Source organism: Chamaea fasciata, unplaced genomic scaffold (genome assembly GCF_029207755.1).
Source record: "Chamaea fasciata isolate MVZ Bird 193981 ecotype frontalis unplaced genomic scaffold, bChaFas1.0.hap1 SCAF_2, whole genome shotgun sequence".
Classification (NCBI taxonomy): Eukaryota; Metazoa; Chordata; class Aves; order Passeriformes; family Sylviidae; genus Chamaea; species Chamaea fasciata.
Window position 1 is genome coordinate 17969260 of NW_027094087.1, and position 288358 is coordinate 18257617.

Consider the following 288358-nt stretch of genomic DNA (forward strand, 5'->3'; position numbering starts at 1 on the left):
TGAATTAATAGCACGGTGCATGTCAAAGGCAAGGAGGGAAAAGATGCTAAAACAAAACAAACAGCACAAGAGAAAAGCCCTGTGCTGAAAGGTACCAGTCACTACTTGTTTATTTACCCACCACAGAAAACAGCCCATTTACCATGTGCACTTGGTGAGGGACAGGTTCATGCCTTGAGCTTGCTTTTAATCCAGATTACAGCCTTGGGCTGGGAAACCTGGACAAAACAACCTCAGTGCATAGCTGGAACTGCCAGGCCAAGGGCTGGGGAACAGCAAAGAAAAAGTGCTGGGAACTCGCAAGGCTTTGTTGAGAAGAGCAGAGACTGGCAAAAGGGAGGAGGAGGAGGAGGGAGAGGCTCCAGCAGTATTTTCTCTGTGCTGAACGGGTTGTGGGGGGGGGGTCACAGCAGTAGCTGTACTTGGTACAGTTCACCTAACTATGGGCAAGGCCTTTCCTTGTCTTCATGCTGCTCCAACACCTTTAATTTCCCTGGCACTGTTCCAGCAAGACTCACCTTTAGCAGGTGAGAGAAACCTCTGTCCTACTCTGATACTTAACCCCTGTTGTGTGCCATCACCAGTTCAGTTCAGGCTGGTTTCAGCCTTCCTGAAGAGAAGAAGTGAGACCAGGTTTTTTACTGAGTTGCTTCTTAGTATAAATACCTTCATTTGCAAAGTGTCCCCCTCCTCCCAGGGAGTGACAATGCAAGTGAGGCAGGGCTCATTGCAAAGCTTGTGCTTCACTTGAATCCCATGGAACTGGAGAGATGTTAAACCCACAGGACAAGAGGGGAATGTCCGTACTGCAAGCTCTGAAAGCATTGCCCTAGGATGGTCATACCAGTTTGAAGACCTGTGAACCTTTTGCTGGAAGAGTTTCTAAAGGAAACTACTTTCTGGATTTATAGGTAACTTTGCCAGCCCTGTCAGTCTGTGGCTGTTTTATTTTTCAGTAAAGCAAATGTACATGCATTTGCTGTCTTTAGCATAACATCCCTCAACATGGTGATCTCACAGGTCCGAGAAGAAACCCAGAGAAAGTAGCTTTGCCAAGGGAAAGACTTTTAAAGCCATACATATAGGTGACAGTCATCTCACTGGACTCCAGGCATCCCTAGGTGCCAAAGTTCCTTTAGTGCCAAAGAGGAACTGATGACATTTGAAAGTCCTTGAGGTCTGCATCATCTGATATCTGCATGTCTGAAGAGAACATCAACGCTCCGAGACCACCTCTTACTGTCTGAATTCCTGAGGGTGTCCTGGTGACCCCAAAGGAAGCAAAGCCCAATTTTGCCAGCAAAGGACAAAAGATGAGAGGAGGGCTGAGTGTTGTCATTGCAGAGGCACAAGGGGCATGGAGGGTAGCAAGGAGCTGAGCTCCACGTCCTTCACCTTAGTCATAGCTCTGCACACTTGCCACAACAGGGTCTTAAAGTATAATAATGGCCTGCCTGATGCTGTAGAAAGCAGCTTTTTGCTACAGCACTAAGGACCTCTCCTTTATTGTACTGGATTATGCTTCCCTTGTCTGATTACACCCAAAGTGGCCTTCTTTTAACTCTGGTGCATGATCAGATCACCCAAAATAAATGAAAACAATGGAAGGGGTGGGGAAGACATATGCTTTGAAGGTACTGCCACTGGGTCATGTGGGTGGTTCAAGGCCAGTGCTCATTCCAAGCTTCTCAGTCCAAGAGAACACCTGGCAAAAAGAGACATCCCTCTTCCTGGTTCTGCAGAGTTAATCATTAGTAGATTTCTCTCCATTCTAGCCTAAAACAGCTAGAGGGGAGGGAGTGCTTTCCCCACGTCCCTTGGGTGCCCATGCACACAATCATGAGCCTCCAAAGGGTGGCTGGTGGGTGGATCAGGTGGATCAGGTTCCTGGTTTAGATTTTGTCCCAACACTTCTTACCCTCAGCCAGAGCAGCTCAGCCAGGCTGGCTGGATTCTGTGAGGTGCAGCCTCTGAAAAGCCAGTTCAAGCAGCACAGACTCCCTCAAGACAGCACAAATGCAAGGTTTCATTTGGGCTTGATTTAAAACAGGCCAGCCTCCGTTAGCACCACAGGAGTGAACTGAAACTGCTCAGAAAGACATAGCCTGTGCCAATAGAAGAAAAAGATTATTTGTGCTTTGGTGTAAAGGCAAATAAAAATTAAGAAAAAAACCCCCATAACTGCTTTTGATGCAAGATATTTGACAGCTATGACAAGAAATGTAGGTAAAAAAATGTAGAATCATCTCTAGTCCCTTCCTGTGGTATAGTCCCTGACATGTTCTGATTTTGGGACCAGTTAGTGCTGTTGAGTCTGAAGTGAATGGAGGAGACAGAGAAAGTCACAAGTCACATGGAGGAAAAGGAGAAAAAACGGATGTGCCAATGGAGGCTTCAGGCCACAGCTGGGTTTTTGGAGCTGTGACTTTGTTTCTAGGCATCCAGGGGAGCCCAGGATAAAAATGACCCTAGTCCAGGAAAACATGGCCTTGGAGGTAGGACTGGAACTAAAAGGTTAATTTAAAAAAAAAAAAATCTGTGGCAGGGCATGACAACACAAGGAATGAAAGGTGCAAGAGTCACTTCCCCAGACCTGCAGCAGAGCAGACAAAAATCTGACTCTGCGCAGGGATGGAGAGACAGACACGGCACTTTTAAAGCTCCTTTTGCTGTTGCTCATTAATGTTTTAACAAATCAGAAAGAGCAACCAAGGAAAAATTTTCCACCACAGTGGTTCCTTCACATCCTGTCTGCACAGGGATCTGCTGCCATGAGCAGTGCTGAGAGCACACAGCAAGGGACCAAAGTAGAAGGTTGGATGGACTGAACTCCTCAAACAAGAGATCAGCAGAAGGGCCTCCCACCCGTGCCCACCTCTGGGGACACAGGGCTCAGGTCTGCACTGGCAGAACTCTCCATCTCTCCTTTTGGCAGTACCACGCTGCAACCCCACGGCTTCATCTCAGTCTGCAGGAGGCCAGAGACATCTGTAAGAATGGTAATCAGACTGCCAGGATGGATGTTGCTGTTCTGGCAGCAAGACTGCAGGAAAAACCTCTTGTCAAGAACGGACAGACATGACTACAGGTGGGGAAGTGTGTGAGAAAAGATACAGTGACAGTCTGAAATGAAGTTTCATGGAAATGGAAAAAAAACCCCCAAACCCTTGTGATTCCTGGGGTGGGCAAGGTGTGCTTTTGGCTGGAAGAAGACTGGGGACTTGAGGACCCATGCATGAGGCCAGATAGGATTCTGGGTCATGAGAGATCATGAGGACAGTGGTTTGTGGCTCCTTTTCTTGGGTACAGCCTGCAGTTCACAAAAACGCTGTTGCTTCATGGGAAGCTCTGAAAATCTGCATGTGTATGTCCTGTGCCAAAAAGGCTGACAGCCATCCTGTGAGGAGGAGGATGGTCAGCATTCCACTTAATTGACCAGTCCATGCATTTGGGAGAGCAGAGCCCACCTTGCCTCCAGAGGCTGTTTGTCTTGAATGCTCTTCAAACTGGTGGGAATTGTCTTAATGCAGAGGACTGTATCTAGTAAATAAAGCTAGAAGAGAGCATTTGGGGGAAAATGTCATGATTATTCATAAAGACCCATTAAAAACTGTCTTCAGTGGTTTAATTCTCCCTTAGTGAGTGTGGTTGTTGGATCCATGCTTTGTTTGGATTCAGATGGTATCTGCATCAGAGTGAATCACTGAACAGAAGCCCTGAGCTTTTGAAATACTGCCATTTCTTTAGGGAGGCAGAAAAATAGAGCCAAAATTTAAATTCAAATTATTAAAATAAGCAGTTTAAAAACACCTGCTTGAAAGTTCTTATTTGTTTTAACTTACTAAAGCAAAAAATGCTGAGTAACAAATCAGTCCCTGATCCGTCCCACACCCCACCCTTGCACATAGGCACTACCAAGCTGGTGCTAGACTGGAGAAGTGATCCAGATAAACCTTTTTAATTTTTAAATGGGACATGTGAGTGCTTTTTTTTTTTCCTCCTCCTATCACGTTTCCTAGATAGGCTGTGCATCACGCTGTGTCATTTTTCCTAAACAGCAAACCACAGTTCTTTTACAGCTGGCTTGTAGCAGGGGGAGTATTTTGTCTGAGTCACCAGAGCCATCTGGTCTAGGCAAATATTTTAGTGAATGATCTTTCTTTCCTACTTAGACTGCTTTTATTCTTCTGTTTATGTGAAGACAAAGGCAGGGTGGTCTCTCACTGACTCGCTTACCCTCCTTTCACAAGCTGGCATTAAACCATGGCCTCACCCAATTTCAACGCCACCAAACATTACAATGTCTGTGGGCAGATTTTCAGGCTGTGTTTGAACTATGAATTAAAGTTCTAAAATAAATGTATTTTGCTTCCTGGGCATTTGCAAACAATTCTCTTCAGTTCCCTGCAGATTGCTCACGGTATAAGTACATCATGTGGGATGGGGGTTCCTCAAAACATTGACCTGTGTGTGCTTCCTGCAGCACTTGGGTATCACTCTAGGTTTACAACTAGTGTTTCCTTGAAACAGCAAGTTCCTTCCCTCAGTTCAAGGGGGTTTAGGTGGCTTCAGCTTTATCTCCTTCCCTTGGCTCTCACATTTTTGACGTTTGCTGGTGCTGGTTCGTGGTGGTTTTAGACACTGGGTCTTCACCACCAGCCCTGCCATTCTCACACAACAAATACTTGATGTGATACAAGTATTTGATCTGATGAAAACCTTCCATGGAGGCAGCATAAGAAAACCATTGAGCAGTTAGAAATAGCATTTCTTCTGAACAGCAATAGATTGGCTGCTGGAAAAGCAGCTGTTCCAGAGACTGCTGCATTTATGGAACTAGGAGTACTGGAGTGTGCTAATGCTGTGTGGATGCAGCAGGAAAAGAGAGCACAAACTTGCAGCTGAAGACCCCCTCAGTGCCATGGTCCCTGTGGAGACACCACTGCTGCTGGTTTTGCTCAGCCCTTGTGACCTGAGCACACAGACCCAGCCAGGGGCCTCCCTGCTTGCACACCAGCCACCAGATCCCAGCACAGGGAGATGGGAGGGCCCTAGGAAGGGGCCAGAGAAAACACTGCTTTTATTTTCACGGGCTGGTGTCTGCCCTTGGTTCTATCACTGCTCAAAGCCAGCTCTGCACACAGGGCTTTGGCTTCTCCTTTCTGCAGCACAGCCTGCACTTAAGAACTGAGATGTGTCCATGTGTGCACCTGCTGAGGGGTGGGAAGGCTGGGCTTGTGCTGGTGCTCCTTTGCACCCATGGATGACCGACACTGCTCCGGTGGCCCGTGGCCCTCCTAGACAGGCCCTGAGCCCAGGCTGGCTCTCCCTATGGTCCCTCTCCCTCCCCCTCAGCCAGCAAGGCAAAGCAGCGTGACAAGGTCAGACATGGGTGATTTTCAATTGACTCATTAGCAAGTAATTTCCTGCAATGGACTAAAACAAGACAGCTGAGTCACTGCATCTGTATAGAGGTTTCAGGGGTTTTATGCACCACTGGGTGTAGTCTGTCTGTCCATCCTCATGCACATGCAGGGAAGGTCCTCGGCAGATGCAAGGCTGGAAGATGCCCAGAGGATCCTGTAAGTCCTCCTTGGAGCTGGCTTGTGTTTGGTGCATGTCCAGCCCGGAGCTGCCAGCTCATTACATGCCAGAAAAAAATTAATGCACATGCACCACCATCCCCCTGCCAGGAGGATCCAGCATGAGCCAAAACACTACTGAGTGCATCAGTTTTGCAGCAAATCTGGCACAATTTGGTGGTTGCAAGGGATCCCTTGGGTTTGTATGGAATTTTCCCCCTCTTACTGGGTGTTTTGTACCAGGTCCACTGTGTTTGCCTGTGATATAACCTGAATAACATCTGGTGTGGACATCAGGATGGAGGTTGTTGTGGCTTAGCTTGCAACAGTGCCCAGTCAGTGTACACTGTGGATCCAGGCAGTTCTGACACCACCATGGGAGTGTACTCTCACAAGCATGTACTGTACTACATGAAAAGCATCACTGGCTTGCCTGGGTCTGCAGGAGACTGATAACCTATGGGCACACAGTTTGAGAACCACTGATTTTCCTAAATAAGTAAAATTTAAGAGAAAGGTTTGGATTGGTCTGCATTATTTTTCATGATTCTGCACTGATTTTAGTCTTTCTGGAAGTTGCTCAATAGCATTTCCCTCTCCCAGCAACACCAGGGTGCCTCCAGGAGTGTCACACCTGATGTTTGATGCTGCCCTCAGAAGCATGACCCCTAAATCTTGACTGCAGTGTCAAAAAGTGATGAAACTACAGCTGATCCTCAGAGCTTGGGTTCTTTATTCTACACCTACACTTCAAGTGTTTCGCTCGGGGGAAGCTCCACTTGCACTACCACTTCCTCCATAGGGCTGCTGTAAATATTTGCATTGCTACCAAGTGCTGTAGCTGAATTCTGCTCATACCAGGCAGCCAAAGCCTTTTCATATCCAGGCAGTGGTTCAGCCTCGATCATCTCATTGGCTGAAACAAGTCTGGGGAATAGGCATGAGGGTGAAGTAAATTGGTTTACATGGATATGAGTAGTGCCAGTTTAACAAGTCTTGGGAGCTGGAGCAACATTGGTGAGAAATATCCAGCATCTCCCCACGCTTATGGCAATTTAAACTGACTCTCATAAAAGTTTGATGGGAAGGGTGTGTCATTGGCCCCCTCCCTCCGAGTAATGGAAGGTGGTTTACCTTTGGTGGCTAGTTATAAAAAGGAAAAATATAAGAAGAAGCTGCCTCAAAATCAAATATATTTTGGGGAACGCTTTGCTTGGGAAAGGGAAGCATTTGGAGGCACTCCTAAAGCCAAACATTTAGGGGGGTGAGAGCCTTCTGCAGGGGCAGAGCCAGGAGCTGGGTTAAACCTCTGCAGTAAGATACATCTCCAGGCAGGCAAAGCATGGAAAGGGTAAAATAATAAAAAATTAGCAATAATTAGTTAATTGGGATTATGCCTTCAGTAACACAGTTACTGAATTAATAGAACCTGTTGGGTTTTATTTTGTTAGACCATAAATATACTCCAGGTAGCAGATGTGGTTCCTCAGCCTGTGTTAATTGAATTAAACTTGCACAGCCCAGAAAAGCAGGAGAGCTTTCCAGAAAAGTACTCACAGAGCCCTTTTTGACCTGACCTGGGAGAAAATTGTGGGGCCAAGAGCATGAGCCAGGGAGCAGGGAAAAGCAAGCAGCATTGTCCCTCATTCTAAGTGGCTCAGTCAGGAGATTAGTCCTGCTCTACAAGATCCCAAACCTTGCCAGTGCTCACACCGACACCTGGAAAATAGGGATGAGGCTTGGAGCAGGGGCTGGCAGGAGTGGGGGGAGGCAGCACCCTGCAGGGGTGGGGAATTCACACCCATTGCAACTCTGCAGTCCCAGCCTTTGAAGGCATAAACCTTCCATCAGGATTACTGAACTCCCACGAGGGATTTTTTTCCCCCTTTCCCCTTCCCTATTGCGTTTTTTCCCCTCAGGCAGACACCTCCACTGTGCTGCAGGGGATCTTCCCCTCCCTCCAAGTTTAATCTTCTTCATCACTGGTGTTTTCCCAGAGCTGCTGTACCCAGCCCAGGTGCTTTTGGAAGAAGAAAGCAAAGCACATTGGAAATGAGTGGCAGCCCAGGCTGGGAGCCCTGGGGGGCATCGGGGCAGCTGCTGGCTTCAGCCTTTGCATCCCTGTGCTCTGCATGTTTCCCTAAGGAAAACACTGAGATTTTTGAAACATTTCAGAGGGATTAGCAGGTCCAACTCCTATTAAAATCAGCAGGAACTAGACATGTAGCCAGCTGGGGGAAGAAGAAAAGGAAAAGGACATTAAACACCCAGCTAAAGCTGTAGTGGTGAATCAACCATACTCCAGCCCCCAAAGGATGAATCAAGTATATCACTAATCCACACTTTTCAGACAACTAAAATTTGCCTTAAAAGTCCATGAGTTATGAATACACTGGGGTTTTTTCAGTAACATGCAAAGCAAGGGAATCATTCTATTACACATAAATACATAGGAATATTTTCTGTTGGCCTTTAAAGGCCCTACTTATTAGAAGATCTTTTCTGACTGTAATTTACTTATACCAATGATCTGGAGATTAAGAAAGCAGGGCCCAGGCCAGGCCAGTTTCTCATGGGGTGAAACTCCACTGAGTACAAGTGCATTTAGGGTAGGGCAGCGAAAGCATCCCTCCCAGGAAGAACAGGAATAAGAAATGCCTGGTAGAATTAAATCCCTCTGAGTGCTGCCTGGCATGCTGCCTTCTGCCATGTGGCTGGGGCTTTTCCATCTATCCTGCCGTCTCCTTTATGGTGCCTGTTGAAAAGACCCCACAGCTAATGAAGGACCCGCAGCTCCCTGTTGGACAATGAGAGGTACAGGCCATAAATCCAGGGCTCCCAACAGAGGGCTGGATTTCTGTCACTCTGCTTTCACACAGGGATGCTCCACACCCCTGGCAAAGTGATTCAGGGGCTCTGGGCTGAAGGCAGCTCTGCCTTCCCATGCAAATCACAGATCTCTGGGTGGATGGTGGAGATGCAGTGTGGGCCAAAACTGCCCTCTGAGCAATAGGGACACCAGGAGAGGTGGCAGGAGAGATGAGTATCAGCATGCTGTTGCCACCCTGTCATGCCACCATGACTTCCTTACATGTCCTGGGAGGTGGGCACAGTTAAATCTCATTAACTAAAAGCAGTATAAGCACAGTAAGACACTGCAGAGCTCCCCATCCCTCCTGCTGTGTGCAACTGCTGGAAGTCCTGGGAGAAAAACCTTTCTCCCAGGCTTCTTCTAGATTTCCCTTCCAAGGGAAGGCTAGCACTGAGGATACGTGCATTTGGTTTTCTCTCCCCAACTCTATCTGAATAAAAAAGAGTTGCTGAAAGTTTGCAGGCAAATTTCCTCTCACATGGTATTTTAAATCTCATGGTGTGCCATCAGAACAGGCTATGTATCAACCATTTATAGCCTAGAAAGTTCAAGAAAGTACAGTGAATGAGACATATTAGTGACAAAACCCCTTCTAGTTAGCTAGGGAGAAATTAGGACCAGAAAAGGTGGAGCACTTTGGTTTAAGATTCTACAGCTATGAGCACCACTGACACTGAGGGTTTATCTCTGTGCTGTGCAGTATCAGGCTTCTAATTAATTTAATTGTCCTTATGATGAGTAATTAAGTGCCAGCCCAAGTGCCAGTCTTCAAATCTATCTAAATGAAAAAGTAGCTGATGATATACAGTAAGGGGGAGGAGGAGGATGATGATTCCTGCCCCAAATGGCTCATGGTCCCCAGCTTTATTTATTTTATTATATTTTTTAAATGACACAGATTTGACGTTTCTCTTCAGTGCAAGCATTTCAAGAGCAACCACCCTGGAGGATGTGGCTGCTCCAAGAGGGCCTGGCTGGTCAGGAATGAGCCCCTGCCTCAAAGGGTCTTGTCCAACCCAGTCCCTGTGTGCAGATGGAAACCCACGAGCTGTGAGGATGCTCAGAGTTGAGCCCCAGGACCTGCAGGCTGAAACAGAGCCCACTTTTTGCCCTAAACCAGTTGGTTTAATTGAAGGACCCTTTAATAACCCTGCCAGTCACGTCACTGAGACTGCCGAGCTGATAACCAATGCTATTTCCTGAATCCACTGGGTTGGGCAGCCTGGGGACCATCCCCTGACTCACTCTGCTTTCACCCAAACCAAGAAACTCCTCACCACCATCTGGCAGACTGCAATCAGCTTGAAAGCATTTCTTAGTTCTCTGGCGTGCAAGACCTTGGCTTTGGCAAGCTGTTCACCAAATGGTGCAACAAATGACAGAAAAGCTCCAGTCTGGGGCAGAAGATGTGGGGTTTACCAAATCCCAGCTCTCGAGGAGCTTAGAGCACTCCCAAGCCTTCCCTCCACAGACCTGGGAGCACCTGCTACCCAGGGCTTCCTCTGAGGACACCAGCACAGCACAGACACAAGGTTAATTTCGTTTGTGCAAACAGTCCCTGGGATTACCAGCTGGACTAATGTGGAGAGGAAGGCATTTACCTCCCCAACAGCCCTTCTTTTAGCACATCTCATTTGTGCAGACAAAAAAGCCTCCGAGGATCCAATCTGCCCTATGGGGAAAAAAACACCCAAACCCACCCAAACTGTCAATCATAAATATGCCATAATAAGCAATTTTTAAAAGGAAAAAATATACAATATAGACACATGCATATAAAATATGCTTCATAATTGAGATTTCTCCAGTGCTCATTAGTTGCTGAATATAGATGTAGTGGGCTGCTGTACCCACTCAGAGCCACCAGCTTTGCTGCTGCCTAATTCACCAACTGACTTCTCCAGGTGGGATGTGCAAATAAGGCAAATTCCTGGCACAGGCATCTGAGGACACAAGAAGATTATTTGACGGGGTCAGGGTCCAAGGGAGAAGTCCTGCTACTCAGAAATGGGGGTGATCTTTTTCCTCCATCATGGAGCAAGCACAGCAAGATGAAGCCAGGCATTTCCTGGATACAAGTCTCTGGTTCATCTTCTCTGTTGATGCAAAAAAAAACCAAAACCCACAACACACACACACACACAAAAATCCCCTAGATACTTATATTAACACAAAAAGAAAAAGCACGTTTTTTTTTTCCCAGCAGGAGAGGTGGTAAGGGTTTGGTAAGGGACCAAACTGGAGCTTTGTACTTTTCAAGGGGTCATGTGCAGCAGCCTGTGCCTGTCCCCTCTCTCCAAGAAACCAAGGGACCAGAGGTCAGAACTGAAACAAACAAACAAAAAAAATCTGTTTTGACTTACAAATGAGAGGTTTCTACTGTTTTTTGGGAAGCTTTTCTGTACAGGCCGTGCCATCATTTCGACTTTCGCGTCAGGGTAGAATGGGGCAAAACAAACACCAGAAAATGATGCTGACTGATAAAGGCTGAGATTTTTAGCAGCTTCATTTCCTCAGATGCCAAAGCTGTTTGTTTCTAAGTGGGAGGTGGGTTTGCTCTGCTCCCCCCTGTTCCCTGAGGCACTGCACATGAGCAACCATATCCCAGCTCCTGGAGAAGAGCTGACTTTGTCGGGTGAGTGGTCTGATCACAGCCCCCCTGCTGCGCTAGGGCTGTTGAGGGGAGGGCAAAGCACGGGGCAGTGCTCTGTGTCCCTTTGGGAGGTGACAGGTGGCCCCTGAGCAGCCACAGCTGAGGAAGGGAATGCAGCAGAGAAGGATGTGCTCCGCCTGAAGACACAGCCAAGGGTGCACCCCCACCAGTTGCATCTGGCAGTGAAATTTTTGAGCCACCAGAAAAAAAATCTGCCGGATGTCAGGAGGGAGGAACTGCCATGCAGGACGTGACCCCCCATTCAAAGTAAAGGAAACCAAAGCAATGCAGCCCCAAACAAGCAGCCCAGGTCCGTCTGGGCCATTTGACACGTGTGTAAGTGCTGCCTGGAGCAGTGTTTCAGCACAGGCTGCCTGGCTGTGTGGCTGCTGGGGATGGAGGGTGCATTGCCTTGTGTGTAGGAAAGCACAGAGCGCCCCTGGTGTTCCAGGACCTGAGCCTGGCGTGAGCACGGAGCTCTGCCGATGCCCATTCCTCTGGCTGGAAACCCAGCAGCACGAGGCTCGAGAGAGTGCCAGAAGCTGCCAGTGCCAGTACTTGCCACTGCCGTCGCTGTCCATGCCAGAGAAGTAAAAGGGTGGTTATGGGTTTAGAAGATATGCAGCGACTCTGGGTCCACATGGTCTCCTTAGGGACAGCCAAGGAAGCAAGGGTCTGTCCGCTCTTGGCTGCAGCTCCCTCCTTTGGAGCAGGAGGTGCCAGGTTGTTGTCCTGGTGCCCACCTGGCTCTTCCAGCAGGAGAGGTGCCAGCTGTGGCTGCAGAGCCACCTCCTGCCCCGCAGCAGCTCCCCGCAGTGCACGAGTAAGGAGCACACCACTTGGCTTCAAAACATACAATATACTTTATTGCCTGCTAGATAATCAAAGTGAGGAGTAAACACCATAGCTGGAAAAAGCAGAAAAGGACCAGGAGAAGGAAAAGAATATCCAGTCACCAAACAAGTTATCAGGCAATAAACCATACACAATATAAATAATCTTTTCCCCAAACAACTAAATCTTTATTTTGCTAATGGCCATTATATGGTTAATTATCAGTAGTAAAATCTCTGGATTTTCTTTTCTACACAGCATTAGTAGTAAGAAATATATAAGGGACTCTGCAGAAAGCAATACAAAGGAGTTATATACACAGGCACCTTCTGTGGAGCAAGAACAGAACCTCATCTAATAAGGAAGGGCTATCTACAAACCAGAAGACCATGGTAATACAATATTAGCTCAGACTTAGTTTAGCTGCAGCCTTTCCACAAGGTAGGCTAGCCAACTTATGTATACATATATATTTTTATATAGATATATATAGAGATTTATTATTTTAAAAATAATGTGAACTACCTGTAGTTCCTAGACTAATTTTAAAGAGGCAGTGTACCTTTCTGAAGCTTCATTTCAGGAAGTATATTAAAAATGGTATATAAAAGACTAGCAGACCCAAGCTCACATATCGAGTCCTGATATCTTCCCTCCAACTTCTTTTTCTAATGCTATAGCTGCCACCTGCATTGACAGCAATGCCTTTAGTCATCTGGATTGCTATTTATGTTGCTGTAATTGCTACCACTAAGTTTACTGGATTATAGTGTTAGTAATTGTCGATTATAAATAGCAATAATGCTGCAGTACACTGTCAAAGCCTGCCGCGTTATGAAGATCTAGTCTGTATGTGCATGCAGAATTTTGTTGTTTAATCTAAAAGAACATTTCTCAGTCAAAGTGCTTCCCCTGTCAACCCCACCACATGGCAAGGGCTCCTCTCTCACCCCACACCAAACTCTCAGCAGCCCTTCACACAGCACCCATTCATCCCACTTTGTTTTCAGGACATAACCCTTTCCTCTCACACAGCCAGTGTCCTTAAGGCTACTAAATACGACTTATTAAAATTAAAACTGACTATTTGAGGAAATGCTTTTAACACATTTTTGTCTAATCTTCAACTGGGTCATCTGAGCCTCGTGCTCCCCACAGCAGGCAGGGAGCAGGGCGCTGCCTGCTGCTGCTGCTCAAGAGCCAAGCCCAAGCTGCCAGCAGAGGAGGAGGAAGGAAGAGAGAGACACTTGCATGGAGCACCGTAAAGGCCCAGCCAGGCCCAGGGTGCCTTTTGTGCCATCCTTTTCCAGTCTGCTCCCTGTTTGTGTCTTGGGGTCCACTCACGAAGGCAAAGTGGGAGCAGGCACATGCAGACAGGCAGCACCCCTTCCAATGGATTTCCTCCTAAAAACAGGGATAGAGGGATGAGGCCCCTCTTGTAAGTGGTATCACTTTGCTCTCAGCCCAACCCTCGCTGCTTAGACAAGATGCCACATCACTTTTGCTCATGACACAGATGGCACTTAACACACTCCCTGCCTGAGGGTTTCTAGAAGCCTCTTCCCAGATCAGTGATCACACCCTGATAGGCAGTTGCTCTGCCTCAGGTACCACACCAATGTTGAGGGGATCCCCCACAGCCTGCCGCCTTCCCTGACCACCTGCCAAACCGGGATCCAGCCCACGGGACTCAGCATGGTCCCACCTGCACAAGGGGCCACTCTGCTGCCCTGGAGCCCCCAGCCAGGCACACACCACAGGCAGAAACAACCTCCAGTGCAAGCTCCAACATGTGACCAAAAGCACACAGCACACGCTCAACAGAAGCCATCTTTGATACAGCACAAGACGTGCATCAAGAAAAGTGTGGCAATAAAGAAACAGTTTCCCCTAATAGTTCTGACATTTTGATAGGGGAGCTTAAAAATAGGTATTTGAAAGAAGGATGCCCTGATGGAACAGGATGTATTTGCAGTAGGTAGGGAAGGAAGGATGATCTGCAGCCAAGAGCATACCTACCACGAGCGCTCAGCCTGGCAAACACATCCTTGCTGAATTGCGCCCTCTGCATCTTTGATTACAAAACAGTAAAGATAGAAAGTTCCTGACTGGTATTTCAAGTGAACTCAGAAGCAATCTTAGCTATCCAAGCAGCAGGCATCCTTCTTTGTCTCATCCAGGTACCTACTGGGAACAGGCAAGAAAGTACCACAAGAAGAGGGGTGCACACAAAAGCTGGAAGCTGAGCTTTACGGTGCATGATGTAAATTCTTCTGCCTATATCAGGAAAGCCAATGTGTAGGGAAACTGCTTAAAATTCAGTCACTTCAGTCCCTGCATCACCACAGAGCATCATGTCACCTTATTTATGCCCTTAAACTTTGCTTTGCCATTGACATAGACTGTGCAAGCACAACAGAAGAGAAATGCCCTTCTGTTTTGCATTTTGCTAAGAATTTTGTGCATGCCAGGGTAAGAGGATCAGAGTTATTTTTCAGTTCTGTTTGTAATTCCTCTCCAGCTCTACAGGACTCAAAGTACATGCTGATACTCAAATGCAGGGAAAATGCAGGAAGCACCTTGCTATGCTGGGAGGTAGGGGGGAGAAAAAAGGGCAAATTTTAAGTGAGAAGCAATTACACTGTAAAATCAGCTGAATATTCATCTGTACTGGCTGCTCTTGTGTTTTTTGGACTACTGAGTAACATGGTGTAATCTGGAAGTCATACTCGGGTTGATCTGCTGTAAAGTGCAACTTTTTTATCACTTTTATCTCCACTGTTGCTTGTTTTCGCTTATTCCAGGTAGGGTTCCCAGGGGCAAGCTGCACTGAGAAAATCAGGGGGAGCACAAAGGATTAAGAGTCTATGAGAGCAGGAGAAAACTGTGAAACATGGAGGAAAACACTTTTCTTTCCCCAGGCATTACTAAAGACTACATTGATGATGAAAGCTGAGGACTACTGAACATATACTGGTTAATTTGCAACTTAAGTACAGCCTGATAGGCATGCACCGTATTTCAGTTTGTGTGTGACAACAGGAGCAAAAATTCCTAGCATTAAGCCAGAGTGATTATTGGGCCTGGGGAAAATAATTTCATCCCTCCCACAAGCTTGGTTTCCCCTTTTATAGTGCCAGTTCTTCCAATCACAAAGTTGTTGAGGGAATTGCATTTTCTCAACTGCTCTTTTGCATTCAACTGCTCGGTTGCCCCCTTTTCCTTTTTAAGCCATTAAATATTTCCTCTCTCAATGGCTGAAGAATGCCAGCTTCTGCAGGGGGTTGTGTATGGTGATACTGCCCTTCAAGGTCAGTCTTTGGTCAGTACAGGGATTTCCTCAAAGGCTCATACTGGAACTGAACAGACCTGGGTGCCCCATCCATTCAAGCTCCTTGCCATATCCATATGCCCATAACTGGGGCCAGGTGTCACCTGGAGCAAGCCTCTGTATTAAGCCTCTGCTTTGTGTCCTGCCAGTGGTGCCACTTGTTTCAGCTCCTCAACACAGCACGCAGTCCCTGTGCTGTGTTGCTGTGACTGCTGGGTGTCAGTGCCCAGCTGTGCCACCACAAGGAGCAGCTCAGCGGGGCCTTGGGGCACCACGGCACACAAAGGGCGCTGAACGCCTCTGGCAGCAGGGCCACCTCTGCCACTGCCTGCGGAGTTCCCTGCCAGGGCCCCGTGCAGGGCTGGTGCTTGGAGCCCCAAGCAGTGCAGGGACACAAGAGGCGGCCGGGCACTGCAGCAGGCTGCCGGCGCTGCCTGGGCCACGGGGCTTCGCCGCTGCCTCCCCCACCTGGAGCTCCCTGTGGCCACGCAGGAGAGCAGGGCTCCGGGTCTGGGGCAGGGCCCCGGCACATGCCAGTGTGGCTGCGGTGATCCTTGTCCTGGGCCCGGACCAGTAGAGTGTAACAGATTTGCTGACCCATTTCTTGCAAGCCTGCAACTTCTGGTGAGTGCAGCAAAGCCCTGCCCTGCCCAGGGCACCAGGCACAGCGACCAGGAATCCAGGCTGAGAGCCTCCTGATGAAACACAACAGGCACAAAATGAAGGCAGCTGTCCAGCTTGAGGGACGTGCTCTCTCCTTTGCTTCCCCATTGGATGCCTATTCCCAGTAATGGGTTCTCAGCATGGTCTGCCACCCAGAGACTCCTCTATTAACTGTGGCATTGCCCCAGGTAAACTGGCGCACAGGCAACAGGGGAGTGCACAGCTCTTGTAACACACTGGCCCTGCTCCATTAGTCTCCCAAGTGTTTCAAAATTATTCCACTAAGTCCTAGTTTGGAGCTGGAGAGAGTATTGTAGGCAGAGCCATGGGCCCCTGTCTCAAAGTAGGGACCCAGGGATGTCCTGGTCCCTGCACTGCCAACACCATTGCAAACAGCTTTTCCCAAGTCTTCCACGGAGAGGCTGCATCAGACCCCAGGCAGGGACGGTGCTGCAAACACAGGTGATGGATGCCTTGCCAGCAGCATCCCACCAGAGGACAGTTAGGAAAAAGCCTGTTTCCAAGACAGGAGGCAGGGGAGAGAGGACTGCTGTAGGCCAAGGGCAGGCTGTGGTCCCTGCTGGCCTCCTGCTGTGGCTGGCACAAGCATTGCCTAATGAAATGGATGACGTTCTCCTTTGGTTTCCTCCTCGAAATATGGCTTTACTGATGGCCTTGTAGTATCTGAAAAGGGTACTAAGGAAAAAGGCTGGCAAGCTGGGTTAGTTTGGGGCTGGGGAGTTTTTGGTTTGGCTTTCTGTTTTTTCACTGTCTGAACTCTGTAAAAAAATAAATTGAAGGCAACTACTGGATAGAAAACACAGCATGAGGAGAAAGGTCTCTTTGAACCTTTCTGATATGGCTATTAACCATCAACCTGACACACCATTCGAAGAAAGAGGTTTTCAAAGGCATGGAGGAGTCCTGTGGTGACAAAGTTGGGCTGGCACTCCTTGAAAATCTTGTCTCAGATTCTATCTGACCATTATTTCTTAGGTTGCATTCATAAAAACATATAAAATGCTCCTCTATCTAATGTCATTTGAGGACACTGTCTTTTTCTCCTATACCCTAGAATTTTGTATTTAGGCACTGGGGGAATAAACCACCCTCAAAAAGACAGTCAAACACTGGAAAAAATACAGCATGGGAAATAGTTGATTCTCCACCATTAGAGGTTTTTAAGGACAAGTTCAACACCCACTCGTCCACCTGTCAGATCTGTGCTAAGTATAGTTTAACCTGCCTTGGAAATTGTCTAGCTGATGTCTCCAAGTCCCTTTTGGCCCTGTGACTCTGCACCAAGTAAATACTGCCAAGATCTCATTCTGCCACAATCCAGGATGTGCTGTTTGGTTTTCTGCTTTAGCTTGCTGTTTGTCCAGGAATACACACAAGCACTTCAGACATCCTATTAAAGAGTCAGCTTACACTTTTCCACACATACCACCAAAACCATGTCTACTTCTATAGTCACCCTGAAGAGAGAGAAAAATGGGGAGCAGCAAACCAAGAAGAACATACAGAAATGTCTACCCTGACATTCAAAAGCTGTCACAGAAAGCTTTTCTTCAGCCTTTTTCCATCTTGAAAAATGCTGACTGATGTGCTGACAAGTTGATAATGAACAAGAAAACCCCACACTGACAAGAATCACTGCCTCTTTCAAATATTCTTCACTGGTTCTTGCCCATGGTTTTTAAAATCTGCTACAAGTAGCCCAACAAATTATGTGGTTCACATGAAACATGACTCTGTCTTGAAAAAAAAAAAAGAAAAAAAAGTCAAGCTAGGAGCCTGGGCCATTTCGAAGCAGGCACTCACAAACATCAAGATGAAAAACCTTTAGGAAATACCAACACTACTGTGATGATGATGTGTGACGCTGCATTTCATGTAACACGATTGCCCAAAGCTGACCTCTCACCCCCAGCTCCTCTCAGCTGGCTTATGGTGCACAATTAATGCAACAACATAACAGCAGCCAACCTGCAAGGAATGACTGAGAAAACAGCAGCAGCTGCACTGGTCAGCCACGCTTACCTATGGATGGCAGTGGGAATCCATCTGTTCACCATTTCTGCAATTACTGTAAGTAATGACAATTACTTTGTAAGCAATTACTTTAGCAACTTAGAAACACAAGGAGAAAATGCAGAATTTGATTTATGGAGGTGCAGGTCTTTCCTTACAGGCTTGTCTGCACCCTGAGTTAATCCTCCCACCCCTATTTATAAATTTCACATGGGTGAAAAAAGACCATTTTGGGACAGATTTAATTGTGAAAGTCTGTGGCATCCTTCCCCAGTTCATGTTTCTTGATGAAAACAATGCTCAGTAACAAGAGATAAAAAATGTCTTTACATCAGCAATTACGCCATGTGCACAGAGCCTTGAGACAACCACCATCATCACAACAGTATTTCAAGGAGATGGATGAAGTTTACAACAGCAAGTATCTGTTGCTTCCACCGCCAGTCTCTGACTGTAACAACTCAAACCCACAGGGAACTGCTCTCCCCACACAATCTCTGTCATGCAAAGTGCCTAGAACAGCTTTCAAACACAAGCAAGTGAAAGACACAGAAACAAAAAGCAACATTTTACGGACTGACAAGACATGCAGGGCAAGAGCCCTTGGCTGTGTGAATCCTGCAGGTGCAACTCGAACTGCAGTTGTCTGCAGCACCTGTCAGCTGGCATCCCTCTCCCATCCCTTTGGATGCTGTGGGGCTGCTGCACATCTTCCCAATGGTCAGTGTCCCTTCTCTGGAGGGAATGCCATAATGCTGCATGTCTGATCCCACAGTGTGCCCCCATGTGTGCCTGCTGCCTTAGGCAAGGCTAAGTATGAGTATGAACAAAGTAACTGGAAAAGCCAATATTATATTTATTTGAAGATTTCTTCAGTAATTATGGAGGAAAAAGTGTAGCTGTCTGGGGATTGTCTATTCCTCCTTTATTAAAAGAAATTTAGAAATGTGTTGAGTTTTATTTTACAAGTTAAGGCTTAGCATGAGTTTGTGCGAATGTTATAGGTCTAATATACAGTATTGAAAGGGATTTGGTTTGGCTAAAAAAAAAAAGAAGTGGATTTAAGCCATGCACTAAAAAATGAACCAGGCCAAATTCCCATAAACTGCAAATTTATTCTCACAATAAACTGTTAGGAGGAGGAAATACTTTATCAGGTTTCAAAAACCTGCTGAGTGCCTGGCTCTGGCACTGGTGGGCTTTGCTACAGAGAGCTTGGGCTCAAGAAAGGCCTGGGGAGCCCAGCTTTGCTGCTCTATCCACCTCCCAGCAGGATCCCACCCCCTGTGCCTATCTTTTTTCAGAAGGTGTGTTTCACACACAGACAGAGCTCAGGAAAACTATTGTTAAAATACTAATTAAAAAAACACGGTTGGTTTTTCAGAGTTATGCAGTAGCTTGGGAAGGTGTGGAATACTGTCCATCCTACTGAAAATCTGTCCTATGTTTTGCTACTGATGTCTAGCAAGTGCTCAGTCTCTCAGAAAAAAAAAAAGAGAGGAGAGGAAGGCAAGATGACTGAAAAGCAAGGTGAAAGATTTGCAAGTGAAGCTTGATCTTCCCAACTTCCTGCAGCATAAAGAAACCCATCCAAGGAAGAGATCTGCCTCTGTCAAATATAAAGTATTTTCAGTGGGACAAAAAACCCAACCAGTTCTTTTTAAACAGCTTTTATACTGTTTATGTCCCTTGTATCTTGATGGAAACAGATTTCCAGTGGCTGAGATTTGTAGGATGGTGGTTTAATCCTGAATACAAATGCACATTCCTGGCATGTCACCACATCCTCCAACAAGCACGGTCAGGTGTGACAGGCCAGTGCTGCTAAGGGACTCTGGAGTCATCTACGTCTGAGGCAACATAGAGCATCTCAAAAATTCCATATGCCATCTTCTATTTATCTTAACACTGTTGAAATAGCTGTATTTGTGGTTTTATTTATCAAGAGTACTAAAAAATTGCTCATCTTCCAAAGCACATTGAGTATTTTCTGAGTGGTCTAAAAGCCCAGAAATTTCTTAAAAGAATACATTTTTATCTCATCATTAAAGATGCTTTTAAATCCCTGCTTGCAACCCTTGGTCTTTAACTAGAGAACCACTGTGTCAAGTGGAACAGGAAATACCTATTGTTTTTGTCTAGGTTCTTTAAACTAGTTGTAGATTAACAGAATCCATGAATATGAAGCTAGTGCTTTTATACTAACTCTTGCGTATTACGGTGTTTTCAAGGTTCTCACCCATGAAATGTATCATGAGTAAAATCCTCATAAATTAGTTATCTCAAAAATGCAACCCTTCATCCCTAAGAGATTTCCTTGCTGGCATGGACTTCTGCATGAGAAGTAAGTAGTTACCTTCACTTTGAAAGATCCCAGAACTCAATTAACTATGTCCTAAATGTGGTGCACTACAGTTACTAGCAAAGATGTTTGGAAAACATTATGTACCAAGATTAATCAGTCACACAGCAAATGCTTCCCTCCATTACTTTCCAGTGTAAAACTATGCTTTGTGCCAGCCAAGCATGGTATATTTTCTTAAGACAGCAATAAGATTTTTTTTCATTACTGATTCAAATAATAATGAGCACTTGATATTATTTATGATGTACTTGCAGAGAAGCACTCATTAGCAACACTTACACCACGTGCCAAATACATCTGTCATCTGGGAGTGAACGGGATGGTTTAGAACTGCAGCTCACACATTACTTCTAAAAGTTACTGCTACAGTCACTGAAGCAAAACACAGCATCCATTCCAAGCCGCAGACTTGAACTGCAATTTCTGCTTTTTGTTTTCAGACTGCTTGGCAAACCTTGCTCTTGAAATTGGAACCTCTTGAAGACAATGAATTGTCCATCTGCTGTGATGGTAATTTCCCTGCCACCTTACTTCCGTTAGAAAACACTGCTCTTCAAAACAAAAGCAAACACAGCCTTGTTGCCACAACCTGTCAATCTCTGTACCGCCTACCGAAACCTGGAAGCTCATGAAGGTCCAACTTCACCATCGAGTTCCCAGCTGGGTTTGTTTCACTTTGTTTTACAAAAATCTATCTAAGCAGCTGCAGGCAAGCACAGATCCCACACAAAGCCATCGAGGCATTGATAAACTTTTTGCCATCCTGAAGTGGAGAGGCCTGTAGCGAAAGAACCTCCCCCCTGCCAGAGCCCGGCTTTGTGACAAACACCACAGCAGGGAGTCCCAAACCAGATGAATCATCTCAGAATGTAACAGGGAATAGTCTGTCTGTCAAGAGAGAGATGTGCAATGAATTTGCTTCAAATGACATCACTGACCAATGGCAATGGCACGCTGCAGGCTGCCAGAATCAGTGACATTGGTTTTGCAAGACTGAAAACCCATGAACTTCAAAGCCATTATTATTGGACGCAGAAACTAAAACGAAGTATCCTTAAACTATTGACAGATTGGGACTATCTGATTTCCAGATTCTCCTTAACTCCTAAAAACAGTAGAGCGTCTTAACAACCCAGTGGTGCTGACCAGGTATTAAGGGAACCCACCCTTGGAAGGAAGGGAATTGATGCTCAGGTTGGTCTGACTGAAGTCTGATAGTCTGCTCTACCTGGGAAGCTTTTGGTGGGCTGTGGAACTTGTACTCCAAAGATGTATTTCAAAAACTTCTTTTGGATTGGAAGGACATGTCCCAGGACCTCACGTTTTCTCTTTCCCACCCTTTTTGTTTTCTCAAATTGGATGTCGTTTGATGGCAACACTTGCCTTCTCTCAGTGTGCTGCAATGCTAAGCCTGTCATTCTGACCCAACTGGCTTGGTTTTTGAGTCTCTTTCAATTAGTTCCTCTTGTTTCACAGGCTGACAAATAAGCTAAAGTGCTGCTCTATATGGAATAAATGTTTTATATTTTGTACTTCATATAGGCTGGATTTTCAACTGGAATTTCAGCTGGGCTTGCAGCAGTGACACTGGGCCAGTGCACTTCCGCTGAACAGCTAATGATTCTCCAATCAGAAAACAGCCAATAAAGCCTTGATGAAATTTCAAGTATATTTTAAATACAACTGTATTAGAGCTCAATTTTACTGTTGCTGTGCCAAGAACAGTCCACAAAAAAGAATTTGACACTGGATAGAAGGTAGATGTTGAATCTTATAGGTTTTATTTCAGAAAACAAAACAAAACAGAACTTTGCAGCAGAGATAGGAACGCATCTCGTATTTTGTTACAAAGTGCTAGTGTCCTACTGGAGAATCGACAGCCCCATGAGCTTGTGTATAGCATGGCTACTGTAGGCCCAGGTACACTGTGTGTCTCACTCCATGTTGTCACATTGTAGGAAAAAATAGTCTCTCTGAAAACAGGGTTAGCTGTACATTAAGAAAGTCCAGGATGAACAATGAAAGGGACCCAACAAATGGTATCAGGGGGAGAACAGCAGTGTCTAGCAAAGCGTAGTGCTTGAATCGGATGACACTTTTCCACCCTGTTTTTTTTTTCAGAAGTATTAGTGGAAATTTACCTTACCTGACAGTTATAGAGTCAGTGTAATGCCATGCAGTTGCAAAAAGCAACCTGAGTGAGCGCTGGGTAACAAACCAGATCTAGATGCACTGAGAATTAGCTGAATTCAGCAGGTCTTTAGTTGGAAGAACCAAATGAGAGCAGAGAAGAAAAGATGGGACTTCAAAGACTGAAGATGACTTTTTAAAGGTAATTTAGTAATAGAAAAAAGTGAATAGTGACTTCAAGGTCCCTGACTGGGCATCTGCTACTGACAGAACATGTATTTCTTAAAATTTCTTCCACTTCTTTTGCTTACTGGATCAGAACTTTCCTTCCCCTTCCCTATGACCTTTACGGCTGAAGCTTTTCCATTCCTGGTGTTTCTTTGCAGAGATACTGACGCATACCCCGTAAAGGCAGTGCAAGATTGCATACATTTCTTCTTTCCTGAGTAAATAGCACATAGATAAAAAAAGCCACAAACCTAAAGGTTTCCCTTCTGCTGCTTTTGACTCAGAGACAGGAGATCTGCTCCCATGTGAACAGCCAGCATCTACTGGCTTCATGAAGTATGTTCTGGGTCTTCTGTGGTCAAAAATACACTGCAATCAAGGAGGTTTCAGGCATCTAAGGACCGAAAAAGAGAAGATCCCCAACAGTCTAATTTTCAAGCCCGAAAAGGGTAAAATATATGGGCAGAGCAGATTCCTGATTTAAACAAGTTTCCAAAGTAGTGGGAACCTACTACCTTTTAAAGCTTACGTACTGATGTCACTTGCTACTTATTTCTAACAGAGGAACCATTTCTGATTAAGTTCTCTTATGTCCAAAGACTGGAATCATAGCAAGGGCTTCTTCTGTGGGACAACTCTTTTATCTTTGTTGACTAACAACAAGCTTCCCGATTGTGCAAAGAAGACAAAATCCACAAACACAAAGTAGATACCTAGAAAACTCAGAAGAAAAAGCAAACTTTTCTTCCAGAGCCTGACTGCATCGAGTCCTGGCTCTCTCTGTCCCACAGTCTCCAACCTCATGCAATGTAAGTCCACAGAATTCTGGGGCACCTGAATGGATCTGTGGATCTTCTAAACAATGTCAACAGTGCTGAGCCAGGCTCAGAAGTTTTAAAAAATAAAAATGGAAGCTCCCAATACAGACACAAGTAAGGAAGAACAATTGGGCAGAAGTTCTTTGCGAAGTAAATCACATCTTCAACAGTCACTGTGTAGAAGCTGAGTGGATGATCTGACAGAAAACTACAGCTTGCAGTTCTGAGGGTCCATCTCTGGGTTTTGGCATCTTCCATTTTCAGGTGAAAATGAGCTTGTTTAAATATAAACAACCCAACAAGTCCATACTGTAGCTAAAAACAAATTCTGCAAACACTGCTAACTCAGCCATATGTTAAAGTAAACAATCATTTGATGGTAAAGCAGGTGAAGTATCAAAGAAGCTCCATTTGAATAGTATTTATTAGTTTTAAATGGGAAACTGTTTACAGGCACACACTAGATAACCAAAATAGAATGAACATAAAGAAATCTATTTGAAGGTCCTTATCAAATATTTCAAATACTTTATTAAATATTTTATTCCATTTCATTATCACAGTTTAATGTACTTTAGCATGTCATACACATGACTTAACATGTGCACTTAAAAGAATCAAATTAGAGGGTTTTGAACAAAGTATGACATTCTATAAATGTGCTTACTGACTTAACTACACACGACTAAGAAGGCAGTAGCTCTGTTATACCATTGAAGGAGATGAACTACTGTAAGGCATGTTTCCACCCAACTTTGGAGAGAATAAAACCATATACTAGATCAAAATTCAGTGGAAATACATGTGAGAATAGAAGTTGAAGGATTGGGCTCCAAGGAGAAAGATCATAGCTAATCAGTTGTGTTGAAACTGTCAACAGATACTGGTTATTAAAAGCAAGCACTGCTGAGAAAGAAGGTTTTTGTAGCATACAGGTCAGCAGGATCTGTGTTTTTTTCAGGTGTGATTTTTGAAACTCACACCTTATGGTGTGTAATGCGAAGAAAAGATACCAAAATCTAGCAAGGAAGTTGGAAAACTATAATCTGAGAAACTTCAAGCTGTTTTATGAGCGAACACGGGGACACTTTAGCACAGAGTCCATGCTGGAAGTCACTGCACGCCGAGGTGTGTATGTGTACATACACACTCGTGCAGACACACGCACGTAACATGCCTCTCCTGCTTTTGTCACCCTCAAAGACCCAGCCACTGATTGGAGTATAGCAGTACTGAGGGGCAAACAAGGTTTCAGCTGTGGAGCTGAAAAGAGCAGACTAGACCATTACATTCGGGAGCCCAGTCAGTTTTCCTGAACAGGTGTGGTTTTCCCAGTGGAGAACAGCGTGGTCTGCTGGTATACGCTAACAGCCAAGACCCAGAAACTACAATCTAATTCTTTGGAAGAACTCCACAAATGTTGAGCTACTTGCAGTCATTTTTAAAGTTCCACCTCAATGAAGGCCCTAGGTCATGATGATGTGCTTCCCCCAGGAACACCACGCAAGCCCAAGCTTAAATCAAGAGCATAGTGGTCCGTGATCGGGGCTCCCACACTGTCACAGTGCTAACAACAATGCTGCCCCTTAAGGAAGGAGAGTTTCCAGCCTAAGCTTGGGTGTGTTGCTGAGTGGAGATCTCATGTCAAGTCTTCCTAGATTTCTGCCATCAGAGAATTAGTAGGGGGACATAAAATAGACATCCATCTCATAAGCTTCTTCAAAGCTGTCAGTTCAGTACAGCATACTGAGTATATAAATTACTATGGTAGTACTTCGGTGAGAGAATAAACCTCACTGTGCCTTTTTCTGGGGGAATTCAGGGGAGGAGGCAAGTAACCCTTTCACAGCCTAAACATATACTTGTTCATGGCACTCAGTGTCCTGAAGTGCCTCAGCATCCTGGCAGCTGTAAGTTGACAGTTCAAAAATATGTACAAGGTAAGGAGAATGCCACGAGTATTGCAAGACATGGCAAAGGAGCTCTTCAAAGAAGCACAGCAAACAGCATCTAATGGATAATGTAGGGTAAACAACACACAACTTGCAGAGTTATGTTTCCTTGCAAAATCAGGACTGCGAATGTAAACTCCAGAAGGAAGTTTCAAGAGCAGCATGTGGCTTACTCAACACCCCTGGAAACATCAGAAGTCCAGAACCCCACGAGCACTGCATCTTCTGCTGTTACAGAAACTGATCTCACTGAACCGAGCAGAGCTAGTAAGCCCACATCCTGCAACCCATGTGACTGTGGCAGAGGTTAAACAAAAATGCTCCAGCAACAGAGTTTGGCTATCACGGTATATTCAGCCTTTACGGTGTCTGCACTATATAAATGCTGCTCTTGGAAAATAAACACACAGCAATATACAAATGGTATCAAATGGCCAAAAAGATTACATGATCAAGCCTGAAAGCAAATGGAAGTTAACAAAAGTAGTCTTTTAGGAGAGGTAGCCATACTAGGCTCAGCATTCAAAAAAAAAAGGGAGTGCACTCAAAAGGGTCAACATACATTATAGTGTCTTGTAGACCCATCATGTTTCTGGTTTCCTACATCTTTTTTTTTGCAGAATGTACACACCCAGGCACACACACATGCACACACACACACACCCACCCACCCACCCCTATATATACACATCTAAATTCCTTTCTAATTCCCCTTTGTTGCTGTAATGTTGCCACACTGAGAATAAAGGACAGCTTTCTTAGCTTGCTGTCCCATGTCTATAACTTGCTTTCAGTTGGTTCATAATCTGTACAGTAGCTGAACAGGCAGTGGAAATTAAAACTACTTCAATTAATATCCTGTTGCAAAAGACAGCATCCAAACTATAAGGCATTCCCTAGTACTGATGTGACTTACAACTCTCTACTTGCTACAAACTGCAGAATGCTCTTCAGCCTTGTGCTACAAAGGCAGCTTTCATCCAAATAATAAAGACCAAAGCTGGAATTTAAACACCACAAATCCACACACTCCTACCAGTTCCTTGTTCTTGTGCCCCTTTCCAACAACGCTTATCACTTTAATTTCAAAAGTCACGCACCAGTGCTATAAAATAGAAACCCAAACTACCAAGAAGTCTCTTGCTCCTGACTTTGGGATACTGTATTAGTATAAAAGAGCATTCAGTCATCTTAAATAAATATATTCTTTTCTGAAATCACAGCACATTCAAGGGGTAGTTACTGCCAAAAGCAGAGCTTTAAGTAATCTCCATAGATGTTTTCAGAATCATTTAGTCAGAAAAGACCTGTGAGATATGGAGTTTTGATTGATTTGGTCTAATACCTGGAAAACAGCCTACTGTGGGGATAAGAATCTGCATCTCAAATGTTCTGCAGAACGTATTTCCCATATTTGTATACAGTACTAGAACAATTAAGAAGACATTACAGTAAATTTCTCCCAGCTGCTTAGATCTGTAGCTTCAGCTACAGCTACAACAGCTTCAGCTTCAGCTACAACAATGCATTTGTATGCCTCAGAACTATGAAATATCGAAGATGACTAAATAAATAAAAGCCAAGGAAAACTGGGACAGTACTGCATTTTACACTTGAGACAAGATTCCCCCCTCCCATGGGTAAGTCACAGAGGACAACTACAGTAAATGCTTGTCTTTTTTTCAAAGAAAGATTTATACACAGGTTCAGATCCAGAAAATAATGTGAAATGCATAAATATTGATAGCTTTAGCTAAGTTAAAATGGGTTCAGTAAAGTATGATACAACATATTCAGAATAAACAAAGCAGAAAAGCATCATATTTTGGTTTGCTTGAGATATACATAAGGTGCAACAATTTCTTCTATAGAGGCATTTGTGGACAACGTGTTAACAGGTAACAGTGTTTGCTGGTATACTGAAGTACACACAATAGCAGTAAGATTTTCCAAAATGAAAGCAGCTGAAATTAATAAAAATTAAAACAAAACAAACAAGGAAAAAACCCAACCCCAATACAGTAAGATATTGGTCTGAAGTTTTTGTTGTGCTAACAGACTTTGTTACCTGAAAATACTGATACCCCTTCTAGTAGATTCAGGGAAAATACTAGCTACTTAAATCAAGACATCACTCAGAGAACCAACAAAGGCAAATGCCTAGTGAACTATAAAGCTTTGCAGGATTTCTGCTACTCTCAGTGCCTAATCGCTTAAAAATTAAGCATATCTACAAAAAGGTTTATAAGTATCTGAAAACAGTCATATCCAGTAAACTGACCCAACCCTACCCCCTCTCTAAGGGAAAGTCAAGGAAAAGCAGATCAAGTAAGATATTAATTCATATAGAAAAAAGTAATTTTCTGTTTCTTTTAAAAAAGGTACCATTAATATACAGAAATATCTCCAGGAACAATATTGAAATTTAAATTGAGGAAGGATGGGGTGCTTTGACAAAAATATATCTACTCTAAAGGTTTCTAGAGAAACAAGTTAGTACCATTGTCAACGTGAACGGCCTGCACTGTAACATATTTGGATTTCAGCTAATTATAAAGTGGTCCAAAACTCCAACAGCCACCCTGCTGTGACCCACAAGTTTTAAGTCTTTTAAGTTTCTCCTGTCTTGTTAAAATAACTTATAAAAATTTAATAAAATCTTATTTAAAATACCACCATAGGCTGCAATGGCATTCTAGGGACTCTTAGACATTTATTCACCTGAATTTTTAGAAAAGCCTTTTCACTGACTCATTGGTTTGTAAATTTTGTTGTTCTTCTGTTGTTCCCTTCTTTCAACATATGCACCTTCGATGGTGCTGTTTCAGTGACACTTACCCAGCTACCTGCCTTTTGTCAGACCATTAATCCTTTCTTAAAACTCTTGTGGTACATTGTATATTGTTGGCTGACACTGAACCAGAAACTTCCACTTAACTACAACAATGAAAGGCTAAACCTAGCAAGCATTAATAGTTACTGTCCATATGGCTATTACATCAAATTAGTTACAAAATAACCCCAAAACACATTATCAATTCAGTCAAGTATAAATAAGAATGCCTGATAGAATGATGTAAACTCGCATCATTTAAAAACTTAATTCAAAGAACTTCAAACTCAATCTAATACTATCAAAAGTTCAGCCGGTATGACGAAGACTAATAGAAAATTATTGCTGGAGTCCAATTTGGTAAATTGTTGTGCTACAATGCAAAAAGTAGGGAAACATCTTGTGCTATAGAAGAAGTACCCTGTTGAATTTGTAGCTTTAGATCAATTAGTAGTGATCATTTTGCATCTATTGGTAGGAATCAATGCTTGGCTATACAATAGTGTAAGTCAGAATAGTGAAGGTAACAGGACAAGTGATACACTTGGCCTGCTTTTGGGATGTATTTATGAGAGCAAAACACAAAAATTCAACACAAGCAGAGACAGAAACTGGCAGATGGATCGGTTTGGTAGTCTGAATTCAGTCAAACACTACTCTTCCGTTGTAGTTGAACTTTATACAGCTTTCCACTTCACCAACACAAACTGTAATTGGCCCTTCATGCAAACTCTGAAGCTGATTTGGACTGTGCATAGTAACTACAACAATGCCAGTGTCTGTAAAATGTAAAAGGTATGTGTATTGGTGTACACTATATCGAAAAGTCATGGTTTTAAGTTTTTCAGAACTGTGAAATAATACTAAGGTCACTTTTGAAAACCGCATTTGCAGTACTTTTTGTTTACAGGAAAGTTTCACCAAGTTGCTCAGATATCTATGCAAAAATAAAGGAACCCTCCAAGGCATGAAAGACAAGTTCAATTATCTGCAGTATTTTCATTTCCATACATCACTCTTTTTTCTAATGCACATCATCCTGGTTATTCAAAGCTAAATTAATAAGAAACAAACCCAAACGTAGCCTGTCAGAACTTCTCCCAGTAAACTCTACCACTCCGGTGGCAAATATAAAAGTGCAGAACATCTGGACCACGTGGCTGCCCAAACACCGCTAACAATGGTACATCTGTCCAGGCTGCCTTGAGTTCTCTGGAACAGGTTTTAAATTCATTCTACAATATAAACGTAGGCATAACCTATTAATATAAACCATCTTAGAACTTAAATCTTCATGTACAAAAATGACTAAGAATATCTAATAGTAACTAGTGCAGTGCGTCAGTGTTTTTGTTGGTTTTTTTTTTCTTTTTTTTTCTTTTTCATTTAGAATAACTAGGTACTATATGAAAGTAGTTGTCGTACTCTCTGGTTGGTAAAAGAGATGCTGTGTGAGCTAACAGTAAAGGCAGCCTTTTTCACACCAACCACCTGTTTACTGTTTAAAAGCCTTCAATAGAAAGCAAGCTCTGGGATCATTCCACTCCATTTCAGTTCATTAATAGACAACATCACCCTCCTACATACTGGGTTCCAATTTGAGGACCTGGCCCAAGTTGCTAACGTCTGGCTTCCAGTGAATTCTGGGCCACTCAGAGCAATAAGCACTTTATTGCAGTCTCTAGTTCCATCATATGGACTGACTAGCTTCCCTTGGTAAAGACAAGGCTAGGATATTAGGTAAAGCACAATGTTTTACAATAAAGTGGAGCTTCACTGGTCAGCGCAGGAAATAAGCACTGGAGCCTGAGACATTTCATTTGGCTGTCCATCATGTGGGAGAGGTGTGGCCCTCTGACTTCTGCAAAAGAAGAAAAGAAAATCCACCCATCAATACTTGGAGCATGGGAGGTGCTGTTACCAGACCAGAAAGGCCAAGAAGCAGCAGCTGTATGATTTAGCACCCGACACAGCAGCACTGTAACTCCTCACTGCTGCAGGTGCTCACATACTCTGGTCACATGTGCTTTCAGAGGTGTTCCTGCAACAGTAACACAATATCCTGAGGACAACCTACATCACCACCAAAGGCAGGAAAAAACAAGATGTGATGGTATTTGACTACACAAAACAAAATCCACAGCATAACAGTAAGTTAAGAGAGTGCAAGTGCTGTGACTCATTTTGCAAGGGAGTTGCTGCAGCCCTCTGAAGCAGTGCATACAGCACGTGTGGCAAAAGAAGGTAAATGGACAGAGGCACAGATCATGTTAGTGTGAGTCAGCAGACAGCTTTTAAGCAATATGGAAATACACTCATCAGCAGAGTTGCACTGGGATCCCTTCACATTACATGACTACATCAGCCTAGCACATCTCTTTCACTACTACAGCAGTGCTAATTTACAAATGATCCCTTGGCACAGGGTATCATGAAAATAAACTGCACCAGAATTATGGGGTAATCAACTTCAGTCATGGTACCAAATGGACTTGGGAGAACTCCTTTGTAGCCTGCCTTTTAAAATACACACACCAAGCATGTCACTGCCTGTTATTTACTCTCATAGGTGAGGTTCTATTTTTGTTACAATATTTGTCATTGGTAGCAAGAAAATCTGGGGCCAGCTTCTTCTTTACACCAGGGCCACTTTACCTCACTCTGGCCCAGCTAAGACTCCCTGCAGAAACCCCCAGCAGAGGGGGTTCACACATGTGCTTCCCACAACTGGAGTGCAATGAAGTGGCCTTGGCACAAAACGCAGGTCAGACTCAGAGTACTAACCAGGGCATGCACAAGGTAAATAAAGCTAAGCAGAAGACTTCAATTGAAAACCACGCTGCCAGAAGGATTCCATGTCCCAAGGCTCTGTGAAACTACTTAATAAATTAAATTCAGACACTGAAGAGACGCATCAAGCAAACCTCCAATTCTTTTCTTCACATTTCTGGCTATCTGCAAATCAAGTAAGTTACAAAGGGTAACAACAGTTGACAGAGTAGAAAACAGAGAAGCATCTAGCCCATAAGATTTAGGTTTCTGTTTTGACTTCCATTTGCCAAATCTGTGAGAGACATGGCTAATTTTCTACTGGAAGAGTCCCCCCTCAGGGAGGGAACTGTCATTTCACCCCCCTCAGGGTAACTACAAACTGGCATTTCCAACAGTAATGGGATATTTGCCCATTTGGTGTTTTCAGACCTTATGAAAGGTGCTGCATTGCTCCAGCCAACTAATGACATGATAAAAGATGGGATTCAAAGAGAAAGACCCAAGCACAAAGCTCTGCAAAACATTAGCTCACTTCAACCAAGACAAGAGGAGGACAAGAACTCTTAAGAGGCGCAAGAAAGAAAAACCACAGCAGAGCAAATCCTGTTGCTTTTGTGCATTTCTGGTCAGTGTTAATGGCAGTACACGAAACCACAATGGTGTGAATAAGAGCAGAGCTTAGCACAGCACTTCCACAAGTCCCCTTTTGTGGCTCACGACAGACAGGCCGACTGCAGTGTGAAAGAACTTCTCACCAAAAACAGTGCTGCTTAATCAAGACAGCAGCTTCTGCAGAGAGGAACCAGCAGATCTGTTTCTTGTAGGGTTCCTGAGCTTCTAAAAAGCCTTTGAGCATTTGATGTGGAGTCTGGACACAAAGGACTGGGTTCATCAGTGGGGGTCATGAGTGGAACAGTTAATTGAGGCTGTGAATGGTTTCATGAACCGCTGCCTTGAGGAGTTGCTCAGGCAGCCAGCAATCTGCCAAATGGCATCTGTAGAAACTGTGATGGTTTCCAAACGGCCCAATGCTTCCTCAATGAGTTTCCACTGCAGGAGAGGATGGGGTTTCATACCCAGTAAGTCCCAGGAAAGAACAACACCGGATAATCAAGAGTCAAGGAGGACCAGCTGTCTTTGGTTTATTCCCATCACAGGTCTGACGATGCTGTCTCATAAGCCCTAAGTAACCTGCACATTCTCCACCTTATCCGTATGGACGAGAGGACCGACCCAAACTACCCTGGCTTTCCACCACCCAGAGTTGTTCTGCCCCATGCTATTTTGCAGATGCTTTGCCTTCTACACAGCAAAGCACAAGAGTAAGAATAACAAGTTAGCTTTCCTCAGCCATGTTTAGCATAAAAATTCATCTCAAATGTATGAAATTCTCTCCACCATCTTAGGTTTTAGGCCACTAGAAAATGCAAATCAGCATGCAGTAGCTATTTAAATCTGCTATTATCTGACAAATAGCACATGATAATTCTCAATCATTAGGATCTCAAGGAGCATATGAACCTGTTTACATACAAAAACTGGTAGGTAAGCTTACTGGGAAGGATCATTTCACTAACTCCTAAAGAGATTACATTGTTGTTTAGGTGAAGACTTAACACTACTAAGCAAGTGGGGGAAAGCAGACATTCATAGAAAGCTGTGGAAGAGGAAACGCAGGCCAAATTAAACAGTCTGCTATTCGCATACTTTCTGAGCAAGCTGTCAGCCGCATACGATTTACTTAAGACAACAAGAAGAAAAGAAAACCATACCTGTGTACATTTTCCATGGCTGCCACTTCTGCCAGAGCAGCTAAGCTAAAAAATGCAGACACTGCTGGCATATCTGACGTAATACTATGATTTTCTTCTGTCTCTGTATTTCTGGAGCATTCACTGTTGCAATCTGTTTCTGCACTGGATGATTTTTGAAGAGTACTTTGTGGCAGCTCTTTTGGCTTCTCCTCTGCAAAGAAAGTAAAGTGTGCAGATGTAGTCCATATATTCACTGCAGCCTATGCATATGTGACTAGCCTGGTGTTAACAGAACCTTTATCTTTAGGACTTTGATTCTGCCAGTGTCATCTGATTCATGCCGTAACCTCTTCCGACTCAAGCTACTGGGTCAGAAGCACAATACTACGGTTTATGAAGCAGTTCACTGATTTTGCGTTCAACTGAATTTGACCTTTTAGGTCAGACAAGAGAGTTTGTGTGTATGTTTCAGATACAGCAGTCCTGAAAGACTGTCTTACTGGAGAACTCCAACAAGGACTCTGGCATTAACTGTCATATTATGAAATTCAGTTTTACAACCTATAACCAGATGCAGTGTAATTTCTTTGCTGGACTGGAAACAAATTAGGAAAGGTAACAATTTTCCATTTCTCTCTGTATCACTTAACAGTTCTGAGAGTGAAATACCGAAGGAGAAAAGAAAATTTGGTCATTCAAACCGAAGAAGTTGGCTATTATGGACTCAGTGATTTCCCAGTTGGTTGATACCTGTATTTTAAATAATGACCATTCTAAGCAAGTATGAAAACAAGCCAATTTAAAAACACTCCCCTGATAGGTTGCTTGTACCCTCAAACATTCTCCAACCATTCAGTTTAAATAAAATTTTAACTCCAATTTCCTTACCCAGTGTCCCTGCTGCTGGTGACACTCGCCCGTCTGCTGTTCGGACAAGATGTGTGATCTTAGTTTTCCTTGCTTTCCTTTTCTGGCTGCCAACTAAAGGCTCATGCATCATTGCTGGCTCTGGAGTGTTTAGAGTAGATATAGAAATTTTATTCTTCCAGGCAGACTCACTGGAATTTCTGTCTTCTAATAGTATGGCTAGAAGAAAATAAAAATGCAACTTTAGATGTAAAATAATTCAGCCACTAGCTATGCTCATTTACCATTTTGCATCTATCTGCATAAGTGAGAATGTTCCTCACAGGCACTCAAGAGCATAACCCGTGGCAAGATACAATCTAAATGCCACAGATGTTTGCAGGAAAGTAACAGAATCGACCTTAAAGACATACTGAAGGTTCAAGTTCTTAATATTTGCAAAGAAAACTCTGAGATCGGCAGTGGCACTTGAGTGGGAGCAGGGTATCGCTCTGTACAAAACATTCTGTAACAGAAGATGTCAGCAAGTGGCTAAGAGACAAAATATATTTAAGGAACAACAAGGGTCCTCACGTAAGCTTAGCCTAGCTCACAGACGAACTGACAAGCAGAATTCAGCAATTCCTGACTATCCAGTCTTACCTCTTTAGTCACTCTACATCAATTCCTCTAAGAAAGGGAAATACTACCTTTTACAAAACAACAAACCTTAAAAAACACCCCAAAGCCCACAAATAAAAAGCAGAGAGCTGGATCACAGCCAAAGACAAGCGTGCTAAAAAAAGGAAGTAAGCATGGGATAGAATACCATGATAGAAATACTGCCCACATAAAGTCAGAGAATGAGAAAGGAACAGTTTAAATCTTTCTCAGCAGCTCCAGTGTTGGTGTTCTGAAGTAGCCTTTTAACCCGAACTGGAACATGATCCCAAATTTTTACTTGACTGAAGAGTTTACTTTTATCTTGCTCACAAAGAAATTGATGAGACAGCAATCACAAAACGTATTTAAGCTTCCAAAGTCTGAGCTCAGTGCCTAGTCAATTGTTTGCAATTTGCATTGATTCGATAAGCCCTTCTGCTGATCCCATGGGGTATCACTAGTCCATAAAGGCAATCTGTGGCATCCTTTTCCCTCCTGTGATAAAAGTGTTATGAAGCCTGCCCCATCTGTGATCACTGTCAGCTAGGGGTAGAAAGAGGTTACAGGTAGCAAATGGAATGCCTAAGTAATTTTTTAGATGCCTGTCTAACCTGTTTTGAAATTGGGAACACTTATGATACCTGCACCAAGTTCTTGAGGTAATTTTTCCTAGTATACTGCCATCCTGAGTGATTACCTTTTTCCTAAGGCCTGCACCTCATCTCCCCGGCTGCATTTTCAACTCATTATTTTCTTTACTACCTCTCAGGTTATACCCCATATCTTCGCAACAGTCCTTGATATCATCTTCCACGGCTGTTACTGTGTCTACAGTTATCTTACTCTTCCCTCCAGTTTCTTTTCATCTTTCTCCCCATTTTAAAAACTTGTTTAAGACACATTTGTCACTTTTTGGGTGATTTGACCAGCAAAAATGACACACACAGAACTGAAGCCAGAGTGCAAACAACTGCTCTTTCAGAAGGGCCAAGAACTGAACAACTCCAATAGTTCTCCTGCACTGAGACTGGTGGGGTCACACAGGAGCATCCAGCCCCACAAACTGTGCATAACAGCCAAACAGTCTACATGGCCTTTGCCTTCTTTCACATTAGTGTATATTCCTGTTTATTGTAAGTTTTGTAGATTTAACAATCTTTCTATTCAAAGATATAGCTAATAAAGTCTTTATCTTTTTCTGGCTTCTTTAACTGTTCATTGAGTGAGCATGTGGACTAAATTAAGAGAATAGTGGAAGACATAAGGAGTATATGATGTTGGCATGTTTGACTAAGAAACAGCAGAAGGTGGCTATAAAAACTCATATGCAGTAAGTATATTCCCTCTCCATGTTTTTATATTGTTTTACATTCCCTCTCCAATGTTTATTTTAATCCCTGAAATGAGACTTGAAAGTCGTCTACTCTCCTTTTCTCCTCTAGCTCTAAAAGAAACTCTTTATCACTTCAACGTAACATTGCTGCCATACAGTCTTGAAGAAGGAAGGATTGAAGGTGAACAATAAATATTTTGTGTGTGTGTGGGTGCAGGGTCAATGTTGAAGGGAAGAGCATCTTTACTCTAGTAGTCTTAGTGGACAGTGGGTTTAGAATTCATTTCACTGACTTTACAGAGTATTATTCAAGTAGACATAAAACTTGGAAATCACACAAAGGCTTCACTCACAAAACCCTTTGCACACACTTGTAGAGGAGAAAGGAGACCATGTTTCAACAAATCTGTATCTAAACGATATGCTCCTGCATCTCCTTCAAGAGGAACAGCATCCCATTGCTTCAAGTGACAAAGGTATATCTGTACAGATGCTCCAAATCAGGACCTGGTTTTGTTCTGCAGGAAGGATGGGACAAGCCAGGCTTAATTCCCTGTAGTTTTTCAGGGGAATATTCTCCAGACACGAAATGAGGTTCTGCAGTTGCTGTGCAGTCCTGCCAACAGGCAATTGCATGCTCAGCTCTCCATGACAGTGGCATGGGCAGAACTACTGGGTTATTTCTGCAAGCAGAGTTGAGAACATGGCATGAAGGTGCGGGCTTTTAGGCACGCCTACCCCTCAGTGGCAGAAGTAACTCTGAGAGAGACATATCCAGAGGTCTATGCCAGATGGTTTCCTCAGCTAGGTTTGTTAAAGGTTTGCATGTACAGTTTATCCTATTCTGCAGGCCTGCAGAGTACACGTAGTCTTATTTTCCCCCTCTTTGTGAATAAGAAAAATGAAGTCAATTGAACTGATTCAGCACACCACAGCTTTTCAGACCAAACCCCAACAAAACGCAGACTTAAAAAAATTTCCTTAGTGATGCCTGTTATGAGAGAGAGCTGCAGAAGTTTAACCAAACTTAGTGGAGAACAAATGCTCTGTGGGTCTAAGCATGCTAGTATCAAGGAAGAAAGGTGGGCTGTAATGATTTAATTGTCTTTATGAAGTTAAACAGTGAAAATCTAGCCACACAGAACATAGCTTCAAGCCACCACCATCTATGGAACCACTTTCACCAAGGAAGTGATGCCAAACAGACTGACCTGGCAGAAATTCCAGCTCTTCTGACAACAGGACACTGCGACAATACTGTTTTGTGGCCAGGCAGCACACGGAGATGCAGCAAGGGCTGTGGACTAACACGGAGAGACACGAAGCAGCAGATGGTCAAACCAGGTGTAGGAGACAGCTGCCTGGGCGGGAAGCTCTGCTGCGGGAGCCTGTGCTGATCCAGCCCTCCTCCAGACAGAATGGTTGCCAAAGGCACAGAGCTACTGGCTCCCTCTGGGCTGCAAGCCCCATAAAACAGGGCTCTGATGTGTGTGGGAGAGCTGCTGTAGGAGTGGGTGCAGGGACAGGGCTGCTTCACGGCTGAGCTGGTGCTGAGACCAGTGCGTTCATCCTCTCTTCCGTCCTTCCTGTGCCCAGGCCAGCATTACAGCTGGCTGCTACACAGACCATGCAAGAGCCTCAGCACAGCTCACTAAGAGTACCTGCAAAGAGGCAATTCCTGTGACTTGTTATTTTATGTACTGCTTTCCATTAGAAAGCCTTGTTGGTGTGGCAGAAAAATTAAACTCCCAGATGAGTGTTAAGTTCCCCAAACAGGCATGGGTCCTGCTGTGCCTTCCTAAGGAAGAGATCTATCTCTTGACATATTCAATTGCATTACTATGTGCTCTCTGTAGCATTTCACTGGTGTTTAACTGGGCTGTACCCTGCTCTATGAGCAGCTGCAAACTCTTAATATGGTGACGTGCACTGGTCCTTCCATGTACCATGTGGTCAAAATTCACTCATATTTCCATACCAGAGACACAAGGAAACACAGTACAATCACAATAAATCTGCCTTTACTGCACTTACTTTCCTTCACTCCTAACACAGACGCACATAGGCACACACACTTTTCAAGATGAAAAAACAAGAAGCCAGCATGACCTCTGCTGACAGCAATCCTTCCAAGTATCTCCTCTGCAGCTACACACTCAAGCTCTTTCTTTCTGCAAAATTAACTTCATAAAAAGCAAAACCGCACATTATGTAGACTTGCGACTCACCACAAGTATAGACTAACCACAAAAAGGAGTAAAATTTTTCATTTATTTTTTGATTCACAAAATGCTCAAATAAGTATTATCTGAATTGAAATGGAGATTCTGGGATTCTCATCTTGAATGCTGCAGAATATGGGACAGCTCAGCTACATGGTTTAGGGCCTGTTGCCTAGGAACTCCTGGATGGAGGATGAAGATCTGTAGACAGCACAGGAGGGAGAGGCTGTCCAGCACCTCCTGAGGCCATGCCCACACTGCATTTTGTTGATCAACACTGTGCTTTCAGTCACTACAGGATACACTTCAGAGTAGGCAAGACTCCAGATTTTCTCCCCTCTGTAGATCAGGGGAAAATGCAGTTTCTCATCAATATACAGACATCCACTGCCTTTCCTCTGATGTGGACTGTGTAAGGTTCCTAAGTTCCTTGTGTCTTTGCTTTAGTCTTGGGAGAAACTTGGCAAGTTGGCTCTGCCCCAGCAAATGCACAGACACATCTTTAATGTTTAGACACTATGACATTATTCACATGCTTAACTTCCAAGGACATGCCTCTGTGCTGTGCTGGAATGAGGCCAGGGCACTCAACACTTGCCAGGGTTGAATCTTTGATCATAGTGCACACTTCACTTCGTATCAAAACACGCTGACTTCTTTTAAACAAATGCAGGGGTTGACATTTTGTTTACCCAGATTTTTATCTGCAGATTTTAAGGTAGTTATGTTTTTTACTCTTTACTTAATCATCTATTAAACACTTTCTGTTTCTTTTCACCCAGGAGAATTTAAACACCCATTGCTCTTAATAATTTGTCTACACAGTCTATTAATAATTCAGGAACAATATCTGAATGATGCCAAATAAAAACTATGCTAATGCATGATGCCTTTTTTACACCAACATGGAAGCAAGATAGTTACTTCTCATAAGCAACTCCCACAATATATTTGTTGTACAAATACAACAAGACAGAGCAAGTAATTTCAAATTATTTGCACCATGGAATGCAGAAGAGCAAGCAGAGTCTATGTGGGAAAATAGTGCAGGTGCAACACAGATGACAGAAAACACAGCACCAGGAAAGGAGAGGAAATTACATCTCACCTCTTAGGAAAAGATATTAACCATAAAGGTAGCTGGGGAAACTGGAGATGGGAACAACAATTTTATTATCTTAGAGATGAACATGGGTGGGGAAGAAACCAGACAAAATTAACAGAGTTAAGTAAGCAGAACCAGAGAGGCTTTTCTACACTACAAGAACAATGCAGGAGAGAACACTACTGTGGAACAGCTAAAGAACAACCTGGGCATGACTTGAATAGTGTGGGCAACATGATGACAAAAAAAATGGGCCCAGTGAAACAGGCTAAGCTATAATCCTGTACATACTGTTCACTTGAAAATGCCCCTCAGAGTTTTGCATTTGTAGTGCGCAGGATTATGATATCGTAACAAGAAGAAGATTTTAGAGAGCTAACAGCAGGATAGCGGGCAGACAAGCTCCAGAACAAAACTTAAACTGCAGAAGGTATTTTCAAAATGAAGCAAGCAGAAAACTGGTTTAAGATTTCTACAGAGGAAGGGTTGGAGGTTGGTACTTCTGAGATCTGGTGTAGAAACAAGCACATACATCCTGACCAGGCTCTTACACCATGGCCAGGCTCTTACCTTGACCAGCTGCAGCCTGCAAAGTTCCGGACAGCAAGAAATCACAGGAATAGGAAATAGGGACATGCACAAATGCTCTGGCAAAATGATATGGTCACTGATACAGAAGGATGCAGATAAGAGCAACCTAAGGACTACAGAGCTGTGAGCTGTAGAAGATAAAACATTTTCAGGGCCAACTGCAGAATTGCCCTTGCTTTGTCAGGTCTGCTGCATGGCATCTGGAACAGGAAACTGTAATTAAAGGGAGATGCCAAGTAAAAACAGAACGGCGTAATACTGGAGAAGGTAATATCAACTGGAGCCAGGAGGCAATGGAATCATAGCAGACAGGGAAAATAAGGAACCAAAATGATTAAAGACTACAGAGCTGAGGTGTCTTTGTCTAGAAGCATTTCCCCGAGACTGAACTGAGAAAGAAGGCAGCTGAAAACCTTAATTAAGCAATGCACCAGTACCTGTGTCCGGAACATTAAGCTTCTTTCTGTGCTTAAATTTGCTGACAATTTTGTGGAATAGGTTCTTTTTCTGAGACTGGAATGAACCTACAGACAACATTAATAATACATACTTTTAATTAGAAGCTTGAAAAAGAGTACAACAGTCACAGTATGCATGTACTGTACAACCTCCCCTTCCTGTAATACAAGTCGCCATTTGACGGGGAAGCACAAAACCCGACCTGCCGCCCGAAGGGACTCTGGGGGCTTTCAGCAAGCTGTAGTTCAACCCACCACCTCCCAATGTTTAAGTGCATACAATGCATTTTGGGGAATGAAGCGCTTAGGAAAGGATAGCCATACAATAAAACGGGGGGGGTCTTGCTTGTTTAAAGACATGCTCTCTTTTGCACATATACTGGGCTTGGCTGGCAGGGAGTAAACTGAACAGTGCTAGAAACACACCACTGCTGAGCAGTGTTTACAGAGCATCAAGATCTTTCTCTCACTCTGGCATCCCAGCAAGTAGGCTGAGGGTGTTCAAGAGCTTGGGAGGAGACAGTTGGAACAACTGGCCAAGAGGCCTTTCACACCACACTACGCACAAAACTGTGGAGAATGTTTTTTTTAAAGTTGTCCATTGCCTCAGGTACTGGCTGGGCATCAGTTTGTTAGTGGTGAGTGCTGCCTTTTACATTACTTGTTTCCTCCGTCCAGCTTGTGAAACTGTCTTCTTCTTGACCCAGGAAGTATTTTTCCTTGGTTTTGCCCTTCCTATTCTCTTCCACATCCCACTGTGCGAGTGAGCAATGGGGTGGGATCCTACTTACCAGCCAGGGCCAACCCACCACAGGATGCAAGAGCTATCACTGCCTTTCTGGTGACCAGAAATGAGATATACTAAGTGCAAAAGTAAAAGCTCCAGAGAAGGAAGGTGAGGTTATGTCCACCTCATGGTATCACTCTTACTTTGCCAGCAGTCTTTACTAGGAGCAGTCAGAAGACATCTTGTGTGACACTGGACCACAAAATATATCACTATCAGAGGTCACCAAGAAGTTAGCCTTTGCCGCATTAGGAGAGCAGTCAGTGACATAACAGCAACATAGGCGTAAGAGATGCATAATCTCCACAATGCAAAACCATTTTTAGGGAGTTTACAGAAACTCAACTTCAAAATCTTATTTCCAATGACACAGTGAACAATTAAGTCTTCAGGTTAGTTCAGAACAGACCAGCCCAAACAAATCATATGCTGTGCATGTGACAAGGTGATTTATAGCCTAACAAGTGGGTGTCCTTCCCATCTCTAGCTCACCTGGAACAGGATTCTACTCACCACAAATACTAGCCTCTTCCACTCATCCTTAAAAGGAACCAGACACACACATTGGCTACTGGGACATAACTGCAACCATACAGGAATGTGCTATCAGGGTAAATTTACATTATACACCTGCAAATTGCCATCTCAGACTCCATATGCAAGGAAAGAGAGAGTAAAGTGTGTAGCACATGGAAGAAGTATTTAGTCTTATTAAGTGAAACCATTCACAGACACTAGGCTGTCTGATCAATACTGAAAATTACTGAGAGAAAGCTAAAATCCAGCCAGAAACCTTAACATCTTGCACATGTTGGCTTTTTGGCTCACTGCTACTTCTTTTTTTAATATGGAAGAAATCAAAACTTTGGAGAAAACTTAATAAACTTCCAAAAATCCAGAAGTCAAACAGCAAATCAAATAAGGTCCAAGCAAGAGATCATCTCAGGCAACATCAGCTTAAAACAGCTTCAGTAGAACCTGTATAGGAAATACCAGAAAGTACAACAGAAGAGACCACATTCACTCAAACTTATTGAACTTACTGAAATGATGTTCTTCAATTTTTACAACAGCTTCCTGAGTATCACAGAGGACTAGTCTTGTGTCAGTGCAACAAAAATGTAAAGGAATGAAAAAGCTTAGAGAGATTCAGCCAAAGCCTAAGAGAAAGAATTAAGCTTTTCTTGATACCAAGCTCAAATACTCCATCTACATCAACAGAAACAAGTCTTTCCACAAAGTTCCACAAGACAGAGGTACATAACTACATGATTCTTGTGATATTTTTATTATTGCTTTTTAGTTAGCTGATTAGTGATTTTTGCAGGTGCCTGGAAGAAGCAACATGTTACATATCACTGTATGTACGTATCACATGTACATATCCCATGTCTCTATTTCTACAGCTCAACTTGCACCATACAAACCCTTTCAATTACTATCACAGACAGCCAGTGTCAGCAAATCTAAGCAGAATAACTGAGATGAAAAACTCAGAAAAAGATGACAAGCATTGCACAGAGGGGGAAACCTGTGTCTTTCATCTCTTTTTTCCCCATCAAAGGCACCTTTGTCATCAGCCTGTATCTGCAAAATGTCACTTTAGTACATGGAAAATCTAAGGACTTTAGCAGGTCTGAAAGAAAAGCTGCCTTTCAGTAAGGAAACCTCCTATTTCCTTCCCTTTTAGCTGTTACTCCTGTGAGACAGTGCCCAGTGACACTTAGAACGCCTTTGGACATAAATGCATTGAAAGAGAAGACCGGCTAATAGCTAAATAAGTCAACAGTTCATACTTGGACCTGGCAATGTACATTCTAACTCCACAAGAAACTTCATCAACACTTTGCCTTAACAGTGTAGGCACAGTCACCATGCAAGAGTTGACAGGATGCCGGCCTGGGTTACACACCTGTTTCATGGAGACAACAGGCAAGTATTCCAAGACTTTGAACAAATGCCACTTGTGAACATTCAATCCAGAGAAAATCCATGACTGAAAAAACTAACCTAAAAGTCTTGCTGTTAGGCAATGGACCCCAGATGTCATTTCCTATAGAAAGAACCTTTTAAGGTTAGTTTACTTGACACTGTTATACAGCCATCTACTCATCTTGCTCCATTAGAAGTATTTTACACGGCTATTCCTCTCCCTAGTACTTTGGCAATTGCCACAGGATTTAATCCTTGGCTTGTCCGTTGTGCTCATTGAGGGCAGTAGAGATTCCTCCTGGGAATACTTGCTACTGCCAGTGGCAGCTGCTCATGGAAGCAGCAGGCAAGAAAATGAACTGCATTTCCTCCAAATTTCTGGGTGTAGGCCTCGTTTGCTCTCAAAAAGTTCCCTGTTTTTACTAAAGGATCTGATCAAACAGAGGACATTTCAACAAGATCCTAACAAAATCAAGACAAACAGTCTGTGCTTTTCTGCATCTCTCAGAGGAAGGCGCTGTATTTTTAGGTCATGATCCTTGGAATGTTACAGCATGAAATCTCCAAGCATCTGAATGCTTTGAACTGAGCCAAAAAAACCCCAGAGCTAAGACCAAGAGGAATGCCACAAAGCAGCATCCATTTTAAGCTGATGCCTCCTTTCTAGTCAGAGAGGCCAGAGACAAAAAAAAAAAAAAAAAATCAAAAAAAAAAAAAAAAAAATCAACAATCTCTTCCCCCATATTAAAGCACACTCTGCATTCCCCTCTGCCTTCCTAAAATGAAAGCTTTAGTGCAGTGCTTGGTGTATAAGTGAGCATTTCTTCACAGTACAAAGCAGAAATAATGACTTTGCCTGTTGCTCACTTTTGCATACAAGCAGATTAGTGACTCACTGCAGACAGCTGACTTCTGCGTGGTGGGATGTTTTGGCACATATGCCATTGGAAAGAAGAAAAAAAAAGGAAACCGTCACAGCTCCAGTAAATGTCGGAGCAGGCCATCTGCACAGATTCAGTACAGCTCTATTCTTCAGCCATTTTGCGACATTATTATTGTATATACACATTTCTACTTCAAAATCCTTGATGTGGATTTTGACAAAGCTTTATGGCTTGTTCAGTCTTGCTCCCACTAAAGAAAGACCCTCCAAATCATTTCAGTGGGAGCAGAATTTAGACAATTTGGAAACTCTGGGGAAAAAAATGCCTCTCATTTAAAAATAGTTCAAATTTTCTTTCATACATGTGGATGTGAAAGAGCTTTCATGTTACAGGGTTCTTCAGGTGTTTTTATGTGAAAGAATTGGCTGAAGTGTGGACTGGACATGACAAGCGCAACAGAAGTAGTCAGTGGGCACTGCCCTACTGGTTTTCCACTTCAGAGCAGGAAAACATCCTGAAAAACCTGGCCGTGTGGTTAGGTAGCAGATCAAGCCTGTTGTAGGCATAGGCTAAAGACATTTGACAGAAAATCAATCCAGCACCATTTACTCCAAAATAAAACTTATTAAAGCATACAGTTACAGTTGGTGATGGGGTGCAGAGAAACTCCCCAAACCGAACAAACAAAAACATTTCTCCATTTTTATTCGCCCAACATCCCGGGGAAGGCTTAGAGTAAAGCACTTCAACATATTTTCTAAATTTTAAATGTTTAGTAGACACTGTAGACTTCAAAAATGAAGTAGTTAGTTAATCTGTCCTGAGTGAAAATGAGTAGATAGTTTATGATCCTGCACACACTCATTCAAAAAAAGCATCATTTCAAGGAGTGTTTAAGTAAACATATCCCTACTGATTTTTATCTGCTTTCGGAAACAGCCAGAGGCCCCAAACACTTGTACACACTATTTGTGCTGGAAAAGTCTTCTAATTACCTGACAGAGACCAGGGAAAAGCCCTACAGCAGAAACAACTCCACGTAACCCAGTAATGCAGAGCAGTGCAAAGTTAAGGTCTCCCACATCCCAACACAGTCATACCGATAAGACTGTATTGACCCTTCATGGTTCATGCTCATTGCATAAAAATAGGATGCTACTTTTGTTTAATTCTAATGGTGTAAAAAAGCAGGACAATTCAGAAAACCCATAACCACACCAAACCAAGCTCTATTATTTTGCATGATATGCCAGTTTAATTTCCTGCAGTACTTGCAGTAGCCTAGCACACAGACCTGTTTGTGCTATGCTTTTGGAGACTAGAGCTCTCTAAGAGTCTTTACATTCATCACACTTCATCAGACAAGAGCACAATGAGGCTCAAAAGCCTGTCAGTACATCACAAATTAAATTGAGGATTCAGTTTAATAAATGTTTGACTCAACTGGAACAAACCTTACCAAGCTTAGTAAGCTCACTTGTATGCACTTTAGGTCAGATTATTTCAAAACCCAACTCACATCCTAGTTTTACACATCCTAAGAAAATAAAACACATTTAAAATTGACTTACTGCCATGAAATATTTACTTTTAAGCAATCCTTCTTTTCCAGAAGAAAAATGGTTTGTTGGAAAGTTTTTCAACTACCTCCTGAGACCTGACTGAACCTTGCTCTTCAGGGAGTTGGAATGACTGCCACTAAACTGTCAGCTTGCCCAGCTGAAGTGTGTGAATTGAACATTTACTGGAATTAGAAGCAGGTATCACTAGCTCTGTCTGGATTTAGTTTGGGGCTGTGGTTAGATGTTCGCTAAAGACAGAGCAGTATTACTGCCCTGGGGCTGCTTGTTGCAACCCCACAGCTCAGTTGGTGGAAAAATTCACGTGACTGTTTACCATCTGCTCAGTGCAAAGTCAGCTGGCTTAATTTAAAGAGCCCTTATTGTCAGCCAGAGGCAAACACTCCATGACTGGCAGGACTGTGCCAGAGCTACTCAGATCAGGCTTGTAACCAGCCTGCAGTTATGTTTTTGACCTCCCCTTGAGACCAGGCCGAATACATTACAAACCTCTTTAAGTGATGCTAACAAAACTCTCCTGTATGAGCCTACCTAAAAGCAGAACGCAGTCTTGGGCTACCTGGCTTGAGGCAGAATTCTAGCCCACCATTCCCAAACACATGGCCTGCAGAAGTTTTAAACATAGAGACACTTGAACAGGTAAATACTGGTGTGAGAAATCCAATGAGCTGCTACTACAACTTCAATTGCTAGATCACTGTAGTTAAGGATTTTCTTCCCAACAGATGTTGCTTAATTACCAGTGTGTTATCATACTGTAAAGCAATTCATTCACGCTTGTTTAAGAAGTTCTGTCAAATACACACCATAAAACAAAATTAAAGGCATCTGAAGTCAGAACTAGCTTGGTATTAGCACAAGTCTAATTTTGCAAAGTGGCTATTCCACATCTAATTACAAAAATCAATACCAAAATTGGCAAGCACTAGAAAAGACCAGCTGCTCAATCCTGCACACTGTAATGTGATTATTTGTGAAGCATTCAAAAGGCATGGATCTAATCCAGGGTCACCTGGCTAAAACAGCCGTATTAGATCTTAAAACCTGTCAGTCAGTGGAACTAACATTGTTGCAGAAAAGGAAACCAACCATTGCAAACTGTGCCTGATGAGGATCCTTTTGAGCATCCTTTTGTCTTGAGGAATTACTGGTATATAATTCCTTCATTTCGTGATGCTTCTATACTGTATATATGCATCAGTATTTCTACCACAGTATATAAGTAGTTTTACCATACCACATTGTCACTTCCCTACCACCTCTGTGTCACACATTGTCTGTATAAAAAAATAGCCAAGGGTGTAATGAATGTCTCCCTCCACGAGCCACAGCAATGGAGCTGGGTATGAAAATGGTTTTCATGACCTCTAACTTTTTTTTAATCCCACCAGGACATTTTTGCTCAAACTTTATGATGGAATCATGATCTTGACAGAAGAAAAATACCAGATGTTTCATTCAGACATTTTTGGTATCTCATGTTTTAATTTACAGACCCTAAAACTAAGCTTAGGAAAATGTCAAAATGGAACCTTTGATCATATGCCCTTTCTTCCCCATTTTCTCCCAGGAAAACTTGCCAAATTCACTTACCTCACAAATATTCATGTTTCTGAAAAACTTTCTTGCTATGAGAAATACAATTCATGTACAAACTCTACCCAATTCTACTTATCATGGAAATCAGGAACCAAGAGTGAAAACAATCAGCCTGAAAACTAAACCAGATGAGAACCAACTAACTTCAGTGCTTCAGGGAACTTCAGGAAATTTCTTCTTTGACTTCAGATTTTTCACAGGTAACAATACAGTAAGAATGTATAAATTCCTGAGCTTGTCACAGCACTGCTGTTATTTAAGAACGTTCCATACTTGGCAATTTACCTTTGTTGGATTTTGGTAGTTCACATGAGCCGCTTCCAATCTTTCGCTTTTTCCTCGAAACAGCTGAATTTTTCCTGTCAAAGGTAATAGGACTGTATTGAGGGAGGCTGTTGAATTTCTTTGCAAATTCTTCTTCCAATTTTGCTAAGCTAAATGGGAAACAAAACCATTCAAATTAAATGTAACTCTTTCTGGAGAAAAAAAAAATATACTGTTTAAGAGCTTGTGTGTGTATATACACACCCTTCTACACAGAGTGAGGGGAAAAACAGGTAAATGCACACACTGTAAACACCAAACCAGTATATATTAATCCAACTTAAGAATGAGAATGTACATTTCTGCTTCAGCATTTCGTAACAGTGCAAATTGATTATCTTAATAGCATAGGTTAAAATTAGAAAAAAAAAAATCAATGCCATACTGGTGACATTTAGCTCTGTTTGCTGCACAGATTCACAGAAGAGATTTATCTGTTCTGTGAGGGGCATGAACAAAGACAGCAAAACCAATAAAATAACTTCTCATAAAAGTTCTTACACCAGAATGGAAACAGCATTTCAAACCAGAAGAACAATGTCAAACTAATCAATCTACTGTGGATATTGTGAAACATGAAGCTTTGGGGCGGGAATTAGTTTTCTATTTGTTCTGGGTGATTAGATCTTCTCCCCTCACATTTTATTTGCTGTGAGATGAAAAATACAACTAGCTTATGCTTTCATGAAACCCAACATGCCTCATACTGCAGCCCAACCTGAATGATTGTCAGCAGATTAACTACAACTCAAGGAATACACAGTCAAGGTATGATTGTTCCAAACAGCAGAAGAAAACAAAGCACCCAAAAGAGGATGGCACAGTATTTCCAGCTGTAATGACTACATTGGCTTGCATAAGCACTCTGTTCCTGCAAATTTTCGCAGCCAGGCAGAAGTAGAAATCGTGTTTTAGTAAAAGGCAGTGCACATAGTTAGGCAAGTTATAAATAGCACTGTCAATGACAGGGGAACAATGACGTTTTCCACTTGTTTTTAATTCTCCTTGCTGTGAAAAACCTCAACTTGACAGAAGCTGGCATGACTGCTGGAAGGATGGCCCTCATACACTTGGAAGTATCACAAGAAACATGGTACTTCTCTCTGCTTTCTGAAGCAGCACTTCAAACAAATTGCGTTCTGAAAGCTTTGGTACACAGAAAGATATCTCATTTTTTTTCTCTGCAATTATTACTTCTCCCAGTAAGCAATTTTCAATCTTAAAATACAGCCTTGGCTCTTTGCAGACCAGGTGCATGATGGGGGTTTGTTTGATTGCGTACACATTTTATTTTGGTTTTAAATCACAAAGGTATCTGACATCAGTAGCGCTTGGTACTGCTACCTTTTTCTCTTCCACACGGATGTTCCCTGACAACCACAAAAGCATCAGATTTTCTGCTCTGACAGCTGTCATGCAATGCCATCATCTGACTCAGCTCCTCTCCCACTGTCTGTTCCCACCCGCCTCAGCTCCTGCTCCGAGGGCATGTGAGGGGCTGGAGCTCTAATTGGGGAGGCCAAACCCCATCTGAGCAGATGAGCTGCCATCCTGGCTAGTAATTTGTAACTTGTGAGACGTGCAGGCAATGCGGAGTGCTGCTAGCTCTATGTCAGCGATTAATTATTTAAAGAAATAAAAATCATCCACACTGTCACACATTTTAAGAGCCTCAGAAGCCTGGTTAGACACGTGTAGCTGAGCTGGGTTGTTCATGCTGCAAGGCGTGGTCCTGCCAGGAGATACATGCAGGTAGATACATGCCACCCAGACCATCAGAGAAATGCGGGAAGCTACTGATGGGTAAGGGAAGAGAACACAGGGAAAATGATGTAATTCTGAAGAGGTGAGGACCCTTCCATCAACACATCTACAAAGTGAGGTTGAAATGTGATGCTGAAGGGAGCAGAGTGAGTTAAGCGGAGCAGGTAGAGGTAAAACCAGCTCTTCAAGTAGCCAGAAGGTCAGGTAATGCAATGAAAAGGGATACAGGACACCTTCTCCAGCATTTATGCTTCACAAATTCTTAATTCTGCCTTTACTGAGTTCACTAAATAAAACTCATTAATGATGCAACTGAATAAAGATGAGAGATTGGAAAATATGTATTTCTTCATACAGCCAGATAATGAGGGTAGAACAGCATTGAATGAATGATTTAGACAATTTTGCTAGCTACTTTCAATAAATAATTTACAACTACTTTTTTTATGCTACAAGATGTGATCAGTTCTCTCACCATTATGTGTGAAAAGTTTTCAATCTGTCAACTTAAAATTAAAAATATTTCCAAAACTTATAAAAGCTATAAAAATACAAAGCGTTCCATTTTTTCTTGGCTAATTTTTGTTGACTATTCCAATAAACAAGACTTGGGGATTCCCACTGATTAATAACTTTGCGGAAATTGAGCTGCAACTAGATGTCACATAGACTAGATTGTAAAAAGGGTACTGTAAACCTGCAAAACCAAAAATACCATAATTTTAGGCATGAAATATGGAAAAACTCCCCTTTTAAAATTCATTTTCCCATCTGCAAGAATTTGCAAGTATGAATGGCTACCCAGATTGAACTACTGTGCCTGCAGCTAAATAAATCTGTAATACTCTGTCAAAAATCATTATTTGTATACTAGGAAAGTAATTCTGTGCAGCCTTGCTAAATTTTAATCCATCTATACTCATTAAATGTTTTTAAGATATATTTAATTTCATCGTGGTGGACATAAGCAGTTTAAGTATCTTTTCTCTACAATAGAAAAATGACATATTTATCATAATTATTTGCCAATATAAGAATATTGTTTACTATTCCTCTGTAAGCAATCTCTCCAAGTGGGCAAAGAGATCTATTTTTTCTAGTCTAATCTGGTTTATGATGATTGAACACCTACACAGAACTTTAAATAGTGCTTGCAAAGTACTCTGAAAATGTAAGTAATCCTCTTCACCACTTTTTGAGCAGGTAAATACCGTGTGGTTTGTTTAGAACTGAGCAAATAACCTAATTCAAATTCACTTACAGTCGTGTAAACGAGGGAAGATCTCAAAGGAATTACTTTTCTACATAAACGACAGGTATTTAGAGCATGACTCAGTCCAACTGGGTTTTTTATTATAGGAATTGTGATTATTTGGGTGTTCAATGCAGTTCACTTAGCTGCAGTGTGGAGGACTCAATCTTAAATTATCAGGCTGATCTAACTAAAACATTAAACAGTGTTAAGCCACAACTTACCCAAAAACAAACTCTTCCTTTGGCTTAGTCTTTTTCAGTTTTTTGTTCCCACTTGTCCCACTTGGGGAAAAGGCCCAGATTTCTTCATTCCAGCATCCTTCATGATCTGAGGAGTTACCTTTTCCTGAGCTTCTTTTTCCTGTGATGAAGGCAGAAAATTGTTTCCCATCTTTAGAAAAATGTTCCAAAACAAAGTGGACTCAGAAGAAACTTGTGCACCCAGCCAGTCCTGAAACTTATGAAGCCTGACCTTTTTGAAGGCAGTTACAAAACATTTTTCATTTTAAACTGGATTAATGATGATATTGACAACTATTCTGCATCCCCTGTCCCTGTCTTTTCCTGGACTACCTCCAAAATAAGGATCCCTTAAGGTATAAAGAAGAAAGAGATGAAGAGACATACAGTAATAAGATTCCCTAAATTACAAACATATCTTTTTCTTTTCTGACTGTTCTAATTACACATATAAATCTACCAGTTGGAAAAATACATTTCCAGACATCTCACTGAAAGCTTCCAAAAATTATCTCAAATCTGTCCTTCCACAAGATAAAGGGTTCTCACTTAATGCCTACAGCAAAACTAACAACCAAAGCAAAACCAGAACACATCTGCTTCTCGCAGGATCGAGAACTATGTTCACAACCACAAGAGTTGTTTATATAGAAACAAGGTAATTGTTCAGGGTTACCTACATCACAAGTCCTGCACATATCTATCAGCAGGCTAACAAATTAAACAACAAAGCCTTCACTCAAGAGGTTAAAACTCAGATCACAAAAGACAAAAACAGAGTGGTTAGGAATTTGTGAGGTAAGCAGGAACACAGATCACAAGATTTCAAAAGAACCTGCCCTGGAACATGAAGTCCAGCCACTCCACCTGTCCCTAGCATCTCAGGTGACCAGATACAACATTCCCACAGCACACTGCTCAAACTCCAGCTTAAACATGGACTTTTGATTTTCCTCCCACTCCAGGCAGGCTTTTGCACTTCATGCTGTAAACAAAACACTCAAAGCCACCCACCTCTGTCCACATTAGCGCGCAGAGATGTGAGCATGCCCTCTGACACCAGAGTTTTATAAAGAGCACCTTTGCAAGATCTCTCAGATTTCCTGGAGCCACAGGTTTCTATCTTTTTAACACAGTCACTGTCCTCAGTTTTGACCTGTTCTGGTAAGCTTTGGGGTACCACCTCCTCTGTTGGGGTCAGTGGTTCCACTTTAATGTTATCAGAAGCCTCACATGGTACTTCCTTGCTGGGTTCAATACTAAGGAAATCAGGAGGCTTTGATTCTTTGGTGGTCTCCACTGGTTTCTCCTTTGATGTTTTCTTCTCTTTTGATTTCACTTTTTTCTTTGGTGATTTTGTATCCAACATGCTTCCCTTCACATTTGAGACAGGGCGGGTTTTTTTGCGGGGAGTGTCCACAAGTCTCTCAGCACCCCAGTCCCCCTTGGCCACGGCTTCAATTGTGTACATTACGCTTTCAATGTCCGACTCAGAGGACTGTCTCTTTTTACAAGATTTCTTGGGGGTGGATTTTTCGTTTGTGTGTCGGTCCAACTTATTTTTTTTCTTTTTCTTCTTTATCTTTTCTGGCTTTAGCCCAAGGATAGTCATGTCGCTCATGAAAAGCTCTGGAGAACGGCACACGTGATCCTTTGTGTTATCCTTTCTCTCAAAAGGACTGTTTTCCATTGTGAGACTAGTAAAATCTCTGCATTTTGCAGTTTCTGATTCCTCAGCTTTTGTTTCATCTGAGTTTTGCATTTTCTCTATCTCTGATTGTTCTACTTTTCCTTTACTGGGGTCTTTTAATGTTGTTTTCTCCAGTCCTACTTCCATGTCCTCTGAAACTTCCCCTTCCTCATCTTCCAGTGCTTCCACTTTTGTTTTCCCAGGTTCTTTCACTTTTACTCCTTCCGAAGCAAGGCACATCTAAAGTAAGTTTAAAAACAGTCCCATGAAACAAAGATCAACTGTTATCATTACTTACTTGTACTAACAAGAGCATTAAACAGGGAATGTCTCAGGCATTTTAGTTTAGGAAAGTAAACTGTGCTACAGGACAGTACTGAAAAACAGGCTGAAGTCCTGCTGAAACTGATGCAATGGGATGAAGGCTAAGTGCTAGAAAAAGGCTGGTGGGTTCTATTGCACTAATAGAAAAAGACCCCAACTAATCTCAGTGGTGTTTCCTTTAAGGCTCTTTATATAATCTGGAAAACCACGTTGTCAGAATATCCGAAATGCAACAGAACAGAGTTATCTCTGACCACTGCCACAGACACTCTACTTGAAATCTCTCATCCGCATCCCTTTAGCTTTCAATTGTACCTAATACAATTCCTTTCTCCATTTTCCAAATGGCTTTGAAAGAGGGAGGGAAAAAACCGTTTACTACTGAATCTCCCTAACTGAAATTATTTTCTTTTACTTGGATGTAAGAAACAATTTGGAAGGTAGCACAAAACCCTTCCAAATCTTTCTTCTCATGTCACAGACTTATTTTGCAAAGAACTGCAAAGCAGCAGTGGTTGCCATGGTTATCTCCTCCTGGAGATAACATTAATGGAAACCAAAAATCCTCATACTATCTGAGGAACATCGAGATTCAAAAAAAGAGCTGTCAGAAGGTCCTCAAATTGCCATGTTTCTGCAGCAATGACTTGGAAGATCCTCTCTGTTTTGGATCACCTGTAAGCTATGCGGACACTTCTACAGAAGGCAGTCCTTCACAGCACCAACCAACTGCCCTTGGGAAGACATGTTTTGTTCTTACTGTCCCCTCTCAAAGCCCCCAAGCTGAATTCCCAGTGCAGTTTTGTTTTTAGAACAAATGCTCCAGTCACCTGGAACAAAACCAGATGGAAGAGGCTTGCTTTGAACCAGACATCAGAAGGTTCCCACAGCTCAGCCCACAGGCCATGTGGTCAGTATGGAAGTACCTCCCCCAGACACCTGGGTCCTCTTTAGGTCCATTTTAGATTTCTCAAATTGGCAAGGCTTCTTTTCCTTGCAAACTAAAAAAGTCTCTCATACCAATTTATGTAATAACATAACACCAACGATTGGGATGTTTTTGCAGCAGGTTTCCAAAATTCTTGCTGCACAAGGTAGAAACTACTGATCTGGTTCAGGACAAACTGGCCAGAGTACTGTAAAGCACCAGAGCTTGGGCAACACGCAGTATCTATTGGGAAGCAGGTTAGACCAGGCAAAGGAGAACTCCACAACTATGCTGACGTGGGTTCTTGGTACAAAGGTACTTCTGACTTTTTTACTACAATGCAATGTTAAGAACAGCCTGTGACTTTCAAAAGCCTAAGATCAATCTTTAATATGGAGCTCAATGGACTAAGAGTATTTTGTTAATTCAACATAGATCCCTAGCCAATGGATTATTTCCATTTATACATTTGCTTCTTCTGCAGTAGCCAGTAGTACAGAGCTATAGATGTGGCTACAAAAAAACTGACTTCTCTCTTGTCTGAATAAACTTGTAATTAAACAATCTTCAAGACCGGGAAAGCTTAAAAAAAGCGTTTAGAAACAAAATAAAGGCAAAATTTCAATAAAGTGCCATTGGTTTCAACTGCTCCCAGAAGGAAGATCTGCTAAGAGTATCATAGCAGAACTTCTATGGAAGTTATTGACCTGTTAGTTCACCTGAAAAACTTAACAGGCATGAAAAGCAAAAATAAATGAAAGCAGCCCATGACCATTAACATGAATTTGTAACAGCAATGCCTGAATTTGATAACACAGTCATCCAGTCCTCTCTCTCAACTATTCGTGCCCCTCAACCAAACCCTAAAACCTCAAGGCCTAAACCATGAAACTGAGTCAAGTTCAAATTGCAAAGTCCCTTCGCCACCAGGAACTGGTGGTACTTCTCAGCTGCACCAGACTCCTAGAAACTGGTGGTACTTCTCAGCTGCACTGACACTTAGAAACCTCTAAGTTGATGGCTAATCTGGGGAAATCTTGACTTGTGGCATCTGAGCCATGGTAATTTATGGTTCGATAAGCAGTGGTGCAATTATAACTGTATCACTGTTCTGCCTTGCAGACTTAGGCAATCAATAGCTTTAACTTCTCCACCCCAGAGCACCTGGGGCAATTAGTCACCAGTGTTTTAGTATTACCTCTGCCAGCTGAAATAACGCTGATGTTCCACACTGTTTCGTTAAATCAGAAGGCCCTGAACGGGATGTACTTGAAGAAATCTGTGGAGAGAAAAACCAACACCAATAAAACATCCTTTTATCACTACAAATTCTTTTATGTTTTCACAGATTTGAATGGATTGTTTCCCCCCCTTCCCAAAATTCATTCAGAGTATACAGTGAAATAGAAGTGCAGACCTGTGCATGCTGGTATGAACAAAAGCCCACTCCAACACTGCTCTGGTGGATAATGCCACTGTACTCTATAAACGTTACTTGCAGATTTGGGGTTTTTCTTGTTAGGACTCCCTTTGAGGAACAGGATGAACTGAAACACAAGCTCTCTCACACAGGAACCGACTCCAGCAGTTAAGCAACAATCTACACCAGCATGCAACCCAGCTGGTGATGTTTTTAAACGCTTGGCAGGACACTGGATTCCAAAATTTTTATCATTTCATTTCATTATCATAGGTTAAGGAGGCTATTCATTTCAGGCTATGGTATTGCCTTTTGTTGTCCTAAAGGACTCATGTAAAAGAGATACTCTGAACCCAAAGTTGTGTAGGAGCCCTCAAGCTGGTAATCTTTAGTACTTCTCAGAGTAAAAGGAGGCTGTCATGCAAGCATGTAGCTGATTATCATCCAGAATCTTTTCCCTGTATCAGGCCATGATCCTCTTCAGTACTTTAGAGTGTTTTGTATCAGTTTTGAGCTAGGTGCAAAGAAATTATCTTTTTCTAAACAAATTTTAAGTATCAGTATCAGAATTGGCCACTAGTCTGAAGAAAATGTTAAATTTTTAAGGACATATCCCATCATCTCTGACCAGGCTTGGGGCTTTCTTATACTGCCTTCTTTAGGCTGCATAAGAAAGTGGAATTTTAAGGGACTGGGGAACTAAAGTACTTACACCCTTTTGGCTCTCCCTATCCCCACAAACTCAGTTTCCATTGCTCTCAACCAACATGGGCCTACGAAGTCGATCACAGAATTTGGCCTGCCACTGCCAGAAAAGAAATAAAAAACAACACTGCCTCGACATCTCCTGGAAGGCGCCGCTCTTCACAGCACCTCCCAAGGTCTGACCATTAGAGCTAAAGCCTCCACAGGTTGCTGACAGCCAAGTGCTGTTAGTGCTGTGCAGTGGCCTCCTTGCCTTGGTGGGGTGATGCTCCACTCCACTCCACTGCCCCCCTTCACTCCCGTGTCTCTGCACTGAAGGCTGAAAACATAGCAAGGGGCTCAGCAGAGCTGAACAGCAACAGCTTCCCAGGCTTTAGAATGCAGAGTGGCTGCTCCAACCATTCACAAAAACTTAGAAACCCCTAATAATCCTTATATAGAAAAGAATTTAACCCCTTTCTGCATTTTATCTTAATTGCCATCTGTGAAATATTGTGAGATATCAAAAAGGAAGGGATAGGGAAGAGGGGGCAAAAAAAATGAAGATAAAATTGTTTAATCCACATAGCAGAGGGATGAAGGAGGAGCAGAGCAGTGTGGTATGCTGAAGAAGACAGGCTCCCACACACAAGGCACTTGCCATGCCAGCAGCACGGAAACAGTAGTCCAGTCGCCTCCAGTGCACAGCAAGTGCAGTTTAGATTAAGAGCAGCATAGCACAGCTGACTGCCAAATCCACTTGCAAACATAAGACACCCCCGAGGTGATTATGAACATGGATTATTTGGGATGCTCTAAACCAGGTCCTGAACTGCTATCTGAAAACTTAAGCTGAATCTCTCACATATCATTTATCCAAATACGATCCAATACTAGAGATCTCCAAAACTGGGGAAAAAAACAAAAGAAGAAAAAAATCAATAGCGCTGATGTCCTACAAAAGAGCTAGAGACATGGAAGATGTGCCTCGCACATCTGCTGTGTTTTTTCCTGTTTGAATCAGAGCTTTTAAAGTCTATCCTGTGTATTAAATTCGGCTTGCAGGAATCCATCTGAGCAATCACAGAGATCACGGAAACCTGTCCAACATACAATGCTGCCAGACTTCACTTTTTCTGCCACCTGCAGTACAAACTGTGTACTCCTGTGGACAAGCATCTGTCCTTCTACTAAATTAGGGCTTCACAAGCTTCACAGTCACATCACAGCTTCTAATGCTGACTTCTAAAAACCAGGCTGCACTCAGCAATAAGCCTTACTCCAGAACAGCACTACTCAGCCTCCTGCCGTCCTGTTAGAGGCCATGTTAAAAACTCCTGGTGCACCTGAGTAAATACCACCAGTCCTTCTGCTGTCCAAGAGCTGCAACAGCCAAATACCCTTATGGATCACTGATCAAAGTTAGGTGTAATCACCCTTGCACAGGCATTGCTGGCAATATAGCACAAACTCTACTACTGCCAGAGACTGCCTGTACAGTAAGGCAAATTTTCTTCCACTCACATAAGTTCCTATAAAGCAATAGTCTTGCAAGACTATCCACAGAACAAGACATGAAATACTTTCATTTCAATGCTTCCAACCTCTGCCTTTTTCCTGAGAGGAACCGACCTCACCAGCCAGAATACAGGGCTGGCTGCAACTAGACAGGATCCAGAGAACCATTTTCCTTACCGAAAAAGATGTGAACTTGAAATAAAAAACTAAAACACCACCAAAACAAAACAAAAACCAACTAAAAAGTGTACAAGTAATGTGCTAGCATACCTCCTTCTTTGTCTAGAATACAGCATGTATCTTCATCTTTCAATCATCACAAAGAATGGCACTTGCACATCAAACCTCAGAGATTCTTGAGTGAATCATCCATATCAAAGAGGAAGTCTCTTCAAGGTTATATTTAAGACTTATGGAGAATTTCTGGGACTTTGAGGAAACCTGACTCTACATTTTTGATTACTGCTGACAGCTGCCAATTTCAGAATTTAATACACTGCATCAACTTCCAACTCTTCATACAGATTCCTGGTGACCTCAAAGTCTACTTTTCCTATTCTCGGTCATCAATTAAGCAATGCACCTTCCAGTCATTATAACTAAAGCTTTATTTTTTTAATCCTGGTATCCAGCTCCTCATTAAGAAGCATACTATTATCTCCTGTCTTTGCTGTTCTCCTTAACATTGTTTTTATTACAGTTATAAACCTAATTTTCCTAAAAAGAAGTGTACCTTTCTGTGCTGTCTCTAGGAAAATACACACATTCACAAGTGTTTAAAAAACTAGGTCCCTGGGACCATAGCCACTGCCTGCTTCTCTTGATATGTAATTATTCACTAATCTATGTTTCTGGAAATACCAAATTTGATACTAGAGCAAACCTTAAACAATTCATACTTTTTTTTTGTGGAAAAGTTACACACATCTTCCCCTTCTGACACTACTGGGTATAATAACTTTACCTCTGCCAACTGGAAGAGTGCCGACTTCCCACAGTGCTTTACTGGCTCAGGACTTGGCAACTGGGAAGTATTTGATGAGATCTAGGTTACAAATGAACAGAGGAGAAAATATTTCAGTGGCATACAGGAAAGACAGGAAGGGAGAAAAAGAATGGAAAATAAGAGATTAGTTAAATTGGTTACTTTTAGTTCTTTCTGGTAAAAGGCCCTACTTCAGACAGGCAATCCCACCCAAGAAACACTTAACAGATATGTAGAAAACAGGAGAACACAAGCAAATCCAGCATTCCTTCCTTAGATTACACTCATGGATACTCTATATTTGTACTGTCCACAGCTAATATTCTGTCATGCTATGTGTTTTACGTCTGTTTTATGTGACCAAGTGAACAAATCATACCTCTTGCTTTAAAATATGCACTATTAGTTGTTAAGGTTAAATAAAATTCTCCCAGAAAGTCTGGGCAGTATTTCCCATTATTTAGACATAGAAGAGGACCATCTGTCCTCACAGGCAGTTCCTGTCTCACTTTCTTTAGTTATGAAAAAGGAAATAAGACCTATGCCTGGAGATCAAATCTAGCCTTCCAAAGAGCTGTTGCCGTGCCAGCAACTGTGATGAGTAAATAACTACCATTACCACTTTAGGAAATTGCTTTTACATCCCAATTTTTACAAACCCGCTTTTCAGTGCAGTATTATTAATTCAGAAATGCAAGAATTATTTCTGATATGTGACCTTTTTCAGCATAGCATTCCACGGCAATATTTGACCTGGAAGCCTTTGAAAACCTTGGGACAAAATCACCAGTATTTCTGTGGTATCTCCCTCACCACAAAAATCACACTTAGGACCATAATTAGGCAGGTAGTGACAGGACAAGGGCAATGGTTTTAAGCTGAAAGAGGGCAGGTTTATGGCAGGTGTTATGAAGAATTTTTAGCTCAGAGGGTGGTGAGGCACTAGAACAGGTGGCACAGAGAGGTTGGTGTTCAGGGCCAGGGTGGATGGGGCTTTTGAGGAGGGTGTCCCTGCATGCCGCAGGGGGCTTGGAATGAGATGAGCCTTAAGGTCTCTTCCAATTCAAACCACTCTACGGTTCTAAGATCTTCCAGATGCAAAAATTATCATGTTTGCCCTTCTCCTTGTAATTAATTCTTTCTTTTGAACTAGGTTATTTGAAGAATTTATCTTTCAATTACCTGTCAAAGGATTTATTATTACACTCCCCACCACATCCTCCTCCACCAAAATCCAGGACATCCATTTCACTTACAGCTGTTTAAAATACAGTGAATAATACTCAAACGTGCACTGATAGTAATTTTTAATATTAAACTGAAATATTTTAACATCCTAGTTTTGCTTTGAGACACTTCAGTAAACCTGCTCAGGACCCCACTTGACTAACTGATCTTGTACACTGCACTTTGCAGGAAGATGGTTTCAACTTTTAATCTTTCTACTATAACAAATGCTCATCTCAATGATTTTTTTTCAGCATGATATGAATGGCAGAAAAAGGATAGAACAACACCCACACACACTGAATTATAACTTGAGAACATACAGGCATATCTTGCCTCCTGATGCAGAAAGTGAGGAAAGAGTAAAGAAATTTTGACAAGACAACAGGTGATCCTAACAAAATGTGAGATCTTTATAGTACTAAAAGAGAGGAAGCAGACACTTCATACCAGAAAAAAAATATTTCTAGAGTTAAGAAAACAAACAGCAAGTGACACAAGCGTGTAACTCGTTCTGATGAAGTCACTGGCCAAACATCGGAAGGAGAAGCATGGCTGATCAATCGCTTCTCAGTCAGATTACAGATCCCATTCCTTGTCATATGAACATCTTCCAGCCTTAATTAGAATAATCAGAACCTCCAGTACTACAACCACAACAGTCCTTTACTTATGTAGAGGTTTAACTGGAGGATCATAAGGATCAAGTTACTATCTTTTATTACAATACAGGTGGGATTTTAGCTACTATATTACATTCCAGTTTGCAAAAGAAGCATGGTACTACTTTTTCCTCCTAGAATAGGCATTTCATTTCAACACAAACATTTAATGATTTCAGTATGTGGGTAAATAGCAAACACATTTGTCTTTACCTGGGAAGATTACAGCTTTACATACGGCAAAGCTAGAAGAGAAAACACTCACTAGCTTTTACACTCCCAATTTCAAGGCATTTTGGATTCAAACATCCTATTCTGCACAGAAATAAACAGAGAGCAAACCTTCTCAAAGTGAGTACGTGAGAATGCAGCAGGGACAAAAATCATCCTCAGGCATGCTTCTTTTCTTAAATGATAGTAACATGCTGGACTAGGAAAAAAAATCCACCTTGTTGCATGCTGCATGTTGACTGTTTTGGGTTTTTTTTAAATTAAATCACCTAGAGAAAAAAATTTAGCAAAGCTGCTGAAAGCAAAGAGTTTGGTGGTTGTGGATTCGTTTTATTTTTAAGATAGTTGAACTAGCAGTTCTTTTGCTTCCATACTCCAGAAGACTTTTCTTTAATAATGAATAAGAGTTTAGGGAAGTAAATCCAAAAGGTACTCATCTTTCCTCTCAAGGAAGTAATCACCACCATCTGTTCACATTTGCCAAACACAGATGCAGTAAGACCAAGAAAGCAAGGGGTCCCATCTGTTCTTCTTCCCTCTCATGGCATGGAAGGGGACAGCGACCAGCCCCTGTGAGCAGACAGCCTGCAAACAGCCACTGCCCTTAGGAACATGGCCCACTGCTCAGAAATCACAGACTTTCCATAAAGGCTCAAATAAGAAGGACAAAAGTAGGGCAAACTACTTGTAAAGTCACAGCAGCATAAGAAAGCCAAAAGTGTAACTTGACAACAGTCCAAACCTCAAAAAGTTCTTATAAGGGTGTCACATTGTCTTTGAAGACCTCCAAGGCACTGGCCTGCGCACCCACAGGACCAAACCAAGTCTTGCTCCCAGGATTTTCATCATCTGTTGTGGCAAGTCACTGGGCAGGCCTAATTAGCCATATCCTGAACAGCTTTAATTGACAACTATAGCACTTGGGCTAGACAACCAGATGAAAGACTAACTGAGGCTGTAAAGACAAAAAGAATCCCATGCTACTCTAGACATAACGAGCTGTTTCTGAGTGACAGGGCACTTGTACTCCTGGGGTAAAGGTGTCTGTTTTAAATGACAAACCTACTCAATGGGATCACTGTCTTCACAAAGAGGCACTCTTACTCACCCTGCTGCAAAGGCGGTGAAGAGAAAGGCGACATATGAGGAACACCCAGCCAGAACCAAAACTGAGCTGGGATGGCTGCCAGCAGTCTCCAGGCACATCAGCCCAGAGCACACTTCACATTTCTTCACAGGTCTACTTGGCTACTGGTTAAATAACTACTTTCTCTCCCTCTCTTTTTTCTTTTGTAGCACTGTGCATTGCTGACAGCAGCCCACTGCAAATTGCCTGCCATAATTTAGCTCACTAAATGCAGTAATGCGTTCATATAGACAAGACGCAGTAAGAAGCGGCACAGTAAGGAACAGGACTTTTGCCAAATTTGACAAAGACAGCCTGTGCAAATGAAAGCCCTTATAGCTGAAAGAGCACAAGCAGCTTTAATAGCAGAGGAGAAAGCTTAAAGAGGTTCTGTAACATGCCCACTACTTTCCCCAGGACCAATCTAAATCAAATCATCAGGTTACAAGCTTAGAAAAACGCCATTTCTCTACTGCTATAGATAAAAAATTATGTTCATCACTGTCATTAAGATTTCACAGAAAGAATAACAACAGCTAGCAGGGTGGATTTTTTAATATTTTGGTTTTTTTCCTCCTTTCCAGATTCCTGTCTCCTATTTCCAGTCACAGAACAAAACCAACCCTTCCAGACTGCATACACATTTAAATAATTTTACGAGAAAAAGAGATTTACCCTGACTCTAAAACTGTCCTCAGCAAATCCTAATTAACTTTCTAAGCACCTCTTCTACCTAACATTTGATGATTCATATGTGCACTCCAGTGTGCCAAAGGAGCTCACTCAGCATAGTGGAATGCAACTCAACGCACTGTCACATCCGTATGACAATTTTCAGGTTTGTCATTTTGTTTGTTCAATTAGTAGAGGAAATGAATTTAGGTTCTGTGAAATTCTGAGAGTATGGCTAAGCCAGGTTTTATGGGACAATTTAAGAATGTTGTACTAAGTGCAACACATGTTCTGTTCAACTTTGCAGATATCCAGAATGACTGAGATTCTTTCCATTAAGTTAGCAGATTCACTTGCAGTATTACTCCAGTATTTTGCAATCAAATTAATAAGAAATGTTCTCCAGTTTGTACCTTTTAACTTGGTTTAAAAGTCTGGCTTCAACACATAGTTTCACCCTGCTCAATTCTACTAATTTTGTCCAAAGAGCTCTGCAAATTGACTTCTAACTTTCAAAAATGTGGTACATATAAAAACACCTTCATGATTCAAGCTATTAACTCTATTGTATCTTTTACAGGGGTGTTTGTAGCCAGATATTTTCTGGCACCTGAATCAGTAAATTGATTTATCTTCCTTGGCCTGCTAAGAAAAACACCAAGGCCCATTCTAACCAAGCTAAAAACACATAGTAGACAATTAGCTCAATATTTCACAGAAGGAAGTGTGTGGTATGTAGACAAACCTCTGTAAACACACAGAATGGTTAACAGAGTATCTTTTAATCCCTCTAGGCTCCTCCGAAATAGCACCAGCTCCAATCCCAGCCTTTTCAGACACACACAAAATGCACCTGTGTCTTGACTGATTCTGCAAGCAGTATCAGACTCCCCCAAATGGGCAAGAGGAGTATATGTGTGGAAAGTCAATTCACAGAGGCACATTTAACACATGGGAGAAGAAATTCCTAAAAGCAGCATTTCACAAACTCCAAATCTTCAATATGTGGAGAAAGGCAGAAAGGCTGCTTATGGGAAACTGATAGGTTTGATAAGTCACCACCTAACAATGCTGTTAAATATACTTGTGGCTGTTGTGATAAGATTCCTTTGACCTGCAAGGATTCTTCAAATGATTCCCGCCTCTAGGGCAGTCACCATTCCGCCCTGCTGCAGCCTCTTCCCACAGGCACTGCAGGGTCATTTCAGAATGTCTTTTAATTGCTGTTTTCCTAGATGTAAATTAAAAGGCCATTTGGGTAAGTAAGTCTGCATCAATCCTTTGGTATGGGAGGTCAGGTAATGTTCACAAGCCCAGTATCTCTCAGCTGGCAGAACCGGCCAACATCTCATCCTATCACTTGATTATTCACTCCATGTTTTTCTCAACACAATGCTGTCATGAAGATACACATCTCCTGATGGGAACCCGTCATAAGACAGGGTGTTTAGCCATTCAGTGACAACTCTTACTGGTTCCTTGCTTCTTCCCATCCTCCCCACCACGTTCAGCCATTTTACGTCAGCAAACTGAAACCTCCCCCACCACATTCAGCCACTATACCTCAGCAAACTGAAACAATGCAGACTCCTCTGTTTGTTTTACTGCCCCCAGGACTCCAGGCTGTGACGTGTTGGAAGAGATCTGTCAGGAAAACAATTGTACTTGTATTACCAAACTCTTCAGTTTCAGTATCACACTTCAACATGCTAAATTTATAATCTGTCATAAACAGACTCCTGCTACTCCAGAGAATGCAAACGAGTCCCAACACACCCTTAGAACAGTATCTGCTTTCCAGGAAACACATAAACAGGTGATCTGTGAAACGGTAATCTTGAATTATTTTTCAGAAGAAAAATTTTTCTTTTCCTAGGATCAACAAAACAGGCTTTTTACAAAGGGCTTTTATTTGCCTGCTGATATGTCAAAGAAGGGTTAGCAACAAATATTTAACACTATTGTATTTCACAGTTCAGTGGAAGGCCTGAAATTGCAGAACGGTGGTGATGACAGAGCACAAATTGCTACCTAGCACAGAAGGTAAGCGTGGACAGGAACACTATGTGTGCAAGTATTTCGAGATACCGGATCTATCCAACACACTAAGGTAACTGCATTTCATACTGTTTAACTTGTGTCCATTAGTTTTGTTGCAAATGACACCTCTGATTAATGTCAGACTTCACTACAAGTACCAGTTGTTTTGCCACTGACACACATACCTACCATGCACCGTGTTAGGTGCACCCCTTCTATAGGCTGTTTAACATCCTTGAAAAGTAAGACCAGCTAATTTGCATTTCTAATTACTGATCATCAGTAAGCTACTTCTAAACCACATGTTTTAGCAGTGCAGGTGAGCTTGCTTCCTGGCATCCACTGAAATTTTTCTTGGGTAAGGAAAAGCCAGAGGTCAGAAGCCTTTAGCACGGGCATATCTGGCAGCACGCAATTCCTGCCTACTATCACAGGGGTCTGGCACTTCCCTCCTTCAGCACTGTAAAATGAACTGAAACAATTAGGTGAGCTGGTATTTTTCTTACTCTTTAAAAGATTCAGCAGTGAAATTCAATATAAGACATTGCTCTAGTGACAGTACAAGCACCTCAGAAGTATGGGAAGATGGATGTTGAATCATTACCACAGAAGTATCATAAGTGATACTGGAATTAACCAATCCTAAGAAGCCTCTAAGTATTGCTTTTCATTGCTGGCACAATAGACATTTCCTCTTCCAAGCAAGAAAAGCCAGCAGGCTGTTTAAGAGCCTAATTACAGGTTATCTACTTCACTCTGGCCATTACCTTTAATCAGAAATAAAGGATCTGTGCTTCAATTTAATTCTAACATATTTGAAACACTTGAATTTTAAGTTGAAACTCAAGGGCTTGTGAACTGATGTTAAAATATCCCACTGAAAAAAAAAAAAGTCCCTTTTCCTGTGTGCTAAGATGGCAATGTGTCTGCTCCAGAAGTGATAATGTTTTAGGGAAGAGTATGAAGGTGCAAAGGCAATGAATATTAAAGACACACAAGTCAGATTAACAGTGAATACAGGTCATAAAAAGCCCCCACGACAAAAAATTTCTTTCCATATGCACTTACTTAAAAACTACCCAGCATCCTGTAAAATCAGTATCTATACAACTAAATATTTTTGTGTCATGTATTATGACTATTTCAAAAGCTGGAACAATACCAAGAAACAAGGGATGCTTGCAGAGGGCCAGAGTTCCTTGCGATCTCATTTTTGTCATATTATTTACATCAATTAAACCCCTTAAGATTTGGAGAAAACTATTTTCTTTCTTCAAAGGAAAGAACAACAATACATAGACCACAGTTGCACTTCTAGCAGTATCTGGAGTATGTTGACAAAAAATATTGTACATTGCACAATTAAAGCACACTTGCATAGAGCTGTTTGGTGCTTCTACAGGAGAATTTTTGAAATTTAAGAACTACAATTATTTTTTGATGGAGCCGATGACTAAAGCAGCCACAACAGATGAGAAACATAATGTAACACCCAAATACATGTTAAAACCTTAGTTAATAAGGCTCTAGTTTAAAACTAAGTGCAGGAATGACGTATCTTCAAATTACAGCTTAAGCCACAGCTCCATTATTGCACTTGTATTTCCAACATGGTCCTAAACACTCTCTCTTGCACTTCAAGTCTGACCAATCTGATAAATGATTCAACAGCATAAACCTAAAAATGAGGGAACAAATAACAGCATCAATTTTGGTTAAAGACATTTGATTTCCTTTCACCTGGACATCAGATGCTTCTTAAAAGGAAGCACCTAGAAAAAAAACCCTTTTTAAAGAAACTCACCTCTGCAAACTGAAACAATGATGACTTGTGACAGGCTTCTGTAGAATTAGATGCATCAGACTGGCAAGTACTGGAGGAAACCTGAAAAAAGGAGTGTGCAGAGTAAGACCTCAAAGGGGCTTCTCTCAAGCTAAAAACAACAAATGAGCAAAATAAATCATTTAAGAGAAGAAGGACCAGCTAATGTTTCACAGTCCTGGAAAGATTAAATCATATTTATGATGAAAACATAGTTTAGTACCCATTTTAATGCATTTGAAAACTGTCTTAGAAAAAAGACCACAAAAATACCAGTCTTTTTTTTTTCCTCCTTTTATGATCCTGAACTTGTCAGAATAGTTTTATGCAATAGAATACTCAATGGATTTTACTGGACTACACACATAACTATCTTGTATTGGTGACACTATCAACACTACTAGATCTGTAATTTGTGCTATAATTCTGAGCAAGATTACTTAGAAGGTTAAAAAAAAATTGAAGACAGTTGATGACAGGAATACTTAGAAAAATGATCACCAATCATAACAGCATGAAAATAAGTAAAAAAGGGTAGCACAAGCTTAAAATTTCTCAAATTATGTATCTAAACATACATTTTAGGGATGCTTTTGAGAAGCAGTGCAAGATAGTCATTATATCTGAAAACAAAATACAAAGAAATGACTGCTCAAAACCAAAAGCCTTATTTGAATTAACACAGATCTTAGCCATGGTATGTATTCTTATTAGCTAGAAATACGTTAATCAAGCATTATTCTGTAAAGGAATTCTATCAAATAGAATACATTCATTAAGTGTCACATTTAAAAAGATTTACATGTGTAACTCCTAGGAGAATGAGATACCGTTAGTGTAAAATAAGGTATGTAACATGGCTTGCAAGGAATAGAAAAAAAAGGGAGGCTACGTAAGATTTTAGAAAAAGTAACAGGATGGATTTTTTTTTTCCCTAACAATATTTGTCCCCTCGAAATTTCAGTTTATTTAAAAGATTCAAAAATAAATGTGGGGCTTTTTCTTATTCATTACTCAAACAACTAAATCAATCATTTTTATTTGTGAAAGCTCGTGAGATTTAGCTACTGACTGCACCTGTTGTTAGTAAGCACAAAGCCTCACAGCACAGGCAGGCCTACAGCACGGGCAGCTTGCCCTGCTGCTCCTGCTGCTGTTTGTCTGAGATCCTGAAGCACTGCAATAGCAACAGCAGCACTGTCTTTCAGGAATCTGCTATCCACGCTCCCCTGGAAACACTAAATCCAAGTGTAGCAACCCACAGGCCAAGGGGAAATATACCAATGTGACAATTTGCTTGCATTACAAACTAACTTGTTTCTTCCCTGCCATAAAACAGAGCAGCAACAGTGACCTATATTTCCACTGTATTTATTAAACACTGACCAGGATGTTTTATCAGTGTACTATGGGAATACAACAACCCAAAGGGCCACGAAGAATGGATTTTTAATTACTATCTTCTGCCTTTTTACTAGGTTGTGCTACTCTTTCCACTGATGTAATGTTCATTACTGACTTTTATCATTATTTCTGTACAGTCTGTTTAAGATGTCTGTGCCTCAGCAGTAGTCTGGACTATACTAGGAAAGCATCTTGCTGCTTTTGAGTGACCCATCTCTGAAGCTCTGAGGCTCTGCTGCAGAGATGTAAATATGTAAGGCTGCTCCTTGCACATCTGAGCACTCATTTGGTTATTTTTGGCCACTGCACTGGTGGGATTCTTGAAAGAATAACCAAAATTTGGACTTGTTTCCCACATTTTCTGCAGTTCAACCAGCTGCCTTATACTGCTTAGCTCTGAGTTTAGAGCCATGGACCCCAGGAGCACAATGCTGGAATGGCAGTGATCTTCCAAGAGGGGCTACCACAGCCCAGCCCCTGTAACACAGGTGCTGCCAGACACTCAGGATGAGCCTTCTTGCTGTCTCGGAGGCCACGTGCTGGGGGCTGGGCACAGCTTGTACAGCTGGTGGTACAAGAACCACTAATGGGAGGTGTGAAAGGTGTGAAGCCCAGTCCTCCACAGATTTGTGTGTAGAGGACAGATTGCTGGTGCTCAGTAACTCAGTAGAGATCTTGTGGTTGAAACCACTATGCTTTTCCAATCAATTCCTGCTACTCTTAAAAAACTTAATGCTGTTGCCTTTACTTGGCAGAGCACTAATTTGAACTTGTTTCTTCTACTCTGCTGCTCCCCAAACATTCTTGACCTGTGGGAAACTTCCTATCTCCAGGACTTCTAACCTTTCCCAGGCTGAACCTGATCAAAGTATTAAAATAATTACCAGAGGGAACAGATGCACAGATAGTGTCATTTTGTACATCTCATTTCCTGCTCTAATAAAATGTCCTCAACATTCCACTTCTCCTGTTTCTTCCTCCCAGCCTTCCTTCAAGTTGCACTGAGAGATTTTTCACTTCTGATTCACACTTTGCACAGACCCTGCATAACATCGAAGATGGCCTTTTGTTTTTAAAAAGAAGGAAACCACAGGCATTCCTTTCCCTGCAGGTTACCCCAACCTGCTCTAAAATGATCACAGAGAACAAGGGTGCTGGAAAACCCCTGGGACAGCCACACTCCGACCGGTGCGAGGCGTCAGCACAGGCAGACAGGCCGGCTTTGGAAGACGCTCCCGATTTCGGGATTTCTGGGCAGTAACCTACAGAGAGTCCACTAGGTGCTGCTGTAAGGCAAGGAAAGGGCCTGACGGATGCGTAAGGAGATAAGCTGGGAGACGAATGGGCGAGCAAGGAGCGCTGCTCACCCGGCTTCAGCCTTGCTGCCAAATAACCTGCAAGTGAGGATGAGGCTTTGCCTGGCAAAACCACAGCAGCTGAAGCAGACTCATCCAGCATCTCTGCCCAGGTGTTCGATAAAATATGCTCATACACCACTGTCTTGTGTAACTGATGAAAGCATCCAAATAAATGCAGGGGGAAACTCACTGCATATCCATGTCCTTTGCTGGCTATCTGTAAGGTCTGTAGCTACTCTTGCCTATCTGCTTAGTAACTCCAGCTGCTGCCTAGAAATCTATCACCTACCAACACTGAATAGAAGAGACACTCTCTAGTCTATTACAAAAATTTGCAAAAATGAGATTATATTGGCAACATACAGAGACGGCAACTGAAGCCTCAAAACAATTTTTTAAGTATCACTGTTGTGCCTCTTCCCAACCTCCTGCTAGCAGGTCACTTGGTTACCTGACATCTGGGCTCCTGGCAAGTTGAAGATTAAATACCTCAGTTGAAAAACCCCTATCCATTCATTTAGCATGCACTTGGCAGAACATCAGCAGGTGTTGAATACTTTTCATTGGATTAGCAGACCTCTAAGTACAATGTCCTTCATCCTTTCTCAAGGGCTGAGCAACGCTGTGCCGGTGCTGCCCTCCCCTCCATTAACAACTAAGATCGCAAGAGTATGTAAGACCTGTGCTAACAAGGCCAGCCAGGCTGAATGATCAGACATATGCACAGCAATCAATATGCATGTTGACAGGTAATCCTGTGTCTGGCAGATCCCCAGTTTAAGAACCATATATGCCTACAAGTATCGTAAGTGTAGACACATGCTTTAATGATCTAGATTACATGTTATAATTTCTGTAAAAATTTAGACTACATGTTATAGTTTTTAGCATTCTTTAAAATATGACACTGTGTCTGCCCTTTTTTAAAAAAAAGAAATGCCAAGATTTTAGAAGTACCGTGTGTATTTATATATTCACGTGCATATAATAAAAACAATACATATATTCTCCATAATAAAGCAACTTCTGAACCTCTTTCACTAATCATACCTCTGGAGTCACCTTAGTACACCATATTCTCTCCCATGTGGATACCGACTCTAATACAACACAACAGACTCCCCTCCTCTGAAGAGCACAGCAGCTTCCCAACTCTACAATGAATTCTTGACCTGATTTCTGAGTCTGTCCTAGCATGTTCTGCTAACCTCTCAGATGCTGGTTTAAATGTGAGACCACAAGCATGGAAACCCAACCACAGATCCCCCTAATGGCATGCAAAGATGACAATCTTACATCTCCTCTGTCTGCATGCCTGAGGGTGGGAAGACAGAAGAGCTGGTCAGTTCCTCAAGTCTAAATAGGCTTAGGATCATTACTGCATTTGAGAAACATATGCCTAAGAAATATTTGTCCTGTATCTATTCACCACTGAAACATAGAAAAATAAGAGAAAAATGGAAGACAGACCAGGGCTGCCACACAAAAGAAACTGAGAAAGTCTCTCAGCACCTGGACACACAGCTGGAGACTTAACTACTGCTAACACGCAATAAGGAGGACTGAACTTTGTTCCTCTGGGTCCCTCTAAGAATAGCAATCACCCCAATTGATCTGGAGGAGATATTTTACAAAGGGGATCCTCAAAACGAATCACAGATGTGCAGTTTCCTGGGAAAGCTGTTCTGTCCCTTAACCACCTGTCAGATAGGGTAAGACAATTAAAATACAGTAACTCATTAGTAAGTATGGGATAAATTATGGCTCATCACGATTCTGATAATCCCCCAACTAGTTTTGTCTGGGCTGTATTTATGACAATTATTTGCCCTATGTTTTTGGGGAAAGCAGATTACAGAGCTTGCTTCTTTGATATAGAGGGCCAGGTTTCAAAAGAAGACTACAGGCCCAGAAGAGTAGAGCGCAGTTTATACAGAAAGTGAGTATTTCATCACAATTCGTATTGCACGCTTCTGTCAGGAAAAATGGGACTTATTGAGGCACAGGGGAAGTGTGTCTTTCGCTCAAAATGAAGAAATTCTGATTGAAAGAACTTCCATGCACTAAAACAGTCACACAACATGCTTTTTGATTAACTCTAAATCTACATGTAGATTTTATTCCTACACTACCATCTGAAATCATACTACTGAGGCTCTTGTAAAATCAAGACACCTCAGCTCTCAAGGTCATAGCAAAGACCTTTTTTAAAGGAATGCAGTATCTGTGACTGCAATATACCTTCCCTCACATTTAACTGTAACAGCACAGTAAAAGCAGCTTCTATGCTCCAAGCTGAGATTACAAGTTTGAGAAGTACAGGACAGTATAATTTTAGCACAAAATAATGTATTTCTTTTCACTTCTCTGTCAACTTGGCTTGAGCGTTTCTTATGTTTCATGCAGCAGCACAGAAGGCCAGTACCCACACAGCACAAAACTTCCATGGCTAAAACTGCTCTGCAAAGCATTGAGGAGTCCTGGCAGGACAGAAGCAATACATCTCAAATGCACTACACATATAGATCAAGTTAATTATTACTTTTCGTCCCAATAAAAACAACAACAACAAAAGAGAGCTCGTTCCTAGAGCTACAAATTTATGACAGTGACTACTTACTATACCCAACAAAGAGGCCACCTTTTGAATAATTTTCAAAGTGGCCTTAAAACCAGATAATATTAAAAATCAGAAAGACCAGAGATCTCTGCACTAATGGAGATATGCCCAAACACTTACTCAGTCTCCTTTGTAAAAACATAAAACACGTTTGTGATGGCAAGTGAACTACAAACTTCTTTTTGGACTTAAAGATTTAGTCAAAAGGAGCAGACTGCAATTACCTGTTAGCACTTGCATGGTTCCAGAATGCATATAAAATGATACTGACTTTGCAGGAAATTATTTATTTATTGATCTGCTAGTGCCAAGGCCACAGTTGTGTGAGGCATTGCACATGCATATAAAATCATGGCCCAGAAAAGCTTGCAAACCACCTGTCTGTTAACACAGTCACTGTATTTCAACCCTTTTATCTCTGGCAATGTCCCTTCATGGGGCAGGCTTGACTGGTGTTCTTAAGTACCAGCAGAGTTAATACCAAACTGTGCTCAACCTCTATATTCACAGCTGGGATACAAGACTCACTTCATTCCCAGCTGAGGTTACCTGAGATGTGTCCTAACTTTCCCTACTGGTCAGATACTCCTCTTACAAGCTCTTTAAACTGAGAGCTCGTGGTAAGGGAGAGAAGAGAGTTCCTTACCTCTTGTGCAGTAAGTGCATGTTCCCCTGCTAGAAGCAGCATACTCAGGCCTCCCATTTGTGTAGGATCTGTTAAAAGAGTAAAATGGAGTCTTAAGTTGATTCATTTGCTTGTTTAAAAAACCTACCACTTGCACCACTAAAGCCTCAGAAGACCACTTGTCACAGACACTCTCAGCAAGCTGCCATAAAAGGCAGTTCAAGAGAATCACAAATAACCATTTCTGTACCCTCTGGGAAGGCTTTCAAAGCTGTTTGAAGGATTTAATTGGATTTGTGTGCTTAACACCCCATTGCATGGATTTACAATTCTACTGCCAAAGGTTTTATGTACTGCAGAGATGAATATCTTTAAAACAGCAACTGTAATGATCTCATACATAAATATACGCAAAGATGCTCTAATAACGCACAGGTTTATAAAGTCGGTGGATGCTCCTAACAAGGGAGTAGTTCCTTCCTTGGCAACTGAACAAATAAAAGGATGAAACAAAACAACATGATCAAGCTCTGAAGCGATTTTTCTATTTTCATTTCTCTTCAATTTAGAGCTGTATTTAGTGGTGAAAAGTGCCAGTCTGACAGCTCTAAAGCATGAAGCCAGAACAGCACAAGCACTGGCCAGGCAAGCCGCCTGCCTACTTGTTGCCCTGCCAATACAATATATAATTGAGGAATGTACAATGGAGATATAAATGTTCTTTCTCCAAGTATTTGATACTGACAGCTTTTCCCCCTCCAGCCTTCCTGCACCTCAGGAGCTCAGAAAATGACAAGAAGTGAAAGCAATAAACTCTGACACTGCATTACTCATGGAGTAGCTTTTCCACCCAGAACAGTGGTTGCTCTTCATCACTATGAAGACTAACTGTCTGATTTTGGGAGAATGCCTTGGGAGCAATGCAGGCACCTGATTTAACAGTGTCACGTAGAGACAGGGAGACAGACAGGGGCCAAATGTCTCATACAACAGCCACAATGTGAGTGGAATTTTTTGATCTTTACAGCTGATGTGGGCAAAACCTGTACCTGTAAACCTCCAAACAATTTAGTGCTACACACGATCATGGTTCAATTCATAGAAATAGTCATTGATGCTGTTTAATTCAATACCACAGACGCTGCCCAAAGTTTTCCTGCAGACAGCATCTCTCACTGACAGTACCAAGGTAAGTTTTTTCAATAGTCTTTCAGAAGGGCATTAAATAGCAACAGAGGAAAACAATGTAAATAAGCCAGGCTCATTCACTACCTCATGGACAGAAGAGTGGCTTATTATTAAATAACATTAAACAGGCATCCTAAATAGCACCTAGCTTCAACCCAATATTCAACTGGAATTAGCTTTTTCCTTCACCATTAAACACAGAGAACACGTGTGGGGGGTGTTTTGGTTTTTCTGAAGAAGCTTGCCTTCTTAACTAAAGAAAGGAAAAAAAAAAAAATCACACTTCTTTGAAGAGACAAGGCACTACCAAAAGTGCAGGATCTAGTAACAAGAAGAGACACAGAAAATGTGAAGGGCCAGTAAGGACCTAAGCACAATTCATAGGGGAAGTGATCCTGTCAGCAACAGCAATTTTGCCATCCAAGCAGCTGATCAGAAACCATTCACTCCGTCAAACCAGAGGACATCAGAGCAATTAGGAAGTGAAAAATGAACACGTATCTTGAAAGATAATGCTTGAGCAGGCAGTTAATTTGGAGGAAGCAGAGACTGGAAGGGATCTCCAGGCTTGCCATAAACTTACTGTGCCCCATATTAAACAGTAAGGCCTTGGCTGGTTGCTTTCTGCTTTCTTTACTCCCTTTGGAAGGCATTTGCAGGATTCAAATCTTTTAAGCACTAAGGGCTTTCTTCCAGATTTTAGCTTAAATATACTCAGGGCCAGGTAGTACATGTTTTTTCTGGTACTTGCATGTCTAAGATTAGTAACTGTTTCCCTAAATAGTATCTCCCTTTTCTGCATTTACAGGACTTGTCCTACTCTTCTTCCACTTGTTTTCCTGGTCTAAACAATTCAAGATCTCTCAATGTCATCAAGCACATCCATCTCCCATCATTTCAGCAATTCCTATAGCTCTCCTCTGCAGTTATCCCAGGCGTAGCTCATCTTCCTTGTATATGGATGACCAGCAGCACAACCACATCAGATGAGGGGGTTCCTGAAAACACTTTGCCTGACAAACTGCAGTATAGCACTTTCTTATGCCTGCATCACTTTGATGACTCCCAGCTGCTCTTTAGTGCTTTATTTTCATTACCTGTTGGTCCTTTTCCCCCTCCACAGTTTTGGCCATCTCAAGAACACCTAGTCTATGACTGTAAAATTCTTGCCGCACTTCTGAATATCTTCATGGTAGTTCTGGTTTTCTGCCTTTCAATTAAGTAGCTTATCATAAGAGAACAAAGGTAGAAGTGTGTTTTAGTATTTTTCTCCCCAAGTAAGCAAATACTTGAACTATTTATTTAAACATAGACATTAAGAGGAAGGAAAAAATGAAAGATGAATTGGAAATAGAAGTTTAATGTGATGCTTAAACAACTTCAACACTTAGGCTGCAGCTGTAGCAGAGGGTTGGTACTTAGATGTCTGCTCACGATAAAAACAGAAATCCTTCCACTAAGGTTTCCAATTACAAAATAACCTAAGGGAAGACAAAATGTACATATCCAAACACTACCATATGCTTATAGTGCCCTGTCAGCACAATAATGTTTCCCTTCTGGCACTAGGAGCTTACTGGTATGAAGAAGAATTTTAAGGGGTATTTTACAGAATTCATTCTTAAATCAACAGTATTGGGAAAATAGCACACACATCTGACTAGCAGAATGGCAGGTGATTCACGACTTTATCAACAGCTTTTAATATTGATGAAACTTAAAACCATCTCACTGTTTGGGAATGACATACTTTGTTAGTACTGGGCTGGTTACAGACTCAGCAGGCTGGCTTGTTCATCATAGCCATCTCAGTCAGAGGAAACAACAAACTGAGGAAGTACAAAGCAGGAAGAAGGCCAGCAGGAACCACCTTGAACCAACTCTTACCTGCGTGCATAATTGAGCTTCTTTCTAAAAACAGAAACTGTGTTTCTACAGGGATATAGCCTACTCTAGAAGTGTCTTTCTTCCAGCCTTTGCCTTACAAAAAAGGCATGGATGGTTTTCTTCTCAAGCAAAAATATGCAAGTACTGGGAATCTCACACATTTGTATGCCAAAGCTTTTGCAAACCGCAGTGTTCTTACCCTACCACCCTACACAGGTGAGCCATATCATGAGAAAAACATGCTCAATTACAGCTTCCAGGATGGATGATCAAGAACACCACTAGCAGGCCTGCATGTCAGAAGCCCAATGCTGGTGCCACACCTCAGCTTCTTGACATAATAGTAAGTCAGCATGACAGACTTAAATGTGGCATGGTTATTCTTGTAAAGCCAAAAAACCAAAAAACAGCCTGTGTAGGACTTTGAAAAACGAAGATCTTACTCTCTACATATTAGATTTTCCAAATTAAAATGTTATAAACAAAGAGCAATGGAAACATGATTAGCAATGACCAACAAATGAAAGATTTCCTGGTATGATTCTAGATTCGTATACACCCTGTCCTGAGGAAGTTACCTGCCTTGAAGACACAAGTGAATCAGCGGCATTTCAAAGGTTTTTGAGGTGATTCAGCTACATTTCAGTTCGTCTGCTAGTATATAGCCTGGCTTTTAAAGAGACCGTACTGGGTAGAAGAGTGAGAGCTGAACTAAACTACCACGTGAAGTCAAGCAGAGAAGAGTACAATAAACATATTTAACATGAACTAGTATATAGTTGACAAAGCAGTAATCCATTTGGCATGGCACACTTGTCATGGATGCTGCTAACACCTCTGTCAGAAGCTGCCTTTATTTTATGAGCTATTCTCATTCCCAAGACATTCCCAGCCTTCACTGACATGAGGACTGGAGCAAGATCCTCATGAAATACTATGCTCATTGTCTCAGCCTGCAGGAAAAAAAAAAAAAAAAAACCATCACAGGTAACACTAAAGGACTTTCTTCAGAAATGAATGCTCTATAGATAAAACAATGGATTAATTTCTAATAAATTCTTAGTTTCTCTGTCCCCTACTCTGACAGGTGTTGATTCAAGACCTCTGTACTCAGAAATTTGACATTAGGACAGCCCAGCAGGAACAGTGGGGGATGGATGAGAGGCAGATGAAAGCTTGTTACTTGTTCTTTGTGATAAGTCAATAAATATTTAAGGGGCATAGAAATGACTGCTCTAAAAGCAAAAGCAGAATGGTCTAGAGGGGCTTGTCATTTTTGGAACTGCTCTTCCATATACCAGAACTATGCAGAATCATATCTTGATATTATTATTATGATATTATTATTTATTTTGATCACATTTCACAGCTTCTTAAGAGCCAGAAGAAATTTCATTACAGGAATTTTCATACCACTATACTAAGGTATACAAGCCTCTTTATCCCTTTTCATTCTTTTACACTTACTCCATAAAACCATTTTCTACTCTCCAGCTGACAATCTCTCGAAGCAGAGAAGTCCTGTCTGCTACACACCTGTCATAAACCAGGTAGGATAGGACAAAGTTTCTAATTTTGTAAACACTGATGCATCTGAAACTTTAAAATGAGAAAAAAACCAAAACAAAAAACAAACAACAAAAAACCACAACAACAACAAACCACCAAAAACCAAAACAAACAAACAAAAACCACCAAAAAAAGGAAAACAAAAGGAAAAAAAGAATTGCAGGGATTTCTTTTTTAACCTTGACTGCTAGGTTCTTAAGCTGCCAGTATTTAACATTAATGTCCCTGTATTTCACGGTCATGATTACAACAGTTCAGCTAATTATGGATATCAGTGAGAGATTATCTGCTTTTCACCAGTTCAGGCACTCCACCTACACTTTTTCACATTTCTTTTTTTTTTTTTTCTTCACATGTTTAGAAGTTTAGAATTTGCTCCTCCAAGATACAATGGACAAAGGAGCACATTTAAGTGAAATTAAATTATGCTTCTCTTGATATAAGTACAAAACTGTTAGTTAGCCCCACTGGTACACAAGAATATTAACATATCCAACTTGAGAAACCCATAAATTACTTTTTCAAATAGTAAATTACTGAAAAGAGTAGAGCATTCTATGGCAGAGAAACAGAACACACACAATCAGCACTTCCCTTTTTTACCAGAGAATGGAAGTCTCTAACAGCAGATAAGCTGGAATCAAAAATCCATCAAATCTGGGCCCTACAGGGGGTATGAGTTAGGATGCCTCAAATCTGGACTTGCCTCTTGAAAATAAATAATGCACTATGGAAAATTTTAGAAAACTGTTACACAGAGGTTTAACTACAGTTTTGGCAACTTCATCTGGGACACTACAGTACCATGTATAGTAAAGAAAACAGATACCCCAATTCAGTTTCAAAACCACATCCCCAGACAAAATGAGGATACTACAGCTGAGTACCATGGATGGAAAACTCACCTGCCATCCCAAAGTTGAGTTGTGGCATTTCTTCACTTTTGGTTACTTTCCTTGGGCTCGGTAAGTCTTTTGCAGAGTCTGATGCAATGGCCCATAGCTTCTTCCTGTTTGTAACACTGGATGCCTGGGTTTTCACAGGTTTGTTGGTTGTGGGGCACCACTTGTACCCTGGGTTTGCTTTCATAAAAGCATCCTTGTACTAGAAAAGAAAACAGAAATTATCAGTCATGACATACTCTACACAGGACAACAGAGCACACTGCATGTAAGAGGATTTAATACAGTAACTAATCCTTAAATATCTTGATTTTTTAACAGTTTAATCACATGCTTAGAGTCCAACCGCCAACACAATTTGCTAAGAAGAAATATTAAGATAAGGAGAGTTATATCTAAAAAAGTGTGTTTTCTCTTTCCTCTCCTGAGGGTCTATTATCCAGAGCAGGGTGAAGTTCTGATCCTGCAAACTGCTCCCCAGTGCTTGTATGCTCATGCTCTGATGCTTGAATTCTTAGCAGGTTTACTTTCTACTTTGAATTAAATAAAAACACACATTTAGCAATAAATGCAGCATGATGCCTTGTACTCATTCCTCTCTAATAGTTCTGGTTTTAGACTATTTAAGTAAATGCTTTCCCAAACCAGGCACCGAAAACAAATTGCAACCAGTATAATGTCATATTCAGTATCTTGTGATACACCATCCCAGTGCTTCTTCCAAAATGTACCATCCTGTATGGCTGCATAAAACAAACTGTGACCATTTAAAACATTCTTTGGCCTTGAGCACTCAGCACACATCCCAGTTGTTTGCCGTGTTTTTGGTATGAGGCAGCAAAACAAAGGATGCCAAACAACATATGGGGGCTGGGGGAAAGGGTCTGGATCCCAGTTTGGGGGATGGGGGAAAGGACCAGGATCTATTTTATTCACAAAACAAAACACCGTTTTCCAAGCATTTCACTGCCCACATTAAACCAAGATTTTTGAATGTTAACAGTAACAGAAAGACTGCATTTCAGTATTTTACATGTGTTGCTATGCAAGGTTGAGAACTGGCAAATCAGAGGAACATGCCACACATTCCAGCTGCAGATGTTTGCCTAACAACTGATAGGGGTGTACAGCACTTGCTGCTGTGGAAGCCTACCCAGCAAGTACCAGTGCTCACTGCGGGGAGAAGGAATCCAACACCCCTTCACGACTGGGTAGCTCTCAGTGGCAGCAAACGACCAAAAGAGTGGCAGGGAAGGTGCAGGAAGTTTGTTCTGTGATTACACGTTCCCACCCACACAGCTGTCATCAGTCCCAGTCATGGTACAGACAAGCACCTATGTCTCATGCACATGCATGCACAGAAACATAGAGAGGAAGAAAAATCCCTTGGGCATCAAGAACAGAAATAGCACTGCAAGCCTCATCCTCTGTTAGAGTCACTACAGCGTTTTCCCAGCTCAACAGTCTGTCTGCCTTGTGGCAGGGTCACCATTGCACATGCACTGCTTTCTTTCATTTCTATCTTCACCTTTGAGCTGGCACTTGCTACCTCCGGACCGTAGCACAGATAAAAACGTTTTAGTTTGCAAGAAACACAGCACTGTGTGAACCCTGCTGTGTGAAGTTCTGTATTTATAGAAATGGCTATAAATAATAAAAATCTGCAGGGATCACTGACCCACATACACACTGTATTTTCTGAATAGGGTGTATGTATTAAATCTGCAAAATAAGGTCTCAGACACTGCTCACCTCACTCTTTTTCCCTTTCCTTCAGTTTGCTTTGGGAGCTCAGTATACCACAAAAATAGCCTGGTGGAGGGAAGGGATAGGAAGGGGAGGGTAAGGGAAGAGGAGGAAAGGAAATACACGATGAAGCAGCTTTGCCTTCCATTGTTAAAGCCACAGCCCACTCACAAATCATGTTTCCAGCCTGCAGAGTAAAAAGCACAGAGTCGCTAGCAATGAGCTACATAAGCTCTTCGTATCAGCAATGCTACTTTGAGTAATTGAATTATTCTATTGAGTAGTTTGACAAGCCGACAGGCTGCCCATCAAATGAGAACTAGAACGCATGTCATTTGTGAGACGAGGCTGCAATAAGCTTTTAATCAGTTTTCAACAAGAGAAACTCAAGTGAGCTGGTCTATTAATGTCTTTTTTTTTTCTCTGCAAAGCCAAGAAGTGAACATTAACTGCAGTTTCTGAAGGGAAGGGAGCAAACTGAGGGAGGACAACTCATTGGAACGGTTCAATTTCAACACATAAGATAAAAAAAGGGAAAATTTTAAAAGTTAAACAATGGCCAAGAAGTACTTTTTGTAAATGCATACAGAGGCCTGATCCAAATCTTAAAAACCCTTTCGGTACTGACTTTTGTGACTACTAGACCAAGGCCTAAACCAGACAGATTTTGCTTACCAGGTCATGAGACCATAACTTAAATGAGCTATACAGTAACTAGAAAAGGTCAAAGATAATAGTGGAGTTTACTGCTTTCCTCCCTTTAGCTAACTATGCAGTAAAGCAACTTAACACAGCCAGATTAAGCAGATGTCTAAGATTGATTTAAAAAACCCCCAAAACACAAGCAAACCAAACCAATCAAAGAAAACCACAAAAAACCCTACCCAAACATAAGTAACTAACCTGGAACGCAAAGACATCACCTTGTTGTTCACAACAAATGGCAGGGACTGCCCAGCAGGGTCATATTCTGAAGTTTCAGGTAAGAAATAGAACAAGATGTGTTTGTGGGATTGGTCTGATGCCTTATTTCTGTTTTGTGAAAGCTTGGAGAATGATGTTACACAGCAGGACTGGTGCCACTTCAGAACTGAGGTTAAAAGTTGCTGAGTCCTCAAGTTGCTTTCATCACCAAATAAAAAAAGATTTGCTTCCTCTAGTTGTGGTAGGAACAGGAGCTCACAAGTGGATTGCAGCTACACCTCAGGCTAGCTGTTAGCACGTGCTTAATTTTAAATGTATCCTATTAAATGTCACATGCATCCTAAAGACCTAACATAAAAAAAATTCCCCAGAAAATACAGCACTCCATTTTTCACTTCTGAAAGATGCAGGGTTCACATTACACATGCTACAGTCCATACGTCAGCCAATGGACTTGCCAAACTCCAGCCAGCAAGCCAGGACATTTGTCCCCTCCTACCCTGAGGCAGCTGCCAAAGCAGTGGCACCACAAGACCAGCAAGCTCTCAGTCTGGCTGACTGGACCCGAGGCACCACTGGCCAAGAACCAGAAGGGAGAAGTGTTCAGCTTGGCCACTGAATGGCAGCAGAATTACGCAATCAGTGAGGTTGGAAAAGACCTCCGAGATCACAGAGTTCAGCCTACAGACCAACACACCTTGCCAACTACACCACAGCACTCAGAGCCATGTCCAGTCTTTCCTTAAACACCTTCAGGGATGGTGACTCCACCACCTTCTGGGGCAGTCCACTCCAATGTCTAATCACATTTATCAGGCTGCTCCCTACAGGAAACAATCCTGACTGCCTGGATCTGGCTGATGCAAAGACATATTTAAAAATGAAGTCTCTTCTAGCAAGGGAATACAGCTTGAACAGTAACAATCTCAGCAGATACTTTCTAAGGCAGCTGAACACTCCCAGGAAGTCCTGTAAGAGATAACGGAAGAATACTATCCTTATTACTGAAGTGAATAAAAATGCTCGTGCATATTTATGAGTGACCAGATTAATCTCCCTCAGTGAAGGAAAATGTTAAAAAAGTATAACAATACTTCTGGTTCCTTTTTGAGTATATATCAACTACTGGGCTTATATCCTAGACAGTGAAACTTTCAAACTTAAACTGATCTAGGAAGTCTGCAGGATAGAAATAGAAAGCATACTCATAAAGGTAACACCAGCAAAAACAGACATCAAGCTCTGTAGGTGCAGCACTAGGTCTAGAGGGCAGTTGTTGCTGCAAGAGGCCATAAACCACAAGATGGAAAATAGAGGGAGTGTGGGGCCAGTTTTTCCAGATAATTAAGGCACCCCAAGGTGCAGTCAGGTACAAAATGGGATTTTCCACAGTGCCTGAATGAACTAGAGACCTGATGAGCCTCTCAGTGGGAGTCAGGAACAGATGTCCAGTCTGGTGGAAACTTCTCATAATTCCAACTGGCAAAAAGTTTGGGTGCCTCACTATCTTCCAAAACGCTAGATCTTGCATACAGCTAGACATATGTAAATAAATATACAAATGCCTTGACTTGCATACTGCTGTGGTAATATCACTGTTAGTAATAAGCAGGTAAGAAACTGAAAGCTTCTTGCATGGCATGTGATCTAACCTAAATGATTTTGGGAGGTACAGCAACAAGTAGTAAAAAACCTATCTTCTCTATTCTAGAGCCCACAGAAGAGCAGAGACTGCAGCCACTGCAGGAGGGACCACTTCTGTAACCCGCACCTGTATCTCTGAAAGAGTGGTTTGGATGCTCAGGGTATACAAGACACATTGTAGGGATAGCAGATATGATACAGGGTTCTCTGAGAGATTTGTGTCCTGCCAGGACAGTGGCTACAGGCTGCGCAGTGAAATACGGAAGTCAAAGGACACTAAAAAGCTACATTTAAGTAACAGAAGATTACTCACTGTATCTTAGATCTCAGTGAGCTAATACAGGTAATCAAACAGAAGAGCATTGGTACAATGGTATTTTTATCTTCTTCCAAAGGCACTCACCTTCTTGATTTTTAAATAGATTCTCTTTAGGAAAAAGGAAAATACCAACAGGTGGGTGTCACTAAAGTTGACATTACCCTCTTTTTGACAGCAGTAAGCCTATCTACAGGCTGCGCAACCTGCTCTAGAGGTGAACCTGCTTGAGCAGTGGGTTGGATAAGATGATCTCCAGAGGCCCCTTCCAATCCCAACCACTCTGTGGTTCTGTGAAAAGCAAGTGTTACAATAAAACAACCGACCCACACACAGAGAATAGGCCTATTGATGAAGAAGGCCCAAAAGTATTCAATAGCACATTATAGCTGCTAATTATTGCTGAATTATTGCTGTAACATACACTGTCTAAAGAATAAAAATTATACGCTATCTCTCTTCTACACATTCTTAGAACTACTTATAATGATGCAAACTACTTAGATTTATTGTTCCGCTTTGACATTGAATATTCAATTTGTTTTTCATGCCAAAAAAAGATGAACACTACAGGAACAATGATTTCTATAACAATTTGATTAACAGTTTCAAATCTGTACTTCATACAGACGTTCTGCAATTATTTTCTTTCTTAATGGACAAGTTTCCTGCAGCAAGACAAAAGGCTAAGAAAAACAGTCACATTAGGTTTGTTTCTTCCAAAATTATTTCTTTATTCTCATCTTTCCTTTCTTGTCATCTGTACTGAATCTTCTAATTGCCCTTTCTCCAGATATTTGGAGAAACATTGCTAATTTGTAAGCGGGAATGCAGAACAAAACTGGAATTGTTGGACAAAGCTGAGACTCAAATGTTTCAATACTGTGCCACAGACGAGCAACTCACAGAGGTCCTACAGACCCTACTTGAAAAAGGACCTGCCATGCTAAACACTTTGTTTTTCCTGTGGACTTTTCTATGATCACATGAGCTACTGAACAGACAGACCCTACATCCGGTAATAGCAGCAGACACCTTCAGATCCCAGGGCAGGCGTGGACAGTAGTTTTCCCAATCATTTCACAGCTCTCTGCACTTCCCACAGTGTGCTAGCATACTCAGGAAAGGAGAGAGATGTTTTTCCTTCTCACTGGTGTTCCTTTATTAAGATTGAATTCAAAGGTTACACACAATCTGTATGCTACAGGTAATCTGTTTTGGGGTCAGGTTATTAGCCTGGCTGTGTCTTTCTCACTCTACTATCAACAACCACAGCCCTCTTGGCAACAGCTTATCAAGAAAGTTGTTTCTTCAAAAAGCTCATTTAAATTCTAAGTTGACATAAAGATACTTTGTGAAATACGGGGATAAATCTCCTTTCCTTGCTCCTGGTTAATGGACTCTGATTAGGCACTGCTCTCTGATTTGGTATTGGACTCACCAAATCTTGCTGTATCAGGAACTGGTTAACGGGGAATGTACTTCAAGAAACACTAGTAATTAAATTCATTAGCATCAAAGATAAAAAGGGACTACATTTCTTGACTGTGCCTTTGGTTTGGTCCACCTATATTACAGTAGCTGGCATCACTGATATCAAATGCACAGCTAAGTATCACTAGTTAGCTGACACAGAACTGTATGTTATTGTTTACAATGGCCACTATCCTTGTTAATGCTTGTTCTGTAGAAGCTATCAGGGAATACAATCACAAAGTTCATATATTTATAGCAACAACTACCGGAACCAGGTTAGTTTGTGTACACAGACCAATTGCTTTCCATGCTGCTCCAAAGGATCAAGTGAATTAATGCAAGAACAGCAGCTGCTCTGGGCACCATAATCCCATGGTGAAGCTGAGGAACAGAGGGAAGAGAAAGATCCCACAGAAAACATATGATACACAGAAAAAAAGAAGACAAATATGTAATGACCTCCCTTTACATCCACCATTCAGACAGAACATACCTCCTTGGCCATGTCAGTGTATTTCTGTTTTTCTTTTGGATCTAGAACAGACCACCAATCTGCCAAGATCTTGGTTGCGCCACGATTATCGAGGCGAGGGTGTTCTTTCCGCACAAGAGAGCGGTGGCGTTTGCAGAACAAGAGAAACGCATTCATTGGCCGGCGAGCTCGCTGCTCTGAGGACTCGTCATCTTCAGTCTCATCAGCATCCTGCTCTAAACCATCAGGGCCAAGGAGCGGCACCTGGCAGAACCGAAAGGGAAGGGGTGTAAGCTCAGTTATCCGTGGTTTGCACAAGGACTGAGACCGTGTCAGCTGCATGGGAGCGAGGGAGAGGAACATGGATCCACACAGCTGTCTCCAAAGGCCATCCATTCCTTCCAGACAGGGCAGCGTTCTACATCAAACCTCCTCACCTGATGGTCCAAGGTTCATTCATGCTCTCTGCAAGACTTAACGCCAACTTCCAAGTGGAACGATTCCTAAGCTGAGGACCATTCTCTAGTCCTAAAGGGGTGGAAGGGATGAGATCCTTCCTACTCTCCTTCTGACAACCTAGAAATCATCTTAGTGGGATGAGGCAGGCAGAGCTACCTTGGACTCTGATTATTCATGTTTGCAACTACAGAGCACACAAGGAGAAACAGGTAACAGTTAGTATGTTGTTAGTCAGTTGTTCCCTCATCCCCTGCTGTTCACTGCTCATCCTGTGAGCAGCAGAGCAGTGCAGCCACCACAAAGCTGCGCAGCAGAGGCAGAGGGCAAATCTCAACAGAATATACTGCCAAAAGGTGCTCTCTCCACTTATAGGCCAGCATATCATTCCTACAAGGGATGAGCCACAGAACTTACTGCATGACACAGAAAACCACCTTCTACCTAACTGTGACGCTGCTATTTTATACCACGTTGTGAAAGGACCTGTAAGGTCAACAGAAAGCACTGTCAGAGAATCAGGCTCTTGCTTATCCTTGTCAAGGTCACCCTATCTTATCAGTATATGGCTCAAGGCAGTCTCCTCAGCACTGACCTTTCTATTCCTGCCTTAGCAGGGCACCAAGGAGATACAGATATCAATGCTATCCACGTGATGGAATCCTCACGTCTGCATAAACAGTTCCCACTTCTTGTTACAGTGAATGAGTCTAACTGGAAAAGTGTGAGGTGCCACCTGGCTCGCATGAAAAAAGAGTAAGGTCAACGTCATTGAACAATACCAAAATACCAAGGGTAAAACTAGAAACAGATTACTTCTGCTGCGCACTCAATAATCTGGAGGATAAATCGAATTTCACATGCAAATATAGCAAAAATTGTAGACAGTTTTCTCCTTCTTCCTCCCTTTTAACCTTTGTAGTTTTTTAATCTTTAAAAAATAAGAATGAAAACTTTGTTTGGCATGCCCTTCAGAGCCACGAGAAGCAGATACCAAGCACAAGCCAACCTCATGTCTAAAATAAGCAATAAAAACAGAGCACATCAAAAACCCACTTTGAGCAATCAAGAATAGGATGTGCAACACATTATTAAAGTAGATAAAACTATTCCAGCTTACAAAAATTTGCCCACTATTTTAAAGGCATGACTAACAATTCACTTTCTTGTGTCACTACCTGTCTTTACAGCCTCACGGGCACCACATCACATCACATCACTTTTTATTGGCTGTGTTTCTTCACAAAAGAGAACAAGACAACACAAAGTAAAAAACACAGCTAGGAAGAATCTGATCCGCCATTAACAATCTTGGGTCAAAGCCCAATTAAATCTACCTTATCAATATCTTCCTCCTCTTCTTCCTCTTCTTCCTCTTCAGAGAAGTCAAGGAGTTTCTTGGCAAGCAGGGGATGCCACTGAAGACACTTCCTTTTTGGTCGCTTCCCAGTTCCTTCACCTTCTGTTGAGTGATCCTTATTCCTACTACTGCCTTTCATTACTGTGACCTGTCATGCAAAAATATTGATAAATTCACAACAAACCCTTAGGCATAAATCACCATCAAACCAGTGACAAATGCATGAGGCACCAATGCAATGCTCTCAGAAATTTCTGGCAAAATATTAGGTAGAGATTTACTCCAATTAACAACATAAGCATGGATGTACTTTATGCAATCTTAACACTTCCACGTAATGCCTAGAGCAACTAGCAATACACAATTTAAGAGCATGCAGAAAAGATGCCCGCTAGTCCAGCTCTCAAATGTGCCCATGTCTGAAGGATGGCAGAGAAGTCCTTCACAAGGCAAGTGAGTGAGAGAGTCCACACCTCTCTTACACCTATATCCACTGCAGCTTTTCATATTTTGCCACTGCAAAATATCAATGTCAGGACATCCCTCTTTCTCACAGTGGAACGTATCACCAGCCACTTATGTGTTAATCATGCACTTTATACTTCAATGTTGATACAGAGCCCCAAGATACTACGAGCTAGGATTTGTCCAGTGCCATTAAAAGGTGCAGTAAGGAAATCTGAGTCTCTAAGAGAAGTGAATTTTAATACACAAATTTGAAGCAAACAACCAGAGATAGTTATGCTGACATTTCCAAAGTACTACACAGGAAACAAAAACCATGTGCTGAGCCAAATGCATGCAGAAGACAAATCATATTTAGCTGTGTGTGTGTCCTTATCTAAAAAATACTTCAGAACTACCTCTCAGTAAAAATACATGCTTAATACATCCAAAGTATCAGTTTAAGGACACACTTAAAGAGATGTGCTACCCAGCTAAGGGACAAATGAATATATATGAAAACAAATAAAACCAGCACATCACATCCAAGTACTGAAGCGCATGGCAAGCAAGTGCTGCTGGCACACAGTCTGGTCCCACATAGCCTTCTGTTAGCATAGTGTAGTATCAGTGGCAATTCTGACAGGAGCATGGCTAGCTTTCCAAGAAAACAACACAAACATCAAAACAAACTGAACTTAAGAGTGGTTAGCCAGCTACATCTTTATAAACCCAATATATTTGATGAAGTCTCACAGGAGTTTCTCACCAGCAGATAAAGCATCTGCACTAAGCTTTGGCCCCATAGGCAAAGCCAGAAGACGCTGAGTTGCTGACTCTCAGGAAAAGTCAAACCTTGTAACTGCAAGGCCACAGTGCATTTTAGGATGCTGCTTTCTGTAAGATACCTGGTGCAAAGATAATGTTTCAGCCTACACTGGCACAAGAGAAAGCTGCCACACTTGCACTTAGACCAGATGCCCGAGCAACTGCGCCACCTCTGGGGCAAAAGCCTCACAAGAACCATCTTGCACAGCTCCAGCCATGCTCCTACATTTAGTGAGCACTATTTCTGGTTTTGGATGATCTCTTCCAGGTGTTTCTAGTTGGTTAACTCACTGGCATTTTGGCAGTGTGCCCTTGTTAGCACCAGAAACACGCATAAGTAGCTGCTTCCCCTGCAGACTTCAACAGTGCAGAAAGCTGAAGGACCTTCAGACACTGCTTGCAGAAGGAACAACTGAAACCCGAAGGAAGAAGGTTCACAAGTTTTAACCTATATTTTAACATTCGATTTTCCTGGATGTATACTGCAGTTTGTTAGATCCTTTCCACTTGTCGGCAGCACCTGCCCCCCTACTAATTAAGGAAACCCTGTAACTTTGTAGTAACTTTGTCCCATCAAGTGACATACTTTACTATCCACATAATGCCACTTCTACCTGGAAAACATTTAAACTTTGATTTCATATCATCTGCTCCTCTGTTCATTTTCTGTAACCAACTCCTGTGGGGAGTTTTATACAGCACATAACCATGCACCATTTCACCTAAATTTTCGTCCATGACTTACAAAGCAGATCCAAATACACAAACCACTTTGGCTAAAAAAACCCATTAAAGTGTAGAAAATTAAGCCACAATCCACCATCACAAAATGTATGTTTGAAATTAGTTTTATCCCACTACGACCTCTGCCATGTACCACACCGCACTGTGTTCTCCATCTGTCTCTCTTCCTAAAGTGCTGAACATCATTTGCTTTCGTTTGGGGTATTTTCAGACAGAAATCAACAAAGCTGAGTTAATGTTCAAGCATGAACTTCAGCTCCTGTGGGCAGCAGAGATTCTTTCAGAAATTGCTAAGTGATACAGATCTGCCTATTACTGCAGTCAATAAAGCATGTGGCCCATTTCTGAGCAGGATAAATACTGCTACAAGTAAAATGGGGAGAGCTACTCCAGCCCTCACCACTCATCTGTGTACATGAGCTAATCATATGGCTCCTGTCTACAGTCAGTCCTAAGTATGATGAGTACTACTAGCAGCCTTGTACCTTGTAAGTGTGAAACTAAATTAACATTTGAGAAGTGCTCCATGATCCTCCTTTACAAAGCTCAGCTGAAGTCTCAGGGCTGTTTCAACAACAGCACTGTCTTTAGAGCTGGCACCTCTCTGCCTGCTGCCCTTTAAAGGATGAGCAATGGAAGATTTCACAGGAATTAGGTGTATCTTACATGTGCTGTCCATCACCCCTGACGCCCTGCCTATGCCCTATGCTGAGTTTGGCAAGGCAGCACAGAGCCAGGCACCAGTCACCTTACAAATCCCAAAGGGGCTCTCGGCACCTTACACCTCTTCACCACAACTGAGCTCACAAATAATCTTTGTTTTCCATGCATGAAGGCTAGGTATTAAACACTCGCCACTAAAATAAAATTAATCAAAGCTCATCACACATCAGTGCTAAAATAAAAATATACACTCAGCTTCAGGAATTCAAGGGATGTTCATTAGGTTGTTTTATGAAATTGTGAAACATTTTACAACACAGAGTAAGTCAGATCCTGGTTGTCATCATACAAGCACCTTTTACCACAGAAAAACACAGCCACTCTTTGCCTCTGCTTCGGAGAGAATCTCTGTAATGGCCAACAACAAAAACCTCCTGCGATTTTGACCCCACTGATGGAAGGACTTGAGGCCACAGACAGACTTCAAACTTTATGTTTACATCATGGCCTGGAAGTCCCTCACTTCTTAAGTATGTCAAGCTATGCACTCTACCCTCTATGACTGCTCTTTTTTCCTCTAAAATAGTGGGCAATTTATAGCATGAACACATAAAATTATTTCCTTCCCCTTAAGGGTGGCTCATATCCTATTTTTACATACTACTGTGTTTCCAAATCCTCTTTCCCCATTTTTATTTATTCGGGTCCCTGGAAGTTTTGACCTACATTTCAGAGACTTTTTTTTGGTGTGCACTTTTTGCTGATGCCTCTCAGTCAAATATAGGATTGACATAATGAAAAATGTTCTGATTCTTTATTACATCACATGTGGCTTTTCCTGTTAAAAATGGATGCCAACATAGTGCGGTAAACTTGTTTTCCTCTGAATTGCTTAATCTTTTATTTTACTATGCCCCGACTTTATAGGCATTTGTGTCTTAATTGCTGATACATTCACATACATAATTATGAGAGAAACCCATTAAAAAACCCAGGCAAATGCAAAATACAGCTAACATGGACATGGACATTTTCCTTCATGTATGATTATGATTAAACAACAGTGAAAGTTTTACTGGCATTATTTACTTCTTGAATGGCAAAACATCAATGGAATCCAGTTACCTGACTCTTAAGATTCTATTTATTTATCTGATTTTTTTTTCCCCTTGACACATCGTCAATAGCACGTTAGGTGCTTGTTTTACATGAGAGACTGGAAGCTGGCAGACAGAAGGAAGAAAAAATACCACCTGTTTCTCTTTCAGGGATCCCCAAGCACTGGCAAGCATCCCTACCAGCATGATTTTAAAGAAAGAGCTGGACTTGGACCCTATAAGAACTGGAGCACACATTTAAGCTTGGCAATTGAAAAGTCTCATATTAAGTCACAGAAGAAGCCATGTGCAGTCTTTGAAAGATTTGGCTTAAAAACAGAGAAGATACACAACACCTGAAGTGCAAAGTTCGCAATAACTGGAATTTACGAACCAGAACACAAAAAAAAAAAAAAAAAAAAAAAAAAAGTAATTTCTTCTACAGGTATCAGTAAAAATATCATGTATCTTTTAAGGCAGATGTAATAGTTTTTAGAAGTTTGCAAGGGTAAAAATTAAAACCAGACAACAAGATTTTACAAGCTACTTCTCAGCTTAAAGATGACAAAAATGAAGTGACAGCCACTAGTGAGAAAGTAGGAATATTTCAACAAGACAAGACAAAGGTAATAGACAGCTTTCCTTAAAATAAGCCACATATGCTTTATAATGTCACTAGAGGATACCTGTCAAGGCTGACATTCATGATCCATTGACAGCAAGATACCTTCAGGGTGACATTCTACATCTACTTTTAGTACATATACAGATCAAAGATTACAGAAATATTACATCAGCACAAAAAATACAAGAATTTTCTTTTGTGTGTGTGTACTGGCTGTCCTTCTGGTCCTAGAAACATTAATCAAAGTATCACAATCTTCTTGGATGTCTTATAAATATGTATAGCTAATAGAGCTTCAGAGGAAAAAAAATTCCCTAAGAAAAGAGGTGGATGGAGGGAAAACGGGAGAAGGCATTTAGCTTTTTACTGCCTATGACTCTATTTCAAATATATAACTGTTTACAATTCTTCATTTTTAAAGTGTTCATTAACAACAAGCATTTGTTTTCATTTGGTAATGTTAAGTTTTGTTTCTCTGCTATCTTCCTCTGTTGTTTATAAAACCTTATATACACAGGTGACCAACTTCAGCAGTACCAATTTTGAGATTATCTCATCCCAGTGTTGATCTGCCACTGAGAATGCTGCTTGTGCTAAATAAGCTACACTCGATAAACTACATGCACAAACACCAAAATCCTTATAAAGGTCTTTAAAAGCAGCCAAGTGCTCTAAGGCACATGTTGTAATACTGGTTAGAAAGAAATGCAAGACCTGCAAAAGCAGAACTCCATAGACATGGATTGTGACTATAGCATACTCCCTGTGGGAAGATTCTCCATAGAATAACATCTGAGCTTCAGCAACTCTTATTTCCATGAGGACAGTGGAAATGAATTTCAGATTTCCTGTCACCTTAAAAAAACCCCCCACATTTCCTGGAGCCCAGCTGGGCCCTTGGTTGACCCAAAGAAGATTTACTGGTACAAAGGAGCAAAGGCAGAGTTTCAAGTGGACTTTCCACACCTTCTGCTCTGTTTTACACTATCTAAGTTCTCCACTACATGATAAAAACAAATGCTAATAAGGAAAGAGAGGACTGAACTATGACACTAATAATTTGTTGCTTTGGGGACTACTGAGTCAGTGACCTGCGCTATTTCAATAAAGAAGCAGGAGACTGGGAAATGAGTTCATGTTCTCGGCAATCTAGTGGAATGAAGAGGTATTCGAATTTTCACATGAAAGCAAAAGGACATTGCTGGCTGTAAAATACACCTACACAAATATAAAAAGAGGGGTTTTTTTAAGTAAGTTTCTTTTAGCTCTGGAATAACTGAACCAGAATATTTCTATAATGTAAGACAAAAACTAGTTGGCACTAATTGCTGACCAGTCAGTGAATATACTCTTTATTGCTTCACAGCAGAAAGCCATTAATGAGCTTTCTAATTTTCAGAGATGTGATGGTTTAATGGGGGACATGCTGAGACTCAATGGGGTCCTGTTTGCCAGTGGAGGTTTGAGAGAGACTGTCACCACATGAAACACTTAGCAACACAGTTACAAGTGTTAGTTAATTTTTAATGACACACTCTTCCATCTTCAGAAATGATTTTAAACTGTTCCTTATTCTCAAACTCAGATATCTGTTGCTTGCTTTCTTTGTTCTCTAATACATAAAATTAAACCCCAAGATCATTGAAAAATGTCAACAATACTTTTTTTAAATTCTGGGGGTTTTTTAAAGTATGCCATTCATACCTGCCATGAGGAAGAAAAGCAACATTTAACACAAGTCAGTAGAGTTTAAACTTCAACTCTACTATCTCTCTTCATTCAGACATGCAAAATAGGAAATATTTTCTTTGGCATTTTTTGATGCAAAGAAATCAACCAAGCTTTGTCTAGTATGAAAACCACTTTATGTTGAACTACTGTACTCACTGTAGCACCTCTTGCCTCTGTGAAGTGGCTCACTGATGCAGATGAAGGGAAAGAATTGATGGAAGAGTTTGCCTTGCAATAAAAAGGTCAGAGGCTGCAAGTCACTAATATCTTTACTCAAACAGAAGCATATCAACAGGAGCCCAGAATCACTCAGGTAAAAGCAGTTCTCTGAAGACTCGGGTCTTAACCAGAACAAGACTTTTTGTTGTCTTGAATTTAAGTTACAGTAGGGCATTTGCTATCGTAGGACACATTTTATACTTCAGCAGCTGCAGAGGCAGAAACACAAAACCCAGAAACCCATTAAGTCACAGGCTACAGCTATATTACTTCACCAAGACCAAGCAAGACTCCAGTGACACACTCTGTTAGCCAAAATTTCTGGGTCATAAAGTGCATAAGGCAAGCATTTTTTAGGGTGACATCCATCTTTCTGGACACCAGGTGCTAACCACCCTGCATGCCAAAAGATCACCAGCAGGTCTGCCTACAACCCTGTGCACCTGCTGGAATAATGCAACCTGGATTATCAGCATAGCAACTTCCTTTGCCTGGAGCTCCTGGAGAGCAGGCAGGGGGGTTCTCTCACTGTACTCGCTGTGCAGTGCTAATGCAAAGGAACCACAAACTGGGGAGCAGGGCAAAGCCTCCTGCACATGTAGGTGAGGTCACTCACCCAGGGGAGGGACACACCGGGACACCTGCACTACCAAACCTGGCTCTGCTCCTAGGTGAAGGAGATGTAACCCACAGAGCCTGGAAATTCCGGTAATCCTTTTGCTCCAAAGCAGCATTTCTTTTTGTTTCTACATTTGCTGCCACAACAGGAGAGAGCACCAAGAAACCTGGGAAGGTGAGCAGAATGCATGCCTGAAATTCAAAACACAGAGGCAGCAGAGCCCAACCTACTTTGCAATGCTTCCTCCCACAGAGGGGAGATAATAACAACAACCGCTTCAAAGCCCTCTACTGACACCACAGTAATTTATCAGCAGAACACTTTTCCTCCAGGAACACAGAACAGACTGTAAAATGCAACCACCTCTCAGACACGAGATGACTGCTTGTCTGCAGCATCACAGACCATAGCAACAGCATAATCCAAAAAACTACTGACTTTCAGCAAGTAAGAGCTGAGAGCACACCATGAAAAATTTGCTTTGTGTTCCTATGTGAGCAGGACCACCTAAGCCTGCATGGGGAGCAGCTCTTTCAGAAAGACAGCTGTCGTTTCTGCACTTCCCATTGTTTCAATGCTGCAAAATTAAAACCTTTGTGATTAGTCAACTGGGTCACCAGGAGTTCTAGCTCTCTAGCTTTTGCAAGTCACTAAATGCATAATCTCAGCATAAAGAATTTTTAGAGCCAGTGAGCTCACAGGTAAGATAGCCACAGGAAAAACTTAATGAATTTCAGTGCATGGACATTCTCATCAGATCATTCCCAGGAGGGCATCTGCGGTTCAGCAACAGCTTCCTCACTGAAGAGCCTATCAGGTAAGAAATCAAAGTCAAATTGGAACTTTATGTGAACAAGAAAGATGGCCTGGAGTTCTGCTCACAGCCTTCAGAGGACAAGACCCTATGAGTGAAAGAAAAAAAAAAAGGAAAGTGCATGCTCTAGACTTGCCACTCCCAAAGCTGTGTTTTTATCTGTGATTAGCAGGCATACAAATTGCTGTAGGGTGCAGTCATGGCAGAAACACAGCCAAGTGCTTTTGTGCAGCGCAGAGCAGCACAAAGAGGAGACGTTCCTGCAGCAGACGTCGCAGGGGGAGCACAGCTGAATGGTAAAATTGTTCAACTCTCCATTTCACCTCTTGTTGATTGTGTTCCAGTGTCTTCTGCAAAACCAGGACAGTGCAGCTGTGTCCATCACTACTGTAACCCATTCTAAGGTTCACCATGTGCGTAACGGAGCTTTCATAATAAAATTCACTCATAATTACCACCAGTGTCAGGGGAACCACATACAGTTGTATGAGCAAATGAGAGAATTATTCCCTTAATACATATTTAATAGGCCATAAAATATCCCTGCACAACCCCGTATTATACTTTGTCTACTTCTGCTCTCTGCAATTCAAGTGCAATAGGCTAAGGCAGTAGTCTAAACATTCCCTCGTACAGCTACTACCCACTACTGCTATGGAAGAAGAATCAAATGAATGGCTACAGAAAGTATTTACTCAGCTTTGTGCATCTTCAATATAAAGCCCATAAATCATGGTAATGCAACTCTTCTGTGTCTCAGAAACAACCACAAAGAGGCGACAGAAGAATTTCAAATAAAAGGGACTTTAGCCATGTTCACTAACAGAAATACTGCAAGACTGACTTGATAATAAATTCTTAAGTTATTAATTAACTTACTGATTATTAAGTAAATACTTAAATAGTTGCTTCAGAATCACATTGTCACAATCACCTTCCATCCTCTTCCCCTACCAAGAGGGGCAAGTGTGTAAAGCCAAAAACGAGAAGTGAACCCTTGTGAGTCTGTTTCCTGTATGAACCCCACCCCACCAAACTCTGAGTTAATTTCCAAGCTACCGACCATATTAAAGCAGCAACACTTTGCCAAAATACATTGTATCTCATATTAGGCATAACCCAAGTAGGTAAACAGAATGCTAAAGAAGAGTAGAATTTTGCTAAAACAAATGGCTACAAATCTCTTCTCCCAAACAACAACAGGAAATGGCCTCAGGTTTAGATTGGATATAAGGAGAAACTTCCCCACCAAAAGGGTTGCCAAGCATTGGAACAGGCTGCTCAGGGATCTGGTTGAGTCACCATCCCAGGAGGTCTTTTAAAAGACATGTAGATGTGGCATTTAGGGACATGGCTTAGTGGTGGACTTCAACGATCTTCAAGGCTTTTTTCTACCTAAACAATTCTGTGATACCATTAAAAGTAAGTGGAAACCAAAATAATCTGCACACATTTATCAGTTATATTTGTATTTATCATCTTGCTAAAGGCAGCATTTTAAGACTCAGGAATGAGCTTTTAATTCAGTCTATATTCCTTAATGCAGTCTCATCACAGAAAGAGATACTAAAGGTAAAGGAATTTTAATTCTGGTTTTGGAAGTATCACTGTCTCTCAGAACTATGCAGATCCACATAAAAAAATTTTGAGTCTATGAGCATTTGCAATGATTTTGAAAGCAGATGTATTTTGAAAGCAATTTTCAAGTGCCATCTAGTGGTTATTTTCTTTTTTATTTCAATTTAGAATTTAAACTTTCCCTTTTCCTTATCTTTAAATTTTTTTAAAGTTTGTTATTTCTACCACTTCCTGTTATTTTATGATGTGACTCTTGACTGTGCAATGGTAAATAGATGCTTGAATTAAGCCTAAGTTTGAGCATTCTGATGAACTGAATTTGGCCCAGAAAACAGCTGATTTCAGAACTAAAGAATTGAAATAAAAAGGGGAAAAAGCCCCAGCCTTATAGATCTTATCCATGGAAACAAGGCACAAATGTCAGTTCATTATATAGTGCTTTTTCAGTACAATTTAATGACTTCTTATCATGAGAAAAGTCTGACTTGTTATAAGTCCGTAAATAACTAGGGTGTCAACTAAACACACAAAAAATCATGGAGAAAAAAGCATGTTCCAAGCATTCCTCACACTGGATAAAGCAAAAAATCCACAGTGGCATATCAAAAGGTTTCTGTTTTACACTCAACCCAACCCGCGGTATTACACAGGCCCAAAACTTTAAATACTCAGCAAAATCTGGCCACTTAACATATTAGCCTCATAATGGGAACAATTACTTTATGTCTTCTGTGTCCCATCTCAAATATCCTCTTATTCTCCAAGAGTAAGGAAATGGGCTCACCAGGTATCCCAAAAAATGGCTAAACACAGTAGTGTGCCCAAGACAGTATCAAACCTGCAGTGTGCACCATGCAGACAACTTGTGTGAAACATGCAGAGCTTATCAAATCCTGAACTTAATATGTATGGCAAGACATGTTACATGCTTCCATTCCACCTGGAAATTGATGGAAGACTGTGTCAGGCAGCCAATCAATCAAGGACAATATCTGGGCTTCTTCACAATGAACCTCTGAGAGCCTAAAAGTAAGATGGTTCTATTTCTGTAATATAATTTTGCAGAGCTACAATAACATATAAATAATTTTGTGCCCACCTATAGCTATAGAAAAAGTATTAGAACTCAGAGTTTGAGACACGGCCAAAGTTAAAACAGACCATTACCAAACATCATCTTTGTTATTCTACTGAAAGACTTGTTAGCTATGGCAGAAACAAATTCTCTAGGGAAAAGAAAATAAAATGCTTAGATCTTATTAATTCTATCTTGAATTCAAAGCGCTTTAATAAAAGCTGGAAACACGGCTATCTTCCTAACTTTTGCAGTTTGGAAAGAGTCTAACAGAGATGAAAAATTGTAGACAAAAGGTCAGAAACAAATTCATGGTCAAACTGGGATTTTAACTCTGATCCCAGTCCCCACTCCCTTCTGCCATCTCTCCCTTCCAGAAAATGAAGAAACGGAAAAGTTCCGCATTCAGCAATCTTTTTGTGCACTTGTTCCATGGGTAATCAGAGAGACACTACACATGCCCAGCAAGGCACACCTTGGATGCAGCTCCAGGTGGGCGTCCCCAGAGCTCAGAGGGTGTGGTGGAAGCAACAGGCAGCTCATCCCCCTGGCAGGCCCACGACACTGCCCCTACACCCCAGAGCCCCTGCTCAGCCCTCGGGGAGGGAGCCAGCTGTGTCATCCCACCATGGCATGGGCAGCAGGGAGCAGCTGGGCAGCCCCACGTGCTGGTGAGACCCGGCACTCCAGTGGACAGACCTGGGAGCAACTCACTCGGGATCTGAGCCCTGCCTCCCACCCCTCGTGCACACAGCCTCTTACACACCTCTGGACCGGCCTGATCTGGGGCTTATCCGACATCCTCTGTGTAATAAACCACCTACAGGTCCTGGAAAACTTACGGGATAGTGCTACTAACCCCTGGGCAATTGGATAATAAGTAACATAAAGATCTGGAGATGCAGGAAATCACAAAGCTGCCCCTGAATACAAGAACGGGGCATACATACACAATGCCCGAAAGAGTAAAAAAAAAAATAAATTACATAACACACAGATAAAAGGAATAAACAATGTTACTTAAAAAGCCCTCAGAAGGTAGAACGCTATCTTAGTCCACATATAACCTTAATAAAGCAGCCTCAGCTATCTAGCACATTAAACTCCCCTTTAAACACTTATTAAAGTAATCAAAACAATTCAAAGTTCCATAGTTCCATTATTCTGTTGCCTAAATTGTTGTACTCGGCTAATTCAGTTAATCCACTAAAAAGGCATGGAAATTTTGGCCTACACTGCTTCAAGTTCTTTCTAGGATGAGAGTATTTTGTGTATTCCCTCAGGTGTGTCCCCTCGAAGAGCCTGTGTGTTAAAATGATACGAGCCAAAGCAGTTCCCCCAGGATGCCACATGACACCAGTAAGTCTACTGCTCTTTCTGCAGGTGAAATGTGAGCTAAAATTCTGCATGCAGATTTACAGTACTTCACTTGATGGAAAAGGTCTAAAGATCAAACCCACACAAGCTTATAAAATTTAAAAAAGTAATTTTACCTTGGTATCACAATTTTAAAAATTGCTTTAATTGAGAGCTACATATATACCAGTACGAGCTAGAAAGCCCTGGATAATGGCAAACAATGTGTACGTGTGTAACTGAGTAGGCCCATATTTCATTGATGGCAATTCACTGTAGCATTACAGCCACATTCTCCTGATGCTCCATGGATATTGCGTATGAACGATTTTAAATTCCTGGAAGAAAACAAGCTACCAAGAAAATGTGTTATTTGCCAGGGAGGTAGCTTGATGCTAGAAGACATTTCAGAGTTTTTCCCTAACAATCTCTCTCTCAAATAAGCTTTGAACTAAACCATCAAAAGTAAGCAGGGCTGTAGACAATGCTCCCATTCTCAAGCCATATGCATGCTCATATGCAAAAATGCATCACCACCTCGAGTTCTGCTGAACATAACAGCCTCTTTTAAGGAGAAAGAGACTTGGCTTATTTTTAATTCATAGAAAGACAATCACCGGATTCAGCAATGTCCACTTCAAAAGATCTAAAGCTAGAAATGTGACATGAGCTGCATATGAAAGATTTAGGAAAAAAAAAAATAGCTTTGCGTTGTTCCTCTTAAAATGCCATAATATAGTTACTAATTTTCATGCACTAGCAAACCATTATTTCAAGAAAAGGGCAATATTAAATACTAAGTTCAGCAGCTGGGGGTCTCTAGTCCTACTCAAGGCAGACCTAGCCTCAAAGCTGAACCACGCTGCTCAGGACCCCACCCAGGGGTAGAGAATCCACCACCTCTTTCACCACTCTCACAATGGAGTGTATTTTTCCTTATGCTCAACCCCAATTTCCCCACTTGAAACTTCTGACAATCAATCACCTCATGCCTGTCCTTTCACTATGCACCTCAAAAAGGAGTCTAGGTCTCTCTTCTTCACTATGATCTACAGATAGTTGAGAGTCAACTGGACCATCCCCTCAGCCTTCTCAGGTGAAACACAACGAGCTCTCACAGCTTTTCCTGGTATGTCATGTGCTCTGACCCAACCCCCTGAGCAGTCATCAACCGTGTTCCCCACAGTCCCTCTGCATGGGTATTCAGTCTCAGGAGCTCAGAGCAGGAAAACGTTCTCTCAACCTGCTGTCTACACTCCTGCTCACACAGCCCAGCCTACAGCTTGCTTTTGTGGTTACAAGGTCTTGACACTGAATTCCAGTCAACTTACTGCCCATTAGGATCACCAAGTCTCCTCTGCAAAGCTGTTTTCTGCCTTCCTTTGTGTTAAACTTCTTGGGTTCCTGGTAGCCCACGTCAACTTTACCAAGTTCCTCTGAATGGCAGCTGCTGTAATCCACTACTTGCACCAATTTGGTGTCACCTTTGATTTGCTGAAGGTCCACTCCAAGCTGTCATTTGTATCACCAATGAAAATATTAAACACTGGCACCAGTATTAGCCCCCCAGGTACACTGCCAATAACCCTCGGCCAGTTCAGTGCTGGCTCAGCCAATTTTTCACACACTGCAGTGTATCCAACAATCCATCTGGGGAGAATTCAGTTTGGCTCCAGGGAAGCTAATGAAGGTGTCAAACAACTTGGTACCATCAAAGTACAAGGTCCTCTGCTCTCCCTTTGCCAACAGCTTTTTCCCTCCATCATGTCTTCACACTCAGGAAGAATCTGCCCATGGTAAATCTATGTTTGGCTGTTTCCTGTCCTCTTCTTGTTCTTCATGTGCCTAGAAATTACTTCCAGGAGGACCAGTGCTGCAGTCCTCTCAGTGACCAAGCAGAGGTCAGTAAGCCTGCTGTTTTACAGATGCTTCTTAGTGCCTTAGAGCACAATTAAACACCTCAAGGTCTGATTTCTTCTGCCAGCATGATCCACAAGAATGATGACCCTGTTTCATTTGACCTGTGGTGACCTGAGATTACAACCAGGCTACCTGTTTGCCAGTAATTCTAAATGCAGAAGAGCTGGAAATACTGGTATCTGGAGAACAAGCAGCACAGCTAATTTGCCTCAACCCTTCCTGCTTCTTTCAAGAAGCTACCCAATACTACAAACAGAAGTTTGCAAACACCTCTGCTCCACTTAAAAATAAATTTAAAAATCCATGAAATCTAAACACGGCAAGGTATTTTAATTGTGTTTGAAAATATAAGTCTAATTTAGTCTAAGCCTTCCTTTAAATTTTTAAAAAGCTTGTCTTTCACCAGGGGGAAGAACAAGAAATTACTGTGATTCTGAGGCAAGCTCTAAAAAAACCTCAGCAAGTAAGAAAGCAAGAGGAAGCAAGCGAGCTTCCTCATCAAATAATGTGTGGCACCTAATGAACAAAATCTAAAATCCAGATGTTTACCATCCTGCGAGGTCTGCAGTGGCAGGTTACTCACAAGTCTGTTGTTCTAGGCTCAAGGGTCTAAACACAAACAAGGCTTCCCTTAAAGTCCAGGTACCTGATGAGCTGGTAAGCAACTGGACAAACAACTGCACATAATTTGCTCACAAAAACTACGAGTGAAGATTCCAAAGGACATCAATAGGCTTGGAGAGGACATTCCAATCTGATTTTTAAAATAACTTGCTCTGTTTGCCACATTTTGCAGTTTGGGAGAAAACTGGTGGAAGGCCTTTGCAATACTCTGGAATAGCCACAGAATACATTAACTTGGCAGCAATCTCTGGGGCGCACAGGTGTTTCACAAGCCTTAAATGGTGATACAAAGAATCTCATTGCAAGACACTCATCAGCGCACTCAAGAATCAAACGCTTGAAATCATCTGAGACAGTTCCTTCGATGAGTAGTCCAGGTTTGCGCTGAAACCTCCACAGGAAGGAGGGACAGATTTTTCCTTTCTTTTTAAGGAGATTTTAACTGGAAGGGCACTTTGGAACACAAAAAGCTCTCAAACACAGCTGTGGATCCTTGCTTATTAAAGGCTGGGCCCTTAATGAAGCCCTCTCAGAATGGGTGGATTTCATGCGTATGTGAACGCAAACACATACCCGTCATTAAGCAGCAACTCAGAAACACTGAGTGGTCCTTTGTCCTCATCTTCTGATGCCTGTTCACAATGCAACACTACTCACAATGCTGGACCCCTTTTGTCATTTAATAAACAGATTTATAAAAAGCACCAAACTCTATTAATAAAAAGTTTTTAAAATATGAGCCAACAAACCACAACTCATTTAGGTTCTCACCACTCTCAAAAAATTATCTCCATGTGTATCCAACATTTTCAAAAGATTGGGAAAACAGATTGGTTTCTTCTGAATACTCTGGGTGTCAACGGCAGGCCTCTGTACACAAGCAAATACTTGTTATGCAGTTTACTATTCCTTGCGCTCCTGGAATGAGTACATTCTACCACCTATGGTCATTATCTACAACCCAGGTTCCTCTGCTGATGTAAACTGCAATGTTGTGCTGAAGGAAAGAAGCAAACTTAACTGTAGATGTATCAGGTTATTTGATCAACCCTACATCCTTCATACTACTATATCAACTCAGAAAAGAGACTCCTTTAGTCCAGTGGGCTCTAAGGACCTATTTTTCCATGATCAATATTAACACTGTCCTGAATTCTTGCTGTTGGGATATCCATGTGTCATGGGTTTTATAAAAAGCATGTTATTCTATTCCATCTGGGTGGAGGAGAATTGCTTATCTTTGCCCAAATGGGTCAATGTCGCTTATCAGATGGTGGAGTGCTACTTATCTCTCTTCACTGTTTCACTACTTCCATGGGAATGTCTTCTGCTAATGGAACAATAAGAGGTCATCAATGACATGACAAATTACACTGTACTATTGTAAGGTGCTCCACACAGGGAGGAGGAGCCAAACCATCTTAACCTAGATAAAAAGGAGCCACGGTGCCACTAGGTATCCAGTTTTTCCACCAGATCCCTGGAGGAAGACCAGACCCATCTCACCATTACTGGACCCTTTTTTTCCAACAGGACCATCACTACTCCAACAAAACCACATCTGCCGCTCCAGGAGGGCTTACTTTGGACTGCTTCCAACACCCCGACCAACAGGGTGTCAGGTTGTATTTCTGACTCTGTCAGGGTTTTTCTAAGATTTCTTGTTTATTTGCTTGCTTATTCTTCTGTACTACAATATCTGTATTTTTGTATCCCTAGTAAAGAACTGCTATACCTATTCCCAAAATCTTTGCCTGACAGCCTTTTAATTGCAAATTTATGATAATTTTGAAAAGGGGGGGAGGGGCTTAAATTTCAAGGGAGACTCCAACCCTTCCTGGCAGACACCTGTCTATCTAAACCAAGACATCATGAAGTTACAAGTTACAGCTCAGAAGGCTTAAAAATTTCCTCCAGATAGGAAAAATTTTCCTCTGGAACACGTAAGGTGGAAGATGAACTCACACGTCTGTGCTTCAACATCTTCTCTGTTTTCATTTCATCAGATTAAATGACTCATCCCAGTCCACGACTAAAGCTGGATTTGTGAAAACTGGCTCTTGGTAACTCTTTCTGATGTTGGCATTAAATATCTCAATTTGCTTTATATCACAGTTAAATTATGACAAGTCAAACATTTAGCTAAAGCTCAGAAAGTGCAAATGAGTTCTCATCATTGTAAACATGCTCAGTACAAGGGCAAAGTCAGCTCACAGGAAGAAGTACACCACTTCCACAGTCAATTATCTTTAATTCACACTTCCAGTGCACAGGCCTACTCCTGCAGGAGAAATCCAGAGCCATAAGACAGCAAAGGCAAATTCCCAAAAAATAAAGGCAAAGTATTCAACATAAAACATTTACACACTGAATATTTTCTTGAAAAGAAGGATGCCTCACGACCACCCATGGCAGCAACTTCCAGTACAACACGACCAGCCAGAGGGATGATTTAAGGGAAAAAAGCAAAAGAAAAAGTATTGTAGGAAAACATTTGACGCAGGCATTCCTAAGAAACACTGAGATCTGGAAAGAGAGCACTAACACATAAAACACAGGTTCCCTCTGCTGCCAAGTCCCATGGTCTGTGATTCAGCTCTTTGAGTGCATACGAAAATGTGTGAGCGAATACGAAAAGTGTGGAAAACATCTGCCTCTTAATTTGGGGTTCTATTGTTGTCAGATACTCTTTTTTAATAATGCCTTGTACACCTCAAAAATACCAAGTAAAACTGTAAACTGAAGAGCTGTAGTCAAAAACAGTGCTGCCACAAGTACAGAATATTGGCCTGTACAGTTTCATCAGATCTCCGTTTGGCAAGAACTTCTGGAAAACCACCAAGAAAGTACCAGAGGCCCATAAAAACTGAAAGGAGAAGTTCTCTTAGTAAAATGGATTATTTAAACTTTGGGTTCTCATTCTGTTTATATTATCACCTATTTAAAACTCACATTTCTTAACCAACAGTCAAAGAAGAAGTGGCTTTATGAAAAAAACTCCAACAGTCTGGCTCCAGCTGGGTGGTGAAAACTGCTCTTGTAGTTCTCCAACAGTGAAAAACCAAAACAATAAGCCTCCAGACAACATAAAAAAGCCACTTCACAAGTAAGCCACACCTCAAACAAGATTGGATAGTTAAGATTACAGGTAGGCTTTATGAGTTTTATCTTCCTATCTTTATAACCACAGAGAAACAAAGATGGAAACACTGTTTTTCTCAGTTCTTTTGATCACTACTGGGAATCTTTGCTGATTGTTTAACACATATAGAACTGAGTCCTTGTGAATGCCTCCAAACTTTTAATGAGCTTTACAAACTGTATTATTATGCGTACGTAGACATTCATAGATGGAAACACAGATAGAGGTTTAGACAAGGTATATCTAAATCTAACTATGTATACATGTCAGGTCATAAACTCAAGGTTTTGCATCCAGGTGCTCTGCTACAGAAGAAGTGGCAGCTGTGCCCACAGACAAGTCAAAATATAGTTTACTGAAATGAAACTATCAATACCAAACTATGCATGTAAAGAGAATAATTGCTGACGAAATCGTTCCCTCTACATTTAAGGAATGAATCTCTTTGAGTAGAAGAGAATTTTCCATTTTTTTCTGTTGATAGGTCCAGCAATGTCATTGAGGTTTATCTTTTTAATAACGATTTGCTGCACAGTTTTCAATTAAAGAATTGATCATGTCCAAGTAATTGTAAATGATACAATGAAGTCACAGATCACAGGATAGTTCCTATTTGCTGTAAATTTGGTTTACTCAAATGTGGCAAATCTGCTTTTAGTTTTTCTTGAAAGCTGATCAGACTTCCTTTTCTGTTTGCATTAGGAACCACAGCAGAAAGATGTAAACTACAGAGTAGGACAGTAACAGACACCTTCCACCTTTCTACTTTCCTGCAGTGAACTCACTTGTTGCAGAAGGAAAACTATTTTCCCATCAACCCCCCCTCAAACTTTCCCTTGCTCAGAACATTCACCCATCACTTGGAACAGAGGGGAGCAGAAGCCAGATACACAGAACACTGACCACCCAGTGCTGATGAATAAAGAATAATGAACGCCCCACAATGCACCCAAACAGTATCTGCCAAGTCTCCTTATTCCTGCCGTGTCCTTATAAATGCAGCTTTCTTAGCAAAAACCCCAGTCAATACAGCAGCTGCCATCTCACCATTCCTTCACACTACCCCATGGCAGGTGAGCGGCTTTGTCACCCAGATCCCTGCCTGCAGCTACCACTGGGCAAAACACACAGTTAGAGACACCAGCAGAGCTGAACAGCATCTTGGGCCCTGCCTTTCCCTGCACGAGGGACGGCAGGGAGACGAGTGTGGGCAAACCTCCAATGTCCAAGAGGGACATCTGCACAGCAGGGCTGACAAGCGCTTCCAGCTACAGCACCAGCCTCGAGGCACTGGGAGTTTGTATGCTGCAGATTCCTTTCCTCACTACATAACTCAGTGCTCTTCCTACGTCACTGAAGTCAGCAGAGATTTCACTTGAAACAGGCTCAGCTGCCTCCAGAGCAATGCCAAGCTTGGGGCCATGCACCGCCCCGTTTGTCCACAAAGCCCACTCTCAGTGCACTGCCAGCCTTCTCTCCAAGGGCTTAAAGCTAGGGCTTCTGCACACCTTCCCTTCTGCAAAACTCACACCTGCAACAGTGGTGAACTGACTCTTTGCAAAGCAGCCTAAAATCATCTGGAGAGAAGAAGCTGCATAATAAATAACAAAACCCTAACCCCAAAACAAAAAAATCCCTAAAAAAGAACTCCTTCCAGGTTTTTTTTAGATGTTTGCTCTGAAATTGATACAAGAGTGTCTATGGAGAGGTGGGATTTGAGAGCAGATACATTGGGCAGCACACCTCGGAGATCATCTTTTTTGTAATAAAAGCTGCCATCAGTTATTGCAATGCAAGTAACAGCACACCAAGTATACTCATATCTGCAAGTAGTCAGGAGGACTCCAGGCATAACTCCAGAGGATGTCTCCTGGAGTCCCAGGATCTTGTTAGGTGATTGTGCCACAGAGCAATGTAGACTTGTATTTAATGTGTTCAGCTTCAGAGACAGCTCCAGAAAGAAGTGCGATGCATGAGAAAATATCTCCTTATTAAAAAGGCTGTGCTTTTAAGAAATTCAGTTTTTTTCCTAGACATTCATTAAAAGACAACAGTATCTTCACAGACAAGATTATAAACAAGCTGAGTGCGGTAATCATCACATACAAAAACCCAGACCCATAAAGCCATCTCTCTGGAGAAGAGAAGCAACCAAACCAAAAATCCCAGGTAATTTCTTTTCCACCTCCCTGTCTTGCCTTGCTAAGGAAGCCCAGAACTCTCTATTATGATGCCAGAGAAACCACATACAAATATATAAGGCTACACCAAGCTTAGACCCAAAGCTAATTTAAATCAGCATGGGTAAGAGGTAGGAATATAGACCATTACTGAACTACTGACACCATTGTATTCTAAGGATTTTTTTAATTCAACCTCAGATAATTTGAGATTGTGCCTTCCCTGCTTCATTGAAAAGCACCCTTCACAATGCAGATAATGACCTATACCAGATAATGACAATACCTATACCAGGTTATGGAAATAAAATCTTATAGGAGAAAGATCCAGAATAAGTGAAAGCAAACTGACAGCTTATATAATGCTTGAACACCTCTCCTGATAAATTAGGAAAAATAAATACATTCAGGTTTGTAATTTCATATTCTGTAAACTCTAATTGAGCATCCTGTATGCATTGTTATCACTTTGAATGGGTGTTTAGTGAAGTAAGATTGACTTCGCTGTTTTTTTAACTGCTATCTGAAAAATTTCTAATGCAGTTCTTATTGGTTTGCACAATAAAAGCATACTGAAATGCAGTGTTTTAAAACTGTCTCACTGGAGAAAGTCTACAGTAAGTAATTTGCCAGAAATCATACTTTCCACTCTGCTGTATTATACATACAGTGAAATTACTGAACTGAAACAGTTAGGATACAGTTTAACACATACAACTTTTTCATTTTGTACCTCTATCAAACTTGTTTATTTTACTGTATACACATATTTACAAGAACCAGGAGAGGGGTATTTTACCCTTGTGGAGAGAGAAAGAGACTCTCCTGAATTATGAATTGCTTTATGACATTAAATCCTAACAAGATGCATCTCAGAAGACCATTTATGCTGGAACCTGCTAGAGCTCAGTGTTAAGATGTACTATATGCAGGCTCTGTATCAGATTAGAAAGCAATTACATCACTCACTGAGTGAGTGGTATTTGACATTTTGCTTTCTCTGTGTCACCTAACTTTTCACAGGCCATTACAGAAATTCACATCAGCAAAGAGAATTTAAAATTTCCTACTTTTTAGGCTATGGAAGCTATATTACATATACAACAACAAGCCCCTATTTACAAAGGAACAGTCAACTAAAATTAACTCAAATGTTTTCAGTTCTTATTTCAGGCAGACTTGTTTACTCTCAGATAGATTAGGCTTGTTCCTCAACACCACAAAGCTCAGAGGATGCCAGAGGAATACAGCTGTACCAAATGTTGGAATTTACATCCATGACATGTGACTGTCAGTGTGTCACAAAACCCAGGGTGATTTCTGATGGAAGAATCCACAAAACTGAAGCCTCATAAGGCAAATCATTTAGAGAGTTCACTACTTTGATTTAGGTTAAACGGATTTATGAGCTTAGAAATAGGACTAAGTTACTGTAATTTGAGTAGCTGAGCTGCATAGCTGACTATACATGTGCACTTTGGCCTACAGCAAAAGCCAGGTCAAGCACATTTTTGCTTTATGAAAGTCAAATGATAGGAGGTTTTCATGGAGAAATTTCAAAGAAAGGGGATTTATGGAGTCAACTCACTTTGCCTCACCACTAGGACAACACTCCCAGCAGAAGCTGCAGATATCCAATCAACAAAACATCCCTATGCAGTGATCTGCTTCAAGACCCATCCCACAGGAGCACCAGACTGGTGTTCACACCATAACACCCACCAGGTGTCCACATTCCAGAGAGCACTGACCATCAAGAATTCTCCATGTGTCAAAACTCACTGTGTCCCACCACGTGCCTGGCCACGTACCTAACAGCCAGTTCCTAATGCACCTCTCATGATGACACAAAGGGGAACACAGAAGCACCTGCTATGTGACTGCAGTAGGCTGCCCACTGCCACAGAAACAGAGAGCTCTCCTACTACAGCTGAAGTCTGAGATACAGGGTTGCAGATCAGCGACACATTACACAACCCATTTGTTCATGACTGAACACAGTGTTAAAAGGCTCAGACACATCATCAGATGGTGGCCAGATACTAGTGATCCAATTCATCCTAACTCAACACAGTTGTTACCCAGAGTCAAAAGCAAACAAGGATTATCTAGAGTTCTGTGTGTGCCCTGCACACCTCAATTTATGCTTAAAGGAGAATGGCACAATACTGGATTGGCTGAGGCTTAATTTAAGACAACATTAAGATATAAGTTACAAGCCTGAGTTGGAGGAAAATGGGGAAGCAGGCATCTTCCTGAACAGAGAGACAATATTAGATGCCATAACTAACCAGCGCACTCTTGAATTTTGTTACCTATTTTAAGTCACAGGTCACAACCTAGGCCACTTTCTCCAGCTGACTACACTGATTCACAGTACCTAGAGGATCTGACCCATGTTATCAATGAACACGAACACCTTGTGCCCCCTGAGCTTTAAAACCATTACCTCTGGCTTGACAGGAGTGAAATTTACCCACCTTCTTTCCCCCATCAGGAATCTTGGATGAATGGCAACTGCTGCTAAAATCCAGTGTTAATTAGAGAGAAGAAGTATTTCAAGATTTTGAGGTATCCATCAATCTCTAGCAAAGACATTATTGCTGGTGAAAACATTATAGTCTGGAAATGCTGCAAGCCAGAGATGCCTGCTCAAGGCTGGAGCCAAGTGCTCAGGAGCCCCCCAGAACCCCAGCAAGGCACCCTCGCCATGGGAAACAGAAGTGCCACGGAGACACAAGTAACTGTGAGTGGAATGGCCACTCCCAAGGCTCATCAGGATGCTCCTCACCTGTTTGCTTAGCATGAGAGCAACGACCAAGCCTGCTAGTGCTTCAAAGTAGATCAAGTCAGAGAAATGCCATCAAACATGTGGGAACTGCAACCAGACCTGCAGATATATCCCTGTAGCTCACAGGAGAGGCTCAGGTTCATTTACTGGCTCACTAAGAGCTACTGATGCATCAAGCATAATCCCCCAGAAAAAAGCCTTTTTCAGGAGAGAGTTGTACAATACCAGAAGTTTCTACTTTTCACATATGGTCTTCTCCAAATACTCAAGCAACAAAATCCTTGACCTAAGCATCTCACAGCTTAAAAAGAGTATCTGACACAGAAACCAACCTCCAACAGGAAAAGGTTCTCAAGGAAGCCAGAGATCTGAGAACTATCCCAACTCAGCACAGTGTATTTTGTGATACTGGGTATAGCTCAGAATTACACAAACCAGAAAATGCAGTTCCCCCCAAACTCTTAGGGGCTTATCCACACAGACTGTCTGAAGATGAAAGAGAGTATAGAAGTGAGGAAAGCAAAATGCTCTTCACACCCCTCCCCCTCAATGGATCCCATATCGTGCCTGGTAACTCCTGAGATACTTCAAATCTAAGAGGGTGAGGGGGGGAAAAGAAAAAAAAAGACAAATAAAAGGAAAGTAACACAGGCATAGCAACACATCTGAGAACATGATCAGTAGTAAAAAAGCTGCTCATATACCTAATTGATAATGAATTTCTAAAGAAAAACCTTGAGTTGCATAGGTTAATTCTCTCATGAAACAGAATTGTTCTTTCAGACAAAGCTTGGCATAAGGCATACTAATTCCTAATATTATCCATTTAAGCAGAAGTTACTTTCACTTGCAGGTTGATATAGCTTGGACATGCTTTACAAAACACAGCTGTGAAAAGAAGTTGAAAAACCACTCATATTTCCCTATGTGCATTCCTGGACTCTTTCAGACTATTCTGAACTCCTGGGCCAGCCTCTTTGCCCTGCCAAACTTCCCCAAGCCAGCCTATGGAGCTGCTCCCAGAGATGCAGGACTCTTGTGGTTGACACTGCCCAAGTCTGCCTGTACATTGGGCATAACAAACCCACAGAATCGAGCCATTCCTTTAGGGGTTGGATTTAATGATCCTTGTGGGTCCCTTCCAGCCCAGAACACTCTGGCCGAAGCGTGACAGAACAATGAAGATACAAAAAGACATTGGAAAGGGCTCAGATTTTACTTCTATAAGCTCAGCACCTGGAGAGGAAATTCTCAAGCCTCCTATTTAATATGCAAGATGAAAAATATGCATAGTAAAAAACTTCATGTATATGTTATCTTTTATATATATACACAAACATAACCTGAACAAACAAGAGACCACAAAATAAGGAAATGTAAGCTTTCTGTGAATTTTTTTATACTGCTACTTTATACTTCACAAGACATATTTTCTTGTTAAATTTTTCAGTCTTCGTATTTGCAACTGCAACCTACATGCTATTAAAAAAAAATAAATCAATACACTGATGTCTCAAATTCTGCAAACAGTAGTAATGAGAAGCATTTTAACTCCGGCATGGATGCACATATACCCTTTTATTATTATGAACCATTTCAAAATCTCACTTGGATTTATTTAACTACATACATTAAGATTGTTCCAAATTAAAAATTCTGCACTGCCAACCTGCTATTTACTAGTAAATCTGGAGAAAGTGTATGTACACAAAATTGCATTAGGAGTAAGTATCCTTTCCCTCAACAGGCACTCCTAGAAGCAGTGATGCAAACCTGACATATCCTGACTCAGCAGACAGGCTCCCTGTCAGCGCACTGTTTAAGGACAGAAAGCGTCCTATTAACTCCCAGTCCTACTCCCGGGCAGAGCCAGCAGAACAACAAGCGGATAAACAGATCGCAGCCTCAGCTCTTGGTTACCAAAGCTGCCCACCAGGTTTTGTCTGCAAGACCAGTTTCTGTGCATGTGACCCATTTCCCTTTCTCCCACACTCAGCCCAAGAGGAGAGCAGAGCTGCCAGACAAGGCAGAATCAGGCCTAAAATTAACTTTATCAGGCACAGTAAAACCGTAGGAAGAACCCAATTAACTCTGCTCCCCCAGCTGAATTGTGCAGGACAAACAATGCGCATTCCTGTCATTCTTCCAGCTTTTGCATTCAGCAGATTTGTCACAGAAACCCTATAACCAGCCTGGAGCCAAACCTGTCTATTTTTTTTTAATGTGATTTTTGCCAGGAACTCCTGAACATTCTCTGCCACCTCCCACCAATGTGCTTCTGTAGTTACTCCACACACCAGCCACCTTCAAGCCACATTTCTAGTTCTGCAGAAGCATTTTGGTGGAATGGACAGACAGGTGACCAAAACCACTGCAGCATTCCCATGTCTGGAGCTATAACCACGGCATTTAATAGCCTAAAGGAACTGTGATTCCAGGTGGTTAGTGCTTGGGAGTACAATATATCTTTCGAGGTCTGCTGTGTTCAGCTCAGTGGGATCCTTATCTTGATCCGATTTTCTTTTAATGCCAAAAATAAATTGGAAATGAATACGCTCTCATAACAGAAAGAAAGAAATAAAATGATAAAATCTTCTCCATTGTTTTGTTTTTAAATAATCTGACAGATTTTAGTATTAAAAAATTAAAGCTCTTTTACAAGAGACTGGAAAACATTACAGTGAGAAGAAAAATGATGACTATTAATTCCTCTTAATCCTACAGAACACTATTAGATACTGAATGATGATGCATGAGGGGAAGAAGGAAAAAAACATTAAAAAAATGTTAAAATCTCTCTGAAAAAAATATTGAAGCAAAAAGCAAACAACATCCAGAACACCAAACCAGAAAACCTCCACCCCAAAAACCATAGCATAGCAAAATACTAAACACAAAAATAGTTATTCTAAATTGCACCTGTTAACTTCTAAAATCAACTAGAGTGGCTACATCTATTTTCACACCGTGTGATTAACCAAACTATAAAAGGTAAACTAAGTAATGGGCACCAGATATTAAAAAGTATCTATGTACACACACTTTCAATTTAGCATTAAGAAATTATATTACCCCTAAACATGCTGCTCCAGTATTGGTAAACGGTTTTGCAGTCTCTTCTTTACTGGTGTACAAAAATAAATAAAATCTCAGAACAGTTTTTCTAACAAATTATCTTTGACTTTTATTGGATTGACTCCCAATAGTAGTCCTAGAGTAGGAAAAAAAAGTGAAAAACTTACACCCTGGGCAGCCTGAGAATCTGGAAAAGCATAGAAATATGTACAAATAAAACGCAGAAAAATATTTTTCTAGTTAGTGCAGACAAGACTTGTTTTTCAGAAGGTCTACATTTACCCACACTGTTGTGTGAATTTTAGAAGACTTTATGCATACCCTCTATCAGGCTTTCCATTAAAGCCATCTATACCGAGAGCAGCAGGATTAACCCATACACAGAAAGATTACAATCAAGGTAAATGACCAGAAAAGAAAACAATCCTTCTCCACACTTATCTGGTGTATTTGTATCCATATACATTTTTGGTGTATCAGCTCTGGCAGAGTCGATGGTCTTACTGAAAAACATCACCTGAGTGAGATTTCTCTTTCAAATTGGAAGGAACACAGGGACTCTCACAGTGAGGCTGCCACCTTCACAACCCCTTCCTTCTCCAGTCCAGTTTTGTTTCAAAAGAGGAAGCATTGAGTTAAATTAAAGATATACTAGGTATGACTGCAAGTCCACAGAGATGTATTTAAAACTAGACTTACAAGAGTTGGTTTAAGGTAAAAACAATCCTAGTTGGTTTTGTTGTTTCATCTCAGGAATACAGCATTAAAACTATGCTATGGTACCATGTTTTATAAGCAGATTACATAAACTTGCTATAAATTTGTGAGACTTTGGAATATTTGATAATTTTGACCAGAGTGTGCCTTCAGTACATTTACATTCCTATCCTTCCTCTTCAGGTTCATGGAAATTATGCAGAAGAGGTAAAAGCTCAACTTTCAAGGCAGCCCTCCCATAAATTTTGGCACAACAAGAAGGAAATGTGCTGGGATGGGAGCATCATCTTACTGTGGATCGGACAGCAGTTTGCTGGCAAGAAGACAAGTAGCCTGTATGCCTACATAGGGCCTCATGGGCCTCCCAAAAGCTTTTCCCATTTAGATTTACGAAAACAGATCTGTTTGGATGCTCGTCAGTGACAATGCTCACTCTTTTGCAAAGACAGCTGTATGAGGAAAATCTTCCTAACACAGGAATCTTTAAGGAAGCATGCCTACCAACAGGCACCACTTTACAGTCTCTTCCAAATTCTGGATCTTAGGTAAGTTTGCTATGTGTGGTGCTGCAGGTCACATTGACTTTTACTGTAAAAACTGAGAGGCCATGGAAGACTGAACACGGCACCGGAGGTGTTGAAAGGGTTCTACTCCATTATCTACCTAGTTAGTAACCCAGGACACATCCTATTCCAGCTTTCTGCAAAACAGGAAACAACACCTATTAACTACCCTGTGAAGAGTCACAGTAATGCAGGACAATAAGGAGCATTAGGCATCAGGTAGGGATTATTATTCCCCAGTGCCAAGTCATATATTTGCTTCCGTACTATAGAGCAGAAATCAGCGTCAAATTCACTGCAGAAGTAGCTGTTTATGATGTAAAAAATTCACTGCTTGGGTACTGTAACAGCGAGCGGCCAGTTACAGACCACTTGAAAACAAATCAAACTTACAAAGGGTGAAAAACATCCCCATTTTTTTTTAGGAAGTGTTGATGTCTTAGGTGCCTACTTGCTTTGTGCAATCACTCGGAGGTGCAAGTACTTATATTAAGATGTGGCAACTGAGAGCATCTGTAAGCGTATGTAAAGTACTTTCTCCCCACCTCATAAAAGGCATTTACAGACACCACAGAGCTGTTTTTTAAACAACTTTATTAACTGGAATGCTGACAGAAAACCAAAGCCACCTGAAACGGCTGAAGCACAGCATTGTTTCCCCCTCCATCACTATCACACACAGACCAATTCAAGCACTACCATCCATCAGCCCTGCATCTATTCCTCAGCGTGAGTTCCAACACCATGAGCATCCCCAGCATTATTAAAGAAAACAGAATAATCATGACTGCCTTGGGAGATTGATGCAGCAGCTGGTCATGACCCTGACAATGACTTCAGTAATTGCTACTTTTTTATTAAGAGCCTCAGAAAAGTTGCTTTTACTCTGAAATCGAGTCAAACTACTTAAGAATGGATGCTGTCTCCTAAAATTTGTCCTTCAGTACCGTGAGCATGTAAGGAGGACTGGAGTACCCATGATGGGTACTTCTTCATGGGCTGGCAAATATGCCAGTGGAGCCCCAGAAGATCCCCATCCTCCTGGAGCAGTACCTGGACAGTAGTCAGATCACCGGGATGGGCAGTCAATAGCCTGGGGGAAGAAAAGTGAATGCCACCCATCACAGCAGTGCATTTACACCCTGCCTGCCTGCTTCCTGTTGTCACCAAGTCGGGAGCGTTAATATTTGGGCTCCATTTCAAATACACAAGTCAGCCCTGAGGTCAACAGAAGGGAGCTTTGGTGGAGATGTTATGCCTACATGTAAATGTCCTCAAGACCAAGACAAGAGCTGTGGCCTTAGAGCTCTCACTTGCTGCAGCACTCCTGCAGACCTCATGAAACTTTGGTGAGATGGGTTGCACACAGAAGTCCCTTGTCATACAAGCTGACTTCTTTTCAGAATGTGACTTTCAGCAAAAGGTGCAAGCCAAAAATAATATGCATTATTAGTAGTAATATTATAAAAAAGATAAAGACCATGGGATGAAGAACAGATTAATTTTGTCTTGATAAAAAATAACTTGGAAAGCAAACTTTTTTCCTGACACAGCCTCTGATTAAGGGCAGAAAGTAATGGAAAACTGGCTATAAAAATCCTGATTTCACAGAGGCTGCTCCAGAGGAGTCAGAGGGGAGCACAGTACACTCTTAAATATCACATCTTGGTGTGCAGCCAGAAGACAGATACATAGAAGCCCAAACATAGCATGCTAGGAGTTGCCTTAAGGCAACTCTAAGAGGGATAAGTTTAAAAGTGGTTCCAAAAATCCATGAGGAGAAACTACCTTTGCTCTATGAGGCCAATCACAGGTAGCAAACCACACAGCGGGGCAAGTTGTTATCACTGCAGTTCAAACAGAAATTGATTAACTTTTCTTTAGAGGTGCTCACTGAAGAATACAAGCCTGCACATAAAGACCAGGCAGGGCTGTGAAGGTGCTGTAGTGATTTTTGTACTGAAGACCAGTATTTCTGTCCTAAAATGAGGTGGTAATACCTAAATCCTTTTCCTAAAACACACTTTGAAGTTACAGTGTGTTCTGAGCACATTGCACAGCAATGTGCTTGGATCATCTCATAATTAACTGTAATTAATATACAATCATTTCCAGATTTAAATGTAGTTAACCATTACCTTGTATTTGTAGACTGTATTTGCTGAACAGCATGATATTTTCCTTCATTCCTCAACGCTGTGTAGTCATAGAGTTAGAGGTCTTATCAGAATGCTCAACTAAAACAGTGTTTGTGGGGGTGGGAAGAAAAGCCACAAATATCTTGTTATTATTTAAACTTTTTAAAATAAAAATGACAATTTTTATTAGAATTTCATCAGGAAAAGAAATAATTGAATGTGGGACTGCTCACTTACTCCAAACCCCAGTTTCAGTCCTTGTGCCTACACCTGAATAGAAGAAAGTGGCATCAAGACAACTCTTCAAGTTTCTACCTGGATTTCCTTACTACGTCCAATCCATGTACGTACATGTCTATTAGACAAAATAAGAGCATACTTCGAGTCTCTAACTTAGCATAGATGTAATTTGGTTGGTTCTTACATAGTAACAGATGTATTGTTACCATATTTTAAAGCATTTGCAATAATATTCAGTTGTGAAAAGATAATAATACAAGACCAATACAATGTAAAGGACACTATTCAGTATTTTTTACCCATTCTAGCAGCAAGATAGTCAACAGCAGAACATCAAAGATAATTGGAAAAAAGTTGTATACACAAAATTATGCATATCCATTGTTGGCTGTTTGGGGGTATTTTTTGGGGGGAGGGGTTGGTTTTGTGGTGCTAATTTTTTTAAACTTTAGGTTAGGTTTTTTTTGAAAAATTGTAGTGAATAGCACCTAACAGGTTTCTGCAATTACATATATGGATGTTGCTCTGTAGTCTATCACAAACTGAAGTGGTACAGATCTCAACCAAATTAAAGCAAGTGCTTGATGCAGAAATATACCACAAGATAAACAGATACAACCCGTCAATCACCTGGATGTAATGGCTATTACAAACAAACAAATATATAGCACTGTATTAGAAGTCTGGTTTGTTGCCTCTTTACAACTGAGAGGGAAAAACCGCAGCACTTCAGAAGTTCAGAGTAAGTTCCAGCCAGTTACCATCAGCATCCCACTTTCACACGGATCTAGCCATCTCAGGCTGTAAAAGTTCTGCCACAGACAGTCCATCTCTTTGGAGACTTGATCTACAATATTCAGCTGGTCTAAAAGGGCTTGTCCAGTGTGAGCTGTTACTTTTATGTCTCTAGCACTACCTCATGGAGAGTTTCTGCCACAACTCAGTTAGGGAACCAAGCCTTATAAAATAAACACAGATTCTTTATCCCCTCCTTAATTCACATGCAAAAAATCATGTGTCCTCTAATCCAGCACAATGCATTGGCACAAGCCATAAAGAGATTGTTTAGTTTCATATTACCTGGAAATACAATGCAGGAAAGGAGACAGACTGAGATTATCACTGACTTCAGAGGATTCCCAATAAACCAGTGAAATTAGCACTGGTTTCATCCTAAAATGAGGTATTAGCACTAACAACTGCAATGTAAGCATTTCACCAGTCTTTTTCCATAGGTTTCTTGTTCTGAGAGCTAGGAAGGGTAAAGATGGCAGGAGTTTGGTCACCATGGCTGGGAAGGATACTTGTGCACTGTCTGGTGCCCTATGCAGTTGGTACAAAATGCACTGGAACAGGCTTTGACGCCAAATCCAATTCTCAGCAGTACAAAAAGCATTCTTCTAAAAGCAGCTTTGGGAGGATGAGGAAATCTAATCCTAGAGGGAACCCTGGTGCCCATGTACAATAGAAATCCCACCCGCAACAAAACAATTTTCTGGATGCACATCAAAGAATATACCCTCTTTAGAGCCAGCACTAAATACACCCAAATCACAACTGTGTCAATATTGGCACTAGGGAACGAAACCTGACTTCTAAAACTGATGCTGGGAAAGACTCCAGGTGGCAGAAACTTCATGAAAGGACTAGTGCAATGTTCCCTGTGCTTCAGATGATGGTAATACAGGTATAAACCTTTGGAAAACACAATGTTAGGGTATGAAGATATCCTGAGGTTTTGCAGGATTAAATTAAAAGTTTCAGGAGCTCTTGTTTGAAGACACATTCAGTTTACAGTTATGTAATTCAATGCATGAATGGGGAAAAAAAAAATAAACCAACTTTCTGCAAATAGTCCTCAACAGGATTTCAAAGTTCCCAGTTAAATCTTGCTTCATAATCAAATGCTTGTATTTGAGGTGAAAATAGGAGTGGGTAGGAAATACCTGAAGCTTTCCTTCTTAACCCTAAATGTAGTAACTTGCTTAAGTAAAATTGCCACATGACCTTGCCTCAAACAAAATTCTCTTCATTCAGAAGTTTCTCAGACTCTGAGTTTGAGTTTATGTTTTCTTATAAACACAATGCAATGCTCATTATCTGTCTGTGCCTGACCATTCTCAGTACTCCCTTCCCGCAGTCCTTCTACAAGACACAATATTATGAAGAATGCCTATTCTGAACACTAACTATGCTAAGGGCTGGGACAAAGAAATATCAAGAGGACTGGCTATTCCACCACCAGATCAGTCAATGAACAGGGCAGGCAGGCAGGCAAGCACACCAGCGGCCTGCAGGGAAACATCAGTGCTTTGCTCAGCCTTTTCCCTTTTCCCTGCTGCCTGACTCAGCTCAGCCACTTCAGAGAGGAAGCTGAACATAAAATATGCCACCATCCCTAGTGCTTCCAACTGCAGCAGCCCAGCTTATTCCTGAAATGCCAGATGCACTCAGAACTGATAACCTGTATGTCCCAGCATGTCACTTGGGGCCCAGGAGAACGAGAAGAGGGACAAGGCAGAGGCTGGGGGAGATACATGAACGCCTCTCCCTTTACAGAACTCTAAATAAAATTAAGCTGCTCATGTCATTTCCACTGCCAGCTTAGCTCAAGCATGGTAAATTTCCAATTCAGCTCATTCACCTCACTTTGATCCATGCTACACATGCTGCCTTCTATTCATATCTACAACATCACTGACAGCAGCAGAAAAACCATACGTCCAACAATAAAACACTCTTCAGAGTGAGAATCTAATGGGAACTACAGGATTATGTATTTTTTATTTAACTTTTTCTTTTATTTTTATTAGCCTGATCTTCACACAGTGCAGCACAGTTTTATTTCTCTTGCAGCACATAAGAGAGCAAAGCAAACCAAATGAGTTTAAATAGACAGCCATTAGCTTTGCTCCTGGCCTTACTCTTGAATCTTCCTTCTTGACCTTTCAATTAAACCACGCAAGACATCTCCTTAGACCTACAGCTTTTAAGTAAACAGATAAAAACATGGACATCTCAGAAAGGGAGTTAAACAGAACACTTAGTGGATCAAAATAATGACACAGCAACAAAACAGATGGAAATTATTATAAGCAAATGCCAAAACCCAGTTTCTTTTTTCAATATTTCTCCTCATCAATTCTATCATAGTTTATTTACAAACGATTCGTCTAAATTACAGGTTATGCAGTTTCCCTTTAGAAAACTGCTGTATCACAGCTTTTAAACAATCTTAAAAACAGGGTCTTGGGGCAGAAAACAAGGTAGGGAGGAAGGGAAGGATGCCTGTGCATATGTGTCAAGGTATGCATATTTGGAAAGCAAGAGACAAGGGATGTTTGCATATATTCATACAAAAAACTGTGTTACATACATATCCTACATGCATGAATAGAAAAAACCTGAAAATCTCATACAACATCTGCGCTTTTATATCATGTCTTTGTGATACATCCAAAAAACTAAACCCCAATATGCCACTGGGTAAACATAACCCTCGAAAGAGACATGGTTTGGGTCAAGAAAATTCTAGTCCTGGTTTACAAAGACTCACTCCAGAATTGCACTTTTGGAAGCTAATTCAGAAGAAGTTTTGGATTTACGTATTTAAGAGAGAAAAGAGAAAACTTTAGCTGAACAAAATTTCCAAACATGACACTCTCACTGTGCATTAAGTTTAAAAACAAGATGAACAGTACACTTAGCACAAACACTGAAGCACTCAGACTTCACAGCTTTAAAGAATAATATAAAACCTCCACAGATCAAGCCATATATTGGGCCAAGTCTTATAGCAATAAGATTCTTGGCTTACAAAAACAGTTATGAATTAAAAAAATAATCAGCCATAGGCACTATTGTTTTATCCAGCACATACTTTGCACCAGGAACGGGTCACATTTAATGGCAACCAGTGATTCATTATTATATTTCAGAAATAAAAACAGACGTGAGGAAATACATGGAGCAACATCAGAACCATCCCATCACCTAAATACCTTGATAAAGGGACTACACACTTAGTACAGACATTGGCAGATACATGTTTATGAAACGAAAGCATTGTTTGCACTCTCTCTAAATGACAGGAAGATTATTTAATCCTAAGCATCATAAGGTGAGTGGATCCTGCACATATGCAATGAAATTCATAGCGAGTCTGTGGAAATTCTGTCTAGGCTTAACTTCAGTAGAGTCTGTTTACATTTTCCCCAGCCTAACAGGATTTGTCTTGCCCGTCTACAAGATGCAAAAAAGACGCAAAGATAAGCATTATGGTGCTGCTGGTTTGGGTGGAGAATTCAGTGACTTTTCTTTACATGAAAGCTTGCCAACGAAGAGCCAGAGCACCTCACAAACCCAGGCTTCACTTGCAGTCTAGTCAACAAGTAGTACAACTTGTAAAATTAGCTTTTTCACATGTTCACTGCCTCAGTGAACCCAGCCTGACCTTATGGAGCTTAGGACCTTTGTTTTGAAAATGCAAACTAATAAACAAACATCCCAAATAAGTGAGCTGTAGTTGTATTGCCATGAACTACTTTAACTCAAGCTAAAAACCACGTTAACATTTTCATCAGTTGGGAGATACATAACCCGTTTATTTCAGTGCAACTCCCTCAGAACACACCAGAACAGCCCCTCCTTCCTGCACCAGCTCTTCAGACTTTTTCAGCTCTGAGTTTACCCACTAGCAGGCTGAAGGAGTCATCTAGTGGCCACAAGCAACTCCTGCAGCCTCACCAGCTTCTGTAGTCCAGTTGCCAGAGCAAAACAAGGTATTTTACCCCTTAAAGCACACAAGCAGTGACAAGAGTCCACTGCAGGTCCAGTATCTGAACCGGGACACAGCCCTTGCAGCCTTGCTCATGATATTCCCTGTTGATATTCCTTCCTTAGCATGCCCTAGATATTAGCTTCCCACTTCCACCCCATGTCAAGGCCAAAATCAAGTTCTCTCCTTAAACATGCTTTGGAGAAGACATGGCTGTGTTATTTCTAACCCTCGTGCAGCTGCCTGCTCCTCTTCAGGAACAGGCAAACCTTTTCTGAGTAACGTTGTTATCCCTGGGAAACACCAGTTGAGGTGACATGGATTAAACTAAGCAACAGCAGGGCAAGCCAGGGGATCCTCCTTGGCCCACATCCCTCCTCTGCCACAAACCTGCGGTGTAGGCATGGACAAAGCACGTGGGTACTTAGGTAAGTTCTCTCAGCCATGGGAGAACCATCTACATAACAACATGCAAAAGAAAGAACCATAATAGATTAAACAGGTATCTGAAGTATGAATTAAAATAATGCTTTGATAAACAGTATCAACATCTATAAAAATCTTACTTAGCTTCATAAATATTTGTAATGTGCTATCAGTTCTCCCTACAACCCCTCCAGCCGGGTATGTTCCAGAAATTTAAGTGTGTAATTTTATATGAAACATCAAATATTCACTCTTCAAATGAATGGCCATTTCAACTATGTAAGAAAGTGAAAAACTTGGTACTGATTTTTCCTATCAACACCTTAGTTTTAAAACAAACTCAGATCCATTTTTTTACTCTCTGTTAATCTGTGTTACCTGTTGAGTGACTGAATTGCAGACACCTAAACACACCTTAGGCAAGATTGTCTTAAGCTTTTTTTTTTTTTGTTCCTGGAAATCACTTTGCTGCCACACTAATGCCAGACTCTGGATGAACATGTTGCTACTCTTCCTTCACAGACTAGTGATTGCTATTTGCATATTTTCTGTTTGAATGTTTGCACTGTTGATCAGAGGTGAATCTAACACAGTGAGCATCAGGTGTTTATCATCACACACACAATTTCCACACCATTTTATAATGTCCCCTTACACCCTGCCATGAAATTTAACATCCTGTAACTTAATCCCAGCAGCTGCATCTTCCCCTCCCCACCCCAAAAAAAGGGAGCCATAGGTTCTCCAAACCGTCCAAGGAAGCCAAAAAACTTCCTTAAATTCATACTTAACCTCCCTGTGATTCAGAGCTTCTCCCTGCCTTAATCACCTCAGTCACAATGGTGTCACCTAGCCTTTTCCATCAATCCTATCCATCAGTCAGGTAAAGTAAGTGAAAAATGCTATAAAATGCAAATCATCATTATGGTACGGTTAAGGAGCTCCAACCTATTTTTCAAGCTGCAGCTGAAGGTGGAAAACAGTGGTACCACAACTATACAAGGACGCAAAAGAAAACAAAAGTGATCCTTGCAAGCCCTAATGTCAGAATTAAACAGAGAAGATTCCTACAAAACAGTGAGGGCATGAGCACCAGCCAAGTGATGTTTATAGCTCTGATCCCAGCAGGCAACAACTCCACCTTGCTTCACATGTATAACAAATAAAGTGTTGGTCAGATCCCCTTTGTGGAGGACCTGCAGAAAAACTGACTCTAAATCACATTTATTTCTCCAAGATGGGGGACACCTTATCCTTTTAGGTCAGTACATCACCAAGAGCTATTTCGTGCTACTCACTGCTCAGTGGTCCAGACACATCTGGAAGTGAGACTACTCAGATCTACTTCTCTAGTTCTTTTATATTTATATTTTATTTATACTGTCAATAAAAATACCATCAGTATTTTGTAGCCTTAACTGGCCAGAATCATATGAAAGATAAGGCTACTCTTAAGACTTTATTTAACATTGACTATATTTGGATTTTTATTTAGACACAAATTTAACTCACTCTAACTTTATTTCTTTATCTATGCATTTAAAAAATAAGATACTCTTTGCTAACAATAGTGAAAGAGTGGGGTCACTACTGGTCTAAAACAGCATGCCAAAAATGTCACTGATGAAATGAGTAGCAGACAATACCAGAGGTCTGCTCATGTCTACTGTGTTAGACCAAATCTTGTTGCCTTATCTCATGTTTCCAGTGAACTGCAAGAGTGAATGGGGATTAGGAATAGCCACCAAAGCCCATTCTGTTCTGTTACTACAGCAAAGATGCGCATACTTTTTCTATTACATACATATTCATACTACACATACACGTGTTTACATGTGTAGGTATCTATACATGCATTTCTGCAGGTACATGCAAGATAAAAGTGAACACCACACAGTAGGCCTGCTTTGCAAAGGAGACGTGGAGGAAACAAAATTAGTGGCAGACTTGAAAACACACGAAATTGAAAAATACCATAGCCACTCTTTAAGCCCCTCCCTCTGTGCATTAAAATGGGAAGCTCCTTCTGAACCTCCTACTACTTCTTAATATGCAGATCAGCCAAAGCATAGTACTTGGTACAAAACACGTATTTTGTTAGTGCTGCAAATACCTAACTTGGCACACTTCCTTTCGATAAACGGTTTAGGATACTTACCAGGCTTCTATCACTCCAAAAGACAGCCATAATATGCTTTTTCTGGAGACCTTACCACAGACTACCTGGGAACTTTGGTTAGCTGGGTAGCTGCCTGCCCCCTTGCTCCCCACCAGGTTTGACAAAGGGAGCATATTATGCTCCTTAATCATCTTCAAGAGATGGCACAATGTTCAAGAATTAATTATTTCTAGGTATAAAAAAAGGAAGCTGACCATCTTAAAACAAACACATTAGTGACTGAAGCCTAAGCATCTCTTCAGCCCCTATTTGCACCTTAATTACTCAGCAGAAATGTGCTAAAGAGTTATCAGTCAATTGAAGACGTCTTTCTCTAAGGACCTGCAGGACAAGCTGAAATACCTCTTAGAACTGCCAAGAGCAAAGGATTTATCTGCTTTTATGTGCATTTGTCAACTCATACTGCAGAAAATTTAGTCACAAGCAACAGTGTAAATTGATGATAATATTTAGAGTATTCACTTCTTATGAAAGCTCACCCAGAAAGCACCTATTTTTCCTCTGCCTAACCACCACTTCAACACATCAGTTTGGATTCCTTGTCTCACTAGATGTCCACAAGAAAGCACATGCCAGTACCTGCAGCAAACATTTCCAGGTGCAGATTCAGAACTCACAAAGCAGGGACTCAAGTCACACATTCAGGGGAAGCCCAGCATCTAAATCATAAAACCTCTACCAGAGTCTTATTCCTGTGATCATTTTGAATAAACCATGAGTACTGCTGCAGATGGGAAGGCCTCATTTATGTTGTTAGAATATACCATTGTTTTTTTTCAAATGGGGCCTGGCTAGCTACCTGCCTTATTGAAGCCTTGAAGGGAGAAGGAAATACTTGAAATCCAGTAACTCTTTACTGCTCCTGACTAGCAAGAACCTCCTTCGTGAGCAAGTTCCACCAAAATTCTGCTTACTGAGATTTTGTCAATGCAAAATAGGCCCACGTGGAATCTGCCTGCATATTTACCCAAAAAACTTCCAGGTGTTTACACACCTGATTGTTACTTCCAAGCTACTCTACACATTAACAAGTTTTGAGAAGCAGCATCAGTTACAAAAAGAAAGTAATTTAGTAAAGTATGGAACATTTACAGACATTACTACAACTTTAAATTTACAACACCCTTATACATTCTCGTAGCTACCTGGGAACAGGAAAGCTCAAATTATTTTCATTTCTACAGACAGTTAAATTTTTTAATTCCCTTGGGAAAAATATTTCACTTGATCATCTGTGTGAAGATATCCCTTTAATCTGAAAGTATTTTAACCTCCTGATAACACAAAAAGCACTTTATTGCACAGTAGTGAACTAACAGATAAAAAGGGGTGGATACATTTTGAGTAGCCTTCCCCTGCAGCAGAGCCTGCCCATCTTCAGCTGAAATGCACAGGTTTTTCTGGCAGCACCTTTTGTGGCTGCTTTTGAAAAAAGAAGGAATCTGTGAAGTATTACAAAAGCCATGCCCTTCCATACTCAAGTTTCACATCTAAAGAATTTCAGATGCTGCCAGGGTTTCAACTCTGGCTAGCTGGCCATCAGGGAAGACTGTCCCAAAGCAGCACACAACCCCATTTCCCTGCAGAGTCCCTCCACTGCTATGAACATGCTTCCCAGAGAGGCTCTCCCAGCATCATCCCACACAGAAGTCCAAGGAGAACGCTCCAAGCTGCTGCTGTTATACCATGTCCATGAAGAGGGTGGACACAGCACTGCTAGAAGCTGCTGCAACAGGGGCAGCACCCCTGTGTCCTCACCAGCAGAAGCTATGTACTTACAGAGCCATGGTCATGGCCCAGTTGCATCCATTCCCGAGGACTTAAGTTCCCTTGTATTGTGCCATAACTTGGCTACCAAAGAAAGCATTATTTTTATGGTTTAGTCCTAGTAAGTACCTTCTCTGTTCACAGCAAAAAGAGAGAATCTTGTTTTTACATGTGAAAGAAAGATAAGTTGCCAATTTTATACTTTTTGTCGTGTTTGTGTTTCTAGATCCCTGTTTCAGTCCTTTTGGCTTTAAAAAACCTGTGCAAGCTTGACAGGGATAATAAAGTAAGGTTTTTTCCCCTCATCCTGAAACTATTACTCCTCTTCTACTCTCCCACAAAATTTTTGGTTTGTATAAAGTTTTCATTAAACAGTGTAATTTTGCAGCTTCAGGTACCCTAAAATATTACACAGAAGTCTGAAGACTCAATATGCCACATTTTTCTATGCTGTTCAGTTTACTTTCATAGGGCATGGGAAGGAACAGACATTTTCAGCTCCGAACTCTACCATCTCAGCAACTTCCAAGCAAAGTAAACATTGATCCTTTTATCCCTTGTTAAAATCCACTAGCATGGATTTCTTCTGTACTTGCATGAAGTCTCACAGAAATTAACAAGGCCCCAAACAAAATGCACGGGTCTACTTTACTTTGGGATGTAACATTCAACTTCCCTAGCCGAAAACACAGCCCCAGTGAATATGAAAGCATGCTGAATACCTTTGTTGGTTTTGCCAGCACCTAACACTGCAAAAGCTCGAAAACTACTAACACAAACTTCCTGTACTCCACAAATCACACTTGAGGAACTAAAATCACCCTCCTATTTAAAAAAACAAAGAAATAAACAAACAAAAGTAGAATATTGGCCAGAGAAACATACTCTTTTTACAGGCCACTTGAAGGGAAGCTGTCATGCTCTTTTTCAGGTAGTCTACCACTAGCATCTTGAAAGTAACTGATGAAATTAACACTTCACAACACCATCGTCAAAAAGGATCAGAGGAGAAAGATAAAAACAACATTACAATTAAAGACATGTTATCTTCAGCATCAGTAACTAGCTGATGCTATCTGCTCTGGAAACTATCCAGATGGCAAAATCATGTTTAAAAGATACATGTAAGTCCCTAGTAGAAGAAATAGACAGTAGTGCTCTATTTCTGGAGATATATCCTCCTCTTGTACTTTACTTAGCCTGCCCTTAAGGCTCTAGCTTGACAAGCAGCAAGCATAGGCCAGCTCTTAAACCAAAATGAGTCGTGTCCCCTGTCCTGCTTTCTACTATGCATTCCTGGATCTCTTCTTCGGGAGCAACAGAGCTGTGCAGTTCTTAAGTCTGATTCACAACACGTTAGCTGATCCACCAAGTAGTGGTCAGTTCTATTTTTAGGCAGAAAGAGTTAAGCTAATAAACCCCATTAATTTTAGCTATGATCATTCCTCCAAGTCCAGTTCATTATACAACAAAACCACTATCATGGCCCCATGAGGTAAGATGAAAGTGTCTGAGGCTGGGACTGTTTCTTTCAGTAATAGTGCTGCCACTGAAATATGGTGATTCACTATTACTTCCATCAAGTATGTCTTATTCCACTTCTTTGTCAGGGAGCTGTAATTCAAATAATGTCTGTATCTTCTATCTACAGTGAAGATACGGTCAACATTACACATGTTGAAGGTGAAAAAAAATGCTCTGGGAGCCATTCCCTTCATTCTTCTCTTCATGCCTACAAATACAGAGGCACTTATTAGTAACCCTTGTGATCTCTCCAATGAGGAAGTATCCAGCTTTCAGAGACCCTCATCCAGCTTCATCCCCCTTCGGTGGATTCCAAAATACATTAACCAATTTCTACAAGCTAAGAGAAAACTAGGTTGCCAAAGTATGACAAAGAAGCAGCAAATGCTTTGACTCTAGCTGTCAGTGAAACGGGAAAATCAGCTATAAGAACCAAATGTAGAGCCACTGGTAGGAAACCTTTATTGATACAGGTTGGATTTTTCGCAGCAGCCTTCTATCAATTATAATTGAAATGTTGAAAATAGGTACAAACTGAATAAAACAGCACAAAGGTCCAATAGTTGTTGCTCTTGATGCTTCACATTATGCTGAGGTACTCAATGCTACAGTTTCTTTACTGGCAGAATGCAAGTAAAAAAGTAGAAACTTTGGCAAATGAGGGTTGCTACTTGGGCCCACATAGGAAACACATTTGCATCTACAGCATAAGCACATTTACCACACATTTCTTGTGAAGGCATTAGCATGTAGAATTATCTTCAGATTCAACACACTGAAGCAAATGGGTTTGTGTTGTCTTTTTAACATACTGATAAAATGCGCACAGCACATGAAATGTCCTTAGCTACTGTTTTATCTCTCAGAGTAATGACGTAACACGGGGTTAATTTCTTGAGCACAAGGCTATACCAAGAAGTAGATTTAGCAGCAATGAATTTAGAGATTGCATAGAGGCAAAACCATGCAGGGTAGTATATTCGGCACAAGAAAACAAATACAAAAGATCCAAGGCCATACAAATGTAAGTTTTATTATTATTTCCTATACAATGCTCTTCCACCAATATTCAAGTGGAGGCCACAGATTGGGCTTCAATGCTTGTTTGTTGTTTTCATTTTGGCCTTACACCTTCACTTACAAAGCTGTTCAACTACAAGCAGTAAGTGTGAACATACACACTTACAATACCGTTACAACTTCTACTTGCCCTGAAACTTGAACAAATACAGAAGCGTAAAATCACAGAATGGTTGAGGTTGGAAGGGACCTTGAAGATCATCTGGCTCCAACCCCTCTGCCACAGGCAGGGACACCTTCAACTAGACCATGTTCCTCAGAGCTCCATTCCATCTGGTCTTGAATACCTCCAGGGACGGGTCAACATCTCAGGGCAACCTGTTCCAGTGCCTCACCACCCTCACAGTGAAGAATTATCTTTCTAATATCTAATCTAAACCTACCCTTCTTAACCTTAAGGCCATGCTCCCTCGTTCTGTCACTACATGCCCTTATAGAATGTCTCTCTCCAGGCTTCTTGAAAGTCCCCTTAAAGTACAAGCCTGCTGGAAAGAAGCAGAGCTAACTTCTACCAAAGGAAAAACAGCAAGTCCACCATAACCAAAAATATTACCAGAAATCAACCCCCAACTTCTAATTTCCTGTACCTCTCATTTTTCACCAAAATGCATCAAACTTTAAAATAGGTGTTTCTCCAGAATGGCTTTCAGCAAAGCTACTGGAAAACTTCACTGTAAGATCTAATAAAAGGTTCCATGTCTTTCATTTTACAGAACAATCAATAAATTTAACTTGTCAAAACAGAAAGCAGCTACTCAAATCACACACTCTTGTCTGGATCAAGAGCACAAGCAATTCCGGTTAGGCCTCAGATGATCCTGATCAAGATCTTTGATTTGTTACTACTGTCCACCGTCACAGCTCAGACCTGTGGCAGTGCCCTGCAGCTGTGGTGGCAGCATCCAGCACCAGGCTGGCCCACCATAGCTGCGCATTTGAGTGGCTTCTCATGAAGAGTCCTCTGCAAAATCACTCAGGGCATCACAGCCAGAGCAAACAAAGTTGTCCCATTAATCTGACTGTTAACAGGCAGTAATAAAAAGACAGCAAAAGCAGAATATGACAATACAAAGTATTTGTGTAACCTGCCACGTAACCTACCACAGATTAGCAATTTCAGAACTTTATTTGAGGGAATACACAGAATGGTGCTCATCTGTCAAAAAAGCTGAAAATTGATTAAGGAACCTGTGATATTTACAGTCTTCACTCTGTAAAGAAAAATAATTTAAAAAATTCAATGCAACAATTTAAGACACCTTTCCGTAGAAGCTGCCCATCTGTTGCAACTGAGATTATTCCAGACACTGTTTTCTCTCAACTAAACTGGCTTCCTCTCTGAAGGACGCTTAGAAACTGTAAAAAGTATTTTTTCTTTTTTGCTTTTCATGTCTATAATTTTATTTCCATGTTATAACATCACATCACTCCCTCAAATACATCACACTGTTCTAGATCCACAGTTACTACTAAAGCACTGTAAAGTGTCTTCTCTTGCACTACTCAATGCATTCAGAAGTTCTGAAACAATGTAAGTGTGTTTTTAAAGTTGTTTAGAGTAAACTTTATCTTTATGGCTGTATTTGTGTCATATCTCTATTTGTACTTTTCAATGACAAAAAAACAGACATTTAGAAACTATAAACTTTCATTGACTACAGATCTTTGCTACAGCAAAATACATCATTTCCTGAGTATACTCCATTACAGTATTAGTAGGAGCAAAACCATCTAATCGGAGACGGTAACAACATAATTGCTCGTTTCTTCTTACTGAGGCCGGCTATGCTGGTTCCTCCTCCAACAGCTGCCCGGACCCACGCGATACAAGCGGCACTCACCTCCTCTGCCTCCCCGCTCCCAGAGCCGGCACACCAGCGTTTTCGGCGCAGCGCCCTGCCATCCTGCCTACAGCCCTGGCGCTCTGCAACACACCACGACCACCGTGATACCGCTGCTCCAGCCCGCCGTTCGCCTGTCACAAACAGAGCCCGCAGCCACACACAGAAATTAACTCCAGACCGATGAAAATAACTCTTTCGGGGGAGGAGTAAGAGCGCTGCTCCGAGGGAAACGAAAAGCAGGAAGCTGATCTCAGCAGCGAGGGGAGCACGGACGGGGCGGAGCAGAGGCACGGAGCGAGGAAAAGTGGAGCAAAGACTCGCTGCTTATAGCTTGGCTTTGGCAGTATGAACAACCAGCAGGGCATTACTGAAATACCAGCGCCGGGGCTGGCACGGACGCCAGCTCCCCCTCGCCCAGGGGCACAGGCCCGCGGCAGCCCCGCGCAGCGCACCCGCCGCGCAGGTACCGGCCCTGCGCCAGCGGCCCCCACACGCCGCCCGCCCGGCTGCCGCCACTGCCCCCGGCCCCGCAGCGGCCCCGGGCGCTCCCCCGCTCGCCCCGGATGCTTTCCTGCTCGCCCCGGCCCGGGGTCACACGTGAGCCGATTTGAAAGGGCACGTCCTGCGGGACGGACTCAACGCTCCTGCCCTGCAACTGCGGGAACTCCTCTGCGTGCTAAAGCAACAGATGATGGCATCTTGTAAGAGACTGAACTGCCGTGTCTAGCGCGTAACTTCCTTCTTCTGATCAAGTTTAAAAGGGGGAGATTCTTTAGGAAAACAGCTTCAAGCACTGAGAGGCTTCTCACGCTGAAATTCAAACTGACTCCAAGCAGGGCTTAACCTCGACAACGGCATCTCCCACCCTGTAAGAACTTCCTCTACCTCCACGGGGCTCCCGTTCCCACGGGAAGGCAGGCCATGGAAGCTCGCTCCCTGCAGCAGCTGGCTCCCCAAGGAAGGCTGGTTCTGCTCCTGCAGCAAGGGACACGCTGCCGTCCTGGCCTCTGCAACGCTCGGGCTGCCTCTGCTGCTTGCCTGTCCCCCACATTCCTCAGCAGCAAGGCTGGTTTGTGTCATTAGCACAGCGTTACAAAACCCCACGGAAAACAGTGATATTCAACGTTCTAAATAAACGTGAGCTTGGAAAACAAAAGCTAAAAATACAAGGGAGGGTGGACTGACTACCATGAGAGCCATCAGCAGTGTTTCAAAGTAATAATTAAAATTCGTAACAGGAAACAGCACGGCAGTGGATCTTCCTAACACTCCCACACCCAGGATCTGATCTATACCTCTCAGCCAAAAGATGACAATCCCTACGCATTTAGGGCTTTTCTAAATGAGTCTGTGGAGGTAAGTAGGAACACTGAATGGTTTTTACCATCGTCTTGCCCTCTTTCAGTTCTCAGTGTTTTGCCCCATTAGCTCTGTATGGCAAGATGCAGAGTGTTTTGGTGTACGGGAGTGCAGGGCCAAAACAAAACAGTAAATCGGTTTAAGTGAAGTTCCTAAACTTTCAAAAATCCCGCCTGATGTCCTCTACCTTATACTGACAGGAAAAGAGAAACAGAGGCAAGCTGGCCAACCAATTTTATTTTTACCACTTCTTTCAAATATTTTCTCTTGTCTGCTCAGTATAGGAACCTGTAGCATGTCTAACTCACATTTGGAAGATTCTGTTCCAGATTACGAAACTCAACAACTTCTCAGAATGCATTTCATGACTCCTTTAAAATACACTGTGGCTTGTTCACTTTTTGACACTGTTTCAAAGTATGTCCTACACTCAGTCTGTAGACAAATCCAGACTGAGCTAGAAACAGAATCACACCTCTCTCCTGGGCTCTCTCCAAAGCCTGTGGCCTTCATTTCCAAGAGTGGACAGACAGGACCCACGCCTTTGTCCCAAGGCTTCCCAGTTCACAGGCTGCCCGTGGTGACTGCAGTTGCACTGAATCCTCAGGCTGTAAGATGAAGGTCACTGATGCAGACATGCATCCCCACCTACAGCTCCTCCGATGGAGCAGTCAGCTCCACTGCCTCACTGCAGCAGGATCTTCAGGTGCTGCAGCAACATCACAATAGCCACAAGGAGACTAAAGCCTAAATCACAGCATGCAGGCTAGGCCAGCCAGCATATGAGCAGCAATACACCACATCCTATCCTCCTTAACATCAATGCCATTTCTGCACTAGTGTCCCTGTAGTTTAGTAGCTTTAACCCTTTTCAATCATAAACTGAGACACTAGTTTCACTCCCACAAGTACTTAATTAATCTTTTTGGGGAAACTATTAGCACTGGAGAGATATACAGCTGCTTCCTTACTAAGGAAACATACAGCCTAAAGCCAGAACTATATCAAAACTGCAAATGTGATTTACACATTAAGCTGAACACATTTAATGAGCATTTAAACCAAGAAACCACAAAACCCGCATGGAATATTTTGCTTTAGTGGTGTGTGGAGCAACAAGGTGAAAATATAGGTAAGTGCTCTCAATAGTAAACAACTTCAGAGAAACAGAAAAGATACTACCAAAACTGTTCTGATACAATTAATGTTACATAAATACCTGAGCTTCTCTTCAAAACGAACACTTGTACCACATTACTCACAGTTCTGGGAGTCCACAACACCTGAGATAAATGAGCTCACAAGCTCACCACCAGTCTCAGGGTTATTCTGTGTATTCTGCAGCTGTTTCCTACCTGCTGTATAGAAGAGATTCTACAGCAATGAGTGTTGTTTTCCCCCTGCTTCTCACTTTGATACTCAGTTTTGAAAGGGCACATTTTAGTCCTCACCAGTACTGGATAGGTATGCATTGCTGCAGTGTACAGTGCACATTACAGCCTCCTTCCTCCCCTCTACTTCTTCACTTCAAGTACACAGGTACACCTTAGAGTGTTTCACTAGATACAGAAGAGCAGTCTCTGGCACTCCTGACAAGACAGACAAGGACAATTTATTTCAGCAACCTCAAAAGCAGCAGAAGCACCCATTTTTTTTTTTTCCTAAAAGAAGTACTTCTAGCAGTAAATAAGTATCATTGACCATTGTTACGAGGTTAAATAACAAATCACTTAAGGCACATCTTTTAACAACTAAGGCCCATCTTCAATCTGTCTTGACTTGGTAACAAAATAAAACTTTCTCACATCTTTTAAAGTAACCTCTATTATTTATTTTGCAAATGACTTTAAACTATTCTGAAAGACCCTCCTCTACCAGCCTACTTCAATCTTACTATTAAAGGCACTTCATCCTTCAGATGACAGGTCATACAAAGAAAAAGCTGGAAAGACAGGCATTGTTTTCAGTACAAAAAGCTCCATTTCTTTAACCCTGCCTTTCTACGCAAGAAGCTTCATTGAGAAACTAGAGTAGCATCTGCTTGTGCTTCAAATAGTTACTCTCTGCTCCTTTGTCTCTCCTAAGTCTCCTTGACTGAGGTTAAGAAAAGAACAAGTACATTTTAAAATCAAAGTTTACCATTTCAGTAGGATTTCACAGCCAGGACTGTTAAAGTCATGTTATGCCACTATTCTTCTCAAAGCAAAACAGTATGTGCTTAACACTACCAAACAGTCACACTTCTGTCATTATCTTTGCTGACTAGTGTTATTACCCTGTCCAGAGGTCTCCAACTGCAGTACAGATACAGCAGTACACAAGCAGTTTTTAACACTGCACTCATTGCTTCCTACAGGTCTGCAAAAGGAACTAAGAAGATTAGTATATTGGTAGGCTTACATTCATTTTTCAGGCATCCATATCATCTACAGGACAATGTTTTAATGTCTTTAAAGTAATCCTGGAAAAGTTGAAAACCAAAGACTTTAAACTGTGTCAGCTTTTTTCTTATAGGGAGATACACATTTTTTTAAAGCTTGAACATGGTCAAAAAGGATCATCCTTCAGCTACCAGACAAAAAACTACCTCAGAAGAAGGCATAAGGAAGGAAGTAGCAAGCACTGCAAGTGTGGGTATGGATACACTTAGAAGTCCAAGCACTCTCAGTCAAGCAGTTACTGCTTTAAAACTATCTTGATGTTTTGTACTGCTTAAACTACGGTTGTTAAAATATATTTCTATGTGACAATTTCTCACCTCTCCTTCTCCACATTAATGGCAGGTGGAGATCAGACACCAAACTGTCTCTATATCTATTTAAAACAAGCCAAGACAGAGGTAGTTTAATCACACATTTACTCACTCTATCAGTTTATCTATCTTGTCCTGAACTGACATGACAGGATGTTCTCCTGGCTTGTTGCTCTGGTACTTTATGAGCATTAAAATTACTTAGTAAGTGACCAGGATGGAGCAGATCTGGTCAAAGATGATAGAAAGGGCAAAAGTAACACTGATTAATCTTGCCTGAGTGAAGGCTTTCTCCTGCTATATAACAAGAAAATAGAGCAGCAACGAAATTAATGAAACAAACATATATCTTGAGAGTAGGCTTAAAACACTCCAAAACTTAACCTGGACGTGACTATCAGTGAAGACATCCAAATAATTCCCCAATCAAATCTGCAATTTCAGTCTACTGTCGTAACCCTGCCTCCTTGTAAAATTCAGACCAGAACAGTGCTCACATATATAGAGTACTGCAGCAATACTAATAAAGTAGCATCTCCACTGAAGCTCCACATTTTATTCCAATTCCATGAAGAAATACAATTTTAATTACTAAATCTAAACAAAGTCACTATTCACCTCAAAATAGATGCAATCTCCCAATCCACTGCAATACCACACAATTAATGTAACACTAAACAGATACATTAATTCATAAAACATTCCAGAAAACATCAACAATCTGTGTATTCAGAAGTAGCAGAATCACTGTTTTTGTGATTCCTGGATCTCAGCACTTCTTAGAAGTTGAATCAAATATCTTCATATATACACATGTACCCAGCAGTGCTTTCTGAGCTATGCAGTACATTAACAGCACATTTACATCACAGAAAGCCACTGCCCTGTTACCTACTGCACAAACCCACACATCTCAAACGTCAGAAAAACTTCAGGTACAAACGTCATACCGAAATAATGCACGAAATACCCAAGCCAAAAATCCTACCAACAAGCAGCATGCTGTCTCCTCTTATCCCTCCCCCGCAGTGTTATCCTGAGAAGGTGAATCCCAGTTCTCCCCTGCATCACGTAGAAGGTCCTCAGATACTACATACAATACGGCAGAATAAAATCCTATCACTGTTGCCCCCTTTTTAGAATTATGAGAACAAGTTACTAGCAAATTTACAGATGCAGAAGTTTACTTCTCACAATGTAAAATCACATATTACTTGTAGCAAAAAACCACCAACCCATTTCCAGTATCAAAGTTTCTTAAAATTAGGGGAGTTTTGTCTAGTTTTTACATTAAGAATAATGACAGCTGTTCTCCATGAGGTTAAAATTCTATCCAAAGTTTTAAAAAGAAACTTCCACAAGTATAATCTTCTCTATTTTCTAGTTCTATCAGAAACAATTTATTAGGACATACAGTTCTGATTTCCAAAACAACCCGGTTTTCTTCCTAGATGTACTGCTGCAATGTTTTCTAAACATATGCTTAGAAGAGGTGCAAAGACTCAAAGAGCAGGTAAAAAGAAAACTATTTCACTCTGCTAATTTGCATCAAGTTTTATAGTTCCTATCCTCCCTCCTAAATGGAAAACTAATTGTGATAAAACATCAGGCCCAATTAGAAACAGCCACTACACACAACTATTTATCTGAATGATTTCCTTTAGACTATGTGTAATTGCTTTTTACAGAATCCTCCAATGTTTGGGCTAATATTGTCATCTTTTCTGCAGGAGAAAAAAAAACCCCCCTCCCTCCAGTTTCACATCTCATTCACTAAGTACTTAATTGAATTCAAACCCTAATATATATATATATATATATATATATATATATATATATACACAAATAAATCTTTCAAATTTAACTTATTTTAATGAAATGCTGAAAAACCATCACAGCAGCCTGAATTCTGCTTTCAGGATACATTTGCAATTTTCCTCGGGTTTCAGTATTAGCTTGCACCTTAGAAAGCCTAAGTTGGGCACCTATTTGCATATTAAGACAGTGATCAAGTGCCATGTGAGACTTGAGCACCTGAACTAGAGCTCAGATTTTTGGAGCTTGATTCCACTGATGTCACTTTTGCCAGAATTGTGAAGTTTAGCTTTGTTTGGGGATATAATCTGTGACCTTTAGATTTCCTTTTACGCTTAAGGCCCAAAAATCTGACAGACCTCTGCCTGGAAAAGCTGGAGAACAAAGTGGGCAAGATTGAGAAAAACAAGGAAGTGACTTAAAGAAATATATTTTGTCTGCATCTGTGGACAGCTGGTGGCTGTGCCAGCCACGGCAGGAGATGAGATCAGTCTCTGTGGCAGCACTGAGTGAGAGGGAGCAGGCATGGAGGAGAGGTCAGGTCCCTGCAGGTGGGCTCCCATCCCATCCCTGGCATATTCAGGTTATATTTTCCTTCATAAACACACTGGCTAGAAAAGCGAGCAGGGCAGCAAAAGCAGCAGGGAAGTAATTTTCATTCAGTTTTACTTAAGAGCAAACCTTGCCTGACCTTTAGCTGTCCTTATGCTGCTTTAACCTACGGCTGTTTTCCCACCTCCACAGCCTACCCTGCCACCCCTGCCCTCTGGCAGAAGGGGCCAGGCACCCACCCTACCCCAGGGTGCCCACAGGGGTACATCAGCACACATCATGGTTTTGGAAACAGCTGGCCTGGCACAGCCATCCCTGGGAAGCAGAGCTGCAAGGAGGATGCCTGGCCCCAGCCAAGGCCACCACAGCTGTGAGCAAGGACAGAGGACTCCTCCCTGGAAACATGAGGAAGGAGGGGTTATGCCAGCATGAAAGCACCATATAAATACAGTTAGCCAACAAGAAAATCCAGTAAAAAAAAAAAAAGTTCAACTATCCCTATGGATTTGTGAGATGTCACCCAATCTTTAGCTGTTCTTTTGTTTTACCAACAACTAATTCCTCTGACTAACTGCAAACAAACTGAACTCAAGCCGCTTGTGCAAAAGCAAAATTTGCAAATTGCAAACTCACTTAAAAAACCAGCATCATTTCATTTCCAGTAGTAAGTGCTGCTTACTGTTTCTTACACCGGAGCAAAATATTGCTATAACATCCCTTGTGATGATGTCTGCTCTTGTCTAAAGACCTGACACCAAAGCCAGATGTGAATCAGTGGCTATTATATGGTCTCCTCTGAAAGTTTCTCTACATTTTAAATGCATACCATCTAAATGAGAAGATTTTCTCATTCAATTAAAAAAAGGTATTATTTTATCATCTGGTCTGGGGTTTTCTTCACAATGTTTGTGTGAGACTCAGGGATAAAAGAAGTTTTTACTTGGCAACACTTGTGTTCTCTTACTGTAAAAGAACACAAAACAGATTACCAAAATTCAAAATTCATATTTTACATCAAAAATGCAACTCTCTCCGCTCCCCCAAAAAACTCCCCCAAACCAATTTTTTTTTCTTTCTACATTCTAGGTTCACTCACCAGAAGTTAATGCAGTATGCAAAGTCATACATACATACAAAGTCATACAGCAGACCTCTTAATCAAGAAAAATCATACAGGTTCCTTGCATTCAAGTCGAAAATACATGTGTGGGACACCACAGAAGAGGGTGGGTCTCTTCCTGCCATTCCAGCATGAATGCAAGGAACACAGATTCCAATCTACATGTCACATAGCTGCCCCTATAAATACAACACTGTAACAGCATTAATATAGGCAAGTACTTTTTTTTTCTCTTTTTTCTAACTGACAGGAAGAAAAGGTTTAAGATAGGCTACCCTTTACCAAAGGATGCTTTATGGATCCCAACTGTGTCCTTGCTTTATGGGCAGAAGAGCCACTATACTTGTCAGGGTACAACACTGACTTGCCAGTAATACAAACTCTACTATTCCAGCACTTGTCCTGCACTCCTTAAGGTAAACACAGGTTAGCAGTAAGAGCTATTTACACAAAAACATCATGCTGTAAAATGCAGTTGCTGCAGAGCTGACCCACTGCTACTTATCCACCACTGCATTTTGAACTGCAACAGGGAGGTACAATGGCCCATAGGAGACCAAAAAACTCCCAGATGCTCCTGTTGAACTCTGGAGAAGGCAACAGTTTCATGCCTGCATCTCTCAACTAGCTGATCACCACTGCTACTCTTTAGGACCCTGCCTGGTACAGCCCAGGAAAAGGCAGGAGAACAAAAGCAACTGTTAGCTTCGGTGCTGAAAAGAGCTGAGCAAGGGTAAGTGTGCTCCTGTAGAAGCAAGGAACTGTTGTAACAAGTAAACACTTGTCATAGTGATTGTTCAACATTTTCTCCAACATTTACATTTGTATCAAAGTGATTTCAGTATTACATTGATATCTTCTGCTTGGGTGAACACGCGGCCTGTGAATTTAACAGCATCACTTCTAAATCAATGCAGTATATATAAACCACAGACACATCAACACCCTCAAAACATATACCTATGTAAATCTTCAGCACAATAATTGTTCTATTAGGTTTTTTTAATGTTACTTTTTTTTTTTTTTTTTTTTTTTTTTACCAGAATGGAGGGAGGGCTGGGGATACTAAATGGGCAGGCAAACACTAGATACTTAACAGAAACACAGGTAACTTGGTCTCAGTGCTGAGACCTTAGTGCTTACTTCTGTATCTCCCATACATTTCCAAGGACTCTAGTTTTCAATGACAGCTTCTGTAAGGATGGGCAGAAAAACAGGGCAAAAATTCTACCCCGAGCACCAAAGGTAGTAAGCTCATCCTCCCCTGCCTCCCCCACTCCTATAAAACCCAAGAACAAGCCTTCTAATAAGCAGATCTTATCCCCATCTAGTTTTCACTTTCAACAACAAAACTTATTATTAAAATAAATACCCAGTTAATTGAATAATCATTTCTCAAGAGAAAGTACTGTTTTCAACATCCAGTGCTCTAAAAGAAATCCACAAACAGGATTTACAACCTCCTAGCACAGGGATAGTTGTTACTGCAGCCTAACCAGATCCTGCCTCTTGAAGGAATGTCCAGGATATGTCCTTGTCTCATCAGCACCGTCAGTGACCGGCCCCAGAGACTCAATAGTTTTGGTAGCTCCTAGACACAGCAACCTAATTTAGACCAACTAATCAAGTACCAGGAACTCTGAGTGCAGCAGCCCAGCCCCACCCTGCCTGATCTAACCTCGCCTTACCCAATGCAAGTTAAACTAGCACACACAGAGCTCCATGCTGTCGCTGCCAAACCCCTTCTCCCCTTCTGATACTTGTTCTGCCTCGCTGAAAGAATCCTTGGGTAACCACAAAACTATGCAGAGACATCGTCTTAAGATTTGAGATGATGCCAGGTTTTATCAATATGTATTTTTAAATGCTACATTTTAGCAAGCTGTTTCCAAAAAGTCGATGATAAAGAATCTCTCCACTTTTTCTTTAAAAGACCCCGCATGCTGCACAGCCAACTCTCTAGACCTCAAAATCTCTAAAATCAGACTTGGGAGGGATGCACAGATTCTTATATTAGTTACTAAACAGGCAATATATATATTTGCCCATTTATCTGGCTAGACTCTTTTTTGAGTTGGGCATTTACCAGAGGCCAGTGATGCCCTGCATTCCCAAGTTGGTCACAGAGAAGAGAAAGCACTCAGCACCTCAGCAGGGAATTTGGTGGATGGGGCAACTCCAATTGTCCCTGAATTAACCACAGTCAGCAAACAGTTGAGGCATTTAAAACACAGTTTGGCAGATAGGGAAGGAAGACCCTGGGGTTTCTGGAAGAAGATAGCTATGTTGAAGGGGCACATACACTGTGCAGTCCCCTTCATCTCCCACCTGTTTCCTCTAGTAATACAGTGATTAATCTGGAGTTAAACAGCAATTGGCAAAGTATTCAATAATCTTTACTAAGCCTCCCAGTTCAGTATAAAAATTTCAAGTACACCACGAAGCAGGTATCTCCCATGATCACTTATTTGCCACTGCTGAGAAACCCCATCCCTCAGCATGCACTGCTCTCTGGAAAGCTACTCCCTTGCCCAAAAGGACACATGTCACCATACGCTCCAGAGCCTTTTTCTCTATTGACTGTGTGGTCAAATTAAAATGAATTGCTTGCATTACTCTTTCTAACCCTGGTATTATCATGATCGCTGACTTTTTGTGCATAAAGAAATGTAAGAATCAAACTTTACTCTGACATAGTGGTCTGAACAGTCAGCAGTAGTAAACTCTCTGCAAGCCACATTAAGGTCCACATTTAACACTGTTGAACACAGACACCACAGTAATACATGACGTCCCATCTAAAAGTCTGAAACTGATTTTTTTCATCGTATTTACATACAGGCATGGAGGATTTTTCTCAGGTATTTCACATCAGTGTAAGCGATCCATTGCTTCTGAGCTGCAATGGATGCAAGGCATCTATCTCACTTGTGTGACTGAAAATTTCAAACAGAAGAAATGACAGATATAGCCTGGCTTGTTTCAATAAACAACAATTACTCAATAATCCACACCTGAGAGTCCTGATCCTACTGGTACATTACTCTGTAAATCATGCACCTTTTCAACTGCATTGAACAAATTTCACCAGTACCCTCATCAAATGCTGAATCCTTGATAATTATGTACTTTCTAATCATTATTTTAAGATGTTTATGTAAGAACTAGAATTTCTTTCAAATTAGAGGCAAATGAAAGGTGTAACCATTGAAAATCACAGAATTTTCACTTTGAAATCATAAGTATCATCTGACTGCAGCCACTTAAATTGTTCATGTCAGCTCTAAACCCAAAGATTTTTCTAAATTTCAAGCATTCCTGCAAATAGGGGTATAGAAATCAATGCTTCTGAAGTTCACGTATTTTGACAGGATCATGGTTTATGCTACTTCTTTGTGGCAGCTGCTGAGAACGCTCATCTTCATCTTGTTCCATCATCCCTGTCACTAGTGAGGTGTAGGTGTTTTACTGGGCAACATGCACTAGTGCAACAGGTCTGTAAGTCAAGAACATTTAAAATCAATTGTGTAGCAAATTCCCTCCATCAATACTATTTCATAGCAGGTGTGGAAGGATTTTCACTTCATTGACCTTATATGGCTATTACAGATATCCCCATAACACAGGCTGAGAAACCTTTTCTAGATCATCATGACAAGCAATTGACACCAAGTGGCATGGAATTTTAAATTTCTTACGGGAGTCGAATTACTTTTACTCCTAGTATCTGTCTACTGATTAAGAAAGCTACCTAATCTGTTTCACCTTAGTCCTACTGAATTGCACTGTCTGTCCACATAAGCAGCACTGTTCACATTCCCAAAGACACCCCGGTTAATATACATATTTGTTCTCTCATTCAAAAAAAATGGACATTAGCTAATTCAAAATAAAATCTCTAAACACAAATCAAGAGATTCACAAGCCTCAAACCAACACTTTGTGGTCCACTGAATCAGAGATAATCACTTCATCTTATTACTGTTTCTTTCAGTGTTACTTCTGCCAACTAAAACCCTCAAGTCCGTGAATTTCTAAGGCAGACTAGAGAGATGTTTTAAAAAATAAGCCTTGGAACTCGAAGTGCAAGGTTAGGCAAGCATGGGGATATAATCACAAGTCTCAAATCATGCTTTTTGAGGAGACACATTTGATTAACCCCCTTGCTCTTTTGCTGTGCTTTACATCCTGATCACAGAATGTTTCGGGAAAGTGCTGACCCATCAGCAGGTACAAAACAAAAGCAAGAAAAGTGGAATAAGAATTCCAGCAACCTAAATATAGATTGGGGCACTGGGAAAAAAAAATCAGCCTTATGTTCTATATACTAGCCAACACTGTCTCATTAGTTAGGATAAGCTGTTTCAATTATTGCCAATAATCCCTCAACTCTGATACTTTTAAGGACATTTTGATTCTTCAGTTTCCAAAGAAAAGTATCTCTGCAGCCCCACTGAAGCGGCAGAGGATTTCTTTGCTTCTGCAGTTGCTCAGCCCTTTGTCCCACCTCATGATCAGCATTCCTACAGTGTCAACGTGAATTTACAAGTTAGAGATGCTCACTTCCAATTTGTTAAACTGTGAACCTCATTCATCACCAAGTTTCTAAATGGATTCATCCCTGTTCTCCATTTACAGTGATAATGCACATTACAAGCAAATTACCACCACCTACTGAAAATAAAGGTCCTGTTTTGTTGACAAAGAATGCTTGAATTTTCTGGAAGTAAGATTCTTGAGGACAGAATCTTGTTCATTTGCCAAAATTATTCAGAAGTCTAAGAAACACGAAGGTGGGATTTTGAAGTTTTGGCCTAACTGCCTTATGATCTGAATGCATGCCACTAGCAAAATGAGTTTATTACCTTTATTTTCCTTCAGATCACATAATGGTCTAGTATATAACAGTTAGCTCCTGCCACCTTGTGGGACTTCATGGGTTTCCCTGAAAGCTTGGATCATCAGTAAACTAGTGAGTTAAAACAAACATTTGGGAGTTACTTCTTCTTGTGATTCATTATGGTGAATGTTGAAATAAGAAAGAAATACTTATGGAGAGGGGTAGCCATTTTGAGTATTTTCTGGTTCATTATCCCTAGCATTGTTTATATAGTTGAACTGCTGGATCTAGTAATCTTATGGAGGGTGTTTTAAATATTTAAATATCTGTCAAGAATCCTAAGTTTTGGAAGCTGATGCATCCAAGTTTAAAATAACATGATGATCAAATACTTGTCACCACTAGCAAATTTCACATATTCCAAACAGACTCCACACAGAAATAATACAAGTTTAGACTGAAAATCCTTGCATTCAGGTGCAATTTTGAAACCAAATAATAACCTCAGTCTCATAAAGAATTACATATATGCTTAACTCTTCAAATGGTGATAACATGTCTAGTTCTCCCAAAAGACCCGATTACATGTTTTTACGTTTTAACAGCAATTTGACTTCCTGTTTTATGTTTCTCCTCTCCTCACCCAGCTCCACCTTTGCCATCCATGGCCAGCTTAATGAATGAGTCAAGTTCTCCAGAGAAGAATAAGACAGTTGGACTAGAAAGACTTTTTCACCATACTAACAAGAAGGTGAAGATGCATGGATCCTCATCCTTGTGTCTCACAAGTTGTCTACTGCCCCTCTAACAGGTAATTTGTCACACCTACTCTGTGGAGATGCAAAAGACAACAGCAGCTGCAATCACTGGGCAGGGGTGAGCTTCTCTTTTTATTTAAGCCAAACCTCTGCTGCTCCAAATACCAAAACTGAGAGAGCACAGAGGATTGCAGATGATGCGACTCCAAGAACCTGATCAACAACCTCAACAAACCTGCTCCTGTCTGTTCTTGAAGTCGAGTGATTTGTTACAGATGCACAAAAATGCAAGACCAGTTAGGGAGCACTTCCTCTCCCCTATCATCCCACAGCTGCTTCAGTGAACTTGGGACATCTATCATGCTGTGTACTGGATGCCAACTGTAGCAAACATAACTCCTCGGAACTTCCTTCTGCTAGGGAAAAAACTGTCAACAGACTTGAAACAGGAACAGTTCTTCCTGATGCCAAAAGCAAATCATCTCAACTAAAGGCCTTTAGTGATTCATAAATGGACACAAGAACAATAATTACAGATCGACAGCCAAAGGAAATACAGCAAGAGTATTTTTTTTTAATCCATAAACAGAATGAACTTTTGCACAAGACTGAAAAAATAATAAAAATGTCAGGCTATGAATCAATTGGCACAGCATACCTAAGGAACATAAATTGTATGTTCTTTAACAAAAAGTTTCAGGATCTCTCTAGCTTCCCTCGTAACTTCAGAAGTGCGGTTGTCTCTGATAGCCATCATATTCCCTCACACACAACCCCTTATCTCTTCTTAAAGATTTTTAAGGTCCTAGCAGCCACACAACTTACAAGGCAAAACTCATAGGTGTTCATGACAACCTCTGACCACACCTCTGCTGCAACACTGAGAATCTCTCGCAGACTGAGGTACGTCAGTGTCCTGACTGTCTGGAAGGCACCAATACACTCCTCTCACAGCTGTCCTTACCCATCCAATATCCACTGCAGGAAATCCAGACAGACAAACTGGTAGGGAGCTCTAGAAGAGTCATCAGTCTGGATGATGAGGGAAACAGAACCACAGGACATATTCTACCTGGCTCCAACACAGCCAGCACCTTGCATGGACAGGAAGAGACACTACTATTCTCTACCTCACTGTGGGTGTTATGAATATGGACACCTCCTTACCCAGAGCTTATTTACTTCATACTTTTCCCTGCTCTGGAGCACCCTAATGTTGTGTCAGTGTCACTGTAGCTGCAGACACATATTTAACAGCCACCTTCAGTCCTCGGCTACAGAGAAAATGAAATAGCATGCTCTAGCGAGAGAATGGATTGGATCCAACACCCACTGTAGGTCTCAATAACACCAAAAAGCATAAGAAGTAAATACTAGAACCTTGTAAGAAATTCCATTTTGATGCAAGTGAATCATGTCCTGCCATATCCTTTTATTTTCATTTTATTTATCTAATAGTCCTATATTCTGCAGTGTTACTAACCCAGCAGAAATATCGCTGAGCTAGTACCTTATTCTTCAGGATGCTTTGAAACCAGTGGAAACAAAGACACTTCTCTTATCCTGACTAGACATGCTCTCCTTGGTAAATGTAACTCAGCTGGACCTGACAATATAGGACTCCCAAGCAGCAGCAGACTGAAAAGTACCTGATGATTTTTCAGTTCTTCCTGAACGTATTGCACATTATTCTGAACACCAGCAGCAAAAACTGACCAGCATTAACTTTGCTTGAAGTCGTGAGCTCTCCAAGGAGACAGAAACATCTGGTCCAGGTCAAGGAAGAGTCATGACATGGCTTGAGTCTGGTTCCCATCTGAAACACTACTGCCTAGCTGTCAGGATAAGATTTGTTTTACATTTTCTCAGAATATTTATTTTTTCTACAATAACATTATTTGACTTTCACAAACTTTTGTTGAGGGAACCTTCCAAGAAGTTACATAAATTAATTACTTTATTCATGTACTTACTGGAGAAGTAAGTATTTAAAAACAAACAAAAACCCACAAAACAAACTAAACACTACAGGGCCACTTGCTCCTTCTCTTTTTTATTTATCTATATTCTTATTGATCTACTTTCACTGTCAACTGTTTAGCCTTACATTTCAAGAAGAAGAGAGGAAAGATCTGAATTCAATTGTCTTATTTCTTGAGAAACACCTCTAAAAATCACCCAGGTTACAGACTGTACAAACTTCTGTACATAGTCCACTTTACAAGCTTTCCAAGAGGAACCTCACTGCTTCATAAAACGGAATACACAATCAGATCCATCTTCACCATTGTTTCATTGATGCCAAGCCACAAGAGCTTACCCAGAACTGTGCACGTGCCCAAGGATCTGTGCCAAAATGGCTCAGAGCAGGATCAGGCCCCTGTAAGATTTGCTGCATGTACGGCTTCAATGCTGCAACTGCAATAGCTCAAGGAGACTGCTATGACAGAGGCATTGCAGGACTGGGTCCTAAAATAATCAAGTATATAAAGATCTTTGTGCTCTCCACAACTGAAGCACAATTCTTAAAAATGAATGGAACAAAAAACTTTTGTATTTGTGAAATAAAAATCAATTATTTGGACAACAAGCAGGACCAGCATTCTTTAGGACAAGCTCCTTAAAATCTATAGGCTGTTTTCCCATTTTTTGTTTTGCTGGGGTTTTTTTTTGTTTTTTTGGGGTTTTTTGGGGGTTTTTTTTAGAATTTGTTCTTCAGTTGTTTTGGGGTTTTTTCTTGCAGACAGAATTACTAGAATAATCCTCCAAGGCCCCTGTTCTAAGGATAAGCCCAACAGAGGAAAAAACTCAGTCCAAAAGATGCAAATTTGTTCACATTTGAAAGAAGGTCAGCAGTTAAAAAACCTGATAATGCTGGCTGGAACTGTAGGGCAAGAATGGGACGTAACTCCCTTGGGATCTATGGATTCACTGTATAGCATACAGATAGCTGGATCTGAAATCAGATGATGAACAAGATATTAAGAGTTCTCTGTAAATCAGATTCTGGTACGTTCAAGACTGTGTACCAACTGAGAAAATAGAAGTTATTTAAAAACCTACGTGCACACAAGTACACAGTTCTGAACAGTACTAACCTAAGAAACGAAAGCACAAGATCCATGAATTCTCAGTCTTACCTGCTTTGAAAGACAGTCACTAGGCTTGCTTATTACTGACCCAATACAAAACTACAAGTTCAAATTTGGCACCTGAATTAGAGAGTACTCCACAGAATCCCACATTGCCACAATGCTGACTTCCTTCCAAGCCACTTGTGCCAATCCTAAGAGCAAGAAGCTCTGGCTGAAGAGCTGAACTAAAAACACTGAAACATGTAGGTAGAGACAAAGCCTGACTTTACTAAGTCCTTCTGAGCAATAAAACATTTTCAGTCATTCTTAGCACCAGCACAAACATGCTTCTATCCCTTTCACACATCTTGTACAACAAACAAAACATGCCTGTGCATCCTTGCAAAAGTCATTTTCAGAGAATTGGGAAGAACAGAGGGCAATGTTCACACAGCACTATATTAAGAAGAGACCTTGGCTTGCAAGAACAAAAGACCAGGCCCAAAAGCTCTGACCTGCAAAGCTATTTTCCTATCAGGCAGCACAGGCTCTTGCAGGTGGAGGAAGAATCCTAAACTGAACTTGGATGAGAACACATTTCTCAAGTCTCTAAGTTCACAAGTACTCAACCAGTAAGCTAGAAACTGACAGGTAACAAACAGTTCACCACCATTTTTTCACCAACCAATATCAGAAAGTAATGTGCACTGGGCAGATATTTTAGCAACAAAGAGGTAGTTGGTGTAGTAAGCTTAACAGTCGTGTAAGAACCTGCAGGAAGTTCAGGAATTCTGTACTTGATTCTGCCACCAGTCATCTGGTCTTACCTGACTATCCCTGAGTCTACTCTGCAATCTGCAAAATGGGAGTGGGTAGCACTGGTTCTGAAATGTTTATAAAATGTAGTTAGTTGATGCCTGCAAAAGCACACAGCAGAAGAGTAAAATGTTACTACACCCTAAAAACATGCTGTTTAACAAAATAATATATAAATGACAATACTATTTGTGTTCTACAGTACACACTCTTAAAAGATTTTGTTATATACCAGTTTAGAAAGTGAATTGTTTTGATTCTCTGGTAGGATGGACCTGAAGTCCACCTCTCCAGAGAAAGAAGTAGAGAAATATATTTTTCTAGATCTTCACAATCAAACAAAACTGAGCCTCAGTGTAAAATTTCCCCCAAGAATTATCACACAACTACAATTAATGCAGCTGTCATTTCACCCTGACAGAGCTAACAAAAAAAACCAACCAACAAATGTGGACAACTCTTCTCAACTTTCTGCCCTGCTACTCACTAACAAGTTTTTCTTTCAGAAACTGCACAACATTTTACACAGGAAGAAGCTATCACCACCCCAAGTTTGTAAATGGTGAAACTGCTTTATCAGGCCTCTGTAGCTGAAAAGGCTGTGGTGGCATACTCTACCTTTATTCAACCACATTGGTAAAACTGGGAAATTCACGCCAATCACCAGTGTCATTATACTGGAAAAGTACAGATGATCCTTCAAGAAACTTCAATGAGATCCATAAATTCTGATCTGTAAGAAAATCTTTATTTCCACTGATGTCTGTAACAAAATTCTCACTGAACTCAGCATGACAGTGATTACACCTAATGGTGTGCAGCTCCTGGGCAACAGTATAGCTCTTTTTTGGATGGGAGATGGGGGAAATCACACATATGGTAAGCTGCCCCCATCACTTTTGGTGTGTGGGAGAAGTACTTGGGGAGGCAACAGAATCTGTTTTGCAGACAGTGCACAACATGTATGATACTTTCCAAAGGACATTCCTCTGCAGTTTACCTTATACAAACTTGGAGTGCTCAGGCTAAGACAGTGCACCTGCTTTTCTACTCCCTCTATGCTTGGCTAGGGCCATCACAAAAGCAGACTGCTTGGCAGAGACACTACTTTGGTTCTGCACTAGCAGAAATGCTTCTGATCCCACAGTTTAAAATTGTTCCAAAAAAGAGACTGGTCCATCATCTAGATATGGACTGCCAGTTGCTTATTTCACTAAGTTCATCCATCTCAGACTTCTCTAACTCTCCAGAGAAAAAAGTGAGTTTTAATTGCAGTGATGGGATACTACCACCATTACACATTGCCACCTCTTCCCCTACCCTCCAATATAAAATAAAAAGGAATGAGGGTGTCTCATTCTTCTGATCAAGTGCTACTGATGTAGTTTCGGTAATGTTTTAAACACGCACTTCTCCTAACTGGTTTTGCCACAATCCCCCAGACTAACACAACCAAATTCTATTCAGCAGCCTCAGTGGAATTGCACAAGCTCACATCAACTCTCCTTTCAGAACAAAGTGAATTTTACACCCAGATTTTTTAGCCTGACCAGTAGCCCATTTCAATGTAACCTAGCAGGAGAATACTGCTAAGCACATATAACAGGTTCCTGTGAGAACACTTTGACAGACAGAACATTGTCAAAGCTACCGAATCTCCTGATAAAATCTTGGTTCCGATACTTATTTTCTGAAAGGAAGGAAAGCCTCAACATTTCACATGTCTAAGCGGGTAAGGGGGGCAGGGAGGAAGAGACAAGTTAGGACAAAAATAATTCAATCCTATGAAAATACAGTAATTATAAAATCAGCCACATTCTAGAATCACAGAATGGTTTGGGTTGAAAGGGACCTTAAAGGTCATCTAATTTGAACTCCCCAGCCATGGGCAGGGACACCTTCAACTGGACCAGGTTGCTCAAGCCCCATCCAGCCTGGCCTTGTACACTTCCAGGGATAGGGCATCCACAACTTCTCTGGGCAGCCTGTGCAGTCATCCCATCACAGTTAAGAGTTTCTTCCTAATATGTAATCTAAACCTACCCTCTTTCAGTTTGAAGCCATTCCCTCTTGTCCTGTCACTACCTGCTCTTGTCAAAAGTCCCTTTCAGTCTCTCTCACAGGCCACATGAGCTACTGGAAAGCTGCTACAAGGTCTTCCTGGAGCCATGTCTTCTCCAAGTTGAAAAATCTCAACTCTCTCTGCCTGTTCTCATAGGAAGGGTGCTGCACTCCCTGATCAACTGCATACCCCTCCTCTGGACTTGCTCTAACATAAATGCCTTTATTATACTGGGGATCCCAGAGCTGGATGCAGTTCTCCAGGTGGAGTGCTACAAGAGCAGCACAGGAGGTGAGAAATAAAGCATTCTGCTGGAACACTTATGTTAAAAAAAAAAAATTGTTGTTTTAGAGCAGTTAAAAACGTGAATTCTTCAGCAATAAACAGCTCCTATCAAAAAAGTTACCTAAATATGTGACTATGCTATTTTCTTACTGATCTCAAACCAAATGTATGTTAAAATGAAAACGACCCTTTCAGGATGAGTGATTCATATTACTTTGGCTTGTTCTCTTAAGAGTAAGAAATACTCAGTAATTTTCCTGTTTCAATTTTTAAGGAAGGTTTTCTTTTTATTTCTTTATAAAAATTGACTATTTTAAACATTTGCAACCTGCAATAACATTATGACCTTTGCTTCAATTTTCCTCTGATTTCTATTCAGCTTTCTAATCTTATCATATTTAGTTCTACTAGACCACAATAACTGCTGAGACTTTGAATACCCTACACATTGAAACAAAAGAATACAGAAAAACAGGGAAAAGACAGGATCATGAAACCTATGTTTGCACCGGGGAGTGAAGGTCATAAAACCACTTCTTGAAGTGTGCAACTCCTTTTTGGGTGGCAGGGGCAGAACTGCATTTGTACACAGTTTGCGTAACTGTACTACCAGGCCTCAGGCACATTCTGCACTTCTGAGCACAACTCTTCTCCTACCTGAGGTCTAACCCTGCATTCCTTAATAGTCACAAATACTGCTACACAGTTCCCCTGCTGCAGAAAAAACACCTGGAGCTGCAGAGTCAATACATGTTATCAAGCTCTTTGACTGCTCAGATGCTATTAATATTTTGGTAGGGTGGGGGTTAGAATTCGTGTGAGCCACAGAGTTGCTATGGCACATATGCCAATTTTTTTCCCTATTTCTTTCCCCTCTAATACATTAGCAATACATGCAGCAGCCAGTAACAACATGGTTTCATGTTTTGCTTTCTCTCACCAGCAGTGCTAGATTCCCTCCTGGATGCTGTAAAGTACCCCCTCAACCATTAAGGTCAGAATCACATACCACACAGTCAAAAGGAAAGTTAGTACAGCAATTTTAAAATAATTACTTTTTTTTTTTTTTATGTTAAGTTTGTATCTGTGTAAACAGAGATCAGTTGATCTCTATGTTTTAGAAGCTACAGAGAGGTCTAGCGCCCACAAAAAAAAAAAAAAAAAAAAAATTAGTATGGCCACAGTGTTAACTAGTGAGCTACTCTGCATTCCTTGATGGCAGGAGATACTGCCCAAGGCATCTGCTATTGCAAACAGGAACCAAAGAGTAGATGAAAAAGTCATCTAAAAAAATATATTCTGCTTAACAGAAACAGATACTGTTACAAATGAACTCCTTCTGAAGGAAGAAATCATATCCACATTTCAGAAGTTATTGTTGCTACATGTATTTTAAGAAAAAAAATACCTAATTGCAATTTGCCTTTAAAGTATTACAAACCAATGTTAAATTCCACTGTAATATTATGTAACTCAATTTATATTAAATTTAAATAAATTGCAAATGTTTGATGTCAAAACTGTAAACAAAGCTCGAACAGTCAACAGGTAAGTCTTCCTTGAAGTACCAAGAACAAGCATTAGGTTTAGAACTAAGTTACCTGAAACTAATGCCTTCCATTGCATCTGCAGAGACTTTGTTCCATAAGTCACTTAATGGCACTTCCTGTAAAGCTGGGAAACTAACTGGGAATTCAAAGAGTAAGATTACTTGTTTTCCTTCTCTTCTGAGAAAACAAGAAGTTTGAGTTCTGTTAGTTCTAAAAGCTTGCATTCAGTTAAGCAGAATCAGTTACCTTACTAGGGGTAATACTTTACTCTTATTTTAAGTGTAAAATCTATTTGCATTTACTTGTGTGTTTGTTCATGAGTGTAATATTATTGAGTAGGACATTTTTAAAGGCCACAATTAAAAAAAGGCATAATTTGCAATGTCCTAAATAAAAACTTTCTTAACAGTTGCAATGTAGATAAATGTACATAGGCCATGAATTCACTTAGAAAGTGCGCAAGTGTAGAGTGCATGCTCTGAAATAACAAAAAAAAAGTAGTGTCTAATTGAGTGTAAAGGCTAAATTTAGCAACATATTTTAATGGTTGTCTACCAATAGAGACTGTTTCTGAAAACACAAAAACGTCAAAGCAAAATGAGATTATAAGCACCAATTTAAACCAAGTGTTTATTGAGCGAAATCCTGATTTAAATCAGTTCATAGGTATAACTGGAATGTCAAGGCAGCAGACACGTGAGCGTACATACAGAGGGGCTCACAAGGGCCAGGAATAGGAGGCATAAAACCCTCCCCGCTTTCAGTGTGCCTGCCCCCACTCTCTCCTTCAGCCCTACTCAATCTCTGCAAAGCCTGTTAGAGCTCCACAAAACACCATCCCCCACTCAAAGATTTTTTTTCCCTTTAGGATCCTTGAATAAGAGAACACATACTGTCCCCACTGTAGATCTGAACTATGCCCTTCTCTCACGTAACCTATTGCATGGGGATGTCTGTGATGACAACCTCACCTCCCATTCCGATTTCCTTCTTTCTGCAAACAGTAACAGTAAACGTCAAATGCAGCCCTGTGGGTCCATCCAGGAAAGCAAGACTGCACACAGAAACCAGATCAGCTGTGGCAGAGAAACCAGCAGAACTGTTCACAGACAAAACACGGTATCTGGTCAGTTTTCTCAGGTGTTTCCCTCCATGCACTCCAGCATCCTCTCACTCCAGCCTCATCAGCACATGGCGCAGCGAAACAGAAAGCTCGACAGGGACACCCTTGAGAGTCCACTTCACTATATAAATAAATAATCCATTTCCTCTAGACATCTCTCTCAGGAGAGCAGGATCTTCCTTTACCGATTAAAAACCAGGAACACGTTGCAGGCACACAGACCCAAAGCTTTGGAGCTCCCACCTGAACAACAGGCCAGCCCTGAGTAGCAGCAAACTAAGTGATTTCAAAACCAGCAACTGAGTATCCAGACCACTTCCACAGCTTCCTGCAAAGGACTCTGAAGGACCAAACCATGGCGAGGGCCCTCACAGTGTGAGATTTTCCCTGGGTGACTTTTAACTATGGACTTCATTTACCTTCTGCTCCTTTGGTACACAGTACTGAGGTGAGACTGATGAGCATAAGCACACACAAGAGATGCATGGAAAATACTTAGCACTCAGAAATTGTTTTACACACACACACACACACACACACACACACACACACACACACACAGAGGCAATTTTCTCATATTGACAGGAATCTCTTAGTAATGAGAAATGGACAAATCCAACCATTACACTTACTAATCTGTCATTTACTTCCCTTATTTAAGGTCTTCCGTACTAAGAAATAGAGTTAAAAACTTCCTTCCTTTCCTCTACTTCTGACACTTGCGCTCTTTATTTAGTCCAACAATTTTAAAAGAATAGCACTGGAGCTTCTGCTTACTCTTTTAGCACTAAAACACATTTTTAATCTACACAACAGAGGAAGTAAATTGTGAATAATTGCCTGCATTAATATATTTGCTACTAGCTTTGTCTTTCTTTAATTTGCACACACCAAATTTCCCCCTATAAACACCTCTGTTTCTCCAAAAGCAGCTGGAAATTAATTATGCTAGTTTTATTTTCTTATTAATTCATATGCTATAGTTCTGTAATCAGTGCAAGATCACGCTGCAATTTTGCATACTTGTTTCAAAACACATTATGAGCACTTGAAGATTGATGTTTAACACAATGTATGAAAGACCATCTCAAACAAATTAGAGGGAATACAAATAAAGAAACTTAAATAAGAAAAAGAACTACACGTATGTTCAAACAGTAGCTAAACCCTGAAACTCACAAGTTTGTGGCATGGAACACTCATTAGAACTGAGCTAGGCAGGAAGTTCACACTACTCAAGACAAAATTTGGATATAAAGAAACCTTTTGCAAGGAGAAAGAACAGCTGAAGACAGACATACCAATGAAGCAGAAGTGAAAATGGTACTTCCTTCCAAATCTATCTCTGACCATCGATTTGCAGTACATCAGAATGCTTTCTTTCCCTAGACAGACAGCCAACTTGTGAAGCAAACATACTTGAACAAAATGGCTTACATGCCAGAAGACTTATGTACCAAATGGCATTCTCACACTACATGCTCTTCCACCCTCTTTTCATTTACAGGAACTCAGCATGTTTCAGCAACGTCTCTATTCCCAGCTCTTCCTGCAAGGCTCACCATCAGGTCAGGGATGGCCCGTAAGCTTGTGAGTACAACAGGTGCCAGTCCCTGGCAGGACTATCTGCACATCAATAACTAAGAATAATAATAAATTTGCAGCTTTCCTGAGGAATTACAGGCCACCAGGACCTTCATCCAGCAAACCTGCAAAGGGGTGCACATTGTTGATGCAGGTCTGGTCCTGGCTTTTTGTTCAGGAATTCACCTGCACAGTTGTAACTGCAGGATTGGTGTCTTCAGCCATGAGGTCAAGGGAAACTGATGTTCCTGCACTTCACCCCGTAAGTCAGCATGATGTTGCTAACTGTAGCTCACTGTAGGCAGGATGTGGCTCAAAGACCACCACGTAGGGAAAGCAAACCCAAACAGGGCCAACCACAAAAATGAAACGAGGTAAGAAATCAAGTCCTCCCTCACTCCTTCCATTCTCACCTACTGTTTTCTTTATCCAGCTTCACTTTCAAATTTCTCATGAAGTCTCTCTTAAATATTGCTTTGGCAACCACAAAACAATGCATTCTCTCACATACACAAAAACAGAGTTATTTGTTCCACAGAAGAACACACGGGCTGTGGAGGGAAGATGTACTATTCTTCTGCAAGAGACATAACCCTAACTATTACTGTGTGACACACTTTTCCCACTGCCATTGCTGGGTACCTCTTGACTGTGCAAGGCATGAGTACAAATGAAAAACAAATACTCAAAACAAAAAGACAGACAACTTCTAGCAAGGTTAAAGTTCAAAAGTCCTCATCTAACCGGCAGAAAAAACATTGGGGCAAGACCTGAAAGGTATTGGTGGAAAGCCATCAAGCACTGAAGCACTGCCTGACACTGGGCAGCACGGTACAGTCACCAACCCTCGACCCAGCTCACCAGTGGTACAGGACCGTGCCTAACACTTCCTGCAACGGGCCGCCTCAGTTCTCACCAACAGAGCCACGGAGCAGGCCTTTCATGAGTGTGCCTAACACTGCCACGGGGACCTCGGGGTTTCAGAAGCACAGGACAAAGCCCCTCTCAGGAATGAGGGGGGCAGAAATCTTCCTGTTTCTACAACTGTGTGAGAGAAGAGTGATCCCACAGCCAGGAACGCGGTTAGGGACATTCCGCAATGTCTCAAAGCAGACCATTTCCTACACACATAATGCCTTTCAGAAAGAAAATGCCATAAACCCCCAAACAAAACACCACACAGCCAGAGGGAAAACACCTTCCCACTTTCCCTCAGAAAGGGAAGGTGTAGACAGGACTTGATAAGCTTCTTGTCAAGAGAGCTTCCACTTGCATTAAGTTCCACAGATCCCATATTGTGCAAGTCCACTGAATTATTTTTATCTTTGCTGAATGAGGCTCTGTGACATTAAGGGTCAATAAAATGCTGCTTCTTACTTTCAGCATTTGCTACATTTTATAAAATCTCTTATATAGAGACACCCACGTGGAAGATTTCTGACAATAAAAATTCCATGCTTCCTAAGCAACTGATTTTCTTAGTGTAGCCTCATAAAATCCTGTTAACTTTCCTTCCCTTCACTAAAAATTGAAATGTTGTTGTACTAGGTTTCTTTGTACTCAGATATGCCTGAAGCTAGTTTATTTTCACATGCTGAATTGTCCATGCTCATAAGGACTTGCTATTACATTATGCATTTGTGTGCTATAAAGGAAAAGCCATGAACACTGGAAAGTGTCAAAACCATGCTTTTCCTCTTTGTTGATCCATTTTTTAGGTAATTAAATTTATAAATATTAGAAATAATAAAATGCTGCTACTGTTGTGAGAATACTACAGATCGGTCTACACCCAGGCAATTAAGTAAAATGTGCTTGACTCCTCAAATACAATTCCAATTTTTACATCAGATTTTTATTTTAAGTAACAAAACACCAGTAAACAGCAAACCTGAAAATCTTACATATGTTTACTGTCTCTAGAAAGAAAAGTTCAGTGAGCAAGTTACCCTATTCATCACAATACTGTGAGAGTGCCAAAGCAGTTGCTTCTGTCAATTCCATGTTTTTAAGAAAATCAGTTGTCATTTTGCATTAGATTATGAATATGAAAAAAATAATTTAATTGTGAAGAAATATTTCACATGAATCACATGTTAAAAACTTCACTATGAGGAATCATTTTCTTCCTTGCATTAACTTTCAAAGTTAGTATTAAATAAATAGGGGTAATAAATACTGCAATAAACAGCAGTTTAAATACCACGTTTATTGGCAACAGCTCTTAAGTAAACTTTCCTACTTTATACTATCTTGTCAAAAAATATAACCAAATTGTAAGTCAGTAACTTCACAAGGTTCTGAAGGTGTTCGGTTTCTTTTAAGCAGCATTATGAATGAGAGTGGAGTATTGGCAGAAGATGTCCAAGTGGCACAGAATTCAGTGAGACTACTCACATCTCAAGGCAGGCCCTTACCAGGAAAGCTTCAGAGCAGTAGCACACACCAAGGGAAAGGACACAAAACTAAGCAGTCAGAAGCAGATTTTATTCCACTCCTTGCTAATGCTAACCTGCTAATAGACTGCAAGCAAGCCTACGCTCCTTCACAGCTTTTCATCCCAGATGCCTACATCATGGAAAAAAAATGATTGTTCTCATCTTGAGGTGTGTGATTACAGTACAGCTTGTGTACTTCACCAGACAGGACAGAAGTACGTAAGTAAGGCAAGGCCTACAACTGCCAATTATTAATAATATCATTGAGAAAATAGTATGTATTTTTCTTCTTTTTCAAGCAATGCAAAACAGCAGCCCATCAAGCCATTCTTAAATTTGGAGTAATCTTTAGGCTGGTTCAGATCTTACCCCTTCTGAAACTATCGAGAAGGGTGACAGCTGCAGGACTCTTTTGTGAAATTCCCATATCCACCAGGACCACACTCACCCCACTACTCTCAGACAGAAACACTGTATCATTACTGATCTTAAAAAAACCCCAACAAAATAATAAAAAGGAAGTAAGTCCTAATAATCTTTTGACATGGAACAGAGCAAAAAAGCTTCTGGCAACAATACCCCAGGAAAGGGAGAAACATGGTAGAAGCAAAAGAAATAAACTTAATACTGTAGAAGTTCGAAGGATGACTTTAACCTATTTCTTCTCCAGAATATTTTGAAATACATATGATTATAAGTTCAATCCAACTTTATAGATCCCTAAGTAATAATGAAAACATCAATTATGAAGTTTACAGTAAGCCACAACTGTATCTACATTGCTTTGAAAAACTTACGAAAACTGACCCAATATGCAGGCACCATATGATTTAATGATGCAGGTTAGTACTGTCACTCCCCATTTAGAAGAGACCAAGGGACACATGGCTATGCTTCTAAAGTAAAGACCTTGGAAGCCACCAGCAGGCCAAAGCTGTGCTGGTGATTCCACTGGTGGCCACAGCAGGCCATTCCCACGGCAGGGCACAGAAGTTTGACTTGGGCCCGAAACTTGGAAAGCAACTTCTGGTTTGGACTACATCACTTGCCACAGCTCACAGAGACAGCCTGCAACACGCTCAAAAATTAAAATGAGAGTTTCAGTTCAGTTCCAATTTTAATTTATAGTACCTTCCTCCATTAAGGAGCCGCCTTCAAATGAAGAGAGGGATCTGAACACTACAAAGCCACATACTTTTGAAAGAGAAGCAGTGTCACCTCCCAGATGTCCAAATTTCACTGCAGGTACATTTACAAATGTCACATCACAGCAGAGCCCTGCACACCACAGGTCTCATCAACATTACCTTTCCCACCACCACATGTGGTGGAAGAGTAACTCATCCCAGCTCACTCAGTCAAGATCTCCTCTCCACACACCACTCTTTCCCCAGCACTGTGCCAAAGGCTGCCCTGCCTAACGCCATGTTCATGAGCTCCAGAGACACTGCGCATCCTCAGCCCACAGACCACGAGCGGCAGCAACCTGGAAGAACTTTAAGCTCTGAATGCGAGCAATCATACCAGTGAATTTAACAAGACCTGTCATCTGCTTCAAGATATTCACATGCTTACAGGATTGCCAGCTACTGAACAACTAATTTACGAACAAAGTATATTAAAAGCATTCCGGATGAACAGGAAAAACATTAGTTATAAAATAATGGCATGATTACCTCTGATATTTTATGTGGAAAACTGACATTTAATATCTTTAATTATTCACACAACATCTATGAAAGAGAAAGGTTTATTTCCTCAAAGGGAAAAATAAACATGGACAAATTCCTCTCACCATCACTCCTACACTCCTTTCCTAAATAAACCTTTTGAAGCCAGTGGAAGTTTTGCAGGCAATGAGCTTACAGCAAACAGCCCCCAAAAAGCTCTAAAGTGTCAAGGGCAAGCCTCTTAAATATTCTGAGTTTACCTCCATACAGAAACCAGCTATGTTTCTGCTAAATTACATGCCTGCTTGACATGGTTTATCAGCTTGCTGTGCCAAGAGGGACAGTAGTGTGAAACAAACTTTTGGGAGCTTGGGCCCATTTCTGAAGCATCCACAAGGCTCCTTGCTAAGCTGCTCATCACCTTTTATCTTGTGACACACCAGCCCAGCCTTGGCACTCTTCAAGCAAAACAGAACTCCTGTGCATCAAGACTGAATGACTAAAATCCATTCATGAACAGTTACTTTAGCGAGAACTGTGTAATAGAAGAAATCTTCCCTTTTACCAAAATAAAATCTCCCTAAAGTTAATTGAGATTTCTAGTCATGGACAAATCTAAGGAAATCTCTATTCTCACCTTAACTAGGCACATTATATTCATTGTCTTTTTTCTGAGTTACAAAGAAATGTATTTCTTCTCTTCCTCTAAAGCTCCTATTACACCTTTTATTAAAAGAGATACCCCACCCTTTTCTTTGCTCAAGCCAGTGCAACATCAGGTGAGACATACATTTTGCACTATGCACAAACCAAGGTCCACTCCTCTCCAAGTGGGGAAGATTATGATCACCACTTCACTGCCAGATCAACATTCTACGCATACAAAAGACTTCATAGCAAAACTAAAACCAGATAATGACTCAAGACCTGAGTCAAGGTCTCTGAGCTATTCTTGTTCAGCATCCTTTACTATTAGTCGAAATAAAGAAAATGTCCTTAGCACTTACAGCACTTGCATGTGACTCTTACCTGAAATCACTGAAAATTAAGTTCAGAAATCAGTATATTTGTATTCATCCCTGGACAACATTTTGAAGCCTATCTGCCAGTTTTGAATTTCCAGATGCATTTTTACTTGGAAAAAATCATTGCACCAATTACCCTTCACAGAACACGATCCTTGCCAGTAATGCTATAAAACCAAAAGCAGTATTCTCCTATGCAACTAGTCTGTCTTAAAAAAAATTCAGTATTTGAATTTGGTGTTTATACTCTGAGACCTGCACATACCAACCACACTGCACACAAAATCTGAAAACCTGAAATTTGTGTGTAAATCTGCAGGAACTGGAGAACAGTAGAATTCTCCTTTCAAACCAACCGCCCACAGCAGTTATCCCAGCCTTAACACCAGCTTTGTGGTCATAATATCACACCAGAACAGTTGCTCCCAACAGCCCCCTTCAAGTCAGCATGTTTGGGACCATCACTTATCCTATGTCTGCTATACGCTGCCTGCAAAAGGTCAAAAGTATGTTAATTAATCATTTGCATTTATAAGTACTAAGCTTACCCCAAATACATATCTTGTTTTGCTTTTAATTATGAGCAGAATAGTACCAAGAAGAAATGCTGCCTTCCCACTTCGGGCCAAACGCAGGTCAGTGACACCATGGGCAATTGTACGAGAAGTGCTCAAAGTGCCACTCATTTTATGTCATCTATAAATGTGACCCCAAAACTTTAGAACCTCTGCTTTAAACTACCACTTCCACTTCAGCTTAAAAGGTGTCAAACCCTTCAAAAGTTACCATAACTTCTCCCAGCATGCAGATTAAAAAAAATCCACTGCTGTGTACCTGAAAGCTTAGGAACACTAGTAAATTAGTCACTAAGATACATATTTCAAATTGATTGGTATCTGCATTCATCAATGCCAAAACAAAAAAAAAAGTAATAAAGAAAGAGCATAGATGGAATTCTAATTAGCTCTCAGTTTAAGTGTTGGAGCTGTACGAACTCCTGTTGCAGCAGCATTACAGTTCTGCTAAACTTCTCACTGATTCTTGACCTCCGGAGTTTTCTAATTACCTACTCAGTTTACATTCTCATACTTTTCTACCACTGAATTTTAAAATGACTTTACACACTCATTAAATTTTCGACCTGTGTGTTGCACTTTGCATATTCTAATGTTAGTTTGGTTTAAAACTTTTGCCCTAAGTCAATCAGCTGATTATCCTGACAAAGTTTAAGGGAAAAAAAAAACACTAGGAAAAAAAAAAAGTGAAAAGAGCTCTGAATATGCACAGCCTTTAATTCCCAGGTTACGTGGAGGCACCTCTACATACAAACTTTGTATTCTAGCAGTAGTTATTACCACCTGGAGAAGACATGTTTTCTGAGGTGCTAAAACCAGAACAAGCATCTTCCTCACAAAAAGTGGCAGCAGGAGGACCTCTATCTCATCAAGAGCCAAGTTCTTTTTTCATGTGTACAGTTTACATACTTACCCAGGAAGGCAAATGGAAATTACAGACAGACGAAGATGAAGCTGTCTCAAAGCCTTTGTCATGTGATAGTGACCTATAAAGTATCAAATAAAGGCACATCATCAGCACACCATGATTTTACAATATTGCAACTCAGCACATCACCAACAAGAGGAGAGAGCCCAAAACTTGAAACTTGCTTCCACCTCACCCCCATCCCAGCTAAGTTGTCATTAAAACAAGATGACAGTCGCAGGAAACCGTAGGGAGCAAACAAAAGATGCATCATGTCTTTAGAGGGCATTAGGAGTGGGCAAATGGAGCAAATCATCTGAGTGTGCATCAGCAGGGTGGGTTATTTTTCCTCTCTCTCTCTGTCACACAGATGCATGTTTATGAGCGCGCACAGACACATCTACATACACACAGGGATGCATCACGTAATTATTTACTTGCACACACAGTAATGCTCGCATGTATTATCAAAATAAAAGACAGAAAGTTGACCACCATCTGCAAGGAGGCATACATAACAATAACCCCCGGGAACTTACACAAGTGAGCGATCAATCCCCGCGCGTGGATAAGCCAAACAACGCAAAAATTAACAACAAGAATAAGCCGTCAGACCGCAGGTACGAGATCCACCCGGGGAAACACACGGACAGACAGAGCAACGGACGAGGGCTGCGAGGCTGGAGCCCAGTTTCAGGTAATGCCCGCTGCCCCCCGGCAGAGCCCAGCCGAGGCGCCCGGAGTGCTGCGGCCGCCCAGCCGCCCCTCCGCCACCGCAGCCCGCGGGGAGCGACCCCCGGGCGCCGCGGGGGGAGCGGCGCTCGCAGCCGCCGCCCGCCCTCCGCCCACCCCCGCCCGTGCAAAGTGTAGGGCCACCGGAATCCGGGCTCCGGGGTGGGGTGGAAAGAAAAGGTATTAAATATGGAGAAAGACCGCCGTGACCCAGGGTTTTCCCGTCTCCCCCCCGCGCCCCCCGCCCCCGGTCACCATCAAGTTTGCATCCTAGTTACAAAATGTCGATCTTGAAGGCTGACAAGACACAGGGAGAGGGGGAGAGAACGAGAGAGAGGGAGAGAGTGAGTGAGAGAGAGAGCCGAGAGAGTCCATCTTGCTTTGAGGGGGGAGGAGAGGAGCAATAATGCAGCGCATAAATCTCACCCTCCCGGGGGAAAAGTCTGCACAACACCTTTGGGGGCGGGCGGGCGCGCAGGGAAGGGGCGGCGGCGCGGGGGGCTCCCCGGCCCTCCCAGCTGCCCTCCCCGGCGGGCTCCGGCGAGGCAGGCTGGCAGCAAACACCTTCCTGCTGCTCCCCTCCTCCTCCCCGCGGGCCCGGGCGATGATCCCGCTGCTGCCGCCGCCGCTGCCACCGGGGAGGAGGTGCCGCCGCCGGGAGAGCTCACATGGAGACCGGCACCCCGTCCCTGCCCCGGCGGCCGAGCCGGGCCCCTCCGTCGCCCCGCCGGGCTGCGGGACTTGGACGTGTCACCAGCAGGACGGGCAATGGTTTCGGCGCCCCAGGCCCGAGTGACCACCGCCGGCCTGGCGGCGCCCCGGCCTCCCCGCACACACTCACCTCCGCAGAAAACTTTTAACCGCGGGCCTCCCCCGGAAAAAGTGGCGAATCCGCCCCGCACACGGTTAAAGCCCCGCGGCCCCCCGGCTCGGCTGGCGGCGAGCGGGGGAGACCCGGGCACGGTCCTTCCCCGCCCCGGCGGGGAGGGAGGGAGGAGGCAGCAGGCAGGGAGGGAGGGGGCGGGCAGCCGCCTGCCGGTGCCTCTCGCCCCGCCGCCGTGCATGTCGCCTCGGCGGCTCTCGCATCGCTTCGTTTTACCTTCCTCATTCAGCGGCGGCAGCGGGCTGCCACCGATATTCCTAACGCAAACCTGCTGCCGTGCGGCGCCCGGGATTAACGCGACTGCCTCCTTCTCCCCTGCCTCCAACCCTTTCCTTCCTCGTCCTCGTCCTCGTCCTCCTCCTCCTCGCAAACCCACACTGGATCGGCTCTCCTCACAGCCATGCAAGTTTCATACATTGCAAATAAACCCGAGAGGAGGAAGAGCGAAGCGCCTGGCGGGGAGCGGGGGGGAGGAGGAGGAGGAGGGCTGCTTTCTGTAATTTACCAGCGACCCGATCTCGCAGCAGCAAATAACAGCCGAGCACCCATCCGGCTCCCGGCGGCCGGGAGAGACCCCCCCGAGGGGGCCGCCCCCTCCCCAAGGCGCCCCTCGCCAAGTTTTCTGTCATCGCGACCACCCAATGTCACAACTTACCTTCAGAAATAGGACTTCGCGCGGCCGAGGCCTGCCGCCACCTCCCCCCGGCCCCCGCCCGCCTTCCTCCCTCCCTTTCTCCCTCTCCACCTTAAACTTATTGACACAACATAATCCCGCATCCACGCGAAACTCCGGCAGGGCCGCCCGCCCACCCCCCCGCTGCCCACCGGGGCCGCCGCCGCCCCGGGTGCATCGCCGATGACTACCGGAAAACGCACAGCCCAACTCTCCGGCCGAGCCCGGCCGCCGCTGTTGTTGTCGGGGTCGGCGCCGGGGTTTTTCCTCCCGCTCCCCGTGCGGGCGCTGGATCGGTCGCTTCCCCCTCTCCGGTTTTATATCTTCCCCCCCCGCCGCCCCTTCTCCCGGCGGCGGCGGCGCGGAGCCCCCCAGGCCGGCGGCAGCCGATACCGATCCGCACTCTCCCCCGCGCCTCGCCACCCCTCGGGATGAAGTTTCGTTTCTGTCTGCCGCGATTTCCCTGTCAAGTCCCCCCGGAGGCACGCACCGAGCGGCGGCCGGTGGCCATCCCTCCTCCTCCTCGCCCTCCTTCCCCTTCCTCTCTCCGCCGCTGCTCTTGCCTCTCTCTGTGGCGGCGAGAGGTGCCTGGTTTCAAACGCAGCCTGGCACTGGCTGGCCTACCCCCGCCGCCTCTCGGGCTCGGCTCGCTGGTGTTTTAAATGCCCTGCGCTGTACCGCGATCCACTTGGCCCCCTCCCCGTCAAACACCCCCGGTCACCCCTGCCCTCCCGGCCGGACGGAGGGCTGGAGGCACCAACCCACCCGTCCTCCGCTGCCCAAACTTTCAAAACGAAGGCAGGGCTGGCAAGAGGGAGGAAAAGTGACTGGGAGCCGCGGCAGCCGCCGCGTCGGGCAGGGGAAGCTCCGCGCCTCCCTCCCGTCCGCCAGCGCCGCAGGAGGGGCGCGGGGGGCTGCCCCGCCGCTGGGGCGCGGACCGTAAAGCGTGGGGCGAGGGCACCCCTCTCCCTATCTCTCCCTCTGTCTCTCGCCCTCCCTGCTTGCCGCTGCCCATCTCCGCCCGCCCGGTGCGGATCGGCGGCCGGGGGCACTCACCTCGGCGGGGTGCGCACCGCGCCGCTGGGCCGGACGCGGCTCGCAGCGCAACCCCTCCGCCTCGGCGCCCGCGGAACGCGGCTCCACACAGAGCCATGCAACCCGGGCAGCGCCACAACACTCCCCGCGATATAAGGCGCCCCGCCATTGGCCGGCGCGCTGAGCGACGGGCCCGCCGGCCACTCAGCGCTGCCGTTACACCCGCGGCCCGCGAGGGAGCCGCCGGCGCACACACTCCCCGCACACACTCACACAAAGATCGCCGCGCTGCCCCTCGCAGGGTTCGCGGAGCCCCCGGCGGTGCCGGAGCGGGGCAGGGAGCGGGGGCCGCCCGGGGCAGCGCGGAGCCGTGCCGGCCACAGTGCCGGCAGTCACTGTCCATTGGCCGCCCGGGCAGCGCCGCGAGAGTAAAACTACGCCTGCAGTGGGCAGCGCCGCGGGGCAGCGGGGTGCGGGCTCGGCCCGGCCCGGCGCACCCCGAGCAGCCCCCCGATAACTTACTCGGCCGAGTTGGGCGAGTTTCATTCAGAGGCCACAGCACGGCGAGCCAGAAGTTGCGGGAGGCAGCAGCGCATCCGCGCAGCCCCTGCTGGGGCAGTAAACACGGGAAGCCACCCCCGCGCCCCGCGGGCGGACGGACCGCGCCGGCGCTGCCCCCGGAGCCGGCCCTGGGGCTTCAGGCAGCGGCGCCGCGCGGGGATGCGGCAGAGCTCCGGGCGGTGCCTCCTGCCGTAGGAATCCTCGCCCAGGCGTGGCGGAGAGGCCCTCACCGGGCCAGCATCGACAGCACGGCCGGCTTCACATCGGCTTCCCATAGAGACCGCTCTGCTGGCAGAACTAGCCGAATATAACGCTGGGGTCCGCGCCACGCTCCGTGTCCTGCCCGGTCGTCTACCCTGCACCTCGCGGGCCGTACCAAACACATGGATGTGAAATTCATTTGAGAATTTCTCTGGCTCACGGGCTAATATGCACAAAGCGACAGTGTGAGGCCAGCAGCTTTTGCATGGCTGCGTGGCGATTGTGCTGACGGGTGTTGGAAATGTAGCCTAACTTTTTTTGGAGAAGCTCCCTTCCACTACAGAAATCAAATGCAGTGTGGAAGCATACTGCGTACGCTGACCCTGTGTGTTCATGTTCGCGAGGGCTTGAATATATGCAACATGAGACCCTCGTGGTTTTTAAGCAGAAGACATGTGGCATTTATTCTTGGAGTTAGGAAGAACTAATTTTTTTGTGTGGCTCTGTCTCTAGGTGGGATGCTGGCTTCCAGTCAGCAATTGTCATATTAAAAAAAAATAAAAATCTTAAGGAATAATAGTTATAATAACAATGGAAATGTACTCATTTTTTTTCCCAATAGGAGAGCAATGTTTGTGTTTCATGATGGCTTGACACATCCAAGGATGTTGCAGAGTTTATTCCATATGTTCTAAGTCCTGAGCTTTTTTTCCAGTATAATATGGTTAATTTCAGCATCTTAGCATGGCTTGTCTACTCTTCTTTTATTCCCCAACCCCTTTTCTCAGTATTGGCAGAATTATGTTAAATAACTGTGAAATAATATTTATGTCTGAATAATACTGTGCAGCAAAGTACAAGCTCATATTAGAAAACTAAATTGTATCCATTTTTCTGAGAAAGCATTTTAAATTAGCCTGCACATTTTTTCTTAAGATGTGACAGAAGTATTGTAAATGCCCCACCCCCTTGTTTGTTGTAAGCACAGGTGGGTTTGTCAGTGCCTGAATAACATAAAAAATAACAGCATAAACATATTCTTGTAATAAATGCATTCTACTTCAGTATTTAGTTTTCATTGCTAAGAAGCCAGAGCTGACCATCTATCCACTGGGGAAGTCAGGTGCACGTCAGGTGTCAGAGGCTGGGACATTGGCAAGTGAAGGCCCACATATTTCATTAGTCACATATGAAAAGGTTGGCCTAATTTTTAGCAGAGCTTCCTCCTATCATTTCCAGATTGTGAAGTGCTTTGCAGTAGTGGGTAAGCAGCATCTTTTCAGTATGCATAAACAGTTGCTGGTAAGAGGCCTAATCCAGACAGTTAAAACTTACATTGTATAGTTTCTTACATGTCAGTGTTAGTGCTATTAGTGCCTTGTTTCCTGGATTCTTTTACCCATATTAAAAACACCACACCATGGAACCTCTCTTACCTCTTCATTGCTAAAATCCTGTCAAAGCAGGTAATTACTGAGCAATATAAGTGATGTTGGCACTTGATAGTATACATGAACGTCATTTTAAAGGTTGTTTCATTTTGTTGTTAACAGATCTCTCTATTACACTTGATACCTTTGCTGGCCATTTCAGAAAAGAGGCCAAGATAAGGACACCTTGCATGTAGTATATTTTCTCACAGCTGTACAAAATGGATATACAGTGCTCCTAAGTAGAACAATTGTGTTTTGTGTCTGCTTCATACAGTTACCAATGGCTTGTGAGTTAGTTGCAAGGCAGGCCACCTATTAGGTCTGTAGAAGCACAAGGATCTTTTCACCCTTTAAGAGAGATGAGTAAGCTGAGGTATGCTGGTATGTTCAGAAAATAGAATGCTTTGCGTTTCCACTGCCTTTGATTTATTCTGTCCATAGTGAAAGAGAGAACTGTATTTTATTGGGTTGTCAATCCAGGACCTTTTGCAAACACTGAGGTCATGAAGGGGAGAGGGAGACGAAAGTAAATATTTCCGGGTTTTCATTTTTCTGTATATGATTTCAAGCAAATTAATCTTTTTATGCCCACTTGGAAATATTTCTGGCTTTCATCGACCACTGTTACCAAGAGTTTTAAAGTGTTAGCAAGTGTCTGTGAGGAATTTTTCAAGGGACAGCAAGACAGCAAGTGCTGAAATTTTTAAAGTTGCTTGCTCATTATTATTTTAGAACTCCACACAAATTGCATTTCTAGATTTTTCTGCAAAAAAATTGTGTTGTAAGATGGGACCTTTCTGTCACTTGTGTGTAACTCGTATTAGTTTTTGAGAGTGATTGCCTGACCCTACGTTGTGGCAGGCTGACGTGGGCTGCTGTGCACAGCCAGCCTGCACTGAAGTCAGTGCAGTTCAGCTCAGATAAAGTGTTTGCTCAGTTGCGTGCGCAGCAGGATTTGGGGCTTCCAAGTTGCATGTCCGTGGCATTTGTGTGAGTAGTTCATCTGGGTTTGCCTGCTTTGCGCTCTGCTGGCAGCAGAGTATCTCCCTCCCAACTGCGTGTCCCCTCCTAATTAATCCATGGCACAACATAAAAGACGTAAGCAGCCATGTGTCTGTGCTCTGTGTCTACTCTGTCGAGGAAAAATATTTCCATTCAGTTTGTTCTTAGTTAATAGTAACAGAAAAAATAGTAGCATTGATATAAATAATAGTAATGGGGGGTTTTTGTGTTTTTTTAACTCCCTTCATTTGGGGCCTGCCACGGAGCTCAGTAGTGTTGGGGAGGGGACTGAGTTGGATCATTAATTACCATCTTCTCTACTCCTCCTGCCCTGGACAGAAGCTACCTGCTGCCTGTGGAACCGACCTGTCCACTGGAGCTCTTCTGGGCTGAGGTAGACACGTGTTCCATGGCCATTGTAAATGTATTCTTATAATAAAAAGGAAGCTTGGACTAGCCAGCTGCAGCCTGAGCCTGCAGGCCCTGGATCCCTTTGAGCTGCTACCATGGCTGACTACAAGTGACGGTTGTCATGTGAGCAGGGAAGGAAGGCCATAAGGCAACTCTGGGAGCATATGCTTTATCTGAGTTAAGCTTTGCACACAGCCTGGGGAGAAGCGTGGGGAAGAAAGGGTGAGGCAGATGCAGCCTTATGGAGCATGTCCCACCTCTGTTGCTTTTTTCCTGTGGCCTGTGCCCACCCAGAGTCCATGGAATAGCGTGGCATCCTCCAGGTTAAAAAACACTGGAGCAGGACAATGCATTAGTGGGCCTGTTTTCCTCCCCAATGCACTTGTATAACATGGTAACATTAATAGCAATTTATGTGCAAGCAGTGAAGGGAGGAGGCATTTTAGCTGAACTAAAGCTGCAGAATATTCACTGCAGAGTAGGAACAGAGCCACAGGATCTGCAGGACAGCCATTCTTCAAGAAGCACACTTCTAGGAAGTTATTGTTCCCACCTCAGCTCCACTTTCAGTTTCTTGAGAACTCAACAGAAGTTTGTAGAAGTCAAAGAAAGGGCCAACTTGTTCTGTTGGTTTCTCTGTAGGAGGGCACAGTTATACTCTGACTATATTTCTTTGTTCCTATTCCTTACTCCTGTACTTTCACAACATTAAAATAATCAGGGTATTTTCTTCATAATTTTGAGATTCTGCTTCTGAGAGTTCTTTTTCTCTACTTGTGCATCTAATCATCTAATTCATACTGTCTCCTATCAACTGGTTTGTTTTTGTTTTTTTCAATACCTCTTTTTACTAGAGGAGCATTAGTAACTGCAATCCTTTAACAGAACCAGACATTAAGAGCATTAGATACTACAAGCAAACTCAGGCCTAAGCTGCTACCACTTTCATTTGACGAGTTAGACACAAGAGTAGGAAGGGGAAGAGACAGGTGAAATGACCTGCCAGGAGTCTCACAGTATGGAGGCAGCAAAGTCAAAAATCAGATTTGGGCTTCTAAATTCCATTACATTGCTCCGTCCATTTCTTTCTCTGCTGCTCTGAGATTTCTCTTTCTTTTTAGTGCCTCCCTTTTCCAGAAAAACATAACTACACCTTGAGGAACTATTTACCATTTTTTCCTGTTTCAGAAGGAATGAGTAATAGGTTAGCCAGAACATCCACATCCATTTGAGTTTATCATCTCTGTAAAAGACTCCATCTGACCCTGCAAGACATTTAGGTATATGTTAAACTAAATATATTAACTAACCATACTAGTGTACTTGAAGTATACAATGTGGAGAGTAGTGAAGCAATTGTCTGCTAATCTCTAAACTCAGTAGATTTTCCTTGTCCATATACAAGTATACTGCAGTACACAAAATATGGAAATCAGGTCAGACCTGCTTGCCTGATGTTGTGTAGCCCTTTGAGTTAGTCTAGTGCAAGCAAATCAGTTTCCATAGCCAATGCCACACGAAAGCAGTGGGTCTGTCATTCACATCCAGTAACTTTGGATTCTTTCACTTACTGACAAAAGTCTCTGTAAAAGCTGGGCCACAGCATAGCAGCTTTCCCTCAATGCCACACTTCCAATTTTTACAATTCTGCTTTAATTTTCATGTAAACTGCAATAATATTTAACTGCTTTGAGCATAAAATGTAATTGGAACTCATGTTTCAGTTTTAGATTGTTCGCCCTTTATTACATTTCAATGCTATCAAGAAGGTTTTTTCTTCCTCTTCCACCCAAGGGTCTCTTGGTCTCTTTTTCCTGTCTCTGTTTCTGGTATTATTAAAGCCTTTTTTTTTTTTTTTTTTTTTTTTTTTTTTTGCTTGTTATTCCTTTTCTATAAATGTTCATGGTGCTTTAAAGAAACTACAGCTCTGTTCTAGTGTCTTTCTTCAACCTCCAGAGTACCACCAGAGACTACAAAGTTACCTCACAAATTTGTATTTACTTCTGTCGAGAAGAATGAAGACAATCAAGGAGCAGAAAGTTCTCAGCCTGGTAGGGCCACTGCTTAGCTGAAGAGGATGTTGTTGAGTCCGTGCTTGACAAGTGGCAAGTGCCTGCAGTGACTCAAGTGAAAGAGCAGCACCCATTAGGTCTGAGCATGCATCCTTGCAGCTTGGTGAGCTTCCCAGATGCAGGTCTCACTGCCCCACTGCTGCGCCTGGAGTTACATTCATTCTGAGACCACAGCACGCTTTTTTGGCCACACAGTGTTGCTACCATTTGTAAAGTAAACAAAGCCAGTGACCATTTGACCCTGAATAACAAGAGCATGCATCAGTCATTGTACTACTCAAAGACAAGGCATTTGACTCTTAACTTGTTATATCTAGGGAAATACAGAGCACTGCAGATGTTGCATTAGGGATCTTGTTCATCTCTGCAAGGGAGAGGTTTCAAAGAGGTGGAGATCAAAATTTTATTCCTTCAGGTGGTGGCTATGTGACACACTGAAGACAGTGTGTAGAAGTCTTGGCTCAGCTCCTGTCAAAGAGAAAAAAGCACTCAGTCTAGTGGAACACAAAAACAGGGAACCACATCTAGCCTTTCCTTTTGGAAGCATTGCTTTTGGAATTAAGATTTTCAGCTTTAAAGAAAGATGTAAGGTGGAGAGCAAAACTGGATGGATCTTGAGGCCTTCTAGGAGAAAAAAAAAAAGAAAAGGAAGGAATAAAAATTCATGTCTTGGATTAGTGACACCTACTATAAATATTCTTGCAGGAGCAAGGCTGTGCACTGCTTCAATGCATCCAGGTGAGAGGCCTCATGAGAGGAAATTAAATCAGAACATTACATTGTTTCTGTCCCACTAGGTTCAAATGGAGAAGAAGGTGAAACTTAAGAAGGGCACTTTATCCTGCTCCTCCCTGTTCCAACATGAGAATCGTTGGCAGGCCAGCCTGTAAGAACTAGCTCTTTTGAAAATATATGGTGTGCCTTCCTGTGTGCTTTCTTCATGGGGCTTTTCCCTGAAGTCAGCAGGTTCTCCTGGCTTTCCCCATTGGCAAGTGCTGCAGCAAGGAAGATCCTTTGCTCTAGAAAGCAGGCAAATCCCACACTGTCTATCTGCCAGCCCTACTTGGTTTAGCCCTCAAACAGCCATGGTGGTTGTGCATTTCCCTTGTTCTGATTGTCTGCAGGTCTAGCTTAAGCACTTGTTCGTGTTGAAATCTCTGTATCACGAGAAGTTGCATCCTTCTCTGGTTGTAACGCTGTGTCTTCTTATAATTTTGTAAAAGGTTAAGTGGTGGAGCTGATCCATTGTTTAGGTTTTAACTCCATCAGCAAAAAATCAGTTTAATAATACCAGGCCATTTCTTTTCAAATTATGAGTTTTCTAAGTTGCTGGTTTGGAGGTATGTATTTATGTCTATAGTGGGAAGGGGAGGTAGAAGTACCTATATTTGCATGCAGATGTTTAAATTTTCAAATGCTTTCAAAATTCAGCATTTTCACATTTCAAATTAAAAAAAAAATCCTTAAAAATGCTCTGACCTGAAACATAGCATTTTTAGTGCATTTTTCCTGACCTTCAATGCCAATTTTCTTCAACAAAAATTATTCCAGGTGAGCACAAGTGATCTGCTGTCTTTTTTGTTTGTCTGTTGTTGCTTTTTTTTTTTTTAACTTCCAGCAGTTTGAAAAATCAGTGGTTTGCATAGCCATGTCTGCAATTTTTTCAAATTGAAAATTTGCCTTATGGAAGGCATGCAGAGATCTATGGTGAGATTTATGGTCTGTGATGAACTGGGTGTTCATAAAGAAACCTTAAATCTGTGACTCTGTTGAAGCCCTACTGAGAAAAACTCAAGTCATGCATGCTCAGCAGTGCTCAGATTAATAATTATTTCCCCTTCATTCTTAAATTTCCAGATGACTGTTGCTTCCACTCCACTTTTTCTGCACATATTAAAACCTTATTTTGAAAAGTACTAGAGCTCCTTACATTCAAACCTAGATCCCAGGCAAAGGGAAGTTTTTATATCTTCTGTTGACTTTGAGGGAACTGTTCATGCATATAAGCTTAAGCTTGTGCATGATCTTGGTTCTTCCAAGAAGATCTGCTCCCAAAAGAAACAAGTGTCTTTGGCTTTGTCTTTCTTGTGAAGTTGGAGCTTTGTGTTGTGACACACTTCTTGCTTCAAAACTTTTCAGTTTGTGAGCAAAATCCTGACAGTGTAAAAAGCAGTGATAGAGCTTGTTCACTGCTGCAGAATCTTCTCCTGCTATCATGAGTTTACAAATACTTAAATCTCTTATTTTGCAATACAGATGGCAACAGCTAGACAGGAGTCTTGGTCTGAGATTTCTCATTCAGCCAGTGCTACATACCAAATTTTTGTTAATGGAAAGAATTGAAGGATTTAGTTTGTGTAACATTTGCTTATATAGCTTTAAGTTTAGGATATTTTTTTAATTTATATTTTTCATTGTGCTGAGTGCACGTATGCAATGCTCTCTTTGCTTTCACTATTTCACAAATAAGCCTGAAATAAGATGCTGAATTGTCCAAAAAGGTGAAGCCTCTCCCTGGCTGCCCCCACTAACTCAAACACAAAGTAGCAATGCTGTGTGAACCCCTTCTAAGAAGGGTGCTGTACTAAACCCTGACAAAGTTATTGGAAAGGATCACATTCATGTCAGTTAATGCAGGGCGGTCCTCGAACTCTGCCCTTTTGCCAGCATTGGTATAATTTAGATTTCAGCATCTTTGTATCCACATGTGCAGGTGAAACAGGCGTGTGTGGATGAGTGGAGCAGAAGCTGTGACCATGCACCCTCTTCTGTTTCCTTTCCTTTTCACACAAGAGTGTTAACTGCTGTGGGAAGTGTTACTTCCTTCAGGAAAAATCCTACTAGTATTTTACATCATACTTGACAGGAACCCCTTAATCTTACAATTTCAAATGAATACATTTCATTAGAAATTTTTCATATTTCTTATGCAACATGTGCCAAACAGAATGTTTATCTTCGTCAAATTGTTTGAATTTGCTATCAAAATAAGTAAATAAAAACATTAAGTGTAAATGACATTTCCCTATGGACATTCTCATAAAAACAAACAAACAAACTTGCAAACAAACCAAAAGCAAATAAAACCCAAGCAGCTGTCTGGCAAGAGGAAAATTGTATGGGTAAAAATATCTACTTGCTTGATTCCACATGCAGCTGTTTTTCAGGGAATGGAAATGCTGCATTGTGGAGGCCTCTAACCTCATACAGGCAGAACCTGATTATGTGAGGCTGGATTGTGGAGCTCTAATATGTGTTGGCAAGCACTTTCTCAGCAGGTACAATGACCTAAGTAAATGCCCACCACACAAAAAAAGTCCTCACAGTTCCACCTGCCTGTTGATATACTTACGGAGTGAATACTGGACTGAACTCTATTGTACACACAAGTTAACAAGTAGAAAGACCTAAATAAAAGGAAATGGGGTAAGCATGCAGGCCTGAATATAGATTATTGCCAGGGGTAAATTCAGTTATACAAAACATCTGGAATGTTTGAGGGTTCATCCCATGCACACAGGGCTGAACAAGACCAAAATACAACGTTTTTTTCTAATTTTGTGCCTTTCAACATAGGAAAGTGCATGATTAAAATCAAATATATCCCTAAGGATTCAAACATTTAATTGGCAAGCCCATTTCCAGAATGTTTTATGTTTCTGAAATGGGGCAAAGACAAAACAAAGACATCATTAAGCTATGGTGTATGCAAACGAAAACGTGGACTGAAACTACTGGACATAAGTTATGATTGGAAAAAAACAAAACCTACTGGGAGCTAGGACAAGAATCACTTCAGCTATTTGCTAGTTTAATAATTTGAGATGCTTTACAATAATAATTCTCGAATGGAGTATTGCCAATCCAGATGAACTGGGAGCAGCAGCCTGAAAGCAGTGCTAGGTGGAAGAGCCTCGTTCCACAGGTGCCTCATTGAGCTGCTTTTAACATCAGTGCCTCTAAATGGTTCAGCATCTGGATACACATACCTGGGAGGCTGTGGTCTTGCATGGCCCTTGCTAGCAGAGTGGCTGGAGAATAAGGCCTCTCCAACGTTCAGGTAGGCCAAGTCTATCTGTAGTCCAATAAGAAAGTATCTTTTAGGAAAATGAGAGCACAAGGGCCACGATATGTCAAAACTCTGTTATTGAAGTAGGTAGTTCTATTCTAGGGGGGTTTTCGTAGCTCCTCTTTTGTTGCCTCTCTATTAACTTGATTTCTGATCATAAGCACTGCCCCCCTAGGGAAAAAGTCTTGCTGACTGTTGATTTGTTGTGTTTTCTGCTGAGTTGTTCCATCATGGTGGGAAAGGCTGGAACACCCCTCTTGCTCCAAGACACATTCAAGTAGGAATATGGGGCACACTCTTTTTCATGTATTTTCACCACCTTCATTTCCCTATATTTTCTTTGCATTGGCTTTTTACCCTGCTCACACTTTGGTGGAGATTGTCCATTGTTGTTCCCACTTTTTTATTTTATTGCTTTTCTTATTTCAGAATCTCTCTTTATGCTGAGCACAGCCTCTGCAGCACTTTTAATCAAGGAAAAATGAGTTTGTTTACATTTATGCTCCTTTATGATTTAGGGCCAGTAAGACATAGAGAATCCTTCCTCAAAAGTAGTTTTTATATAATCAACTGCAATGGTTTAATGAAAAGGCCCAAAAACTTTTTAGGCATTTTTCCCGTTACCATGAATAATGATGCACTTTCTATAAGGGTAGTATTAGATTTTGGCTAGAAAATTGCGTAGTTGCTACCTTCCTTGTTACTATTCATCACCTTCCCAAGAAAAGGCCTAGCTTGTGAAATCTTGTTGCTGTTTTTGTTAGAATACAACCTCTCATTTAAAATATTGCTTTGACCTCTTGTGCTCCAGTTTTATTCAGAGCTTTTACAATGACACTGAAGAAAGTCCAGAGTGTGATTTTGTCAGATTATAATTCCTGGACAGAGCTCTGTAGGGGTAGCCTGCTTTCCTTGTGGCAGTAACCAAATACATATGTTGACAACAGAACAAATTTCTTTTGCAAAACTTTCGTGTGCTTTGAGAAATTTTGTGTATTGCCTGCTAACCAATTTTATGCTGAACAGGCATGTGTGTATGTGTGAAAAAAAGAAGGGAATAGTAACGTACAGTATTCAAAATTTCAATGTAGTAACTGTCCTAGACCACTTTTGTACTCCTTTATGTATGATGTAGTATTTTAGCATAATAATGAGATGAAGGTCAATTTCTTTAGGTGTTCTTTTAGAAGCCCTCATTTTCTCACTATCCATGGATTCAGAGATAATACAACAAGGATGCTAGCACAGACTGTTTCAGCATTTAGCCTTTCATAGCACATGGTGCTTGATAATAGCATCCTGTTGATCTTTGTCCTCTGTATTAGGCTCTGTAAAAATCTGTTAAGAAACAGTTTTAGTGCTGGGGACTGATGAAAGCATAGGATGCTGCTGTGTCTTTGTTTCAACCAGAGATTTTATGGAAGTATTGAAAGATTATTTCTTATCTCTGTCGTAATCTGAAGTTTCATTCCCCAATGCTATCAAACTAACACATTTCTTTAGTATAATACATACATGCCTTTGCAAATATTTTAAAAGCACTCATCCATCATGTGTTGTAACAGAAAACTAACCATCAAGAAGCAGACTTCCTAGCTTATTCTCCAAGGGTGAAATTCAATTATGCAGAGGAACAAAACAAGGTTTATGTACCATCCAAGTCCCTCGTAGTCCTGTTTGTGCTGACTTTTTGCACATGGGTAAACTCTACCACAAAGAAACAATTTTTGGTAGTGTCTCAGTGCCACAGTCAATTAAATTTTGTTTGTAGGACTCATATCAGTATTGTGTGTGTAAGATAGAAGAGATGCCGAGTGGAGTTTTATGCCCAATGGGCCTGGCTGATGCCCAGCTGAAGTCAGGGGAACTTTTGCAACTCCTTCCAAAATCAACAGAATGGCTCCTTCACTCACTCCCTATTTCTTTTGCTAAGTCACAGTTTTCTGATATTTTCAGGCACTCATGCTCTCCAGCTTGGAATCCCCACAAGGTTGGGTTTCATAGCAAAATGCATCCCTCATTCTTTTAAATTTGAGTAGACAGAAGAGAGCAAGGTGAGTAATATTTTTTCCTTGCTAATCTTGTTGGGATGCTGAAGGTTTGCCAAAGATTATTTGAGGTTTCCATGGATAAGGTGTGAGTGAAGGCTGCAGCAGTTTGAAGTGGTGTGAAGCAAAGTTGGTTTTGTAGGTTTTTCTTCTTCATTCAGTGGAAAGTAGTACTATCCTAGTACCACTCCCTCAGCTGTTTGCATTTTAGCAGTGTGTCACCTACTTAAAAAATATTTGATATTATCCTCAGTAAATGACCTCTTGTAATCCAAAACAATCTGTTATTCCAGAAAGGTTCCTGTCTCCTTGTAGAGAGAGTTTACAGCACCTTGCAGACCTGACACAGCCCTTGAAGTAAGCAGAAAGTCTCTCAGTGACCTTAAGGGTTTAGAAAGGGAGCCCTATGGACTGCACAAGACAGGTAACACCATCAAAAGCACCTAATAACTACTGACAGTCAGTAGGTCTTCATCTTCAAATCACTTGGATGACTCTGAAAATATTTATCCCAGGGCTGGCTGTACATTCTCAGCAGTACAGAGCACATAAATGGTACTCAATGAATAATATAAAAATTCTTTTAAGTCCAAAAATATTTCTGTTCAGGAAAATTATAATTTTAAGCTTTTCTATTTTTTTGGTCAATATCTTTGTAAGCATCCCTTTGGCTATAGTATTTTCTTAAAGTGCAAATATGTACTATGTGTCAAAATAAAATATTTATTGAATACATTTACTTTGTGTCTGTTGAGATATGAGAGGATTCTGAAGTGCTTCTTTGTTGCACCTGTTGAGGCCATTTTACAGTCTTTCTTGGCCGGAGACAATGAAAATTTTAAGCTTCACAATTCTGTGAAAAGAAATTGTTGAAGAGGACTTGAATTGAAACTGAACACAAGCATTCAGTGTTGCTGGCACTCCAGGAACAAACACAGAACCACTTAAATCCTCAAGGTGTGGATCGTTGTCTCTACAGACCCAGTTCTCATTTGTGTGTGGGATGATATGAACAGTACTGCAGACTGATGGGTGCAACTTGTCCATGGATGCCGGAGGTGAATTATGGCTTTCCTGATGCCCCCAGAGGAGGCAAAGCACAGGGATTGGTTTTTTTGCTTCTTTTTTTCTTGCAATAACCCAAGGAGAAGAGTGTGAGACAGTGGAGGATGGAGACTCTCAGCATGGCCTGGATCCCTCAGACACTAGAATACTTTTGTAGATGACTGTGACATAACTGAAGTTATGGACCCTGATGACTTCTGAGAACAAAAGGGAATGTACCTTTCCCCAACCTCCATGGAGTCTGCATGGTACCGAAGAAATTGAAGAAAATTCGGGTGTTGGCAGAAGTTCAAAAACCAGCCTTCAGGCCCCACAACTGATCCTTCCTGTCAGAGAAATTTAATCTGAGGCAAGGAGGAAGCTGCTATGCAGACATGGACAGCAGCAGATACTCATACTGGGCTTATCTCATAGAAAGTGATAAGTTGATGGCAGTTCATCAAGAGGCAGGCAAGGCACCCTCCCAGAGCCTCAGTGTCCATGTAGGCACCACCAGTGGGCATTGGAAGCTCAGACCTTGGCTTCATGCGCAGCTCCCCCTTGAGATGCCTGGCACTGCAGCTATTGCCATCTTCTGGCACTACTTCACAAGGTTCCCTCAGTCCTCACTCCATGGCTTTCCCTGAGTACTCATTACAAGAGGCAGCCATGAGGCGTCTTAAGCCTCTTGCAAGAGGTGAAGGACAAACAAAGGCATTGTTATCCATTTCTGTGCTGTAATTCAGATTAAAAATGTAGAACTTTGGGCACGGTTTCTTTTGAGGAGAATCTATGAATGACCAACTGGGCCTGTGTACAGACTCATAATCAAAGGGTCTGTGAATCGGAAGGTTAAGTTGCATTGTAGCTCTCTTTGTGAAGTGATTGGTCCTTTGAATATGTAAGCAATAGATTATAAGGCCTAGAACAAGTAAAATTAGGTGGTGATTCAGTTTAGGCTAGACATCTAGCTCCTACTGCAAGTGGTATAAAGACCTACCAGCTCCCCTTGGACCTGGACCCACTCTGGATTTCTTTTGGTGGTTGCTCAGCTCCCCTTACTGTCTACATTGAGAATCTGATGAGAGTGTTTTTTGTCAGAGTTACATATGTGCCTGAAGTGAGTGGTGTCAGAGTTCCATATAGCTTTCCTGTATGAAGATTTAGAAGAACAAAGAACCTAGAAAATGCTGATTTCCTGCCTACCATATTTAAATTTCCTATCTACCAGATTTAAATTAAGCACACAGGAATGACTGCCTCAAATAATCAAGTTTATACAGTTCAAACACATTCTTCAACCCAAGACCAAATTAAACAACTTATTTTATTTCCTCATCCTGTTACAATCATTGCAACCATCAATACAGTGCCATTCTTTTACTGATACAGTGGGATATTGACTGCCAGAGAATGGGAGTGAAGGTTTATCAAACTAAAGAGTGCAAATAACAACTGGTCCTTCAAATGATAATTCTAATTTCTGAAAAAGCAAAGAAATACCAACCCTTTCTTTTATCTTTTTGTATCATATCCTACAGAAAGAAGTCTTGACATTCTTTGAAATCTGCTCAGAAGCTTCCACATGAGTTGTGCAAAAAGAGCTGCAGCTGACATATAAAAAGTCTTTAAAAACAACTCTGCAACTGTGGCTAGATCCACTGGGATTGAATAAGGCAGTCTTTAATTATAGCCCCCCTGAAAAACTATGGATAGGCAGAATGTTTCCAGAGTTTAGCTAGTCCTTGAGAGCTGTTTGTGAAGACAACCCTTTCATGTGTTGTAAATGGGATTTAGCCAGTTACAGGGATGAGCTTATGCAGTTGCCTGTATGATCAGAACCAAAGTCCCTGAGTGGTTGATTTTGAAAAGATTTGTGTATGTGCACACGTTGCAGGCAGAGACCTAATATTGAAATAAATATACTTCTGTGAGGTGTAACCTCAAGTTAAGCATGTCCACAATCTTTTTCAAGAAGGGTCTGATGCTGTGAATATGTGGAGAAAATCTGTTTAGTACCTCCTCAGTTTACTTCAGTCAGAAACCATGTTAAGAAGTCTGTCTGTATTGCTGTAGAATTATACTGTTAGCCATATAAAAAATAACATTTTCTTGCAAAAAAATTCCTGTTGTTTTAGCAGATTTATTTTCTTTGACAGAAAATGTATTGATCTGATCCTGGGAAAGTGAATGTAGTGCTCAACAGAACAGTTCCTGCCATATAATTTTGATGTTCATAAGGTTGTGTCATATTTCATATGAAAAGACTCTGTCAACTTCCACTGACTGTTGAATCTTAAAATGATTCATCCACACAAATATATTTTTCAGGAAAGCTTCTGCAGCAGAAAACTGATTTCATTGCAAAATAACAATTTAATTAAGCACATGTTTATTTTAGAAGTATGTACATCTCTATATATTTTCTCTTTTTTGATTTTTGTGGCTCCTATGGAAATACAATGTTTGACATAATATGGAAAGGGAAATTCATTGGAAATAATATATTTTGAAGAGTAAACTTGTAAAAGTCTGTATTTCTGTACTGTAAATTTACTGTTTACTTATAACTAAAGAAATAATGAAACTTAATTTGTGAAATTCTTGTGATTGTCAGTATTTCTCATTCTGAATCATTCAAACTTTATATTTCCAATAATCTCAGTCCAAGTTTTATCTTCAGATTTTCATCTCAGTATACCTGAATGTTTTTTCCAGCCATATTTCCCATGTACCAATGTAAAATTTGATTTCTATTCCTGCCTTTTATAATTTCTCTAGCTCTTCATGGGAGGAACCATCCATAATAAACTGGGAGGGGACAGACTGGTTCCACTGGCAAAAACAAATTAAGCTTTTCCAGTTAGTTCCCTGAAGTTAGAGGTTTCAGCCTCAAGACATAATTAGAGGTAAGGATGGCTATGTTGAGGTTGATGTTAAGCCATTGGCTGCAGTGGGGACACATTCACTCCTCAAATGCTTCAGTGGGGACACATTTCCTCATCAATTGTTTAATTTCAATAATGTTTTAAACTATTTATGTGAATAGATGTATACAGACATACACACACAAGCAGTTCCTCTCACTCAGGTTTAGTATGAAAGAATGCATGGTATGCTCAAAGTAAGAGTACATGAAAGTTCTTTGGTTGTTTTCATATTTCTAAATACAGATATAACTTGCAATGATATTTTCACCTTTTTTTTTTTCTTCTCACTCAGATTAAAAAAAAATAACAAACTAAATCTTTTTCGTAAAGAAAAAGGCTTTCCCAGCTTGTCTCTGACTGTGTTGTCAGGACCACTGTCTCACTCATGTGTGATGTTAAATTTTCCCATGAAGCTTTGATAGGAGCTAAACACAGAAACTTTAATTAATTTCTAAGTCCTTCACCAGTCAGTATTTTAGAAACTTACAGCCAAATTTACTATTAAGTGTTACAAAGGTCATTGTTACATGAAGCCACAATTTCTCTAGAATAGATATATTGCTATTTTAAAATCTTCTAGCCTTTAAGCTAAGCTTACAATTTTGTGATCTGCTGCATGTCCACATGTTGTAGTACTCAATTTGAAAGCTGGGCAGACTGGAGGTGAGTGCAATTCAAATGTGTAAATCCAAATGAGACCAATTTGGAAAATTGTACCTGGAAGAAGCCAAAATCATAGAGTAAATCATTGATCACTTTTGGGAGTGACCTCAAAAATGTAGTCATGTTTTTATATCTGCTCTTAAAGAACAAAAGAAGACCCAGTACATGTATTGTACATTACTTAAATATCTTGACATCCTTAAATTGGATTTAAAGTGGTGTAAAGACCTTGAAACAGTCTGATTGACTTCATCTTTGCTGACACTGACACTGAGCTATGGATTTTCAAATTGAAGCACTGTAAACCTCTGCAGAACATGAAGACCTGAAAATTTTAGCAGACATTTTCCATGAAATGTCTGCAGATGGAGACAAAAAAATATCCTGTAGGTATTGCTGCACAGATAGTCTAATGCTGCTGCAGTAGCTGAATGAAGCCAGACCCACCACATTGATATGGATTCTAATCAATGATAAGGTGGAGCTGAGAAATACATCCCAATACTGACTGAGCCCTTCACTGCATAATATTTGGTTGCGTAATCTTTTGATTTTGAATCATCTAAATGATTCTCTATCATTTAGAGTCCATTATAAAGAATTTCAGTTCACAGATGCAAAAACCTTTCAAGAGAGTGATGCTACGAATCAGACACCTCAGAACCACTGATGTAAAAAAAGCTACTCCTCCCCTAGATGTAACTTTTGAGGTCTCTTCCTTATTTAAGGGCTATTCCTCCATCATCATTCAAATTAGTGCTGAGGAAAAGTGCTGTGCTGCCCAAGAGGAAGGCTGTAGCTTTTCGCTGAGTGCAGTTGTTCTAAGCAGCTTGGATATCTTCTGGTCCCATTTAGTAGTTATATGTTGTTTCCGCAGACCTGCTGGGTCATGCATGCTCTTTGACTGTTTTCTTTTATTTTCAGTAGCTAAATCAGTTAAAAGAAGGAATGATATAACAGTGTCCTAAGATCACTATTCCAAGTGAGCAATTGCTGCTGTAGTTGCCATAGGGATACTGAATGAATGCAGACGAGGTAGGAGACATCCAGAAGGCTCTGTGAACATGAGTTTCCTGTCAGCAACCCAGTGTGACCAAAAGATGGGAGATTTCTGCACTTCCATAATGCTGACTGAAATGGCCATCTGGCTGTTAATGTGCTCCTCTGGCCAGAGACATGGTCACCCTTGCTCACCATCAAGGGTGGAACTTGGCCTCTTAGGCGATTTTTGAAAACATTACCACAAGTTTCCTAGGAGCAACACTTAGAAACAGCTACTTGCTTTGAAGACTAAAATACCACCAATACTGCATTCATAATAAATTCACCAAGGAGAAGTGTGGAAGCTGCATACATATGAGACCAAGTGGTGTATTTGGGGACCAATGGAATCTAATTTTAATAAACTAATAATTGGAGAGGAATAGCTCCTCAAAAGGGGAAGGAGCTATTACATAGAAGGTGTTCAACACTATGACAGAGACAAACAATCTTTCCATGGATAAGAACTGATAAGTGAGCTGCCTCCCAGTTCAACTTATTGATGACAAGGGGTGAAAGTGGTCGGCTGCACAGACAGTGGTGGTCATTTTTAGAGTAGCTGTGTATTTGCTTCTATTCCAAACAGGACTGAATCAAGGCACTACTCATTATGAAAATAGCCTGTAAATGCAATGACTGACTTGCCTAAACATCCTCAGAGAATGCTGGTGAACTTACATGATAACTTGGTGACACACACTGGCACTCACAAACTCCACATTTGGAGCACCATTTTCTCCCCACCTGCTCATGGAAAGAGATGGATCTTATAGCCTTAGGCTCCTCAGATTTATGCTTTCCACTGGAAGCTGAAGAGAAAGACCAATGACATTTATGATGACAAGAATCAACTCTGCCCTCAGGTGCATATTCACAGTTGTATGTAAGGTCTGAGTTTAGTACTAAATTATTTGGTTAAAAGTACACAAATAAGTACAGACTCAGATTGTACCTTTTTTGACATGGACACAGCTCTTAATTATTACAGCATGACTAGAGCCTTGGCTATTCTGAATGGATGTAGCTCAGTTGTCTCCAGTTAAATTGTAGTGATTTGCTTCAGGTCACTTAGACTATCAGTTCAGACTTTCACCCCCCAAAATGCAAATTGTACTAGGAAAAAAACATGCTGGCTGGATGTTGGCTGCAAATTTAATGCTATTTCCAAGTGGTGTTATCCCAAGCACTGTGCATTGGATGTATTAACAGAGTAAGATACTCTTGAAAGGATTAACTCTAGATGGTATACCCAAGTTTGAGCCAGGATAATTAATTTGAGATAGTGAAAGGTGTGAATGGGATTTTATGTGAACGGATGTAAACATTCCCCAACTAAATGGAATGAATTAGCAGCCAAGGGGTAGTCAGAATACATGTGGTTCATTGATAAATAAGTACACAAAATCTAACATGTCTTGCTCAAGAGTGGACTAGATGGCAGTAGTTTCTATATTCCCACCCACCAAAATATTGTCTATCCTTCTTATTCATAGCACCTCTACGCTTAGAGGTCTGCAACTTCTAAAATGTCCTCCCCCTCCCCATTTTATGGTTTTACTAATACTATGAATTAGTACCTTTCAAAGTTGTCTGATAGAGGTTAATTAATCCCTTTTAAACCACTCAAGACTTAATTGAAATAAACAAACATTATCATATCAATCTTCCAGCTGAAGGAAGGAATCACAGAAAAGTTAAGTTGCTTCTTAAGTCATAAAACAAGTCAGTAGGCAAATCAGGAGGAGAGGTAAGCAGCCCTGGACTTCTAGACTCCCACTGTAATGATTACATTAGCCTGACTTCCTAGAACCAGTATGTCTGAATGAGATAATTTTATTCAAAAGAGTTCTCAATTATATTCACATTTAGGCTTGATTCCAGTATTGCTGTAGCCAGTGGAAAAAACAGCAGCAGAAGATTTTGGTGCTAATGTATCCTTTTCAGTGAAAGGGAAGACTGCTGTGAGACAGTGTGGGTGAAATAATTTTCCTAATGGGGTATTTTTTTAATGTTAGCAGGTGTGAATATTATAAACTTGCAAGAAAGGCCAGGTGCTGTCTTCCAATATGATCTCACCTTCCTTGTAAATGAGCCTTGAACACACCTGATTTCCATGGCCAGGCACACTCCCTCTGCCGTTCTCTGGACTATCCAGGCTCTCCATATCCCCAGCCATGGATAACAGACAGATGAGGATGGGTGATACCCAATGCAGGAAGGGTCACTTGACCGTTCCTTGCTGTTGCTGCAGACCCTCCCCTGCTTTCCAGTGGTTGGTGACAGTGAAGGGAAGCCAGGCGGGCAGACAAGCGTGGAGGAGAACTGCTATCACGCATGGGTGCTGATGCATCTCCTGCCTGGGGACTGATGGAGAGGGAAGGACCCTGAGAGCTGGTGACCCCAGCCAGCAGCAAGCAGGGTATGCTGCAGGTTCTTCAGGGACAGTGGCCTCTGCAGGATTTATGCAGAGTACCTAGCCTCAAGCCAACTCTTGGGGCTGCACAGTAGACTGAAATAACATGGGCAGCAGCTTTCTGAGAGATGCTGAACATACCCTCCATCACCCCCAAGGAGCAAAACCATACCGGGGCAGGTCTACCAGGCCTTCCTCCTGCTCTGTCCCTGAGGCAATGGGATAACCATCTGTGTGCCACTGTGATTCGTCAGCACTAAACACCCAGTTTGTACATGACACGCTTTATCTACCATTCTGTACACAGCCTATTGACACATGACAGTGGCAGCAGGACCTCAGCGATTTTCCTGATTTCTCCTGTTTATTCCTGGCACAAGAGGAATGGATCATTGCTTTTTAGGCATGTCTCTGTAAAAAGGCAGCTTTTTACAGAGTGACTGGACCAGCAGTGGAGGAGAAAGAGCTCACATTTAATTTCTGCTTGAAAAATATCAGTGATGAAAAGGCCTTGTGCTAAACTTCTGTGATGGTAGACTTTCACCCTGCTGGGAGTAGTTTAGACCAGACAATTGAATAATCCTTATTATTAAGAGCAGATTTAAAATATCTTAATCAATGCAATCATACACACAAAAATTTCAGTGTAGCTGTAATCCTCATTAGCACATGACACCATGCCTAATTTCACCTGCAATTACCTGGATAGACCGTGTAATTAAGCCACATAATTACTTGTGCATTTTACAAATGAAGTTTTGTGTCTGCTACTCAAGATGATGTAGCTCTTTCATGCCAACCAAAGTCTTCTGGTGCATTTTCCACCATACACATGTTCTTGTTATTTAAAAGCAAGGACCAGAAGTTGAAAAAAGTCAACCAGGAGTGCAAGAAAAAAATTAAACATTTTGGTTTAGGCAGCGAATTTTGCTTTAGGAAGTTAGGATCAATTGATGGAATTTATTGGCAAAAGCTTGTTTAGAACCTGTAAACTATTATAAATTAAACCTGTTATGGTTGGTATCTATCAAACCTCTTAATATGCTCTAGGCTCTCTCTGAAGGCATAAAGAGATGAACAAATAGGAAATTCCCAGGCAGGAAATAATGCCACGCCATGTTCTCAACTGTATCTAAATCTACTGAGTGCAGCAACTAGCAGGAATTACACTGTGTCAGTTATAATTCCCAAATACATTGTGATAATCGGTTTCAGTCTCAACATAGGTTTACAATATAGACCTTATCATAGTTTACATTATGGAAAAGCAAGACTACCTCTAGAAGCCAGCTGTGTCAACTCTGACTGCTGGACTCCTGCCCAAATTGTAAGGGCAATGCACAGCTATCACCCATAAAGACAAAGGGCCTGATAGGCCATTGCCTTGTGTCTTACCCTGCCCTCTAATTGTATTTGTTCAAACAGAAGCAGGTATAAAATGCCACAGGTCTGATTGCACTGGTCTGCCGTCCCATGTAGGGAGTGGGAGGAGTGTCTTACAACTGACTGATGCTGCATTAATTTGTCATTGAAAGAAAGAAAGAAAAAATAAAAGAATAAGATCTCAAAGAGAACTATATTAAAAATATATTTCATATGACCTCACTTTTAACATTTCATTCTGGGTTAGCATCTTTTAATAATTTTATTGTTTCTTCAACAAGAAGAAAGCAGTTTTATAACAAAAGCAGTTAGAGAAAAGAATTCAGTTGGAATAAAACCTGCCAAGAAGAAATTCAGTCATTCAGTCATGCAGTGAAACAAAGTCAAATGCACACTATGTTTTCCTCATCCCAAATACAAGGTATGTGCCAAAACAAATTTAGGTGATTAATATGCTCACCAGTAGTGCCAGGTCAGCTTTATTTTTAGTAAGTAACATAGCCCTTAAGTTCCTACAAAACAAAGCCCATCGCAGTGAATGCAAGCTCAGCCCTAAACATATAGGACAAAAGGTAAGGTAAGTGGAGAGGGAAGCCATCTGCAGAGCTCTAATCCCAACCACTGGCTCAGCCTTTAGAAAATTATGCAGTTCTAATGTGTGCACTTTTCCTGGAAGGTGTGAGTAGCCCAGTTGCTCCTTGTCTATCTTCTAATGGGTTGCAGGTAGCTGCATCTTGCTCTCTGTTGGGGGCAAGGATATTTGGACAAGATAAAGAGAGAAAATATACAAAGAAAATACCCAGAGACGAGAATTGCAATACCTTGTCTATATAGTGTGGCAGTCTAGAAATCTTAACGTTTGGCTTTGTGTATGAGCTCTTGGTAGCCTGTTAAAGAAGCATGAAGCAAGATGAACCACCATCACTAGTTTTCTCTTGGGTGCTAAATCAGACCAGAGTCAGCTGAACCCAAAACTTCTTTTATTAAAAGGACATTGTGGGAGTCTTAACCCCAGTGCTAGTCAGTATCTTAACCCCAGTGCTAGTCAGTACATTCTCAAAAATATTGGTAACATAGTTGTAGAGACAAAAATCTAAGGCAAAATATTTTGCCATTTTTTGTGAACATCTATTTATACTTATGCTTTCCTGAGCAATTTTGTTTCTGATTTAGATTACAATTTCCTTTTTTTTTTTTTAATAGCCAAGGCTGATATTTAAAAGGTGTTTTAAGCGTTTACTCCTTAAACAGTTTTAAAAACATACCCAAGGTCCTGTTTATTCATGTAGAAATAAGAGTTTACAGTATTGCACTTCATAAAGTTTACAATGAAATCTCCTGTCACTAAATCTGTGACAAGATCTATTTGATGCAGTAATTTATATTTGTAGATCTCAAAGCCCTTGAGGAAAGGGGCTGTAATCATCAACACTGATGATCACTGCTGACGGGGAACCTCATGAGATAAAGGGATTCAGTGAAGGTCGTCCAGCACACCAAGACCTGAACTGCACCTTGCTCTCCTTGGAGCTAGGCCAGCACTCGATCCCATGGGTACTGCTGTGCTGCTGCTTTCACAAGTTGATATATATATATTTTTTGCTTCAGGTAGTTTGGACCTAGGAGTGCAGCATTCAGCCAGAGTGCATGCGCATCCTCCCCACCCTGTCCCATGCTGTCTTTTTTCCTCTCCTCCCACACTTATTGTGTCTGTGATAATTTTTTTTTTTAATAAGGATTTGCTGGAAGCAGTGATTGATAATGGGAAAGTGCTCCAAAGGCTGCAATAAACAAAAGCCATTGCTTGGGTTTAACTGATGTATTCATCACCTTGCTTTGCATAAAAATCCTTGTGTTCATCTCTCTTCTATCATGGGCAAACAGGTCACACCATCTCTTTTATAAACGTATCACTTTACCAGATAATTTTCCTTCCCTCATCTTCCTCCTGGAAGGTTGCTCCAGAGCTTTTCTGATGCAGAAGGGAGAAACTGTCTGTTGTCAGCTTACTCATAGCTGACATCCAAAACTAGACCATGTGTTTCCATGCTAGCATTGCCCTTTGGGTTAGACACGCTCCTAAACTTTATGTATCTCTGAGTGTATGCCCCCCACAAGCTTAAGTTTGTTATACTGAGCAAGAGAAGATACATAGTGCATTAGTCTAATGAATGCAGGGCAAAAAACAAACTTCCTTCTGCTCCCCTTATCTCTAGCTAAATACTATTTAGATGGCTTAAGTAAGATAGACACTATGTAGTGGTTCTTGGCTCTGTTTTGCTGTGCATGGACTGCTTAGATCTCCATGGGAGATGGCAAAAGGGAGATCTTGCAGGAGTCTGGGTTTACCATGATTGTCATCCTACTCTCTGATTAGGATATTCTCAGGCTGAATCAGTGTACTTCCTCTACCACCCTGACACAAGCATGGAACCCTGTCTCCCCTGGATTGACCTCTGTGGGTCCTCACAGTAGGTAAATGCCACAGTTCCCTTTATATGCTGCTCATTGGAAGCTTTCTGAAGCTAACTTGGAGATCTGCTATCTTGAGACATGCTCCAGATTCATTCTGAGAATCCTCTTCAGTCATTTCTCTCTCCTTTTTCTCTGGATGACTTAAGAGCCTGTGCAGCTCTCTGCTATGGCATTTGTTACACATTCAGCATATCTAATTCACAGTATTTTCTTTGAGAAATTTGCTTTTGAAGTTATTTGTTTTTTGTCAATGCCTTTGGTGGATTTTTAGCTCTCACTGTCATGTGCTGAGATAGAGGTAGCTTTTGCACTGAGTATCTGCAGTTCTGCATTGGAGATCTGTATACTTCTTCCTGACTAAATTCTCTGAAAGCAGGTGAATATATCTCCCTTATTTCTTATCACACTGGACATTTCCTTGACATTGCAATGCTGATAATTTGATTTACTTCTTGTATTCCTTCTGCCTTCTAACAAATAGCATGTCTGAGTCGCAAGGGAAGGAGTCTCCAAGCTGTTCTTTGAGACAACTGGCTATTCACCTCATGGTGTTGCTGAGCTCTCCTCCCATCTTCTTTGTAGACTCTTTGGACTCCACCATCAATTCAGTTTGGATACTGCAAAACACAAGTATTGAACCATAGAGTCCATGACTATATGAGCTCTGCCCCAGCAAATTGTTATGAGGCTACAGATAAACCCAAAATTTCGCTAAATTAGGATTTACCTAAAGAGAAATTCAGGATTCACGAAATGATGAATCACAGGAAAACATAGACTTGCCTTCTTGTTCTAAAGAGGCTGGGAATTATTAAAGAACAGTTGTATTTTAGATTGGAAGACCAACTTTCCAGCATAAATTCCTTGCACATAGTATACAAATCCAAGCCAGCATTTGTCTGACTAACCCAACACATCACATCCCTGGTAGAAGATGAGCTTTTGCTCTTTCTTTTCAATGTATTGTTTAGCAGCATTACTAAGAGGAAGAATGAAAAGGGAAAAGGGTAAAAAGGAAAAACACATGTAATTTCAAAAATACCTCAAACCATCAAAAGATACATGTTCCTCTTAACAGTAAGAATATTTGGGGATGAATAAAAAGAGTTTCTGGAAAGCCACACCACCGTTATGACAAGGCTATCAATCCAAGGTAGGACCTATCTAATATTATATAGATATCTGTTTTGTAGGTATCTCACCTGCAGGCATCCACAGTTTAACAAGTCATTCCAGGCTTCCTCTGAGTCCACAGAAGGCAAAACAAACACATTGAGGTCGTGATTCATTGCATCTACTGTAGGTCTAAAATAGGTGATATAAATCATATCTTGTAAGTACCTGATTCCTTCCACTGACAGTAAAGAAAAACTAGTCTAGATGTAGGTATCCATACCTTGTAGGCCTTTGAAGATACACAAAAACGGGGTCAGATCAGACTCACAGTGTGTTAAATTACAAGTATATTCAAAAAGAAGATCTGGGGGCAAGAAAAGCAATCAAATATAGGCAAGAAATGTTAGGGCAGGTAACTGAAGACATTATCAGATTGATCACAGATTAGTCAGAAAAAACACATAAGTTGCAAGGCATTGCAGCTTGGACCATCTGACTGTACAAATTGAGTATGATAGAGGTACTAAAAAGACAAAAGAACAGTGTTATAAAAGACTGCAAAACAAGCATCTCCCTAATTTAGTCCATGTCCACACATTCCTTCATGCCTGCAGCCATACTTTTATCTGGTTATTAGTATTTTTGGCAAGAATTAACTAAAGTCTGAATTTGATCCTTTAGGACAAAATTATGCATCTTCACTGAATCCAGAGTGTCTTCAGCTGATCCAGTGCAAGTTAAACCACCTCACATCTAGATGGATTCAAAATGTTCTGCTGTCAGTCAAGGTACAGTTTTTGATCCGTGTAAATTCCCCATGGTCAATTTTAGCCTTGACATTGGTTCTTTTCTCATTTATTCTCCTAAAGTGGTTCTGCTTCTCTTAGGGTGGTGGCACCAGAGAGGTCCCTTTGGAAGGGAGACCAGCGAGAAGCTGTTGAGGTATGTGTCACATGGTCATAGAGTTCACCACTGAATTTAGCCCTGAGTCTGAGAAAAGAAATGGGTTATTAATTAGGGAACTGTCCTGCAATTTACTACCTCATAGAAAATAACCTTAGCAGAATTCTGTAAATATTAATGCAAACTACCAGATTGTTTTTAAGTGTCTTCAGATCATCTGCACAGATGTCATGTAACATACAAGTACAGGGAAGCTTGAATTTACCTTAAGAGATTTAACTTGTCTTCCCCAAAAAGTAAAAGGAGTCACAATAGATTTTCTTCCAGAAAATAATTAACTCAGTCTTAATTTGTGTTTCAGTTTGGACTGATGGCTGTTTACTGTGTATTCTTCTCTATAAAACCTCTCAAAGAATTTCATAACTCCAGAATGGCTTTTTTTATTGACACCCATTTTCTCAGAGTATTCTTTTCTTCATGATTTGGCTACTGTTCTAGATCATTTATTTTTATTGACAGTGAAACTACTCCATTTGTTTGACTTTTTCAAACATTAGCTACTATATATATTGTTTAAACTGTCAAGGTTTCCTCATATCCTCATGAAATCATCCCATTCACCTCTCTAGGAAAAGGCAAGTCAGATCTGGCATTTGTTGCTCTCAATGGAGAAAAAGAGGAGAAATGGTAGCACCACCTCATTGCAATTGGTCTTTCTGACTTATAGCTGTCACTACTGAGGACTCAGGGAATATGGGCAAGGACAACCACCCTCCATGTTATTGTCCCAAGGCTTCTTACAGAAAAATTACGATGTAACCTTTAATCAAAAATCATTTCTTACCAGTGTTTTCAACAATTCACCACTGAACTACAGGAGAACATTGTCAAGTTTTGGGCCTCTTCTAGAGCATTTGTGAATCAAGGATTTCCAGTGGAAAAGCAAGGCATACTGAGGATGTGGGATAAGCAGACAGTGACAACAGATGAATGGCTGCCTGTGATTTCAGTGGATGGGATTTGGTGTCCACAATGGTTCTCTGTTTTTCAAACTCAAACCTCTAGCTGGAATCCAGAAAATTGGGTCTGGCTCTTCAGGGAAGGCAGAAGAACAGCTTTAGAAAACAGACTAGATTCATCAGCTGTAGATAACAGTGGTTTTTTTTTTCTTATATTTTTCCATATCGTTGTTCATGAGGCCACCACAAGCTCCTATTAGGCACAGACCAATGGGCACGGGACAATTAATTAAGAGTGTCAGAAAGTTCATCTCATCTCATTTAACAACCACTCTGATCACCGCACATAGCTTTCTACTGGGGAAAGGCTGTAAATTATTAAAAATTAGGAAAACAGTTGAGTTTTGAGGTTTTATCACTAGAAATTAGATTGCATTTCTCTTTAGTTAAAAGTTACTGAAAATATTAATTGGTTTTGTGTTGCTCAGACACTTACTATCAAGAGAATTCTTTCTTGCAGATAAGGCATCAATTACTCGAAGACTTGTTCTTTTTAAATCAGCAACTGATAAGCATTATTAGAGGGATAATCAGAGGAAGCCATAAAGATACGATCTACATCCTATGCACCTGTGCCTAGCCCAAATGGAGAAAAATTTTAAAAATCCCAAGAAAAGAATATACACAATGAGAAATAGGATCCATAATTTTCTCTCTGTTTTATGTCTCTGTAATCTTGATTAGTACTCAGTTTGAGGGACTAGAGCTACTGTGATTCCTCTCGTGTTTTCTATATTTTTTCTGTTCTCCATGTGAGAAGGATGCACTGGAAATGCAGGCCTGGACCTACATTTCATGCAAATTAATATAGCTTACTGAAATCAACAGACTCTAAGCTGCTAAGGATCTTTTCCTACATCTTATTTATATATTTTCAGGATGGACATAATATCTTCATTTGCATTAAAGTGTAGAGTTCATCATAGCACTAATCTCTAAGACACAGGCCTGCCTATCTTCTGTGATAAAGGAATTACATTTCTTCTCTTGTGATGATAAAAATCTACTATTCCCTGGAAGATGACTTGCTGGAACCTAAATAAATTGATCATACCCTACTCCACAGTAGGAATTGAAGAGATGTGACTGCTGACCTAACCAGCAAAAGAGATCTCTGGTGTTACTACAGTTAAGAACAGCAAGACTCTGCTGGTGTCGCTCACAGGTGAATAGTGTTGGTTTTATTATGTGTGTGTGGGATTGACCCTGGCTGGATGCCAGATGCCCACCAAAGCACTATCACTCCCCTCCTGCACAGGGGAGAGAAAATAAAAGGAAAGGCTCATGGGTCGAGATAAGGACGGGGGAGATCACGCACCTCTTACCCTCATAGGCAAAACAGACTTGACTTGGGGAAAAACAAACCTTAAGATTTTCCTTCCCCCTATCCCTCCCTTCTTCCCAGCCTCAACTTCGCTCTTGATTTTCTATACCTTTAGTTCCCCCTTTACCAAAACATTGCCCCACAAACCCAATACAATGACAAAAAAAAAAAAAAAAAAAAAAAAAAAAAAAAAAAAAATTACACATTTGTTACTGTTATTGTGGCTGTGAAAAATGTGCAGATCAAGTATGGGATAGCAATAAATTGCCACAATATATAGTAAAAAAATGTAATAATTTTTGTAGGCAGAGTTCAGCCCTGTCACAGGATTTAACCCAGTCCACTGTTTGCTCCTGATTTTTCCTGAAGCCTGTCAAACATGGAGAGGGAACCAACAATGTTCCCAGCTCAGAGGTTCAGTATCTCTCAGCTTTCTTCTTTATACCTTCTTTTTCAGGGACCTCAAACTGTACTTACAAGACATAGATATGTTAAGTGACCAAAACAGAGATGTTCTCTTATTTATGTGGTTGACTGTGGAGCTATGCCAAGTTGCTTGTTGGGGGCTGTATGACATGCTCCTCAAGTGTTGGGAAAGCATGAGATCAGGAACACTGGAGAGAAATTTCTGCTTATTTGATGGAAGAGGAAAGGTATGGTCAGTTGAGGTCAAAAGGCTGAATACTGTTGGTGTAAAAAAGTGGTTCTCAGGCAGTGGCTTTCAGGCATCATTATGCCTTAAAACTGGGACGAAGAGCAAAGTATAAATTGCCTGCAGCACATCAACCTACTGAGCAGTTTTACCCATGGCCAAGTCACAGGTCTCTGGCTTAACCAGCAAATATTCAGCCTCTTTTGAAGAGACTGTGAACATAATGTATGAAATGATCACTTTTCAAATAAATATTTATTTATTTTTAGGCTCCTGAGTGCACTTTCTCTTTTTATTGATATTACTTCACACTTCTAATGCCTGAAATATTTCCAGCTGTAATTACAAAGTGGAACATTTCTTTGTTGTTTCTGTTTGAGTTTTATGGTCTGGATAGCATTTAGCCCTAGTGAGTGTCTGCCATTTCTATTCATTATTTACTGTTTATGTTACAACAGGAGAGGGTGAGAACTGGACAGCCAATACATCAGATGGATTTGCCAGAAGTGCGCGTAAAAGGCTTCATTTCAGGTGATTGTTGAGGATTTCTCCAAGTCATCGCTGCCAGGAGCGAAGTCAGGATCCCTGAGCACACAGTGCAAGCTGCCATGGATAGAGCCACATCGTTGGGCAGGGAGGTGAAAGCACCAGCAGCAGGGTGGCTGCTGGAAAGGTGGAGGGAGAGGGAGTCTAAAACAATTTAGGGTTTTCTTGCTAAACCATACTTTGAGAAATAGTCAGAAATGCTGCTTTGCCCTGCAGGGCAATCCTGAGAGATGGCCATGGAAAAGGGACTCAGAGAAGGCAACACAGGTAAATTGTTTTGCCGGGCATGAACCTGCCTTTACCACTAGAAATGGGAATAAAATGTAGCTCCTCATATTCCTAGCTCAGCACATTACTCAATGACACTGTCCTATTCGCTCAGCTTTCCAAAATGGCTGTGCTCACCCCGCCATCCCCAGCCCTCAGTGAAGTAACAAGCCACCTACAATATTTTTTCTGCCCTAGTTTCTTAAAAAAAAAAAAATCACAACACCGCCAACCACTTTTGCACAGCAGTCTCGGTCGTCTTTCACTACGCTGGTCCATCCAGCCTGTTATTTAAGTTCTCCCTGAAAAAAATCCCACCACTTTCTTCCACAGTGCCCACACAAAGTGAGTCAATGTTCTTTTCCATTCATCCTGGAGAGACCAGGATTGCATCCAACACATTTTCTCAAAAAAAAAAAAAAAAAGACAAAAAGGAAGAAGCATGCTTAAAACCACCAGGACATTCAAATAAATCAGCTGAATAGTTTCACAACTGTGCTTCTACAACCCTTAATCTTCCTCATTCACACCCCCCCTACTATCAAACATACCATGTGGACCCAGGTGGTAGCTATTGACTTTGTGCATAACAGAATATTAAAAAACCCAAACATAGTAGCAACTTTTTTCTCCATGTGATTATGTTTTTCTTTCCAAGATGGGTTACCCAGTTAGAGTAAGAAAGTTCCCCTCTCCACTTCTATAGAAGTCTATATCTTCAGTGGTGATTCCATCTCTGCACAGCTGTCAGAGTACAGGCCTCAAGGACTCAGACAGCAACCCAAAAGCTTTATTTCTCTGATACAGATCTCATTTGTTTCTGTATTGTGCTTTCTGGATGTTGCATGTCAGCAAGTTTCAGACCTCAGACAGACTTTAACAGCCCCGGTGCATCTTCATGGGATTTCTGAAAGGTAGAAGCAACAGTTATCCCTGTTTTACACCTAGGATGTTTTTGCGCCTCTTCCTTCAGAAAACCAGAAGAAAAAGCAGGACCATCTTTGAAACATGGCATGGAAAGACTGAGGAGGAGCTTCTGTGAGCCCCAGGGCTGGTGATCCAGGGTTTGCAGCAGGATGCTGGCTGAGGGGAGCATCTCTGTGGAGTGTGACCTGCCTGGTGCCATGGCTCCAGGTCCTGGTGGGGGAAAGGCATCTGTGCTGTGCCCAGCACAAGCAGGGAGCTTGGTGGGTGCTGTTCGGCACACCACAGCTCTCTAACCTCCTCAGCACATAGTTGCTGGCTGAACAGCCTTTCTGAAAAAAAAAAAACCCCAAAACAAAACAAACCACACCCAAAGACCCAACAAGCTGTTTATTTATAAGTTTCTAAAATTTATGAATTTCAGGTACTCAACTTTTCTTATAAAATACATTCAGATAAAAAAGAATGGTAGTGTAAACGTGGAGATTCAAAGCAGGCTGTTTCCCATCAGACCGTTCAGAAAAGTTACATACTGTTAAGCTCTGCAAAACCCTTTCTGTAGAAAGTCCCTGGGAATATGGGGCTTCTTCCAGTTTTTGAGTAATTATGGTTGGTAATACATTTTCAGCTTCTTTGAAATTAAGTTAAATTGTATGAGTGATTTCAATGAGACTGGGATTTGGACTCATAGTCTGGACAGCACTGGTTTTGACAGATGTAGCTTTCCTGGTATTCCAAGAACAGTGCTGTTGTTGAGGTTTTCACAATTCAGAATAATATAATGCCAATTGTTTAAAAAAAGCTTAAAGCTGAAAATAATTTGCTATTTTTAAAACAAATACTCTGACCCCTTGTCTTTGTATTAAGTCACAAAGCCAAAATAAATGTGAACCATTCTTCTGCTGTCAATAGAGAAACTGTATCTGCATATGCCTAAAGTTATACCAAGGTACAAGGTATGCTCATGAAAACACAGAATGCAAAAATGTTATGCTAACTGATAATTTCTGCAGTTAAGAACATTGCTGGATTTTCAGAGACAACATGCATGCGTTAAAGGAATCGATGTGCCACTGCGCTGTAAAATTCACCTCTGTGTAGAGGACCCCATGCAACACTTCTGAATTGTGTTTAAAGGATGAAGTCTTGCAGATGTCTCCAACTGAGCAGGAAGGAAGATTTCATCCTCACCCAGAAGAGACTTTAGGAGTGATCACCAATAAAAGAGTGAGAAAGCTCTCTTTACATAGTATCTAGCCCTACAGCAAACCAGGGAAGAAACAGTTTAAGAGTAAACAGGTCAGGTTTTATCTCCTCAGAACTGACAGCTGGCTTCACCCACTGGAGTACTCTGAGCTTTGCACTGGATCTGTACATTGGGTTAGCACTGAAGTGTGAGTGAATCACAGGGAAATGATAAGCCACAACTTAAAAACAGAAGGAAGGAGTCCTGCCAAACAGGAATAATTGGCTGCGGGCATGAGCTTTACCCAGTCTCCGGTTCATTCATTTCTGCAGAATGGCTCTACAAAAGCGTCAACATAAATTTGACATTCTTATAGAAAACCACCTCTAGGTGGAAGTGTTGACCCTGCAGACAGAGATGAGATCATAAATATCTATGTGGCAGGAGTGATGGCAACATTTTTTAAAAACTACTTCCTCTGATATTTTGCTTGAAACTGTAATTAGATGAGGTGCCTTGAGATTTATACACCTGTGAGCAGGTTGCAAAGCTCACAGGAGCCAGGAATTTGTTTCTCTCTGGGCCCTGATCCAGTGACTATGGTTCAAAAGAAGCACTTCAAAGGACATTAGCCTGGGTGAACGCAGCAGCAAAGGTGCATTTTTGGTTTTAAACACATGCTTATGTGCAATCCCCGGACTCTGTGCATCCCATCTTGACCATATTTTGATTGACATTGTAGCTTAAACTGCTTCTTGTCTTACTCAGTGCCACAGAAAGTGTTGATTTTAACTGGACAAAACAAGAGCATTGTTGCTACTTTCTCTTTCCTCTTTAGAGAACAAATTGTGAACTCCTGACTCCATATTTAATGCGTAAGTCATCCAAAAGATGAGTCCTGTACTTCAACTGCTGCAGATTTTAAGTGCTATGTAAGACTAGATATTGTTTCTATAACTGCTTTGCAAAGTGAAGGTGTGATTCAGAGGGGACCAGAAGCCATCCTTCTCGGACTGATTTCTGCACAGATCTGAGACTAAGACCGTTCACTTTTACAGGTGATTGTTGCATTTCTTCCTTTTGTTTCAGATACCCCACCTGCCCCTTGCCCTCTTAAAGCTTTAATAACAGTAAACAATTTCAGAAAGGTTTCATTTTCTTTATTTATCTTTCTGTTTTTGTTTTATACTGAAACTTGATAAGGGCTTTTTTTGGGTTGGGCCAATATTTTCATAAACAGCTAAATGACACTGGAGTACAGCTAAACACTATTTTTTGACAGATATGTTTTATTTACTGTCAAAGGCATTGTTTATATCAACTGAACATGTCTCACTGACCATTTGTCATGCAGCAGAGAATCTGGAAGGGAGGTGAGACTACAGTTGGTACATCTTAGAGATTTGTGATCATGGCTTGTAGCTACCTACAGGGACAGTGGTTCAACTCCTCCTTCTACCTGAGTGAATTTGCTTGTGTCTCTCACCCATCTGATGAGTGCCACAAATGCTGTACTACCAGGGACCCTAAGTGCAGCCTTAGTGATCACTGCTGGTAGCTCTGTTCCTCACTATTTGAAATAATCCTTTGAATTGGAGAGCAAGGTTAAGTGGAGAGCAAGGCTAAGCTGCAAGTGAAATACCAATAGAATAACTTTGGATGTGAGCTCATGGCCAGGTAGTAAAGCTTGTGCTGAATGCTTTGAGCATTGCCTGAGCCTCTAGGAAGGGCTGTGCCATTAATGCAGCACCTAGGCAGTGCTTCCACCAGCATAGTTACTCCTCACAAGCTTCCAGTGAAGGACTGTTTAGTTTTCTCATCATCACCATCAGGTCATGCCTTAAAGCAAGTTTCCCAGATGCCATTGAATTCTGTCCTGTAAAGGTGTTTGTGTGCATGTGAACAGCCAAGTCAATAAGAGAACTGACTTCCATCTGCACTGGAATGAGACCTTAATTAATCCAGGCATAAACCAGTATAAGTAATTTGTTCTTTGGAGGAAAGTGGCCAAAAGAGGAAGAGAGGGAGCTAAGCCAGAAAGCAGATATTCTCAGAGACTGGTCAGCTCTATAAAGAGAGATGAGAGTTGCTGGACCCAAAAGAATTTTTTTTTAATCCTACTAGTAAAGGAGGATATATCATGCTTATGTATTTTTTATCTTTATATCTATGCTTATGTACACACAGATAAGTGTGTAAGTGTATTCACTACCTATCCTTCTAGATGTTGTACAAACATAAACCTTGTTTCCTTAGTCAAAATAAGCCCAGATCTATTACAAAGCCTCAGCCATTTCTTTAACACCTTTATACTTTCCATGATGATGTACCCAGCTGTGATGGTTTGTGGGACAGGGAGATTGTATTACTTGACTGAGCTCTGCCAGAAGAAACAAGGACAGTTCACTTTTGGTAAACTCCACATGCCAGCTTCTCCCAGTGCACTTCTCACTGAGATTGCCCACTGGTCCTGTTAGAGCCAAATGTGGATGCCTCATGCAAGGATGGAGCTGGGAAAGAATTTTTATCACCTTTACCATACAGAAAACTGAAAATGTTTAAGATAGGCTCTTATTTTGAAGTTAAGAACTATATGACCAGCAGAAAAATAAGGTTCTTCTTAATAATGGGTTGTGCATGTAACCTTTCCTTCCACGCACAAGCCTTTGCACTCTGTTTTATACAAAACATATCATTTTCTCATAATCTCCTCAAGTATCAAGTACAAGGAAATGTCTTTTTGTTCACAGGGTAGCTCACTGATTGATTACGCGTTCATACAGGGCCAAAGTCTCATCTTCTTTATACCACTGTAAACTGCATGAATTGTCACAATCTTTATAAAGGAATTTCTCTTTACTGTTAATCTTTGTTATTAAAATATTTGGACTAGTCACCACAGATTTCTTGTAGTTAATCTGGAAATTTCAATTTTTTTTTTTTTTAACCTAGTTATCTAAATGATCAAGAGAGATGCTCAAAGATGCAGCTGCACACTTGGGTTTGTGCTTTGGATTCCAGCGCCTTTTTGCACCCCCTCTTTATTAGGGAAAAAAAAAATCTAAATGGCAGAGCACTGTATCCTGCAAGCATTTCATTCCACCCACACAGTTCTTTTTCTTTAAAACAGTGGCTTATTCCCAACTGGAAAGGCAGCAGTCTAGCTAGAAGACAGGTTATGTTCAAGAGAGAAAGGAAGGAGGTAGCTGAATCATAGCAATTTAACTCCGGCTGGGTAGATGTAAATCCAGCCACTGGTTGCTGCTATCACAAGCATAGTATGATTTTGGATACAGGGAATGGCATATTGTTCTGGGTAATGAAGGCTAGAGGTCAGAGCAGGTTATGCATTTGCCTCTATTGCTTGCACTCCAGCAGGTGCAATATTCATTGCCTCTGTTCTGTGCACAGCCATCTCTAGCATTACTAATGAAATGTCAAATGATATTCTTATTTACTTCCTTTCTTCATCACCTGCAAATAGCCACATTGACAACCCCCAAACCAATCATTTGTGGGTTTCTAAGGATGCCATCAGTAAAAGTCAGTCATCAGTAAGGAGCAACGCTTTCTGGAAATAAAATAAATAGGTTCGTTTAAGGCTTTTCATAAAACAAATGTTGCAACAAAATTAATTTGTCCAGCATTAGTCATCACCCTTTCAGCATGTTAATACTGTTTCTTCTGGAAGAAACCAGATTCCTGAGGGGTTGAAAATATCCTCTGTTACACTCAACACTCACAAAGGGCAGAAGAGGCACATTTCTGAGTGTGTCATATTAACATGCTTCACTGTCCTGCATGTCCAAGTCATGCAGGCTGGTTTTGGTCATAGATCAGTTGTTATTATTTTCCCATGAGTAGCTACTTATACTTGCTGTCTTGTCAAAATCTTTGCCTCAATGGGCAGGAGGATGGCTCTTTACTGTCTTGATTGGCCCCAGAACCAGGCGGCTTCTAAGGAACATAAGCATCTAAGAAGAATGGTCTCTTCAAGGATGTGGTAGAGCCCCTATCGTTAGAGTTTTTCAAGATGTGATAGCTCAGAGTGCTAGATAATACTATTTATGCTCCCTTTCCCTCAAAAGATTGGACAAGATGACCTTTCAAGGTCCCTTCCAACTTGGGCTGTTCTGTAATTCTATGATTCTGTGATTTGGTCCGAGTGTATGATTGCACCAGAAACCTTCCAAGAGAAGCAGTATTTGGTCGGTTTTGTACCCAGACTAAGTTTCTCAGGTGATGCAGGCTGTCCTAACGTAGGTGTGGAAGTGGAAAAATGGAGGAACCTTGTCTAGGCTCATCCCCTCCAACTCCTTCCTTCTGTTCCCTTCCTCTGGAGTTTGGCTTTTGTTTTTTTATTTTGAGAGGTTTTTAGAGAAGAGTGTGTTTTGATCACAGAGAGTTGCTTGGGGGGCAGAAATTGCTGTTTTAGGGCTCTTTGTTACTCAATGGGAGCACTAGATTTGTGCTGTCTATGGGCAGCAGTGAACTCACCAGTAGTTATCTCCAGTAGCTGAGACATGGTCTTCTCAACATTGATGTCCTCATGGGGATGGAAGTTTACTTGGAGTTCTTGGGTAGGACATGTTGTTGTTTTCCCCATCATTTTGCCGCTGAATGTAAATTTTCCAACAGATAGATGACAATGGGTGGTGTTTGGGCTCTTGTTTCCTTTGCAGATATGGGACATGAGAAAGGCAATGTTTTCTCCCAGGATGAAAGCAATCTGTTTGTGCCTACAGGTCCCTCTTTGATTACAATTAATTAATCACAAGTACATGTTAGAATTGTGCCAAGAATGCTCTGATCAGAGAAGCACCCAGTCAAAGGACAGGCACATAGAGAGAATTTAGAGGAAAGTCAGGCATTATGTTACACTTTGTGGAGGAACTGTTGCAAGAGCAAATAATATTTTGATCTTTTCAGGGCCATATTTTTGGAAGCCTGCAGAGAACGTCCACCAGGATTAGAAAAGTGCTTCATAGTTTCTGCTGAAACCCAGCTTTTTTTCCTCCCAGCTTTTTTTCAACACCTGTTGTTTTTCCAACCTTTGCCAATCTAGCTCCTGCTCAGAAATAATGTGGTAGGTAGGAGAGAAACAACAACTTTCTGTCAAGGTGTGCTGAGGAAGTTCACCTCAGTTATATTTCAAAGTGTCTCAAACTTTTGAATAAAATACTGGTTCCTTAAAGGCATTTAGACACATCTCTGGTTTTTTATTGTGTCCAAGAACATGTAGAACATGGATGATGTTGGATGCTTGTATGCCTCTGGCCTTTCAGTTTCTCTGTCCTGGAAATAGAGTTTTGCTAGGTGGACACTTGAGGAAGGGGAAGCAAAACTTTGATTAATAACCCATTTTGTTGTTATTGTTTGGAAAAAGACAGTTTGAGGCTTGTCTACAGCTCCTGCTCAGAAGCAGTGTGTTCTCTTCTTTGAGATCAAAGCATTAGTGTCATAGTTGATAATTTTAAATTTAATCCTGTGAGGGCTTTAAAGATATATACAGATTATCTGTATGTCCTTTCAGGTGCAGAATTTCATTGACGTAAACTGCCTTTAAAATCACTATGCTGTTCCTCAGCATTTCAGAGACATTTCCTGAGCTCTGACTTGTCCTATGATTGGCACGTCATGGGTTTGCTTAGGAAGAGACTTAACTACAGTAGAGACTTAAGCACTTATGCCCAAGTGCAGACCCGTAACTGCCCACCATTGCTTTGAGCACCTGTCCTGGAAAGTTATCAGCAACGGCAAACTGTCTCACTAACTCCCTAAGAATCTTGCTTCTGAACATGGAAACTCTTCTTCTAAGAAGGATTGGAAAAGATCATGGTGTGCTTTTCAGAGAGAAAGAAGTGTCAGTAATCTGATATTCAGCAAGTTGAAATTTCTGTGGAAATGTGACACCTAAAACACGTTCCATGGTGCTTCAAGACATTTTTCTTCCAATGATTTTACTCTTCATTAGACAGCCAAAGAAATTTCAGGCTCTGGATCCTAGCACACTAAGTAGTGTTACTAAGAAGAAACACAATATGAAGCATTGACATACCTGCCAAAGGCTGATTTACTGTGGAAGTTCCTGCATCTGTGTGCTCGGATTCATCCAAAATCTGGATCCTCTTTGTACAGACCTCAAGGCTTTATTGATGGACCACAGCTGACCTGTTAGCTCACAGAGACAATCAGCATCAATCTCTACAATGCACTTGCTCCCCTTTTTGAGGGGTGTCTTGCCTAAAGCTTTAAAAACTGAACAAGTGACCTCAACTGACCCTACTTTCTCCAAGTCAGAAGTTTCATGTCCTACATGTCCCATGGATAGAAAATGAAATAGAATGATAAAATATTAGAGTGATGACCTTTTCGTGACAGAAATACTAAACTTTGAAGTTGGTCTTTTTCTATAATCAGAGGACTAGAATTAGTTTCAAAATCTCATATTAAAGGGAATATCAGTGTTTGAGACCAGATTTAAATCTTCTGGTTATCTTAGAAAGAAAAATCAAAAATGAAATTTCTTTTTCCTCAAAGCGCTTATATGCAGCTTCATTCCTAATATATGATTCTATCAAATTTCAACAGCCTAGCATGATGGGAAAGTGGAAATCAATTGTGTAAGTCATTCATCCTGATGAATATATCTGTATTGTCTTACACTGGACTTCTTAATTGACCAAACTTTGGTGGCTCAAAGGATTGCTTGCCGTGTGGGAGACGTCAAAAAATTCAACATTGCAGTTCCAGTTCAATGCATTATTTGATACTAAGGACTCTATTGCAGAGGGTCTTTCTCTCTTGGGACGGTGGAGAGGGAAGCTTTTCTTTCGTGCTTTCCCTCAGCAAAGCCAGTTTGGTTGGAACAGCTGCTAAAATTATTAATCCACCAACTAACTGGTCATATGATTTCACAGAGACCGGTTATTATTCATGTGCAATGTGCGCTTGCTTTCTTTCTCCATGCTCTGGGTTATGCACATCTGACATCAGTACTGCAGCTGTATTACACTGAATGCTTTATATTTTAAGGCTTCACTTCTAATTACTGAAAAAAGAAGAGATCTCTCTCACGTATGTTGGAAAGGCAGAAAGGCTGTAGCCCTGTATCAGCTCCGATGAGGTTTTACCTGTTGTTCAGGCTCCCTGTGCTCTGGTCAGCAGCAGACTGTTTACACATTATATGCTGTATTTTTGTTGTCTATTAGATTAGTGTAACCCTTTATTCCTAAGACCCCAGAATTTCAAGGTGTTCCACTGACTAGCCATGGCTGGACACATCCACTCATGGCTGCCTGTCTTGAAAGGACCTGAGATGTTCATGTCTTCAGTATCTTGTGATACAGAGATTCTATAACAATCGTCAGCGTAAAACGCTCTGGACGTGTGGTGTCTGGAGATGGCTGTACTTCTTCCTTGGGCATCATGAGTACAGTCGTGCTGAGTCTGACAGGATGATTGAGGAAGGCAAGACAACGGCATATTAACCACCCCAACAAGAGAGGCAAACAGCTTTCCAGAGCACCAAGGGGAGGTAGGAGCACATTGCAGTGATAGTGCAATCTTTGCACAAGGATTTTGGTACTTTCGGGTAGGACTTCTGGGGAGTTTCAGAAGCAAGCTTGGTCTGTGCTAATGTACAAATCTGGGTAGTACAGAGAGGAGAAAGATTGAGATTTGCTCGTACCATTTATATTCTGGTCATTACAGGGCTCAATAATCCTCTTCCTTGGCAAGAGTGACAGAGGCAGTCAGGAATGCAGGGCTTGTTCTGTAGTATAATATTGACCACCTGACAGGTTGAAATGTGGGGCAATGTCTGTGCTTTCCTCCAGAGCACATGGCAGGGTCCACTGTGGGAGATATGTGCTGGGCTGGATGCATCACCGGGTTGTTCTACATGGGCAGCTGTGATGTCCCTCTGAAAGGCAGCATGCCCTGCCCTCTGCCATTCAGTGTCCCCTCCTTCTTTCCTCCGGGAACATCCTCACAGCCTGTCACAAGGGTGACCAAGGGAAAACCAGATGAATCACTAAAGAGACCTCTGAGTTCTTGAACAAGAAGTGGTTTTCAAAAATACTGAGCTATTAAGTAGCAGTACCCTATGCATTTAAGGCAGAGTTCATCTTTTAACCATTCAAAGATAGCCCTGCAAGGCAAACACAACACTATTTCCTCCATACTTCACAAGGAAGGAAATTACAGCACAAGCAACATAGTTGAAGTTTCAAAGTAGGTGAATATCAGAGAAGGGATTAGTATTTATGCTCCTAACTACAAAAACTGGTGTTTTGCTCTTCAAGGCAACAATATCTCCAAGGCTTTGTGTTGCAGAATGAACAAAGCTAATGCAACTTTAATAACGTGTATGTATATTTTATGCCTTCGCCATAAGGACCTGAGTTCCTTCGGCTATATGATTTTGACGTATAGTTGAAAGCGGGGCAGATGTAATGCAATGAGATGGCTATGTCATAAAATCTGTAACAGAAGAGTTTCCTCCTCACTGTGCATCTGATTCCTTTCTTAGCATCTAGTACCTGGATTTAGGGTGGGGATGTTCTTATTTACCTGGATCTGAATTCCATGAGCTTAAACAAATGTTGATTTTGCTGCCATGCTAGTTTGTTCCCATTTTTTATATCAAAGGTCCTCACTTCTGAACAGATTATACATACTGAAATATGCCAGTCCTTCCTGCTCTGTAACTGTAAGTAAATCTGTTTACAATGGGCTGCCTTTTTTTTTCCTGGCCTGATTGGGGCAAAAGAGGAACTTATATATGTGTTTTTTATCTTCTGAGAAAAATGTAGCTGGAGACTTTTTGGGAAGAGGTAGTTTTTTCCTCTTCAGTGCACTGAGAGAGTTAAGTATCAGAGTGTGTGTACATAGATATAAAAAGGGATGTACCCTACTTTCTGTTGCCAGTGTCAGACCTGCCTAACACTGGGTAAATGTCTCTTTCTAATGGCTAGAGAAATATCAGCGTGTGGGTGAAATATCTGCATACAGTAAAAACAGAGGAGTTGCCTTTAAATTCAGGATCCGAGTTTCCAAATACAGTTTGCTGGAAAAATACCGTCTGATTTGGCACTGGTTCTCCAGTGGAGAGTTGTATGTGAAATGGAATGTACAGCAGGGCTAGGGAGCCATTCCTCTCTACCTAGATACAGAGAATGAGATTTCCAAAACCGAGCCTCAGCGATGCCGGGGTAGGGCAGTAGGTTTGTCAGCCTGCAGAGCCTGTGTGCCGCCGTGGGATCGCTTTGTAGCTAGCATTACATGCTGGGAAGAAATCTTCCCTTCCGTGGCTCATGGGTAGGGATAGGGGCCATCTAGTGGGAAGAGAAATTCACAGCTGAGAGTATCTCCCATTTCAGTTCCCGATCTCGCTGCCTCCCTGGTACAGCCTCTGCATGCCGGCACAAGAGTTAGAGGTAAATAATTCTTCTCCATTTCAGGAAGGAACAGTAAAAGTCAAGTCAGTGCAAGATAACCAGCGATACTTACACTAATGGCATTCAGACTGCACCAGTATCAGGAGACCTTCGCAGAAATCATGAACGGTTTTTTTTCCCCTTTGCTTCAGATGAAGCGCCTTGCTGATGTGAAAATAAAGCCAGACTATTATATTTGCCCCCTCAATATTTCTGTGTCACATCACTTCGGTAAACTATTCGCATTTAGTCTAGGACCTAAAGTGTCAGCTTAATTTATAAAAGCTGTTTCCTATGTTCACATGGTGGGTTTGTGCTGAGTTTTCCTTAAGGGGCACAGGGAACTGACATACATCACATAAAGATATGCATTTGTTTTTTATCAAAGCCTGAGTCTTTACTTCTATTTCTTTTTGGTTTTAAGTCTGAAGGTTCCTATAAGGCTGCTCTATGCTAAATATGAGTTCATTTTCAATTTCTAAAATAGCTTGTCCCCACCCAGCACCCTCTACTCCTCCATTTGATGAGTGCTCCTATAATAAACTCACTGAAACTTGTTCCAAAAGGCAGTGCTTTCATAGGAACAGTACTCAATCTCATGTAACAAAGATCTATATTAAAATCCATAGATTGAATCTAGATAAAACGCAGTCACTGTAACTGCTGACAGCAAGAAGATCTCCCTTGCCTTGCTGCGGTGAGACACCCACTGCAGGTGAATCCGTGTCCCAGGTGCTTTGCCTTGAATACAGCTCTATGGAAGAAATAGTGCTGATGGGAGGGAGGGAAGGAAGGCACTTCTGTTTCAGGTGCCACACAGAAAAAAATCTACCAAAATTTACTTGCATGAATAGTTATTGTTTCCCCTCCAATTGCTATGATCATTAAGCTGCATCATCAGCTTTCATGACTGGGTCCTGCTGCTGGAGTACACGGCTGACATTGGCCACAATCTGAGGTTATTGCCTTAGAAAGGGGCAATTGTAGCCTTGCTGCCAGCGTAAAGCTAGTCCCACGATGTGCATTCCTCCACCTCCATCACCCTTCTTCCTCCCTGCTCCTAGGTAAGAGGCTGAGAAGCACCTCTGGACTGGCTCCTTCAATTAAAGGAGCCAGGGCCAAAAGATCCCGTTTCCTGGAGCTGGAGAGAACTCATCATCCAGAGGAGGCAAAGCCCTGGAAGTCTGGATCTTGGGCCTGCTTGAGTCATGGAGAAACTTCCCTTGGACTGCGAGAAGAATAAGGATACTCAACTAGGGTGGTGGGAGCTACCAGAGTTAGTATTATGCCTGGAAGGGTACAAGAATTTTCGGTGGTGCTGCTGAGACTCTGGTAGGGTGTGTGGGCTTCCCACACAGTATGGCAGCCTTCTGTGAGCCAGTTTGCACTGGCTCCAGTGCAATGAATGCAATCTGTAGCATCAAGGTCAACTTGGTGAAAATAATAGAGCTGGACAGATGCGGATGTTTACTGACAACATGAATGTATCGAGTGGTGATCCCATTTCTAAGAAAAGTCTTCCCCAGCTCTTGTTTTCCACTGAACACTGAAGCCATACAGGATTTGAATCAGGCCCCTGAGCATTTGCCCTCTGGCATTGTCCCAGCAGTGCTCTGAAGTAGGAGTAAAATCTAACGTGAACCATCAGGTGGGCAGTTTTGATAAGACTTGATTAAGCCTACCAAATCCCCCCCAGAAGGAATTACTTATTGATAGCAAGGTTTTTCTCCCACAGTACTTGATTCTTATGGCAATTAATGCTGCTGATTATATGGCAATTGTGTGATGTAAATATATTCTTCAAAGTATCAGCCTTTAAGGTAATATTTCCTTATTCATTTTACTGTTCATGAGGGGGGGGTGGAAAGTAGTGAGAACCAAGGAAGCTGGTATTTGATGCTCTGCTGTTATTGCAGTCTTTCACAGTTTTGTAGACGGTGTCAGACCATTTAGATCAGTGAGCTCTGCTCCATGGGAATTCCCCTGTGAACTGGTTCCCTCACGGCCTCTCTCACATTTGTGGCTCACTGTGATCCCAGCAAACATAAGCCCTGTCTAACAGGGTCATATATTCAGAAATTTTCCAAGTGGATTCCTGGAAAGTATCTAGTAGATGTGTTATACTTGTCTGTATATTAGCTTGACCTTATTGCTTGTTTCTGACTTCATGATATATTCAGGAAATCAAATCGTGCAAAGTGCTGGAACTGAAAGCAAATCTGAACAAACTACAATCGCTGGTTTCAAAAATCCATAAATTCCTTAAGAACTTGTGTAATACAAAATATGTGTGTGTCATCGGCTATGATACATTAGCCTGGAGTTTTGGTGCATTTATGTTTCTGGAAGTAGAGCATCCCACCAAGTATCTGACTCAGCGATTTTCTGCTGTAGAAATGACCACACAGCCTTTAAATGCATCACTTGCATCTCTGCTGCCACCACAAGACTCACTTTGATGGACTAACATTTCTTTTGGAAGCCAAACTGCATGTCCAAGTTACTCATGCTGGAGTTGTAGCTCATGTGAGAAACTAACACGTTTTCCCTCCTGACGGCATCAGCATCAATGGCCTGGCCCTCAGGAGGCTTCGACAAAGTGCCCTCCAGAACAGCAGAAAGGAGGCAGGAGATGATCTTTCACCTTCAGTTGTTCCCAAAACCGTGTGATACAGCTGCAGCCAGTGCAGCATGATTTCCTAGGATGGCGGTACAGGGATTAGTGGCCACAGACATGGTGACAGCAGCAGATGAGACGGGTGCTGCCGAGGGGTGTGGGCAGGGCCTCGGGGCCTTGTTGGGCTCCCTCGGATGTCCTGCCTCGGGAAGGTCCTGAGGCCCTCTGGCCATGGCGGGGCCCAGAGCTGGCCAAGGGCACCAGCCTGGCCTACTGCTGCATTCGTCTCTCCTCCTTGCTTCCCCAAAGGCCATACCACCCACAGCCCACCCCCCACCTCGATGGAACCTGGGCAGCCCCTGCCCCCGACAGCACCCGTGGCCCGGCCTTGTAACTCCATTACCTCACTGTGCTGCAGGGCTTGAATGCTGCAATTGCTCCCGTCCTGCAAAGGCAGGGTGGGAAACAAGGAATTTAACAGGGAAGGCCTGGCCCAAGTTTAGTTTTTATAACTCCTGTTCAATTTTTCTTTTTTTTTTTTTAGATGAGATTTTATTGAAATGCTCAGAGGGGCAGGAAAGACATGTCTGGGCCTTGCACGAAACCCTGACCACCTCCCTTCTCAGGGTTTGATCAAGATACCTCATGGCTTTTCTCAGTCTCTCTGCCTGCATGTTTTAGTTGGTGCAAAAGTGAAATTGTCATTGTTGTTACCATGTCATTGTTTTTACCAGGCCACGTTAAAAAAACAGCCCAATAAACTGGTGGGGGGAATCCTAATTATGCTGGCACGAGCATAATTTAATTCAGATTGCTATAACAACAACCAGTGTCCATGCTCTCTGTAATCATGTTAAGGCCTATACACAAAATAATTAGCATCTTTATGTTTGGTAAATAGAGGTCTGCTCCAGGTCAGCCTCAATGAGGACATGGCATTGTTAGAAGGCTAGGCCTTTTACAGCCTGCACAGAATGGGCATTTGCAAATAAAATGCTGCTGGAAAGGACAAAAGGAGGACTTGATTATCCAGGAAGCACCTCCACTTGCCTCTTACCCGCTTTTTATTCCTCCTTTGGAAGAAAAATAATAATTCCTTTATTCAAGCTCAAGGAATCAAAGGAAACTCCATATAATAGACACGCGCTCTGCTCAGTTTCCTTTCCACAGACAAGCATGATCCAACAGACCTCTAGAAATCCAAGGCTGTATTCCCGCAGCCCTGAATCTGACAAAAGCCAGGGGCATTTGTTTGTTTATTTATTAAAAGTTTCTATGGTCATTTGGCCTGGAACAGACCTGCCAGTAGTTCAAGTGGTTCAGAAAAGTCAGAGGATGATTCCACGAAGAAGCAAGAGCTTTGGTCCAAAGCACCCCGGCCATTTCTGTACTTACGTATCTAGTGGGTTTGCATGGACAGGTTTTGGTAGTGGTGGGGCTACAGGAGTGGTTTCTGTGAGAAGCTGCCAGAAGCTTCCTCCATGCCCAGCAGAGCCAGTCCCTGACGGCTCTGAGACAGAGGTGCCGCTGGCCAAGGCTGGGCCAATTAGAAACGGTGGTAACACCTCCGTGATAACAGATTTGAGAGGAAGGAAAAAAGTTATTGCACAGAAGTAATTGTGACCAGAGAAGAGCAGAGTGAGAATACGTGAGAGGACCAACTGTGCAGACCCCAAGGTCAGTGGAGACAGAGGGGCAGGAGGTGCTCCAGGCACTGGAGCTGAGATTCTCCTGCAGCCCATGGTGCAGCCCATGGTGAGGCAGCTGTGCCCCTGCAGCCTGTGGGACTCCAGGGGGATGCAGAGATCCACCCGCAGCCTGGGGAGGAGAGTCAGGCCAGAGCAGGTGGGTGACTTAGAGAGGGATGTGACCCTGTGGGAGACCCAGGCTAGAACAGGGTCCTGGTGGGGACCTGCAGTCCTGTGAAGAGAGGAACCCACACCTCAGAAGGTTTCCTGGTAGGACTTGTGACCATGTGAGGGACCCAAGCTGGAGCAGGCTGTGCCTGAAGGACTGTACCCCATGGAATAGTGACCCACTTTGCAGCAGTTTGTGGAGGCCTGTTGCCCATAGGATGTAATCACATTGGAGAAGTTCGTGGAGAATTGTCTCCCCTGGGAGGGTCCCCACAGTGGAGCAGGGGAAGGACTCCTCTCCCTGAGCACTAGCAGAAACCTGTGATGAACTGACCATAAACCCACATTTCCATCTTCCTGTGCCACTGGTGGGGAGGAGTTAGGGCTGGGAAGGAGGGAGGTGTGGAGGAAAAATGTTTTTAAGATATTCTTTCACTTCTCATTACCATACTCTGATTTTGTTAGTAACAAATTCAGTTGATATCCCCAAGCTGAGTTTGTTTTGGTGAGTGATCTCTCTCTATCCTTATCTCAAATCATGAACTCTGTGCCTATATTTGCTCTTCCCTCTCCATTTGCAGACAGGAGTGATAGAGAGACTCTGGTGGGTGCCTGGTGTCCATTGTTGTTACTTACAGCTATTTATTTAGAATCAATTGATGCTTTCCAGTGAAAAATGACCCTACTTTATATTTGTAGAAAAATAAGTTACTGCACTGCACTTTTCCAGTATTTTGTAACAGTTCCACAAAAATCCTTATTCTTCTAGCTTGACTCCAAAATTGAGATAGCATCTCAAACATTTTACCTTGCAGTTCTTATAAGCAGAAAATGTTCACTAATATTGTTAAGAAAGTGTCATCAATTAAATTGCTTGAAGTTCTCTGGAAACTCTCACAGAAACCCACCCTGAGGTCCATTAGAGACATTACTGAAATTTCAGCTGTATCTAAGCAGTCTGCTATGCATGTGTTTCAGTACAACAAAGTTAGTCTGCTCCATCAAATTAAGAGACAACTCATTCAGTCAGATGGAATTGTATGTATTAACATGAACAACCTGCAGACCAGCCTGGCATGTGGATACCGTTGAGTGCAGAGCTCAGGATATTTTAACAGCATTTACTATGTGCTTCTCTGGATTGTGGAAAAAGCTCTTTTCCTTTAGGAAGGTCAAGTGCCCTTTGCCCCACAGAAGTCATCTCTCTTTCCTGTGCAAATTCCTGAAGCAGCGAAGTTTCTTGAGAAATTTCAAGCATAGTCCCCTTATCCTTAGGTCTTATACATCTCTTTTTTATTTTTGAATTATTTTATTTTTTTTTATTACTGTTTTTTGGGGTAGTTAACCTCCAGTCTCCTGTGGTTGGTAATTTCACCCCAAATATAATACTGAATGCAGTCAAAGAGGCATCATGATGGCCAGGCAGAGCTTACTTCCTTTAGGGACACTCTTTCTATAGAACCTTAAGAAACCTCCCTACGAAACTCTGCCTGCCCAACCAACACTTTGTTTTTTGCTGCTTTCTGAAAGTTGGTGAAAGCCAGCAGATCAAGGGAGGTGATCCTGCCCCTCCACTCCTCCCTAGTGAGGGCACAGCTGGAGTGCTGTGCCCAGTTCTGAGCCCCTCAGGATGAGAGAGACAAGGAGCTCCTGGAGAGAGTCCCGCAGAGGCTGCAAAGATTATTTGGGGTCTGGAGCATCTCTTATAAGGACAGACTGCAGGAGCTGGGCCTGTTTAATCCAGAGAGGCTGAGAGGTGATCTCAAGTAACACCTGTAAATATCTCAAAGGTGAGTGTCAGGAGGATGGTGCCAGACTAAGGAGAAATGGTCATAAACTAAAAGAGAAGAAGTTTCACTTCAACATGAGGAAGAACTTCTTTATGTTGATAGCGGCAGAAGACTGGGACGGGTTGCCCAGGGAGGTCATTGAGTCTCCCTCTTTGGAGACATTCAAAACTCATCTAGACAAGTTCCTCTGTAACCTACTCTAGGGGGTGGGGGGTGGACCGGATTATTTCCAGAGATCCCTTCCAACACTAAAAATTCTGTGATTCTGTGAAAGTTTTTGGACAAATACAAATTTTTTAAAGTGTGTGTAACAGAATCATTTGGGGTATTTCCAGGCAAGAGGGGAGAATACTTCCTCAACCAAACTAGAAAAAGCTCAAATTACAGTTTCAAGTTACACGCAAAAAAACCCAAAAACCCCCAAACCTAACCACCAAAACAAGCCCAACCAAAACCTATATAAGGCTTTTAAAAAGTGAACTTGTGTTTTGTTTCAGGTGGTTGTTGTCTTTTTAAAAAAATAAACTTGTTATCTCAAGTTGTTTTGAAGGCAAAATGCTTTCCTTTTGAGTTCACAGAAAAAAAAATCTTCTCCAGATTTTTTTTTCCTTTGCTATAAAAAACCCCACCACAAACCGTAGTTAGCCAGGCAGCTCAACGTTCACTCCCTGGTCGGAAGTTTGTCCCCTGCGCTGACCCGTGCGCGCTCCCGGTAGCAGCGCTGCTGTGAACGCGCAGCGGCAGCACTGCGCTGCAGGTGCCGCCGCGGCCGCCAGAGGGCAGCGCGGGCGCGGCGCTGGCCCGTGCCTGGCACACTCCCGGCCGGAGCGCTCCCGCTTTCGGGAATGCGATCCAGCTCCGGGCCGTGAGCCCCACCGGGGCTGCCTCGCATCCCGCTCGGAACCGGACATGCTTAGGCAACAGCCCGTGGTTGGCGGGATTTCAGTAAAACCCTCCGAGGAAAAGCGCCGGAGGGACTGGGGGGTTACGTGTGGGGCGCTGTCGCACCTGCAGAAGTCAGGGTTTGAAATTTGGGTGTGCGGATGGATCTCCACAACTGCTGTCTCTCTGAAAGAGGGGGATTGCAGATGGTGGAATACACTTAACAGTAACAAATCTGACATGACTGGTACTATTTCCCTTTTGTGGCTGGAGTTATTCTGTATCATTTAAACTGCCAAACTAAAGAGGAGATAGATCTTTCCCTTTATTTGATTCATTCTTCTAGTTACATGTAATTTCAGAGTCCACATCTCTTCTTGATTTCCCACCTTGCAGAGATGTCCTTGACTCCTTGGGGGTCCTGACAGCAGTGACATAAGAGCTGTGTCAAGACCTGGGGGTTTTCCCATATTTGCTTTCATGCCTATAGGATTTTGCAGATCAATTCAGACGAGTGAAATTAGAACAAAAGTCACCCCTACACAAACCCATTGCTTACTGCTTGCTTCAAAAGTCCCATTCTGCATGTTTGGTCGTCTACTTACATCATCTAGAGGTGGGGGTTGAGCCAGATCTGAAAGGCAGATGTGGAAGAGGGGGGAATTACTAAAGAGCTTCCTATAGGCATTACTTTGTAATTTTCTAGGAATGCAGTCAAGTGTCCTTGTTCATCATTCTGTGGTGTGGTCAGGACTCATAACAACTACATTCTTGCTGTCCTTTCTACTCTGCTAAATAGCAACCAGACATGCTGTTGTTCTCGTACTTTGTACTGTACTGGGCCTGAAAGTCACACCTTTGTTTGGGGTTACAGCTAGCTACAACTCTTTCGTTGAAATGCAGATGTGTCAAAGTTTAGTGAAGGCTTAGTAAAGCCGAAGTTTTTGTCAGTGCAGCATGCTGCAGTGTCTTCCAGGTTTCAGCAGGAAGGAGTTTATCACATGTGGGACTTCCCAGGCAGGACTACCTGGGAGAGGAGGATGATGCATGAGAGATGGCATCCAGCACTTCAGCCAAAACCCAGAGATGCTCTGAAAACAACCTACTGAAAAAATGTCCATTTCACAAAGGGATACTTGGGAAATTTGGTTCAGCTACAAGTGAGAATGTGTACAAATCTGGAGAGTTGTCATGTCCTTACTCTGTCCCCGTGGCTCTCAGGAGCCTGTGACATCCGTACCGGTGCAGAGGAAGGGTAAGCCTTCCTTCTCTGCCGTGCTGGGGACCTGAGGTGTCACGACAAAAGGGTGGGAGAGCAGCACTGCTATTCCCACAGCTCCTCTTTGCCTGGCAAAGTGGCAGGATTTCTGCTGATGATTTGCTCTGTGTGTCACCGTGAAAAACTATTCGCAGCTCTCCTTACACTCCGTTCATCTTCCAACAGAATAAACATTCTTCTCCCTTCCTGTAATGCTCAAAACTGCAGGCAGCAATAGCTGAATTAGTTCCCCGCTCTCCTCCTGCAAAAGGCAAGAATGCAAATTACCTGTACACATCTGGTCAGAAAACAGCCTAGCTTAGACCTTAGTGATCATTTTTGTACCATTTTACCGTTGATCTGCTTTCAGAAGTGTCTGGAATAGTGCTAATATCATACTGACCATTACTGCTCCTTTATTTACTATCTTTTCCCCTGAATGACTACAATAAACATTTCAGAAAAAGGTTTAAAAAATCTATTGTGGAAAATTATTCCTTTTGCTTAAGTTGCCATTTGAAGAACTTTCTTTACAATGACTGAAAGTTACAGGAATGTATATGGCTTTAGAAGAGATCTGCCTCTTTTTATGTATATTTTTTCTTTTCTTATGTAGTAAGTTTCCTGAAGCACTACTGAAATTCTTTATTTCATCCTATCCTATCTCCAGCTCTCACCGTGTCCCATACGCAAATCAAGAAAAAACAGGAAAGAAAGCTCTGCCAGGCGCACTTCACAGATGCTCTCCCATTTTTCTGTTGCAAGAATTAAAGACAAAAGTGCTCACTCTTCCCTTAAACATTCACTGCTTCCCACAGCTGTCACACTGCCTCCAGCTCAGCGGTCCTACTGCCAAGATCTCCATGTAGGAAATTCACAGCGATCCTCTACTCATTCTCAGGGTTTGCCTTCAGACTTCACCCTCAGGAGGAGCAGGGGCCGGGGCAGCGCTGGCAGAGGCAGACCTGCATGTGGCACAGGGTTTGTCCCCGGTGTAGGACACGCTGCCCTGGGCGATGCGGGAGCACAGCCCGCCGGGAAGCGCAGCCCAGCTGCTCGACGGGACGCGGCTTTTCCCGGCTTGTCTCTCCCGTGCTCGCATAGGTGGAGCTTATCCCTTTTTAAAGCAAGAGAGAATGTTTTTCGTCCTGTACAAATCATGCCTGAGGACACAGAGCAAAACCGTTCGTTGCCCACTCTCCCCCACTTCCTCGCACGCCAGTCTTGAGGTGTCTCCTGTGTACTTAGGTTAAGTAGCTCTTGCAGAACGAGTTAAGAGCAGATACAGAGCGGGAGTATGGAGACACCTAAGGTCGGTTAAGGTTATTAGGCTCCAGCAACATTGCTGCAGAAGGAATGCTTCCCTAATTTTTTTTTTTTTCCTTCCAGCAAATCCTTGTGGATTTCCTTTAAAGACAGAAAAAATTGTGTTAGAGGAGCGAGAAAGCTGCTTTCAGGAATCAGCACACTCTGTTCCTCAAATGAGAGAGTGATGTTTCCCTGCAGCTCTCTGTTCTGGCTTTCCAGCCTAATACAGCTCCCTGCCTTTAATTTATGTGTTGGCAAATGTGCCTTGCTGCAGTTTCAAAACAAAAACCTCTTTACAGTGTGTACGTGCACAAACATACATGCACATCAGTAACACATTGCTTGCTTCTAGTGCGTATAATATGGAACACTTCCAAAAGACAGACATTCTTCTATTCAGAAAAGACCACCTGAAAATCTTGTTTTAGGTGGTACTGATCTCAGCTTTTTAATTGTGGAGGTGATGGGGAGCTCTGAGCAGAAACTGCTGCTAATGTGACACTCACTGAGTTGCCAGGATGTAGATTTCTCAGCATCAGGGTGCTTGTTCACAGCTAACAGGGTAGCTCTAAAATACAGCATTGGGCAGATCAGGCTCCAGAAGCAAGGTCCCTGGTGATTTCTTCCACTTGTAGTAGAATGAACACTTTACCTTTCTGCAGCAACCCCCTTCAGACTCTGTCTCACATGTCTGAGTGAGGATGTGGTTTCCAGCAGCAGCCGGTGCAGTGTGAGAGAAGCACTACAGAACTGCACACCCAGAATAAACCTGTGTCCAACAATTTCAAACCCTTCTTCATCCCACAGGGCATTCAAACCATCTTGCAGCTTCTGAATGGGGGGAACTTATTTGCTTTGGGTTGAAATGTATTCCCCAAGAATTCATGTGGCTAAAGGTGTTTCTGCCAGATGTTAACCTGAGATGTTACTCAGGTATTAGTGATTATAACCAATAGGGGGTACAGTAAAGCTCGTGAAAAGACCCAGTCTGTACAGGGAGCACAGTCTCTCTGCTAAGTGAGGGCACAGTCCTGGGGCAGAAGAGGCTGGTATACTTTAGGGGCACTCATAAAATACCCTGATGCACCCTACAAGTGAGCAATGAGCTGCAGTAACGTTTTACCAGGACTTGAGAATTTCCATGCTGGCACCTCTGCTCTTCTATTTTGACAACTAAATGAGATTAAAAGTTCACTCATGAATTTCAATGATGAACCCAGCCACCTCATTCTGAAGAGGTTACAGTGAATTAGATTAGCAGAGGGACAAGGTAAAGAGAGGCCTACAACTGCAATTAAGTGAACAAGGAACTTAAAAAAAGGAAGGTTATGGGAGGTTTGTGTTTGAGTGGGAACAGGCTGTGACTGCTGCTGCAGCACCACGCTTAAAGCTTTACATTCAGGAGAGTCAACCTCAGCTGGCACCTTTTGTGTCACCACACCTACTCATTTGTCCAAAACATAAAACTAGCCAGTCAAGGGCACTTTATAGTGGACATGCAATGGGGAAATACTGAGCTATGCGAAAGGGTGGAAGTGGTGGCCTTGGAAAGTCTAACAGTGTTCAAGAAGTGGCAGTGGGAAGGTATTTTCTAGACTGGGGACACTGAGCAATACTTCCTACTGGTTGCAGCTCAGTGTCTGAGTAAATTAATTTTTTTTTTTTTTTTTTTTTTTTTTGGTATGAGCACATGTTTATCAGTAAAGCATGGGGAGGAGGGAATGCAAACTCTCCTATGGAAAATGAATGCATTGGTTGCTTTCATATTCAAAGTGTTTAAAATCTGAGAAATCAACATAACATGAAAAATCTCTGCATACTTTGACTTAAAATCATAAAGGTGAAAGCCTGTGGGCAAGGAAGAAGATAAACAATGAGAAGTGGACAATGAAAGCAAAAGAGTGACAGGATGGAGCAAGGGGTAGATGACAGGTCAAATGTTGTAGCTGGTTCCATTAAAAAAACCCAGTTTCTGAAATAACGAACTAATACTTAGGTATTTTCTGCTTGGGAGCTCCTGTTTCTCTTTGTTTGGAAACATTTAAATAGCTGTGGCATAGTAATGAAAATGTTTATAAATCCAAAACTTCATAAATCTACAGGAGATATAGGTCATTTGTCATCTGCTATTTGCTAGTCTCTTATAAAAATGTCAGTCATCCAAGCAGGGTTTGGCTGAGATAGCCAAATTCAGATAGGAAATACTTAATAGGGACTAATTCAGGAACTGACAGCCAAGACAATCTGCTTTCTTTGAACACATGTTTTTTCTTAAGAGAGGCCAGGGTGACCTAATGCCTGGGCATTATAGATCTCAGTGACATGGCAAGAGGCCTCCCTTGACTTAGACAGGGTTTACCATATCTTGCAGTGTGTCTGGAGCTCCTACCTTGTCTTGCTGCTGCTTTGGCCCTTCTCTGCAAAGTGCACCTGGGCAATGGCAAAATGTTCCTCAGGGAGAAAAAGGCAAAACAGCGATTCCTTGATCTCATCAGTGAAAATAGTGATACAACACTCTCTCCTCTCCCTGCCGCCTTCATTTCTCATGTGATGCTTTTTGCAGCACAATCTCCTTTGAAAAAGAAGTATGAAGGGCGTTTTTCTCCTTGATGGTGTGTTTGAAGCCAAAGGCGAAGCCAGGGTGGCACTTTGTTTGGAGCACATGGAGCTTGGCCAGCACCATTCCAGCACAGGACAGGGGCGCATGGTGCCAGCCTGGTACATCTGCTGGGCCATGGGGCTTGGATGTGCCTTGTGCCTCACCAGCCACGTCCACAGCAGTCACACAGGGCACTGCAGTGTCACAGACCTGGCCAGAGTGTGCTTGTTCACATGCCACGCCCTCAGGCTCCTGCAGTCCCAGGACAGGACCCAGGGAATCCACCAGGATGGGAAAAGAAAATGTTGAGTTGTGAGCTGTAATAGCACCAAAGGTACATTGTTTTTTCAGAGCTGTTGCTGGGCTTTGTTAGACTGTAAATATATCAAAGCAACAGGAGATCAGCGTGGCAAGTTGCTGGACTCCAGTACTTCCTCTCTGCCTTACACATGGGATCTTTTTGACACAAATGCAGATGCTAACCTCAGTGGTCTTGCCACTGCTTTCAAGCACAAATCCTATTTTTGACTGATTGAGTTACATGCTGTGGTTTACCCAGGTTTTACAAGGCTGGGCATGGAGGATGGAGGATGAGGTGGAAGGCCTCAGGAGCCCTTTTGCTTGATTATAGACAAAGTATAGGATCTTACTTTCACAGCTCAATGTGGGTTCCCACAGCAACACTTCCAATAACATTTGCAAATCCCAGTGTTCTCATGTAGCCAAGCAAAATTTACATTATAATATTTTGCCATGGAAGTATAATAGCAGTAATTGCTGTTAAATGAGGTGGGAACATTTTAAAATAATTATTTCTGTGGGGTGAAAAACCCAAGCAAAAAGATCTTTTTGTGGCCTCAGACCTTGCACGGTATGGAGAAATGCTCTAAATGATAAGCTGAGAGAGAAGTTCCTCTGTGACAAAGCTATTTTCCTTTCCCCAGCTGCAAACCCATGTGAGTAGGACTCTGAGGAGCAGCATGGGTTACCAATGCCTGGCTGATGCTCTCTGTGCAAGGATGAGAGTGAAGTATTGTGATAAAAAACAGTGTAGACCAAATAAATCACTGAACACTTCTTATCCTCCTACCTTCTCCAGTGAGTATTTTTGAGAATTTCTTGCTGAATGTAGAAAAATACAAAAAAAGTAATTTTCATTTTGTACTTATTTTCTTTGTACTGCTTATTTGGAAGAAGACAACCTCTTTTTTTTTTTTTTTTTCTTTTCTTTTCTTCTTTAAAGATCACTATTAGCGGTTTTTGGCACCATGCAGTTACAGTTGCACATCAGGACCACAGCACATTAGGTCTGGGGTGACCTCATTCTAATGGTGTGGTCCAGGCTATAAAAAGCAACAGACTTTGCTGGGAGGCTACATGTGGTATGAGTTTTGTAGAAACTGAATTTCCTCATCCAGACTAACTTGGAGTAAAACTACATAATATTCTGGCTAGACAACATGGGAATAAAAATAACTAACAATTGTCTTCTCTTTAATGGCCAGTTGGCTGCCTTTAGGAATGACACACACAAACACACAAACAAACTTGTAGCTCCCTTTCCTCAGTACCATCCTTGGACTTCTGCCTGAATCCTCCCAGTCTGGATAACTCCTGCTGGTACTTCAGGAAGCACTTGCCCACGTGGTGTGTCTGAATTGCTGCTGATGGGGTGGTGAAATAAGATATGCAGCAATATTTCCAACAGATTAGAAATAACTTTGTTCCACTGCTACTTAATCACCCTTGAATTCTTCTTATGTGAGACACAATGACATAAACTAATTTTTGAAGGAGATTATGCATTATAAATCAAAATTATCCATTTGTGTGTGTTTGTAAACATGAAGGTAGATCACTCATTTGCCATTTTTCAGTGATCAGATCTGTGGTAGTTGGAACATTAAAGCACCACAGGTCATATGATCATAGGAAATTCATCTATTCCCTAATCACCCAGGTTAGAATGTCATTCCTAGCAGATAGTTTGCTTACAGACCTGTAAAAACTTGATTTTGAAACTTTAAAGCTGTTTCAGGCAGCCTCTTCGCATCTTTCATAATCCCTACCAGTTACTCCACCAGTCAAAGATGACAAAAAATGTTCTTCTCATGCCATGAATATTTGGGAGATGTGGTGAGTTGACCTCAGCCAAACAAATCAGCAGCCACTTGCTCACCCTCCCCAGTAGGAAGGGGCGATAACAGGAAGAATGAGAGTGATAAAATATGTGGGTTGAGGTAAAGACAGGTAGATCATTCATTGTTGCCTGCAATTACTGTTACAGGCAAAAGAAGCAGGACTTGGGAAATTATTGCAAATTAGCATAAGCATTTAATTGCTTATCCAGGTACTGTGAAACAAAGCAGTCAAACTTTTCAATACTTAGGGAAAGTATACTTCAAACATTTCAATACTTAGGCTTTTCCTTTGTTTTCCCAGTCTCACCTTCACTCCAGACACCTCCTTCATTTCTTGTCTTCATTCTCCTTGCTATTGCTGCAGGTTGCTCTCACTCCCTTTCATGTGGCAATACAGGCAATACAGGAGCTTGGGGTCTGGGCACAATAATTTCTTTCTGCCAATCATTGTTTCTCACTCTTTTCTTCTTGTGCTCTTTCCTTCTTATGCTTTTTTTATCCTCCAACAGGGTGCTTCATGAGCTACAGTACCTGCTCTGGCATGGATTATCTATGGGCCACAGTCACTTTTGGGGGGTGGTTACTAGCTCTGTCATGCAGTGCCGGAGACTCCTCTGCCTTGTTCTTTCCTCTCTCTCGCCTTTTACCACCCTTCATTAAATATGTTTTCACACCAGTGCCCATGGTCAGTTTAGAGGAGCCACCACTGTGGCCCTGCAGTGACACCACAGTCAGACCTCCCTGCTCCCCTCAGGGGCTGCCCCTCGAGCTGCCAACAGCTGGCAAAGCACACCCAAGAGAGATGAGTTCAACCATTCTCCACTCCATGACAGAATGAAGTAAACTTTAATGTTTTGGTGCACAGGACAGGAGAAAGTGAGACTCACTCATGCTGAAACAGCCCAGAACAAGTTGGCTGCTGTCACAGAGCAGAGATACCTACTAGAGTGTCTCAATTTTCAAACACCTTAACCTCCAAGCCACATAAGCTTGGGCAGCTGGGGCAGAAAAAGGTGCTGGAGACAGAAGTGATTTTTATCTCTTGATCATGGGTCACCACTGCTAATATATCAACATTTTTCAAAGGAAAACATCTTTGTTGAAAAATCCTGGTCCCTTTTCTAAGCATGTTTTTGAAGGAATTAACATAGCAATTCCCACAGGACAAGGTTGCTGATCTGTGTCCCCTGCTGAAGGATAGGGCAAGTGAATCACGAAACAAGAGTGCCTCTTCAGTTTCAAGGTCTGCCTACAAGCAGTAGGGATGATGGCAGAATTTTGTTAAGGCTTTTCAGGGTGATTGAAGGATTTTGATTTGCATTGCTTTATTGGAATGGTGAAGAACAGTCCTTACTCTATGAAAGCATATTCCTGATGACATACTCCTCTCAAGGGCTTTTTGACAGTTTTAAACACACATATTCTGGCCCTTACCTAGTGTACTTTGGTGTAGGTCCACTGCAGCCAACACATCTCTATGAAAATATGAAGTGTGTGTAAAATAAAGAGTGGAAATAATACTAAAACAAAATTGCTTTAATGGCTCTGATGCCCATCTAAAGGCATGCAGATTTTTTTGACATAAGTACTCTAATTTCACTGGAACTGTTACAGTAAGAGGACCTCAGTCTCACATCTTGTATTTGCAAGTAGTAGTGGCAGTAGATTACATGTATTATAACGATGGATGTAGCAAATACGTGCCCATTTCAATCCCCAGGGTAATATATTTCTCTTGGGAAAGCAATGCAATATTAGAAAAGTATGATTTTTATACGCCTATAATTACATTTTTGCACAGGTCTATTTCCCCAGGGTCAGATTTATTGGATTACCGAAGTAATTCAGTGGAATGTCACACAGTTATGGGATAAATTACAGGTGGCCAAGGCTACTTCAGCAGAGGGAACTACTTGATTGTCTGCTTTGAATTCCCAGAAACTTTAGAAAGACACTGAAGTTGAAGTACCAACTTTTCTATTTCCCTTTACTTGAATGTGTCCTCACTGTGACACTGTAAGCAAACTGTACAGAAAGTTTGCCATTTCATGAAAAGAAATCTTCAAAGTGTTAGAAGTTTGACAGCGAGTCTTTTATGGCTTAAAAATCTTTAGAGGTTCATCACAAAATTCTAGGAAATGTGGGATTGGTATTTTTGCTTTCTCCCTCTAAGTCCTCTTAGGTTTGTGTGAATTGGCCTCAACTTCTGATATGGTCTACCTTATTTTTCTTACTTCAAATATCTTTCTTATCTAGGCCTGTGGTTTGATATCAATACAGAATTAAATCCACAGGACACATTTTCCAAACTCCCAAAATGTTAAATCACCACAATATTCAAACATCATATCTCTGAAAGAGTATCTTTATCTTAGGAGCCAGAAAGCTGTATCACTCATCAGCACATCCTGAGATACTCGAGATGCTGTAAAGAAATAAATCTGCATCTCTAGAGTGTGTAAAACACTACTCTATCCTTACTGCCATACATTTCTTTGAAATTTAAGTTGTAGTCATCCACAGAATACCACACTGATCCAAATTAATTTCTCTATAGATCATTGGGAAAGAGACACCAGTGATTGATGCAGTTCAGTGGACAAAATGAGATGCCTCAAAGAGCCGACAGTTTGAAATACAAAGGACGTAGCTGAGAAGACGGAAGGACTGTTTTATTTTCTTTTTTCATTTTTTTTTCTCTTTTTAATTGATGGTATTAGCTTGCTTCTCAAAGGAATCACAGCAAGGATGAGTCATTGGCAAAAGGAGGGAATGGCACAGTGGAGAAATGGGTCTGCCTTTCCAGCAGAGTATTGCAGGCTAGACTAAATGATGGGGAAGATCATTCCCTGGTTAAGGGGCTTTCCACAGAAAGGACATGCAAGAGGGTACTGTCATTAGGGAGAACACAGGCTGTGCCACAGCTCTCAGGAGGCTTTCCTGCTGCCCCCTACAAGCTGAGCATTCCTGCAGGCACAGGTGAAGAGCCAGGGATGCAGTCTGCAGCTGGGATGTTGGTGAGTGCTAGGAGGCACATACTGCACTGGTACTGCCAGAGAGCAGGTCCCTGTGCCCAGAAACCCAGAGGTAAAAGCAGGGGATGTCTGGAAGGGCAGGAGCTTGTGGGGAGTTTAAAGCAGCCATCAGCCCACAGTGGAAGGCAAGGAGTGTGAGTGTAGTGAGGGCAGAGGAGAAGAAGGCATGGGTGGGTACTAGCCTGTGGTAAATATGCATGGCTGCCAGCAGTGCTGCAATGCTCACGTTGCTGAGCACATTCATGATAAGCAACATCTTGTAAGGTTCTGCGAGTTTCTGCTCCACGAGGAGGAGAACAAAGCCCAACCTATTACATAAATCTCTTCAGAATATATCAGGCACAGAGATTGTGAGCAATATGCACAATGTGACCTTGAAACTGCTACCACATCCTCTAACTAAAGCATACTCCTGGCAGTTAGCTGCAGTGGGACCTGAAGTTAGATGAAGCGGGATCAACGTCTTAAGGATGATGCAGATGCTCACACAACATGCTGACAAGGTGCATCTCATTATCATTGAAGTGCCAACAGTAAATGCCTATATTCCTGGTGCTAAAAGGATGCCCTCCTGCATTTCTTATGGCTTATTTGAATGGCTGTAGTTATATTCTAAGATGCCATCCCAGTGTCAGGTTGTAAAAAGTCAGCTGCCTTTGGAATAAAAGGAGAGTGACAGTTTGCATTACTGTCATTATTAAAGCAGGGATACAAGCAAAACAGCAGACTGGAAGGGTAGTTAAGGCCTCTCCCACTGCAGTAGTATATGGCTTTGGAGACAGATAAAAAGGCTCTAAAAGAGGTCCCTGGGAGAGAGTGCTTGTACACAACAGAAAAGGAAAACTGTGCAGATCCAGTCTCATGATGTAATATCACAACTTTGCCATGAAAGAGTCATCTCAAAATCTCCAGTTCATTTCATGCAAAGCTATGTGTGAAAAGCTCTATAGTGCAAGCTATTACTGTGTTTTGTGAGATCTTCCTTTTCAGCCAGGGAAGTCAAAGCTGAATGAATCATGAACAAAACCTGGAAATTCCCCAAGTATATGCATCATCACCAGGCCCAGTCACAAACAATCTGGATACTGTTGATGATTAACCCTCTCTGGTCAGGAAGCACTGTCCTCAAGTCGGCTGCCAGTCAATACCTTTGGTAAGACTTTATGGGTCTGAACCCCCAAATCTTACAAAAGATGGATCCAAAATATCATTTGCAGCCACTGCCTCAGAGAAGAGCAATGATATTTGTCCTGCACGTATGAAGAGGGGTGGAAGGTTTTGGCCACTTTAGCAAAGTGACAAAGAGCTTGATTGCTGTGGATAAAGGAAAAAGGAAAAGAGCCATTAAAGCTGAAGAGCAATGCTGGGATGAGGACAAATAGATACCTGTGATCCAGCTGTGCTGAGACCAGCAGCCAGAAAATGCCTAACTTTCTTTGCTCTCTGCTGCTAGTTACTGTGAAGATATAATCTGATGCTCTGGGAAGGGCATTACAGGGGGTTTTGCCCATAACTGCAAGGGACTTCTCTGCCCTTTGCTACTTATCCTATCTGGTGTGTCAAAATAATACAGCATCTACATTTGAAAAAGATGGTGATTGAAAAAATGATGCAGACTTCTGCATTCCCAGAAGAAACCTGGGACTTTCTGGGCTATGCCCAGATCTTGTAACACAGAGAAGCAAGCTGGTGAGCAAAGGAGAGAAGTGCTAGTTTGAAGCACTGCACTGCATGTATTTGACTTATAAAATAATTTTTATTTTGCAATGTACAGTTTAGGTCTTACCTTACCTTAGTGTCAGGACAGAAGCAAAATTATTATCTGCTTTTCCTGGGAATCTGCACTTAGAGGATCAGGACAGTGATTAAAGAAAGTGAAATTTAGCAATGACACCTGTGAAGTATGGTCAGCATATTAGTTTGCATAATCTCTCAGGATAGTTGGACAAATGTCTCTGTCTGGCTGCAGTTGCTGGGTCTTCCTCCAATGTGTGTTTTGAGCAGGGACAAGCAGTAGCTCAAAATCTCACTCTGACAGGTAAAGAGCAGCCCATGAATTTAAGCCTGGGAAATGTGAATAAAATTGCTTCTGGCGTGCAATTTTGACTTAAATGAGGAGTTGTTTCAGCTCTTGTTTCTTGATCTGAATGTGTGTGCAATTTATGGGGGATTCCAGGGTCATAATGAGGCTGCAAAAGCATCCTGGCAACAACTCCTGTCCATTTTAGAGGAAAGCATTTTAATGAGACAGATCTGAACAATTTTGTTCAGGGAACACTGGCTGACTGGCCAGCAGAAATCATGCAACAATAGGCATTGGCATCATGACCACAACCTTCTCCCTCGCTGCTGAAACACAGAGCTATAAATGTCACCCCTGTGGAGTTGTCCTTACCAGTCTGTGTGAGAAACGGGTCCCTAAGGAGCAGCATTGCTGTTCACCTATGTAAATTCTCACAGGCAAAAGTGAGGGAGGCTGGCTGTGTGACACTGCACCATAGTCACTGGCAGGCTCAGAAGGCTTTGGAAGCACTGTGTTTTCACAGGAAACTCTATTTTGCTTTCCACAGGCTGTTTGAACAAAAATAGAATAAACTTATGGCCTCCAATTTTTTTCACACACATATAGGAAAAGCAGCGGCAGGCTTCCTAGAGGAGCATGTGCAGCCGGCAAATGTCACAACTCCTAGCATGAAACAGGGAGGTTGCTTTCCTGTCTTCCTATATGTCTTTATTAATGCAAGGAGGAGATGTATTCAGCAAGTTAGGCTGGAAACCAGGAGTCACTATCCCAGACCAATGCAATGCATGGAATTCCTTTTTAAAAGGCTTTGCAGCCATAGAGTTTGATTCAAAGAACATTGCTGACTTCGAATACTGTGGGACAGGGACCATAAAGGTAGAATTACATCCAGTTGTCCTCTTTGAGTATTGGATGGTATCTAAGTGTTTTTCCTCTTTTTTCTCTTTGCAGTCATTTTAATGAATCTACCAAAAATAAGTTTGTGCATTGGTGTGCAAAAGGCAAAAACAACTTCCCGGTAACATAAATCCAAATCCAAATGGATGACAAAGTTGTGGCTGTAAAAATTTAACAGAGTTTATAAAAGTGCAGGAAGGCATAATTTCTGTTCTCAGCCTTTCATTGGGGAAGCCAAGCTGGATGCAGGTGTTGGATTGTGAACTGCCTTCAGGCCTTGCTAAAAGCAGTGTTGGCTGAAGAGGAAGAGCCTGGTTGTCATGATTAGGAGATGTGTGTCCAGGCCAAGGTGGGCAAAGCATGCAGCTGGCTAAACCCAGCTACCCAGCTGCAGGAACACCTCCAGTAAACTGCAGCTACTGGAGAACTCCCACTTTCCCCTGCAGTGGTATTCCACACAAGTTACACCACCAGCAGCTGTGACATGGCAGCATTAATGGCGTGGAAAGCAAACTCCTTCAAAAAGCATGTGGTCTGTATGTGACAGCCCCCACAGTACAAGGAAAGATGCTTATAGATTCTCTGTGAGGGGTCAAAGTACCTGTGAGCTCCAAAAGCTGACATGTTTTATCAGTTAATCTTATAGAGCATGTTACTCCTATCTACCAACCTTGCCTTTTTTGTATGCTTTTATCACTGCTAACACAACATGTCTACCAGCAATAACAGGTTATCTTTAAGGAACATAGGCATATAATGATTTAGGGTCTTCCTGGCAAGTTTGTTCTTTTTCTGTGTTACCAGTAATTCATGCCATTCAGCACAGCTGAATTTCCTTTTTTTGGTTATCCAGTCAGGAAGTAAGTACAATAACAAGTAATGTATATGATAATTTCTCTATGCTTGAACTAAACAAATTGTAAACATCTAATTAATGGGGAATTCTTCTCTCCATCAATACTGGAGCCTGGAAAGGGCCAGGGTAATGTCCTCCCTCTGGCTCTTATTTCCTTAACCTTTTCCTAAAATTCTGTGCATAATAATTTCCTAAAGAAAGATGTATGAGAAAATGGGACATTTATGAAAATTCCAGTTTACAAATCCCCCAAAAGTGCAAAATTCTGTCTTGCATCAGACAGACCAAATTTTTTTGTTCTGTTTCCTTTCCCAGAGTTCCTCCACTTAGGAGACGTTTCAATGATTAAAAAAAAAAAAGAAAAATGAAAGAGAATTTGCGGCTGAAAAGTCTGGCTGGAAAAAGATGTTAGAGGCATTTCAAACGGAATCATGAATAGGTAGCAAGGAAAAAGCAAAGGCAACATTCCAGCAATTTACAGGATGAGAAAAAATGTCACACTAATAGAGATGGGCTGTGCTCTTTTGGAAGGCCTACTGCAGTAACTGTATTTAAAAATATGCTCCACAAGCAACACAGGAAGACTTATTAATGTGATCTCTACTGCCCAGCTAATTCTACAAGCAAACAACTTGAGGATGGAGACTTCAGTTAAGGGTTGGTTTTCCTGCCTTCGGAAGGGAATGGGATTATCTACAGCCTTAAAATTACGAACGTGCAGAAGGGTTTTCCCACACGCGGTGCGGACGCAACAGCTCAAGGCACCCGGAATTACAGACACTTCCCACAGCGCCTTGCTTTGTCCAGTACAGTTCCAGATCGCCTGAATGACGGCACGGTAACAGAAACAGAGCCAGGAGGCCGACAGGCGAGTTGCACGCCGAGAGGTCGGCACAAATGAAGGCGGGGCAGCCGCATCCTCCCGGCCGCTGATCCAGCTGCGCTCCGGCCCTCCCGTCCCCGGCACGCTCGGGCTCCCCTCGCCTCACTCCGCGGTCGGGGCTCGGCAGCGGTGGGGGAGGCTCCGCCGATCCCTCTCCAGCCACCGGCCAGCGTTTCTGCAACTCTCGGCCCTGCTGTCCCGCTGTCCGCCCGCCAGCGCCGAGGAACACTGCGCAGCGCCGAGGAAAACTGCGCAGCGCCTCGCCCGAACCGCGGCCGCCACCAGCAGCAGCGACAGAGCCGGGGCTGGGTGTCCCCAGCCAGGGCAACCGCCCACAAACCTCTGAGAATGGGATCAGCCGACAACGAGCGCAGCAAAAGTGGGTACGGGATGCTGCTTCCCTCTAGGGGTGATGCATCCAGCCAGCTACTAAGCATAATGTGATGGATGTCCTTAGCGAACTGAGGTTTCTATAGCAGAAATCGTCCACATTTAAAAGAAAAGTTTTCCAGATTTAATGGCTTCTCGGGAATAAGTGGCATCGGTGTTATGACTTACTGTTAGGAGGAAGTTTTGTAACTATGCAAACACCTTGTAAAGGGGACAGTCATGCTCCTCTCACATGTAAAAAAAAATAATCAAAATCCGGATAAGTAAACTAAAAATCTGCTGACATCTTAATTTCATTCTTATTATACATGGAAACATATTTATACGTTGGATAACTGATGTTCAGAACTTGATTCACTGCTTCGTTCATTTTTGCCTTTGCTAATACAATTGGCTTTGACTGTGTTTGCCCACTTTCTGCCAGCCTCCTCAGGTGGCACAGCAAACTCACACTGGGACCAGCACTGTTGCTATTGCAAGACACATCAAGCCCCAATTGTGCCAGGGATTTTATTGAAATCTAGCAGGAGACAAACTGTGAGAGAGCTTTGCTTTTCTAGATGAATTTGATTTTTTTTTTTTTTTAAGGGATGTGCCTGGTTGACATATTTTTCCATATGAAGTTCTCCAGAAGCCAAACTTTAGTTCTCCAGATTGCTCACCACTTTTTCAAGCCTTGTATTTCTGCATGACCTTGACAGGAAAATTTTGCACCACACTTCTAGAAAAAAATCATTTGGCCTTTAAGAGATTTAAGCTCCCTCTCTCTTTTCTGCTCATCTTTCTAGCCATCATCAAGTTGTTAACTAATTACCCTGGATTTTAAAGGTGTCTTATCCTACTTCTCAGATGTTTTGGGCTACTCTGTTAAATCAGCTCATCCTTGCAGACTTTGCCTCTGTTGCATAAAACCTTAGTGCTTTGTAAAGCCTTGCCTTGCTAAACAGGCATCCCTTGGTTTGTGTTTGCCCCATTGCTACAAACATCCCCTCAGTGGCCTAGGCAGGGACATGAGCCATTGATTCACTTCAGGGAATTGATCACTTCCCTCCCAAAGCAAAAGAGAATTTACCCACCACTCACCTGACATCAAACCAGCTCTTTCCAGGCAAGGGGCTTCCTGAGAAACCCCTAAGAATGAGGAGGAGGAATGGCCATGGGCTGCAGCATTCCAGGCCAGAGGCTGAACCTGCCACTCCTCATTGTCTTCTGGGAGCCCTGATCCAAAATGAACTAAACCTACAATTCCCCCCAGCATGCAGAAAGAGGTTTTGCTTCTCACAGTGGTTGCCTGGAATGATTGGGGGGGGGGGGGGGGGTGGGCGTAGAGCTGGAGCTGTTGAAAAATAAATAAATGTCAAAGCCAGGAAGAATGGAGTGATCCAGAAAGGGAATGGGAAGCTGTTACCTGATGGGCTGAAGGTGTTGAACAGCAATGAGATGATTCACCCATGGTCAGGGTGGTATGTGGGGTATGTCAGATGCTGGTGTGGCAGCAGTCCCGACTTCAGGGTGACAGTGCTTTGCCAACTAAACCATTTGACTCTGTACAGCTCATCTAATTACCCTGTGTTAATTTTCCTCTCTCTATAAAATAAGGGTGATATTGTATGGAATGACTACATTTAAAAAAAAAAAATGAGGAGATACGCAGACATCTGTTGCCTGGAATAGAGAAAATGTGTGAGAAAATAACCTTAGAGAAGTATGAAGGAGGGCTGTCTGCCTCAGTGGGAGCTGAAAGGGGGACAGCAGCAAAGCGGGAAAATGGTCTCCCTGGTGTCCCTACGTTTGCCATCTGATTTTTAAAAGTGCAGGAATTTTTTGAAGGACATGAGGAGGAGAGGAGAAAGCTTTAGACTCCAGTGAAACATTGTTAAGAACTTTAGCTGTTTACAAAGAATGAATTCAGTAATTCAAATAAAATTGTCTTCTTTTTTTGTTGTTGTTGACAGACTTTACTGCAGCTTTACTGTAAGGCTGAAAAAAACATTGTTCTGAAGCACTCTGGCTTTATGCTTATTTTATACAACTGCAGATGTTTTACAGACTCTTTGGCCATTTTACAACTGATCCGTATGGACACTGAAATATGAACATGTTAACCATTAAAAGGAGTTTGGAGTTCAAATCTAGTTTAGAGTCCATGATCTGAGCTTTCAGAAAATGTGTGTACAAGCACAAAGAGAGTGAGCACAGAATTGTGCTGGATTACCTTTGAGCAAGCTGATCTTGTGTTCCCCTGAAGCTGATTCCCTAATGCTGGATGCATTGCATACCATGTGGCCTGAATATGCAGATTATCACTCTTGGGATCCTCATGATCTATGGATAATTTTGAGTGTCTGATAGCTTTGACTTTAGTGCAAAATGCACAAAGAAACTACTGCAGAGACAATCCAAGGAAGGAAGGAAGGGACAAGTTTGTACATGGAACAGGGGAACAGTTACCTACCCAGTGCTATTGGCTTCACAGGGAGATGCATGGGAGGACTGGAGAGCCATAGGAAAAAAATCCTATGAGGTTTTTACATGCATTAGGAAGGAAAATGGCAGCAACAGAAATGCTGGTGTCAGAAAATGAAAAGATGTGCTCAGTGCCACATCTGATAATGGTATCTTTTTATCAGTATGATCCCCAAATAACAGTAAAGAGGTTATTCCACTGGAGAGTGCAATAAGATCAGAGGAACACTATCAAAGGGGAGATCTAATGGGAAAAATGGGGCTCTAGCCATTGAACACACCATTAACTGTGGCAAACACTGAAGAAAAGCCAAAAAGTAATATCTATTAAAGAAAAGAGGAAAAATTAAAAAGAACTCAGGTGCAGAATATGCAGAAAGCAGACGCATTACCAAATCATCTAACAAGAAGCACTAAGAATAAGACTTGTTTGCTCTGGAAACTAGGATAAATTGGAAACACGGACCCAGGGGCCAACTGATATTCCAGCTGCCAAAGATGAATGGATGAGCAAAGGCTGCATCTCAGATGCATGCGATGCTTTCATCTCAAAAGCATGATCACCAAACCCGGGAAGAAAGCAGAGAGCAGGACACACCAGCTCAGCCTCCTCACAGGCTCAGCAGTCAGTGTCCATTGGAAACCGGGGGTGTGGAAAGTAATTGCTGCATAGGACTAGGAACTAATGGCAGGGTTATAAAGTGAATTGTAAATTTCTCTTTGGTGATTGCAAGCATTGCTGAATAAATAACTGCATGGAAAATAATGCTGTTGAGGCATAGGCATTAGTTGTTCTTGATTCATTTTTCCTGCTTCATTGTAACAAATGGTTTTTTGATTTAAATGACAATCCTTTTCATCTTGCATCCTGTTTTTGATGGTGGTCAAAAAGTAAAAGTGAGAGTAAGGCCTGAGAGTCAAATCCTCTTCTGGTGAGAGGATATGACTTCCAGTTCTGAGAAATGGGATATGACTTCTAGTTCTAAAAAAGGAAACCTCACTAGAGAGTTTATAATCAGCCTATTGGAAAAATGCACAGCAGCATCAGAAACTGACATCAGCAGGTAATGTCAGAGGCTCTTCTGGATCTTCAGATGCATGATGGTGACAGAAAGGGTGGTCTTCCTTCCCTCCTTCTTTAAATTGCTTATTTCTTCTAGGAAGCTGAGCCAGCCTGTACAGAAACATGACAGAGATTAATCACATCAAACCACTATTAGCAAAGACAGACTGAAATAAGTGACAAGGAAAACCTCAGTCCAAAATCGAAAAGCTTTTTTAGAAGATCGATGGGCTGTATGTAAAATCCATCATATGAAAAAACAGTTTATCTTCCGACTTCCCTGTCCCCTAAACAGGTGGTGTTCTGTTAACTTTCTTCAGTAGCAGGGATGAATGATGAAAGGAAAGGAAAACCCATGTAATCAATAAGTGCCTTAAGGACTGGTGCCATCAGCACAATTTTGGTTTTGTTGAACACGGGGCAATTTTTATGACACCAGACCTGCTAGAGTCTAATGGGCTTCATCTCTCTAGCAAGGGCAGAAGGATTCTCACCCCTGAGTTGGCAGGGCTGGTTGAGAGGGCTTTAAACTAGGTTTGATGGGGGAAAGGGATGAAACCAGGCCCTCCAGAGATAAGCCCAAGGGTGGTAAATCAGGGGTGAAATCAGCAGCCCAGCTGAACTGCATGTACACTGATGCATGCAGCATGGGTAACAAACAAGGGGAGCTGGGAGGTGCACAGCAGGAGAGCCATGACACTGTCACCATCATGGAAACGTGGTGGGATAACTTGCATAACTGGAGTGCAAGATGTGTACAAGATCTTCAGAAGAGACAGGAAAAGGAGAAGAGGTGGAGGAGTGGCTCTTTGTGTTAGGGAGGCTCTCAACACCATGGAAATTGAGATTATTGATGACAAAGTTGGTGCCTATGGGTGAGAATCAGGGGGAAGGCCAACAAACCTGTCATCCTGGTGGGAATCTGTTATAGGGTACCTAATCAGGATGAAGAGGTGGATGTATTATTCTATAAGAAGCTGGAGGACATTTCAGTATCACCAGCCTTTGGTCTTTTGGAAGACTTTAACCTGCTTGATATCTGCTGGGAGCACAACACAGCAGAGAAGAGGCAGTCCAGGAGATTCTTAGAGTGTGTGGAGGACAACTTTTTGTTGCGGCTGGTGAGCGAGCCTGCCAGGGGAGGGACTATGTTAGATCTGTTGTTTGCAAACAGAGATGGGCTGGTGGGAGATGTGGTGGTTGGAGGCCACTTGGGGCACAGTGATCATGAAATTATAGTTTTCAGTATTTGGTGAAGCAAGGAGGGGCATCCTTAAAAAACTTAAAACTTCCTTAAAACATCCTTAAAACTTCCACACTGGACTTCTGGAGGGCAGACTTTGGCCTATTTAAGAGAAGTATTTGGAGAGTACATTGGGAAGCAGCCCTTAAAAACAAAGGAGTCCAGGAAGGATGGACATGTTTCAAAACAGAAATCTTGAAGGTGCAGGAACAGACTGTCCCTGTGTGCTGAAAGATGAGCCAGTGGGGAAGATCCAGCCCGAGTTCCTACCAGGCTGTAGGAACTCAGGGTAAAAAAAAGGGTGTATCACCTTTGGAAAATGGGGCAGGCAATTCAGGCAGTGTTTAAGGATGTCATTAGGTCATGCAGAAAGAAAATTAGAAAGGTGAAAGCTTAATTAGAACTTAAACTGGCAACTTCTGTAAAGGAGAATAAAAAATGTTTTTATAAATACATTAAGAGCAAAAGAAGGGGCAAATAAAACCTCTATTCTTTATCGGACATGGGGGGAAATACACTTACTAGAGACGAGGAAAAGGCAGAGATACTTGATACATTCTTTCATTCCGTTTTCAACATTAAGACAGGTTATCCTGAGGACAACTATCCTCCCTGGCTGGTAGATGTGTCAGGAAGCAGAATGCTCCTCTGTTATCCAAGAGGAGGCAGTCAGAGAACTGCTGAGCCGCTTGGATGTTCATAAATCTATGGCCCCAGATGGGGTCCATCTCAGGGTGATGAGGGAGTAGGCAGATGAGCTTGCAAAGCCACTCTCCATCATTTACCAACAGTCCTGGCTCACTGGTGAGGTCCCAGGTGACTGGAAGCTGGACAGTGTGGTGCCCATCCACAAGAAGGGCCAGAAGGAGCATCTGGGAAAGTACAGGTCAGCCTGACCTCAGTGCCTGGCAAGGTTTTGGGACAGGTCGTCTTCAGTATGGTCATCACACAGCACCAACAGGGCTCAGACCAGCAACCAGCATGGATTTAGGGGCATAGCTAAATAGCTGTGACCTGTGCTGTCTCTGTGGCCTTGGTTTGACAGCGGGACTAATTCTTCAACAATATTCAATATCCAATATTCATTTGTATGGTTTATACAAGGTACCTTATATTCTTCCTTGCTTTTCATTAGGAAACCTTTTACTGTTTCATAGCCTGGCAAAAAATCTCTTCAACTTTTCATCTGAAAAATGGGCAAAATTCTCCAAAGCAGAAAAACTCCCTTTCATAAGCCTCACGACCAAAGAAACAAAACTTCAACCTCAGTTTTTCAGTGTCTTGTCTTTTCACTCAGAACACCTATTTCTAGGTTGCAAATTGCCCCTTCTAAAATATGCCATAGACAGCAGGGAAAGAGTCTGCAGCCACGGCCTTTCCAGGGCAGGGAACTGTAAGTGAGCAGAAATTTATTCTTTTATCTTTTATGCTTGCTTCTCATTAAGATGAACAATACTTTTCCTTTATTGGGATGGCACATATGACACACCTACTTTCATGAAAATACTTGCATTTCTAGGTGTAAAATGTCACATAGGAACTTGTGTGCTCTCATAATTTCCGGAAGAAATCTTTTACTGAGTATTTTTGATACAGCGCATATTACTCTCACTGGAGATAGGACCAGTAAAGAGCAAACCCCTCTACTTTCCTCCTCTTCAATGCCTTCAAAGTCCTTTTCCCCTCCACCTTTATTAGCTAAAAGCCTTCCTTTTCTGAGGGATCATTAAGCCAGCTGAAGCCATTAAGTCAGTTCTGCACACATACCAGACTTTTGTGATGGCATCAAGGTTTGCAAAGGCCCAGTGGGTTATCTTGATACAGCAAAAGCCATTGGTATAGGCAAGCAATTTTCTTTATATCCTGCAACAACTTTCATGTAGCAGTGTGAGAAGTCAGTGTCAGGTGGCTGATATAATTACTGAAGGTTACTGTGGGCTGCTGAGGCTGTGTTTTCCTCCCATGTAGTTAAAAGACACTTTCTCCCTCCTTCCCTGCAAAAGGGGGAGCTCTCTGTCAGTAAATGAGAGGCTGGATGTCTTGAGGGGAGATACATCTCCCATCTCTTGTGTAGCATTAGGCCTGGCAAACAGATTGGGGTGCTGAAATTAGAGAAGCATGTGCTGTTCTTAATTTCTGAATTTGAAGAGAGCATGCAGTAATTTAGAAGATAAACCTATAAACAGCACTTGACACCACAAGGGGAAAAAATACTCAAGATCTTTCATTCTTCTTTAAGATGCCACTGTGCACATTCAGAAGGGACCAAGCATATATTTTTAACGATATAGATCATCAGGTGTTACATTATTGTAGAATTAGGCTAGCTTAGTAGTTAGCAATAAATAAGGTGAAAAAAAGATAGTCTTAATTGCTTTCCAAGTGAAAATCACCATTTGTAAGCAGTTTTGTATTTCACAGAAAGGGGATGGTGGTGGTGTGCAATGAGCTGTATGAGCTAGAGATTTCAGTTTGATAGGTAGAGTGGTTACTTAAATTAAAGGAAGAGAGAAATTCTCTAGACTTGGGAACCCAGTGGTAGTGCTCCTGTGTGGGCCATTTTTGAAGCAACAGATATGACCTCAAGTACAGAATAGTGACTGCAGTCAGATGGCTCCTTCCCACAGCTAGTCCTGTGTGTCACTATGCTGTTTGTTATTAACCTCAAACCTTTTCTGTTTAAGGATCCCCTTCCCTACTTCATTACTTCTGTTCTCAAGTTATATTCCCTAAACACTAACCTATTACACAATCTCTAGCTCCCTGAAATACATTACTTTAATTACTTGAGAACATTCAAGGAGAAGGGAAAGGAGAAACCTATATTCTTTTTGGCTATATTTTAACCTATCCTTAGGTAGATTTTATCCCATCCTAGGAAGCACTTCTGACCATCATCACTTCTTTTATACTAAATTCCCTTTTATCGCTGTTGCCTGGGGCAACTCTGTTTGGTTTCTGCCTTGATTGGTGGTGTGACTGCAGGGTCAGCCAAGCTTGGTAGACCATATCTTGCCCTTCAACCTCTTTCTTGAAAGATCAGACAGTTAAAGTAAAATAAAAGGTCAATATGTGAGTTTGGGGACATCAAGTCAAAGGCAGTTGGGATGACATGGAACTTACTCCCTTTCAAGTAGTAGTGTGAAGACAGTGGTGGAAGGACATGTGGGTCCAACCCTCTTGACGAATTGTGTGATCCAGGCTCCAGAAGCAGATTTTTCATTTATTCGATACTTGTGTAAACTACAGACATAGTGTAGGGAGCAAAATCAAGCAGGCAGTCCTCTCCCTTCTCATCTGAATATCCTACCTGATAGGTTGGAAACTCATATTTCCCTTTGTGCTGCTTTTCTTCTGTCTCCACTCAGGATTCTCTGGGGTACAGACAGGATCCTATTTAACATCTCTGTGAAACAAGCTATTTCACATCATTTTTGCATCAGCATAATAACCACAAAAAGACTCCTGTGAGTTCTAAATAACCTTAAAAGCACGTTTTTTTTTTTTAAATGTATCTCAGCATCTGATGATGGAGATCATCAGATCTGCACTCCACTTAGCTATATTTTCAAACCTTGATTGCTTCTCCTGCAGTATGCTCCTCCTTGCAATATGGGAAAAAAAAGGTGCAGTGGAAAGGCTAAGGACTAGGTGCCGGCTGCATTTGAGAGGCCTTACAACCTTCTGTCCCAGAGTCATACTGCCTGTGTGTGCACAGTGGTGCCTTGCTCATAGGAACCAGTGACATGGCTGTGTTTGTGGTTGTACTTGCAGGTAATGGGTCTGACCTTGAAGACACATCCTTCAAGGCTACACAGAGCTGTTGCACAGCTGGGCTGGATTTTCAGGCCACCTGACTGTCTAATGGGCTGGGTGCACATCTCCTACAGATCTCTTTGGATCCATTTACATGAATGACTTTGAATGCATGCAGCAGTGAGGGTACACAGCAAGATATGAAGTAAAATAGGAGAAAAGGAGACAGGATGTCTGAGGTGATGTCATGGCATTCATTAACGTAGAACAGGTCAGAGGAAAAAATGTCCCCAAAAACCTAGTACTTGATGAGTTGGCCCCACTAGTGAGCCTAACTAGTGTGCTGTTTTCCTCCATAGAGATTTGCTGTCATCTATACCAGTAGGAAGCATAAATTTCCTAAATTTCTCATCCTCGAACACTGCCAAGTACATTGAAAAAAATATCCCAGCAGCTGGAAAAAATGTTTCCAAAAAGAAACAGAATGTTTACTTCTACATATCCTCATTTTCAAGGGGTCTGTCAGAGTGACCAACTCCTGTCACCCTCCAGGACTATTTTGTAGCTGCCAAGTGCCATCAAGGCCACCAAGGCATGGGCCGGGAGGGGAGAGACAAGAAGGTGAGGACCAAAGGCAAGGGCAGCTGTGTGTCCCCAGCGCCCCTCAGAACACAAGAACAATTAAAGCTTCCTCCTCACAGACACTGCTGAAACTGCTCTGAAGTTTTCGTGTCCTGTCTTATGCTGCTGGTGTGGTAGAATGGGTGGCAATGAATCTCAGATGGGTTTACACTGCAGTTGTAGATTTGGACAGAGGGGAAGAATTCATCTCCACATACAGGAAATTTGTTTTATTTTTCCCTTTCACATCCCAGTTTTCTCTTTCTCCCCATGTCCTGCCACAAGCCCGCAGTGCTGAACTGGCAACATCTCCTGCCTTCCCCCTGCAGTGAATCACCATCTCTAGAACACAACAACGGATGGTGACTCCTCTGCCTGATTGTTCAGGGAAGATGCTGTACTTGGAGATAGAAAACTCATCTCCACCTGGAGAGGTGCAAAAGCCCTACAGAAGGGATGATGAAGAGCAGCACCTGGGATCTATGGCTCAGTGCCATAGGGCTCTGTCACAAACAAGTCAGTTACCTTCAAGAGCGTGTTGTAAAAAAATAACCCCAAATTGAGCATCTGTTTGAGCTGATGAATCAGCTTGACACTTGGATCACAGATGTGGTTATTGCCATCGGGCTCTGGTCCCCTTTTCTTTCTCTCCTGAATTTGCAACCAGTCCCACTGACATGGTAGAGTGGTGAGTGATAGAAATAAAACTGTTACTTCAGGTGTCTTATGCCAGCTTGAGGTTTGGGGCCATGCTGGTTACAGAGAATCAGAGCCTCACAATTTTGACATCCTTTGCAGATGCCTGTATTTGCATGCACTGATCTGATGCACCAGATCAGAAGCTTAGCCAAAAAGCTGAACAGTGTGGCCATGACTCACACCTGAGGTAAAAACAGGATAGGCATGTAAAATATCTGCATAAATTTACCTTTGAAAATTCATGCAACTGTCTTTTGAAGCATTTACAGGAGCTGACTGTCTCAAAGTGTGTTTGTAATTGGTTTTTTCAGGACACAGATACTTCTTAACCTCAATGCCCTGAAAACACAGCAGCACAAGTGATTTCTGGGGCTGTTGTTTTTCCTTGATGGTCCCCAGGGTACATGAAAGAACCTGTGTGTTATTTTCCCCCAAGCTAGTGGCAGACATTAGAAAATTGAATTTAACAATCCAATATGCCAGGCATAAATATGCTTTGCATATCTCACACTAAACCTAAATGAAAGGAAGTTCTGAGTAGGCAGATAGCTATTTTTCAATTATATGGGACAAATGTGCCATTTCTGATAGCCTTGTCAGTAAAAAGCAAGAGCTGGAAATGCCAAGCTGTTTAGTGAAGCAGGATCAACATTCCTAATACTTCATGGGATCACTAATAGCTTTTGCATCTTTCAAGACAATCAGCCTTGATTGTTCCTCTGGATGCATTCCTCCAGAATTCATCCTACTAATTGCAGTATTGCAGAGCTGATATGTGTAAATAATAGCAAAGGCTGTAAGCCTAGGGACTTTGAAAAGAATGTCCTGTTACCTTAGTGTTGTCAGATTTTTTGTGGCATAGCTGTTTACAAAATATACAAACTACAAATCAAAGGAATGTGATGTACTTTTATTTTATTCAGGAAACTTAGCATGAAAAAGATGAAAATATGTTTGTGAAGTTTACATCCAAGGTGACGAGTTAATGTGGAGATGATGGTGAATCTTCTAGAGACAATTTTTTGTATCTGTGAAACACAGTTTTTCAGGGGCTCAAGAGTAATATTCCACCTTCTGAAATTTACAGGCAGATGAAAAAAAGCAGAGGTTTTCTATTGCAGACATGCCTTAGAATGCTGTGCACAGAATTTTTTCTTTCTGTATTTAACTTTCCCTTCAGTGATTTAACATTGCAAATAAAACCAGTTAAAATCTTCTGCAAGCACAGTCAGTGTTCTCACAGAAAAGGATGAGCACTGTAATGAAGTGATGTCTCCAAGGAGTTAAACAGTAAGAATACTAAGTAAATTTTTCAAGAAATTCTTCTGTTTGCATGTGCTTCATTTAAGACAGCTGAAAGGTGTGTCAAATTCAGTACCTGAGACTTGGGACATAAAAAGACATTGACACATTTTAAACTTGTTTTCAAATTATTCTAGTTAACTTTTGGTTTATTCTTATTAGGAAGGGATAGAGTTTTCAAAATCACTGTTGTTCTTTATTTATCAGCAGAAGCAATAAAATATAGAAATGATAAGAGCAATAAAGCACAAAGTTGTATTTCTGCCTCAGTTTCCCCAGCACCTTGAAGCAGTGTTCATGCTGAAGTTTAGTTATTTTGGGAGAGTGCAGGATCCTCCTGGGAGATCAGGGTCTGTTCCTGAACTCTGGAGGCCTTCCAGCCCAGCCAAGGCTCGCCTTGAGATTGGCCAGTAGCAGCTTTACTGCCCCAGCATAGGAAAATCTGAGACTATCTCTGATGATGCCTTCTTCCTCTCTCCTGACATGTTCCCTAGCTCTTTGTGTGAAGATACATATCACTGCCTCAATGCCTTTGTTTGTTGCCAGCTCTCCAATCCATAGACAGAAAAGAAATAAAGGTTTGTGCCACGAATCTGCTGTTGGAATACAGTTGCAACGACAAATGCTTTTGCACCTGGGACAGACAAGACATACCTTTGTTAGGAGCTACATGAAGAAAATATTGCTACTTCCTCATTTAGCAGCCTAATTTACCAGCCACCACGTCCTTGCACAGATTTGCAAAGACTCCCAGCAGATTCCTTTTGCTGAAAGGTCCTACTCTGAACAAGTTAAACACACACTCAGTTTTACCCTATCTGAGTAAGGTGTTAACAAGGAATAGTGTAGTGTTTGCAGTGTGAGTTTTGATGGCTTCACCAAAAAAAAAAAAAAAAAAAAAAAAAAAAAAAAAAAAAAAAAAAAAAAGACCAGCACCTGCACAATATCTTTAAGGTTTTGAACAGTCAGCCCCTGGGAAGGGTCTTTGCATGTGGATCTCAAGTATCTTACAAATAACAAGTTTCACCACTTTTTGTAGAACATTTCCTTGTAGAAAGAAAGCAGAGAGGTGAGACAGTGGTGTGCAAGCTAGTGAGTGAAGGACAAGCCTGGGGGCCAGAAGTCCTGGCAATCAGTTGTATGCAGCAATCACCAGACAATATCCTGATCATACAGAAAACTAATACTGTGAGAGTGATTGTCTCCGTATCATTCTGTCCCTGGGGAGATATCACTGTAGGCTGCACTGATTGAAAGCTGCAGAAACACTCCTGTTGCAGACGGGTCTTTGTAAAGTTTGCAGAGGAAATCTCATGAAGACATGCCCCCCCTGGCAAACATACCCAGTACCACCCACCACTCTTCCTGCCCCCTTAACTTGCTGCTTAAAACCACTAAATTGGCCCACCAGAGCTCTCCATTCCCCTCTGGCTTACTGAAATTTGTTAGGACCTGGTCTTGGTATACCATGTAGCTTGATTAGCTAGTGCGACAACATGGCCCCCCAAAAGCCATTAGGTTAACCTAAAAGAGAGTGATTTTCCCCAGTTATAAAGTTAATCTTCACAGTCTTTTGGAAAATAAAGTCATGACTGAAATAGGTATTGCTCCATGCCAGCTTTCTTTATGGCAAGCTGCAATTATTTCATATTCCTCCTTGGTATCTGTACAGCAGCTAGAATCACTGGCTCTCCTCAACTTACTCCCACAGAAAATGTCAGCAGGATCTAATTATCAGAATGAAATGGATTTGCACTGATGCCTGCTTTCTTATCTGCATAATAGTTGAGCTAGGCATTCTTAATATCTCAGTTATGAGTTTGCACATTTTGTTATCTCCCTGGAAAAGGTGTTCAGATGTATGTACCCCATGTTTGACTAAGCTGAAAGAAATCAAGCCTTAGGTGAAAACGCTGAGAAATCTGGTGGTACAGAGTGAAGGACTTCTTATGATTCCTCAATTTGTTTTAAGGATTTCTCCTTCATCTGAAACATGACGAGTTCTGGTTCTGCAACTCTTTGAGCAGGCACCCAGCATCCTATGAACTGCAGCTTTGTCTCACATGTTTCTGGGGGAATGGCCTAATGTTCTCTATCTGAAAGAAATGTGGTTGTATGACTGTGCTGCAAAGGCATGTGGGACACAGAGTACCACCAACGCAAGGTGCACAGAGCTCAGTTTCCTACCCTTAGGCAAAGTCAGCTCTCTATTGGGAAGGTCCAGAACATATGAAGTAACTTTTATACATCCTCTGTTAATGCCAGTGCTGAGCAAGGAGTCTGAATGAGAGACTGTGGGAAAGATACCTACAAAGAGCTTATAGCAGCTGCTGAGTCAAAGACCACCAGAGAACCAAAAAAATGCACAGGAAAACAAATGTGAGAATAGTCTTAAGGGGATGGAGGGTTCCTTCATGCCTTAAACAATTGCAACAGGATTGATCAGGCACTTATTTCAAGGTAGAAGGATAGCCTGAGCTGAGTTCAGCCTGTTCTGCCTGTCCTGCTCATACTGATGAGCATACTTTTTAGCCCTTTGGCCTGCACCCTGTTCAGAGATTTTACACTGGGGACAGATTGACACTGTGACCATTTGTTCTTTGTAACTCCAACCAGAAAGCCTCTCCCCTCCCAACCCACTGCTGCCAGCCCCCAGAAGCAGCAATATTAACAAACTTGGATGGAACTCTGTTGATTCAGACTAAGAATTAGGATGTGATTTCCACATTCTTCTTTCCACCATTTATCTGACCCTGTTAGACTTCAGGCAGAATAAGAAGTAGCTCTCCTTTTCCAGTGCTGAGGTTAGAGAGTATCTGTAACCTCTTCCTTGTCAGGGGCAGACAGCTCCCTGTCTCAGGACAGAAGGAATAACATGCTCCTGGCATTGCCTGGGTAATATTGCAGAATGAGAACCGGGGTCATGTCACCAACCCCAGTTTTTCACCAGTGCCACACATTCCTCTCTCTGTCGATGTCCTGGCACAGCCTGGAAAACAAGATTTCCAAATACCCATGTGAGTTTTCAACTCCCCTTGCTTCACAGATGTGTGTAACTGCTGAGGGTGAGGGTTTGTGATCTATCTGTATCTCAGACCTAGGCAGAAGTGAGGAACAAAAAGGCATGTTTAGTGTAAGAAATGATCTGGGGAAAAAATGCGAGCGCAATAGCACTTGGAAAACAGCAAAGTATATAAATAACTTGGGAATTCAGGTGTCTGTTTCCTCTAAATAAATCTGTATCTGCTATGAAAACATACCTCGTGATAAGCCAACAAATTGATGAAAACACAAATCTTGCAGGGCTTAAGTTAGATAGAGGCACTGAAGATCACTATCAGTTTTAGCATTCATAGCAAATGCAGAGAAGATGCTGATTTTGAATATTGTGGCTTCATTCTGCAGATTCGCTTTGAATGAATTATCAGTAGTTGTATAAGCACAAGTTAGTGCCTGGAGTTCAAATATTAGACAATAGCTGTATTGTGTAGTGTACTTACATTATTTTATTGGAGTTTTCCTCTAGCATTTCATTTAGCCAGAGAATTACTGACTGATCCTTTCTACCTAACATTCCTTTGGATGCAAAAGGGTGCTTCAGAAAGTCTGACAATTTATGTGGTACTCCAAATATCAAAAATCAAGGACTTATATATTATATCAAGTCATTAAATACTGCAGATCAGAAAGTTAAATATTAAATTCTCCCCCACTCAATTGCTCATGACTTCCCTCAGCTGGTATAACTCTTCAAACAAGCTGCGTTTTTTTCCCCAGCACCAGCACCACTGTTTTATATCCAATATTGAACTACTTAACATAATATACAGTCCTTGAGCTTTGATACTTGTTCTGAGAAATACCAATAGAAGTGCTGCTGAATTTGATGAGGCGAGATGTGTTGCAGTCAGTTCTTAAGAAGCATTGTTTGTCAGAGTAATTTTGGTGTACAGCGGTATAAGCCAGACAACTGAAATGTCACAACTTGCCAAGCACAGTGCTCTACCCATCAGCTTAAAGTAGCTTTTTAATTTTTTCTGCCAGCTGTAAAAATGTTGTGCAGTGTGGTATTACTTTCCCTCCTCCAAGAACTTGGATAGATTACAAAGTTGTTGTTTGTTCCAGCTAGCAATTACTCTCTGTCACTATTCAATTCTGAATGGAAACAGGAAATGTGTTAAATGTTTATCTCAATTTTTCCTAAGTGTAGAAGATCCCAAGCAAAAAGCCAGCTCCTGCTGTGGACGCTAGACATCACAGGGATAGGCATAATATTTTTGGGCACCAGGAGCGTGCTGACAATTCCACATGGCTGGAGTGGGTGGGCTGTGGACACTCACTGACCTTAGCCATCCATGATCCTGTCCCTGCGTACAGGTGGCTGGAGATGGAGCCAGCGGCTTAGGGATGGATAAGGAAGTAAACAGATTTGGGTTTCTGTTCGATTTTTATTAAAGTGGCATCGCAGCATTTCATTTGCACACAGAGAAAGAGTGTAGCTGGCCAGCCTTCTAGGACCTGCATGGAGATTACAAGGCAGCTGGAGAAGGGCTGGAGAAGGGCATGAAGTGATAGAACAAAGGGTATGGCTTCAAATGGAAAGAGAGCAGGTTTAGATTAGATATTAGGAAGAAATTCTTTACGATGAGGGTGGTGAGACACTGGAAAAGACATTGGAATCCATTGCTATCCTTGGAAATGTTCAAGGCCAAGCTGGCGCGGACTATGAACAAGCTGGTCTAGTGGCAGGTGTTTCTGGCCATGGCAGGGGGTTGGAACTAGATGATCTTTAATGTCCCCTTCAATCCAAACCATTCCGCGATTCAACAGCAACATCCCACTGTGTCGGATGCGGGCTTAGCTCTTTTCCCTCTCAGGAATGCCCCCAGAAGAGGGGATTGGACTCCCACCTTGGTCCCTGAAATCTGCGCTACCGAGTAACCCTCCAGCAAACGCCTCCTGGCGTTCAGGGCAGCTCGGAGCCCCGGCAGCCGAGAGGGAGCCGGAGGCCGCTGCGCTGTCCCGGTGTCCCGGGGCGCGGGTGTCCCGGTGTGCCGCGAGGAGCGCGGCGGAGCAGCGCTGCCATCCCTGCGGCGCCCGGCAGGTGGCAGTGTCCGCCCGCGCATGGGCCGCCCGCGCCGGACGGGGATGGGCCGGGCCGCTATGGCCGGCTTGTCGCCTGCGGGCTGCGGGGAGTGGCGCCTGCTCCAAGGGCCGTGTCGGGGGTCTGCTGCTGTGGGGCTGGCTATTACCCGCCCAGGATGTAGCTGTAGTTTTTCAACCAAAGCATCTGATACTATAGCAGGATCGCGACCACTTTAAGACACGCGATTCCCATTCTCACGAGCAGCAAGGAGGAGGCAGGACAGGAAAGGGGTTTGGGGGAAAGTGCTTCTTTAGTCCCTTACCCTCTTCTCTTCATTTTCCCTCCAAAATATCTGAAACTGCCGTCTCACCTCAAACATTTTTATGTATTTATTTATCCATTATTGTCTTTAAATTCCAGGGTATTTTGAAAGATTAAGAGGTTTCTGCTGAGAACTAGTCGTTAGTAGAATGAATGATAGGGAGTCAGGAAAATCATTAGATAACAAGGAGGGAAACTTGGTGCTTTTCTTATCCACTTCTGCTCTCCCTCATTTCATCATGTCAGAGCAGAGCTGAGAGAGCCCCTTGGGTAGAGCACGCCAGCCTGCTAGAGTGGGGGGCCCACAGCTGTGGGGAACAGACAAATTTTACCTCAAAACTCTTTCCTAAATGAAGATTTTTAGCAACAATGCTCAGACATTGAGCCATTTCAAAGGAAAATTCTGGGGCAAGTAAAAGCGCACCACAAAAGCGAGTGTGAACCGGCCAGCAAATCAGCATTTGAGGCAGTGGAAGGCAAAGCGTGAAAAAAGTGGCCACGTTATGGTGGAAAATCCAAGAGCAGCCTGAGACAGCAGGAGGACTCTCAGGGCAGTGCCAGAGCTGGAGGCAAAGTGTTCCAGCAGACTCTCAGGAGAGGGTTGAGGTTCCTAGGATGACCGCACGGTGCCAAAACGTGAGAGGCCACTTAGGTGTGGCCCGCATTGAAGAGAAGGCTCTTGAGTGCCTGCCTGGTTTGCCTGAAGCAGGTAACCATTGGGTATGTGACTTGAAAGCATCAGTAGCAGAACTGTAGCATGTGTACGTGCTTTTAATATCAGGTTTATTTACTAGGTATTGAACAGTGTCTCAGTCAAAGCTGTTTCCTGGGCAGTGCAAACCTGTGATATGCAAAAAATGGGGCAAAGTGATCCACCATTTTAGTTCTGGTAGCGCATCCACTGTGTACCAAGGGGATATTTTTGGTTTAATTGCAATTTTGTGCCTAGAAGAAATGAATTAACAAGTTTGATTATTTGTACTTGATAAAATTTTAAACTGTGCATGTTAATTCCCAGGATTTAATTCTATTAGTATAATGTAACCCTCTTTTTTTTTTTTTTTTTTAAATTTTACTTTCCATAGCTTTTTATCTTTCAATGTAATTTACTTAATAAAGCATATAAGTTCAGCAGTAATACCAACTTTGTCTTCAGCTAAATAAGAGGGAATCCAGTAGAACTATGGTAAATTTGATGTGATTCATTTATAGCCTGATTTTGCTGTTTCTTTTTGTCTTTTCAAAATAAGAGCCCTGTGGTAGGGTAAGTTTAATTTAATTTTTTTCCCCCAACAACATACTACAGCTTGCCCTGCAACCTTTAAGGACTGGGCAAGGCCACTTAAACTTTTGAATAGAAGTAGATGGCTTTTTAGTCCCTTGGAATTTCCTAGCCTACCACAAACAGGTCTGCAGTTGGCTGTGGATGTTGTCTTGGATGTGGGCTCTCATCTGGGTTCCTCAGGGTGCATTGGCTGAGGTTCCCAATGGGTACACACTGCCAAGTCCACTGTTTTTACATAACCTTGCCACTCAGGCAAATTCTAAAAAGGTGAGGCAAATACCAGTGAATGCAACAGTACCGTGCTTATATCTTGATAACAATAATTTGAAGCATATTCTGAGTGCTGGCAGGAAAGATGAAAGCAAACTTCATTTAGGTGTGTGAAAGAGCTGCAAGTGTTGATTGCTGGCACGAATAATGCAGTCCTATACAAACGTTTGATCCTGCAAGCTTTTATAATGCTGTGAACAAATCTTTCCTGATGAATGATGACTCAGAACAGAGCTTTTCACTTGGCATTTGATAATTCATTTCAATTGCAGCAGAAAATAATTGTTCTATTCAAGCATACCAGGATGTACTTACTCTGTCCCTAATGAGCACATTAGAGCAGGCAACTCATCCCTGTCTGATTTTAGCACAGGCCACAAACTTTATGACTGACTCATTATTCAGTCAACTCTCAGTCCTAAAGAATAAAACTCCAATGAGTTGCAATGGTCTTAAAACTGTATTTTCCCTTTTCGTAAGTCACTCAGATATTCACTGGTTTGTTGGAAGGATCTGTGAATCTTTGGAAATACTACTGGTGAGCCTTATGTACCTTCTATATTTTGCTTGAAAAAGCTTAAAAATGGAGCAACGTGATTTTGATTATGGAACTGGCTATCAGTTCCGTAATAAATAAATCAGTTTATATTTTGTCTACAGTCAGAAGTTGTCTTAAATAAATAGTTCCAATGTGGGGAAAGTTTTCCAAAAGAAAGTGGATGACCCAGAAAAACATGTCATACCAGCACTTGGTACGCTGGTATTGCCTATGAGACTGCAGGAACCATTTAGCATTGCTTTTAGGGAGGTCTGAGTCATCAACAATGTCAAAAGACATGTATCACTTGGGTAAGAAACTGCTCTGCTCCACTGGTGACCCTTATCTCACTCAGGGAATATAAGAGATGTTTGCTTTCCAGAGTATCCTTCTTGGGTTTGCTTCCACTAGGAAAGACAGAACTGGACCTTTGGGTTACCCAGCTTGTTGGGGGCAGGAAAGTGTAGTGAAGGAGCGGATCAGCTCTTGCCAAAACTGTCAGGTTTTAGAAAATTCTTTTTTTCAGAAAATGGTTCCCAAATCCTACAAAATAGCAGCGGAAAAATTGGTAGGTGTATCATACAGTGTGGAAAATTTGTGTACTTAATTCTCTCTGGAGCGCTCTGGCTGTCTTCAGGGAAGGTGAATGAACGCACCGAAATGTCTCTATAGTAATGAAAGAAAACTCATTGTGCCACTGGAGATTGAAGCTGCATGGCCCCGTGGGTAATAAATTGCTACTATTCAGGCTCATGAGCGCATCAAGCTGATGCAGAGCACTCTAATGACCATTATAACTGACTGCATTGAAAAAGACTGTTATTTAAGTACATTTCAAAATGTACTGTAAATTGGGCAAAGGTACAGCTGCACTTATGCACTGAGACAGCCTCTGGTTTTATTCAGTCTGACAGACTGTGCTCTGAATTTAGGTTTCATCTGTGTGAGCTGAATTCTCTTAGTATTTATGGCCCCTGTTAGTAAGGGAGGCAGCAAAGCCAGGGAGCAAGGGTCCTGTTCACAGAAGTTACAGCTGGAAAATGCAGATTTGGGTGAAGGGCATGGCAGGGGAGGGTCCAGCCACCATCCACATCACAATGCTACCCTTCCCTAAAAACACCTACTTGTACTTTGCACCACATGTGACCCTCTGAAGACACTGCAGGATCTTTGAGAGCAAGAGTCAGTATTTCACAGACCTTTATACAGCCAGAGGGAGCCAGTTTCTTTGCTTTATATGACCTTCTGGACTGCACAGACCAGACTCCTCTCTACACTGTGCCTGTGTCAGGTTTGTTTGATTGGTGTCTACTTCTACCCAACTTCATAAGTTACTTGCTTTACAGAACATGAAATTTCTTTGTTGTGCCATATGGACAGTGAAATTTATGGCATACTGTCAGTGAGTGTGATACAGCCTTTAATTGGGATTTCCAGCTTGAGGTACATCAGTATCTCTCATCTTTTTATGCTTTTTATGGCTGGGTCCTTCATAGTCAACTTTGGTTTTTGTCTGTTTGGCTCTTTTGGGTCTAGCTGGGTCTTATTTTGGAGGGTAGGAGGTGGTGTGTGATGTATTCTTCTTTTTATCTGAAGAGATCTTGTGGATTCATGCTATATGGCCACTTAAATCAGTTTATCACCTGGCAGGTACATTTTGATCAAGGAACTGAGACAAGCAACTTGCAGTAAGCAAGCTGCCAGCAAAATTTGGGCAGCCAACACTGCAAAAAAATGATCTGTGTGAGCCTCGTGTTCAGCACATGGGGTCAGACCTGCGCTTCCCAGGAACCAACCAATCTCACAACAGTGTAGTAAATAAAGGTGGACATCTTAGCTAATGCATTAGCCATGGAGAAAATAAAGTACGCAAATTACAGTCAACTGCTTATAATTGTGACCTTCCTAGAGAATGACTGAGTCAGGATTAAAGAATTATTGCCTGGGTGTTTGCTGACACAATTTGGTTTCTGAATAAATTTCCAGTAATTGGTGGCAATCACTTCAGTCTTTGTCAGGCAAAATGGAGAGTTTTCTTTGAGTGAAGCTCATGAAAGCTAGTGGAAAGGCAAATGTCCAAAAGACAGAGCTGTTTTCAAGGGTAGGGCTCTATGGTCTGCATGAAGCTTGAGGTAAGGACATCATCCAAACCCTGAACATCAGTGAGTAACTCTAAAAAGAATTAATTAAAAGGTTTTTCTCCCAGTTGCTTCTGAGTTTTGAAAGATTATTGAGAAATCACACAGAAATAGCTCATTAATTCTCAACCTCTTGTTTTTTCTTTTTCATATCTGTAAATAACAAGATTATTTAAGTCACCAGTCAGATGATTAAAATTAATTTGCATTTATTAATAGGTCAATGTCTTTATTAATTTTGAACCTGGTAAAAACAATTCTAAAAAGTTTGGGTTTTTTTTCAAATGCCACAAATCTTTCTTAGCTATTTACTTCTCTTGGTATAATCTCTGCATCAGTCCTGATTCTAGGAGAAATTCAAGGAAGCAGCTGACATTATGCTGGACATGTGGTGTGAAAAAAAGGGATCTGACCAGCCATTTGTCTTACTAAGTTAACATTCTGCTGCATTTCTTTTATTCTTTGTCTATTTCTGTCCATTTTTGAAAAAGGATGAGAGCTGAATATCTTGAACCAGCTGAGAGCATTTGTGTTTAGTCATGAAGTTAAAGATCAGGAATTTTGGTGTGTAACAGCTGTAGAGGAAATAGGTGCCAAACACTGTCAGCCTGCCCAGATTAGGCTCCTTCAGGTAGACGGCTAGCTGGTAATAGTAGCACATCTGTATGAGACAGTTGTTCAGTGTTTGCACTGAACAAAAAAATGTTATTTGTCTTTACTCATTTCCAGCTTACAAAAGCAAAAAAACCCCTTTCAAAATCCCATAAAAGCCAAAGCAACAACAACAACAACAACAACAATAGAGATGCCTCCATTACCATGTTATAAAACCTCAGTCAGTTCAAGCCTTTTTCTTTATGTATTTGGAATGTTTGTTACGTGTATTTCCCACCTGGCCCAACGGTCACTGATTCTTCTTGAGGCATTTTATTGGTCAATTGCCTCAAAATGCCTAATGTTCCTATACCCTCCATTTTAGCTGGGCTAAAGTAGATTTGTACCATGTTTTGACACTACATTTGTACATCTGCCTTCCAGTGAGTATGCTGTTGGGGTGGGAACATGATCAGGCAAAAAGAAAGTCACAAGAGAAGGCTTAAATATAGTTAAAATTATTGTCAATATTCTATGGCATTAAGATTTCACAGCTGTGAGGAGTCTATATTGGTGGATATTATTTTATAAGTTGTGTTGTTTTAACTAATTTTGTGACCTGATTCTGAAGGAAATTTCTTAATTAACATTCTACATATTTGACAATAAATTTCAAAGGAATCAAGACGTACTTAAAGTATAGAATTAAAAATAACTCAATTTCTGAAGTATCTGGTACCAGTTAAATATACATCTTCTATCTACATTTAATTAAATTTCTTTTTAAAAATATCCCCTGGTTTCAGGAATTAGGTCAGTTACTACAAATACCTTGGCCCATTTAAGCAGTTCTGAATATTGCCATTATGAAAACTGACTTATACAATATTTATAATTTCACCTATTTTTGGTTTTCAGGGAAATAATAAAAAAAATCCCTATGCTTCTAGAACAGTAATAATAAAATATAACAAAACACCTTATTTGTGGTGTCAAGTCTGAAACTTGCAGTTGCCTGTAACAGTAATGCAGAAAGGTGGTCATTGACTTCAGGCAATCTTCACCAGGCTGTTGTGCATCCCTTTCCGTGAAAACAGTTTCCTGTGACTCTCAGGAGCATGAAGGACTGTGAATTTAAATAGACCAAAATTAGTTGTGCTTTTTTTTTTTTTTTTGAAAGAAGGGACTCGGCCTTTGCATTACACAGTCAAATAATTCTGCTGAAACCAGTGAGACTCTCTGAGGGTTTTAGCTTGCTGCAGCTGAAAATTGGATCTGAGTTTTCAGGATTAGAGATTCAGGCATCATGAGCACTGAGTGAAATCTGGAGCTGCAAGTGTGGAAATCATATACCAAAGGGCACTTTGAGAATTTCCCCTTGATGCTCCACACTAGAAGTGCACACCTCCCTCCTCCGATTATGGAGAGAACTGGACTACCAGCTCTTGGGTTAAGTATCTAAACACACTTAAAGCCAACACTGTTAATAAGCTTCCACTTCTTATGCAACCCTCTGGTCTTTTCCATGTGTGTCCTAGGAGAAGGAAGGCATGCAGCTGGGAGAAGCACACCTGTTGAAAAGGCACAGGAACTGAGTGGGTCCCCAGTTGGGAGAAGTGACACAGTGATGCTCCCATCCACAGCTGCAGCCCCCTGGACTGCCTGTGGAAGTGGGTGGTCTCACCAGACATGCAGAAGCAGTTGGCACAAGACTGACTTCCAGGTCAGGGTTCTGAGCTTTGGATATAAATACAGCTGCCACCGATTTCAAATGCTGGTGGGTTGAAAGGTGCAGAAGGTTAAGGCAACAGTGAAGCAGGGGTCATTCAGTCCAGGCAGGGCCACATGCTGTTGGATCAAAACAAGTAAGTTACACACTGAAACCACTCATGTAATTTTTCCAAGCACAGATAGCAAGGCATCAGTGAACACCACAAAATCTGAAAAGTAAAATACCTAGCAGCTGCTAGACAGGAAAGTGAGACACGGTTTGGGATGAGGTAGCATATTCTTGAAATTGTCACTGCTCATGTTTTGACAGCATTACAAAGGAAATAATTTTCCCTGTTTTGAAATACGCATTTGAACGTCTGTTCCATTAAACACACATCAGTATGTTGCCACCTGTTCCAGTCATGCTTGATAATGAATGGCATGCAGAGATAATACACCTGCCTGGCCTTGTAAATGTTCTGCAGGGAAAAATCAAAATTAGGTAATGTAAGTCAAATTTGGATGGATAGTCCTGTTACAGTCAATGTTAAATCCGGTGTCCTTAATTACTTTGTTGCCTGAATTGGAAACCCTTCAAATAATGAGGGGGGAAAATAAAGCTTCTTGACAGTTAAGAGCCAAGGAATATAATTTTATTGCAAGGCCCATCAGTTACCCACAGATGACAGAAAATCCCCCTGCAGATCAATCAGAGAGGTGATAGAAAATGGGAGCAAGTGTTGGCCCACACACTATTCAAAAGTATTGAGGTTAACGTTGACATGGCTAAAGATAAAGCAAGCAGAGCTGCCATTGAGATCCCACTGAAATCAGTACAAATCTTCTATTTACACTGCAGGAATGTGATGTATCTAATAAAAAAATAGGAAAGAAAAGATGCCAGTTAAGGACAAGAAAGGGGTTAACTTTAAGCATATACTAATGCCTTTGACATATCTGCTGAAGTACTTTAAACATCAGCTTATTTGCTGTCTGAAAACTGGGACTCAAATAATAGCTTTCAAAAACCTTTGTCTGAGGGAACCTCATTCTTACATCCATGAGCAGATGCAGGCTTATGGTGTGCTTTAAACCTCAGGGTAGAAATTTCTGCCTAGGAAGTTTTCCTGCCTAAATATATATGACATTGAAGCTGCGGGTGTCTCTGCTAGAATGACTGTGAAGTGCTGTAAATCAGCAAGAGATGAGAGGGTAATATGCACATCTCATGTACTCATTTCTGCCTTTTTGGCTCTTACATGGTGTTGACTTGCAAAGAATCACTGCCGAATGAGTCTGCTCCAAACAGGCTCTCGGACTGTTGTCCCACCATGGCATTTCATTACCCATCATGTTTAAGGAGGGATGAGTGACTGCAAGGACTCACTGTGCAGTTTATCAAGCTTGCATGTGGCATTTCTAGGTAGGAGTTGTGTGAAACTCAGAAACACTTCTTCCTTCTCTGATTTTTTTTTCTTTTGAAAAACAAGGGTTTACAGCCCTGCAGCCAGCAAGTCAGTTGCTCGTTTGGACATCTCAAATGAACTTGCAGTTGCAAAGACCGGCTGTCTGTCACAAACCAGGTGCATACTACATGGCAGCTCAAATACTTTTTATGTCACATTTTTATACATATATATATATATATATATATATATACACACGCACATATAAATATCTCCCATGCAAGTGAATCAAGACTGGGTAGAAAGTCAGGTTTAATAACTGGTTAATATTCCTTTTCAAGCTTCTCCCCTGAGCAAACTGGACTGCAAGAGGCCAAGTTCACGCTCAGGTATTTCAGGTAGGAGCCTCACTGATCTGACCAGAAACTGGCTATGAGCCACGTCACTGTAATCCAGCTACTGCTGGAACTTTGTCTGAATTCAAGGATCACCAGTTCTGAATTCAGTAAATTTTTACTCACCAGTAAGGATGTTAAACATAGTGTTGCAGACAAATACCAGGATAATTACACAGGGAGGTTCTCCTACTATATAACTTAGCAGCTAATTTAGGTTCCCAAGTCACTTAGAGAGTCTGCAAAGAAATACTGATTCCCTCAAAGGAGAATTCAGACCTTAAACTTTAAATATCTATGAGAGTTTAAAATAACTGATTTGAATGTAGCAACTGTCCTCCATTGTTGGAACCCTGGATGCCGAAAATATCAGGCTTTCTGCTTTGACAGGTGGTGACCCTCAGAGGGGTACTGCCTTTGACCTGACACTGTGGGAATGGCTTCCAAAGTTGAGTTATAGCACTGAAAGTGTATGTGTGCAGTTGTGTAGAAGTGTGTGATGTCACAGGGTGAAATATTTAAAGTTAAGGGTTTTAGGATATAGAATAGTAGTGTATATATATATATATATATATATATATATATATATATATATATATATATATATATATATATATATATAAAAGACAATACGGAGGGGTTTGGGCCTTGCCTTCTTCACTTTCTTCTTCCCCCTTCTTCTCGGGTTTGGGTGTTCTTTTCTAATTGGTGAGTGAAAGCTGCATTGTGGACATTGAGTGATCTTTAATTGGGTTATAAATAAAAATAACTTAGGTGTTGGGTTTTAATTGGTTTTGCTTATTGCTTAAAAGTCCTTGAAACAAAGTAGAAGTGGCCATTTTCTTGTCTTGTTAGACAGATATGATGAATTAAAAAACACTCAGCAGTGTTAATCCCTGCATTGTACTCAGTTCTTGAAGGACCTGATGAGCTTGATGCTTTTCTGACACATGCCAATGACAGAATGTTCAGTTAAGTGTGGTGTGGTGAGACAGGATTTCTGTCATATAAACAATCATCATAAACACATATAACATGTAGAATAATAGAAAAGAGAGCTGGAAAGGACCTTAAAATGTCTCTCAGAGCAGGTCAGACAGCCTGATGGATATTTCTTTGACCTTCTCTTTAAGAGCCCCACAGATGGACCTTCCCCAAGTGGGCTATTCGCTGTCTTGACTGCCCTTAACTGAGTCAGTGTGCTACCTAAAGTCCTGCCAGTATCTTTTTTTGCTGCAGGTAAAGCCTGCTAGTTTGTCTATTCATCATGGATGCAGAAAACGTAAGCCTCCCTTCTTTGCAGCAGGGTTTTCTGTATTTGAAAACCATTATCATGTCTCTGCTTCATTTTCTCTTCCATAGATTGCACAGTACCAATTAGTTCAATCTTTCCTTGTAGGTCATGTTTTCTAGTTCTCTGATCATTTTCTAGTTCTCTGATCATTCTCACTCTGCATAATAAGAGCTTTGTGAAAGAAAAAAAGGAATCAGAATTACATTACTTATTATTACTTCAATTAATTATTCAATCACAATGCATTTTATTTGGGTTATTTCTAGTCTAATTTCACCTCTGATGCTTAATAATGTGTGCACAGATATATCCCTATGGATATTGCTTCTGGGTTATGTTTGATCACAGTCTTTGTGAGTTGCATGTCAGGAAGTCTACAAGCCAAGCAGACATGCTCTCAGGACTAAGAAATATAGACATCCTCTCTTTCGTGCCATGTGGTAGCTAACACTCCCCTGGTAGGACCAGGTGCGTGTCTGAAACTGTGTATCTGCTAACAATGTGGGAGTCCACTGCAGAGGGATAAACAGCTTCAGTCTGTCTGTCCTTGCTCATCCTGTTGGGCACAGCCCAAATCTCTGGGGGTTATGCAGCTTCTTGTCAGGTTGCACATACCTGACAGCCTGGTGACCCCTCTGGTCCCTGCTTGTTCCCACAAACCTATGCCTGACCATGGATTCAGTGACTGCAGCATAATGTGTGGGAGGGCTGAATTCGGATTACACAGCTGTCCATAGTGCCACCCTTCCTTGCCTAACAAAGCTTCCATCTAAATAGGCTTCCTCTGGACAGGGTTTGAAGGAAGGAGTTTTCCTTTGTCCTGCTGATGATATGCAGGTCCATGTTGAACAACACTTCGGAAGTGTTTCTGTACATGCTGTTTGTGACCTAGCAGAAGTTTTCTTTCAATGGAGGCTTAAGTGACAGTCCTAGCACAGTTTGCCAAATCAAAATACGAGGGTGGTCCCAAGAAGCTGTTACCAGAAAGAAGCTTCAGTTCTTGACCCTCCCAGTTGAGTAGCGTATAAAAATAAAGCTACTGAAGTCCCATATAATACTGAAATAATGTTATTATGATATGTGATCCGTATGTGAAGACTTAGTGCAGTGCTTCCATGGATGTGTTTTTGAGAAAATACTCTGTCTGCAATGAAGGCAAGAAGAAACTTTGGATCATGTCTACCAAAGCCAACAGACCTGAGTAAAGGAAATCATGATTATCATTAGCCTGGGTGCTACATAGAGGGGTATCTGACAATTGAAGAGTTAATTCAATTGCAAAATAAAAAACTTTTCATGTCACCTGTTCCCTTAAGAGGTGCTTTCTTCATTTTCACTCAAATTCTGTAAGAAAGAAAGAAACAGAAGATAAAAGATGCTAGAAAGCTGTGCAATTTAGGGGAGAAAGGAGAGGAACAAAACCAGAGGGGAAGAGAGATGGAACAAAAGAAACTCACTCAGAGAAAGGAGAGCAAAGAATATCCACTAAAAAGGAGAGAAAGGTTGGCATCAAAAGGGGTTTTCAGCCTCAGAAAGCAGCCAGCAGCCAGGCACTGCAGGTGATATCACCAACAAACCCAGTCTGCAGAGAGAGATACTCTTGCAGGACATGCTACTGGTGTAGGGGTTAGGAGACAAAGTGTGATTTTTACAGGACTGAACTTCAGAGGGATTCTTTGAGCATGAAGATTCAAGCTGTTTTCCAGTTGTTGAATGAAGCTCAGCGATCTGTTTCACCTTTTGTGTTTCTCCTTTTTGATTGACCTGTTATTTGTGGACTCCTGCTTCAGTGAGCCATAATAATTAAAAAGACAGAGCTTTTAATTAAAGGTATAATGAATTTGGATTTTACTCACAGAGAAAAATGTTCCAGGTAGAAAGTTGATATTTTTATGTAAGAATAAAATGCCTCTGCTGGAACACACTTTTGAGGGAGACACAACTAAAGAAATGGGATATGGTAAGAATTTTGTGGACTGCTCTAGTCTCCTTTTTCCCCTGTAAAATAAATTATGCATTAATGTCTTTGATTTCCTTGGGTCATCTAACTCCTAATATCCCCCAAAGGATGCCCAGTATCCTAATGCACCCAAAAGTGATGTCACATATGTGAATCACTGTCACCAGAATCAATTATTTATAATCTGTCACACATGTGCTTTCTTTTGTTACTTTTGGCCTTGCCCCTGCACAGGCGCTGTTCCGAGGCCTGACCACTTCCCGTTTGGAAAGAGAGTGCCTTTGGCATGCACTAACAGAAGCCTGGGGACCCAGCTCCCAGTGTGGCCAGGAGGGGAGCAGGGCAGCAGGGGCAGCACACAGCCAGCCCAGTGCCTCCCTCCAGTCCTCTCCAGGTTCCACCGAGCACACTGGTTCTCCAGTGCTGATCCATCTGTAGGTAAAAACACAAACCAAGCATAGTCTGTGGAGGAGGAGATTGCATTTTCCCAGAGCCATTCATCCCTATGAAAAGCATTCATCCCTATGAATGTTCCCCATTTCTAAGCTCAGTTCTTCAGAGCAGTTCGCAGTCGCTCTGCGAGCTGCAGAAGGAATAAAACCAATTGACAAGGCCAGGTTGGATGGAGGTCTGAGAAACCTGGCCTAGTGGAAATGTCCCTGCCCATTGCAGAGGAGGTGGAACTGAATGATCTTTAAGGTCCCTTCCAACAAACAGTTCTATGACTGTATGACTTTCCAGTGGACGTGTTTCTGTTGCTTGAGTCATATTTTTCTACAAGACAGTTGTTGTCCTTCAGCACTTAGTGGCTCCTGTAGTTAGAACTAATCTCAGTTGTTATAAAATGAGCCCCACTCTCCCTCACAGCTTTCCTTCCACAGCAGAGTTGATGGTAAAACATGGGGGGGTGCTGTGCATGATTTCACAGATCTATGAGCATTCAGAGTGGGTAGAGAAACAATGCAATTGCTTGAGCCTAGTGCCATATCTCTGCCAGTGGCTATTTTATGGAAAGTGAAGAAATGAATTTACTTAGGAGCCACCGCTCCTCTCTCAGATTTGACTGTTTCAAAGTCATGGAGAGTGCAATGGCAAAACAAAAAGACATACACAAACTGGGTATTTTTCGTAAGAAACCAAGATAGAAAATGTGCTTAAAGTATCTTCAGGTACTGCACTGACTTTGAGCTCTTTCATTTCATTAATTCTATGATTTTATCACCACACTTACCAATTAAAAAAAATTCTCTTCCCCCTTCCTGTGAAAAAAATTCTCTTCCCCTCCCTCTCCCACCCCTCACCCATCTCCCCCTTTCTTTCAACTCTCATAATCCTTGGCGTGATAATGGCTAAGGAAATGGTTTCAGACAAAAGTCTGGTATTTTAATTTTGATAACCTTCCTGAGCAGCAAGGTTTGTGTGGGATGGAGATTAATGAAAGCCAGGCACAATGCGCCCTTGTCACTAGGTAGAGTAAGGAGCAGATAACCCTCAGGGAAGCAAGTGGTTCAGAAGGGGAGTAAGTAATAACACATTTTAATTTTTCATGTATCCCTACCCACTCTTTAATGGAAGGAGAACCCAAATGGCAAGCAAAGAGAAAAGGGAAAGGAAACAGCAGTCTTACCTTTGGATGGCTGAGAGGAGAAGGGGCTCGGGGGGGCCCTGCCAGAGGCAATAATCAGTCCTGACCTGTGGGATAATAATCAGCCTGCTGTGGCAAGTGGATGTTTTTTTCTGCACATTTTTATCATCTATCCTAAGGAGCCAAAAAAGCTTCCCAGTTCATAATCCCCAAATCCACATGGTGCCCACTGTTGTTGGTAGCAGAGGCAGAGAGGGGAGGAGAGGTGACAGAGCCCTGGGCAACCCTCACGGGGTTGGCAGGGCCCTGTGAGGCACTGTGACTTATGAACCAGGGCCCAGAAGCTGCCCAGCCAGGGCTGCAGCTCCCTGGCCAAGGTGAGCAGCTCATCTGCCTTGCAGCAGGAGATTCCCTGCTCCCTAGGGCCATTCTCTGCTTCCTTGTCCTATTCAGCTGGCAGGGCTTGCCTCAAGCCCTGAAAGTTGCTGAGGAACCTACTCATTTTCCTCTCAGCCCCTCAGGGCTCATCAGGAAGCACCAAACCCAAGTCACAAGAGATCTTTCAGCAGGAAACCCTTCCTGAAGGGTTGCACAGCATTTTCTGATGCATGGAGGTAGCTACCTGCTGCTATTTACCACTGCATTTCCCAGTAAGACATTTGCCAGGGAGTCCATCTGAAGGCAAGGCACATCCCAGATATGTTTCTACAAATAGGGCAGGACAGGAGAAGTGTGGGAAGGGCTACTCTTGCCTGATGAGGATGGAAGCTGAGCCTTGTGTGTCTTCAGGACAGCTGCATACACAGCTGCCCGGCCTGCCATTCCCTCCTTCACAGGCTTTCTGCACCTCGCAGATGGCCACTACCGAGAGATGGTGTGGATGTGGCCAGAAAAATGAAGATTTAGTCACTTCCTGGTGTTTTAACCACAAAGTTGAACCTCTCCCTTAAAAGTGGCCCCGGATCCTATACTGTGATGGGACTTAAATAAACCTATAGTCCATTTGGTTCTTGCATTATTTTTAACTCTTCGAGTATAGTTGTTGGCCTTCGCTAATCTCCCAGCACCTCACTGAAATTATATTAGAATGAGTAATTACTGAAGTAATCATGGATAAGTAGCTCTTCTTGACTCTTTGTCTCATGAAATAAGCTTCTAAAAATCATTTCTGAAGTGTTTCTTGAATGACACCAATGCTCTGTCATTTCTGAATGAGTCTGTAGCTCAGGAGAGTTGCTAGAATGAGGAGGGCATGGGAAAGGCTGCCTGGAAGCATGGAGGAGACAGGGTGACAGTTTGAAAACATGCAACTGCAGTACATTTACACAACAAAAAATGATAAACCAAAATAAAAAAGAAAATTATGAACTCACATGGGACAGTTTGAAGCTGTTACCCATCATGATGCCTACCTGTCACTATTTGCATGAGGAAGCTACAAGAAGTGAAAGCAGAAAGGAAAACAGCATGGCCAGACTGCAATTGCCCATTCAGTTCAGTGCAGCTGGTGGATCTGGGCTTCTGAGAGAAAGGAGCGCATTGCATGGTGACAGGGACCACCCTGACATACTGCACTGAATATGAGTTAGAATTATTGAGTAGGTCAGACAATTTGGGGCTCAGTCTGTTTCCGTTAATTATGAGTTCAAGTATGAGCCTTTCAGTTTCCATAAGGTCCAGAGAGATGCTCACTTGTCAGCCCTGTCGCTTCTATGTTTGTTGTCCTCCTACAGCCCAAACCTGTGCAACCAACTCCGTATGAATTTGGTGACAATAACCTCAGGACTCTCCCCTTCCCAGCTGGGTGGCAGGTCTGTCCTTGAGTCCCAGCTCCTTGCCTGCAGTCTCACTCTGGCTGCACCTCAGACAAGTTTTGACATCTCTTGTTGTGCTTTTTTACTTTTAGCTGCAGGCTTGCATTGACTCCTCTTTTACCCGTCTGCTTGCTGCTTTGTCGACCTTGTGTGTTCAGTTTGCTAGAACTGTGGCTGGGTTTGAGCAGTAACAGCCTAACCAGAAAGCTCAAAAAGGTGCTTGTTTCCACCCATGCACATAAGTAGTCATAACATAAAAAAATTATTCAACACACTTCACGTTCTACTAAACAAAAGCAACACCTATGCCGCTGACCCATATTACATTTATCCTGTTTTCCTCAAGCTTTTTTCAGCATCACAGTTTCAGGGGCAGAGCAGACACTTGCAGGTAAGACTGCATCTCATTTTGGAAATTTTGCCATATTCTGGCTTCCCCTCAGACACCTTGAAACTCTCTCTTGTATACAAAATATTACATATCTTCAAAGAATTAATCTTGCAGCAACAGCTAGTTTCCTGACAACATGTTTTTGTTGAAAGCTTCTGCTCTGTTCATTTGTAACCCTTTGGTTGTACTCAGGCTAGTGGATTCATCTGTTTCATAACAATACAGGGGTTTGTGAAAGATCTTGTGCATAGGTATCAAAATTGTCTGCTGTAACTACCATGATAAGCACTACAGAATGCAATAAATCTCACCCTAACTGTGGTAAGTGTTGTCTTGCTCTTCCATTTAAAGCTTGTTTCCCAGCTTTTCTTTTCTCAGGGATCTTTTCCTGATTTGCAGCTTAAGTTTTCTCAAAGACGGGTGTCCCTGTTGCTTTTTACCAGCTTCATCCTTTCCTTTTCACCGTTTTTCTGCCTCCCTTGAGCTCAGTTACTGGATTGATCGACAGAGGGCAATAGCATCTCGCTCCAGCTTCCAGTCCTCTTTCCTGCTTCTCTTTCCCCTCCCCTCTGAATGTCTGCATCCATCGTCTGCTTCTCCTACTTCCAAACTTTCACCTTTGGCCAGTGAAGGAGGGTGCCTTCAGCAGTTACGGGGGGCACAAGAATATGTGTTTTTCTGCAATGCCTGGCACAGTGCTCAGCCAAAGGGCTTCTCTGTGCCCGGGGCAGAGACGGTGCTGAATGTTGACATAGACTCCGAAAGCAATTCCACAAATCACAGTCCGAGGGTTGTTAAAACCAGCGCACCCATTTTTCCTACAGAAGTAGAAACTTGCAGGAAGGACAGACAGTAACCTCCTGGGCCGGCCCTGGTGCTCAGCGTTCCTGCTGCCAGGGAATGCGTCTGCCTGTGTGCCAGGCTGGTGCTGAGGATGCTGCTGCTATTCTCTTATTACAGAGAGCTAATAATATCTTACTGTATCTTCCCTGAAGCCCACTGTGCTAGCTTGCAGGAGACCACAGGTGAGATTTTGCCTGTTTTCCATTTGACAAACCAATTGCCTCTGTGGCTACTACCTGTCCTGCCTTGCACCTGCCCTTCACTGCAACATTGCCAGATTTTATGCATGTGATTGAATATTCCCCATGTTCTTTCTTCCGTTTCTGAGGTGACAATGTCAGCCGGCCCTTGGGAGGAACCCACCCACCACATTTGTGCCAGCATCCATGGAGAATCTGCAGGCACAGATGGCTTGCAGTTTTCTTATATGGCTATCACTCTTCAGATAGAGTTTCCCTGCAAGTCTTGTTGAGCTTGATTAGACTGGGGTAGAAGAAATCAACTTCCCCAGCAATCTGAAAACAACAAGGCACGGAAAAGAACCCTCAGCTCTGCCCAGCTGTGTAAGGAGCATTGAAAGACCAGTCAATTGGCAACCTAATATTTCTGAGGCTTTTTCTTGCACTTTTTGGACGGATTTCACAGTTCCTCACCTTGATGCAGGTGAACTCTGAAGATGTTAAGTGACTAAGGCTGCCATTTTTGGTCAATAAAAAGGGTGTTTATTTGTCTTCTTGACAAATGTACATCAGCATCCTCATTATTAGAAAAGAAAAAAAGGTGGACCTGATAGTCATGGGGTAATCATGTTATATATAATACTCTTATTACTGTTGGCCTTAAAATACTTCAGCATGACAAGATTAGAGCCAGTGTCATCCCTTTTTATTTAAATTTAATTTACACAAAATAATGTTCTTCTTGCTCCATTTCTTCCAATTCCTTTTCTTTTCCTCCCCTGTTCATTTTTCTTTATAATTTCAAAGTTAGTCCATTCAACAATGTCACCCCCTTCCACAGTCCCACATTTCACCTTTGCAAAACACCAGAATTTATTCTCCTTGCCATTTGTAGCAATTAAAAATAGGAGCTTGCAAATCAAGTTGGACTGTCATTCAGCAGATGTCATTCAAAACTTTTGCAGAGACAGACAAAAGTTATTAATCTTCACTGATTTTTGTTTCCTCCTGCACCAGTGTTACGTACCCTTCTAGAACAAGGGTGTATTGTAGCATGTTTTTCTTTGTAGATTTTTACCCTTCCTTGTCCCCATTGGCCTTTTTCAGCTGGCTCAGAGTGGCTTTGGAGGTGAGTCTGTAACTCTGATGGGTGGGACTCTGGCATGTGGTTTAGCTCCTGTAGGCCTAATGTGGCTGGGGGACAGTAAATGGATGGTGGGATGTGGAACATTGCATTAAATCACACACACTTCCATCAGTATCTGGGACTGGCTGAAGCTGCCCTGCCTCAAGGCCAGCTGAGAATCTCCCTCACTTGTCTGTTAATTGTTGCCTAACCACTACTGCAGAAAAATGGTTTTATCAAAACTCCACATTTTTTGACTCTTTGTGTCCTTCCTTCCCTCTCAAAAGTTGTTCCCCTCTGCTTAGGGAGCAATGCTTGCTCCCACACATCCAAGTGCCCTCGGGAAAAGAAGTGACAGTAAAATCTTCAGCAGACTTTGCACATGCAGCTAGAGACAGTGAGAGTGGTAGTTTTAGGTGTCCCTAAACTCCTCTGTGTTGGTGAGCATCCCAAGAGCTCACCCTTTTCCAGCCCATTAACATGCTGGAACGCTGGGCTCTTCAGCCCTCCAAAAATCTCATATAAAAATTAGTGATTTCACAATAAAACTCCATGTTTCTGACAGAAACATCATTTGCTCCTATTATAAAAATTACATAGACCCCAAGCATTTAACAGAAAGAAATTCATGTCCAGAAACTCAGGTAATGGGACAGCCAAGCATGGCTGGTGTTGGGTGTAACAGAAGTTAGTCCTGAAGCTGTATGGGTAATATATTAATTCATACGTATATAGCTGATTATGTATTATTACTACAATTAAGGAATATTGCCAGTGGAATACAATGTTATGACAATGTAATGTTCTCTAAACTACCCTCTTGGCAGATATAAAAAATAAATAGAAAATCTGGAGACAAAAAGGCTGTGAGTTGCAGAGTGCATGAATTTGGCCCACTTCCCTTCCTGACACAGAACAATTGGCTCTGCAATGTGATGCTGGATCACTTGCTTGTGCAAGAGCATCACCTGTCTGTGGCAACCATTTAACACCCATCCATCACCCCAGTCACAGTAACTTGCACCATCACTGCCCAAAAGAGCAAAACTTGCTGCAGGATGTGTTTTTTTTTGGTTTTTTTTTGTTTTGTTTTGTTTCATGCGAGATCTTTTGGTTCACTAAAGCAGGAATTAAAAGCAAAAGAAATACCTTGATGTGGCTTTTGCTGTGGCTGTACTGAGTAATCATGTTTAAAAATGAACCATGTGCAGTCGTCAAGTGTTATGTTTAAATAACCAGTGCTCCAAAAGGCATTAATTATCAGGGTTATGTGAAGCTGCCATCATGGCCCAGCACAGCTCCACAAGGGTCAAGGCTGCTTGACAAGTGTGAGAAAAGCCACTGCTGTGAGCCAGAGATGAGTCTGTAGCACTGAAGAAAACTAAGCACAGCTGGACAGGCTTATCTTTTTGTGGTAGGTCTGTGCCTAGGTGGATGACAGCTCTGGAGATTCAACAAAGAAAGGAAAAAGGAAATGAAGAGTAATTGCCTTGAGGTTTGGCTACCTACCCAACACTTCCTCACCTGAGCTAAGCCTGTAACTTCTGGAGGAACTGCATAATGCAGAGTGAGGCTGATTTACACTGGGCACAAAACTGGCTATTAAAATCTTTGTGTCCTAGAAAATGCCTTCTCTTAACTAGTTCAATTTATGCAGACAGGTGAGAGTGATATCAGGGTGGACAGTGGATGTCGGAAAGCAACAATGGGCCCCTATTGGCTTCTAACAGCAGCATTATCTTAATAGTAATTAAATGAGATGAAAATAAGCTGAGGGGAAGCATTCAGGGGCAAGTGGCAGGGTTCAGTGAGCTGCATCATTAAGATGCTGCAAGAGATAGAGGACAGACATCTACAGATCACAAACATATTTGCCAGCTCAGAACTGCGGAGAGGTTTGCCAGTCTTTCTTCTCTCCTGTGCTCAGAGTTCCTTTAAAATAAAATCATTATAAAACCTTCTGAGAAGGCCAGTGTAAAAGAAAATTTACCCCAAGGCCTTGCTTAGGTAGAGCTATTAACATTTTAACATATTAGTTATTAACCTTTTAACAGCTTAAAAATTATATAGTCTGGTAGACAATAACATTCTATGCTTAAGGAAAACATGCTACAAAGGAGTCTTAAAAAAAGAAAAGCTTCAAGATTCAGTTTTCAGGATCTCCAAGTGGCAAAAGAAATTGCATAGATAATATGTATTTTTACAAATCCATTTTCCTCATTTTCCTCTCTCTTATTTGTTTTATCCTTAGTGTGTAATTTAGATGTGTCTAATAGCAAGGCTACATGAGAGCACTGCTACAGAAGGCTCCTGAGTAGGCTAAGCTAAGTGCTTAAGTCTTTAAGCACTAGGTACTGCTGAGTTCTGCAGTTGGGCTGACAAGGTGGATACCATTAACTGAAATATTTTGTCCCATGACATTTTAGGGAAAGTTCCCTTTGGAAGCTCTCTGGCTCTTTTTTTTTACTCCCAGACTCCAGTCTCAGAGAAAAGCCTGCGTCATCCTGGTTGGTTTTGCAGATCAGTTGTTGCCTCATGAGTGTGTGCTTGCAGGTCATCAGGATTCATGGTGTGATTCTTGTCCACCTTTCTCTTGGCTCTCCCTTAAGTTAGATCAGTACATCCATACAGGAAAGGAATGACCTACGCTTGTTGGACAGTAACTTCACCTCACATCATAAGGCACCTGCAATACTCCTTGTCACTGTTACACAGTAATATTTGCACATTAAAGACACACTAGCGCCTGTTTTGTTTCAGCACAGGAGCCAGTTCCATCTCTGAGCCCTGGGGAGCAGGGAGGGAGGCAAGTGTGTGATGTGCACAGAGCACATGGCTCAAAGGGTTTTGCTCCCTGGAATTTCTTGTCTTTAAACTTGACTTCACCTGGTCAGAGAAGTTGCTTCACCTGGTGGTGTGAAAGTGGGAGAAGAGAGGCAGCCTTTTCATCTTAATTAGCCATTTTCACCCTTCTGCTCTGGATGGCAGGCCTGAAAGTATGGCAAAGAAACCTGCTCCAACTTAGACCATCCTGTTGGCTTTCAGTAGAGAGCTGTGTCCATTCTTTCCCAAAGGAATGTGGCAATGCCTCCCAGAGGGTGTTCCTTGTGCCAGGACTGCAAGCAGAGGAGGCACATAAGGCTGGCCACTGTGAGGGGAAAGCTGTGATCCAGCTACAAGCAGTGGACATTCTCCATCTTCCAGCTGACCTTTGGTCTGAACATCCCCACAGGACGAGCTGTGCTCTCAAAAGTTGTCTTCAACAGCGGTGATTTGCACTCTGAGAAATTCCTGAACCATAATGCTCTGAGAGCTGTGTTTTGAACTGTGCTTGAGAAGTCTGTGTTTTGAACAGCCTCTGAAGACGCCACTGAAAACCAAGACTTTGCTGATGTAGTCATGCTCAAGTTGAACTCAGTCTCTTGGTAAAGGATCAAATTTGAGAATGAATTTTCAAATGAAATTTGCATGAATTACCACGACTAAATTCCACCTACACATAGGGGCATTTTTTTTTACTATGAACAGCCAACTTCTTTTTCTTTCTCTGCAATTAGGTGGGAACAGTCAGTCTTCCTGATGGCGCTCTAAAAACTGAAATGATATTCAAACTGTTTAAAAAATTGCCTGTCCTAAGGAGCAAAAATGAGAGGTTATGACACTGCTGTAGAGCTTGCAGTCAGTTGGTATGAAACCAGGTTGTTTTAAAGGACTTGCAGCTGCCTATTAACAATTAGTAAGAAGTCCTGGGGAGATGGGGCTGGAGTTGGGCCAGAAAAAGAGGAGAAAGATGCTAAGCAAAAGCATTTTCACTCCCTCATGGGTGAGAATGGGCTGACAGCAATGATTTAAAAATTTCTGACAAAGAGGTAGAGTGTTTTAAATTGCTTTTAAAATGTTTCTTAACAATGTCTCTTCCAGTCTCCAGAATAATTGTGGTCTGCTTTTAACAGGTGGGGTGCAATGGAAGTGTTTTAAATACCCCAAGAAAGCATTTAAACATACACCAAATTTAAAGCCAGGATGAGGTTATATTGAACTCTGTGGGACACATTTGTGCTGCTTGGTGGTGCAGAGACTCAAGGTTTCAGCAGAAAAATTGTCAGTGTATTATGGAAAGGCAAATTCTGTTTTCTAAACCAGAATTATTACCTCTGTCTGGGATGTCTGTGTGCTGTAGACACACATGCACAGCATTTTCTGTGCAGACTTATTCTAATTTATGTCTTGATACTTCGTGAGAAGAGCTCCCGTTTTTTTTCCCTAGGGATCTCACCGGTTGTAGAGGGGTTAAAAATTATGTGTCACTTGTGAAGGATAAATTCTTGTGGCTATATTTGAAAATCACTTTCCCTGAACACTTTAGACCCTGTTTGGTTTTTTCAAAGAAACTATGTTGGTTTCATAAAACCCATTACTTTTTCCTACAAACCTTCTCACCCAGTGTAATATGGGACTAACCTGCACTGCCAAGGAAAAGAGAATAGCATAAAATATGCATGTATTTTACATATTAGAAAGACACAGTATTTTCATGAATGGACAAATTTGCTACGGTTCCACTGATTAAGGTGGGTGGGCTTACAAGTGGAGACTGAAAATGCCAACAGCTGCCTCAGGAAATGCTGGCAGACAGTGAGGGGCAGTACAGTAAATGACTGCGAACAACCTGGCCAAGTGAAACCAGTTATTTCACCAAGCCAGGGCTGGGCAGAGAGCCACAAGAACCAGACATTTTCCTGGATCACCTTGAGTGCCAATGGCAACAACAACAACAAAAGGCCATTACAGGCAAGCACCTGACACAGATTAAAAGTATGGATTGGTTTTCAATTATTTTCAGGAAAATAACATTAAAAATGAGCTAGTTTGACTACATGCCATGGAAAGCCCAAATGCAATTCTAACCCAAATAAAAATATCTGTGTCAATCAAAACAACGTGGAGGGGAAAGAAATCTGTCATGGGGGCATCTGTCAGAAGCTCAGGGTTTTAATGGCTGATCTCAGTGGCTCTGGATAAAGGGATTAGTTGATTAATTTTATTATTGGTTGATTACAGGGCTTTTTTAATATAATGGATATTCTGAAAACATAACATTATCTAAACCCTTCATTTTGCATTATAAATATAAACTAAGGTCTGGTAAAAGCCTGTGAGAGCATTTGCAGGGCTGCCAAATCATACAGATTAACTTTGGGATGTGGGAGAAAGAAAAAGCTGGGAGCTATTTCTAGATGACAAAGAAGATGACAAATTATTCCAGTATTCCCTTTCTTCCCATTGTGGTGAGGAGAAGAAAATACAGTCGGGCCATATTCTGCATTGAACTCTTCGTATGAATTTCCACGCTCAGTTAAGTAATGAGACTTTCCACAAAACCCCTCACCAACATTCCATTTTTGGGGTGGCTGATGATAAGGAATCTAGAACTGGCTGGGGAAAATCACTGCACCATGCAGCAGAGCTGAAATTATTACCTGAGAAATAAATTTGCTTTCTCTTTTTTGACCAAATTATTTACAGCTGAAGAGCTCATTTTACTTGTATTTTTCTGTGAAGTGGATAATATTCAATCCCCTGCTGAGTTATAGTCTAAAAAACAGTAGGTCTTCATTATCCAGGGTGGTGAACTCAATTGTCTCATGCAAAGGAGTTGAACACCCATTGACTTCAGGAAGCTCAGTTCAGACAATGCTGGAAAATGGTCTTTGTCTTACAAGAATTGAAAAGTGATTAAGCACTTGACTATTATAATGCATTCACATGAATTCCTGTCATGCTGCTGTGTCCCATTGCAAATACTTGTTTAGTCAATTATCTCAACTGGAATAACACAGGAACGGCTCAGATGTGGCATATGAGGTTAACTTCTCTTATTTATTTTCAAAATGTTTTAAACTAGCTTACTCATTTTTCTCTAGAAATTGCAGGGAGAATGTGTTCTTTCTCAATAAACTTTCAACATTTGCACTCAGGTTTTCAGTGAATATTATTTCAGTTGGGGAATGGCAAGATATGAATGCAGCTCACTGCTACAGAAAGAATATGACATTTTTCCTTCACATCTCTTACATCTCTTGCAATGAACCTTCATACTACCAGTGATGATGAATAATATATTAATTTAGGAAAAAATAATATCTAAAATATTTAGATCCCTTATTATGCATTATGGGTCTACTATTATGCAAGGTGATGAATTAAATATTGCATTTTGAGGTATTATGATGGCACCTGGCAGGGTAGAATGTCTAAGTTAAGATTTTACCCTACTCTGTATTGGTCTACCTGAGAAACTTTACGTGTTTTGCTAAGCATCAATTTTTGTTCAGTGCTAGCAGCTTAGATACCAGTTCTAGGTTTTCCCACCGGTACTTTGGATTATTCTTCAGAAGAACCATAGTAATAAGAACAAGAAGTTTCAGATATCAAAGTCCTCTGGAGATGAAAGTTATTATGGTTGTGTTCCCTGAACCCTGATGCTTATGGTTCTTTCCTTTCCAATGGCAACAGAAGCTCTTCCTCTGAGCTGCACCCATCTGACATCTGAGTTTGAGAGCTGAGAGGATCTCTGTAGCCACAGAGGAACTGCTTAAACCTCTAACACATTTTCAGACATTTCTACATCATCTTCTATGGGTGGTGCCTGAAAAATGAACCCCAGTACACATTTGAATACAACTGTAGTAGTGGTTGAGTAGCAAAAAAAGGAAGAAAACCCAAGATACCCATATATAAATTATACACAGGTATATAATACATACATGTATTATATTCACGTATACAAAACATGTACCTTAATATAATACTGTGGATTTATTATATATTAGATGGTATATATTATACTATAGACTGTGTATTATATATTACAGTCATGGAATAAATTTTTTTTACTATTTGGATAACTCTGTTCTGCAGAGATCCTGTCTGACCTGCAAAAACTTCAGAATAAGGACACCATTTGTTGATCTGGTTGGAAGGGCACAGGTAAAATAAGCAGCTGGTCCTGGTGATTTTATTTGCTATGCCATGGATAGCATTTGCCAGAAAATGTCAGAAGGAGATGCATAGTATTTCATCTGTGTGTTTTGCCTTAGGCCCCATCTATGAAAGTAATCACTAGTGTATATGCAATTACGTTTTTTAAGGTTTGAAAATTTGTAGTACCAGGGAGAAAACCATGTTAACACCGAGGCACTAGGCTAGAAGAAAATGACTGGCAGAAAGACAGCTCTTTGCCTAGCAGTGCAGGGCCACAGTCAGTGCTTCCTAACAGTCCCCAAACTACATTGGGAAGATTTTGTCAACACAGTGTCTTCTGGGACAAAAGTGCTTTACTTATGGAAACAAAAGAATCTCTTTTCTGTTCATATGGAAGAAGCAAGGACAAATAAATCAGAACTCTGTTTTGAAAGAGAAAACTTCAGCCTGGAACCACCCAATAATGCATGAAATCAGTAATTAAAAGAGGACAAAGTTATTTAAACCTTATGTTAACCTTGAACAGGCAGAAAAATTGGAGGGAGGGCACACACTGTGCCTTCGTAAAAACCAAAAATCATTAATCTGTTTTTAGGTTGGGTAGAATATTTCTTGGTGATTAGGGTATGTCTGTCCTGTTTTCAGGAGCTACTTGGATGCTTGGACACTTCCATCCGTCTGAACATCAGAGGCAGAGTCAGAGGCACCCTGAGCTGGCTGCTTAAGATGGAATTTTCTCAGTGGCTGTCACTGATGTCTGGACTTAGGCTGAGTTACACTTGCATATAAACTGCTGCTACTTTGAGTTACTTTTTTCTTTAAAATTGTTTTCTTGCTGCAGTATGAGCAATGAATACTGTTGTTTCAATAATTTTGGCTGGCCACTGCATACGGCTGACTGCTGATTCTCAAAGGGGAACCACTGAACTTGACAAAGGGTAAGAGCAGTGAGGAATACATGGAAAGTTTTAATTGGATTCTCATTGAAGAGGAGTGGAATTATGCAATTAGGCATGGAAAGCATAAATGTAAGGCTGTTTCAGGAAGTTTACATGCATAAACAAAAAAAACCCCACCAACAAAAACAAACAAACAATCAAACAAAAGGTAATTAACCCTACAACGGATATATGGTGGGACATAAATTCCTTTAAGGGGGAAGACACACTTCTGATGACCACGTCATTCATCTGACCCTCTCCATGTCATCCTGGAACAAAACAACCACCTCTTCTTCTGAGAAGTTGTAAGCAATCACCCCTTTTAAAACAAGAACATTTGGTCCACAGTCCACCTTAACTTTCACCTTACTTGTGTTGCTGGAGAAGGTCATGGACTTGCTGTGAAATCAGTAGCCACTGATTCAGTAGCCAATCTCTCCCCACTGCTTCCTACAGAGAGCTCTGAAGGGAGAAAAAGGGAGGCTGTAGTCCAGTGGCAGAGCCCACTGGGACAACAGCCGTAGGATGGAGGTGATCATGGGATCATAGAGAAAGTCTTTCTGCCAGCACTCAGGTTTTTAAGATGTCTTTCTTCTCCAAATAACTAATAAATCATTTAATAAAAGTTGGAAAATTATGCCTGAAACCTCAGAGTGAGGGAAAAGTGAACGACAAAAATATCAGTGTGATAGGACTTCAAAGACTTTTTTTTTTTTTTTTTTTTTTTTTTTTTTTTTTTTTTTTTAATGAGTTAAGAAATATTGTTTCCTTCTGGGACCCCAGAAGATGCAGATACAGGAAAAGCAGAGATATTTTTCTTCTAATTATGCAGGCACGGGGGATAATAGTAATTAGTTCATCTATTGCAGAAATGTAAAGTCTCCTGGCTGGAACTCAGGCACACTGACTCACACTTTGGAGGAGATTAAGTATTGTTTTAATTCAAATCCCTACAGAGAAGACAGGTGGACAGAATGTAATTACTAGGACACTAAGGATAACTATCTACCTCTGAAAAAGTGTATTATGGTCTATAATAATATCTGTGAGCAGACAGAATCTTGTTTTTTTCATCTGCCAGTTGGATGTAAATAAATTCATAAATTTCTCAAATGTCCTGTATTTGTATGAAAAGGGCAATTTTTGGAATGAAGATTGAAATTTCAGAGACAGCTTTTGCTGTCATGTAAAGATGTAATTGCTGACCTGTGACAGGGATCATCTTTCAATTTCTCAAGACAGCAGCCCTCAAAACTGGTTGTATTAATCTTTATCCCAGTTTTTTTGAGGGGATCTAAACTGGATTGTCTTATTCATGCCTCCTCCATTAGTAGAAGACTGAATTTTGTTATACTTAAATCATTCCTAGTAAATTTAGCACAAGGGTCCAGTCTGGTTTTCACAGCTGAAGAACTTAATTTTTTCTGATTTATTATTGAAACAGCTCTTCTCCTGTAGCAGAGAGTTTGATTAAAGCAGAATACAAAAAACGGGCAAGAAAGATCAGCTTGTCAGTCACAATTATGCTTTGTCAGATCATACTGATTTTGCAATATGTGTGATGGCAGTTCTTCAGTGGGCAGAAGTGAAAAGGTTCATGGTGCCCTCCTTGAAGTGGCACAATTGTAGGAAGTGAGAAGCAACCTAAATGAAAACATTTGTCCTAAACATCAAAACTTAAGAAGGACATACCCTTTGCAAACTTTTCCAGTTTCTCAAACTTCTTTTTTGCATTACTAGGAATGGTGCACACACATTGAAGAGCATTGTCTAGCCAAGAAAATATAATTTAACTTCAAAATTACTCAGAAAACCATGTACATAAAGGTACACACACAAGTGCTTTGGACAGTGAAAAAAAATGGTGACTGTGATATCCATGAAAGAAATAGACAAGTGGAGCTGGGTATGTATGGCCTGGCAAATCAAACTATTCCAAAGTTGCCAAAACAGGATCCCACTGTTGCAGTGGGAATCTACAGGCTGATCAGTAAAGACTCCAGTTAACATGGACTCAGTCACATCAGTGGATGAAAAGAACAGGGCTCTCTGAAATCCAGTAGAAGTTTTATTACTGGGAGTCCAGCATTAAACTTATTCATGGAAATAGGAAATGCTTAAGACTGACAGATATATGACAGAATAGATGGAAAATTGGACCTGGATTTGGAAGGCATCCATTCATTGTTACTTAGCTTGTATACACTTGCCTCTTTTAAGAAAGACAGTATACAATTTTTCAGTATATTACAGTCCAAGGTTGAAGGTGTATACGTGCAGAAGAGCTGAAAGGACTGCGTGGGTGAAGAAACTTAAAAATTGAGATTTCTTAGTGAAGAGGAGAAGCTCTAAGTTCAGTATACTGTGAAACACCTCCAATTTTCACTATCTTACCTTTTTAAGTAAAGGCTTTCTTTTATATTTCTGTGATTAAAAGAAAAAATATTCACACTGGTCAAATGGTCTGGAGGAAAAATGCCCTGTTCTGCCATAAAAGTTACTGTAATGGGACTGTCTCCCACAGGCTACACAGCAAACTTGTGCAGCATTTGCATCTGGTGCTGAATGACTAAAAGGGGGCTTATTTTAAAGTTGAAAAATTTCTCATGAGAAAGCTTTATCTAAAATTTGAAAAGCGGGCAAAAAAAAATTCGTGTCTGTGCTGATCCTTGCAGAGGTCCTCATTCCGTGTGGCATTTGAGCTCATCTTTAACTGTTTAGCTAGATAAGGACTGCAGGTTTTGTGTTCTTTGTAAATATCATATTATATGCATGAGCTTACTTTTTGTGATTCATATTCCCTGTAAAATAAATTACAAACCTTCAGATGGGACTTAGTGTGGATTTCAGAGATAAATGTGTATACTTTTTATAGACTTGGTTTGTATATATCTCTGCATAAATATATTTATTTTATTATAAAACCCTATTATTTGTAGTCTATAAAAAATTCTAGTCAAACCCAAGATTTTGGTTTTATACAGAAATCTTTGATCACAAGTGATACTGCATGTGCTCTGACTGATGAAATGCATGACAGAAGTAATCCTCTCTAGGAAGAAAGGATCTAATTTGTGGTCTTTCTATTGCACATTAAAGGACAGGACATGAAGTTATCTTCTTCCAAAGCCCAAGAACTATTTTTCATGAGTTATCTTTTTTTTTTTTTTTTTTTTTTTTTTTTTTTTTTTTTTTTTTGGCAAGGATTTTCTGCTTCTGACTGGAAAATTATCCTTAGTTTGCAGGAAAAAAAGGAAAGCATGATCTGGATACAATATTGTTGTGGACAATGAAAAGCCCTCTCTAGTTATTTTTATTCCTTCTTCTAGAATTATGGCACGAACTAATTTTGCTTCCCTTCCTTGACCAAAGGTCATCACCTTTCAATCTCAAGGGAAAACCAGTAAATTGCCCTTAGTTTAAATTCACCATTGGCAAGATGCAGTGATGTGGAGTCAAATGTATGTACCTTGTAGGTCTCACTGCAGACATGCACTATGCTCCATTTAGCTATTTTGGCTCAGGTGGGATGACCCAGAGGAACAGCTCTATATCTGAGAGTCACAGTTCCTCCTTTGCTCCCTTTGCTTTTGCAGTTCTACTTCTTCATCCTCGTGTCTGTGGGAGAAGGGAGCACTGCTTTCTCTGCTGTCAGAGCTCATTTCCCCTCACTGGTGTGTGATTTAGGGTAGGGGTTTTGGAGCAAATGGTAACATGACCCTGCCTGTGTATCCAGTGCTGCTTGCTGGGTATCAGGGGTCCTGCTCTCACAGAGCTCCCAGATGAGGTGTGGTCCAGGACCTAACTCATCGTTCATAGACATGCAGACAGAGGGAAGCAGCCTGTTGCCCTCCTCCTGCTGACACCCCTGATCCCAGCAGGCAGGAAAAGAAAGGTGAGTGGTGGTGCTCACTCCAGGGAGGGTCTCTAAAACACATTATAGGTTTGTAGAGCACATCAGCAAGGACATAGGTTAATTTCAAACCTCTAAAAGCTATGTATTTAGTTTAAGCTTGTTGGAACCCTCACAATCAACAGCCAGTGCAGTTTAACCACGTTCAATTATCCATTCCATCATTCTCAGAAAGATGCCTAAATCAGACTTTTCAATAAACAACCAATTCACCTCCCTCCCAGCTGGCTGTAGCAGAATCCAGAGTATGACCCTTCAGGCAGGAGGTCAGCGTGCTCTGTTTACAACTTGAGGTCCCTCTTCAAAGCACCTTCCTGGTAGATAATTATATTTTTCACAGTCCATTAAAGTATGTTAATGTTTCTAAGAGGGAGGGGTGACAATGGTAAGTAGTGACTGAGAGCAGTAGGGGAGGCAGGAAATAAAATGTTACGATTCCAGTCCTGGATGTAGACAAGGGAGGCACTGAAAGTGTCAGAGCAATGTGGCTCAGGGCAAGTGTGAACTGTCACAAACGTGGCAGAGAGAAGATGGGCAGCCCATGAAGGGTCCTTGTCAATGACTACGTTTGAAGAGTGGGAACCGAAGCAGGGACAAAGGTACAACATCATCTCAAGATGACTTTCTCATCACAGGAGGAAGTCCTGCATGATCTTAACAGGATATTAAGTGAACCTAAGAGAATCTACAGTAGAAGTTAGGGGAGAAGCTGACTGTGATTAGGTGAAAGGTTGAAAATGTTTGAACAAAAGCACTGTTAGAATGGGAAAGGGGGACAGCTAGGTATAAAGGTGAACAGATAAAAACAGAAAGATCCAGATTCTAGGTGGATATACAGATTAAAAGAGAGAGCTGCATTAAAGATGAAAGAGACACTAAAAACTTGAATCAATTTCCTTAACATCTGCTAGTGCATGAAACCTGAGGTGTGACATATAATGAACACTTTAATTGAGAAAGGGGGGAGAACTGAAGTGAAGGACACCCCCAAATCTGGGAGGGGTACATTGCTGCAGCTGGATGGAGCTTTCACAAGCTAGAGGCCTGTCCTGGTGATATTACTCTAAGCAAAGTCTTTTAATCCAGCGGAAGGCGAATCTTTCCCCAAGTTCAATGGGAACAGATTGAGGCCATGTGTTGATGGATAAAAGCTTAATGTGTGACTTGATAGTCACAATCACCTGTAGTAAGAGGAAAATACAGGACTAATCTCATATGGTAGTGTTTCACAGACAGCGGCTGCAACCACAAATGGATGCATGAAATGCTGAGCTGGGGAGAGTCCAGATGACAAATGAAGTAGCTTTTGTGCCATATCAGTGCCATAACAAAAAAGGAGCTAGAGAGATGTGTTGAAAACCAAAATCTAAGTCTCCACCTAAACCACACCTTCTTAGGATCAACCAGGCTTTTCTCACTTATCAACAGCCAGAAGTTTTGTGTGTCTGCCACTGCTTCCTCAGTGCAATAAGCCTATGATCATCAATCTGCAACAATGTATACTTCCCCTGGAAATATCAATCTTGCTTAGGAAGGAAAGAGTGCTGCAAAGTCATAGGAGAAATTCTTATCTAAAAAAATGTCCTGTGCTCTGGATTTAGGCAGGACACCAGCAAAGAGGAATAATCAAATATACAGTGTATGAAACACCAGTTCAACTGCCAACTGCAAAACCATGAGTAATGTCCTGTCTGTTGTCAGCTGATTCACTCGGAATTTTCAATGTGTTTTAAACCCAAGATAACTGTCCCAGCCAGTATCAGAGCAATGGCATTTCTCCTGATGACCTCAGATTTGGTTTGATAAGTTCTTCCATCACATAAAGTGACTGTGGAAGGACAATCAGACCTGAACACAGATGTGTGAAAAAGGAAAATTTTGTGTCAATATTGCAATCTTGTTCCTTATGCTCACAATAGAATCTTTAAATTGATGGCAATTTCTTTAACTATGAAATACATTTTTACAGCAGCTTGTGTCAGGCTTTGGAAGGGCAGACTTCTAACATTTTGGAGTCTATCACTTAGACGTCTTATCCAGCATTTTGATAAGAGAGCAAGGTCCTTCCTCTGCTAAAGGAAAGAAAGTCAATTGATCCAATAAGTCTTAACAGCAGCAAAGATAGCTTCATGGTATTTGATTTATGTTCCTATGAGGCAGGGGTAGTGGGCTAGGCTGGGAGGTTGGATGGTTGTCTGCAAGAATTAATCTCAACTAAGAAGCAAACTTCACCTCACTGAAAATGGCTCTGTGCGTGGTGGCTTAAATTTTTAGTGCTTTAGTGCACAGGGGACATCCAGGCTGAAGAGAGCCAGCTCTCTTTCACTGGTGTGCCTGAGGGCTCTCATTCAGGTGAGTGCCTTTGGGCAGATGCTGCACAGCAAGGAAATTAGTAAATGCAGATCTACTGGAAAACATCATGCAGGCCTGGATGGGGTGGCCTGGGTTTGGCAGGCGGGGGCAGAGGAGGGAGAAATACCTCTCGGTTACAGGGCTGCATCAGCAGCCACAAACAACCCCTGAGTTCACCCATTGCCTCCTTAGCTCCCTGTTGCTACAGCACATTTTGCTTGGGCTGTGCACAGAGTCTGGAACTGACATCAGACAGGGTTTGGACACAGAGAAGAGCCACCAGGGCAATATATTTTAAGTGGGAACACGGAGAAGAAGAGCAAGAGAATTTGATGTTTATGTCTCCAGGCAGGGGCTATAGATAATTTTGATGAGTAGTTGTAACCAGACAGCAAAATTAAGCTGTGATCAGTAATTTGATGGTATGGTAAAATGTTTTGGTGATAGAAGAGAGTTGGTGCCTGCAATCAATCACTCCATAAACAGAGGTAAGTCTGGAAACTGATCAGGACTTTTTGCAGATAGTCAGAGATTTAACCAAAGACAAGGAAGAATCCTTGACTCATTCGGTGTGATTAAATGCAGGTTCATGTATTATCTGCTGCAAAGAATATCTGTGACTGTGAAAGATCATTGCTGGTGAGGCACACAAAATGTCAGCTGCTGCTTTTAGGGAATTGAGCAAGATCTATTGCCTGGTGATAATTAACTATCCATCAATAAATGATAAGTACTCCAGGAAATCAACACAAGAAAGAAGTTGTTCAAAGGAGAAAAGCAAGTCATTAGAAGGAGCAAATGTACTGGAACATCTACAGGAAATAGATAGCACATCAAAAAGCACAGATCTGATACATATGAAGGTAGTGGAGGATTGGTAGAAAGACGTCAGAGTTGCAAGCATCTGGCTGGAGGCTGCAAATGAAAAAGTGATGAAAAGGAAACTTCCAAAATAGGCCAGGCTCGTTGCACTGCACTGATGGAACTTGACACAGAATCTGTCCCTGTTGCACCAGGCTGACTGTCAGCAGAAATTTAAAGATAACATCTGCCAGCAGACAGAAAAAACTTCAGCATTTCAGTTTTCCAGATAGAACAATCAGCGCGAGTAGTCCGAACCTCAAACCCTGATTGACACTCGTGGGGCTTCTCCAGGTAGGCAGGAGCATTTACTAGTAGATGCAGTCTTCTGACAGCACTAAACCTCCACTAGTCATGGGGAAAATCAGTGTTTTAGTGGGCTTTCCTCTGTCCTGATGCATAAGGCTTACTCCCTGACCTTTGTTCTCTTTGTGAATGTGCTTACAAAAGTTTGAAATAGCCTTCAGTGTCTTCTTTTATTCTACATTGTTCCTTCTCTGCCTTTGTTGAGCATCTTTCAGCACTAAACAATTACAGTGAGTTACATTAGCTGGCAGGATGGTGAGAAAGGTGAATGAACCTCCCGGTTTAACATAACACGAAGCTGTGGGGAGGACAGTGCCCACAATTATTGCTCTGTCTTGGTGCTGCTGGGTTTAGATTACAGGAACTGAGTTTTAGGCCTCAGTTCCACAGTGGCAAAGCTGTTTGCAGGTGGAGATGACCTTCCAAAATGTGACAGCAAAGACATGAGAAAAGGAGAGTGTTCCTAAAGTGTCATGTTTAAATAAACCTTCTTCTATCAGAAAAAGGAGAGCTCAGGTGCAGGATTTCTAAGTTTTGCAGTTATTTCCAGATCCTTTTTATGCTGCAGTCATTAGATGTAAGAGGAAGCCAGGAGGAAGTCATTATAAGTACAGGAATCACGATCCTGATGTTTGTTAATAATATTTTTCTAGCTCTGGTGAGGATGAAAGAATGGCTGAAAACAGAGACACGGTCTTCCTGGGCATAGAAATTGGAGCTGCGTGTCCAGGTCATGAAACTCCATCTCTTTGCCGTCCAGCTAAACAGTGTTTTCCAGCTTCCCCTTGTGCCACGATGATCACATAAAGGACATGTGGGAACCTGAATTATTGATGATAACAAAGATCTTAAAGAGAAATTAAATAAATCTTTAGAGATTCAGGGTTTAATAATCCTGTTGCCTGTGGAGTGACTCATTTTTCAAGCACTTAGATATTTGAAGACAATACCTACTTGAAGGTTTTGAGATGAGTCTGGGCTACCTGGGAGTAGCAAAGGTGGAAAACAGCTCTCTGTTATATTGTTATAAAGACAAAGCAGGGCAACAAGTGGCAGAGACTGCAAACGCAGAAAGAGGGAAGAAGAGGGAAAGAGGAATCTATGTGATGGTGATTTATGAACACTGCAACCCATCAGCAGAACCAGAGTTCTGATAATGGGATGTGTGTTATTTCTGAGCCAGCCATGCAGATTTTATTGTTGGAAATCACTTGCTTCCTGGCTTTGGTGTAATTCTGAACTTGAGCGTCAAAGGCCTAAGGAAGCCTAGTACTTCAGAAAAAACCCTTAATGCAAGGTTTTCCTGTGAGTGACAGCCTAGGGCTTCCCCGGGGCTGGACTGAATTAAATCTTCCCACCCTTCTTATTCAGAAGCTGAGTTGTGGTTGAACTGAGTTGTGTTTGCAGACTCTTCTTTGTTGGCTGCACAGCTGTCCTGAGGGCACCCAGCCCAGGGTCTACCACCAGTCCCAGGGAGGAATTTTGCTGCCCTCAAGCCTTACTCCTTGGCAGGTCATTTTTTTGGAGTGGACTCGACAAGGCTTACAATACTGCTAAACCTCATTCCCGACTTTCCTCATACCCTCTGCCTGTGCAAGGCAGTCTCATCCACTGGTCCTTGCATGGCTTCCTGGCTGCTTGAGCTCTCTGGAAATTTCCAAGGCAAAGCCCCACCCTGTCAACCAAAGTTTTAAGGCAGCAGATCTCAGTATAGAATTGGCTATCATCTCCTGCTTTTGTTGTGGTAATGCAAGGTCTTCTGAGGGGTTTATTTGCTACCAGGTTTTAACCACTGCTAGGTGAAGGCATTGTGAAGTTATTTTCTATTCACTGTGCAAAGTGCCAGCTTATTTCATTTTACACGTGTCGATGAGAGATCAGCCTGAATTAGGTTTGTTTTAGCTGTTAAATCACATTTTTCAATTGTTTAAATAGTTCAGACAGAATTTGCACAGTAACATTTTAGGTTTTTATAGCTGGCAAGAAGTAATACAAATAATTACCGCCATCCCTGGTGGGTTTTATCTGATTAAAGTGACATGTCTGCTTATGCAAGATATTTGAATAGAGACATTCAATAAAGTCAGTAATATTTAATTTCCCCTCTTCTCCTCTTTTTTTTTTTTTTTTTTCCTTTTTAAAGCTACATTTCATATTTATAAAAAAATCTTATTTTAAGGTTTGGGATATTTTTCTTAAAAGACTTTACATAATGAAGCAATTTGGCAGCATATTTTACGTGCTTGTAATGAAATATTTCCTCACACTATAGCAAGGTGCTAAAGTATCTTGTTCATGCTAAGGAGTACAACATCTGTCTGAAGTAACTGCTGTGGAAATACCACTGGAGCAAGGAGTGAGCCAGGGTGGAAGCCAGAATTTTCCCCAGATTGCAGCTGGGAACTGATTGAAGGAAGGAGAAATTAATTGGAAGCTGCCTGTGGTGTCAAGGGCTTGGTGAACTTGCATAGAAAAAGTCTTTTGTAGCATGTTTTCCTGGTACTAAATTCCCTAGGACTTTATATCCTTGTATAAAACTTTCCACTCTTCCATCCATTACCTGGCTTTATATACAAAAACATTTCTTGCAGAAGGCTCAATGCCTGGGTCAGCTTTCAGCATTGGGTTCATTGGCACACAGGCACTAAAACTGAGATGTTTAGATTCCAGTCACAGTTTTAAGTCTTTTAGGCAGTGAATTTTCACCACACTCCTGCAAGAAACAGCAATTCAAACATCTCTCCCAATTAGTCTCTGAGGCATATGTTCTTTAGGTGGTCAGATCAGGTTGCCGTGGTGGTATTTTTAACTACAAAATATCTCTCATGTTATGAACACCAGGAAGGAAAAACGAGGTTTTTAGAGTTCCAAGCAATATACAATAGCTATGAGACCCGTACTTTCTGTTAATCAAAGCTGGTGTTTGTATGCATGCTTTAGGAAGCACTGGCTAATATATTTTGCCTTAGACAAAAAGGCAGATGGTAGACTTGATGCTTTCCCCGGGGAGCCTTGAGTCTCAAATTCCCTTACAGAGGGTAGCTTTGGCAAGGTGAGGCACACCAGAAAAAGCCTGTCTGCAAGGCTGCAGGAGCCAATGCCACCTCTCTCTGTGCAATGGGAAGGTGCCCACAGGGCTGGTGCTGCAAATGCTGGGGATCCCTGGAGCTGCCTCTCCCATGGCAGGGGCCTGGGGGGCCATTTCATGTGTCTCTCATCTTTAGGCTGATGTAAAATACTGCCTAGCTCTCATCTTTCCTACCCTGCTATTAAAATACCCACCAGGTCCCCAGCTCCTTTTGTGCATTCGTTCCTCTTTTTTATGGTTTAGCTTTAGATGTGACATTTCCCTTGGTTTTGTGAGACTGCTGAAGGTATTTTGCTCTATTTTAGAGCTGTCAGTGGGCTGCATTTAGATTTCTGTGTAGATTACATGAGACAAGTGAGGTTGAATGGTTTATAGCTCCTTTCCTCCCTAGTGCTGCCCTGTGCTCTGAGTCCTATAAGCCAACACATTGATATTTTGCCCATAAAAATGATGCTATCAAATGCAGCTTCCCATATTGCTTATATTACTCTATCGTTACTAATGTTCATTGATTTCTACTAAAAATCCTTCACAAGTACTAAAATGCTATAAGAGACACATATATAAGACACAAACATCCACAGCAAAAATGAAAAATGGCATTTATTTTTTATTAACATTGTATTTCCTTGAATCTGATCACTGAGGCCAGTTTAAGCTGTTTCAGAATATATATATATAAAAAGGACCACTCAAAGGGAGTTTAGGCATGATTCAATCCTACTTTAAGAACACTTTTCCCTGTCAACATAATATGAAGTGGTCTTGGCTTCAATGAGAACCTTCCCCTACCCTTGCAGAGACTCAGGACAGTAAGGACAGGGCAAACATAGATTTATTTACCATGGATTTTAACTCTCTATATCAAAATACTACTCACTGGCCTGCCCTAATAATTCTGCTGAACTGAAGAGAGATTCCAGGAGGGCTTCAGTGCAGCAATATAATAAGCAACTGCAGAATCGTTTATCATTCCTGATGGCAAAGATTAAAAAACTCACAATTTATTTCAAATAGATAAGTATGACACCTTAACAATTCTGTCTTTTCCTTACTGCAGACATTTCCATTTCAAACCCTGACAATATTAAGGAAGAGATTTATTGGAGTTAATCACACAGCCTGAATCCTTTGGAGTCAAGGTATTTATAAGGATGTAAAAGTGACAGTGTCAACAGTGATTTAAATCATTTAGTCTCTATGATAAACACTATGTTGCCCTAAAATTTAAGAGATGCACTGAGAACATTAGTCACTCAGAATAAAAACCAAAGTCAGTGGCAAATGATTTGGGTTTGCAAAACCCATCGTGACAGAAAATGAAAGATTGGATAAGAAAGGCCAACAATGAAGTCATAATACCCATGAGATAAATTCTTATGATATTTCATGAGCCCACGAGATAAAGACAGATGTCCTGTGTGAATGCAATACCTACCTTTATACCTGAAGAAGTCAGCACTGCATTTATCAGCAAAAAGCTAGAGTAGAACAATATAAAGTACAGACAAGATGTTTGATGCTTGCCTGACAGCAACAGCTCTGATCATTTTGCGTAATGAAAGTTTGATGTAGATCAACTCTTGATCAATATGTTAGATGTACCCTGAGATAAATTAAAAAGCAAGATACAGAGAAAAAAAGAAAAATCAGACTTCCACTTTAAACTTCTGTACTTTTTATCAAGGTAGGAAGAAATGCAAGGGATTGAGGGAAGGCAGGAGATGTCACTCAAGGTGGCTGAGAGAATAAGAGAATTGATCTAAGAGTGAACAGGGAAATTAGCAGTGATGCAACAAAAAATGTTAAAAAGAAATGTTGTTCTAAACTCAGAAGTCTTCTCTAGAGGCTTAAAGAGAGGAGTCACTGGGAAAACAAAGCAGTTAGCTCTCCAATTTGGCACACAAGGTACAAGCAGGTCCTTCTGTTCATCAGGAGCTGGGAGAGCAGGGGAAGAACAGGGAAGTGAAGAAGTATCCTCAGCAGCTTAAGAGACCTAATGGCCAAGCTATGCTATAATCAGTCTGTCCAGTTTTTTTCCTATTCCCTTGGACTTGATTCCTCAAATTTCCTTCCCTCCTTTCTAGCTAAGCTTGTCACTGTCAACACCATCTATGATGGTGCTCCTCAGGGTGCATCTCATCTACTCAAAACACACACTACCAAAATTGTTCTGTGAAAAAAGCCCTCACCAAGAAAATTCTGGTTTCTAAGTTATTATTTTTAAAACTTGTTGATGTTCATTTCTGCTCACTTTTCAAAGAGGGTCAAAAAAATTATTCATGAACTAACAAACTGTGGAAAATTTTGTTACTATGAGGTTTGTCAGAAAATTTCTTTTTACTTCTATGATCCTTCCAAGTTCTTCAAGCTCGAAGTGCCTTTCTTTTCAGCAAATTAGGAATTAAACTGAGTTCACCTTGGAAAGTTAATTTTCCATCAATTTTGTGTGCAGCTGTTTAACGTGTGATGGAACATGCCCTTCAGCAATTTTTATTTTCCAGTCAGCCCATTGTGGTTCTGAAAAAAAACCCAAAGAAAAACCAACCAACCAACAAAAGAAACAAAACAAAACAAAACAAAACCCAAAAACGAAACAGCAACAACAACAACAACAAAAAACCAAAACAAAACAAAAAAAAACCCACCAAGAAAATCAAGCCACCAGAAGAGCAGAAGAATGATATAAAAGGTATTTAGAAATGTACTTATAACATGGAGCTGGATGTTGTAAGAATCAGAATAAGTAGCCATTTTTCCTCAACTATTTAGATTCAAAAGGAAAACTTCAAAACAATTGAAAATTGTTGGTTGAATTTGGCATGAACTCAGTGTGGACAGGAGCAATATAAGAGTAACAAATGGCTGTAGGAAAGTATCCTCAGTGCATTTTCATTATTCTCAAGTAGATATATGAGTGCTTGTGGAAGCCTGCAGTGCACTTCCTCTGTCTAAAGCATATTTCCTTACAGACTGCCTGCAGGAGCCTCATCCTCCCCTGCAGGGATCACTGAGTCAGCAGCAGAGGACAGGCTGTGTAGGTGAGCATGAGTCAGCTCCAGTGGCTAAACACAGCAACTTTATTCATCTTCCCCAAAATACATAAAAACACAACCCATTCCTAGGTTCTAGCACATTGGTATGGTTGAATTGTTTGGAAAATGCAATAGCAATGGCTCTGCTGAGGAAAACTGCCCTCAGAGCACTGCAGAGGAGTCTTTTTGTTTTTGTATGGCCATAAACAGGAAATATGACCTCAGATTTCAGGGTGTAGCCCAGAAAATACTTACCCTGTGGTAAATAAGTAAATCTATCTATATATTTACATATAATATATAACCCCATGGAAGTGAGGGTTTAGGAGTCAATCATCTTTAAGGACCCTTCTAACCCTTAGATTTCTATGAGTCTATGGTTCTATATAAGCTTCAACACAGAAGAAAAATTCCCTTTAATGAGACTGTCTGCGACAGTGAATAATATAAATCTGATGTAGAGGCTTTTACAAACCAAAATTTGCCCCTTTTGCCAGTTTTCTTTAACTGTTAAGGAGCTATTTTAGTTATTAAAAAATTGCTCACTGCCTTGAGCAACATTTGATAGAAAATGATATAAGAAGGTTTGTGTTTGTTTTTAAAAAGCAATGAACTATAATATTTCAATGTATCTCAGATGAAATATTATGATTTTAATCTTTAAAAATATAGGTTCAAGTGTCTAATGGAAGGTTTTCAAGGCACAGAATGAAAAATCAGCATTCAGCACAAGCTCTGGTGGAGACAGCAGTGGATGACAAAACTGGGCCTAACTCTCGAGCTTTGTCTGTGCCCTGTTTGTGCCCATCACTGGTACTCAAGAAGATCAACCAAGAAGCAGCAAGAAGAAAAAACTGTGATGAGAAGCACCATCAGTTCCCAGTGCTTTTGTTTCCCAGTCAGTGGCTGTAAGACATCTCAGTGAGTGGTCAGTGTCCTGCTGTAGCCTGGAAATCCTCAGTTATTAATGGATATCAAAGAAGAGATTCACTTGCTAACAGTCTGCATCTCCTGCATCCTGTTCCTGTTCACACCATGACTGAGAAACGGGGTTTTTTGTGCTCCTTTATGCATGCCACTCTTTACACTGGTGCTACAGGTGAGAGCAGAGCCTGTGATCCTGTGGGTAAATGGGGTCCTCTGGATTGCTTCTAGCTCCTGCTTTCAAGTAGGTAACACAAAGAAACACCTTTCCTTTCCAAGATGTTGTATGCCATGGAAACTGTGTGCAAAGGGGAGAAAAAAATGTAAATAAGACAACTAAAGCTTTTCTTTTGCCCAGTGAGAAATGACAGACTCCTGTTTACATCCTGATGATGTTCGTATCTGAGTTTCTGTGTGTTTGGAGCAAAGACGGCTGCATTTTGCTTCTGCACTTCCCTAGCAGGCTGCTTTGCCTTCTTTTTGCTTTTGCATTACTTCCTTAAGACAGTTCCTGTTTTTTCCTCCTGACAGCACATTTGTTGGTGCTTCAGAGCCCAGAGGTTGGACCTCTGGCTTTGGCTGATGGCTCTGGTTTGAGTGGGCAGCAGTGGAACAGCCCGATCAGGAGGGTCACTGCTTTGCAGGGGTGGCTATGTGGGGCTGCTCACCAGCTGGGGTCAGCAGCCAGGGTATGCGCAGGTTACTGGGGCAAACCTGCCTTTGCACCTCTTCCTGGCCAGAGTGTAACACTGTTTATTTGGATTGACTTGAGAATGGCAGGCAGCCAAAGCAGATTCAAGCATTTTGCACTATGAGACCACCCTTCTCTTTCTCCTTTGTGATTTCAGAAGGGAACTTCTCAGCTGAAGTTAGACTGTGAAAGAAATTCTCAGGTCACCACGGATTGCAGTGGGAATTGGATGCTTATGGGCTCTCAAATGGAGATCTCTGAGCTCTGTACTTCTCTCTAAATACTATCTCTGTTTAAAAATCTGACTCATGCAGCTTTATTTTTCAAGGCAGATGGAGAAGGACAGAAAACTTTTAGGACAGATTACTTTTAGACCTAGCTTATCCTGAGGTGATTGCTCTCCAAAATGTCAGCACTATTGATGTATGGATATAATTAAACACAAAATGTCACAGCCGCTGCCCAGCCATCTGATGGACGGCTCCGGGTGGGGGATGTTCTTAAACAGCACAGACAAATTGCTGGGATGCTGTGGTCTCCACTCATCCCTTGGTTCACAAGTGATGGAAAGCTACTGAAGGCAAGGAGGGCTAGTGAGTCTTACAAAAGTGATTAGTCTCAGTCACTAATTGTCCTAACTGTCTCTAATCTGGAGAGCTTTCACATGAACTTTCCCCACAGCTCCCGGATTTTTGGTACATTCTACAACCTAAACTTCTTTTTTTGGCCCTGGCCCTGATTAAGCAATGCACATGGGTTCCTTTCAGCAAATGGCTGACAAATTACACTCTTATCCTTGTGTCTATGTTTTAATTTAGATTTTATTTATTTACTGAAGGTACAGAAACCTGCATGCTGACACTCAAAAAATCTCTTATTCCTCGAAGATGATAATGGGATTTCTTCCTCAAACTGAATTACACCTTGCATTGCTGTTCTTCCATGGGAAGGCTGACACAAACTAGCCCAAGATTTCTGATAAGAATGTCCTACCAAATACCAGAAAGTACACAAACCTCAATATTCATTAAGGGAAAACTAGGTCATGAATCTCTCCTCTGGACATGCTGCAGATCTATCTTAAAAGGAAAAAACAAGACGGAAAAAATGGACACAAAAAGAACCCTTAGCTCTTACCCTAGCAAGAAATGTTCCAGGAAATTAAAATCTTATAACTGTTGCTGCTTGTCAAAGACCTCATGAAAAAGAAATGGAAGACAGTCACCAAAAGAAACTTGAGATGAGTTGTGGAACCCCTTCTCATTTTCTTTTTCCTTTCCTCTTCAAGGGAATTGCTTTCACCAGGCAGTGCGAAATATTAGGGCACATGCAGACAGCATTCTCCTGAAATTTGTGACAAACTGCTGCTGAGCAGTGTTAGATTTCACTATTATGTGCAAGAGCTGATTTTAGAGATAGTTTCTAATATTGCAGGCCAATATTGCAAAAAAAAGAATGAGCCATTTCAGCTGTCAGTTGCATTAATTATTACACTTTCTATTATTACTGTTATTTGTGGAGGCTACCCCATTCTTTTCCTAAGCTTTTATTTTTTAGAAATGTAACCTCTTGCCCAGACCCACAAACCTCAGGATGAAACATGTGCAGATTTTTCTTCCCCCAAAAGCAGTATACTATTTAAGTTTTGATCTATATTTCTGAGTGATATATTCCATCTTTCATTTAAGAAAACCCAGAGGTGCGAGTGGAGTTCCTCCCTACTTCCACTGTATGGCTGTGATTCTTAGGGGCTTCCCAGCCAAGAGGAATGACCTATTGTGACAGACATCATCAAACATACAGCAAGAGACTGTGTCTACCACAAAGATTATTTTCTAGATGGAGAAGATGCATAAAGGACAGCCAAAGAAAAGTATTGTTAGCTATTTTTCACAAGTAAGGAAATGAGACAAATGGTAAAACCTACAACTCCTCAGATGCATTGAAATCACTGGGAACGTTGTGGATTGTTGCTTGAATAAAGCAACATAACCTCTGTCACACAGGAAGCCGTTGGCAAAGAACTGAACAGAGATATTGCAGAACGTGTGCCAGAGGTCAAGAGCCTAGATTTCTTTTGGAGGAAGAAAAGATAAAAGGAAGTAAAAATTTCTGTCTGTAGGATATTGTGCTGACACAGACAGGTAAGCAATTAGAAGGATAAAAGTATACAGTTATTCTAGAAAGTTACTTGGCAAAAGACTTTTTCTGCCAATCTTTTGTGAGGCATCTGTCCAAGTAGGAAGAAAATTAATTTCTTATTTGTCTGGGAGTTTTTTAACCTGTCCTGGACCTTATAAGAAGCAGTGGTGCCATGGAAGAGCAGGCTGGAAGAGTGTTGGTAGTTTTGCTTCCAAGCCCATTCACAGGAGGGGTGAAGTAGGGAGGGACCCCCAGAAGTCATCTGGTCCAACCGCACTGCTCAAGCAGGGTCACCTAGCTCTGGTTGCCCAGAGCCATGTCCAGAAGGCTTTTGAATATCTCCAAGGAGAGAGATTCCACAACCTGTTCCAGTGCTCGGTCACCCTCACAGGCAGAAAGTGTTTCCTGATGTTCAGAGAGAACCTCTCATGTTTCAGTTTGTGCCCATCACCTTGTGTCCTGTCACTGGGCACCACCAAAAATAGCCTGACTCTGTCCTCTTTGCACCCTCCCTTCAGGTATTTATATACTTGAGGACCAATAGGTTAAATGCTTGAAAATATTCCATATGTGAAATACATATACACATAACACACATATACAGCTGTTTGGAAAAGCCCAGGCTTGCCTTGGTTATTTTATTTTTTTTAATGTTATTTTATTTTATTTGTTTGTTTTGAGTTTATTAAGTTATTTTGGAGCAGTATAATTTTTTTTTTCACTGGGAAAGAGGTTTTCTGGGCCAGTCTCGCAAGCCACTTCACTACAATTTTAGGTAACCAAATAGATTAATCTTTAAATACTACATTCTTTTAAAAATCCGGCTACAGTCCTGTTGTATGAGGCACTTGTACAAATATATTCCAGATTGAGAGCAGATTAGAACATGTAGTATGCAATGACATGCAAGTTACAGCAGAGCATTTAAGATAGACAATGCCAGTTCATCAAACGTGAAGGAAAACAGACATTAAAAAAATGAATCCATGGGATTATCCTGTGATCTGCCTCTTCTCTTTCAGTTTAATGTTCTCCTCTTAAATAGCTTTAGTAAATTTACATTTGATGAGTATCAGCTGTTCTGTTATTACCTTTACCAGGATTTGATTATCTCCCACAACACTTTTCCCGTCCAGATGTTTTTCCCATTCCACAGTTAAAATGTCTTGGACGTCTGGAATCAAAATGACGTAAGAAACAGAAAACATACAAATAAAACACATAATCTCTGAAACTTTGAACTAGAGTTTATTTCATAGAGTTGTTTTCTTTTTTTGTTTGGTGGTAAAGGGGAAATGAAATCTGAAATACTAAGGAAACCCTGCATGGAAGAAATGAAAAAGACATTTTCTTGAACAACATATAATTACAATTAGATCCAGTGAAACTAAATACTGTTACAATGCAGCCTGTGTGAGTACAGTGGCAAATCCAAGACAGAATTTACTTGGCAACTTGCTGTGCCAGTATGACTCTGGTTAATGCCCACTGCTGCCTATTCAGACAATTGCAACCACTGACCATGAAGCAGGGTCTAAATGAAGTCTGAATCCTCCTCTGAATACAACATTCATCTCCTGTAAGAGGCAATAAGTGAAACACAAGTTTACTGCATGTGAGGCTCTGTTTAGATCTTTAAAGCAAGAATACAGAACTAGCAAATTAAGCTGAGGGTTTGTTTATTACAAACAGCTTGCATACCTTAATTCTTCCCAAAGGATTACATAACTACAGATCCTAAAAAACAGAGATACACACTCAGACTCAGACACAGACAAAGGCACTTGAATAGGTTATAGCCACACAACTTATAACATTGTATAAAGAAAGAAATAGCCATGAGAAAGCCAAAGAAAAAACAAAGCATGAATAAACCTTGTTTCATGATCACTATGGTATTGACTCATGGCTTGTAGGTAAGCATAAATGGCTTTCTGTCTTTTCTTTTTTTTTCCCCTGTGGCTTTTATTTTTTTTCTGCTGATGTTTTAGGATCATAGCTTTGAACCACTGGTATGTAACATAAATTACTCTTCCCTTAGTTACTCCAGACAGAAGGGGCAGACAGAAGGTAGACTGAAAGCCATCTGTTTTGGGAAGACTGCAGAAGATGGACCAGAGAATATGAGGACAGCAATAGAAATAGGAACTATAGACATATTAAGTGAGTAGAAATGAAACTGATATGTCCAAGGAACCATAAGGAATAAAGAGAAATCCTTTTTCACAATGGACCAAAATGTAGATCACAGCCAGTGTTAGTGCCACAGGCTGTGGAAGGAAAAAGGAAACTCAGCACCTCCAACTTCCAACTTTCCTATCCAATCTTGATTTGTTCAATGTTCATAAACCTAAGCTGCAAAATGTTTACAAAGATTGAAACAATTCTTGTTCAAAAAAATTATTGCACTGTAAATTCATGAAGGGTTATCTCACAGCTCACAGATATAAATTTCAGCAGCAAGACAATACCCACATCATCCATACTCATCTACTGTGTGTTATGTTTACTTGCAATCTTCTTATTCACTTTATTTGGGTCATAGGTTCACAGGATGTTATATAACATAGAGCTTTCTATATACACCTTTCTGCTCACCTTTAATTCCCAGTAGGAAATGAGTATCATCCCTGTAGCAAACTCAGTGAAGATTATATAGAAAAATGATATGAGAAAAATCCTTAACATTTAGCTTCCTGCAAACCACTCCAGCAGCTGAATAAAAGAAGCCAATATCCCACAACCAGATAGTTTTGCACAGATCGCCTACATGTGCTAACATAGGCTTCAGATAGGAAAAAGCAAAGGTTTGCAAGGCTGCAGAGCGTTAAGATGCAGGGAGAATGCACATCTGTGCTTTTGTGAGTCCCTGCAGGGTATCGATGTTTAGTTAAAAAAGAATGTATTTAGGAGAATTAATTATTTTTCACAAGGTGAAAGAAAGAATTTTAGACACCTCATAGAAAAGAGTGACTAGTACATGAGAGAAGGTGAGGAAGTTTGTGACAAGGCATCTCAAGATAAGAGGACAAGGAACTAGGGGACTCTAACCCACAATTTTTGTGCTTCTAAAATTGCATTGCTCCTTCCAAAACCCAAATTATGGTGGAGGAAGGAGCTCACTGTTGTGGCTTAAGTTTGAAAGCACAAGGACATTTGGACATTGAAGAAAATACTGATGTTTTGGCTGCCCTTTGACTTCCTTTGAAAAAGAACAAGAACCGTTCTTTCACTCAAAAGACAAGTCCTTGAGGTTTTTTCTGTGACATCAGATCAGAAATCACTATT

The 288358-nt window shown here is 41.8% G+C and overlaps 1 protein-coding gene and 1 long non-coding RNA gene across 10 annotated transcripts; one reads left to right on the top strand and one right to left on the bottom strand.

Annotated features, from left to right (window-relative positions):
- Window positions 1–16571: 16571 nt before the first annotated feature.
- On the top strand, window positions 16572–21920 carry LOC136284767 (uncharacterized). The gene is made up of 3 exons (XR_010719295.1): window positions 16572–18026; window positions 20201–20313; window positions 20775–21920. It is a non-coding gene; the product is annotated as an uncharacterized lncRNA (long non-coding RNA).
- Window positions 21921–26144: 4224 nt separating this feature from the next.
- Window positions 26145–162200, bottom strand: BBX (BBX high mobility group box domain containing). Of its 9 annotated transcripts, none has more exons than XM_066175147.1 (17): window positions 162109–162200; window positions 158771–158843; window positions 85657–85827; window positions 83885–84127; window positions 77289–77487; window positions 71761–71828; window positions 65715–65795; window positions 63434–63514; window positions 57932–58012; window positions 54544–54624; window positions 51418–52333; window positions 50386–50524; window positions 47107–47255; window positions 40019–40105; window positions 33710–33907; window positions 32840–33032; window positions 26145–30156 (listed from the first exon to the last, which is right to left on the bottom strand). In XM_066175147.1, the coding sequence occupies exons 3-17, from the start codon at window positions 85816–85818 to the stop codon at window positions 30069–30071; spliced, it is 2766 nt and encodes a 921-aa protein (XP_066031244.1). In that variant the 5' UTR covers window positions 85819–85827; window positions 158771–158843; window positions 162109–162200; the 3' UTR covers window positions 26145–30068. The 9 variants fall into 9 exon arrangements, with proteins under 9 accessions (XP_066031244.1, XP_066031243.1, XP_066031245.1 ...); XM_066175146.1 differs by lacking the exon at window positions 162109–162200 and adding an exon at window positions 161543–161558; XM_066175148.1 differs by lacking the exon at window positions 162109–162200 and adding an exon at window positions 160338–160352.
- Between the last annotated feature and the right edge of the window lie 126158 nt (window positions 162201–288358).

Bases quoted from the DNA above. Each gene is read 5' to 3' on its own strand.
- BBX (XM_066175147.1), bottom strand. From the start codon at position 85,818: ATGAAAGGCAGTAGTAGGAATAAGGATCACTCAACAGAAGGTGAAGGA. The intron at 63,515-65,714 runs GTGAGTTTCTTT...TTTTCCTGACAG, and splicing joins CATTGTTTCAGTTTGCAGAG to ATCTCTTCCAACACGTCACA. The intron at 58,013-63,433 runs GTATAGTGGCTG...TTTGTAACCTAG, and splicing joins CATTGTTTCAGTTTGCTGAG to ATCTCATCAAATACTTCCCA.